This window comes from Astyanax mexicanus, chromosome 8 (assembly GCF_023375975.1).
Source record: "Astyanax mexicanus isolate ESR-SI-001 chromosome 8, AstMex3_surface, whole genome shotgun sequence".
Classification (NCBI taxonomy): Eukaryota; Metazoa; Chordata; class Actinopteri; order Characiformes; family Acestrorhamphidae; genus Astyanax; species Astyanax mexicanus.
Window position 1 is genome coordinate 32,742,843 of NC_064415.1, and position 269,218 is coordinate 33,012,060.

Sequence of the window (269,218 nt, forward strand, 5' to 3'; positions counted from 1 at the left end):
TGAAATTTTTTTTTGGGTTAAAATTTTTTTTTTGGGTCTCAAAATTTTTTTAAGTGTTTTTTTTGTCAAATTTTTTTTGGGTTCCGAAATTTTCCGAAGTTTTTGTTTTGTCAAAATTTTATTGGTTTCTAAAATTTTCAAAGTATTTTTTGGGGTAAAAATTTTTTTGGTCCCAAAATTTTTCAAAGATTTTTTGGGGTAAAAATTTTCTTGGTTCCAAAATTTTTTGAATATTTTTTGGTCTTAAAATTTTTAGAAAGTTTTTTTAGGTCAAATTTTTTTAGGGTTCCAAAATTTTTCAAGGTTTTTTTTGGGTTCCAAAATTTTCCGAAGTTTTTGTTTTGTCAAAATTTTATTGGTTTCTAAAATTTTCAAAGTATTTTTTGGGGTAAAAATTTTTTTGGTCCCAAAATTTTTCAAAGATTTTTTGGGGTAAAAAATTTTTTGGTTCCAAAATTTTTTGAATATTTTTTGGTCCCAAAATTTTTAGAAAGTTTTTTTAGGTCAAATTTTTTTAGGGTTCCAAAATTTTTCAAGGTTTTTTTTGGGTCCAAATATTTTTGGGTCCCAAATTTTTTCAAAGTATTTTTTGGGTCAATTTTTTTTTGGTCCCAAATTGTTTCGAAGTTTTTTTGGGTCAAATTTTTTTTGGGTCACAAAATGTTTCCAAGTTTTTTAGGGTCCAAATTTTTTTGGTCCCAAAATGTTTCGAATTTTTGTGGTCCCAAAATTTTTAGAAAGTTTTTTTTGCATCAAAATTTTCCGAATTTTTTTTTTGCCAAATTTTTTTTGGGTTCCAAAATTTTTCAAGTTTTTTTTTGGTCCCAAAATTTTTCGAAGTTTTTTTTGGGTTAAAAAAAAATTTTTGGGTCTCAAAATTTTTCCACCTTTTTTTTGGTCCCAAATTTTTTCAAAGTTTTTTTTGGGTAAAAATTGTTTTGGGCCCCAAAATTTTTCAATGTTTTTTTTGGGGGTAAAAATTTTTTTGGTCACAAAATTTTTCGAAGTTTTTTTTGGCAAAATTTTTTGGGGTCCCAAAATTTTTCGAAGTTTTTTTTTGGGTCCAAATTTTTTTGGTCACAAAATTTTCCGAAGTTTTTGTTTTGTCAAAAATTTTTGGGTTTCTAAAATTTTCAAAGTTTTTTTGGGGTAAAAATTGTTTTGGGTCCCAAAAGTTTTCAATTTTTTTGGGGTAAAATTTTTTTTGGTCAAAAAAAAATTTTCAAAGATTTTTTGGGGTAAAATTTTTTTTGGTCCCAAAATTTTTAGAAAGTTTTTTTTGGGTCAAAATTTTCCGAAGTTTTTTTTTTGCCAAATTTTTTTTGGGTTCCAAAATTTTTCAAGGTTTTTTTTGGTCTCAAAATTTTTCGAAGTTTTTTGGGTCAAAATTCTTTTGGTCTCAACATTTTTCAAAGTTTTTTGTTGTCAAAATTTTTTTGGGTCTCAAAATTTTTCCACTTTTTTTTTGGTCCCAAAATTTTTCGAAGTTTTTTTTGGGTTAAAACAAATTTTTTGGGTCCCAAAATTTTTCGAAGTTTTTTTTGGGTTAAAAAAAAATTTTTGGGTCCCAAAATTTTAATCACGTGTGCGACTTTCGACAACTTTTACTGTATGGATGATTTTATATGAATTTTTATTTATTGTAAATAATGCGTTGAATTCAATAACTCAAGATTGGGCCACAGTACCATAAAGTTTGAATTAAAACAATCCTACAAAGAAGAGTGAACCAAAATTCCTCCACAGAGATGCGAAAGACTTATTGCCAGTTATCAGTAAAGCTTGATTGCAGTTGTTGCCACATCTCATTTAATAAATAAAATTATGATTTAAAAACAGTGCATTTTATATTTACTTTTAATATCCTTGTCTGATAAATCTTTAACACTCACTGCTACCATTTACGAATGCATTTACTAGGTATTACGGAAGAAGTTAGAGAACCAACTGACTTGTGTGCCCCAATGTTGCCCCTGTTCATGAAGAATAGCACAGTTAGCATATGTGTTGACTTGAAGAAACTCAACAAAGCAGTGAGGGTGGTAGATTCATACTGCCTACCCTAGAGGACATTTTACATAAATTCTCAGGAAGAACTCAGTAATACAGAGTACTTCCTCCATCTTAGGCAGGATAGGAAAAGGGACACGGCGTACCTAAACATAAATAATACCTTTCGGAGAAAATTGAAACAAACCTTATGTATGTCTCCACCTGCATTCTTATGTGCAATGAATCACACTTTTTTCTGTTCAGTAAATATCCACTTTTCTTTCTCTCCTTCTTTCTGAGTCACCTGGTTCAAGTTCAGTGGGCGGTCCCCTAAGACCACCCACAGTAAGGTCAGCAGCAGAGCAGAAGAACTAGCAATTGTGGGCCCGGATCAGGAGATATCAGCAGGAATGAAGTGTGTATGCATAGCTTAAGGGAATACTACTTACAGTCTCCTCTCTATCACGTTTGCCATAACTACTCTACAATTTGTGGCTGTTAAATTGTTACAATTTTATTTGTTTTATGCCTTCTCAACCTTTTTTTTTTAAATTCTGAATAAGGATTGTTTCTGGTTGGTTCTACTGCTCGACAGTATGATAATCTATCCTAACCATTGCTGATATTTAAACAGCCATAATATTACACTAAGGGTTGCTTAGTGTGCCTTTAATGCACTCATCACATCTACCTGATCCACCTAACCAGCTAATCAGTTCCTGAGTAAGAGGTTGTGTGTAGAACTGGAAATCACTAAAATGTGCTAAACAGTAGGGGTGAGATTAAAAAGGACGATATTTCTCTTCAGGCTTAAACCTGTCTCGCGGGGCAAAAAAAACAGTTAAGTGTGGACTTTTTAAAAGGGATCTGGCAACCCAGTAGCAATAGCGATAGAGTATGGTGTAGGGGTGTCACGATTCTCTAAATCCTCGATTCGATTTCATTTTCGATTTGAGGGTCACGATTCGATTCGATTCTCGATTTTCTTGTTTTTTTTTCTTGTTATTATTTTATGCCTCATAAAATGTAAATAATATATTTATTATTATTATTATTATTATAAATATTATAAATATTATTATTATTATTTATTAAGATATATATGGTAATGCCATCTAGTGACTTTTTTTGGTAGCAACAGTGTGCACTATTAAAACAAGCAGTTTATCAGAGCTGTGTGTGGATGGCTGGTGAAACTGCTCATTACATGAAGCTGCAGTTCTTCATCCAACCACTAGTCGGAGCTGCAGCAGCACAAGCCCCGCTCTCTTCACTCAGTCACTACTTCAGTACAGCCCAGCCACGGGCTACAGAGCTCAGCCAGTCCGTTTTTACTGTTTCTGTAAACAAATAAAGGTTTTAACCCCACTAACCGGATAATACAGCTCACTACAGTTCATCTTTCAGCCCAAGCAGCTAACAGCAGCAGGTTAGAACAGCCGACACGGAGGCACTGCTCGGATTACATTATAAACAGGTCAGTTAGCGCGCTGCTAACCTCAGGATGTTTATAACTACGGAGTTTAGTGGACACACCACGGCCGCGAGGTAAGTCTTTTAAAGGCTACTGAAGACTATTAAAGGCTATTAGAGTGTAACCCCTGGCTCCCAGGGGTTACAAGAGGTTATTGAAAGCATTATTGGGGGGCAGAAATCAGTACAGGCTGGTTAGATAAGTGATGTGGGTATTGTCTTATAAATATTTACACATAACTTATATCTCTCCTGAAAAGCTTTTATTTTAGTCAGAAACACGCTTGTGTTTACTTTATCTGAGAGAAAGATGTTTTTTTAATTCAATGGAAAGCAACAGGTGTAGTCAATTATAAGTTTAAGATTTTTAATCCACCTCACTGTGATCTATAGTCAGTGTTCTCAAGTCACACTGACACACGCATTTCAGCGAGTTCACACGCTCTCACCTGCGCGCACCCACCCCTCCGTTAGATACAGATACAAAACCTGCGCGCCCAACCCCCGCCCCCCCCTCCCCCGTTGGACAGATAAAAACAGTGATCACACTCCCGCCGACTGCGCTCATGCAGTGGCTATCTCTATTTAAATGAATAGGATGCGCTGTGTTGGTGCCGCGCCATTTGCGTAGCGCGCACCAAATCAGCCCTGGCATTTTTGGTTTAGACCGACCCCTCATAATTAGCGGTGCAGAACCGACTTGCAATTCATGTATGTGGGGTTACAGAGAAGCATAATGTATCATCAACATATTAAATATAAGAAGTTTAGTTTAGTGCTGGGTAGGGTTGCAACGGTATGAGATTTTCACGGTATGATAACCGTCTCAGAAAATACCGCGGTATCACGGTTATCACGGTATCACAGTTTGTTACATATATTATTAAACTGACCCTTAAAGAAATTACAACAAAGGTTTTTTGTTCAATTAACTATTTATTGTAGAAACTACACCATCAGGTGAATGAAACCATGTTTTTCCACTACTCTTAAGGGCATTAAGAGTGTATATATATAAAAAAGTTGGTATATAACCAGATACTGCAGAAAAAGGGGATTTATTTCTGACATGATCCTCACAATAGAGATTTCTATTTTAAGGCTTTCATACCTTAAAACCTTCAACACATGAAAAACAGGCACGTCAGAATTTGAAAATAAACGCATGTAAATGAATGGCGTCTTTCACATCCAGTCCGGCCAGGACCTTTACACGGACACGTGAATCCATCGTAGCACGCACTTCACGCCTGTACCTGCGTGCCCAAATTTCGGATAACTCAGCGCTTTTGCGGGCGCTTACTGCATGGGTTGTGCACGACTACAAAGAGGTTTTTATTTATGTTCAGATTAAAATTATAAACTGAACACATACTTTGCGCTGCACAGCGGGGTGGTGTTCTCGGAGATGGGAGAACAGGTTTGATGTATTTCCTCCTTTAGCTGTGACTTTACGGCCACATTGATTACAAGCTTGTTGATTACAAGATTACAAGTCTGTTTTCAGGCTGTTTGAATGAGCGAAATATGATCAGAATTATGTAAATTAACACTAACATAGAAGCATAGAACTATTATTTAATTAAAATTATTTTTAAGAACAGCTAAACACAGTGCGGAGAAGTTCACGTGCGAGAGAGAGAGAGAGAGAGAGAGATTTGCGTGTTCTGATGTGAGCTACTCACAGGTAAAGGTTCTCTTTTAGCTCCTCGTGCTCATTTTAGTCCAATACATAATTCTGCAGTTTCTCAGTGTTTTCTGTCGTATTTTGCGGCTAGCGCGAGCGCTTACAACTAACACCGCGGGCCGCGAGGTGCTGCCGCGCTGCCGCTGTTGTGCCGAATCCGACTCCCTGCTCAATCCGACTCCCGCTTCGCGGACAGAATCGGCACAACACCTCCCGCTGTAGAACTGCGGGAGTGAAAACAGCGCTTATAAATGAGTTAGTTAAGTTTCACTTTCAGTTTTCGTTATTTGGTTCGTTTTCATTAACAATAATAATTGTTAATGAAGCTCTAGTCTGATGCACTTTCTGCCGTTCTCACCGCTGTGTGCTGAGTAGCTGAAGCGGAGCAGAGTTGCGCATGCGCGGGTGAGTTTCTCCGCTGGCTTGCGTTTTACCGGTAATAAGCAAACACACACGGTATGATAACCGTGCATTTTAATACCACGGTATACCGTGAAACCGGTTACCGCTGCAACCCTAGTGCTGGGTGGTATACTGGTTCATACGGTATACCTTTGTGCAATTTTGAACCATAGAAACATGCTGGGTGTTCAAATACTGTCACTCTAACTCGCTGTTCCCAGCTGGGTAAAAGTAGGGAAATGTGGCTGATTTTAATACTGTAATGGTTCTACTGGCTTAAATTATTTATTAATATATTTAGTTTTGTAAAGTAAACCGTGTTAAAGTTGCTGGTGTATCTTTTTTAAGGTTTGTTGTTTACATTCTTTAGCTGTTTTTCTTTTGTGGGGCAAAGTAAACCCAATACTAATCAGAGCCTTAACTTAAAGGCTTAGTGTTTGATATTATATGTACTCCAAACAGTAACGTAAGTCACAGCTTATATAAAAGCCCAGTCATGCAAAAATATATAAATAAATAATAATAAAAATACAGTGATATACTGTAAAACCACCAGAATCTTGAAAAATACGTGATATGCATTTTTGGTCATACCGCCCAGCACTAATTTAGTGTCTATTATTAACGCCACCATTTTTGTCTGCTCTGTGCAGTTCAATTGATGTTTTATCCTTTTTTATTGAAATCATCTCTAATATGTATTTTCTGAATATATCTGATATAACAGCTCAATTCTAATTCTTCAGGTTAAAGGTGCTTCCTCCTTTAAACAGCTATAACATGTGTTTGTATCAGATTACAAACAGGGCTGCTTTATGAATTCATGAATTCAACTATGGCTTGAAAACTTTTGATAATGTCTTACTCTTACTCAGGGTGGGTGTTTATTTAGTTAATATTACTTTTATACTTTTTTACACATACTTTAGTCATGCTTAAATTGCAAAGCTTTACTTATATTTATCAGTTTTAAAATCTGTTATTTCACTTGTTTAAGTGCTTTTTAAAACATGTTAAACCACAGCATAGAGGCTACAAAATCAAACTACTATGCAGCCTTTCAACACAGCTTTAACCTAAATATCTAAAATGCTATGATGTAGCCCAAAATGGACGCTTGTTGCTCATCCCACACTTCTCAGTCTTGACCGTTTCCTATTTATCAGAATAAGGGGGCACGACTACAAGATTTTGGGAAGTATGCAACTACCGATTAATATTGATACTCAAGGGCGTAGGAGCGGGTTTGATATTGGGGGGGGGGGACACATTTGCTAATATGAACCAAAGCCCGCACTTTAGTTTTTACTTTTAATCCCAAATAATCCTTTTTTTCTGTATTCTGTTTATTATTAGTTACAAGTAAAGGTAATTTTACAACCTAAACATGTTACTCCACATTACATTTACTGTTGCTAGAAAAAATTATACGTGAAAGGTCTGAATTATATACATATGACAAAATCTGATCAGTTATCCCCTAATATTTAAAATAATATAACAGATTTGATTATTATTATTAATTATATATTGTATGTTGTATAATTTACATTTTCTCCAAACTGACTAGCATTGTGTCCCACACTTTTAATTGTTTCTACTGAAAGCACTTCTTATGATGGTGTCCTTTTATGAAAAAGAATGTAACTTTACGTTTCATAGGGATTTTTGTCAGAAGTTAATATAAACGTTAGACGTCAGGACATGTGTTCTTACTGTAAACTACAAATGAACAGAAGTCAGATTAGATCAGTGTTTCTTAACCCTGTTCTTACATATTCTATTGCATACTCCCACTGTTCTGCATATTGTAGAGCTTTCTCTGATTTAAATGCACTTAATAACGTAAGTGATGGTATCATACACTTATACACTGCTGGACATACATAATGATTGATTTATGATCCATAGGGGGCTAAGAGATTTTAACAGGTAAACTCAGTAAAGGACTGTTTATTAACTGATCAGTTGGATCTGATGGAAAACACAATTTTAAGGGAAGTGATCAGGGTTAAGAAACTGCTTTAAACTACCAACTTAAAGTGTTGTACTAAATTCTAGCTATTGTCTTCATCCAGCTTCTAGCTGACTAGTTATCTAAATGAATGAAAATTAAATAGTTATTAGCTAGTCAGGTACAGGGTAAACTGAACATTATTTTGTTTTTCTTAAACTAAGCTAATTCCAAAGTTAAGCTAACTGACTGTCAGAGGCTGTATTTTATTAAGCGCAGAGTTGGTATGTTTTGATTAGTGCATTTCTAACCAGCTATCAGAAACATAGCAGTTTACATGGTTTACATGGTTAGCCTACCGTTACCTTTCTTTTAGAAAAATCGCTGTATATCCATTTCTGGTTTAAAATCTGCTGCATTCCGATCGCGCTGCTTAATCTCACAGCGGGGGAGGGGCTCCCCCCATCCACACCAAGGTTACCTGTCACAAGCCTGCTCTCACTGTCTGCTGCTTCTGAGGACGCGGAGGCTCCAGCAGCGAACATGTCAGTGATTTTTAAACATTTTGTAGCGGCGTAAATTCTCCGGTCCCGCTTTCTGCTGTTTCTGTTTCTCCTTACTGCCTCTCCTCGCGCTCAAAACTGAACGTAGTGGGAGTGGGAGCTTGGTGGACCACGCGGAGAGAGGGTGGGGCTGCTTTTGTCCTATATCCTGATTGGTTCAGTCCACTGTCTATATTGAAGATGGGCCAATGGGCCGCCCCCTCTATATTGTGGGCCGGTGTTCTGTCGAATTCTGCTACCTTGTCGAACCGTGCTGCCCCAATGTATATTTAACTGTAAAAATACAAAAGAAGCACTATTTTACGGCATGTACCCAGTGATATTCCAGTAGATGTACGTTATTAGATTTGGATTGCATAATTCATTGTACCATGGCAAAGTTATAGTAAATATAGCTCATTACAAACTGCTTTTGTATTTATTTATGATAATAAGTGTAATTTTTAGTTTCCATTTACACTTTTGTGCAATGATAGTGCGCCCAGGTTGTTTAATGCACATAAACCCCCCTAAACCAGATTAATTATACATAAAACACGAGAAAGAATTAAATTGTGTAGGTGGGCGCATGCGCAGTACCTTTGGGAAGCATGTATCGATGGGTAGCAAAATTCGACAGAACACCGGTCTCTTAGGGAAAAAAAAGGAAAAAAAATATCTAAACAGCATCGGCCCCTGAGGACTGTCGGCCCACCGGGAAAATGCCCAATACACCAGATTACCAGTCCAGACAGCGAAAAATATTTTTTAAAAATGCAGTCAGGGTTGTTGCACAATTTTAAATGTCAAATTTATTGCTTTTTAAGACCTTTTTAAGACCTCAAATGTTAAACATAATTTTAACACCCACAAATGTAGTCATAATTTCTTTGGTAGAAAATAGTCTATTGTATTGGAAATTAAAGCTTAAAATTATGCAGATTAAAATTGTGTTATTCATAATTGTCTTGGTCAAGACTTATTTTGACCTTCCTGTTAGCTAGCTCGGTGCTGATGTCAGCTATCTAACTTGCTTCTAATGTTAGCTAACTCTCTGGCTGTGACCGAAATGGCTCCCTATTTACTAGTTAGGGCACTATTATATCCAGAGGTGTTCATCCTGCATCTGCAATAGCACCCAGCCCAGTTTTTGTTAAATCTGTAAACCAGCTTAATTTCAACTTTATTTGGAAGAATCAAACTCACTAAAAGACTTCTCTGAAGGTGGGTTAAAAGCAATAGACTTTGAGTGTATGAATGGAACATTAAAACTGAATTGGCTGAAACAATTTGTTAAATCCCCTGCTAGTATCTGGCACATATTGCCTCAAAAGGTATTTCACAAGATGGGTGGTATAGAATTTTTCTTAAAATGTGATTATGATATTACCAAATTACCATATAAGCTTTCGAAATATCACCAACAGGTCTTACTGTTCTGGAAACTATTCTACAATCACAATTTCACGCCACATAATACACCATTATGGAACAACAGATATATACTTCACAAAAGGAAATCTTTGTTTTATAGGAACTGGATGGATAGGAACATTTGGTGTGTAATGGACCTGCTAGATATAAATGGAAATGTACTACCTTACAATATCTTCTGTCATAAATATAATATAAAATGCAATCACAAACAATTTAAATCTCTCACTAATGCCATACCCAAAACAATTCTTATGTTAGCAAAAAAAAATAGCCTTGTATTCAGGATCCCCACCTCATCTACCAACACTTCATATAAATTGAATTCATTTTCTTGATAAAAAATGCTCGAACAAATTCATGAGATCCATTCTAACCAACGATTTATATCCTGCTCAGTCCAATAGAAATAACATTATGACTGTGTTTGATAAGCAAGAAATATTCACTGAGAACTAAATTCCTCAAATACCCAGTTCCACCCAAAACAAAAGAAATCCACTACAAAATAATGAATAATATCTACCCTTCCAGTGAATTTATAAAACTAAGATTTGGCTTTAAAATAAATGAATGTATATTTTGCAACTGTGATGTTGAAACAACCGAACACCTCTTTGTTTCTTGCTCACATACTCAGCTGTTCTGGAAACAGTTCATGGAATGGTTAAACAACAAAACCAATACAATTACTAAGATAGATTATAATACTATATTGTTTTTGGTGTAATATTGTTGGTTAATATATTGCTTATTCTGGCCAAATCTTTTATACATAAGTCTAAATTTATAAAAAAAAAAAAAACCACCTATCTTTACATGCTACTATAATGAAATTCAACTGTACACAAAGTCCCTAAACTTTATGAAATCCAAAATAGCTAAAGATCTACACAAACTACTGACAAATAACTCCACTAATGAAGTAACATAATTTGTATTCATTTTATTATTATTATATATTTGTTGTCCTATATATTTTTATTTTTTTTAACTTTTTATATGTAATGTATTATTATTATTATTATTATTATTTATTTATTTATTTATTTATTTATTTTAAGTCAGTTTGATATTGAATGTTTTCTCTTGAAGATTGTTTCTACAGTTTTACAGATTTATAAGTCAATGTTCTATTGATGTAATAGGTGTCTTAAGGCACATTACTGTTTCATGACTTTATAATGGTAATGCCTTACAGTGTTGTACATTTGAAGTTTTCAATAAAAAAAAATGTAAAAAAAAAAAAAGTTAGGGCACTATTGAGTATGTCAGCCATTTTTCTTTGAAAACTCCCATAATGCATCATGATTTATAGTAAACTTCGCTGCTTACTAAGGGAGCTAACAGTGTCCCAAAATGCATTGCGGGTCTCCCTACTAAGCAACGGACAGCCGAATAAACTGAGCGGACTGCGAGCCACCAGGGTTGCCAGATTTATACAGCGGGATTCAGATAAAACCAATTCACTGGGGAAAACGTGTTTCAAATCTGCCAAAATACTGAGAAAACCACCCAAACAGCTGATGTTCGTCATATAAACAATATTACAGGGTTTATTCCAACATGATCTTAACTAAAATACCTTAAATATCACTAATTACAACAATGATATTTAACTGAGTTTATCTACATGTTTGTATTATGTGTTTTGTGCCTTGTATCATTGGACACACGAACCAAAAAAGTAAATACAGTACATAAAAATAACCTTGCAAGCTATGAAAGAAATAAATACATATAATAACGAACATAAACACAGCTTTAAATGTGCAGGAAGCTCTGTCTCAATTTCAGACACAACTCGACATTTGGCATGAAACCACCCAATCTGGCAACGTTGTGAGCCGGTGTACGCTGTTAATTTCAGGTTTTCTTCATTTACTTCAATAATGTGAGGATTATCTTTTAAACAGCGTAAATATAACGGGCAGAGAAATTACTTCATGATCAGTTCAGAGCTTCACTAACTTTAATTCAGAGCTCAGTTCAGTGTGTTTATGGAGTTTTAAACGCGGCTAAACCCCTCTCTCACCTGTGTGTGTTTCTGGGACCGGTGCTGGCCCATGTTAATGATGAGTTAGTGTCCGAATTCACTCCAGATTTACCACTACTTAGTGAACTAAATAGTATCTCCCTACATAGCGCAACACTAATGAGGGAGTAGGGAGCCATTTCGGTCATAGCCTCTGCTAACCTTAGCTAGCTCTCGGCTAATGTTAGCTAGCTTTCGGCTAACGTTAGCTAGCTTGCCACTAATGTTAGCTAGCTCTTCGCTAACCTTAGTTCTCTCACTGATAGCGTTAGCTAGCTCACTGGTAAAGTTAGCTCTCTTCCCGGTAGCGTTAGCTTGTTCGGCATTAAGGTTAGCTCTCTCCCCGGTAACGTTAGCTAGCTCTCTGCTAACATTAGTATATGCAGTGTTCTCAAGTCTCAAGTCTCAAGTGCTTTCCCACTGGCATTAAACGCACCGCCCGAAAATTAAAAAACTACAACAAATTTACAGTACATTTATTATTCGGATTTTGATTTAAGACATTTTTATACTTTTTAAGGAACCTGGCAGTAAATTTCAGATTACGCTAGTAAGCATAGCTACAGTAAAGTGAAAAAATGGCAGGTAACATTGCTTGCTCGCTTATAACTTTATGTAATCTAAAAAAAAAAATAAGCACATTTTACTTATATAATAAAAAAAAACTTAACTTACCATATGAGGTTCACTTGTTTGTTCCTTTCAAGGGTATAGGTGGCGCTGGTTTCCAAGTACCCCTCGCTGCAGAACCACAAGTCCAGGGGGTGGGGCTGGATCTGATCCAAGGGGTGGAGCCTGACCTCCTGACCACCCATATCTTCTTTTCATTGGTTTTAAGTCATGCATTTCAATTCGTCGTTAAACTTAACACGTGTCGCTTACGTTTCCGACCAGGACTTATTTTATCTTATCAAATAAATCCTGGAACCCAACCTTAAGACTTTTACTGTTTATAGATCAAAATGTTATTTGCTACGTAGCACATTTAAATCACACAATACAGATTTAAAAGAAGGAACATGTCTGTGATTACAAACATAATAAAATGCTGTACATTTCCTATATAAATATTAACTATTTCATTTTTTATCTTTAATAAAAAGGGCCTAAAGACAAAATAAAAAATAAATAATTAAAATAAAGGATGCCAATGAGTGTCTTATCTACCAGCTACCATGTTCATTTATTATTACAGATATTAATACACAATCAAAACGGCGAACAAACAGAAGCAATCAGATTTTCAATTAAGTAAAATCACCCAACGAAACTAATTAATAGTATTAGCAAAATGAAAATGTGTCTATTATGAACTTACTTTCACGTTCGTGATTGTTTACTTGACTCCGAAAGGCGAGTGAGTAAAACCGGATGGGGAAGAGTCCGATCTGCTTCAGACCAATGAAAACACGACGTAGGAAGAGTTGGATCAGATCCAGCCCCACCCCCTGGACTTGTGGTTCTGCAGCGAGGGGTATCTCCTGGTTTGAGCAAGATGAAGCAGGATCAGACCGTTTTTTTCTGGCCTATTTAAGGACAGTCCCTGCTGCCCATGCCCCCTCCATGCCCTGCCCCACTAGACAGCTTCGCTACTATTACTTTAATACAGAGCAAAATAGACAATTTTCGAAAACTTTATACATAGATTTTTTAAAATATTATAATTAAAAAAAAACATTTTACATACCTATATTCCAATTATGGTCTGTACCTTACAATGTGATCACATTACCTATTATAATTTATTTACTATTGCAGCAATACATAATGGCAGACTGGCATCAATGTCAGGCATTAATTAACAGGGAGGAATAATTAGTTGTAAACAGAAACTGCAGTATGTTTTTGTTCAGTATTAATATTTATAAACTTACATTAACAAATTGTCAACACTTCTAAACTACTTCATGAAGATCAGTGTCTAAATAGTTCCATGTGGTTTAACATTTTCTTTATTAGTGTTTGATGCCCACAGGAATAATTTTATTTATTTTGACAAACCAGTGGATATATTTTTCTTTGTGTGAATGGAAAATAACATGGCCTATGTCCCTAGCTTTGCCAGGCAACTTTGTATATATTATAACAGAGAGAATAGTTCTAAATGTTCAATAATAACATTGTTAGTATGAAAAGTTATAGAGACAGAAAATACTTACAAACATATTTATTTACAATTCAGTAATTAATTTTAAATCAATAATTGAAACAAACTATTCTTTTGACACGGCATCAGAATTAATACATTTTTTACTAGTTTAGGATGACATAACATATTTGCAAAAAATAACTAAATTTGCCTACAGCAATTTCTTGCAGCATATAGCATGGATCTGGTGTGTCAGCGTAACCATCATGTTGGAGGTGGCAACCTGCGCCACCAGTGCATTAATTTACACTGAGACAGGTGAATGATACACCAATAATAATCACAAGTCAATCACAATGGTATGGTTTATTACAAACAGCAGAGATGTAGTAATGATTCAGGATGCTGTCACACATTACAAATACCTGCTTTCATGCTGAAATACTATGTATTATGCTCTTTAACAAAGGCAGACATATGGTGTAGCATATTAATAAGTGTATAAATTAATTAATTTTTATATTAATATGTACATACATACACATATATACATAAATATACACAACAGACAACAAGACTCAGTAGTAGATGGTATATAATTCTTTAATTTAAACATTACAGTCGCTGTTGATGACATATTATTTTTATTTTAGCTTTTGTAGAAGTGTCAACATAAGCATTTACTCAATAAAAATGTAAAAGTACTGGTTTACCACAGGAGCCTATAGTGCACTACCCCCACCCATAACACCTTTAGTTAAAGTTCAAACTAACAATCAGAACATAGAGAAAATGTGATTCTGAGTGTGGCGTGATTGTTGGTACATTCTGGCCCCAGATATAATCTAATCGGCCCCCTGAAGTGCCCTTGTTACTCATCTGTCCTTTGCTCAAGAATGAACATCAGAATTTAACCATCATGGTTAAAGCTTATGTTGGAGAGATGTTATTAGATGTTAAACTGACAGTATTTGAATAAATGAATAAAATACAGGATTTTCTGTCTTTAAGATTATTTTACTCTATATACAGCAAAAAATAAAGTAAGATTGTTGTTTGTCTGATTTTAGAAATAATGATTTATAATTTCTAAGTCAGTAATTTAGCAGTGATGTGAGCACAACACTGCTACCAGAGGTTCTGATTACACACTAAGAAAAGTAAGTACGGATTTGTACTTAAAAGAGTACAAAGCTTGTCGCTGGGGCTGTACCTTATATTGAGGTACAAAAAAGTACCTTTCAGTGAAAGTCCTTTTTTGTACCCATGGTTTTTGTGCCAATAAAGATGATAAAGATTATAAACATTATCATCAACTAAATATGGCTCAAAAATTTGATGATCCAAATTTTTCTGGCTTTCAAATGAAAAATGTGCAATTAAAATATTTATTGTTAATTAGTACAGTGATACAGAATACTGAATGTACCTTTTGTCTGGTTAAATGGTACAAATTTGTACTTATTGGTGTTAGAAATTACTTTGTTCTTCAGCGGGAACAAATCTGACCCTGTAAAGACCAATATGGTACCATTGAGGGTACAATTATGAAGAGTGTACCTTTGAGTACAAAAAAGTACTCATATCGTACCTCTGTTGTGTAAGGTGACCTTCAACCTTTCAGGATGGTGGTAAAACAACAAAGAATCAGTGCTGGATGGAATACTGTGTATAAAGCGTTAACAGTGTTAACAGTGGAGGTGCTGCTGTTGGTTGTTTGTGCACATTTTTTAAACTTGTAATCTATATTCATTCTACTTAGAACAATGCTTTTTGTTGTTCTATCATAGCAAAATGACTACTTTGCTAGTGCAGGTGAAAGCCTCAGCCATTTCTCATGCCTCTCAAACAACACAGCACTTCAGCGTGATGTGCTGATCACATGAAATAAATGTTTTGATACTGTGGACTGTTTTTGAGTAGTTTTAAATGTGTATTTTGTTTTTATTGTGAAAATTACTACTGTGCTGTAGTTCCCACACCAACCAGCAGAGAGAGCTATGCTGACAAATGGGCTGTACATTTACTGGGGCTTCTGCTGCAGCCTCTCATTACCCTGTTAAATCTTTAACTCTATTAGTGAATATTCTGGTGTATATATTAATATTCCTGAGAAACATATATGGTATTAAACTTACTCTTTCAATTAAATAAGTCTGGGTTTGTTCATTATATATATTATTTATTATATTTTAATAAATACACAAACAGTTTAATTATTCAGAACAAATGTCATGCATACATGTCTCATATTACCAAATAACAACAGTGTCTGTTTTATATTATACATTTTTATATTATATATATGAATTCAGTGAGTACTTTATTGGATATACAGCTCTGTAAAAGAGACCAGTTTCTGAATCACTTTCTCTGATTTTGCTATTTATAGGTATATGTTTGAGTAAAATTAACATTGATGTTTTATTCTATAAACTACAGACAACATTTCTCCCAAACTCCAAATGAAAATATTGTAATTTAGAGCATTTATTTGCAGAAAATGAGAAATGACTGAAAAAACAAAACAGATGCAGAGCTTTCAGACCTCAAATAATGCAAAGAAAACAAGTTCATATTCATAAAGTTTTAAGAGTTCAGAAATCAATATTTGGTGGAATAACCCTGTTTTTTAATCACAGTTTTTATGCATCTTGGCATGTTCTCCTCCACCACTCCTTCACACTGCTTTTGGATAACTTTATGCCACTCCGAGTGCACAAATTCAAGCAGTTCAGCTCAGTTTGATGGTTGTGATCATTCATTGTCCTCTTGATTATATTCCAGAGGTTTTTAATTTGGTAAAATAAAAAAACTCATCATTTTAAGCAATCTCTTATTTTTTCCAGAGCTGTGTCTCCAAATCAGCTCATTTATCTAATTATTGCATCAGCCATTTGTGTGTCAGCAGATATAGCCTGGCAGTTTTAGTTAAAGGTAAAACTAACAATAAGAAGAGAAAATGTGATTCTGAGTGTGGCGTGATTGTTGGTACGTAATGGCCCAGATTGAAATCTAATTGGCCCCCTGAAGTGCCCTTTTTACTCATCTGTCCTAAACATCAGATTATAGGTTGATGCAATTTCATGTCCAAACGCCAATTAAGAATGTCCAGCATGATTACATCTTATTTAGGAGAGATGTTATTAGATGTTGAACTGACATTTTATAAAAAAGTAAAACATTTTTTAAAAATGAATAAAATGCAGGATTTATTGTGTTTGAGATTATTTTACTCTATATACAGCAAAAAATCATGTAACATTGGTAATTTTGTGCCAAAAGTTTAAACATATATAAAATATCAAATCAAAATTACAGATTATACATACATAAGCATAAAATAGATTCCAGAAGCAAAGTCTAAATAAAATACACAAAAACACATAAATAAAAGCAAAGACTGACAAAGTCCATATGCAAATAATAATGAAAAACAAAATTGGCACAAAATTAACTTTTAAATTACATTTTTGTTTGAACATGGTGAGACTGGTTAAATAATACCTGGCTCCTCTATTATTACTGTGGCCCTTGTGGCCCTTACTTAAAACAAATCCTACATCTGCCACTGCCTGGGAGTATCAGCATTGGTAGAAACTGATGGGAGAAAAAAAGTCAAGGAAACAGTCTTCAGTCAAAGATACATGCAAAAAAAGGTAAAACAGACTCAAGTGATGGCACTTTTAAGGCACTTTTACCCTAACCTAATCCTTTGAATACTTTTTCATGTCAACTCTGAACTTCTAACTCTCTTAACATCAGCCCCCATATTTCTTAAATGCTCTTAATGCAAATGTATTGCAAATGTATTGGAATGTCAAGTCAAGTCAATTTTCACAAAGATTTGAATGTTGTTGTTTTTTTTTGTATTTGCCAAATGAATTTTTAAAAAGATTTGGATCATTTAAAAAAAACAAAAAGTTTTTCAAGTCTGTTTTTTTAAAAGATTCAAATCATTTTTTAAAGTATTTCAAGTCTATTTTAAAACGTCCCAGCTCGCACACAACCGACCTTTAACGTTGAACTGTAGTTGAAATATGACTGAAACAATGTACTGTGTTGTTTCAACGTTGAAACAACGTTGAATAAACATTTAATGTTCAATGGTTGTGCTAACGTTGAAATTTTAACATTGAATCAACATAATGTCCTCAACCTTCTGCCTTTTGAATCAGCATTTTAAATTTCATCACCATATCATTTCTACAAACGGTTGGATGGAGAAATGAAAAAGTGTTTTACTTCTATTTGCACGAACTGCTTTTTAATTTAACATAATCATCTTGTTTTAATAGTTTTACTGTTTTAGTGTTTTTGAGATCAGATGTTAAATCAGATTGGCATGAGTAACTTTCTTTATACTCAGCTTTACTACAGTGGTGTAAGTTTATTGTTAACACTTTGTAAACCATAGGATTTTCTAGTTTTAGTGAGCTATGGTTTATTAAATGTTGAATGTATGACATTAAAACAACGTTGCTATATCAACGTTGATTCACTTTTCAAAATCAACGTTGATTCAACCATAACATCTACGTTGATTAACGTTGGTTCAACGTTTATTCAACGTTGAAATGCCAAGTCAATTTTCAAAATTATTCAAATATATATTTTTAATTGGTCATGTCAGTTTTCAAAAAGATTAAACTTCGTACATAAAAAAAACTGATCATTTTTTTTAAGTTTTTTTTTTTTTTTTTAGAATCTTTTAAACCTGAAGGTTAGGGGCTTCGTTAGTCTCAGCTAATGTAATAAGACGCTTATGATGGTCTTTATAACTCCGCCCCTTCACAGATTCACAGACTCTAAACTCCACGCGTTTCTAAACTCGGCTCTGCTGTGCGCGTGAGCGGAATGGAGAGGCGGGGGAGTCCACGCGCGGCGCTTCGGACCCTCATAAGCGGCAGCGCGCGCTCCTGTCTCTCTCCACAGCGCGTGCTCCTCTCAAAGCCGCTCGGTTATGCTGGCTGAGCTGAAGCCGGGGGGCGGGTTCAGTCTGAGAGTCTGCTTGTAAACTTTTCCACACTCTTCTCTCACCGGCGGACTGAGAGATAACTACAGAACCGGCCTTTAAACCTGCCTTCAGCCGCCCTGTCTGACCGCTCCTCTCCACACTCTGTCCAATGGTTTTAACCAGCATGCCCAAAACACCCTCAAACTCGGTGGAGAAACATCTGGACGGAGTGGAGAACCCCGCGGTGCAGGTAGGGAGGGCTCCAGAGTCTTTATCAGTTCAGAACTGACTGAGAAGAGGAAACCAGTTTAGACCGGTGATGAGTGTGGCAGTGAGGTGTGGGGCAGTAATATGTATGGTGGCAGTGAGGTGTGATTGTGAGATGTGTGGTAGTGAGGAGTGTGGTGATAATGAGGTGTGTGGTAGTGATAGGTCTGGTGGTAGTGATGAGTAATAGTAAGGTTTGGCGTAGTGAGGTGTATGGTAGTGATGATTGTGGAGGTAGTGAGATGTGTGGTAATGAGGTGTGTGGTAGTGATGATTGTGGTGGTAGTGAGGTGTGTGGTAGTGATGATTGTAGTGGTAGTGAGGTGTGTGGTAGTGAGGTTTGGGGTAGTAAGGTGTGTGGTGGTAGTGAGATGTGTGGTAATGAGGTGTGTGGTAGTGATGATTGTCGTGGTAGTGATGAGTCTGGTGGTAATGATGAGTAGTATTAAGGTATGGGGTAGTAAGGTGTGTGGTAGTGAGGTGGTGGGTAGTGGGACGTGTGGCAATGAGGTGTGTGGTAGTGATGATCGTAGTGGTAGTGAGGTGTGTGGTAGTGAGGTTTGGGGTAGTACGGTGTGTGGTGGTAGTGAGATGTGTGGTAATGTTGATTACCAGTGTGTGGTAGTGATGATTGTGGTGGTAGTGATGAGTCTGGTGGTAATGATTAGTATTGAGGTGTGTGGTAGTGAGGTGTGTGGTGGTAGTGGGATGTGTGGCAATGGGGTGTGTGGTAGTGATGATTGAAGTGGTAGTGAGGTTTGGGGTAGTAAGGTGTGTGGTGGTAGTGAGATGTGTGGTAATGAGGTGTGTGGTAGTAATGAGTGTGGGGGTAGTAAGGTGTGTGGTGGTAGTGAGATGTGTGGTAATGATGAGTAGTAGTAAGGTTTGGGGTAGTGAGGTGTGATTGTGAGATGTGTGGTAGTGAGGAGTGTGGTGATAATGAGGTGTGTGGTAGTCTGGTGGTAGTGATGAGTAATAGTAAGGTTTGGCGTAGTGAGGTGTGTGGTAGTGATGATTGTGGAGGTAGTGAGATGTGTGGTAATGAGGTGTGTGGTAGTGATGATTGTGGTGGTAGTGAGGTGTGTGGTAGTGATGATTGTGGAGGTAGTGGGATGTGTGGCAATGAGGTGTGTGGTAGTGATGATTGTAGTGGTAGTGAGGTGTGTGGTAGTGATGATTGTGGTGGTAGTGATGAGTCTGGTGGTAATGATGAGTAGTATTAAGGTATGGGGTAGTAAGGTGTGTGGTAATGAGGTGGTGGTAGTGGGACGTGTGGCAATGAGGTGTGTGGTAGTGATGATCGTAGTGGTAGTGAGGTGGGTAGTACGGTGTGTGGTGGTAGTGAGATGTGTGGTAAAATAGGGCAATAAGGGCTAAAATGTTTATCCTTTGTCTCATATTTGTGTCATCTTTTAATGTCAAACCCAAATGTTTTTTTAGTGTACAGCAGAAACATATCTATATGTTTGTCTAATCGTCTCTCGGCCTATATATCAATCTGTGCCAGTGAAAGTCAAAGAAGCTATTGTAAGAACAGAAAATAAAAATAAAACCATGAGAGAACAAACTTGGGGTTACCTATCCGTAAATTTTGGGATTACTAAAATCAAATGTCTTGAATCTTATTTGGGAGAAATAAACTGTCAATTGGCTGTCTGTTAATGTATATTTAGGAGGTAGGTGTGTATCTGCAAAAGACTTCAAAAAACAGAAAATACAGAGGGCAGTATGTCCAGATGTCTGTGAAACATGGTGGTGGGAGTGGCATGGTTTGGGCATGTATGGCTGCGTGCCACAGTAATACACTAATGGAACAGCATAATGATATCTGAGATGTATAGGATGAACAAGATGTCAAACAAGCAAAAGCTGAAAATATATGTTCTAGAGCAGGGGTGTCCAAACGGCCCGTGGGGCATTTGCGGCCCGTTTCCTTTTTTGGAGCGGCCCGCGAGGTATTTTAGAAATAGAATGAAAGTTGGCCCGCTGTTAAGCAGGTTTTTATAATGTGAGATTCAACGTTTGAACGCTAGGTGTCATAAAAAGTCTAAAAGCGGAGAGGGTGCGCATTTCTAGCGCAGAACAACGGGGCAAAAGAGTCTAAATGCAGACAGAGTGCGCATTTCTAGCGCAGAAACACGGGGCAAAAGAGTCTAAAAGCGGAGAGAGTGCGTATTTCTAGCGCAGAAAAACGTGCCAAAGAGTATATAAGCGTAGGCGGGGCAAAAGAGTCTAAAAGCGGAGAGAGTGCGCATTTGTAGCTCAGAAAAATGGGCCAAAGAGTCTAAAAGCGGAGAGGGTGCGCATTTCTAGCGCAGACAACCCGGCCAAAGAGTCTAAAAGCGGATAGAGTGCGCATTTGTAGCTCAGAAAAATGGGCCAAAGAGTCTAAAAGCGGAGAGGGTGCGCATTTCTAGCGCAGACAACCCGGCCAAAGAGTCTAAAAGCGGATAGAGTGCGCATTTCTAGCGCAGACAAATGGGCCAAAGAGTCTAAAAGCAGAGAGGGTGCGCATTTCTAGCGCAGACAAACGGGCCCAAGCGTCTAAAAGCGGAGAGAGTGCGCATTTCTAGCGCAGAAAAACGGGCCAAAGAGTCTAAAAGCGGAGAGAGTGCGCATTTCTAGCGCAGAAAAACGGGCCAAAGAGTCTAAAAGCGGAGAGGGTGCGCATTTCTAGCGCAGAAAAATAGGCCAAAGAGTCTAAAAGTTGCCGTAATTAAGGAGTTTAATATTAAGAGACATCATGAAATTAAACATCAATTTGAAAAATCTTAGTTTACACAACACTGTCAAAGATAATGATAGTAAGTCAAGTAAAATGGCGTGTAAATGAAATAGTCAGGAAAAAAAGTTTTATTTAAAGTGGAATATTTCATGATTTGTTTTATTACAGAGTGTGACTTCAAATATATTTCTCCTTCTGGCCCCCAACAAAAAGTTTGGACACCCCTATTCTAAAGGCTTTCTCTCCTTTCTCTTTTCTCTGTTTTGTCTTGTCTTTGCAACCCTGTTTACACCTGGACACTTTATGTGATTAGTAGTTGTACTGGGAGGGGTTTTGGTATAATCCTGATATTTAAGACGCAAAAAGTGAAAAGGTGTGAATGGGGTCTATCTGTCTATTAGGTGTGTGCCGTATCGTATCACTTGCAATAAAATTGGCAAACAATTTAGCGTGATAAAAACTTCATATCTTGGTATGATGATGTTCTTGAAAGCACTCTATTTAGTATTTTTAATCACACTGCATATGTTATAATCATATTAACAAGAACGTCTTTATCGCAAAAATACACGAAAATATTAAAATATTATTTTATAGTCATATTGCCCAATTCCCACCCTACTTGCTGTCTTTCTCTCTCTCTTTTCTTGTTGTTTGACCCCTTTTTTCCTCCCTTTTCTCTCATCTTTCATTCTTTTCTCCTATTCTCTGCTTCCTCTCTCTCTCTTTGTCTGAACTTTTGTTCTGGAGTGGACAGTGCTAAAATAAACATTACCCACTCTAGTTGGCTGGTCTCTTAGAAACAGACAGACTGGCAGCCTTCACGACCATGCTTTACATGGCCTCAGGGAATGCACTGTTTAAAAAAAAAATCACTTTAGTGATCAGGAATGTTTTGCTGTTGCCATTGGTGACACGTGAGCTGCTCCGACCTCCATTTGAGTTACAGTATGATCACTGAGAAATGTCCAGCACGGCCTGCTTTGCATGTGTATGAGAGAGACCGAGAATGATGGTCACACAAAATCAACTTCCACAGACCACATTCTCAAAAAACACTTGCAATTATTGCATTTATTCATTTTCCATGTGAGTGACTGTGACTAATTTCATTACTGCTTATTTTTTCACTCTGCAGTCTCATGGGAGGAAAATGAGGAGAAAGGGGAGATTTAAAGGTTCGGATGGAAGTACATCTTCAGATACCACAAATAACAGCTTTGTGCGTCAGGTAAGATGATTTAGCTTGGTGGTTTCTCACTGTTCCATCAGACTGACGAATGGAGCCTCAGTTCAGCTGTTCAGGCTCCGCCCTGAAATGCATTATTTGGTGGTGCTTATGTAACATGTTAATAGTTTTTGTAAATATCCTTTTTGGTTTGGATAGTTTTCAGACACACCTTAAAGAATCTGTGTAGATCAGGCTCAAACTAGTATACCTGACCTGTTCAAGTTTGTCTAGAACAGCCTCCCAGTCTGGACCTACAGGATGTTATCGGGACATCACTGGGGGGAAATGAATGTGAGTCATGTAAGACATAATGCGTTACGAAGTGGCGTTACCAAGTGGCGCAGTTACGAAGTTGCGCTACGAAATAACGTCATGGAATGGCGTTACAGAACGACATTAGGTAGTGGCATTGCAGAATGGCATTACGTAGTGTTGTTACGGAGTGTCGCTACAAAGAGGCGTTTTGGATAGGGGTGCAAATCTCTCACTGTCATTCATTTCAGATTTTTTTGGGGTCACGATTCAATTAAAAAATTATTTTCAGTTCAGGAACGATTCTTCGATTTAAATGGTCGATGTAAACAAATAGAATACTTATTTAAAACTATACCTTGAGGTTCCTTACTGTCAATCAACTGTTTATCAAAAGCAACATCTGTCAATTTACGCAAATAACTGAAATAAAATAAAGATAAACATTACCAACTTTACCATTAATCAAAAAAACTAATAAAGCCTTCACACCAATCATTTATATCAGTCTTCATTAGACAGTATTTTTTTTTAGGTGAAGCAGATACAGAATAAATATGGGCTTCAGGGCTGATGTGCATGAAATAAATTACACCAAATTAAACTGTCAAGGAAATACAATAAGTGCAATTACACACTCAGTTGTATTAAAATGTGTCTCATCAGTATTTTAAAACAGTAGAGTGATTAATCTCCCTCTTACTAGTTCCCAACTCATGGAAAGCATGGCCTGTGGCTTCAGTCTCGTGTCAGGCACTGAGGCACTTCGGAGCAGTATGTCACTGAGAAGTAACCATGGCAACCAAACTTTCATTGCAGAGATTGAAACTCTGAAAAAACATGCAAACGATGCAAATTGCCCAAAAAGTAGCGGGACTTGTCGAGTGGTCTATGATATTTAGAGGCAGGACTGTCTGACTAGAATAGTCCCAGCGAGTTTAACACTGGTTTAATGTGCTAGAAACATTTTGGTGGAACGTCGCCCCAACACCGTAATGAAGAACCTGCCGCTGCTTATACGCATTTTAAATAGATTTTTTTTTTTAGGAATTTTTAATCATTTCAAAATTAAAAAATTGTTTTTTTTTTTTTACAAAGCACCCCTTGATACACCGTTATAGTGTGCATAGTGAATTTTAGGTCTTGACATTAAGCAGTGGATTATGGACAGTAAAAGTCTTAGATAATTCTAAACAAACATCACCTTGTGGTTCCATATCTAATGACCAGTAGTTTTCAGTTAATTACAGTTGAAACAGTTTTGCGTTACTTAAACTACACTGATAATCACTTTCTCTCTCTCTCTCTCTCTCTCTCTCTCTCTCTCTCTCTCTCTCTCTCTCTGTCTGTTTGTTATTTGCTGTGTGAGTGTGAGCTGATACGCATAGATGATGATACAGTGTGGGCGATCAAGCATTTTTAGCTGCTTTTGAAACTCCTACCTGCAGTTACATAAGCAGAGTAGAAGCTTTGGGTGATGGTTAGATCATGCTCTTCAGGTCAGTAACGACACACACCACACAGTGGGCTGACTGGCACAGAACAACAGAACTAGCAGAAAAGGTGATGTATGTTTTCCTCTGAGAGTGTGTGTGTGTTATGGGTGTGAATGTTTGTATGCATGAGTGTGTGTGTATGCCATAGAGCAGAAATCTGCAGTAGGAACACTGTGTTTATGGTCTGGGAGGCGTCTGGTCTTTGTTGCTTTGACCTGCTGCTCCACTCCTCGAGACAAACCTCTGCAGGAATGCTTCTGCCTTTTTAGGAACGGTAACACACACATACACACACACACACACACACACTCTTAGTCTCATAAACCACAACACAGCTAAAAGATGGATGTGAGCTGGTTTCCTATCATTTCTCATCACGCTTATATACTGTAAGTGTGTGTTTGGGTAAACAGTGCTGAAGACGGGAAGTATGGTAATACGCAGTTGTTATCAGGACAAATGACATCACAGTACATCATAATTTTCCTTAGCACATCAAAGGGTATCTTCAACTTCAGCATAATTACAATTTTGACCAGTTTGACCAGTCTTAAGTCTGTGCAATAATCTGTAATATTAATGCAGTAAGCCAATCAAGGTTGTGCATCACACTTTTTGTAATATTTGGGATAGTTGTCCTCTCTGATAGGGAAATCGGGTCTCTATTGCTGCCTCAGGATCTGGAAATTGGAGAAAAACATATGTATTGGACCACCCAGCAGGAGGCTGATCTGCTTGCCTGTCAATCATGTTGTATGGCAACAGCTCAGAGTGGAAAAACTTCTGTCGTATTTGTATTATGACTGTAGACGAACAACGCAAATCTGAATAGGCCATATTATTCAAAGGAACAGTGATGAGAAGATAAGCATAGTAATAGTATGCTTATACTAAACATTGTAGTAATATTTAAGTAATAAAAAAGTAATTTTAGGTAAAATCATTTGCTTATTTAATTCAGCCAAGTGTTTATTTTGAGGAATCTAAAATATAAAACTTATTGTAGTTTGTTTAACACTTTTTTGTAACTAAATAATTCTTAACGATTTTCTTTATAGTTTTTCTTTATAGATATGTGTTTCTTTATATATGAATTTAATCTACAATCTACTGAATTTAAGGTGTATTTAAACTTTTTACTCACTATCATTTGTCTAAATAGCAGAGGATTTTTATGTATGGGTCCTGTTCCATGTGTCTTTGATTATTGTTTGATTAATTGTACTAATATGTTGGTCCTATCAATTCTGCAGCACATGTAGATTGCAGTGCTGTGATGTTTAGCCTCCTCACTGGTGGCCAGTTCCATGTTTTCTATGTAAGCAAAATTCTGGCTTTAGTTTCAATTCAGTATTACAGATGCTGTAAAATTAGTATAATAACTAGTATTAGTCGAGTTGGTGAGCACGTACATTCTGTGCTCCTCTGTACATGATTTATTTTTTTTTTTTTTACAGTTCTTAAGACTCCGTTTGTCCGTTTGTTGGTTCAGTACACATTATGTCATTATAAAGTGAGATATGGCGGTGCAGTGATAAAAAGGAATGTAACGGGGCTGTTGTAGAATACTTAATGGCATATTTGACCAACAGACCACATAACAGTGCAACAACAGTCTTCTGGAATGGGCCTCCTGAAATAGCTCTGCTTCCAGTAACTGTTCAGCTGCTATGAAAAAGGCACTGTTTTGAAATTGTCCTGTCATAACAGTCCAGTGACCTGATTATACCATTACAGTTTTTTGAAGCTCAATTTTCAATCAAAGCTTTCCCCATGAACTTGTGAAATAATTGAAATAAAGGTATTTCGAATTTAGGCCTAGAACATAGCATTTTTAATATAGTTTTATTATTATTATTATTATTTTTTTTTAGATTTTATTAGTAAATACATTTTTGTACAATCCAGTTACTATACATATTTCAGAATTGTAATATTTATTAAACATTCGCTGATATGCAAGAAATCATTGGACAGGAACGCTGCAATGACATGCAGGATATGTGGGAGGGGCCTCTCCTGCCAGTCACAGCCAATGACAATCATTACAAACCGCTGTGTTGTCCACTGTGGGCGGTAATTCCTTACATATTCCCTGTATACATATGACAGCAGCCACCCAGCAATTTGAGAAGTGTTTCCAGGAGGGGTGAGTGTGTCATATCAGAAAAAATATAATCATTTAGATTCAAATCAGACCCACAATCTATTATGCACAGGGGACAGCTGTGTTACTTTTTTAAAAACATATTTTCAGTGCATAAGAAGATAAAACATGTTTAAATATTTCTGTAAAAAAATACTTTCTGAAGCTTTGTTATCTCAGCGGAGAGAACGTAGATTATCATTGGTGGTTCCTGAGCCCCTAAAAAGTGTTGGTGATGCCCCTGGTAACGAGTAACGATGCAGCATGTGAAAAATGTTTCAGAGTAAAAGTATTACACTCAGTGAAAATATGTAGTGAAGTAAAAGTGGAAGTAGGAGGAAAAATTAATACTTAAGTAAAGTACAGATACAGCATTTTAGTTCTTAAGTATAGTAGCGAAGTAGTTCAACTTTGTTACTACACATCTCTGGCTATGAGGCTAACGTAGCTAATGCCTAATAATGAGTTGTCAGATCACTACACAATTTGTCTTGTTTTTACATTGGGAATCTTTTAGTAGATGTAGTTAACATACTCCATGACTGAAACACAGGCGGAACCATAGATTCTATATAAATATGGACAGGGTGTCACAATTCACTCTCATTACGGCATTTTGAAGCCAAAATATGACCGAAATGGAAGCTGCCATCTTGCGTGCACTTGAGCAGTAGAGACAAATTGGAGCCAGAACTGGGTCGGCAGAGGTGGGAGGCAGGGCCATTTGACTGCCCAAACCCTGTCCTCCCCCTTTGGGACGTGCACAGTCAGCGGACCTGCCATTTACCAAAACCAGAATTTTAACTAAACAAGTAACTTAACTTAGCTAACCTAGTTAACTAGTTAGCTAGCATTAAGTACCTAACGCTAGGTTAAAAACCTAACCTAGATACTAAAAGGGAGAAGAACAAAGTATGAATACTAATGAAATGATGGAGGGAAATTATCCACTTATCGAAAAAAAATGCAGAGAATTCCTTAAGGGTCTGTTACAACAGTGAACTGCTGAACAAGCCATTACTTTACTTCAGAAATCTAATTTTTTAACAGTAAAATCCAATACTCAGAAAGATCTGACTGTGAGCTTCCTCTGCAACTGAGCCGTTCACGTTCACGCTCAGGCTCCCTGTCAATCAATTTGAAACTTGAGTAACTCCTATAAAACGTATTAACTGTAAAGAAAACCACTGGGGGTTATTAGCACAGGAGGGGGGCTTGTAGAATGTACAGAACCCAACTTCCAAAAAAAATCCTGGATGTGTAATTTTAGATTAAATATTCCGCCATCTCTCATTCAGTTGAGTGGAAATGGGAGCGGTTAAAAGTTGTACTGGAGACACCAGAGGGCGTAAAAGACGTAGTGGCTTCACTTTTCAACCCCTGTCGTCAGTGCTAATATTGTGTAGTGTGAATCTGACATATTAAGCAATAGAACAAATGCCATATATTAGCATTTAGCTGTACGTCTTAATTAAACCTTTTTTTCATTATCTGTTTTATCTGATTATCTATTTGCTCAAATCTAATAGGTTTTCTACATTAGTTTTTTTCTACATTATTTATTACATGAATCTATTTCTTATTGCATGTCCTAACTATCTGGTAATGTGAAATAATTGTTATAGCAAGGAAGTGCCCTCCTTTGCTTATTCTGGTCATACCTATGCCAATCTTGATATAGAAATCTTTGTTTAAAATCAGTACGAAATCTCAGTAAAAATATTTATTTAAAAAAACAACTCACTGAAAGTATAGAAAAGTGATTGTGAAAGTACAGATACATGCATATTCTATAAAATCAATATTATGAGCTACATACACAGTTTTTTTCTGTAAGTCCATTGTTTTCTGCCTGTTATTTAAATGACTCATCTAGGGCATCAGTTTTCACAAGTGCATGAGAACGACCAGTTGAAGATGTTTAACTTTGCTGGAGGTGATTCAGAGTCAGATGCTTTTCAGCTATTAGCAAATAAGTCAGACTCGTATCATGCCTGTGGGCTTGTGTTTAACCAATCAAAGAACTAGAAGGGTTGTGGGGTGGTAAGTAGGGGTTGGTGATCTACATTCTACTCCTACCACTCTCCACTCATCTCAGCTCCCAGCAGTGTGCGCAGAGAGAGAGGGAGAGAGAGGGGGGGGGGGGGGGTATGAGAAGATGAAGTTTAGTTGTATTATATATATATATATATATATATATATATATATATATTTCATTTTTCAATTTAAACTAAATTCTTTAAAGTGGCAGTCCATATTATTTCACTTCTAAGCTGAAAGCAGAAGCATTTCTGAGTGGAGAAGAGATAAAATATTGTGTTTAATGGTACCAGTGTGCTGAAACGACCTTCCCTGCTAAGTGCAATATATTCATTCTAAAAACTGGGATTTTGGGTTGCTTTTTGCGGGAGTTCTTCTGGCCACGTCACGCATCTTTACGTACTTACATCACACGTATAGCCTCTAAAAGAGGATCCGGCTTAGTTTTTACTAAACATGGGCGGATGGTAGAGCATTGGAGACTCAGTAGCTTATTTACTCATAGTAAAACCAAAGAAACGAAGGCGTGAAGTTTCTGACTGAGCTCTCTCTCTCTATCTCTCTCTCTCTCTGTCTCTCAGACTGAACATAACCTGAAATCAGATTAATCCGTTCTAAAAGGAGACCGCATCACACCTGCCAGTTCTTCCACATGCTTGGTGCGACTACCCATTCTGACCAAAGAGGACCCTAAATCCCCCAAATCCCAAAACTTACGGACATTAGCTTTAACAAAAGTGATGAAAAAGAGATTGAATGTCTTGCTTTTACCATTTTAACAGCCCGTTGTGTTTTTCTTTAATAGGATAAATGTGACAGTAATTCATTTAAAAGGCATTTAAATTAAACCCAAACATTAAATGAAGAAATATAAATAAAGCACATTTCAGGTTTTTTCTTTTAAAAAAAGAAAGAACTGATTTCTATCAAGACACAGAATTGGTCGATTTATGGTTATTTTTTGAAGAACCCATTTAATAAACCATGTTTAGATATACTTATCAAAAATAGTAAGTGACCCACCTACACAGAGCGTAAGGGTGACACTAATTTTTGTAAAACACTAATAAATCTATTACTAAGGCTGTCAATATTTTTTCGGATGATATAATGCCCCCAAAACAATTGCAGTAAACAATATTATGATAATAGCAAACTAATATAATAATATATTTGCATCCTTAAAAAAGTTTTAACTTTATTTCAGCAAGTTCTACTTTCTGTCAGAGGTTTACAGCATTTTTACACCAATCTAGTAGAATGGACAGTTTTCTGCTTTATATTGTCATATTAACATTAACACTGTTAATTTAAGCATCAATATTAGCCAGTTGTTAGGAAGACGCCTCTCCAAACGCACCACCATTACCACAACTTTTAAACATACCAGCATTAAACATACCAGAGTCCACATACCAGCTTAATGGGCTCTTCTCGCTCATTCAGCTAAAAGCCAAAATGTAAACAAACAAGGAAGTTTAACACAATGGTCAATACTGAGGTCAGCAAAAAGAAATAAGGTCATTCCTATATACTTAGTGATAAGCTGCATTGTAAACAGGCCACTAGCTGGGGGACTTTTCGTTTTTTGGAGAAGCTAAATGGAGCTTTTTCTCAGCCACCTCCGAACTGTTTCTGTGTGTCTGGGTGTTGCAATTTTTCCATCTAATTCGAGACCTGTAAAGCTGAGCTAAGTCATACATTTCTCTCCTGAAAAGTGAGAAAAGTGCTTTCGATTATTTACAGTAGCATTAGATTTGCTAGTCTAGCCGCACTTAGCGGCTAATACTGCCTGACAGAGCTACACTGAGGAACCCTGAGTGTTCCAGTGAGCCAGGGCGATATTAGCTTGTAGTTTGTCCCACATAGCTTTTTATAACACAATAAACGTGCAGGCTTTACTCCTATATACTCACCTCTGAACTGCGAAAGAGCTAATGCTTAGCGTGGTAAGCAGGTAATGCTAATGCTGCTTCATCAGTGCTAGCCAAGGTTAGCAGCAGGCTATAATACTCATCTCTGAACGGCAGAAGAGCTAGCGCTTAGCACAGTTAGCAGCTAATGCTAATACTGCTCCAGTCTTGGTGCTAGAGAACTAAACAGAAACTCCTGTATAACGCTGCCCATTCAGCGGAGTGACTTTACTTCTCCTTACAACCTGGTAAATTTCATACATACATTTTTTTTTGCACCTTCTAGTGCACAAAATACGGTAGCCACGTAACACAAAGTTGACATAAGAAAACAGATTTTATGGTCGCTGTTCCCAGTTAGAGTAAGCAGAGTTGAGTATTAATGCTAGATCAAGATAACTGATCATATAACCAGGTTCCCTGCTAGATTGAATTGTATGTTTTACCTTTAGATTGACATTTTTAAAAGCCATTTACTCATTTTATTTTAAATAAATAGATAAAAAATATGAACTAGTAATACTTGTTGCCAAAGATGTACATTGATTTAATAGGTAGATAAATAACTGTGAACATCATAATTTACTCAGAAGAATATACAATATGTATGAGGCTATAATTGAATTGATAGACAATTTTCTGCTCATTTACAGTTTTCAGGGCATATTAAGAAGCTGGTGCAGTCCTGTTTTTTCTAACTAGAAATATTGCAAAGATCAGCCAGATGTTGTCATTTCAGGATAAAGAAGAGACTTATTCATGTTTTTGTGTCATCTCGCTTGGACTACTGCAATGCCTTATTTACTGGCCTTTGTCAAAGGACTCTAGCAAGGCTCCAAGTGGTCCAACATGCAGACTGTTAACAAGAACTAGAAAAAGAGAGCACATTTGCCCAGTAACAGCCTCTCTTCACTGGTTGCCAGTGAAATTTAGGATTTTAAGGTGTTAGTTCTTACTTTCTAAGTCTCTACATGGCGATGCACCAGAATACATCAATGAACTGCAAGTTCCCCTTATAACCAACAGGTCTCTGAGATCCTGTAACAAGGGACTTTTGGTGGTTCCTAGAACTAAACTGAAACAAAAGGGAGATTGTGCCTTTACTGTATGTGCTCCTAAATTATGAACAGTCTACCTTTAGATATCAGACTCGCAGAATCTAAAGCATCTTTTAAAAAACGTTTAAAAAACCCACTTTTACTTTTTGGCTGTCGAGAGTGATCATAGGTAATGTGCCAAACTTTGGTATTTTATCATTATTTATGTTTTAATGTTCTAATTATTTTATTGAAAAACACTTTGTGGCTCTGTCTTAGAAAAGTGCTATATAAATAAATATTACTTACTTACTATTTCTCTTTTTTATTTAGCATAGTAAACCTTATTATATTCTAGGTCTGTTGTATTACAGTAACTGTTCTCTAATACACATTAGTTCATACCTAAAATAGCTCTAACTGGTCAAGTAAATCAGCTTGTTGATTTATAAATCTGCTTCCTGTAGGGGTGATTGGGTCATCTGAACACATCAGAAACACAATTCTACATGCATTTTCTAGTAAAAGTATTTTATAGTGACTGTTAAAGGGTTAAAATATTACCAGTGTAAAATCATACCATTGTTTTAAGTTAAAGTTAAAGGTACAAACTGTCAGTTTAGCCTATGTTGACCTATGTTCACCTGACCCATAAGTACCCCCGCAAACTGCCTACGAGGATGAGTCAATGCTTCCCACTCAGAACTGCTTCTCTGGAAAATCCATCTCTTGTTCTGCATGTGGACGCACACTCATGTTACGTATGCTTTGTGTCCGAAATTGTGTAGACATCTTCTCATCCAGAATTTCTATTCAGATCAGTTAATTGGGAGTTTGTCCTGTCTTTGCAGTGATTACAACCTCAGGAAAGTAGATTTTGGAACACTTCTATATGAGGATTTGATTGCATTCGGCCACACAAGCTTTATTATGGTGAGGGAACAATGTTGATGATCACTCAATCACTCACAGTTAAGTACTGTGTTATATTGGAAAGGCATTGTGAATCTACATATACTTTTACACAAATTTGAATTTGAATTTGAAGGAACACACAATTAATCATGTCGTAATTAAAAATACTCTATGAAGAATTTAGGTGCTCTTATCTGGGGGTGCTGTTAACTTAAAGCTTCTAAAGCTGGTAACTCTGATGATCGTATCCTGTGCAACAGAGGAAACTCTTGGTCTTCCTTTCTTGGGGCGGTCCTGATGAGGGCCAGTTTCATCATAACATTTCTGATGTTTTTACGACTGCACTTGAGGATACTTTCAAAGTAAAAAAAAAATCCAGATTTACCGAACTTCATTTCTTAAAGTATTTTTTTTCTTTACGTAGTTGAATAGTTCTTGCCATAATATGAATTAGAACATTACTCAAATAGAGCTATTCATTGATACCAACTCTACCTCTTCACAACTCAACTAATTTCTTGAAACATTAAGAAATACAAGTCATTAATTCCTGACAAGTTCAGCACAGCTGTTAACTGAAAGCTATTACAAGTAACTGTACCTCAGAATGCTGAGTATGAAAATCCAGCCAGGTCATGTAAGCATGCGGTGCTACTTTGAAGAATATAAAATATAAAACCTATACTGGTTTATTTAACACATTTTTGTTTACTTAATAATTTCTTGTTTTTTTTCTTTGTAGTTTGGATGACTTTAGTATTAACCTAAAATGCAGAAAGAATTAAAATAAAGAAAAACAACTTTTGATTGATATTGTATATAGTTGTATATTTAAAAAACAAAATTAAGAATTCTCACCAGAAATCACTATAAGTCATAATTCATAATTCATCATGTCATCATTTTAGTAATTCCCTCTCTGTGTCGAACATTGGCATGAAAAAAAAAAGATTTTAGGAAAGTTATAATCTATAATCTGTTAAATATGTCATGAAAAGTAATAAGAAAAATGTTTATTTGATATAAAGCAAGCATGGTGTATGCCTTAATTTGCCTTGCATGGAATACGTGACACTTGTTAAAATGTGAATATTGCTCATGCTCATAGTTTCATTGGTGATGCTGAAACAACCGGCCTATTGTCACAGTTTAGCCCATGTCTGTCTTGTGTTTCTCCCTCATTTGGTCTCATGTGCTCCTGCCCCTCTGTTTTCCTGTCATGTGTTCCCAGCCATGGGCTTATGTTGTGTTTTTGTACCTGTCTCCACCCTAGCTCCGCCCCAGCCCTGCCCTAGCAATTAGTGTTCTCACCCATGGATTTATACAGTTTGTGGCAAAAAGCTAGAACAAACAAAGTAAAGCATAAGCAGCACTTCTATATACAGCTTTGCTAAAACTAATACATTCAATCCCTGTTTCTGGTATTTCTGCATTTGTTGAAGGTAACAGCTAACTATTGTTTAATAGGCCTATATATTTCACATAGAACTGCATACTAAGAATAGCTGTATAGCTGAATAAACAGCACCCTCATGTGTTCATTTTACCATTTTTTTCTGACTACATGTGATAAGAGTTTGATCTAACAACACCATCAGGCGGGTAGTTACATTATCTTCAGCCACTTTATCTTCAGCCCTATATCTGATCAGTCCCATCTCTACTCAACTCTACTTTTTTTCAAGTTTTCCGATTGCACAAGTGCTGCTTTAACTGTTTGTTAAATTAATACTGAGTTATCTGAAAGTGGTATTTTTGACTGTGTTTTAATCTCTGTGTCAGTGTCTCTCACATGCTTAGGGGTCTGTTTGTTTGAATGCATTTTGTTTTTTTAAACGTGTCTCTCGCACATCTTTCACGCTGTTTGACTTTTTGGGTCGTACTGATCCCTGCGCTATCCTCTCTGCCATCTGTATTATTCCTTCTTTCAGTCTTTTGTTGAAATTGAACACAGAACCATCATTAAATTGTATTATTAACAGTATCAGCAGTGTCAGTTAGTTATTGAAGCCCTATTAAATCCATCCATATTCATATGTATATGTGAGAGTATGGAGATCATATCAGTATTCAGGTAATTTAATTTCTAGTGATGTAATAAAATGTAAGAATGCTGTTTTCTGTCTGCAGTGCACACAAATAATATTCTCTAATATTCTACTATAAAATCTATATAGCAAATAAATCTAATTAACTAAAATATTTAATAGTTTATTTTTATTTCCATGGCACTGGAAGCCTGTGTGTAGTATTTTAGTTTTCATATTTTTATTTCATAAAAGATCCCCAAACAGTGAAAAATTATTATAAAGCATTCTAAATCACATTAACTGTTACTTTGCCTCAAAGGCTCTAGTACTACTGTTTTTTTACAGTGCAATGGGTGTGGTGAAGCTACTGTTTCACCACACCCATTTTACTGTTTGGTTTTATGGTCTATTCTGATAGACAACAGCTCTCAAATAGTGTTATATGCAACAATATATAATATTACTGATTTCTGTAATAATATTACAGAAAGAAATAATCAGTGGAAAGTTCTTAGGATGAAAGGCAGAACTGGAGCAGGCTGTCTTCTTTAAAGATCAGCTGGATCTCTTGATTTGTTAAATAATGAGGAGCTTCATCGGACCTGGTAACAGAGCATCTACCACTCTGGCTTTAGTGATACTGTGGGTTTGAATGGATGATTCTTAACATTTTTATAACTGTAGCGAGTAACATGCAGCACATAAAAGAAAAGCAGATCAAAGTAAAGTACTAAACTCGTAGAAAATATGTAGTGAAATAAAAATGGAAGTAAGAGAAAATAATACTCCAGTAGATACAAATACAGTTTAATATGTTTTAACACTTAAGTACAGTAGTAAAGGAGTTTTAGTTTTCTAGTGTTTTTTTTAAGATTAATTTTGACTGCGATCATATGTATCACAATAAGTGTTGTGTATTGTGAAAATTAGAAATGCATGAGTTCCGTTATTGCTATCGATAATTACTCAAACTTATAATCACAAATGAGCCCTCATACCAACATCCGAGACTGTGTGCCGGCAACTTCATTGCTCAAGTCTGAATTATACAGCTCTGGAAAAATTTAAGAGACAGTTCAGCTTGGTTTGGTGGCTTGTGATCATCCATCTTCCTCTTGATTATATTTCAGAGGTTTTCAATTTGGTAAAATCAAAGAAACTAATCATTTTTTAAGTGGTCTCCCATTCATGAAGCATCATCTCAGCTTTTTAAACTATACTCAGTTTTGCTTACTCATGTCCAAATATACATTTTTTTATATATATTTTGTTTTAGAACTGCCAAACACAACTTTAATTAAACTTTAATTATTCTGACACTGTATTTTTAGCTAATTGTCATTGACATTGAGTTATTTAGTATTCACCTTTTAATTCACCTTTTAATTCCCCAAAACATTATTGAAGTAAATGGTATTAATTACTGTGGTAAGGAGTAAAACATGTTTAAATGGTATAAATAGAGATGAAATAAGCACAGGGTACGAAGAGATGGCATAAAGAGCAAAACAGTAAAGATACAGGGAAAATATTTTAAATCATTTTTTGAGCATGAAAGTTAAACCCTAACCTTGCTTCAGATGTGCTTAATAAGTGTAACAAACTTGTAAAATTATTAATGTTATTTTTTTATTACACTCAACGTTTCAGTCAATTGGACAGTAAAGGCTTTGAAGGATACATATTTAGATCAAAACAGAATAAATAAATACACTAATTCATGAATTTGATTATTTATATGAATTGCCATAGGTTAACTACAATTTGCATTATCAACAACAACTTTGTTTTAATCAGTTAATCGGTTGTAATATAGTAATTATGGCAGCCGCAGTGTGGATGACCTGATTTAACATTTCTCATTCTCACACTCGGGCTGCTCACCAAAAGAGCTGTTCTGTTTATTTCACCGTCACAAATATGAACACATAAGAAGCTCTCTAGAGGAAAGAAGACGCGCACACACAAACTTCAGAGCGGGGCAGGGACTGAAGTGTTGGAGTGTTATTTTAAACAGTAGTCCAAAGTGTCTTTCACCTGAGCCTTTTCCCTGCTGTATATGAAGAAGTTTACATATTTAGCATAACTCATATCTCTGCGGCCGCACGTCACCTTCAGCTGTTTATAAATGTGAATTACTCATCTTTCTGCCCTCGCGCTGCTCCAGCTCTACTCTCGCTTTCCAATATACAAGTGTTTATATAAATATAATGCAGGGCCAGATTTATCAGTCTCTTGGGTATGTGTTAATGAATTCACATTTAACATGAAACAAGTTACAGAGCTTTCAGGGACTGCCTATGAGGTGCAGTACATGATGTGAAGAATATAGCAAGTTCGCTGTTTGGATCTGCCTTTATCTGTGTGTGTCTTTTAGCAAGTTCTTACATTTATAAACACTACCAGTCAAAAAATGTTAGAAAAATCGAATTGCAATGCTATTCAAAAAGAAGATAAAGGTTACCAGGACTAGGGTTCTCACGATAACAAAAACATGACTTTTGATACGATACCTGCCTAAATATCTCAATACTGATACTGAAATTATATCACAGCAAAAACATTACAACCTCATTTCAAATGGTGTTTCTTTGTCATTCCATCTTTTTTAAATTTATTTTAAGATGTCTACCTGTGGTGTCTAGTATAAATCAATGCCATGTGAACTGTTTTTTGTGAAAAACGTGCTCCGGTGATCCGGTATAACGCTGCTTTAGTCTGGTGGAGGAGTGGTCGAGGAAGATTGACAGGATTTTGGCTCTTGCTCATGAATATTCACACATTCGAACATATCGCCTCTGATTGCCTATCAGCACTGCAACACTTCTGCATTGTCCTGCAGTAAGTCTGGCTGCCTCCACTGTATAGTCAACTTTGCCGCTTCAAGAGTGTTCCCACTCCCCTCACACTGTGTTTAAACAGTCCGTGCCCGAGCACGCTTACTTCATCACTCACTGTTCAGTGGGCAAGTCGGTGTTGTGCCAAATTCAACATCCCCGCCATGAAAAGCACCCTCTCTCAGGAGAGCATCTTCTTGATAAAAGCGGATATAATCTGCTTACTAAGAAATATGCGCAAAAAGTCTTGGTTATCTCATTCCCGATTACATACATAGTGACATGTTTGTTTACAGGAATGTTGAATTCCTAATGTCATCTTTTTACTGCCAGAGCACGGTTCACTTTGACTCGGGCACAGTATGCATGCAGTGTGAGCGCGATCTATGCTTGAGTCCAAGTGATCCATGCTCTGGCCCACCTCTTCAAGCAGGGAAGGGCATGGGTCAGTGTACGGTTCGGAACGATTGTACTAGTCAATTGAGCTGTGTTTTTGGGGGTAACACGGGCAGGGCACAAATTGCCTATTGTATGTACACTTTTTTTTGTTTAAATATATGTTTTTATTGGGCATTATATTAAGTTACAGTACAAACAATAACAAAACCAAGGTTAACATCCATTTTCCCCTAAACAACATTTTCTGCAACATTACTGAGATAGTAATCAGGGTCAGAAAAACAAAACAAGGTTTTATCGAGAGACTTAACACAGGCAGTGGAAAAACACTTTGTAGATGCAAAAACCAAACAATACTCGGCAATGAGTGACTGAGGTGTATATATGGTGCGTGGACCAGGTGAAATATTCTGGGGATTTACTAACTGATGGTGCCATGTGCAGTGTCATGTGATCACATGAGGGAGTGATGTCAGGTAAAGCTGAGAGTGGGAGAGACAGGAGCATTTTCAATAGGCAGGTGAAAAAATTGAAGCAATTTGTCAAGATCAAAACTTTTTCCTGGTATGCAGTGAAAAGCTTTCTACATATCAAAACAGGTCCAAGACAGGACAACCAGTGACCAGCTACAGGGTCATGTGACCTAAGAATCGTTGTTGCAGTCTATGGAGCTTCTAGGTTCCTCAGGAGATCTTCAGCGGTCTTGCGGGGCCCATGCTTCAAATAGTAAGGGGACCTTCCAAATATTAGGCAGGTGGAGCTAATGTTATGGCAGATCAGTGTATTTTCCTTTAAAACTGTCAAATTGGGAAGACCAGTTCTACATCCTGCAAAAATCTAAAGATAACAGCAATATACCAATAGTTTATTAGAGTCTGGAGTCGTTTCCCTCCAATCACAGACTAATTATGGGACACATTTATTAAGTATTGTTTAAAGAGGTAGGACTGTTTTGTTGATTGTTCTGGCATGGACTAAATGTCCTTAGCTGTTTGCGGTAGCTATTTATACAGGCCTCATAGACAACTTGTCTTGTCTAAATTAAAAGAGCTTTGAACTCTTTTATTAAGAGCTCTTTGTTATCTTCTAATGTAAATAGACATGCAATTGGCAATAAATTGGAAGCTTGGAATATGTCCTTGGAATAAAGCCTTTGATACCGTAGGGGGGAATATATGAGGGAAAGCACTTTCACTGTCCATATCTGCCCTGCCTGTATTTTTCATTGGGGGGGGAAAGCTTATATAAGCCACCCCGTGGCTTCTCTTTGCTGTGCCCATATCTGATCTGGCCCACTGGAGACTCTTACATAAACTGCTGCCAACCAGACACAAGCACACTTCCTCTTTTTTGGGCCTAGAATGAAGAGAGAACTCCCAAGAAGATCGTCTTCCATCATTGCCTTTGATCTGGATGGAATGATAGTGTAGAAGGTGTAGACAAGGTTTTGGTTTTGTCATATAGGTATTTGCTTGTGTTGTAGTGCTGCAGTATCGAGACAGGTCTTAAGACCATAAATGAGCAGTCTCGTCTTGCCTTGTCTTAATCTTCGCCTCGTTCTTGATCACAATCTCGATCTCCTCTTATCCTTGATCTTGATCATGTTTCCTATTTTTATTTGTATGCAATGAGAAAATCTTAATCTGGTCTTGGTCTTGTCTTGGTCTGGTGCAATCCAGTCTCTGCCTTGATTTGGACTCTACTAAAATTATCGGTCTTGACTCTGACTCCCATAGGCCCTATCATACACTCTGCACAAGGAGAGTTGCGATACTCGATGCTATCTTCCACCCTGTCAACAGTCTATTTTCACACCTTGCAGCAGCACCGTTAAAATAACTTAGGAGTTTAGGAATAAATCCACACTGATGGTTGTGGTGGTCTGGAAGTCAGGTGTGTTCAGGTAAACATTTGGCATGTTTCTATCATGGAGGCGGGGAATACAGGTGCGCCACTGACTGATTAAAACCCTGACAACAGTAAACAGTCAGCCGCCCAATTCTATCTCAGCCATGCAGGAGCACTGTGTGCACTGCTCACCCTCAGCACGCGTACACCCCCGCGGACATACGAACATAAACAAACGTGCAACAGCACACAAATCCAGTTTTTACATCAATAATAATCAAAATACAGACTGAAATAACATTGCTGTTTCCTTAAATGAGCTGCTGGCGTACCTACACAGTGTGAATGCACAGGTCAGCATCCTCTGCTGAGACGTGTAAAAACACTGCGCTGTTAAAATATCAGCATGTCAAAGTCAGAGCATATCTGCCTCTTAAAGGGAATGACTACTGGCACACTGATTGGTTTATTTCATGTAACACCCAATACACCCATGATTAATTAAGAGAATCAGTACATTGGTGTATTTTTTGTGACATCACCATACCAAAGACGCACTGACACATGCTAAATCAAGCTGCACAATGCCCTATTGGCATGTGTGCTACAGTGCGCAATCACTAAAATATATAGATCGATTTTACAGGACATTTTGATAGTTTGATGTACTTACATTAACCTGAAAATGATCAAGTAGACAATAGGAGATCATATCGCTGTGGTGTTGGACTCCTTACCTCTGTAACCCGATATTTTAATGCTGTCGATTATGATGACTAATCAGTACAGCTCTAATGAGCCGTGTGAGTTATTTGGCAATACCCACATTGCAGAAGTCTTTAAATAAAATGGAAACTCGCCTTGTCAGAACTTTAAATGTTTTTTTCTGGACCTTTAGACATTTCAGTTTGGTTCAAACCAAAAAAACAAGTGTGAAAGTAGGGCAGTGAACTGAAACGGTCAAGTTTCGGACAGTACTGTATAGTAAAACAAACCAAAGTTTCATTTTTTATTTGAAAATTATGTAATTTTAGATGTTTTTAAAATCTTCAAATTTGACCTGTTTATTCACAAAAGGGAGAGAAACCTCACTGTGCCTATAGCAATTAAGCACAAATACAACAGTGGCAATAAAAAAAATCCCTTAGACTTAGTGAAAGAAAGCTTGGGAGGAGCCAAATAAACAAATAAATATAATCACAATATATATAATATATATATTAGAATTCAGGCTCATTCCTTACCCTGCAGAGTTCAGATTGAACACACCTGAGTCTAGAATGTCCAGGACCAGGAATGAAGACAATCCGGCCAAACCTCAGAGCAACACTACACTCTGGTGGCTCAGATGTGTATCTGCAAATAGCTGAACCCCTCCCAACTGTCCCACATGCCCTCCACGCTGATCCAATGCGCTTTTATCAGCAGCACCTGATAAATATATGACTCATTCTGGAATTTGGAAGAATGGTGTCTGCTAAAAAATAAAGTCATGTAAATCACATGTAAATTACATTCCTCCCTATTAAGATGTTAGTTTTCTAAAACATGTTAATCTTAAACTTCAATAATTTATGAGAATTTGTACTGTGTTTTCTCTGGTATTTTTTTCTGCGTCATTGTTTAGAATAATTTATTTTTCTCTTTCTCACTCTCTGAGGGATCCAGAATGCCCAGGAAAAGCAGAATGAGTTAAAAGAAAAACACAGCAAAGAGATAATGAAGAGTCAGCACTCATAAATAAAAGAGCTTAGGGAAAAAAAGGATTCGGGACAGTCGAGGAAGACTGAGGGGGAATAGATAAAGAAGAGTGAGGCAGAAGACCTTCACCACTCCTCCACTGCTGCATTCATCCGTCTGCTGACTTGTCCTTTAGACGGCGTCTGCAGGGATGTGTGTGTGTGTGACATTGTCCTGCGAGGAGTACCGGAGTGTACTGAAATGAGTCAATGCGGAGTAGCTGGGATTTGGGCAGCCCGAGTGTGTGAGCCTGCCGCAGTAGCAGTCCTGAGACTGAAAGAGAGAGAGAGAGAAAATAGGAGAGAATATGAGAGAGAGAGAAAGAATGGAGAGATGGAAGGAATGAGTGAGGGAAGTAGGGCATTCTTTCTTCTGGCTAGACCTGAAGAATCGGAGTCCACAGACATGCTCTCAGATTTCAGCTGCTGTCATTTTCCAATGGATTTTTGGCATGGAAAAGCCCTTCTCTTACTCACCGGCTAATACACACACACACATACACACACCTCCTGCTGGTGACATAAAACCAAGCTTTCCTCAAGGATTTCCACACTTTCCTTTGCGGATTTCCAGGCTTTCCTCAAGGTTGTCTCTGCTTTCCTCACGGATTTCCAGTCTTTCCCCGCGGATTTCCTCAAGCTTTCATCCACATATGGACACTGGTCACTCTTTAATGACCTTTAGACATCCAGCTAAGACGTTAATGTTAAAGAAATGTCTCAAGATTTGTGTGTTATTTGGATGCAGGCAAAACCTGTAACATGAAAATTATAAAATTGTAAATTATAAAAGCTACTGTGGAGGCGCACAAGTGGCAGGCTGGCGTGGCGACCTGTACAAGGCCCAGATTTGACTTTTTGGAACATGATGAAAGCTGATTGGGTGCTGTGAAGAGACAGAGAAAGAGGTAGCCGGCTGTCCAATCGCAGCGCCCCTTCATGCTGTGCTGTGGGCGGGGCCATCAGCGCGCACATCGCCTCCCTTATGTAAGTCGCATTTTGAAATGTATTATGTGAAATGTGTTATATACTGTAATGTAATGTTGCGCTGCCTTAATGTTGACATGGCTGTGGAAACTGGTCAGCTTGGTGGGAGGTGCCCTAGCCACTTTTTTGTGTCTGTTTAAACTGGTAACCATTTTGTACCGTAGCAGTCGCTAACGGTAGCGTCAGTTGCTGCCAGTGAACATATCAGTGAAACATCATTCAGAGGGAGGAGATTAGATAAATTGATTAAGCAAAGTAGTTAAATTTTGTCATTTATTAAAAAATAAACGAAATGCTCTGTTTCTATTGGCTGGTTTACAATGCTATGGCCAGTTCACAGAATTCACATATTTATAACGTAGTTTACCACTTTTTTACATTGTAAATTTAATATTGAAGACATGAAAGAATTAAAGAAGACATTGAAGAACTGAATTATTTTGTAAACAGTAAAAAAGTATTAAACAAATCAGAATATTTTATAGATTCCAATACACTTTAAATGTAGCCACATTTTGCTTTAAGGACAGACCTGCACACTCCAAGTGCAACAAAAATCCATTTGTCTGTTTTCTGTTAATCAGCTGAAAAAGTTTGTTTTCAGCAATCAAATACTTCACAGAGCCGTTTGGATGACTCTCTTATTGGGACGTCACAATAAGGAAACCTGCATAGAACCACCCTGGCACGACCCACCTGTCACCTCACCAGAACCTTCCTCCTTTAGATCAGTTGACAAAAAAACATTTCAGTCATTTTGGTTGAGAACCTCAGACAGTACACAGCAGTATTAGTCAGCAAACTTCATCTGAGGTAGGGATCTATACCTACTGTGCGTGGTAGGTCAGCAGATGAGGAAGATGTACGTACTGTCAAATTATTTTTAAATAAAGAGTTTGGTGCTTCTATCGGCATTAAGCATAAACTAACTTGTTCGTGTTTTGCCATTTAAGCATAAGCTAACACTAACGTGTTTAATTCCTGTTGTATGTACTGTTATTTTACCAATGACTCCACTAATACCCTATTGTTCTGAATCAAATCTCAGACGCACCACATTATTTGACTCGATTCACTTTTTGTAGCTGGTAACTGGTTCGTTATCTTCTATCACAGCTTCCCTCTGAAATGTTGGTGGCAAACACTGCCACTGCAGTAACAGTGAAGACTGAAGAAAGGACTGTTTCATCTGTTAAATCGCTCAGCGCTTTACAAGATTTACACATCAGGTTTTAGTTCTGACTTGGCTCGATTGGAACCACAAGTGAGCAGTTACTAAAAGTATGTGTTTCTAGGTATTAAGTACCTACATTTTCTAATTCTATAGCAAAAAATCACAGTAGAGTCAAGTCAGCGTGTGCTGTATTAATTAAATATACAATATATTGTGATTTACAAAGTCCATATAGTAGTAATAGCAGTGTTTAAAGCAAACTGTCTTTAAAGCAACAAGTTATTTACTGTAAAGCTTTTAGGGGATTTTTGGTATAACTGTTCTAGGTTAGTTCACCACAGCGTACATACACATACGAAAGCCTGAAGGATAAGAAAAAACAGAATTTAGGAGCTCCGATTTAGAATTAAATTCACTGAAGAAAATCGTTGTAGTATTACGGACACAACAGTGGATGAATTTGACAGAAATTTAAGAGAAATAGGAGGAAATAAGGAACAAGAAGCATTACAGGAAAAGATGTACTAGATCTAGTCTCAAAGGCTACAGGGAACTCGAACTTTTCTGTTTTTGCAATAATGATTATAAATCAGCTTCATCAGAATACATGTTCTTGTTGGTTCTGTTAAAATCATCAGTGTTGTGACTGTCCCTAGGATTGGTTATTCAGACTTGTCAAACGTCACGCTAATGATTATACTTATACTTATTATTATACGATTATAATGATTAAAATAAAATAAAGTTTTCCCAAATCGCTTCCATACTGGTTGCACTAAGAATTGTGCATTTAGTATTTTGGTAGATTATTTTTTGCAATGTTACTTTATTTATTTTGTTAAATTATAGTATGTTATACTGTTTACAATGCTAACATTTATTTTGTTGCAATAGTATCTTCTTGAAATTAATAATATATATTTCAGTGTTTTCTCTTATCGCAAAGAAATATAGTGATATTATTTTAGGGCCATATTACCCACCTTTTAAGTTTAGTGAAGTAGTGTAGATATCATTCAGTGAAAAAGTGCCAGATTTAAAACAGTGCTGATTTACTTTCAGTTAAACAATACTTATTCTGTTCTTTGTCATCAATATATCAATGCAGTGCTTAAAACATTATATCAATAACACAGCAATAGTACAGTTATGCAAAATAATAGTAAAATATTTTAATGTGATAAATATTTGGGGAATTTTATTACATCATTTCAGAGAAACTGACCAACACTGACCACTGTAATTAATGTTAGTATCCACTAAGAATCAGGTGAAGTTAAAGAGCCCTCTTGTACTAAAATAATAAAACAGGAGATTCATCATCCCACTAGTTTCACTCTAAAACTCAGAGGTAAGATATGAGTACTTTTTTGTACTCAAAGTTACATTCTTTATAATTGTACCCTCAATGGTACAATATTGCTCTTTACAGGGACAGATGTGTTCCCTTTGAAGTACAAAGTCATTCCTAACAGCAATAAGTACAAATCTGTACCATTTAACTTTCCAAAAGGTACATTTCAGTATTCAGTATTACTGTACTAATTAACAATATATATTTTAATTGTAATTTTTTTATTTGAAAGCCAGACAATTATGGATCATCAAGTTTTTGAGCCATATTCAGTTGATGATAATGTTTATAATCTTTACTGGCACAAAAAACATGGGTACAAAAAATGACTTTTACTGAAAGGTACTTTTTTGTACCTTAATATAAGGTACAGCCCCAGTGACAAGCTTTGTACCCTTTTAAGTACAAATGTGTACTTATTTTTCTTAGTGTGTAATATTATCCCATTTTACCCACTAGAGGTCATCCTCATCCTCACCATTCTACCTCACTATACATATACTCACACACTAACACACACTGCACAGTACTCCTCCGGATTAATATCTAATATAAGAACAGGACATTATAATATAAGGGATGAGCGGATTATGAACAAAGATCTAAAAAGAAAAAAAGGAAAAGGAACGTGTGGAGTGGGGAATGAAACATACAAAAATAATTTCTTATATTATAGTAGATTCAAAAATAGCTTTTCCCTTTAAGCCTCTTCTCCTGCAGTATTGATGAAGTTCAGACTGTATTCCCGACCAAGGGCCTCACAGGAACACCCGACCATGTGTGTGTTTGTGTGTGTGTGTGTCTGCCTGTGAACTCCTAAGAGGCTTCCGTAATTCTGTGTTGTGGCTGAGTCAAACAGGGAAAAGCCGTTCTCCTCTGCAGTGGAATGTCTAGCCCTGAACTTGGCCGGATGGAAGTGCATTAAACGCTCCAGCTAGAAGGAGCCCAGCCGCCTGCCACATTCCACACTCCACACACGCAAATGTAGGCTAATTAAATGCAGAGCACTTCTCTCCTTTCACTCTCTCTCTCTCTCTCTCTCTCTCTCTCAATCTTTCTCTCTTTCTCTAGACATGTTTATGTATATCTTTGCAACTTTACCATAGTTACATTTTGGAGATCTCTATTGATACAATTATTACGAAAAACATTAAAAAAGGACAAAATTAAAAGGTTTATTCCTTATCCCCCCCAAATAGCTCTGACTAAAGAATATGTTTTTTTTTCTCCTTTTTTATGACTCTTTCATGCCTAATGTGTGTGTGCCCAAGCAACTTAATAGCGGTAATCTTAATCTTAATATTAATCTTAAAATTAATTATATATATATATATATATATATATATATATATATATATATATATATATATATATATATATATATATATATATATATACATACACACTATAAGGCACACTTAAAATCCTTTCATTTTCCCAAAGATCATCAGTGAGCCTCATGTATGAGTTTTACCGGGCAGGTTGTAAGGAGCAGTAAAGCCAAAGAGTTTCAGTTTAGTTCTCCGGTACTGAGGCTGGAGCAGTATTAGCATTAGCTGCTAACCACACTAAGTGCTAGCTCTTTTGTTGTTCAGAAGTGGGAATAATACACTGTAGTCTGCGTGTTCACTGTGTTAAAACAAGCTACATGAGATGAACCTCTAGCTAATATTGCCCTGACTTACCAGAACAATCAGGGTTCCTCAGTGTAGGGCTGTCGGGCGGCATTGGCTAGCGAGGTTAGCCGCTAATGCTAATGCACCCAGTCTTAGTGGAAATCTGGGAATCTAAGCTTACTGTAATTAAACAGAAGCACTTTACTCACCAAAATAAACAGTTTTTAGGAGAGAAATGTGTGTAGAATATAGCGCTCGTTTGACTTTTTTCAAGTTGTTTTTTTGTTTACTTAGCTTAGCTTTATTTTAGCCACACCACCACTCAGCGGCGAGACCTGCTGAATTAGAAGGAAACATGGAGACACCCTTGTTCCATACTTGTGTATGAAAATATATCAGAAAATAGATGTTTATTGATGTGTGCCTTATAATCCAGTGAGCCTTCTACTATTTAGGTTCAATAGTGTTTTGCTGTTTCGTAAACATTAACTTTCCAAGACCCAAAAGATGGTATCATAAAAATGCAAAAAAATACGCTATGCACGGATCAAAATGCACAAAAGACATACTAACTCTCTTAATTAATCATGGGTGTGTTTTTGTCATAAAGTGAAATAAACCAATCAGTGTTTCACTTGTCATTCCCTTAAAGAAACGGGTGAACTCTGACTTTGGCGGATTGGTATTTTAATGGCGCAGCGATTCTGATCTTCTCAGCAGAAGAAACTGAACTGCTCATTCAAGCTGTGTAGGTGTGTAAGCAGGTCATTTACAGGAACAGCAAAGTTATTTTATTCTGTATTCTGTTCATTGTTGATGTAAAATTTGGGTATGTGCAATGTAGCGTCTGTAAAGAGTAGGGGTGTACGTACGTGGGGAGTGCACATGGAGCTCCAATATTGCCAAGAAAGCAATGAATGTCTGATGATTGACTGTTGTCAGTGTTCAAATCAGCCAGGGTTCCACAGGTGGTTTCAATTTCCAAGATAGCAAAATGTTAGATATTACCTGAACACACCTCAGTTGCAGACCACCACGCCATGTTAGGGTTAGGTTTGGATCTATTAATAAACTTTGTCACTTTTTAAACGGTGCAAGCATAAGGCATGAAAATATAATGTTGGTGAGGTGTAAGATAGCAATGAACATCAAGATTTCCCTTGTTCTGGCCCAGAACTCATTTGTATGTGTGTGTGATTTTTATTTTTTTTTACATTTTACTGTGAATTGCGTCATATTTTTTCTTCTTTTAATAAAATTTCATAGATTTTTCCAGAACGCTGGTTAGGTCACACACCTAATCACTTACACTGGTCAGAGAGAGAAAAAGGAAGAGAGAGAGAGGGAGCGCGAGCGAGAGAGTCTCTTTGGCAGTGCGTCTGCATTCCTGCCGATTCCCAGAGGGACATGAAAGTGCATGGAGACTTCCGGATAATTGCCTCACAGGCCGGCGGGTCTTTTGTTGTTTCTGGTTGTTGTGACGTAGCGAGGGGCAGTTAATGGGGTTAACGGGAGATATGAGCTATTGTAACATCGCTGCTGAGGAAAGAGTGAGACAAGTGTCTAGGTCCACATAGAGACCCTTAAACCACCAGTCTGGAAAGAATGACGCAGAACTAACTGTGTTATGTCACTGTGTGCGTGTGTGTGCATGCGTGTGTGTGTGTATATTCCCTGGCCGGAAGATGTAATGATAATCTAAAGGAAATCTGCGTTTTTATTTTCCCCTTCTTTCAAGCCAGAATATATATGAGAGTGCTCAGTCTGCTGGTTGGATGAAAGTGTACTGAGCACAGTGCCTGCCTCTACCTTTATAACAGCACTCTGATTCTAATGATTTCTCCTTAGCTAAATATACGCATGATTAAAAAAATATATAATAAATATATATATATATATATATATATATATATATATATATATATATATATATTTATATTTATATATTATAACTGACAGATACATTTTTTGTGAGATATATAGAACTGGCCACTATAATTTATGGTGAATGTTGGTGTTAGGGTTAGGTTTAAGTTTTAGGTGAATGTTAGGTTTAAGCTTTAGGTGAATGTCAGGTTTAAGTTTTAGGTGAATGTTAGGTTTAAGCTTTTAGGTGAATGTTAGGTTTAAGCTTTAGGTGAATGTTAGGCTTAGAGTTAGGTTTAAGTTTTAGGTGAATGTTAGGTTTAAGTTTTAGGTGAATGTCAGGTTTAAGCTTTAGATGAATGTTAGGTTTAAGCTTTAGATGAATGTTAGGTTTAAGTTTTAGGTGAATGTTAGGTTTAAGCTTTAGATGAATGTTAGGTTTAAGTTTTAGGTGAATGTTAGGTTAAGCTTTAGATGAATGTTAGGTTTAAGCTTTAGGTGAATGTTAGGTTTAAGTTTTAGGTGAATGTCAGGTTTAAGTTTTAGATGAATGTTAGGTTTAAGCTTTAGTTGAATGTTAGGTTTAAGTTTTAGGTGAATGTTAGGTTTAAGTTTTAGGTGAATGTCAGGTTTAAGTTTTAGATGAATGTTAGGTTTAAGCTTTAGTTGAATGTTAGGTTTAAGTTTTAGGTGAATGTTAGGTTTAAGTTTTAGGTGAATGTCAGGTTTAAGTTTTAGATGAATGTTAGGTTTAAGCTTTAGTTGAATGTCAGGTTTAAGCTTTAGTTGAATGTTAGGTTTAAGTTTTAGGTGAATGTTATGTTTAAGTTTTAGGTGAATGTTAGGGTTAGAGTTAGGTTTAAGTTTTAGGTTTATGTTTGGTTAAGGGTTGGATTTATGTTTTAGGTTAAAGCTGTGGTAATTAGCGTTATCTGGTTAATATATCAGATTTAACTGCACCTTATCAGCAGCAAATAAAAGAAGTATATTTTATAACTGGGTTGGATCGAGACCAGATCACGTTCTCACCATAAGCAAACTCCAGAGTTCGTTTGGGACCTGTTCTTTTGATCTGCACCTGATTGCGATTACTATTTTCACACCTGTTCAATCGAACCACACTAAGGGTACAAAGGTCCAAATAGTGCTGGTGTGAAAACGCCCTAAGAAAATCACTTTTTTTTTACCCACACACACATTAAGGAATATATGCTTTTCTTACTTGTGAATGTTAAAAAAAGGAGAAAATACAGTTCCTTTCCTCCCCCTCCAAATCCTGCCGGTCCAAGGGATCAAACTGGTGACCTTCCAGTTCCCAGCATATTTAGCTAACCTTTAGGCCAAAGCTGACCCATTAAGGCATATTAATGGTTTACCAACGTCCCACAGTCCAGCACTGTTTATACTATGAATTAACAAAATATTTCACCAAAAATGCTCTTTCTGTGTTCATTTGAATAAAAAAACATAATACCAAAAAATATTATGCTTTTAAGGTTTGTTAGCTGGGAGTTTGAAATGTAGTAAAAGTGTTCAGTAAACATTTGTTTTTTACATTTCTATTAAAAAACAAAACAAGGCCATTTAAATCATGCAACTGTGTAAAAAAGTGGCAAAATTAATGAAACCCTCTGGCAAGAAAAGTTCAGTGCATCCTGTATTCTGTAAGAACCTGCTTTAATTGTCCTCACTTTTTTTTTGTGTTTCTGTGTGTGTATTTAACATCTTCTCAGCCGTACAGTAAAGCAAAGATATGACAGGTTTCACAAGAAATAGGGGGCCAGATGGTTGAAGGTCTAATTAACAACCCTGTTTGTGTGTGTATGTGTATGTGTGTGAGTGTATGTGTCCTTAAATATATTCTGTGCCCATGAATTACATAAAACACTAAATTAGGAATAATTACAGAGCTTCCTCATACTTCCTACATGAACTTCCAGATTGTTCATAGCTCCATTAATGTGTCATTGTGTGTGTGTGGTGTGTGTGTGTGTGTGTGTGTGTGTTTGCACATAGACACTTTCATGCACAGAAACGCTAACAGCTTGGAAGGAGGCGACGGGAAACGGCAGTGATGAGAGGATGCTGGAAGTGAGAGGAAGAAACAGAGTGAGAAAGAGGTGCAGAGAGCGAGATATTTAGGGAGTGAGTGAGAAAGCAGTGAAGCTGAGAAAGAGAGAGAGAGAGAGAGAGAGAGAGAGAGAGAGAGAGAGAAGGGCACAGTGATAAAATCACAGTGAGATGGTACTTGCCGTTTCACCTCTCTGTGTTTATTACAGTAAACATGACTTATCAGCTGTCCAATAACCTGACCCTCACTATGACAACTGTGACCAAGCAGAACACAAAACACTCCCAGAGAGAGAGAGAGGAGGTATGGAGAGAGAGGAGAGGCGTAGCCTTAGAAAGAGATGAGGGACAATGATTGAAAGAGAGGCTAGGTATGGTAAGAAAGTGAGAAAGAAGTAAGTAGACAAAGAAAAAGAGAGATGAGAGTCACTGACAGAGAGAAACAGTGAGAAAGTGAGTGAGCTAGGAAGTGGACAGAAAAAGAGAGAGATAAGAGACACAGACCAAGACAAGATACATTAAGAAAGAGATGAAGGACTGAAATAAAAGAGAGATGAGGGACACTGATACAGTGAGACAAGTGATAGTGAGAAAGTGAGAAGTAGAAACAAAGAAAGAAAGAAATGAAGGACACTGACACAATGAGACAAGTGATAGTAAGGAATGAGAAGTGGACAGAGAAAGAGAGAAATGAGGGGCACTGACACAGTGAGACAAGTGATAGTAAGAAAGTAAGAAGAAGAGAAAGAGAGAGATGAGGGACACTGACATAATGTGACAAGTAATAGTAAGAAATGAGAAGTGGACAGAGAAAAAGAGAGAGAAAGAGATGAGGGACACTGACACAATGAGACAAGTGATAGTAAGAAAGTGAGAAGTGGACAGAGAGAAAGAGAAAGATGAGGGACACTGACAGTGAGAAAAGTGATAGTATGAAAGTGAGAAGTGGACAGAGAGAAAGAGAACGATGAGGGACACTGACACGATGAGACAAGTGATAGTAAGAAAGTAAGAAGTGGATAGAGAAAAAGTATGAGAGACAAGGGACACTGACACAGTGAGACAAGTGATAGGAAGAAAGTGAGAAGTGGACACAGAGAAAGATAGAGATGAGGGACACTGAAAGAGAGAGACCAGTGGTAGTAAGAATGTGAGAGAAAGAGGAAGTGGACATACAGAAAGTGAGAAAGAAAAATATGACAATGACACGGAGAGACAAGTGATAGTGAGAACTAGTGAGGAAGTGGACAGAGCCTCGTCTGTCTTTGTCTCACACTCTTGTCTCTTGTTCTTCCCTTCTCTCTCTCTCTCATCTCTCTTACTCTTTTACGGTCCCTTGTATTTTTCCTTAGTTAGTGCCCCACACCTGTCTCTCTCTGTGTCCACATTCTCTTTCTCTTGCTTTCTTACTTTTACTTGACTATCTGTGTCAGTGTCCCTCATTTCTCTCTTGGTTCATTTTTTCTTTCTCTCGTTAGTTTTCTTTCTATCCCTTGTCTGTTTGTCAGTGTCCCAAAAAAGAAAGAGGGAGAGAGAAGGGCAGGAGGGATGAACAGAGTGAGAGAAAGACAAAGAGAGATGAGAGATGAAGAGAGTAAGAAATAGGAGGGACAGACGGGAGAGAAAAACAGGGAAATAGAGAGAAGCAGTGAGAATACTAAAAACAAAAGGAGGGAGAAAACAGGAAGAGGAAGAAAGGGACAAGGAGAGAGAGGTGGAACAGAGAGCGATAGGGCAGAGAGAGAGAGAGAGAGAAAGAGAGGTGTCGTAGACAGAGAATGAGATGAGGACCAGTAATAGTGAAAAGCAAGAAAGGAAGTCAACAAAAAGAAAGAGAGATATGAGGTATAATGAGAAAAAGGAAAGAGAGAGAAAGAGGAAGTGGACTGATATGATGAAGAGAGAGAAAGCAGAGAGGGAAGGTGAAAGGGAAAAAGACAGGGGGGGTTAGACAGAGCAAGAGAAAGAAGAGAGGCAAAATAGATGAGGGAGAGTAAGGGAGAAAGAAGAAACAGAAGTAAAGAAAGTGAGAAAGAGAAGGCGGGAAAGAGAAAAACACTAAAAGAGAGGGAAACAGAAAAACAAGAAAGGAGGGAAAAAATGCAGAAAAAGAGGGAGAACAAAAGAAAAAAGAAAGAGTAAAACAGGGAGGGCAGAGAGACAGAATTATGAAGGATAAATAAATAACTAAACTAACAGTCAAATAAATAAATATTAAATGGTCCAAATTGAGATCATAATCTATTTCATTTGCTTTCTAAAGGGTCAAAAATAAATCGTTGTGAGGTTTGTGTATATGTAAACCAGTACTCAAGAAATGGTGGTGATGGAGCAGATGTGCTTGTGTGTGTGTGTGTGTGTGTGTGTGTGTGTGAGACAGAGAAAGGGTGAGGGAAGTGGTCCAAGGGTAGAGCTGAGGTCAGATATGTTGAGCATGTGTAAATCCCTGCCCCCTGAGTGTAGCGTCTCTATAGAGAAACGGATAATCCGTAGTTGTACTCCTCCTGTCATTGGCCGCCACATCTGCTCCATCTCCCCACCCTTTCTGTGTATTTCTGTAGTAATACCACGGTAAGCTCACTCTCCGCAGCATCCGCCAAATCCCTGCTCTCTGATTGGTGGCTTTACTCCGGCCTGGTGAAGGGGGGGGTGGTCTTTGCATATTCATATCGTCAAGTCATCACTCCTCCTTCAGTTCTGAGAGTTACCACCGGCAACGAGAACAACGGAAGGAATGGAAGTTCTCTCACCTTGTTTTGCGGGATGTATTGCCACTTTGGGAGGAGCGTGAGATGATCTCACATCATGTTCTCAGCCTGTCTGCGGTTCTGTCATGCCTGCTTTCACCAGTATCACCAAAGTTGCCATTTCTCTGCTTCACATTAGCATCTATTCCTCACTTTTCGCATCTATGTTGAGGTAAAAGTTGTAGTGGAGCTTTTGATGAGTAACTGTGATGGCTGATCTTCATGGAGCTCCAGCCCAAGGACCCCTGGACCCTGCATGTGTTCCCCGAGAATAGGGCAGCGAGTGTGGGGCTGAGGCCTTTCCTCCTACCCCCTCTGAACTGGAGCCTCACTTTGCCATGCCCAAACCACCCAAGAGCAAGAACGTCTCCTGGGTGAGTGTGGGTTGTCTGGATACGGCCCTTTTGGGATTGGGAAGTGTGTGTGTGTGTGTGTGTGTGTATGTGTGTGTATGTGTGTGTTTGTGTGTGTGTGTGTGTGTGTGTGTGTGTGTGTGTGTGTGTGTGTGTTTGCGTGGTGGGGGGTGTACCTTGTGACACCTTGTGCTCATGTTTCTTCTTGCTTCTTACAGCAGTAGTTACTATAACTGTAAAGATTGTTGAACTGAGAAGGAAGCAGCAGATTACAATACTATTTTGAAGGAATTAAATTTGAACCAGGAACAATAAATGATATAAAAAATGTACTGATAGGGATAAGTCTTGGTCATATTTATTGAGCTACACATACAGAAGTAATGTGTAATGTGTAATGCATGTGTAATGCAACATGCCAGACATCTTGCTGTTTAATTATCACATGCATCTTGAATATTCTCATGCAGTTCCGACAGATTTTATGGTAAGGGTGTTGATATTTGTTAAGAGCCCATCCAATAGCATCCCACACATCGGGGATAGTATGCAATTGCATAGCATCTGTGTCTTCAAGGAAAGCTCTTAAGGTGGCAGCACTTTGTAAATGAGCATTGTCCTGTTGGAATACCAAAATAGAGTATACGTTCTACTCCCAGACAAGGAAGGGTCAGTGGTTGCAGGACCTCATTTTCAGATCTTTTTATGGGGAAGTTTGTAAAGAGTAAACTTTGTTGCAGATCTCATACAGTTTCAAGATAAGGGTGTTGATAGGTGTTGATAGCACATCCAGTAGCATCACACACATCTTCAATCAGCTAGCCAGTTAGCATAACAAGCTAACATACTGGAGTGAGAGAACTGGAATTGTGCAATCGAGCCACAACTCATACAAAGGTTTCTTTCGTGCCCCAAACAAGCTTAGAATCGGTCCTAAATCATTTATGTAGCATAAGATAAAACTCCCTAAAACTCTGGATACGAGGAAGTAACTACAGCCCTTTTAAATATATTAGTGTAGCTTAAAGAATCATTTTAATGCACACTGAATTGCATTTATTTATTAACTGGAAAAAGAAAGAAATTGTGGCTGATTTTAATACAAATAACAAAAATCTCTTGAATACTTAAACATTAAAATTTTTGGTCCATTTATAGTGTTTATGGAAATAAAATATTAGGTAGTTTTGAAAAGGAAGCAGTGTTAAAGTTGTTGGTGTATCTCTTTTTAAGGTGTATTGTTTTATTTTTTCAGCCATTTTTCTGCTAATGAAGACTGATTTCTTCAAATATAGTGTCATTTTTGTGGGACAAATTAAACCCAATACAAAAAAAAAAAAACTTAATTTAAAGCCTTAGTGTTTATATTATACTTACTTCTAACAGTAAAGTAAGTCACAAACCTAAATAAAAGCCTATTCATGCAAAAAAACAAAACAACAACAAAAAAACTTGATATACCGTAAAAGGTAAAACCTTTACTTAAAAAAAATGGAGTAACATTAACATGATTGTTACTTCTTAATTTACTTCATATTTATTAGTTACATATTATATTTAATATTTTAATATGAGTAGCTAACCACTTATTCAACTACTTATTCAGAGAAGGTTAAATTTACTTTCAAAAATTGTCAGGGAGAGAGACCACAGCTACAAAGCCTCTGCAAACTTCACTTACTTGGAAGTTCAAGTTATTTAACTTAGCTAACGATATATCAGCAACATCTACCCTGTTATATTCACTGAAAATACGCCAGTAGCCTTCTTTTACCCACAGTGTTTTATAATCGACAACACAAAAAAATCAGTCAAGAGCCTGATATCATGTTCAACAGTGAAAGCGCTAGCTAGTTAGCTAGTTAGCATTAGCTATATGCCCATGTCAAATACAAAATGTAGTGAGCTAACTAGCTTGTTTGAAGTAACCAAAGTTTGTACAGTGAACCTGCGTACTTGCTAGCTAGCACTACATGTTGTTTTTAAGACTGAGTAGCGCTAACTAGCTAGTTAGCGAACCTAGCTAGGGTTAGCTAACTTAGCTAGCACAGAGGGGTTAGCAATTGATACATATGTTAATAATTAGCCTGCTGCAAAAGTCTGCCTGTGCCAGTTATACACGAGCACACTGACTACAAAACTTGATATAGAACTTATACTACATACATAAACTTTTGTTCATTTAAGTATTTTTAAACCAATGTGCATGTGTTATATACAGCTCTGGAAAAGAATGAAGATACCAGTTTCTGAATCAGTTTCTCTGATTTTTTATAGGAATATTTTTGAGTAAATAAACATTTTTTTTTTTATAAACTACTGACAACATTTCTCTTAAATTCCAAATACAAATATTGTCATTAAGAGCATTTATTTGCAATGCTCAAGAACAAGTTTAAGTTCATAAGGTTCATAGAGTTCAGAAATCCATATTGGGTGGAATAACCCTGTTTTTTAATCACATTTTTCATCTTGACATGTTCTCCTCCACCAGTTTTACACACTGCTTTTGGATAACGTTATCCCAGTCCTGGTGCAAAAGTGGATGAGCATTATCCTGTTGGATAATCCTGTTTTACAATACTGTCATTTCCACCAAGACAAAAGCAGGACTCAACAGAAGATGACGCAGCCATTATTAGAAATTTTACTTTATGGGCGTTTGACAATTAATGTATATTGTAAGAGATTTTCAGATCTTTTTATGGAAGGTTTATAAGTAAACTTTGTCGTGAATCTTGTACAGTGCTATATGCTATATGTTCTCACCTCCTGGCCCTGGAGAAGCTTAGTCCTGTCTAATTTGGTGTTTCATGGCTGACGCACACTTGACATATTCCACTTTACTCTTGGGGACTTTGTATCTCTCTAGCTGATGCAGGGAATTGGGCATTGTGACCTGAGGCTGTCCCAGAACATCCCATTCTGTTGCCAGTTATAACTGCTGTGTGTGCAGCTGATCATTTGTGCCAGCAGTGAGTGGACCTTGAAGAAGCTAGATGTACTGTTCAAAAAATAAGTCTGAATGTTTTAGTATACGTAGGTGTATTGTCCTAATATCTGATATTTGATCATTAATCAGAAAAAAAATATTGTAATTTAAAACTTTATCAAACTATAGATTATCTTAACTTTTATGCTGCCATATTTGGTGTTAAAATATTTTGATGATGCAATCAAACCACAATTAACTAGATAAAAAATGTTTAGTGTTTAATCAGTATTTTTACATTGTAGTTTTGTAATGATCTTTATTTATGAAAAGCATTGATGCATCTACCTGTGTAATAAAAAGCAAAGACTATATAAGGGTTAAACACTCCACTACAACACATTAAGGTAGACATGGATAACAACAGCACATCTCATTGTGGGAGTTTGGGTGTGTTTATGTTCCAGACTAAATTTGTTACAGGATGGCATTTTCTGCTGTTGTTGGACCTTTATTGATATTGGGGGAATCACCGGATGTCTCATGGTAAAATATTATCGCAATGTAATGTAATGAAATGTCAAATTGGAGGTGAGTTTACAGTGCCTGTGTTTCAATTAAATATCTAGATTTGATGCTATGTATTGCCCCTAATTGATACCTGTCTATACTGAAACAGTGTTTAAAATTTCTTACATTTTAAATTAGCTAATAAACTCTTTTTAATCAGCAGAGCTTAACAGAAGTCGGAAACAGGGTGGCATTGATTGCAGTCATTCCTCTCTTTATTCATTAGCATAGCTGATTACAGGCAGTCGGTCACATGCTTCATTTTTTGGGTTGTTTATTTTCCAGTTTATGTAAGGATTAAAAAGCAAAGCAGACACAGGCAACAAACAACAAGATCGATATTGATAGGCAATGCAATACAGACTTTCATTACACTAGGTTTGTGTGTTTTGAATTGGTTACCCAAATTACTAATCTCTTCTTGGCTGTTCATCTCTTGTCTTGGCTGGGGTGTGTGTTTGTGTGGTGTGTGTGTTTGTGTGTGCAGCTGGCAGACAGATTATTGAAAGTGGTTCTGTTATAATCAGCTCATGATGGAGGGTTCTTCTCCGTTACCCGCGTTTTCTTTTGTCAGAGGATTCTGATCTTCTGACCTCAGGTTTAATTTCAGTTCCACTACCATCTTCTAAGAGTAACCCATAGTAGTATGTTTTTGCTTTAATGTAAAACAAATAAAATTTTATTCTGGGCTGTTTGGTCATGTCAAATATAGTCTTTTCAAATCCAATTTGAGTTACTTTTTTACATGTGCTCAGATTTGTATCTGTTTTGTGGGAATGTGGCGTGAATGTGAGCAAATAGATGGATCGTATCAAATATAAAAACACATTACATTACATTTGGCAGACGCTTTTGTCCAAAGCGACTTACAATAGTCAAGTACAAAAGTAATAGAAGTTAAAGATACTAAAACATTTTTAAGATAGGGCTTTAAAGGATGTTGAAGGGAAATAATGTGATAGAGAAGTGAAGGAGGGGAAAAAGGAAATGAGGTTAGAAGTAGTTAGTGTGTTAGAGGTGTTAAGAGAGTAGGTGCTCTTTGAAGAGCTCTGTCTTCAGGAGTTTCTTGAAGATGAAAGTATGAAAGTGACAGAAATGTGATTTGAAAGGATCAGATTTTTAACCACATTCAATGCAGGACCCCCCTTATGCATATCCCACAGTTCAGTGCAGCATTCTGTAGCTTACATAGGACATGGCTAATGTCACAGGACAGGAACTAGTATCATGTCATAAGATTCTGCAAGACAGTGAGTGTGTTTACATTCACTCAAAACCTCATTCATAACCGGGTTACTGCAGTTACATTACTAGTAATGTAAACAGCATACTCAGATTCTTTAGACTGGAGTAAGGTCTAAACATCAGATTAATTTAGTTTTTCCTAAATGTCCCCCTGAGAAACTAATCCCATCCGGATAGGGCTTTTGTCGTGATTTTCACCTCACATTTTATTCTGTGAGTTTATTGGCTGGTTGTTAGCAAAAATCTGATTATTCACCTGCACATGTGATCTCAGACTTTTCCCATTATCTGATAGCCAGTTGAATTATGAAGGACATGTAATCGCATTGAGTAAAAATATGTTTTGCTTTGTCATTTGGTACAAAAATGATCTTAAAGTAGTTCTAATCCAGGGATGATCAGACGACGGGCTACGCTTTGAACAGCCCTGATATAGCCATTAGCAATCTTAGTTTTAGACCACTGACAGATTGGGATAAACATGATTCAGTAAACTGCTATGTGAGAGAATTGACTGGTAGGTATTCTGCTGTCGATTAAAATGTCAGTTACAGATTACTGCGCATCCCTTTCAGCTCTGTTCTTTCCACATTCATACATGGTGCATTATATATTTACAGACATATGAAGATGCAGGCAGAGTAGATGATAATGCAGTGTTGTGCGGGAAAAACACAAGATTATTAGATTAATCCAATCCAGTTCATGCTGAATTCAGTCTAATACAAGAACTCACTGTGGTATAACTGTTACTAAAATAGAACATAGATCTGCAATCGTCATGAGTAATATCTGGTTTCCAGTTAGTCTGAAGTAAGACTGTTGAAACTGATTTTATCAAGCAGAAATGAATAAAAGACAAAATACTTTCACAGAGAGTCAGCAGTCTTGCTGCGGGAAATAGAGGGAGATTTGTTATGATTCATTATTTTTTAAGATTCTATAAACATTCTCTCTTAGCATTCCCCAAACTCTAAAGAGTTTACAGGAGATTTCTTTTTACTTTTAAAAACGAAGGGACCCATTGTACACCCAGTCTATTATTATTATACAGTCTATTTTCACGCCCTGCGCCGTTAAAATAGCGTCGGAGGTTAAGAATAAATCTACACCGATAGGTGTGATGGTCTGGAAGTGAGGTGTGTTCAGGTAAATTGTTGGCGTATTGCTATTTTGGCAGCAGAAAACACAGGTGCACAACTGACTGAAACCTAGACAACAGTCAATCGTCAGAGTCCATTCCTATAGAGCTCAAACCTGACTTTTAACTCAACAATAAATAGAATAAAGAGTAAAATAACATTGCTCTTCCCTTAAATGAGCTGCTGTAGTACCTTCACAGTGTGCATGCACAGGTTATTTTCCTCTGCTGAGATGCACAAAGTGCTAAGCTGTTAAGATACGAACGCGCCAATGTCAGAGCTCACCTGTCTCTAAAAGGGAATGGCGACTGGCACACTGATTGGTTTATTTCACTTTAGGCTATGTCCAAAACACACCCATGATTAATTAGTTGAGAATGAGAATTAGTTCGTGCCTTTTGCATGTTTTGAGCTGCACAAGGCTTATTTTTTGCTTCCTTACGACACCAAAGACACACTAAACACCCTGTAAATCAAGCTGCACGATCAGCAATTAATTTGTTTTTTAACAGTTCATGGCCAATAACTAATGAATAATATAAATAAATAATTAAAATATTAAGTATTGTATAATAAGGTTTAATAATGTTGACACACCACTGCCCTCAACGGACTCGCTTAGATGATCCACCACTTGCACTCCATTTATGTCATAGTTATGTCCACACAGCTGATTTTAAGGAAGAAGATGAGCCTTTTATCTTTTGTGTGTCATTTTCACTCGCCATAGTCAGATCAGCTTAAACTAATTGGTTTGTAATTTGTGTTACTCTTTCTGATTAATATGCCCTTAGACTACGGGACTTTACTAATTAGTTTAGGAATACCTCGGTGTGCTCTAATATGTAGACCGAATCCCATTTCACCACTTGGCCCTACCACTTAGCACCATTCCTCTGTTTTGTGTGTGCATACCAGGGGGTCGACAAAGAGCTATGAGAATCACTGGCACAAGCAACCAAAGTGGAGTAAAGTATCTCAGTAGCTAGCTAGGTAGCTAACTTTCCTGTTACACCTTAAATGGTACAACAGATGGCAAATGCTGCAGTTTATAATGTAAAATGAAAAAAAATAATAATAAAAGCTATTTTCAGCTAGGTTGCTAAATTTTAGTGCTTCACTGCTATAGCTATATCTGTATTGAGTGCTTAAAGGGTTGTGCCAATTCAAATTTTCCCTTATAGCTTACTCTGTTCCAAGGACAAGGGTTACGCTCAAAAACAAAGTGTAATTAGACCCTTCAATAATTAGCACTCATGACATATAAACCCCTTATAATTATTTAGATATATTTAGATTATTATTTAGATATGAAACATTACACATTTATTTTTTTTAGAAGATACAGCTCTTCTAATTAATCAGTTTCTCTGATTTTGCTCTTTATAGGTATATGTTTGAGTAAAATGAATTTTTTTTTAAATTCTATAAACTACGAACAACATTTCTCCCAAATTCCAAATAAAAATATTCTCATTTAAAGCATTTATTTGCAGAAAATGAGAAATGGCTGAAATAACAAAACAGATGCAGAGCTTTCAGAGCTCAAATAATGCAGAGGAAACAAGTTCACAAGTTTTAAGAGTTCAGAAATTCAATATTTGGTGGAATAACCCTGAGTTTTTATTAAAAGTTTTCATCCATCTTGTAACGTTCTCCTCCACCAGTCTTACACAGTGCTTTTGGATAACTCTATGCCACTTCTGGTGCAAAAATACAAGAGGTTCAGCTTGGTTTGATGGCTTGTAATCATCCATCTTCCTCTTGATTATATTCCAGAGGTTTTCAATTTGGTAAAATCAAAGAAACTCATAATTTTTAAGTGGTTTCTTTTTCCAGAGCTGTAAATACTGTAAATCACCAATAAAAACACGTTTAAAATGTAAAATATTGGGTGTACAGTAGTTACGCCACAAAAGAGCATGTAGACAAGTGTCTGTCTGACTTCTTGCACATTAAAAAGACAAGATCTACTAATAAAAAAATAGATAAAGGATTCTAAAGCAAAGTATTACATTTGGTGAGTTAATTTGTATACAGTTCTCTTCTACTGGATGAATTCCTTTCTCACATTTCTTCTGTTTTTATTCAGCTCTATTATCCATCAGTTCCTCAAGCTGTTACCAAAGCTCTTCTTTAATCTCAGTAAAGATGTACGTCTCATTTTTTTCATTTCTGCATGTTTCTTTGTTAAACCAGTGCACAGTTGTCTGCAGTTGTGGCTGTAATCAGTTTCACGTGAGCTTTAAGCTGCAGCAGATTTGCTGTACATTGCCTCTGCGGTTGTGCTGGATGTAAAGGGCTGTATGCCCACATCAGTCCGTTTATCTCCGCACCAAAGGATTATGTTTCCAGATGGTGTCTGCAGCCGATCATGTGACTAACCACAGCAACTATTCACTCGGTTAGGATCAGACGCCATCAGCCCGCTGTGATCTGATGTCAGCTCTTGTGACTCTTTTGTTCTGTGGTCAGTCTTCAGATATAAGCATGATTTATTAAATTGAGATCATAAAAGTAAAAAAAAAAAATGGTGTTAAAAAAATGGTATAAAGCTGAATCGAAAGTCGAAAGATCAAATAATTTATACTGAACGATGGCTAACTTAAACTTTATTTAAAATAATTTTGCAATATTTCCTCTAGGAGGCCCACATGCATCCTTCTGTGTACAGTGCCAGCAGGGAGTGTGGGAGAAAGCGGATAAATGACAGATTTAGGCTCATTTTTTCATAAATTAAACTAATTAAATTAAAATAAATAAATAGTTGGTGTGTCATAACATATCATATACAAAAATTCGGACATAATAAAAAAGGATATTCTTTAAAGCAGACAATTTTTATATATACTTTGCTATTTACTGTGTTTGCTTTGAATTGTTTGTTTGCAGTTTACATACATTCACTAAATATGCTGCACTTTAGTTTGTGGTAATATTACACTGTTATTATGTCATACTAAAACAAATCTGGAGTTACTGTTTATAAAACTTTAACATATTTTATGTTGCAGTAGTATATTCATGAAATTAATTTAAAAAATGCCATTGTTTTCTAATATTGCCAAGAATATTGTACTTTGCTATCACAAAAATATCGTAAATGCCCTAGAATATAGTGATATTGTTTTCGGGCCATTGTGCCCAGCCCTAGTTTAGAATGACTTATCTCACTTAGTATCAGTTTACTCTGTTTACTACCTCAATACTTCGTAAATAGCAAAGTGGCTGTTTATAAGGTGAAATATACAGGCTGTACAGGGCTAGGAAAGTAACATTGGCTAAGATAACTTTAGCTTTAGCATATATTTGTGTGCTCAAAGATTATCTGGCCTTCTCTTTGTAACTTTAAAGTCATATTTGATCTACTGTGGCTTTCTGTGTTCTTAATACAACTGTCACAGCTTGTGCGTGGCATGTTGTGATAGTGCTTTTACCATTTTCCTCTCTTGTTTCAATGTGTTAAGTACATAGCAGAAACACTGTATTGTGGTTTTATCTCCTGAGTTGTTAAATTGTTCAGCAAGTTTAGTAAATATCTAAGAAATATTTAAGAAGTTTTCAATCTTCTGTTCAGTTTTGTGCCTGAGTTTTTTTTATTGCAGTGCGTCCCCATGATCATGTGCAACAAATTTATGGCACTATTTAAACACTATAACAATGCAAATATCTTCTAAAACTGGTTTAATTAACATTATGATGAGTAGAATATTCTCCAGAGTCTGTGACCTTTGGATTGTGGTAGAACAGTTTATTTGTAGCATAAAAGTGCATGAACCAGAAGCTGGAATCTATGCCATGAGAATTTTACACCGTTTTGACAGCATAGAGGCTCTGCCCAGCATAGTCTATAGTGTAGTGTTTCTAATAAAGTGCTAGGTGCGAGAATATTACCTCAGCTCAGTTACTGCTTAAACTGCGTAAATTGGAAGACTTAAGTAAGTAAATGCATCACTCAGATCCCAACCCTCAGCATGATGAGGCTGCACAGAGGCCTGTGCTGTGCTGTGCTCTGTCGGTGTCAGTAGACAGTTTTCTGTAACACTATCTAGTCACTGTAATAGGATGCTAATTCTCACTGTTGTGAATGCTGACCAGATTATGCATTATTGATGCAGATCAGACTAGGAGAAGTGCAGTCAGCCCAAATGACCAAAGCGGTGCTCTTGGAAAACAAGCATGTCTAAGAAAGTTAAGGTAAAAGCAATGTTTTTTATGTGTGATGTGTGGCTTCTTGTCTTTTAATTTATGTCTGCTTGCAAATATTTCTTTCACTGTGCTTTTATTTGAAAGTAATAATAGAAATTAAGAGAAAGTACACATTACTGTTATGGTTTCACCTGCCAGACTCATTTTACATTACATTTCATTAAGGTGCTTAGAGGTAAGCACTTTGACTTCAATGTTCAATAACATATTGTACAGAATATTCTCGTTTAAATCTTAAAATGTTGTTATCACAAAAGTACCCTAAAATATTGTGATATAATTTTAGGGCCATATGGGCATCAGTGTACAACCTTTTTGCTGTTTGTTTATTTGTTGTTCTCATTTCCCATTAAATATCTACTAGATATGATCCAGTATCATTTATTTTACTTTAATCCTGGATAAATATAGTGCATTATTATTACTACTGTGACATGTTCAATCATTGAAATTATTATTGTTAATTTTTATTCAGTGTTTTGTCATATCGCCAAGACAATCGTTGTCTTGAGAATACCCTAAAAATATTTTGATATTATTTTAGAATTGTAAAGCTAAATTTCTTTGCCAAGTTTAATATGTGTACATATTTACCTGAATTGCTTGAATGCAAGCTACATTAAAAGGCCAGTACAACTGAAACAGTCATGATTACTGTTTCCATCAGTGTGTGTCCATAAAACTCTATAATAACAGTAAATATCACAGTTTGTACCTGTTTCTTGTAGCTATCTGTGACAATTTTATTTCTTGTTTGTGGGGTTTTTACCTATTCTTCCTCACAGTTGTGGGCTTGTAGTGTGACATTATACTGTGAGGGTTGTGGAAACCCTCAGCTTGTGTCTCTTGAGGTAATTTATTGCAGATTTTGAGGGATGTAAGGAAATGCTGTGAAACCTGCTGTGAAATCTGCTTCCAGAATTTACTATGATTGCCATTCAGTCTGTGTATAGAACCTCTCCTAAAGTTTAATCTGTGATAGAACTCTTTTAAAAAGCAGCACAACACACAGCACACTCCCTCTCCCCTATGCAGTGCACCTTCACCCAAACAGTATATGATATGTCTGATCTAAAGTCATTTAAATTCAGAAGTTTGTTGTTAAAGGTGTTATAAGTTTCCAGATAATCACAAGTGTAAACACATTCCTGTTGACAACACTAATTATTATACACCCTGACCCTTTTTTAGTGGGAGCTTAGTTGCAAAATGGATCTTCAAATGTTAAATTATAAAACGTCTTTTCCTTAGTTTACAGATAGTAGACTAAAACAACAATACATGCATGGAAAACAAAAACCGTTAATTCCATTTGACTGAAAGAATGACACCCATGAGCACTAGGTCCAGATCAATATATCGAACAACACTGGGCTAGCAATACAGTGTGTGAGAGAGAGAGAGAGAGAGAGAGAGCTAACCATATCCATATTCAAATGTGTGTCTGTCACTGCAAGTGGAAAAAAGTGAGCATTCTTCCACTCAGTGAACTAATGAATGATGACTGCCTATTGGCACCTAGCTCTTAAAGCCTAGTGTGTGTATATTTGTGTGTGTGTGTGTGAAAGAGAGAGAGAGGGAAAGAGAGTTAAATATACTATATGGGCAAAAGGATCTGAACACTTGTTATTCATAGTTTGTTCTGATATTAAGAGAAATAAAAAGAGTCTATCCTGAATTTATTGGATTAATAAAGGTCCCTACTCTATTTGTAGAACATTGCTGGGATTATTTGATTGCATTCAATGAAAAAAAATGAAAAAAGGGAGGTTGGTGAGATTTATATCCATCTAACCCAAGCCTGGCCCTAGGCATTTGGTATATTGTTAAATGATTCATGTTTATCTGCTCCAGAGAGTCAAATTCTATTGGCAACAGTTCTCTACAAGGACTAGACAAGTTGTGTGTGTGTGTGCATTTGCACATCTGTGTCATTAATGTGTGCAACAAGTAGTGGAAAGCATTTATTAGAAGAGGCGTCTCCACAAATATTTAGACACATAGTGTAGGTGAAGTATATTGAATATACTGATACATTATATACCGTGTTAACACTATAAGGAGCACTTAAAAAAATTAAATTTTCCCAGAAATCATCAGTGCGCCTTATAATCCAGTACATCTTATGTGTGAATTTTACCAGTCAGGTTGTAAGGAACAGAAAAGCCAGTTATACAGAAAAGTACAGCGTTATACAAGAGTTTCAGTAAAGTTCTCCAGCAGTATTAGCGCTACCAGCTAACCGTGCTAAGTGCTAGCTTTTTTGACCATTCAGAGGTGAGTATTGTCAGCCTGTAGCCTGCTGCTAACCCCAACTAGCACTGCTGAAGCAGTATTAGCATTACCCGCTAACCCTGCTAAGTGCTAGCTCTTTTGCCATTCAGAGGTGAGTATTATCAGACTGTAGTCTGCATGTTTACCGTGGTAAAACAAGCTACGTGGGAGGAAGTGCTGGCTGATAGCACACTGGCTTACTGGAACACTCAGGGTACCTAGGTGTAGCACTGTTGGGCAGCATTAGCCGCTAACCGTGGCTAGCCTTTGTAGAAATCTGGAAATCTAAACTTACTGTAAATAAACAGAAGCACAAACAATTTCTTTTAAAGAGTTACAGTTTTGTTTAGCTTAGTTTAGCTTTACAGGTCTCGCCACCCAGCAGCGAGACCTGCTGTATTAGAAGGAAAACATGTATGAAAATACAGTGATTTGATGTTGCTTAATTAGTTAAAAGCTAGTAAAAGCTAAATGCTGCTGCAACATGCCTCTGTATGTGTGTGTTTGTGTGTTTGTGTGTGTGTTTCTGTGCCTCAGCTGGGCTGTGTAGTGAGTTGTTGCAGTCACTCGTGTTGCAGTGTGTGTGTGTGATCAGTTAGCTCATGCATGCTGTTCCGGGACAGTATCCAGATTGTGTTAATATTGATGTAGTTCTGTATTGTTAGATAAGTGTAGAGTGTATGAGTGAGGCTGTAGCTCTGCACTGATACAGAACTTGTTTATGTAAGTGTAATAGGACAGCAAAAATATAGTAAAGCCAGGATTTCACTTAGGACTGGTTAAGTTTTCTGGGGATGTTGGACAAGCCTGCAATGTCTCCACGACCTAAAGCTGTGTTGACTAGGGTAAGACTCTGTTACGTATTTTAAAAGATCTTACTTTTTGGTAAATATACTTGTTAAACTGCAGATTGAACTGGTTACTATGGGTGCACCATATTGTGTCATACATGATAATTTTTTAACATTTGAACATATTTTTTTTAAATCCATATCTTGATAATAGCAGGATTTTTTCTTAAAAGCAGCATGTTTGTATTTGTTTTGCTTTTTACTGTAAAGCTTTAAGGATCATTTTTGTTAGGATTGTTTATGTTTGCAGTTTATATATTCTGTTATTTGTATTTATTTTCTTATATAATTATTATTATTAGTCTTGTTTGCAATAGGTTTTGGTTTTTACTACATGGTAAAACTTATAGAATTTCTATAAAATAAAATGTTAATTTTTATTTTGTTACAGTAGTATATTCTTTTTATGAATTAATATAATAATTATATAAATTTGAGTTCTTTGTCATATGGCCAAGTATTAATGCCTAAAAACTAATAGAGAGAAATTTTGCAATTAAATTATTCCATATTTACTGTATGACAATATGAAATGTGTGTAGAGTGGCATGAAATATCTGGAGCACCCCTAGTAAACCTTTTATAATAATGACATTATAACATTATAATGAGTTATCATACAGTATATTGACATGATTTCAATCGTTTCTGCTGACCTAGGTATTGCCTATTGTGTTTACTTGGGGAGGTGAGCCCATTAACGTGCATGATCCGGTATGTTGACTGTTTATAAATGTGTTTTATTTTATATTTTATTAAGGATATTAAAATATAAATGTATATGTTCCAATATCTATTGTTTATTACAATGATTTCACAATGATTTGGTCCAAAACAAATAGCGTGACAGGCTACCCCCATTCAAAATATCTATAACTGTGATTATGTAATGCATGCGCTGCTCTTATGAGGTCTGACCATTCGGAATGCCCAATCAGGTTATCTACCCCCTCCAGTCCAATCCGAGCCTCTGAATGCTCAGTATCAGCTGCTACCGATCTTTATGTTTGTAGGAATAATACAGCCATATAGATTAGATAAGATATGCTACTGATTAACACTCAAGTAAATTCATTTTATTTTTAGTGAAAGTTTATATAAGTATAAATAAAAAAACTTGTGAACAAAGTTTGCTTTATGTCATATTATTTTGTATCTTTGTCTAATATAATTAAATTTATTTTAATTTTAGGGTGAATTAACATTTCTCACCTAATTAATCCATGCCATACCTGGGCAAGGTTACCTCCCAAAACACGACTTGACTACCTAGTGTGATCGCTCCAAACCCTGCCTATGTGCTTGAAGAGGTGGGCCAAGGCACGGTTAACTTGAACTTGGACTCAAGCATGGTACGCATGCAGTGTAAGTGCGAACAAGATGATTGCGGTGTTGTGCTATGTCGCCATGTATGTAACCGTATTTAAGGAAATTACACCAAATTATTTCCTTTTTTATCAAGAAGACAACATGTATGCGCTCCTGAGAAAGGGTGCTTTTCATGGTGGGGGTGTTCAATTCGCACAACACTGGCAAGCCCACTGAGCAGTGAGCAATGACGTAAGCGTGCTTGGGCAGGGATTGTTTTAACGCAGTGTGAGTGCAGGCCTGTGGGGAAGTGGGGAGGGGGCAAACTGTGCTTAGTGTGAGTACACCCTTAGACTCCCCTCTTGAAAAACAAAGAAAGGTGTGCAGTTTTTTTGACAGGAAATCCGACTTTAACTGATCTCTTTTATTTACCTTCTGAAAATTCTGCTGGCTGGTTGGTAATATGCAGTAATGGCACCTTGAGGACCTTAAGGTGCTCTGAATATTTGTTCTGTATTTTTTAATAATTAGTATCATTAAAACATATTTTAGTTATTTTCTGTAATTTTACGTATCTATATAAGTATGTTACAACAGATGTGTACCGCTCTCAATCTACCAGGTTTTAACATGCGTCAAATAAACTAGTTTTTAACACATTTAAAAATGTTCTAGTGCTAGGACTGTGTTACTGTGTATTTACTTAAGTTTAATAATGTTTGAGTTTCAGCTAGCCTAGCAGGTGAAGGGGAGGAGTTAACAAAAAGACCAGAGCTGTCCGAAATTGGACAAAGCTTATGTTGTGATGTAGCCTATATTTTTTCAGAAATTTATTTTGCAGTATTAAAAAATACAGGGTTTGCCAACAGATTTTTATGAGTTAACGATTAAACATGTCATTATATTAAACTTGACAGATTATATTATTTTAAACAGGTTAGAATATGTCTGTGGTATATACAAAACATGCTCATGAAGGTATTTTCACATAAAGTGATCTTGCCAGCTCTGCTCTTGACTGTTTTAGTCTTAATCAGAATGAGCTGTTTGAGGGCTCTGTCACTTTTATGCGAATAATCTGTTGTTGGCCACACCATGTTTATGCTGAGTTATTACCATATGTTAGTGTTAGCTTGTTTTAAATGGCAAAACACAAACAAGCTAGTTGATGCTTAACTGCCGAAGAAACACACAAAAAAATCATTATTTGAAAGTATTTATATCTCCCTCATCTGCTGACTTGCCATGGACAGTAGGTACAGAGCCCTCTCTCAGACAAAGCCCGCTGTCTAATCCTACTATGTACTGTCCGAGGTTCTCAACCAAAATAACAGAAACGGCTTTTCTTTATCTGATGTATTGGGTGGGGTGCTGGTGGCGGTTGTTTATAGGCGCAGTAGAGACCCAAGTGGAAATGCAAAAGCATACAAAAAGTGAGTTTTGCACAAAATGTCCCCTTTAATGATTTACTGTGTGTATCCAATATTAGAGTAAAAAAAAAATATTGGGATTATGTCATTTAACATTGTCCAAAACATTGCCAGCCTTGAAATACGACTATTGCACATGCAGACATTTCAATAACGATGCTAAAACGATATATTGTGCAGGCCTAAAACTGACTATGCGTTTCTGAGCAACCATATATCAGATATACGAGAAAAAAAACCCCACACATAGTGTAATTTTCTGTGTTATATTGCTGTTTGAGTTGTTGTTACTTTGTTTTAGAGCTGTTTTTCTGTTAGCTGGCTGTTTGTTGGCAGATGCTGGAAGAAGAAGTTTGACTTATTTTAGGTCTAACAGATCTGAGGGCATCTTAGAACAGATGTGTCCTCTCGTTCTATCTCTGCTTCTGCTTCACACACATGCACGCATGTGTACACACACACACACACACATTTGCTCTCTGTAATTACAGTGTGTCCTGGAGCATTATTAGTTGGGTGACCATGACAACTGCTCAGATGGTGTGTGTGTTTGTGTGGATTTGTGTGTGTGTGTGTGTATCCACTGTGTGTGTGTAAAATTAAGTAGTCAGAGCAGTCGAGGTGTGAACTTGCTGTCTTTCTCACTCACCTTCACACATTTCCAAGTCTCGCGGTGACTCAGATGCTAAACACAACTGAACATCTGAGACCAAGAGGAACTAACTGGACCTAAATCCACTTTTCAGACTCCACTTAAATATATTCAGCTTTTGGGCATAGGTTCAAATAACATTGTCTTAACTCAGAGGAGCAAAAGTACTTCATGTTCTTTAAAAGATTCCATAGAAGAACCATTTATTGTGTTCATAAATATCTATTTACCAGTATCTTAATAAGAATTGACTTAAATTTGTTGTTGAAAAAGTTCTGACAATAGTCTAGGTCATATCAGAGACGGTATTATTGAGGAGACCAACTTCTGGCTGAAATTTGACTGGGGGTTCTTTAACACTTAATCGCACTATCCCTAAAAGGATAAAGTCCTGGCCATCATCAAATGCCAATCAGCTGCTGTAAAAATACATTTAATTCATGCATTAAGAAGCCAAATGCTACAAAATATTTATAAGGTTTTTGAGGCTTCATCAGGTTTCATTTCTCTCTCTCTCTCGCTCTCTCTCTCTCTCTGTTAAGTTTGAATAGTAATTTTTTTAAATAAATTTGCAGCAACTCAGTTCCGATACATTAGCTCACAGATGCCTTGTACTGACCAAGGCAGGAGTGATGAGGGAAAAGAGCGAGCATTGTGCCCTCTCAGGGTTCTGGCATCTATTTTTCTGGTCTATTTTCATACATAAGGCGCACTGGATTATAAGGTGCATTATGTGACACTAGTAAGGAACAGGGGTGTCGCCAACCTTTCCTACTAATTTAGCAGGTAAAGCTAAGCTAAGTTAAGCAAACAAAACTGTAATTCTTAAAAAAATATTGTCTTTTAAAGTCAAACGAGCGCTGGATGTTAATCTACACAGATTTCTCTCCTAAAAAAATGTTTATTTGGGTGAGTAAAGCATTTACTTTTATTTATTGTAAGCTTAGATTTCCAGATTTCCACTGTAGCTGGGTGCAGCAATATTATCATTAGCAGCTAACTGCTAGCGCTAGTAAATGTGAAAACAACGCTACACTAAGGAACAATAAGTGTTCTGGTAAAAAACAAATTCTGTGGGGATATAAAAATTTGACAATATAAGCAGAGGTTACACTAGCTGTTGCATTTAAATAATGGAGGTAGAATTACAGTATATTGGGAACAAACGTGATTGAAAGTTGTCTGTTTTGCCATTGAAACCTATGGGGATGGGTGGGGTTATACAGCTTTCTGACACCGAACAGCAGGGGGCGCCCGACCTGTGGTAGCTTCACTTTTAAAAGACGATGCTCTGTCCAGCTATACAGAGTCTATGAACTAAACTGAAACTCCTGTCTAACACTCTATTTTAGCAGAGTGGCTTCACTGCTTCTTACAACCTGACTGGTAAAATTCATACATAAGGCGCACCGGATGAAAAGGCGCACTGATGGTTTCTAAGAAAATTAAAGGATTTTAAGTGCGAATTTTAGGTGTAATATCATATTTATGAGGCACTTCATTCATAAATACATTTGAACTTTATAGACGCAGTTTAATTGGTGGCTGGCGTGAGAAGTGCAGTCAACAGTGCATCATTGCTGTAATGTGCCGGCTGTGTGAGGAAGTACAGGTTTACTGTATGCAGTGTATACAGTGCAAAAGCATTTTTCTACTTTTGTTGTTGAACATGTATGTTTACACAGCTGTATGTGTATGTGAATGAATGAAAGTTGGAAGGAAAAGATACAGCACTTACAGCGGTTGGACAATAAAACTGAAACACCTGGTTTTAGACCAAGACGAGACGGACAGTTCTGATGGAAACAGTAGAGTTGAGGTGCACACTGAATTCTGCCGTGATTTGGGCAGCCGTAGTTTTAAGTTTTTTGGATACAATCCGGGTTAGCACCCGAACATCCCTTTCAGACAGCCTCCTCTTGCATCCACAGTTAATCCTGTTGGATGTAGTTCGTCCTTCTTGGTGGTATGCTGACATTACCCTGGATACCGTGACTCTTGATACATCACAAAGACTTGCTGTCTTGGTCACAGATGCGCCAGCAAAACGTGCACCAACAATTTGTGCTTATTTGAACTCTGGTATGTCACCCATTATGTTGTGTGCATTGCAATGTTTTGAGCAAAACTGTGCTCTTACCCTGCTAATTGAACCTTCACACTCTGCTCTTACTGGTGCAATGTGCAATTAATGAAGATTGGCCACCAGGCTGGTCCAATTTAGCTATGAAACCTCCCACACTAAAATGACAGGTGTTTCAGTTTCATTGTACAACCCCTGTACTTATACATAAAGAATTTGTACTAGGGATGGGCATTCAGACTACAATGACATAAATCATAGGACAGCCATATGAATTATCGGACAGCCGTATATGCAGATCGATTTAGGCTGTATCAGTGTGTCTATGCCGTTTTTACGACAGGACAAGTCTTGCATTCCTTAAAACACTCGGATTCTTTTACACTAATTCTCCTAATTAATCATGGGTGTGTTTTGACACTTCCTCCACTGTGTTTCACAGATGACCTGGTATGTTTGTCATTAGAACATCCTTGCTTTCTAAAAAACGTCTTTCCATTACATTGGTAAAGATCAATCTTTGTCTCATCAGTCCATAATGAGTCTGATGGCTTGTCTCTGTATTTCTTGGTAAATTCTAGCCTGGTCTTCTTTTTCTCCTTGTTAATAGTGGTTTTCATCTTCTGTTGAAGCCTTTGTTCATAAAGTCTTCTGTGAACAGTAGATTGTGATACCTTCACTTCTGCCCTCTGGAGGATGCTACCTCATGTCACTAACAGTTGTTTTGCTGCTGTGGTTTTACTTGGTCTACATGTTCATCACCTATTTTTTTAGTACACCAGTGATGACTTTCTTCTTCAGGACATTCCAAACTGTTGTTTTGGCTATGAACAATATTTGTGCAATGGTTCCCATTGATTTTCCCTCTTCTCTCTTCACTGCATTGCTTATTCTTCACCCATAGGCAGCTCTCTGGTGTTCTTGTTGGTCACTCCTCTTAACTATAAATGCACAGTTTGCAGAGATAAAACCCAAATCTCAAACTGAACACTGTTATTTGTTTGTATAATTAATGTATCAGGACATACCCGGGCACAATAACACCTGAGAGTCACATGTTCTAATACTTTTGCTCACAAGAAAAATGGGTGGGTTCAGACAGGAGGTGCTAACTTTTGAACTGTGTAACAGATCCGGATGTAAATACCTGGAAATTAAATTCCGAAATGTTGATCTTTTGTCTCATAATTATCTCTTAAGGTCAAACTTAAATGTTTTCAGTGTACAACAGAAATAATGTAATAGTAATTCACAAGCTCTGTTGCTCTGTGATTTTTTGCACTAGCCACTAGCAGGAAAACTAAAGTGAAACTCCTGTTTAACACTGCACTTTAGCAGAGTGGCTTTACTTCTCCTTACAACCTGACTGGTAAAATACATACATAAGGTGCACCGGATTAGATAGATAGATAGATAGATAGATACTTTATTGATCCCCGGGGGGAAATTCTTGGCATCCAGCAGCAGGTTACACAATACACAAAGTTAAAAAAGACAAAATATAAAATATAAAGATACATATAAATACAATCAAATAAGAAATAGAATATACAGTGTAAATGTACAGTCTTCGTGTGTGTGTGTGTAATGGAGATGGAGAATGGAGGTAGTGCAGTTGAACACAATAGACAGTGAACACCAGTTGATGTGCATAATGTGAGGATAACTGATGTCAGCCAAACAGAAAGTGCAAATACAGTTATATAATAATTTAAATTAAATTAAGCAGTGCAAAAGATACGTAAACAGTGCAAAAGATACGTAAACAGTAGATGAATTAACTAGTGAATGAACTACTAGTGCAAAATATGGTAGAACTATAAAAAGTGTTCTAGGCATCAGCAAGTCTGAGAGTGTGTCCATAGCTGGGGGTGTGTCCATGGTGTGGCCAGAGTGGCCGGAATGAAAATGTTTCACAGAGTCTTTAGTTTGCTGTGCTGAGAGGAGTTGAACAGTCTTATGGCCTGAGGAACAAAAGACTTTCGGAGTCTGTCTGTGGAGCAGGACTGGGACAGCAGTCTGCCGCTGAATGAGCTCCTCTGCCTGGTGATGGTGCTGTGCAGAGGGTGGTGAACATTGTCCATGATGTTCAGCAGCTTACTGAGGGCTCTCCTCTCTGCCAGTGGTGTTAAGGACTCCAGCTCTAATCCCAGCACAGAACCAGCTTTCCTCACCAGCCTGTCCAGTCGTCCCCAACACACAACAGTGTAAAAGAGGACGCTGGCTACCACAGACTGGTAGAACATCAGGAGGAGTTTCTGGCAGATGTTGAAAGCCCTGAGCCTTCTGAGGAAGTACAGTCTGCTCTGAGCCTTCCTGTAGAGGGAGTCAGTGTTCACTGACCAGTCCAGCCTGTCGTCCAGGTGCACACCAAGGTATTTGTAGGATTTGACCACCTCCACGTCGACCCCCTCGATGGAGATTGGCTGCTGAGCAGAGGGCCTGGACCTCCTGAAGTCTATGCACATCTCCTTGGTTTTGGAGATGTTCAGCTGCAGATGGTTCATCTTGCACCACACCACAAAATCCTCAACCAGGGTTCTGTACTCCCTCTCATCACCATTACGCACACACCCCACGATTGCAGTGTCGTCAGAGAACTTCTGCATGTGGCATGACTCCGAGTGGTATTTGAAGTCTGATGTGTACAGTGTGAACAGGACTGGAGAGAGAACAGTCCCCTGTGGTGCTCCTGTGCTGCTGATCACTGTGTCAGAGGAGCAGTCCCTGATCCTGACATGTTGTGGTCTCCCAGTAAGGTAGTCAGTGATCCAGGTGACCAGGTGCATATCCACCTCCATCTCCATCAGCTTGTCTCTCAGTAGTAGGGGCTGGATGGTGTTGAAGGCACTGGAGAAGTCGAAGAACATGACCCTCACAGCACCTCCCCCCTTGTCCAGATGAGAGTGAGCTCTGTGCAGGAGATAGAGGATGGCATCTTCCACTCCCACCTTTTCCCGGTACGCAAACTGCAGTGGGTCCTCAGCATGGTGGACCTGAGGTCTGAGTTGGTCCAGCAGCAGTCGCTCCATGGTCTTCATCACATGAGATGTCAAAGCAACAGGCCTGTAGTCATTCAGCTCCTTCGGGTGTGCCTTCTTGGGAACAGGAATGAGACAGGTTGTCTTCCACGTGGCAGGAACTCTCCCTAGACGCAGACTGAGGTTAAAAACATGTTGGAGGGGCTCACCCAGTTGAACAGCACATGCCTTGAGCATTCTGGGGCACACTCTGTCCGGGCCAGCTGCCTTCCTGGGGTGAAGTCTCCTCAGCTGTCTCCTGACCTGGTCAGCAGTAAAGGTTGGTGGACTGGAGGAGATGATTTGTCTGCCAGTTGATAGTGTTGATGGTGGTGATGATGAAGATGGTGGAGGTGAGGGTGATGATGGTGCTGATGAAGATGGTAGAGGTGAGGGTGATTGTGCTGATGGTGATGAAGATGATGATGGAGGTGAGGGTGGTGGTGGTGGTGGTGATGATGACGGTGATGATGTTGATGAAGATGGAGGTGAGGGTAATGGTGGTGGTGATGAAGATGGTGGAGTTGGAGTTGAAGGTGATGGAGATGGTGGTGATGATGGTAGAGATGGAGAAGATGTTGGTGATGCTGCAGGAGGGTAGGAGGAGGGGGCAGCAGGAGCAGGACAGTCAAACCTGTTGTAAAAGTTGTTGAACTGGTTTGCTCTGTCCACACCGCCATCTACTGGGTTGCCGTTGTTGTTCTTGCACCCAGTGATGGTTTTCATTAAATGGCGCACTAACGATTTATAGGAAAATTAAAGGATTTTAAGTGCGCCTTCAGTCAGGTTGTAAGGAGAAGTAAAGCCACTCTGCTAAAGTGCAGTGTTTAACAGGAGTTTCACTTTAGTTTTCCTGCACTAAGATTGGAGTAGCATTAGTATTAGCCGCTGACTGCTATTTCCCTGTTCAAAGGTGAGGATTATCGGCCTGTAGCTTGCTGCTAACCCTGGCTAGCACTGCTGGAGCATTACCCACTATGCTCGCTAGCTTTTTAGCCTTTGAGGTGATTATACCGGACTGTTGTCTGCACGTTTACCATGTTAAAACAAGTTACGTAGGACAAACCACTAGCTAATATCACCCTGGCTTACCGGAGCACTTCTCAGTGTTCCACTAATGCTAATGCTCCAGCCTTAGTGCTGGAGAAATTTGTGAATCTAAGCTTACTGTAAATACACTGAAGCGCTTTACTCACCCAAATAAACAGTTTTCAGGAGATAAATCTGTGTAGATTAACATCCAACACTTGTTTCACTTTAAAAGAAAGTCTTTTTTATTACAGTTTTTTTACTTAGTTTAGCTTTACTTAACTTAGTTAGCTATCACTGCTAAAAATAGAAAAAAGGCATGAAAACAGACTATTGGCGGGGTGTACGATAGCAATTGCAAAATTGCAAAAATAGGGCCTTTTGAATGTTATAGTGTAATTTCGCTATTATCTGTGAAATTGTAGTTTTAGAAGTAAAATTTGGGTAAAATGCAGCAGATTTTGTTAGGGCATTAGTATTGCTGTGTGCTGTAAACTCCCTGACCCCCCCCACCCCCCCCCCCCCCCCCAGAGCATCAAAAGCCCACAGTGTCACTAATGTGGCCACCTCGCCTTCTGCAACTGCTGTTTCCTCATTCTATAAAAGTTTTTTTTTTTTTTTTTAAGTTTCATTTGAAACAGATCTTCCACACAACACACACTGAGGCTGACTGAGGGACACATGTTGTCCATGTGCTCCAAATGTGTGTGTGTGTGTAGAGTGTGTGTGTGTGCGTGGGTGGTGGTGTGCAAATTTGGTATTGGATTTAGAGTCATATTAGGATTAGTAGACATGATTTATGTTAACAGTGACATGTTTATGTTTTTGTTTCTGAAGCAACATACACACACACACACACACACACATATATATATACACACGCATGCTGCAGCTGCTTTTAGTATTTTCTGGAATTTTCTGTGCCGGCATCTTACTTTTAACTTCGCGTATGTGTGTGTGAATGTGTGTATGTGTGTGTGTGTATGTGTGCGTGTGTGTTGGGGGGGTTGTCATGTTACTGTTTCTTTTTTTTCTTAGCGTGGGAAACAGGCTGTGTAGCGTCATCAGAGAGAGAGAGGGACAGAGAGAAAGAGAGAAAAGAGAAGGAGGAAAGGAAGGCGAAACATTCCATAACAATAAAAGTAAGAGCAAAGTGAGAAAAAAAAAAGAACGTAAAAGTTTTCGTAAAGTTACTCAAATATTACAGTAATATACGGTACTGAATGACTGATTTACTGAATCAGCGAGGGTCCTGTACTGTTCTAGAGGAAAAGCAGCAGTAGTGAAAGCACAGTGAGGCTCGTCCCCCTTTCTCTCCTCCTCTTTCTGGGCCTGTCTAAAAAGTGGCTGGGTGGAGTAGCTCTCTCACACACACACACACACACACATTCACACACTCACACACTTACACACACACTCACACACACATACCCGCAGACATGTACCTCTCTACCAGCGAGGAGTCCGACGTGGTGAGTCCCCGTTTAACGACGGCTTTACACATACACACACACACACACACACTCTCACACTCACACTCTCTCACTCACTCACTCACACACACACACATGTATACACAAATACTGCACACACTCACACACCTTTCCACGCAATCTTTGTGGGACAGAACGACAGAGTTCGCTCGTTTTCTTTCTCTCCGAACAAAGAAGAAGAAATTCTGTCTCTTTTCTGGAGCTTTCAGAAAGTGCAGGAGTCCAGTGTTTCCTGAACTTTCTACACTTTCTTTTTTCTTTTTTCCCCCAACTGTTTAGTTAACGGTCTGTGTGGTGTGTCTGTGTGTGTGCATGTGTGTGTGTTTGGCTGCGAGGACATCACTGTGATTAAGCCTGTGATTGTCACAACTGGAGAGCCAAGGCCTGTTAACATCTGGTCGGAACTAAATAGAATGAAATACTGACACTCGTAATGTGCTCTAACACACACACACTCACTCAAATACACACACACACACACACACACAGAGTAACACACGCTAACGCACACTGCAGGCTCCAGTTTCAAAGTGTGTCTGCAGATGCCGGGCAGACCGAATGCTGTATTTTGAAAGGAAAGGAACTCCCTTCACAGTTTATCTCTGGACTGTATACGGAAATTCCATTCCTGTTTTTTTCCTCTTTGTTTGATATTTAACGTGATTACGAACAAAAAAAAAACACGCTTAAGAGTCAAACTGTATCAAAATTCATACTGCTCACATTCATACAGCTTGATTAAGCTGTTTGTTTGTTATTTGGTGTATGTAGATGATCAGCTGTTTATCAGCAGTGTAGGATTTGAGTAGCCCGATAGGATGTAGAGGTGTAAAAAATATCAGTATTGTATTGTATTGTGATATTTTGCCTTAAAATACGGTTTAAATTTTTAAACACACCATATAGATTTTTAATCATTAGATTAGTGGTTCATTTGATGTTGTATTTAAATCCCGCTTAGCAGATAGCTGTGTTTTATTCTGTTGTTGGATCTCACTGTTCTGATTGGATAAAAAATATATAAATAAAAATATGTTAGTGTTTGTTTTCATATTATTTCATACAGTTTTTTCTATCATTTGATTTATTTAAAGGGTTGCAAAACATCGCCTAGCTTAGAGTATCATAATACATATATATATATATATTAATTCTTAACCCTGTATCGTGATACGTATCATAAAGCTTGCCATAAAGCTTGCCACTTTCTTGCTAGTTAAACTTTTACACCATTAAACTTTTATGTTTACTATTATAACATATATCATTTCAGGATGCACCAAATATATTTAGCAATTAAAACTTTTCAGAAAGGAACCAAAAAGCCTATTTGGTGTTTGACCAAATAAGTAAAAAGATGAAATAATTAATAGCAAATAATGACTTGCCTTTGCAGATGCAGCAAAGATGTCACCTATACCAATTGCAATATAAGGACATGACCTCTATCATTCTTGCTGACCTCAGTATTGCCCACTCAGTTTTTATTAGCGAGGAAATCCCATTAACGTAAATAATAAAAACAATTGTTAACTTTAATTAAATTTGGATATTTTGTTAACATTACACAATAAGGGTCCAAATGAACATATAACAGTAATAAATATTGTGAATTGGCAAAGTAAATTCTCAACTAATTACTCATTGACATCAGTTAAGACATCAATAATCACTACCAAATTTTAATGCTTAAGAAAGTTAATAATAATAATAATAATAATAATAATAATAATGTCTTAACTGGTGTTAGTTTGTAATGAGTTTAGAATTATTGTCAGTTAACTATTGTCAGTGAATTATTTTCAAGATTATGGTACTGTTAAAGTACTGTTAAATAATGTACTTAATTAATCCTTTTTGTAAAGTGTTAGTGGTGTTTCTATTCCAAATTATTGCTCTTTAAAAATATGTAATTACAGTATTTTGTGATTATATTGTAATTATACCTGAGGCATAACAGGGTCTCAAAATGAGAGTAATTTCATTTATCGCAAGTAGTTATAGGACAATACATCCACCAAACACTAGGTGTTATTATGACAGGACTGATGTTGGCTGTGTGGAAAAATTTTAAAAGGGTCATGCATGCTCCAAGAATGACTGTTTGTAGACAATGTTCTGCTAAATTGTCAAGAGGGGATGTTTACTTACTTAAAATCAGAAAGCAAGGAACAAATGTAGTTACCATGTTTAATTTATACAACAATGAAAATAGCAAAATTACCTGCAGAATTCTGTATTTGTCCTTTAACACAGGTTTCAATTTATTTCAGTTTTAGTTTTGGTCATACATTTATTTTGGTGCATCCCTAATTTAACACATATATTTATATATATATATATATATATATATATATATATATATATATATATATATATATATATATATATATATATATATATATATATATAATGTTTATTTTAATAACTAACTACTTCTAACCTCATTTGCTTCTTCCCCTTCTTTACTTTTCTATCCAATTATTTCCCTTCGACCTCCTTTAAGCCCTATGTAAAAAATGTTTTATCTCTAACTTCTGTTACTTTTGTACTTGACTATTGTAAGTTGCTTTGGACAAAAGCGTCTGCCAAATGTAATGTAATGTAATGTAATGTAATGTAATAATATTACTGTGGTGCAATTTAAGTACTCACTGATGCCTTTTGGAAACAGTGGAATTGTTGATTTATAGTTGTTCTGAGATCTCTTTAAATCCCTTTCCACAATCATAAAGGTTATTAATAAAGGTTATTGGTTTGTATTTGTCTGTAATGTGAAAAAATCTTACCCAAAATTTCATGCATATGCGACATTGATCCACTGAGATGTTATCAATAAGGGGACTGAGCAATGGTTGAAATATTTGAATGGAAGTTTACATTGGTTTACAGATAAAGTCCCAACTTTCAATTAAAAGGTTGATTGAGGTTGTTGGTTACATCACAAACGGTGGAGACACTGTCAGCACTCTAGTGTGGAAAGACCCCTTCGAGGTGGAGATCTGTGCAAGCGCAGTAGCCAGAACAAAAAGAAGAAAAATCTATCTAATCTAATCTAAGATAGGTATCATGATATATCATGGTGTTGTAAAAAAAGTATAGTTGTCTCATAGCATGCATTCCAAGTCACATTTCCATACTTTTTTCAAACATCAAACATTTGTGTGCAATCTGTTTTTCCTTTTATATTAGTTTTGTTTAGTTTCTAATTGTATTTTTGTGTGGAGTTGCATCCTTTTACACAGGCTCATTTGTAGCATGACTACTTTTACTCATGTCACTGAAGTAGCAATGTTTTGGCATTAATGTAGCTTATGGCTGCTCTACCCACCTCTGAACTGGTTCACTGCAGTATTTATTAATAGTGGAATTAACTTATGTGCCACTGCTGCTGGTGCTGGTGTGTGTGTCTGTGTGATTAATCCCAGTACTCGGGTCGTGTTAAAAGCAGGGGACTTAGATCTGTGCTCGGCATGTGAGCATGTTTATACATACTGAACAGAGTAAACTTAACAAATGGTTAAAAGACTTCAAACGCAATGAAAAACAGCTGCAGCTGTTGTGTTGCAGAAATGAGCTTCATGATGGCTGTCCAAAGCAGTTATTAATTGGTTTATGCCAGGGTTTCCTGCCAGCTCCTGGAGATCTCCCCCCTGCACAGTTTAGTCCAGCCTTAATCTAAAACACCTGATCCACGTAATCAGGGTGTTTAGAGAGATCTGAGGGTTTGAGGGCTGTTTGATTTGAAAATCTGCCTCAGGCTTCAATGCCTGATCTTTCAGAGACTTTCAGTGTCCCTGGTGTAATCACACAGACTGAATTATGATGAGGTCAGTAGACCTAATATGTAGTCATACAGACTGATTTATGATGAGGTCAGTAGATCTGGTTAATATCACTTACTGACTGAATTCTGACAAGGTTGGTAGATCTGGTATAAACACACAGACTGAATTATTATGATGAGGTCAGTAGATCTGATGTGTAATCACACAGACTGAATTATTATGATGAGGTCAGTAGATCTGGTGTAATCATACAGACTGAATTATTATGAGGTCATTAGATCTGATGTGTAATCACACAGTCTGAATTATGATGAGGTCAGTACATCTGGTGTAATCTCACTTACTGGCAGAATTATGATGAGGTCAGTAGATCTAGTGTAATCACACAAACTGAATTATTATGATGAGGTCAGTAGATGTGGTGTAATCACACAGACTGAATAATTATTATGATGAGGTCAGTAGATCTGGTGTAATCACACAGACTGAATTATTATGATGAGGTCATTAGATCTGGTGTAATCACACATACTGAATTATTATGATGAGGTCAGTAGATCTGATGTGTAATCAAACAGACTGAATTAATATGATGAGGTCAGTAGATCTGGTGTAATCACACAGACTTTATTATAATGAGGTCGGTAGATCTGCAGTAAGCACTCTTACTGTCAGTAGACAGTAAGTGTCAGTACTGTCAGTAGATATGTTGTATCCACACTTGTTTTATATTTCATGCGACTGTCCAGCAGCAACTTAAAAAAGACGGATGAATGATTCACGCCATGAATGCTAACCTTGAAACATTTCCCATAATGCAGTAGAAAAAATTCACTAAATCACTTTAGTGCTCGTATGTGTGCTGAAGGGGACAGTGACATTGCCCAGGACATGTGTTTGTATTCCTGTGTGTGTGTGTGTGTAAGAAAGAGAGAGAGAGAGAGAGAGAGAGAGAGAGAGAGAGTTTGAATGACACACTGTGTGTGATTGGGTCAATATCTCTGGTTATCTGTGCTGGGTGTGGGTCTATACATCAAACCACAATAAAATGACTGGCTGGAACCAACACATCAGGAAGGATCAATGTTTGTGTGTGTGTGTGTGTGTGTGTGCGGCTGCCCTGGGCACCAGCTTTTTGTGAGCACTCGGTTAAACCTCTGTGTCAGGCTGCCCATGGGCACAGCTGTTCTATGCCGTGTGTGTGTGTGTGTGTGTGTGTGTGTGTGTAATAAGGGGGTGTGTAATAAACCTAACACACAACGGGTCCTAATGTACTTTGTATTTGTCCCTACCATAGATAAATTATTAGGCAGACTAAAATCTCAACACTCAACCCTGATTGGATCATTGCTTTTATAACATTACATATAATTTACATATAATTTAAAGATACCATGCCCAGTATTATGTTTTGTAGTAAATAACAGCAACAACAGTTGGCTATGATTATTAAGCAACTGAGCATGGTACATGCAAACTTGGTTAACTTGAAGGTTACAATATGTAATGATTATAGAGAAAATACTTAAATATATTATGTATTCTTATATGTTATATATGAGTGTAAGCTTGTGCTTAAGTGTAAGGACATACCGTATATTTCGCACTATGAGGTGCAACGGACTATAAGGCCTACTACCAATAAAGGTCTATTTTCTGGTCTATTTTCATACATAAAGTGCACCAGATTATAAGGAGCATTAAGAGACACTAGTAAGGAACAGGGGTGTTGCCATGTTTCTCTTCTAATTCAGCAGGTTTTGCTGCTGGGTGGTGATGGGGGTTAGGTAAAGTTAAATTAAGGAAAAGCTGAGCTTAGTAAACAAAAAATTACTAATTCTTTAAAAATATATTTTTTAAAAACAAATGAGTGCTGGATGTTAATCTACACAGATTTCTCTCCTGAAAACTGTTTATTTGGGTGAGTAAAGCACTACTGTTTATTTACAGTAAGCTTAGATTTACAGATTTTCATTAAGCTGCTAAACGCTAGTGCTAGCCGTGGTTAGCACTAGCAAATGCCACCCAACAGCGCTACACGGAGATACCCTGAGCGTTCTGGTGCTATTAGCTAGTGTTCGACCCACGTAGCTTGTTTTAACATGGTAAACATTTTACAGTAAGCAGTTTACAGTCTGCTAATGCTAATACTGCTCCAGAAGTGCCAGCAGGCTACAAGCCGATAATGCTCCCATCTGACGGGCAAAAGAACTAGCACTTAGCAGATAAGCGGCTAATGCTAATACTGCTCCAGCCTCGGTGCCTTATAGTGCGAAAAATACAGTAATTTGTTTTCTGCTTTTCTGAACTTCAATGGCCTTAATTTAAGCATTTTGCAGCTATCCCACGTCTCTTGGCAGTTGCAAGATGATCCAACACATTGGTTGCACCTCCATTATATCCTCAAATTCTATGCATTATCCCAGATTAATAAGAAAAGAAACAAATTGATATTATTTAAGAGCGAGAGCATATGAGAGAAAAGCAACACAGCAAAACTTATGGATAACAGCAAAACTGTGAATGAGACCTTCCTGATTGGTCAGTTTTCTCTGTGTGTGGGATTTACAGCTGACCTCTCTCTCTCTACCAGTGTCCTTCAGTTCAGTTCACTGCAATTCTGCAGAGTTTTCAAAAACAAGAGGATATAAACACACTTTACCCCAGACTATACTGAAGTGACCCCTGGCTGATAGGGGTCAGAATGAGGACAGTGTTACTGCATTGTGCCGTACAGTGCAGGCCTTCAGACTGCAAATATAACAGTCACAGTTATGACCACACCTGTTGTTTTGGAAATGGAATTGTAATTTATTTGCAATTAATAATATTCAATATCAATTAACTCTTGGATTTTTACTTTATAGGTAACAATGGACTTTTCTTCATGTATTACGTTTTTGTTGTGTTTTGCCTTTTTTATCTGAAAGATTAAGAAATTTGACTAAAAAGCGCAAAATAAAGCAGCTTGGCTAAGCTCTACTCTAGCTCACAAAATTGTATATGTGTGTATAATAATGATATATGTAAGTGATTGATTACACTATTAGAGTGAAATGATAAGTTTATTCAGGAAAACTGTGCAACTGAAAGGAGTCTTTATTTAGTATCATGTTGGATACAGTATGAGATACAGTTGCACATTGAGGCATATAGCATACTGCAGCTGGGCCTGTAGATCCTGCATACTTGTAGGTTGCCATAGCTGGTGTCCCTGCTGGTCTTATAAATGCTTGAATGGCAATAAATCTGGTTACTGGCCAGGCCATGCTAAATATCTGACTCAATCAGCGACTCTGAGTCTGGAATAGCGGCTACCTAAAATCTATGGGATCAAAGGAAGAGAGAACCACGGGTCCAAAACACTTTTTTTTATAGAGTGTCCGACCACTTTCTGTTTGCCTGTTATAGTAGTACATCACTGTTAAACTCTGGAGGGAGCTTGTGAGTGAGTCATCTTCGACTCACTTTACAAAACAGAATAATAAAAGCCAAGAAAGCATGCCCGTAAACTTCTATTTTTCTACAGCATACAGGATTTAGTCAGTAAAGCTGGTAGCATTACTGCTATAAGCTGATTGGTAGGTGAGCTAGAGTTAGAGCACTGAGTTTGAAAGGCTTAGAACCCTGAAACCTTAAGTAATTATGTTAGTGGTGCTGAAACATTTGATGCAGTTCTGTTTTAGGAACACAAGTACATATTTCAGTATTAAAAATGATCAGACATTAATGAACCCATTCCATACCTGTCACGTTTTAGATTTAAAAATAAGGGATATTTTCCTCCGTCTGCTTAAAGCCGTCCCACCAGCCCAACAAAGATTTAGTATCCCTTACATTTTAGGACAGGTTTACAAGAAATCTAAAATAACCACATGTGAACCACTTACACACTACAATTAGATTATCAGAATCTGATATGCCTACCTTTGTTGACACTGAAATGTTGTGGACATTCCTACATATGTCATTCTTTTAATACAGCCAAATTAAAAACACTTTTTTAGAAAAAAAAAAAGATAGGATTTCATGTTTTTTTGGAATAAATGCACTCTTTTATATCATATATTTTTTATTTATTTAATGGATTTAAAATTGAACAAAGGGTGCACAAATTCTGCAAAATGACTGTTGGTGACCTAAAAATATTATCATGAGCTTTTACTAAAAGGACATGGACCAGATATATTCCATCAGTAAAAATTAGTCCTAAGGGGCCTACACAATTAATACTTTTTAATTAATACTTCGTGATCTTTCACTCCACCCCTTATCAGTTCAGTTAATTTCGGTCCTCTCCACATTTCTAGTTAAGCTGAGTCACAAGCTGTAATTTTTTTATTTTAAAAGGTTTAATCTGTGTGTTTTTATTCGGAGACGAGTATTTTTAAGCAGCTATCAGAAAAATCTCATCACAGTTGACATGATTAGCCTACCGTTTCCTTTCTTTTAGAAAAATCTCTGTATATCCAGATATGTTTTAACATCAGCTGCTCCGACTAGCTGGCTGAACTCTGCGCTCCGCGAAACCAGCAAGCTGATTGGCTGTTTCTCCTGAAAGGCGGGACTTTCTCCTTGAACCGGCACCACGATTGGTTAAGAGACACAGATCGGTCAGTGCCCTGTCTCCTCAATAATAAAGTTTTTAAAATTTTTATATAATACAGGAAATATACGGGAAAATACTAATAAGGGAGGACGGCGGGAAAGAGGAGTAAAATACGGTAGTTTCCCGGCCGAAACGGGAGACTTGACAGGTATGACCCATTCATTTTGGACTCTAGAGATTCTCTGGAATGGCATCACTAGTTCTCGTGTGTGTTTAGTTTTGGCGTGTTCTCATGACGAACCGTGTTTCCGGAGAGCAGCCAGGTGAGTTCGTGATTTACCACAGTGAAAGAAATTGTGTAATTCGTCACCCAGTGACGCTGATCAGTCGTGTAGTGTGAAAGTCTCAACAACTCACAATTTTAGCACAACCAGGACCCTGTGTCTAATGATACCACACCTATATACTGTATACACAAACGCACAGTCTAATCCAAGGACACCCTTCACTAATATATTAAAATGTATGTTTTTTGATTTTCTGCATGTAAATATGTTCTTTTTACAGGGACGCATTGTAGCATGTTCTACCAAAAAAAAACCCAATGATTGTTTATTTACTGAATTAAGATCAAAATCATGTCCAAAAGTTATGATACACTAAATACGTTCATATTATTTATCTCTTTCTTTGTGTATTATAAAGAGTATAGTTTTAGTAGTGTTGAAATTTTCAGAGCACTGATATGTTTGACAGACGTTAAAAGGGCTTCAGTATAAACAGACATCCTGCAGCGTAATTCACACGCCTGAGTAAGAAACCGTGCCTTCCAGCCTCAGAGCGTTTGACATTGAGTTGACCTTTGTTCCAGAAAAGGCAGCTCGTAATGTGATTAATGCATGAAATGTGCCCAATTAATGAATACCAGGGCAAAATGAATGTAATTATGAGCTCCTGACTGGGGAACCTGTTAATGTGTAAAAAACATAGCACTCCAAATCAGGTGGATTAGCATGATTAGCCAAATGTTACCAAAGCGGCTGCACTCCACTCAATGTCATGGTCTTAAGGGGTGGGAAAGGGCTAAGCTGTTGAGCTATTGTTGTCAATACTGGAACTACCCTAGATTGATTACTGTGCTTTTTACTATTTACATGTAAATATCCTGTACCATAAGTTATGTAGATAATGGTAAGATATACATTAGAAAACAGCTCTGGAAACAGTAAGAGGCCATTTCAGTTTCTGAATCAGTTTCTCTGATTTTGCTATTTATAGGTGTATGTTTGAGTAAAATGAACATTGTTGTTTTATTTTGTAAACTACAGACAACATTTCTCCCAAATTCCAAAAAAAATGGTCATTTAGAGCATTTATTTGCAGAAAATGAGAAATGGCTGAAAGATTTATATTGGTTTAAGAGTTCAGAAATCAATATTTGGTGGAATAACCCTGTTTTTTATTCACAGTTTGTATGCATTTTGGCAGGTTCTCCTCCACCAGTCTTACACACTGCTTTTGGAGCAACATATACAATGCATTCTAGAGCTTGTGTCTTTGAGACTGTGCTTTGGTGGTATGTGTTCTTTCTTTTTACAGATTTATAGTCTGTTGTCATTGATTTATTGTGATCTATTTTTATCTGTCTCCTGCTCTCTCTTTCTCTAACACAAACACACACACACACACACACACACACACACACACACACACACACACACACACATGTTTTAACCTTGGTTCTGGAGTGAGCTCTGTCCTGTACAGTTCTCCGCACTGTAGCTTTTCCCATCCCTGTATGTTTCAATGTCAAAAGAGACCACACTCATATCTCATTTTTCTCATCAAACCTTTCCATCTTTCCTTCTGCAGTGTTTAATTTCATCTGTTATTTGTGCTGTGCTGATTATGGCACATTTTCCCAGAAAGCATTTTTTAGGTTTATGCTTCTCCTTTGTTGCACTGTTCATTACCATCATTCTGAACAGATTTCACTCATTTAAACAACTTAGAATTGTAGTTAAAAGTTAATTTTTAACGCTCTACTTACTAAAACATTGTGGGGTTCAAATCTCAGGCTCAAAATGCCATAAGGTTTATGGGGCAGACTGGGTCGGGCTCGGACAACTTATTTGCATAAAAGTGACAGAGCCCTTAACATTCTGTAAGGGACTGAAAATGGCAAGAAAGGTAGAATATGTCTCCTTTAAAACGAATAAAAACTAATTTAAATTGATGAATTTTAAAGTAGAGTGGCCAGTGTTGGCCAAATGTTGCAGCATCCAGCATCGCTTATTCCTTTTCTGGCATACAATAAATATGTCAGCATGTATTGATTTGAAATATTGGTTAAAGCAGCCATTGCCAATGTTTCTTAAAAAAAAAAAAAAACAGACATAAAAAAGATTGTAATTCTGATACCTTTGTGCATCCCTAGTAAAAATAAAATCAGACAGACGGATAGATCGATAACTTGATTGTTGCAAGATAGTTGCCAATAGCTTTTGTTTACTAGATGGGTGCTAATGTGTTGCTATGTGGTTGCTATGGTATTATATGAGATTGTTTAGGGGTTGCGTTGCTATGTTTGCTTTGTAAGAGATTGGCAAGAGATCGTCTGAAACAGATTGTGTGCAGTAGCTGAGATGTAGTGGAACCTTTAGTTAATGCTGAAATGCACTGTTTACACTTACTGCACAAACCTATTCAGAGGAAAAATCCGCTTTGCGTTTGCAGTCAGGATCTTTTTACGGGTTTGAGGTATGCTTGGTCTAGGAGAAGGAGCGACTCTATGTAAATGAGTGGGTGTGTCTGTTTCCTCCAACATGGCTTTACTTCCTTTACACTGATACGCCAAAAGTCATGGGATATCAGTTTTTAGCTAACTATGTTAAGTAAAGCTAAACTAAGTATACAAGCCTGTAATTAAAAAAAAAAGACTTCAAACGAGCGCTGGATGTAAATTTACACAGATTTCTCCCCTGAAAACTGTTTATTGGTGAATAAAGCGCCTCCGTTTATTTACAGTAAGTATCGTAATATCGATATCGATATTGGAATTGTATTGGATCGACCGGAATTAAGAAATATATTGTGATATAGATTTTTGCAATATCGTTCAGCCCTATTTCAGATGAATTATTTGGTTGACAAATATTTGGTGCATCCCTAGATTTTGCACATGAGTAATTTGAATGTTCACTCACAATATTACACAGGTGAAATTACAACGTCTTTAACGCAAATTGAATCAGACAGACTAATGAATGGATGAATGGATGAATGGATGGATACAGCTTATAGATTGTTGATAGATTATGGTTGATGCTTAAGTGATCATCAACCCCTCCTTGCTTCATCAGCAACTGGTGACACTCAAAAACAAGGAACTGTACAGTGGTACAAATGAGAAATGGGATTGGTCCTTAGTATATGAATATTAATGAATGAATGAATTAATAATATCTGCTCTATAGAAAAAGAATGAATGACAAGTGTTTTTTTATCTGTGTTAAATAAGCTTTTATTACAATAACACCAATACGTAACACCACTGTCTCTCTTTCACTAACTCATCTTTCTCTATCTATCTATCTCTCTCTCATCTTTCCTCTCTCAGTCTCATACTCACTCAGCTGGTGCATGATGCGCTGTGTGTGTGTGTGTGCTCTCAGATTGAGCATGCTCACAAAGTCCCGCGAGAGAGCTGTACTGTACACACTGCTGAACTTTAGACTGATGAGGACAAAGCTGTGGGACGGGACGTGCGCTCAGTTATGCTTTTATGTAATATTTGCTGTTTTAGAGAATACGCTACTTGTGTAGCTGCGAAGTGCCAGAGAGACAACCTTTGGACTGATAAACACAGATGCATACACACACACAATAACACACACATAGACACTTACGTGATCACTAAGATTCACACAATTATGTTCACACACACACACACACACAGATACACACAAAGCTAAGCAAACATGCAGAGACATTAATCACAGCAGAGAAAGAGCAGATGGAGGTGCTGTGAAGAGCAAGCGTGAGAGAGAGAGAGAGAGAGAGAACGAGAGAGATGATGGGAGAGCGAGAGGGAGAAGAAGAAGGAGGAGGAGGAGGAGGGGTGGGGGGTGAGTTAGAGCTGAAGGTGCGGAGAGAAAGCAAAAGAGAGGGATGAGTGATCTACACCGTGAGAGAGAGAGAGAGAGAGAGAGAGAGAGAACGAGAGAGAGAGGAGGAGCAGGAGCAGAGCAGAGCACACGGAAAAGGCAGGCGAGCAAAACATCAGAAGCCAAGCTGAACCTCTGAGGGACGAGAGAACTGAGGGAAGAGAGGATAAATAAATGGACAGAATGGACAGAACGGAGAGAGCAGGAGCAGAAGAGGCAGCAGGGGACGAGTGAAAGCAGCTCACTGCAGCACCTGTGAGCCACGGGCAGAAAACAGCAACAGCAACAGACAGCATCAGAATCAGAATCAAGAAGCAGCATCAGAATCAAGAAGCAGCATCAGCAGCAGAAGCTCCGTCATCCTCATCATCCTTATCATCACTATCCTCCTCGTCCTCGTCCTCAGCACAGCTCCAGCCTCATTGACTCCTGCTTTTCTACAAAAAAAGGAAGAAAGCCAGAAGCAATGGCAGCCTCAGCCAATCAGGCTGGAGGTCCCAGCCGCTAATTGATGGATACAATGATACCATGACCACCAGAGGCTCTGCACCGGCCCCCAAAGCCATCCTCCCTTCAGCATGCGCTGGGATAGCTCGCTCACTCTCACTCGCTCACGTGGAAACATCGGAACTCTCCGTCCCCGTCGCCACGGCCACAGTGCAGCTAGCCCTGATAGCAGCGTTAGCTCCAGCAGGGACATCAGGTAGCACAGTCAGGGGCTTAGAGGGCAGGTACAGTGCTGACATTGCCACCAGGTGTCGGGACAAGTGGGTGTCATCATCATTATAGTCATAGTATAGTCATAGTGATAGTAGTATTAATAGAAGTAAGTAGTCGTAAGTAGTAGTAGAAACTGTAGTAACGGTAGTAGCTCAACAGATATAGATATAAATATATATATATATATATATATACATACAGCTGGGGAAGCATGACTGTAACTGTTACATATTGTTATCTTTATAGATAATAGGTTTGTAGTCATTTAAAAAAAAAACAAGAAACTTAAAGGACTGTTATGTATGTTCCTTTTTGTTTGTTTTCTCTTTAGTTGTTTTTTATATGTATATATACATATAAATATATATATTTCTGACACCAGAAGTAGCAGCATCGCTGTCAGCAGCATAGCATCAAGTAATAGATTTTAATATGCTCTCAGGTTTACTTTGAATGTGTTTTTCAGCGCTACCTTCAGTAGTCCGGTAGCTCACGTTCGGTAGCCCCCTGCTGTATGATTGTAGTTAGTGGTCCGCTGCATTCGTGGTTGGTATGGTGAAGAGAGCGGACGCTCTTCGCACCCTACTGGCTGATGAAGGCCTCCTGGATACGGCTGCTGAAAAGAGCAAAGGGGGGTCGAGTCAAGAACGATATCGGAGTAAGACCCTTCATATCTTACTTTAGTAAATAGAATGTGGTGGAAAGTGTGTGTTTGTGTGTGTGTGTGTGTAAACTGTAGGCTTGTTATTAAGATTTTAAATTGATGGTTTAAAGTCATTTTTGCTTTTACAGCACTTTTACAAATGTTTTATATTCTAGATTATTCAAAGTAGCACCTCTTGTTTAGATGACAGCTTTGCACATCTTGGCATTTTCTCAGTCAATCAAAGAAAGTCAAACTTTATGATGAAACTGGCTCTCATCAGTGTTCATCAGAGTTACCAGCCTGGTTTGTTTAACACTTTAAAAGTTACTACACCATTCCTTTTGTGTTTCTTCATAGTCTGGATGACTTCTGCATTCATTTACAATGTAGAAAAAAATAAAACATTGAATGAGAAGGCGTGTCCAAACATGTGACTGGTACTGTACTGGTACTGGATCAGGAATGCACCAAAATGAGAATTTGTGGAGGAAACCAAAACCAAACCAAATGAAACTTTTGCCCAAAAGCTGGATATCGAATATTAGATTTTTTTTTACAGCATTCAGAAATGTTGTCAGTTTTTTATCACAATTGCATAAAATTAATAGCTTAATAGCTTAAATGTATTTTTTAAACAAACATCTACGTTTGCAGTTCTTTGAATTAAGCTTTTAAAACTTAATTAACTTAAAACTACTTAGACGCTTTGATCACAGGTTATTATTCATTTTGCCTCTGTTTCTAACAAACTGAATAAATTAAATAGACAATTTTTTTTTTTTTACTTTCACATTACTAAGTAACGTACTTAATTAATGCAATGTGAACATTTTTGGACAAAACCAAACCAATCCGAACAAAATGAAACATTTGGCCAAAGATAGCAAAACAGGATACCAAAAGTTATTTTTTCACATATTTTGATTCTTTATTTGGTGTGCAAATCTTTTCACAAGTGCATATATTAAATAACCTACATTTTTGTATTTTTTACCAAATACAATATGGCTATTTGAAAATATGCATGGAGTACTGAACATTTTTAACATCATAGCTGATTGCTTTAAAAACATAATTGTTCATTATGAATTATTCTGTCTTAACATTTTGTTTTCAGGCATTTCAGAACAATATTTTTTTTAATCGTGATAACAGTACTTTAATCTTATCGTATCAGCAATAATATAGAGGCATATCGAGGATATCAACAGTGCTCAAAGAACCCTGACCCAACTGCACAATTCATTAAATAGTGTATAAAAAAAACATGGTTAATTGTGAGTATTTAAGTAATGTGCAGCAAAAAACCAAGAAGAATCACTGTACTTTGCATAAAAGAGCATTTTATTAGGAGAATAGCAGAATCTGACATTGCTGATGCTTTTTGTCTGCGTGTCAAAATTTGAATAATAATGTGTGAAATGTAGTGTAAAATGTTTTTAAATATTGTGATGTAATATTTTTACCATATCACCCAGCTCTATCAGAGCATGATCATGTACATCAAGGGTAATGACTTTCATATAATTAATTCATATAGTAAATATTGTATTGTATCAACTGAAATTAAGAAATATTTTGAGACCTAGATGTTTGCCATATCGTCCAGCCCTATTTTAGATTCACTATTTGTTTGCCAGGTTGCCAAATAATTTGGTGCATCCCTAGCTTTTGTATATATGAGTAGTTTAAAAGTTTATTTGCATTATGACACAGGTCATTACAATAGTAAGCTTTTGAAATGAAAAGAAATATTTTGAACTGGTTTAGACTAAAATGGAGACTCGTATCTGTGTGTCTCCATATAGCCTAAGGTTTTCGGACTGCATGGGTGTTTGTGGGTCAATATGAACAAAATTCTGAGCAAATGATCTGAGCTTTGTCTTTAATATAGGCTGGAACTGCTTGTCTAGTGTCCTTAGCTGAACCTACCATGTGTGGAAAGGCTATTAATGTCAAAACGTGTAAACATTCAAATGTTAAACATTAAATCTGCTGATTTAACAGGGTACACCGATCAGTCAGCACCTCTGAGCGTATATAGGAGCATGTTGTAGATCTATAATTAAAGACTGTAGTCCTGTATCTGTTTCTTTGCATACTTTATTATTATTATCCTTTTTTTTTACCTTGTTCTTCAATGGTCAGGACCCTACAGGACATACTGACAGCATGGGAGCACTGCTATCTATGTAGCTGCTTCACCTAGTAGATAAAATAGAAAGTCAGAGATAGAAGGAAGGTATGAATCTGTTGCTGCACAGTTTGTGTTGGTCATACTTTAGTTGTTCTTCAGTAGGCATGGGAAAGCTTTTGGCAGAATATTTCAGGTTTGTGGACTATTCTCAGTCCAGCAGAGGTGTTTAAAAAGTCCAGCAGCACTGCTGTGTCTGACCCAATTGTACCAGTACAGCCCAAACTACTTACATACCACCTCCATGGCAGTGTCTGCTCTGTGGTGGTCTCTCCTGTGGGGTCCTGACCATTAAAGAACAAGGTGAAAGGGAGATATAAAAAAAAAGTATGCAGAGAACCAGATGGACTACAGTCTGTCATTGCAAAACTACAAAGTATGTGGTAAGTAAAGCTGATACAGTAGACAATCTGGGAATCTTACGATTTAGTTTGATTCAATTGTGATTGTGCAATGTGATTATAAAACGATTATCAATGCATCTTGATGCATCTTTTTCTTCTATACAGGATTTTTTCCCTCATTGCACGACTACTTGATGCTTTTATAGTAAATTAGACTCTCTGGCGCTATTTCTATTTACTTAAAAACAGCATAGTTATTTCAATTAATCAACAGATTAATGGAAAATTTAGAATTTATGTTGTTATGGTAATATTAAAACCAGCTACAAGGAAAGCAGAAACAAGAATGTGATTACAATGTTATAGCTGATATACAGCTCTGAAAAGAAAACAAATTGAGAGATCACTTTTCACAGTTTCTGAATCAGTTTCTCTGCTTTTGCTATTTATTCATATATGTTTGAGTAAAATGAACATTTTCGTTTTATTCTATAAACTACAGATAACATTTCTCCCAATTTCCAAATAAAAATATTGTCATTTAGAGCATTAATTTGCAGAAAACGAGAAATGGCTGAAATAAAAAAAAAGATGCAGAACTTGGTGGAATAGCCCTGTCTTTTAATCACAGTTTTTTATGCATCTTGGCAGGTTCTCCTCCACCAGTCTTACACACTGCTTTTGGATAACTTTATGTCACTCAGGGTGCATCTTCCTCTTGAATATATTCAGAGGTTTTAAATTTGGTAAAAATCTAATAAAATAAGTGGTCTCTTATTTTTCTATTTTCTATATACAGATCTGGGTTTAATGTTGTGGCTGATCTGTGTTTGATCTGCACATGAATAAATTATTATGCAAAGTATATATTAGAGTTTTTTTTTTACTGCATTATAATATCTCAGAGTAGTTTTGATGCTTTTTAAATGAGAATATGTAAAGTGCTGATTTACTGAGTTTAACAGAAATTTAATGGAGAAAATAAAAAAGTGTAGCTATGGAAAAGAGCCATCAGCTGTGTGTGTGTGTGTGTGTGTGTGTGTGTTTGAGAAACAGAGAGAGAGGGGCTGAGAGTCTTCAGCACAGTGACACTGTTTCGACAGTTTGGAGGAAAATGAAGCGTGGGTGAAAGTACTGGATGGCTCTATAGGTAGCTTGCTGGATCATTATGTGTGCTAACTGGACAAAAAATCAGCGTGACAGCACAAACAGCCACAAACAAACTCTCACAGACAAATTTGGGAGAACATGAGAGAAATGTGAGATCGAACGATATGCGTAGTTTAGAATATGAAATCGTACAAGCATACAAGGAGGTCAAAATGCTTACCAGTTACGCAAAATCGATCATTTGTGAATCAATTCAGAATCGTCCACGTCAAATCAAGATTCATCTAAGAATTCTAGAATGAAAATTTTCCCCACCCCTAGTAGAGTAAATATTGTAGAATTAAGGAGCTGGTGGTAATGTTTTGGCTGAGTGGTGTGTGACAGAAAGACAAAAAGAGAAAGCCCTTCACATGAAACATAAAGCATGTGCAAGCTATTAACAGTGACATAGTATGAAATACTTGAGCCAAAACTGTTTTCATAGATTTGTTGCTGGATATATTAATAATGTGATTTGTGAATTGGTATTGTATAGAATTCCATATAGGATCCAGTATCACAACATTCGGTTGGCAGCACATACACAGATCAATAGTGTGTGTGTGTGTGTGTGTGTGTTTGTGCGTGTGTGTGTGTGAGATGATCTTTGCTTTGATCTCTGTTTAGATTGTCAGTGTTTATTTAATTTCTCTTTAAGCAGCTCAATATGTGTATGCAGTTGTGAGTGAGAGGGAGAGAGTGTATGAGTGTATAGTAGGGGTGTCACGATTCTCTAAATCCTCGATTCGATTTCATTTTCGATTTGAGGGTCACGATTCGATTCGATTCTCGATTTTCTTGTTTTTTTTTCTTGTTATTATTTTATGCCTCATAAAATTTAAATAATATATTTATTATTATTATTATTATTATTATTATTATTATTATTATTATTATTATTATTATAAATATTATTATTATTATTTATTAAGATATATATGGTAATGCCATCTAGTGACTTTTTTTGGTAGCAACAGTGTGCACTATTAAAACAAGCAGTTTATCAGAGCTGTGTGTGGATGGCTGGTGAAACTGCTCACTTACATGAAGCTGCAGTTCTTCATCCAACCACTAGCAGCAGCAGCACAAGCCCCGCTCTCTTCACTCAGTCACTACTTCAGTACAGCCCAGCCACGGGCTACAGAGCTCAGCCAGTCCGTTTTTACTGTTTCTGTAAACAAATAAAGGTTTTAACCCCACTAACCGGATAATACAGCTCACTACAGTTCATCTTTCAGCCCAAGCAGCTAACAGCAGCAGGTTAGAACAGCCGACACGGAGTCACTGCTCGGATTACATTATAAACAGGTCAGTTAGCGCGCTGCTAACCTCAGGATGTTTATAACTACGGAGTTTAGTGGACACACCACGGCCGCCAGGTAAGTCTTTTAAAGGCTACTGAAGACTATTAAAGGCTATTAGAGTGTAACCCCTGGCTCCCAGGGGTTACAAGAGGTTATTGAAAGCATTATTGGGGGGCAGAAATCAGTACAGGCTGGTTAGATAAGTGATGTGGGTATTGTCTTATAAATATTTACACTAACTTATATCTCTCCTGAAAAGCTTTTATTTTAGTCAGAAACACGCTTGTGTTTACTTTATCTGAGAGAAAGATGTTTTTTTTAATTCAATGGAAAGCAACAGGTGTAGTCAATTATAAGTTTAAGATTTTTAATCCACCTCACTGTGATCTATAGTCAGTGTTCTCAAGTCACACTGACACACGCATTTCAGCGAGTTCACACGCTCTCACCTGCGCGCACCCACCCCTCCGTTAGATACAGATACAAAATCAGAAAAAAGCACCGTGTCTACATCAACCTGTAAATTAGTATTCATTGCCTCACCCACTTTGGCTTGCGACCGCCCACAGTGGCATGACAGTTCATTCTTGTGTTATTTGTGTAAATATCACATCAGTGTTACATGATTTGCCCAGTAAATCATAACTAAGGAACAAATGGTTAGTATTTGTCTATAGAACACCACCAGCGAAGTAAAATTGAAATAGAAAGGTGTATGTTTTTACTTTCTAGACCTGGACTACCCATCTCTGTGTGTAACTATGGGTTTTGCATAGGATGTCCGGTGGATTCTGCGTTTTACAGAAACACTAAGACTAGGTCAGTGGCTGAACTGCATTTAGCAGGGCATTAAACATGTTGTAAAGTAACACGTGACATTGCAAAGACTGTTATTAGTGTAAAAATGTGTTTACCTGTATGATTATTCATGAGCAGGAGCCGAAATCCTATCGTTTCTAACTAAAGCAGTGTTTCACAGGAGCACTTTTTTCACAAAAAACAGCTCACATGACATTCATTTATACTTGAGACCACAACTAAGCATTTTAAAATGCAGGAAAAACGATGGAATGCAAGCTTTTAAGTAGAAATGTTGGTTATCTATACTTTACTGGAGTAATTATTTCACAGACAACTTTTAACTTCTCCTCTTTATATGGCTTTCTCTTTTTGTCTTTCTGTCACAGACTGATCAGCCAGAACATTAACACCACCTCTGTAATTCTACAATAGATACTCTACTAGGGGTGGGAGAACTTTTCTTCTTAGAATTCTTAGATGAGTCTCGAAAAAAGGTTGATTGATTGATAAATTGATATCAGTAAAAAAAAAAGATCTACATCATTTATAGTATGTAGTGACTTTTGTATCATAGCATGATTCAGTTGCACCAAAACGAATCCTTCGCCTGTGAACCCTGTTGTCAATCCTGTGTGTGTGTGTGTGTGTGTGTGTGTGTGTGAGCTTGCTCATTTATGAATATATTTGCATTTAATCATATAGTGTATTTGAAATACCCTTCAGCTAATGGAAATTGTGGAAAGGCTTTAAGTTAGTGATGTAATGCAGGAGACTGGGATTGGAGCTAATATAAAGAAAACCAGTGTGATGGAGGAGCAAAGGCTAACGTTTCTCATGCAGAGACTGAAAATGGAACAGTTAGTGTGATTCTGTTCTGCACAGGCATCTGTTAGCTGATGTATCAGAGCTGGGTCACTGCGCTTTCCTCTGACTGCACTGGCTACTGGCTGATGCTGCATCAATGGTAGCTAGAAAAGAGGTGGTGGCTGACTTCATATGCATAGTCTTCACCCTCCTAATGAGTGGGTGCGGTGATTGGCCATCCAAATCGGGGAGAGAAAAGGGACAAAATTTGAATTATTAACCAGCTTAAGTACTATGTTAGTTATAAATGGTTTCAGAAAGTTCCTTGTAATTTGAGGAATGTTCTTAAAGGGGACATGAAACATTTCAGTTTGTACACGTTTTCTAAGAGATTAAATATAATGGAATTTATTTGGGGGGGAATTTTTTATATCAAATGTTTACTCACTAAGTTATAATATATTTATGTTTGTTACGTTTGAGCTAGGGCGCCGCCATGTTGCCCGTGCAGCGCTGGTGACGTCACGAGGTTGGTTGGTTGCAGAGCCCAGGTACATAACTAGTGGAAAAGGGCTTATTGTTTGTGGAGATTATGGATGAAGGCGAAGCTGAACTAGGCTAAAGTGGAGCATTTACTCAGAGATATTTCCTGTATAAACCTGAGCAGAAGTTTTCAAATGTTTTTCTGAGAGAGAGAGAGACGTTTTGGGGGTGTTTATTATCTCTACGTGAGGTCCGTGCAGAACCCTGCAGCAGCCAGTCAACAGCAGGTACTGCCATCGCGTTAACTAACTTGTTTATATACATTTAGCATGTAAAGTCCAGAGTTCATTAAGACATGAAATGTACATGATTTAAGTGGATATTGAAACACCCAGGCGGTGTTTGGTTGATAAACCGTTCAGTTTAGAAGTTAGAAGGCTTACTGGGTAGCTAGCTTCATCTAGTTAGCGTTAGCTAGTTAGCGAGCGTTGTCTAACTATGGTAAGATAGCTAGATAAGTAGCTAACGGTAGCTATGTTATCTTTAAACTGTCAGTTTATCTGAGCTGTCGGTAAGTTAACGTTAATACCTCTCGCTGCTCTGCTGGATGAGCGCGTTGTTTGGCTCGTTCTCTGCGGCTCGTACAGCTGCTGCTCTCATAGTGATGTTACTCAGTCGGACAGTCTGTACATCCCAGCTGATCAGAGGAAAAAAGTCTCGGATTTCAGCTTATTTATCCGGCACTAAAGCTCCTGACTCAAAACCCTCTCCTTCATATAGTCCTGGTCTAGAAAGTGCTCGCTCCTAACCCCTAGCATTGCAGCTAACCGGAGGATTCTCACGCTTCAGAGCTGCGAGCCCCCGCTGAAGAACAGCTGTCTGCTTTAGAGGCGAGATATGAAAGTGAAAGTGAATTTTTCTCATTCCTCACACTATTAAATTTCACTACTCCCAGTATTACTACACCCAGGGGCAATACAAACGTGTTGCATCGCTTTGCAACGATTTTTGGTTTGGCTTTTATTATTAATTGAGGAACTAAAGTTACTGTAGGCTCATAGGTTATACACTGTGTTCCAAATTATTATGCAAAAAGTGTTTAGGAGTGATAAGGTAAGATTTTTTTTGTTTGTCAGTTAAACTCATCGATGGTGATGTGTGTCAGGGCTCTTTATATCACTGAAAGCAATTGCAGACACCTGTGCTAATTAGTTTGGCAGGTGTGTCCAATTAAAGGCAAGACTACTTAAGAAGGCTGTCCCACATTATTAAGCAGCCTACATTTTCAGCCAAAATGGGAAAGAAAAAGGATGTGTCGGCTGCTGAGAAGCAACAAATTGTGGAGTGTTTAGGTCAAGGCATGACTAAAATCAACATTGCCAAGACACTTCATTGTGATCATCGCACAATCAAGAAGTATGTAGCTGATTTAGAGCACACACGTGTGCGTGCTGATAAAGGAAAATTGAGGACTCTTTCCAACAGGCAATTCTGTCAAGTTAAAAGAGCAGCTGCAAAAATGCCTTGTCATTGCAGCAGACAAGTTTTTGAAGCTGCTGGTGCCTCCAACATCCCCCGAATAACAAGATGCAGGGTCCTTCCATCCTGTCGACCTCCTCTACCCAATGCACACAATCAGAAATGGCTCCAGTGGGCCAAACAATACATGAAGACTGACTTCAAAACTGTTTTTTTCACCGATGAGTGCCGTGCAACACTTGATGGTCCAGATGGATGGAGTGGTGGATGGCTGGTTGATGGACACCCCATGCAAAAAAGGCTATGGCTCCAAAAAGGAGGAGGTGGAGTAATGTTTTGGGCTGGAATCATGGGGAGAGAGATTGTCGGGCCCTTTAGGATCCCTGAAGGGGTAAAGATGACCTCCATAATGTATGTGAAGTTTCTCAAACAGCACTTCCTGCCATGGTTCAAGAAGAAGAATCGTGCATTCCGCAGCAAGATCATTTTCATGCATGATAATGCACCGTCTCATGCTGCAAAGAACACATCTGCATCTCTGGCTGCTGTGGGCATAAAAGGGGACAAACTTATGGTGTGGCCGCCATGCTCCCCTGACCTCAACCCTATTGAGAACCTCTGGAGCATCATCAAAAGGAGTGTCTATGATGCGGGAAGCAGTTCACATCTAAGCAACAGCTCTGGGAGGGTATTCTGTCCGCATGCAAAACAATTTAAGCAGATACCACCCAAAATCTGACAAATTCAATGGACAAGAGAGTTCAGAAGATCCTTTCGAACAAGGGGTCCTATGTGCAATTGTAACATCTCCTAGAATAAAGTTTTGACTGGAAAACTGTTTGATTTCAGTTTGTAATAACCTGCTAATGCTTATAATTTCATAAATGACCAATTTTTTGTTCTTTATAAAAATAAAAAGGTTGAAAACTCTGCTGTGCATAATAATTTGGAACATGCATTTTGAGTGCATTTTGAGTGTTTTATTTTTTTTTAAATATACTGTTATCATTGGCAGTTTGTTCAAAAACCTTTCAATTGTACTCTAATAGTCGATGACTAGAAAATTACAATGACTGCAATTCATATAGGTAATTTTGGAAAATCTGAGAAAATATTATTTGCATAATAATTTGGAACACAGTGTAGTAGTGAGGCGTCCGAGAACCAACCTCGTGACGTCACTTTCAGCGCTGAGACAAGATGGCGCTGCCCGTACTTGAGATTACTTACTTAAATGAGATTTAGATTGGTTATTATTTTAATTCTGTTTCACTGACAGCTGTTAAACTTATCAGATTTGTTAGAGTGAAAATACATCTTGTGAATTATACTAAATACTTGAAGTGTTTCATGTCCCCTTTAAGTACTCTGTACTGTTTTGTTATGATATTTGTTTGTTATTTGATTGTACTGAGCTGGTCAACCCGAGTAGGATGGGTTCCTCTGACTGAGTCTTGGTTTCTTCTAAGGTTTTTTCCTCTTAAAGGGAGTTTTTCCTTGCCACTGTGTCACCATAAAAATTGGCATCTCTGTGGTGCTGCTCATAAGAGGCGTGGACCTGTTTATCATAGAAACCTGTTTGCTCAAGATGCCCACTGCGCCCAGTAGAACATGAGGCTTCTTAAAGGCAGCAAAGGCCAATTCAGAGCAGCCCAGGGTTAAATGTCTTGATCAGGGATCAGAGCTTGTCATTCTTTCCATCATAACAGACTCACAAGGACAAGGAGTATATGGAACGTTGCTGCACACCTGGTGCCTTGCTGCAGGGCACAGTGACAGTTGGTAGAACATGGATAAACTCAATCACACTTCATTCACATGTGCCACAATTCATTCAGACACGACGTTCACGCTCGCTGCCAGTCCTCATGCTTGTCTCGAGTCCAGGCTAATATCTGAGCTTCTGTCCCTTCAGGGTAAAAGTGTAGAGTCTGAGTCTGTAACCACTGTGATGTTCTGCAAAGTCTGAGATCTACTGCAGATTATATACAGGGTGGTGTGTAGGGCTGTACAGTACTGTACAGAGGCATGCGCAATTCAGAAAACAAGTGCAGCCCTAATCAAATTGTTGGTTAGTGTGAATTACGAATATAGTGGGTCTTTTTTGGTCTGTCCACAGATTTAAGACAATGTTTTTTTTTTAGGTTGGGGGACAATAAGAACCATGGCAAAACATTTAGCTTCTGTCTCTTGAGGTAGTTAGTTGATTGTGGATTTTGAGGTACAGTATTTTTACGGACTACAGGGCGCACAGTATTATAAGGCGCATTTTAAGCAACACTAGTAAGGAATAACAGTGTCGCCATGTTTCCCTTCTAATTCAGCAGGACTCGCTGCTGGGGGCGCCAATATAAACGAACCTGTAATAATAAAAATAATAATTCTTTCAAAGTCCAACAAGCCCTGAATGTCTACACAATTTTTCTCTTGAAACCATTTAATTGGGTGAGTAAAGAGCTTATGTTTATTTACAGTAAGCCCAGGCTACATTCACATTACCAGGCTGAAGTGACTCAAATCAGATTTTTTGCTCAACATGGCTTTTTATGGCTGTGTACACGTGCCAAATCTGATTTTTTTTTTTAAACGCATCCATTTCAGCTTTATAAATATTCGCCTCTCAAATATGACATTTTTGGTTGATGGTGAAGAAGCCGACGTTTATACATGTATTAATGTGCGCGTGTGAGGCGTTTCAGGGACAGATTTACAGTCCACATTACACACAGATACAGGTCACTTACATTTGTGAATGTGAACCATTAAGATCAAAGTCAAATCAGATCTTAGCACAATCTCAGCAGTGCTTAGCACTAGTAATTTCTGCCCAACAGCGCTACACTGAGGAACCCTGAGTGTTCCGGTAAGACAGGGTGCTATCAGCTAGTGGTTCGTCCCACGTAGCTTCTTTTAACACGGTAAACACACAGATTACAGTCTGATATGCTCACCTCCGAATGGAGAAAGAGCTAGCGTTGCAGTTAGTGACTAATGCTAATACTGCTCCAGCCTCAGCACTGGAGAAACTTTACTGTAACTCCTGTATAACTCCTGTACTCCTTACAACCTGACTGGTAAAATTCATACATAAGGCACCCCAGATGGTACGATGTACTGATGTTTTTTGGGAAAATTAAAGGATTTTAAGTGCGCCTGTAAAAATACATATGTTTAAGATAGATTTAGATTTAGATTAGATTTCTTTTCAACTTAAGCTTTATCACCTTTATCACACAGACAGTGTGTCTGTGTGAAATGTTCCTAGTGCCATTGGCCACCAAAAACTTGATGCAACCTGTGCCTTACAGTTGGAAAGGGGTTCTTTCCATTAAATTCTGCAATTTCTGTTGTACTTTTTTTAGGTTGAACAAAAAAAAAGATTGTTATGATATGAAAAGAATATTTCATCTTTAACTTTCTGCCTTCTTCTTCATACTTCTACTCACTTGTCACAGTGAGACATTTTGACCAGGGGTGTCTGAACATAGTGGCATAGTGGTTTATTTTTTTTCTGTCATGTGATATAACATTTTACCTCTGCAATACAAATAATCAGATAGCTGCATGAGCAAATAAACCCAGTCATTTTACATTATACTGTGTTCTGTGAGCATTCTGACTTCTCTCAGATGTTCCATATGAGTTTCTGTGGTTGTTTGGATGAATCAACCTAATAAAAAGCCCAACAAGCCATGTCTCATCAGTGGTTTACCAGTGTGTTGTAATGAATTGCACATTGCACTGTACTGAGTTGGACTGTACTGTTTACAGTCTGCTGAATGAACGCAGTGTTTTAATGAAGTGTGTCCCTCTGCTCTCTCCATAGGGTTCGGCAGACTCATACACCAGTCGACCGTCTGACTCGGATGTGTCTCTGGAGGAGGATAAAGAGGCTCTGCGCAGAGAGGCTGAGAGACAGGCCCAGGCTCAGCTAGAGAAAGCCAAGGTCTGCCTTCATTCACCTGTCTGACTGAACACCTGTCTGTCTATACTGTATCTGGGTTTGCACAGGGATGCTCTGTCTTCTTCTGTCTTCCTCTGTCTTTATATCTAGACACATGTCTGTGTGTCTCTCACTATCTTTCTGCATCTGTTTGTCTGTCTGATTTGTTCCGCCATATCTACACACATTTAAACTAATGCATTCAGCTTCTGTAAGTACCATGCATTGGTGACGCAGATGTGCAATTGTACAGCTTGTCTAGTCCTTCTAGAGATGTATTGCCAATAGAATAGGACTCTGTGGAGCAGATAAATGTGAACCTGTTGGCATCATTCCACGTCCACTGCCAGACATGGGCTAAATTAGTATAAGGCTGTGCTGTGTAGAGCTCTGGAGCAATGGAAATGCTGTGTTCAAAACCCAGTTTCAGCAAGCTGCCATTGTCGGACCTTTACACAAGGCCATTAACCGTTAATCTATCCCTTAATGGAGGCCTAATTGCATTTCTGTCCAACAATGGTCCAAGTATGGTAAATACGTTTTTTTTTTTTTTTTTTTCACACCTACTTTGGTCTAGACTTTCTGACTTTTCAGTTTGGTGCAAACCAAAAAAGAATATGTGAAAAGGGTTAAGAACCATGGTCTGGACCAAGAAACCAGAGTTTGGTCCAATCAGTGGTCATATCTACTGAACCAAGATCTGGTTCGACTACAATGTGAAAGCACTTTTCTAGATGGTTAAGACTTTAAGACCAGTTACATTAAGTTGAATCACTCTTTAAGCGTATTAAAAGTTAAACGAGTGTTGTGCCAAAATCTGACTGCCCTTGGTGTGCAGACGCATCACGCAACACTATGGATACAAATGCCTAGACTGGGAATTCATGTATTTACTTTACCAGTAGATTAATCTTTATTTATAACCTGAAATAAAAGGAATCTGACGGTAATCTTTTACACTCATTCCGCTGCAGTGTGAAAGCGGAGACATGAAGAAAAGTCTGATTCTGACAAAGAGCTAGAATTCATCAAAACACCTGGCAAAGGAGTTTACTGAACTTCTAATCAACATTTTACAAACCATTTAATATGAAGTATGAGACTCTGTCCATTTAGCTGACGATGATATGATGTAATAAAGTTATTCAATCTGTTTACTGAACTACAAGAGTGAAACCAAAACTAACCAAATCAAATGTACACAATGTAACAAAAACATGAACCTTGGTGCAGACTGTGATTCAGACTTTTGAATATGAAAATGCCCAAAGACTGTCTTTATCTGACTCGTTTTGCACCTTTAAGATGAGTTTTGGAGTAAGGGTTGACTATCGTGGTCATCTAACAATGCAATCTTGACCTCACTAGCACTTCCATCTCTTAATGCAATCAAATCCTCACAGCAATGCTCCAAAATCTAGTAGAAACTTTTTCCAAGACAGTAGAGACAGTCTTCATAGAACCACCCTGTCACCATCCCTCACCCGTCAACCCTCACAAGAGCGTCACCCAGTGCAAGTTAAGAACCTCAGACAGTGCAAAACAGGATTAGCCAGCAGACTTTCTCTGATGGAGGGATCTGTACCTACTGTCTGTGGCTAGTTAGCAGATTAGGAAGATTTAAGTAATGAGTATTGTGCTTCTCCCACAGTAAAGCATGAACTAGCCTGTTCATGTTTTACCTTTTAGAACGAGCTAACATTACTATGTTGTAAACAGTCAGCATATGCATGATGTGGCCAACAACAGCTTAAAGTATTTGCATAAAAGTGGCAGAGCCCTTAAATGGCACATTCTAAAATAGAATGAAACTGGCAAGAGTAGAGCTGGTGAGATCTCTTTATTTCTTAATGTGAGTTTTTTTTTGTGCCAAAAACTTCATGAATATGTTTTGTATCGCCCATAGAACTCTTTTAACTTGTGTTATAAGAGGTATAATATGGCCCATTTAATACCCTTCATTTTAGAAAAAAAATAAATAAAAATGCTTAATTTTGTCCGTATAGTATATTTGTATTTTTTAGGTAAGAAGCTTAAAAAATATAAAAGTGTGCATGCAAGGACAGAACAAGGAGGAGATGATCTGAATTTGGAGTCCCAAAAACGCTCTGGCTAGAAAATCTCGCTTTCTTTATCTATCCCAAATGTGTCAGTCAGAATTTCCTATCTAGTCTCAGAGAGCGGAGCAGAGTGGAGACTGTGACCTGAGAGGCAGAGTGAGGCGCAGTGACTTTTTAAGGCAAGTTTGTTGGTTTTTCTGGAACAGTGTTCACCGCTGCACTTCGGATTGTAGGTCATCAGCTTATTAACCCTTTCATTCTGGGGCCAAGACATTTTAGTCTAAAATTTAAATGTGCTACATGTCTTAGTTAATCATGTGATGTATCTTGAATCTTGCATTTGTATTTTTAACGTGTGAAGAATGTCATCTAACAATGACTAAAGTGACTAGTGAAGATTTTTATAAAGATTGAGTCACATGCCTACAGTTGTGGTCAGAAGTTTATAAAAATAATGGGAGAGAGGGCGCCGAGTGGTCCAGCGGTCTAAAGCGCTGCCACTATGAGCTGGAGGTCGCAGGTTCGAATCCCCACTCATGCAGCTTTGCCATCAGCTGCCGGTGCTTAGAGGGAGCAAAATTGGCTCTGCTCCCTCTGGGGTGGGTAGATGGTGCGCTCTCCCCATCACACCTAAGGTGGCGCTGGGCGGCACGAGGCGTCTGTGAGTGGATGAATCGGAACCTGGCCGCTGTGCTTTCCTCCGAGCGCGCTACCTGCTCAGGCGATGATTCATCAGCAGCAGCTCAAAAAAAGGGGTGATTGACTTCACACGTGTCGGAGGAGGCGTGTGCTCTTCTGCATCCTGCTTCTCCTTAGAGTGCTTAGCTTAGCTTAGCTTAGATGACAGTTTTGCACATCTAGGCTGGATTCTCTCAGTTAGATTTATGAGGTAGAGTCACCTGGAATGGCTTTCAGTTAACAGCTGTGCTGAACTTGACAAGAGTTAATTACTTGAATTTCTTGTTCTCTTAATTTGTTTGAGAGCATCAGTTGTAAAGTTGTGAAGAGGTAGAGTTGGTGTACAGTGAACAGCTCTACTTGAGTAATGTTCTAATCTACTCAAAAATATTTTAAGAGATGAAGGTCAGTCAGTCTGAAACATTTCAAGAACTTTGAAAGTATCCTCAAGAGCAGCCGCAAAGATCATCAAAAAACATTACGATAGAACTTAATGAACATTTTTTTTTTACATTCTGATCCAAAAAACAGATCTGTGAGTCAAAATCCATAGCATGACATGTGAGACTTGAGACTTGTAGCTTTATACCCCTCTAACCCACACCTGTGTCAGCAATGCGTGCAACCAAAAGTACATGAAGAAATTCAATAGAAGGGATGTCCACAAACATTTGAACATACAGTATAGTGTATATTCACTTATTTGTGTATATATTGTATCCAAGATTTACAGTTTTACACTTTTTGAATTTACTGAAATTAGCACACAATCACATTTTTACAAACATGTTTAGAAATATAAACAGAGAGCTCATCTGATATTTATCAGCATACATCTCTTTAGTTTAAATTGTTGGTTTCCTGGCATGTGGTAGAGTGGTACAGTGTTGTTGGGGTTGAAAATATACTTCCCATACCTGTGTACCAAATTATTTAATTTCTGGTTTAGTTTTAATGATGTGTTTGTATCTCTGTTAGTGTTCTGCGTTTTAAAAGGAAGCAGTCCAGAACTAAACACTGAGACTGCTATAAAGTTACACAAAGTTACCATCTCTCTCTCTCTCTCTCTCTCTCTCTCTTTTTCTCTCTTTCTCTCTCTCTCTCTCTCTCTCTCTCTCTAATTAAAACAGATAAGTTGGGTTCAGATAAGCTGTAATGGATTAGCCCAGTCTGTGGTTATGATAGAGGCGCAGTAAAAATAGCCTGTGAATGATCTCTGTGCGTGTGTGTGTGTGTGTGTGTGTGTGAGTGTGTGTGAGTGTGTGTGAGTGTGTGTGAGTGTGTGTGAGTGTGTGTGAGTGTGTGTGTGTGTGTGTGTGTGTGTGTGTGTGCTAATTTGTAAAGACCTATAACTACAGTGGCAGTGTGTTCTACATGAGTAGCGATGCACTGTCGCTTCATCTTTGGATCACTCGCTTTACTTTCTCATAAACAGACAGCCACACAAATCACATCACCCATGCATCTAATCTCTCTCTCTCTCTCTCTCACTCACTATCTATATCTATCCCTCTCTCTCTCTCTCTCTCTCTCATACACACACATTTTCCTCATCGGTCTTTCTCCTCTTGCCTTTTTGTCAACTCTTATTTTCTCTTTCCGTCTCTCCCTCTTCTCTCTTTCTTTCTCACTTTTTATTTGTTTATTTCTCTCTTTTTGTTTTTCTGCTCTTTTCACCGTTTTTCTGTCTCTTTTGTCTCTTAATCTTTTTCTTTCTCAGACTTTCTGTCTCTGTCTTTCTGTCTCTTCTTTTCCTCAGTCACAAAAACCATCATTTGTAAAAGACCAGCGCTTCACTTGAAAGTTCGGTTTCATCCATGGCAGATTCACAGGGCAATTGAGGAGTTTCAGAGGCAGATATAGCTTTGAACCTTGCTATGAAAGAAAGGACACAAATAATATAACTTTTTTCTATCTTTTACTTCTTTTCTGTGTCTCTTCTTGTGTCTTTCTCTCTCTCTCTCCTTTATTTTGTCACTGTTTTTGTATTGCTTTTTCAGTCTGTATCTCTCTGTACATGGCTACGTACACACACCACCTGATGGTGGGCCAAATCCATTTTTTGTTTGTTTTCTTTAAGCTGTTCACACAATTATTTTAATGTGACCCATATCTCACATTAGTTTGGACAGTTTGCACTATTTAATTGACCCACATGCGTAAAAGACCAACGCTCCACACTTCACGGTTTCATTCATGTCAGAATCACAGGGGCAATTGAGGAGTTCCAGAGGCTGACATAGCTTTGAACCTTCCTATGAAAGGAAGCGCACAAATATTTGCCTACTTTTTAATATGACCACTTTTTTGGTTTATGTCTTTGATATCTTTGAACTTTACTTTTAACCTTTTTGACTGCATTTAGCAATTTCTTTAGAAAAGTCTTGACTGTCTAAAATGTCTGAACCGCTTGAATTTTTGCACCAATAGTGGCATAAAGTTATCCAAAAGCAGTGTGTATGTCACGATTGACCCAGGCAGGGAGACGAGGAGGCGGACACAAGTGCAGGTAGGGTGAAATCAATAAATAATAATTTAATAAATAAATAACAAGTAACAAAGAAACAAGTAAACACTAAAACACGGAACAGGGAGATATATACAATGAACTAGGGAAAAAAACTAAATGTCTGAAAATAACCAGAAAACAAACGAGAGGAACCAGAGAACTAAAACAAACTAGAGAATATAATAAAAATAAACAAACCAAACAGGGCAGGGAAATAAATACAAGGGAATAAACTAATAAACACAAAGCAGGGTTAAATACAAGGAGTTAACGGAAATAAACAAGGGACTGGAAACATAAACTGGAGATAAACAGAGAAATAAGGAGCACAGGAAACAAACTAGGAATAAACACGGAGCTAGGGTTATAGAAACGCGGAGAAACACAGAGAGACAAAACAACAGAGGTTAGTGCAAAGACCGACAGAGGACAAGGTGGCAGAGGAGGGCTATTCATAGTAACATAAAACACACTATAATTAGAAACACCTGGGGAAGGGGCGGAGCTACAAATGAGACACAGGTGGAAAAGTACTGAGACAGGAGACACAGGGGAGCACAGGTCACGTGAGGAAAACACACAGAGACATGAGACAGGGCTAAGACATGACAGAAGCCTCCCCCTAAACGCGCAGCTCCCGAGGCGCGTAAAAACGAACCCTGGGGGCTGGCGGCAGGGAGAGGCCGGGGAAAACAGGAGTCAGGACCGGGGACTGAAACGGAGACAGGACAGAGGACAAAGACTGGACGGGAGACTGAACAGGAGACGGAGACTGGACGGGGAACTGGACAGGAGACGGAGACTGGACGGGAAACTGGACAGGAGACGGAGACTGGACGGGAAACTGGACAGGAGACGGAGACTGGACGGGGAACTGGACAGGGGACGGAGACTGGACAGGGCACGGAGACTGGACGGGGAACTGGACAGGAGACGGAGACTGGACGGGACTAGACATGGGAACAGGGACGAGGACATTAACAGGGACAGAAACAAACACAGTGACTGGGACAGGGACCAGGGACAGGAACCGGAACAAACACAGACACGGGGACCAAGACAGGGAGAGACACAGGGACCAAAAACATGGGTGCCCAGGACTGGCAAAAGTCTGTGGGGAAGTCCAAGGAGCCAGCCTGGGCACAGTTCTGGAGTGAAAGTCCGGGGGCCTCTGTGCCTGCCTGGGTCCTGGGGCCCTGGAGCCAAACAAAGTTCTGGGAGCAGGAACCGGTGGGGTGGCGACTCGGGCAGTGGGAGCTGGTGCTGTCGGCGCGGCGACTCTGGCAGCGGGAGCTGGTGCTGGCGGCGCGGCGACTCGGGCAGCGGGAGCTGGTGCTGGCGGCGCGGCGACTCGGGCAGCGGGAGCTGGTGCTGGCGGCGCGGCGACTCGGGCAGCGGGAGCTGGTGCTGGCGGCGCGGCGACTCGGGCAGCGGGAGCTGACACGGAGGCTTGAACAGCTGGAGCAGACACGGAGGCTTGAACAGCTGGAGCAGACACGGAGGCTTGAACAGCTGGAGCAGACACGGAGGCTTGAACAGCTGGAGCAGAGACGGAGGCTTGAGCAGCTTCTGCAGACACGGAGGCTTGAGCAGCTTCTGCAGACACGGCAGGAGTCCGGGGGCGTGGCTCAGCAGCTGAGAGAATTTCAGAGCTGGGCGCGTAGAGAGCAGCAGCGGGGCTTGAGGCCGCGGGAAGATCAAAAACCCGGACTGGATCTGCAGTGGCAGATCTGTAGAGGCAGACAGCGCGGGGCCGCCGGTAAAGTCCGGCGCGGAGAGAGTTCCAGAGCGCGGCTGAGTGGCCGCGGAGATAGTCCCAAAGCATGGCTGGGTTGCCGCGGCGGAATCCAGCTTTGCAGCCGCCATGAAAGCCAGCTCCTCAGTCTGAGGGGCTGGCGCTGCAGCTGTGGGGCTCAAGGCTGCGGTTGCCGCAAAGACCCGGACTGGATTTTTACTCTCTCCGGCTGAGTTAAGCGCGGGGAAAGTCTCTGCTCGCGGCTGGCTCGCCGAGTGGGAGGTCCTGTAGCGCAGTTCGGCAGCAACCGCAGGGAACACGGAGCGCGGTTCGACTGCCATCGCGGATGTCTCGGAGCGCGGTTCGGCTGCCACCGCGATAGTCACGGAGCGCGGTTTCACAGCCGCCGCGGAAGTCACAGAGTGTGCCTTTGCCGCTGGAGAGGAGAGTGTCTTGGCCGCGGGAGGAGCTAGCTTTGGAGGCGCTGGGGAAGCTAACGCCTTAGCCACTGGGGAAGCTATCACTGGAACCGCCGGTGAGAAGAGAGCCTTGGCCGCAGGGGAACGGACGGGAGTCGGGACGGCCTCTGGAGCTGTGCGGCCGAGAGCCGGGTAGAGCACCGCCCCTGAGGGGAACGGTAATGGAGCACGGGCCGGTGCGGGGTAGAGCTCCTCCTCTTCTTCGGAGCTGCTGGGAGCGCACCCGAGAAAGTCCCATGGGTCGCGCTTGACCCGCCTCTGGTCCTCGTAGGCTCCGCGCAGTCCAGGGTGAGGACCGAGGCTCACCGCGCCAACCCTTATCGCCCCCCCAAGAAAATCCTCCCCAAAAAAGGGGTCTTTTTCCAGCTGGCGGGACCCCTTAGAACGCTTACCCCGAGGCCTGCGGCGTCCATGAGGCCTCGAGGTTTCCTGCGCCGGGATCCCGCCTGGAGTGCGGCGAATCGCCATCCTGGTGCCAGTCCAGGCAGAACCTGCTGTGTCCATGTTAAGGTCGGTCTTTCTGTCACGATTGACCCAGGCAGGGAGACGAGGAGGCGGACACAAGTGCAGGTAGGGTGAAATCAATAAATAATAATTTAATAAATAAATAACAAGTAACAAAGAAACAAGTAAACACTAAAACACGGAACAGGGAGATATATACAATGAACTAGGGAAAAAAACTAAATGTCTGAAAATAACCAGAAAACAAACGAGAGGAACCAGAGAACTAAAACAAACTAGAGAATATAATAAAAATAAACAAACCAAACAGGGCAGGGAAATAAATACAAGGGAATAAACTAATAAACACAAAGCAGGGTTAAATACAAGGAGTTAACGGAAATAAACAAGGGACTGGAAACATAAACTGGAGATAAACAGAGAAATAAGGAGCACAGGAAACAAACTAGGAATAAACACGGAGCTAGGGTTATAGAAACGCGGAGAAACACAGAGAGACAAAACAACAGAGGTTAGTGCAAAGACCGACGGAGGACAAGGTGGCAGAGGAGGGCTATTCATAGTAACATAAAACACACTATAATTAGAAACACCTGGGGAAGGGGCGGAGCTACAAATGAGACACAGGTGGAAAAGTACTGAGACAGGAGACACAGGGGAGCACAGGTCACGTGAGGAAAACACACAGAGACATGAGACAGGGCTAAGACATGACAGTGTAAGACTGGTGGAGAGAACATGACAAGATGCATGAAAACTGTGTTTAGAAACCAGGGTTATTTCATCGATGTTTGATTTCTGAACTCTTAAAACTTTATGAATATGAACTTGTTTTCTTTGCATTATTTGAGGTCTGAAAGCTCTGCATCTTTTTTGTTATTTCAGCCATTTCAAATTTTCTGCAAATTAATCCTCTAAATAACATTTTTTTATTTGGAATTTGGGAGAAATATTGTCTGTAGTTTATAGAATAAAACTATATTCATTTAACTATCATATGGCTATTAATAGCAAAATCAGAGAAACTGATTCAGAAACTGAATGTCTCTTAATTTGTTTTTCAGAGCTGTATATTGGATTTCAATATCACATATGAAAGTAACTTGAGTTATTTGCCATTCACTCTAACACACACAGACAATATATCTGTGTAACATCAGAAGAAAGATTGGACTTGGGCCACATTTTCCTACAGTTTGAATGTAGCCTCTGTGTCTCCCTCTGTCTCTTCTTCTCTGTTTCTCTGTTTCTGTCTTTCTCTCTCTGTCTCTCTCTTTTTAAGACACACACATACACACTGTTGCCAGGAGGTGTCTGGCTGCTGCTGAATTTTAGATACAGCTCCAGGGTTACCTCAGGTCGTGTGCAGCTTCTTTCATTTTTAGAAAGCTCTGCTCTCCGAGAGGCAAAATGAGGCAGGTGTTCAGAGCGAGGCGATTTTTCATACACATACACACACCAACACACACACACACACACATCCCAACTCTGACACACACAAACTTTTCCTCACTCATGCTTTATTATTTCTCTGGCCATCAATCTCTCTTTCCTTTTTTTCTTCTCTCTCTCTGCAGCGATGTTTTCCTCCGCCTGGGTTAAATTTAGCACGGCCATCAATGTCTTCTGATAAATGTGTCGGACACATGAATATTCATAGCAAGGCCAGATGTCCACCAGCGTATAGACACACAGACAGGAATAAAACACTCCTCATTAACCTTCTGCGGGCAAACTGCCGGATCTGTACACAACACACACACACATAGACACAGAATGCACTTTCATTTGCATACAGATACATATACACACCACACAACCCATCAATCGAGCTTTTTAAAAAGTCAGAGCACCTTGTGGAGTGTGGGGTGCTAAAGGTCTGGATTATTACTATCATTTCCTCATAATTATATACCTAAAGACCTTGTTAATTCAGAACTGATTAACACTCTATACAGGCTTCAGTCTGCACTGCTGCTTGTTCCTGTTGTATTTGTTTGTCTTTTTATCTCTGCATTTCAGTTTATCTTAAATTCATAAGTTTCATAATTGTAACTAAATAATTCACAGTATTTACTGAATATTTTACATTAGTACCGGAATAGTTATCAGCAGCACCTGAGTACTTTACAATAGTTGCTGAATTATTAACAGTAGCGACTGAATAATTTGCAGTACATGAAAGATTAATTTATAAGGGTTAGTTAATAATTTACAGTAATTACACATTTTTTGCTACTAAATATTTAACTGTAGTACTAGACTTGTTTCAGTACTTATGAATTATTTACAGTTTTTGTAAATTATTTACAGTTGTTACTAAATGATTTACATTTGTACCTAAATCATTTACTGAGTTTACTGAAAGAATAGCTATCACTATCACTAACCGCTGCCACTATGATCAGGAGATTGCTGGTTCGAATCCTGGTCATGCAGCCTACCATCAGCTGCCAGAGCCCATAATTGACCTTGCTCTCTCTGGGTGGGTAGATGGCGCTCTTTCCCATTATCACTGCTAGGGTGATGTCGATCGGCACAAGGAATCTGTGAGCTGATGTATCAGAACCGAGTTGCTGCACTTTCCTCCGAGTGCGCTGTGATGCTACTCAGCAATGCTGCATCAGCAGCAGCTCGAAAAGAGGCTGTGTCTGACTTCACATGTATCAAAGGAGTCGTGTGTTCACTGGTGATGGGGAATATATAGCTGAGTTGCAGCTTAATGGGATGGACAATTAACCTAGATAAATTGAAAGAAAATGGGAAACAAATAGATATTAAAATAAATAAATAAATCAATGCTTTAAACTTATACTTTACCCTGTTCTCCTGCTGCCAAGCACACACACACACACACACACTCACTGACTTGGTTCCTGCATGGTCAATACTGCATACATTTTGGAAGCCTCTGTTGCATAACAGTAAGGAACAGGTGCACAGAGTGCAAATGACTGAGAGGGAGAGTGAGAAGTGAGCAAAACAACAGACATAAAAAGCCATGTGCATTAGGCTTTTACTGATTACTCTTTACATTATTTAACCCTCAGTAAGTGTTACTCCATTAGCTGCAGAGATGCTGTCTGTGTGAGTGTGTGTGTGAGTGTGTGTGTGTGTGTGTTGTGAGGGTGAGACTGGCATTAATGTTGAATGAGCTCCACGTAAAGAGAGCAGAGAAGAGAGAAGAGAAAGAGAGGAAAAAAGAAGAGCTGACATCAGCATTCTTAACAAATCATCCCCAGCAGAAAGGAGGTGATATGTGGGTCCGTGTACGCACACTTTGTGTGTGTGTGTGTGTGTGTGTGTGCTTGTGAGAGAGTGCTTGTGTGTGAGTGATGTATGAACAGTCTACCATCACCCATAACATTAGAGGACACAGTGTCCTCTGTTTGGCATACCCACAATTCATTCCGGTAAGTGTGTGTTGGTGTATCTGGGTGTATCTGGGTGTGTGTGTGTGTGTGTGTGTGGGGCCGTCATGTGGATGCTAATGACACTGAGCCCAGCCCATGCTGTTTCCTCCCTGCTGCAGGTTCACTCTCATTTACACATATATGCACACACTGACAGACATTGTTATAGTTCTATATTTAGACTATATATAAATAAAAAAACAAACCTAATGTCATAGAAATAAAATATATGAACACGTTATAGTACACAACAGCAACTAAGACTAGGAGGTATGCCAAAAAAACTAATTATGCTAAGATACTAAAATGCCAAGATAAATGGCAATACATATTATAATGAAAATCATATAAAGATGGCAATTAGGGTAACTTCTGAGCAAATGAAGGCCTCTCTCACATTGGCTAGTGTTAATGTTCATTATCAGGTTTCCACCATCAGGAGAAGACCAAACAATAATGATGTGTAAGGCAGGGCTGGAAGGAGAAATACACTGTTCTCCAAAAAGAACATTGTTGCTCATCTGCAGTTTGCTAAAGATCACGTAGATAAATAGAACTTTTTGGTTTAAACGAAAAGTGTTATGTTTGGTGAAAGAAAAAAAATTCAACATTTCAAAATTTGAAACATGGTGGAGGGAGTATCATGACTGCTTTGGTGTTCCTGGGCCAGAGAAGGTGGGTCATGCAGCAAGACTAAGCACTCCCTACATTTTCTAAACATTAAATATTTTCTGGAGATTAAGAGTTAAAGGATTTAAACATTTAGCCAGCAGACTGGGAGTGATGTAAAAACCCACTTGTTTGGCAACCAAGCAAGTACAATGTTTAAGCCTTTCTTAGTATTTCTTTAACACCAAAACACAGCATGCTGTTTTTTTTACTAGTAAATAACTAGTATATCTGTATATATATATATATATATATATACATATATATATATATATATATATATATATATATATATATATATATATATATATGTATATATATATATATATATATATATATATATATATATACGTGTATATATATACATATATATATATATATATATGTATATATATATATACATATATATATACATATATATATATATATATATATATATATATATATACAGATATACTAGTTATTTACTAGTAAAAAAAAACAATATACTGTATAGTAAATATAGAATATCGTTAAAATAATATATCACTTAGTATATATATATATATATATATATATATACTAAGTGATATATTATTTTAACGATATTCTATATTTACTATACAGTATATTGTCGAGGCCTCTAAATAACTATTTAAGTAAGTAGAATTGTGACAGAATGCAATAACGATTAATCACAGTAAATTGTGATTTATCATTTAACAGCCCTAGTTAATATACATTTTGGAAATGAGTTTAGCATTTGAGTTATATCAATTTGATGGACTGCTTTTTTTCATCTCAAAATGAATGCAATAAGGGTTTAGGCTGAACTTTGTAGAAATGGAAAGCAGACTGGAAGGGATTTTATACAGACTTGCACAGTTCAGAATGTTAGGGACAATAAAATGGATTCAGTGCATCACAATAGGGACTAATCCAGCTAATGCATATTTTAATGTAAAGGATATCAACTACACTATATGGACAAAAGTAATGTATTTTAGATTCTGGGCAAGGCATGTCATGTGCTAATAGCTGTCTTACATCCCACGTTGTCTCGGCATTGGAAAACACAGGTGCGCCACTGACCGATTAAAACCCTGAGAAGAGTCACCCATCAGACGTTCATTGCTATCTTAGCTACGCAGGGTCAACACAGGAGTATACTTGATTCATGCGGGGTTCACAGCATGAACGTGCAGGTCATGTCACTCTGCTGAGAAGTGCAGAAGCCCTGCCACATTAAGATACCAATCCGCCAAAGTCTGAGTGCACCTGGCTCTTAAAGGGAATAGCAAATAACACGCTGATTGGTTTATTTCAGTATTGCCCAAAACACACCCATGATTTATTATGAGAATTAGTTTATGCCTTTTGGGCAAGACATACAAGACTTGGCAACACACACTGACGCGTCCTAAATCAAGCAGCATTGTGCATACGGTTGCTGGCTCACCTATAGATTGCTAAAATAGGGCCGCTATGTCATAGAAAGTTGTTCCAAAGTTATGCAGCTTATAATCAAGGACAGTTTTAAGAAATGAACTTACATATCTACGGCTATCTGCAATTTTCTGTGCATGTTTAGTCCTGTGCAAAAGTTTTAGGCACCAAAGCAAATTACACTAATCCATTTATCTCAGCAGTATAAGTGTTTTTACCTTAAAAAAGCACCACATATGATTTAAACAGAGGCAAATAAACATACATACAGTAAAACATTACAAAGATTTCTCATTTTTAACTAAGTATGTTATATCCTGTGAGCCAAGCTGAAGAACAAAGTGTAGTTCCAGATTTCTCCTGGATGCTCCTGAGCCAGCATGTGTATATTATGTTCAGTTCCGTCAGCACCTCACCTTATATACCACATTTACCAATTTACCAAACCAGGTGTTGATATGATAAAAACTAGAAATAACTCTATTAAACTCAGATGAGGAGAGATTAGGAGCTGTTTTAAGGAAAACGGTGCTGTAAAAGCTCTGCTTTTTGTAAAATTGCTGTTTGTATTTATTGTATTTTTAGTGTTTTACTGAGTTATTAAACACTTGCTTCACAGATAAGAAGCTTTTTCTTTACTGAAATTCCCACAGGTGCCTAAAACTTTTGCTCAATACTGTTAACTCTGTGGTGTTCATATTTTTGTTACTCGTTGACTTTGTTACTTGTATTTAATTCAGCAAAATTAAGCAATTTTACACATGCTTTACACATGCTTGCTTCACCTAAATTGCAAGAAATATAAACAGCTTACATGGTTAATATTTGCACTTTACCTTTCTTATGTTACATTTCTTTCAAAAAGTGCTACTCTTTTTTTAACCCGAACACCACACAAGGGTTAATTTATTAAGAAAATAACCTGCACCACAAACAACATAGTTGAAAATGGCAGAAAACTGAGCTTTTTATCATTTTAAAATACCATATTTGTTTTATTTATTTCTGTAAAGAAATAAAAAAGCAGTAAGCAGTCCTATTGAAGATCTACACTAGCTACACAAGCATGTGCAATTTTCAGGATGCAGCTAATGTATCCTTCAAGGCCCTCACTTATCCAAAATTAATTGAGTTCATACAATGAGAGTGAAGGAGAGGAAAAAAAAGCATGTAAAAACAAGGTGCAAAAATGTCAGAAAACAAAGAAAATTAGTGTTAAATTGTTATAATTCTAATCTAATCTGTAAAGAAATTAAAAAAGGACACAAGCTTTGTGCTACACTGTTTTTCCACATGACGTTTTCTGCATGATGTAACCATGAAGTCTTATTAGACTGTTCCATATGTGCAACAAATAGCTTACTGAAAAGGAGTCTTCCTAGGACAGTCCTAACAAGGACCTGCCCACTAATGTCCTCCACAGGCCTACAGCAGGGACAGGGAACTAAGGGCCAGATTCCAGCACAACCTGCTGCTCCTGAAAACACAGGATCATGACATTTTTAACCTTAAACCAAAAGAATCATCTGTACAATGATCCACCTTCAGTTCCTCACTCTCATTACTCCGTACCTCTTTTATTAGCTTCATAGAGGAATAATGAATCTTTTATAGAAGATACTGAATAATTTACAATGAGGCTACTGAATTATAAGGCTTAATAACTCGACTGTAGGCCCAAGATCCATGAAATTAATTCAGTAGAGCTTCATCTCTGTCCTGGACGCACCACCACTCTCCCTCTATCTCTCCCCTGTTTTTTTTCTAAGAGCTAAGATCATTCAGCCTAATTTTTTAAAAATCAGAATCTGAAAATCGCTGCACTTGTTCTATACAATGGCTTTTTTTTTTTTTTTTACCACTTTGAACTTTTTTTTTTACATTGTGTCACCTTACAACCATAAACTATAAAAAAAAATACAAAACAATTGGGTATTTTATTGAGATTTTAAGTGATAGACCAACACAAATTAGCACATAATTGTGAAATAGAATGAAAATGATACATGATTTTCAAAATGTTAATTAAATAAAAATCTGAAAAGTGTGATGTGTAAAAGTATTAAGCCCCTCTTTATCTGTTCTTAGTTGAGACACTTTTTGCTGTAATCACAGCTGCAAGTATTTTGAGTCTGTGGATCTGCAGACTGAAATTTTTGCCCATTCTTCTTAATAAAACAGTTGAAGCTCAGCCAGGTTGGATGAAAAGCACATCTCTGAACAGCAGTTTTCATGTCTTGCCACAAAAGCTCAACGGGATTTTGGTCAGGACTTTGACTGGGGGTCATTCTAACACATGAATATTGTTTGATCTAAACCATTCCACTGTAGCTCTGGCTGTATGTTTAGGGTCATTGTCTTGCTGGAAGGTGAATCTCCTTCCCAGTCTCAAGCTTTTTTAGCCTCCAACAGGTTTTTGTCCAAAATTGCCCTGTATATAACTTAATTTGCTGTGTCCCTTACATGGCTTGTGGCAAAATGCAAACAGCACTTCTTATATCGTTCTTTCCACAATGCTTTTATAAAAGCCAGATTTGTGAAATTGAAGGACTTATAGTTGTCCTGTGGACAGATTCCCCCACCTGAGCTGTGGATTTCTGCAGCTCCTCCAGAGTGACCATGGGTCGTGTATTGGTAGGGTTGCAGTTGGTTTGCATTGATGTTCAAAGCTTTAAACATCACAACTTCATCTCTGGACTGTCTGGTGAGTTCTATGGTCTCTAACAAACCACTGAGACCCTTCAAATTATCAAAGTATAGGTGTATTTATACTGAGGCTAAATTACACACAGCTGGACTAATTACCTAACTAACTAATTAACTGATTTCTGAAAGGCAGTTGATTGCACTGGAGTTTATTTAGGGGTTTCAGAGTAAAGGGGGCTGAATACTATTGCAGGTCCCACTTTTCAGATTTTTATTTGATTAAAGCATTTCAAACATTCAATCATTTTATTTCACTTCAAATTTATATGCTACTTTTTGTTGATCTATCACTTAAAATCTCAATAAAATGTAGTTAAATTTGTGGTTGTAAGGTGAAGAAATGTGAAGACGTTCAATGAATAAATATGAATAAATATGAATAAATTTGCTAAGAACTTTCACTGTTATTCTGAACTTGTGTTCGAAATGAATTAAATCTGTCCAGCATTCTTTGACATTAAGCCTTTACTACCTAGCTTTACTCCACATGTTCAAATTAAAACGGCCAATACCATCATCCCTGTCCAATGCATGGTCCTACAGATTACTGTAGTTTTATGTCACTTTGTCTAATTCCTTGTCAGCTTGTCGAGCTATTTTTAAATCGTTTGTAGTTCTGAAATCCCCTCTTTCTCAGAAATGCGTAATACATTGGAACAATGATGAGATTTCTGCCCTTGTGCCTCTTAAGTCATCCAAAAACATTGGAGCGCTGGGATTTCAGCTCCTCTATTGATTGATTCAGTGAGCTGTGTAAGTCAGAACCCTTAGAGGAGCTCTGGGGGGGGTGGTGTTGAGAGAAATAGAAAGATGGATAAATCTTTACCTGTTTATTTCTGGGCCTGTGCTTTCTCTCTCACCATTACGCACACACATTCTGCTTCTATGATCCAAATTACTCTCAGATTACAGCCTGTGCATGGTCTTTAAGATCATCCAAGCATAGTTCTTCACTGAGCCTCACACCTACAGATACTTTACTCCAAACATTTAAAAACATCAACATTCTGCAAACATAGTTTTGTGATAAATAAGTTTAGTAGATTTGCATAACTTTCAAAAGTTATGTTATGGCATTGATCATGAAGGCCCTATTTTAGTAATCCATCGCGCAGTGGTCAATTGCGGATTGTGCAGCTGGATTCAGGGCCTGTCGTACTATTTCTACTAATTAATCATGAGTGTGTTTTGTGCGTAATGTGAAATAAACCAATCAGTGTGCTAGTGCTGTGCGATATGACGATAAATATCATGTGAACGATAAATATCGTTTCTGCATTAATTTCATCAATTATTCATGCGAATATATAAAGTAGGCTACGATGAAATGTATTGGCGTGGTCACTTTGCATAAACTCGGTTTGTATAAGTAATAATAACGTAATCTTGCAAAAAGCACGGGACACGCCAGTTTGCGACATGCTTTACATTAATAAACTCACGAGAGCTGAACAATGGAGATGCATTGTTCTTTTGAAAAAACTAGCTACTGGATCTACCTCATCTGTTTTCATTTGATTACATATATATTGCTGCACTAAAAGGTAGTAATTCTCATTTGTGAAAGTTGGGTTTAATGTTACTTTGGAATAAAGTTGGAAAAAAGTAAGTAATGATATTATTTTGTCATATTTTTCGAAGAATAACTGAAAACATATTTACACGGCCAATTACCCAACCCACATTAGGACTCCCCCTATCACTAGTAATGCCCCAACACCAGGAGGATGAAGATCAACACATGCTTCTTTCGATACATGTGAAGTCAGCCACCGCTTCTTTTTCGAGCTGCTGCTGATGCAGCATTGCCGAGCAGCCAGCGCGCTCGGAGGAAAACGCAGCGACTCGGTTCTGATACATCAGGATGAGGATATATGCAGCACTCCTTGGAATGCTTAAAGCTTGGGATGTGTTTTTATAACCTAACCCTGCTTTAAACTTCTCCACAACTTTGTCTCTGACCTGTCTGGTGATGCTGTTTGTTCACTAATCTAGTGTTGTCTAACAAATCACTGAGGCCTTTACAGAACAGCTGTAACTTAACTGGGACTAAATTACACACAGCTGGGCTCTATTAACTAATTAAGTGACTTCTGAAGGCACTGGATTTTATTTAGAGGGTTTATTTAGAGTAAAGGGGGCTGAATACTTTTGCGCTTTTTAAAGATTTTTGTATAATTTTTTTATTTCACTTTACAATCATGCGCAAGCTTTTGTTGGTTTAGCACTATAACACATTTGAGTTTGTGGTTGTGAAGTGAGAAAAAAAGTGAAAAAGTTCAAGATTCAAGTGCACACTTAAGCACACTTAAGATGATGACAAAAAAACTTTTGTAAAAAGTACATTAGATTATTTCTGTTTATATTACAGCTTAATGTGTTCAAATAAAGGTGTGGCATGATTTGGGTTTTGGGTCTTGATTGATTTTTGTGCCTTTTCTTGTTCTTTTTCCGTGAGATTTTTGGCTGATTATTGTCTGACTTATGCAAACTCACATTTTCAGATTACCGAAATTCATCAGATTACTGACCAACTCTGATGTTCTGCAGTAATCTGAAGTGCAAGCGTAAATGCACTCATTGACTGTTAACGGAACTTATTGAACTTCTGAAGTATCCGAGACCACCGACTGCTCTGTGTCTCATTAGTCCTGTCCAGCTCTTCTAATGAGTGTAGGATTTACTACAGTGAGTCAGCACTTTAGTAGCTTTCTGCTTTATTCAATAGCCAGCATCTATATAAACTGTAGCCATTAACAGCCCATAGTGTCCATTTCACAGTCACTTTCATCACCATGCTGTATGAGTTAGCGTTACGCACATCGTTAGCGTATGTGTTTGCGTGTTCACTCATGACTCACGCGTGAGTCACACTCCACCGGTCTCACGGCCTGAGGACTATTTTTAGACCAGACGCAAATGGGGGGCTATAAGCGGTGCCACTGGTTTACTCAGAGAAAGCTCTTACCTAAACAGAGTGAGGGTGAAGAAAGTACAAAGAAACTGTGCTATGAAAAGCCTGGGTCCAAATCTGACTTGTTTAGTGGCTATAAATAAATGCCAAAAGTCTGTAAAAGTTAAAGTGTAAGCATACTTAAACAAACAAACGTAAACAGCTAGGGATCCTGCAATCAGGATCCTATGCCTTGATCTTAAGCCCTATCTGGATGGGATTAGTTTCTCAGGGGGTCCTAGGGTCATGTATGTGTTTTTCTCAGACGTCCTCTAAGAAAATTACAGGCTGAATTAGCTAATGTTTTTCGCTGAACTCTGTAGTTCAGTTTTGTCTCCTCGTATTTAATAAAAAAGCTATTTGTTCACTGCCACGCACTGTAATTACACTTTGGGCATGTGGTTGTTTCCACGGAGATCCACATAAACACAACAGCGAGTGGAAATGGAGGAGCTACTGAACGCGATGTCATGTAACCCAGAAAGCCAAAAAACTCACTGGTCCTCCTGTTTTTTTTATTGCAGTCCAGATGCAAGAATTTTATCACTGAGTAGAAGTGTGAAATATTTTTCACAGACGTCCCCCTGAGAAACTAATCCTGTCAGGATAGGGCTTTAGTTGCATTTTTTTGCAGTGCAGTTGGCGGGGTTGGCTTGCAAACCTTTTCATTGCTTTGTTGGCGGTCTGTTCGCAGGGTTTTTTTCTCTGTTAAGGTGATTCATCGTGTCTTATTTATTGACGGATAATCAGCGTCTTCCCAATGAAAAAAATAATGTTTGGGAAGCAACAGGTGATAAATGATGCAATAACATATTTTCCTGAAAATGCGACTATTATTCCCTTTTACTGTCTATGCACGAGTAGGAATCAGGAACCAGGAATTCAGATCTGTTGAGTGTGGAATATGGACCTACTCTAGCGTTATTTTTTTTCTATTAAAACTCTCAGTTAAACTCAGTAAGTCAGCGCATTACAAAATTCTAGTTTAAAAAGCATCAAATCTACCCTGAGCTATAATAATACAATAAGAAAGGATTTAGTTTGCCGTGTGTAGCTATCACACTACAGCATTATTACTGTCTCCTTCCTACGCACGTGTAGATACGGCAGATAGTTTTTAAGGTTGGGCTTAATCAAGGCTGGCGGCTATTTGTCGTCAAGCAGTGTAGGAAACTCTGATTCGGATGGAAATCATGTCTCAACTAGTGCTATGTGCAACAAAACAACAACAAAATAATGTAGATAATGTCCATTGTAACAGATGCCAGTTGCACTCTAACCAAACTTTCCTTTACCTTCTGAGAACTCTCCTCAGTGCAGTCTCCTTGATGAAACACATTGGTGTTCTGTGAACTGGATTTGGATGAATTTAAAAATATCCAATACCCGATTCATTAAATTAGGCCTGGATTAGTCCTGATCCATTAGAAATACTGTTCTATTACAAGTATACTGTGTAATGCTCTGTACATTTATGACAACACTCATCTTTAAACTTATTAGTGTTTTGTAGTTGGCCTAAAGATCTAACCATATTCTTTCTGTCTTTTCTTTTCTTATTTTTCATATCTCCACCCTCCCTGAGCAGACAAAACCCGTAGCTTTTGCTGTTCGGACAAACGTCAGCTACAGCGCTTCCCTCGAGGATGACGTCCCTGTGCCGGGAATGGCCATCTCTTTCGACGCTAAAGATTTTCTACATGTAAAAGAGGTGAGCAATCAATACACACACTCACAGAAGCTCACACACAATGTAATTAAACAGAGTGGTAGCATTTAGAGCTGTGCCATATCTTGTTGTAGACAGTAAAGACAAGTAAATATTGTTTTAGGTTAAAATACCCTGAAAAAATTTTAGGGCCAAATTCACACGGTTCTCATTTCCCATTAAAAATCTACTAAATATGATTCAGTATAATTTATTATACTTTAATCCTGCATATAATATTATGACATGTTGTATCACTGACTTCTGTTATAATCACAATTGAAAATCACAATTAGTAATGTGCCAGATGATATCATATTTAGGGCTGTCGACATATTAACACGTTAACGCATGTTAACGCACTACACCATTATTACTGTGCCCTTCCCAAAAATACAGTTACGTACCAGCCTTTTAAAAAATGTTATCATGATTTTTTCCATGTTTTAGTCACAGAATATTGTTGTGATTTATACAATTATTTTTTAAGGGATTTGGCACCAATAATACAAAAAGTGTTTTAACACTGACTCTTTTATTCAAATTTTATTTAAATGTATTTATTTAAATTAGAGGTTAGATTGGGCCCAAAAAATCCGACCCGACCCAGCCCGAGCCCGTACACATTCAGCCCAAGCCCGACCCGACCTGCCCCGCCCCATAAACTGGCTGTTTTCGGGCTGATTGAATAAGCGAAATATGATCAGAATTATGTTAATTAACACTGAAACATAGAAGCACAAAACTATTATTTAATTAAAATGATTTTTAAGAACAGCTACACAAAGTGCTGCAAGTCACACGCTGAGACGTTAATGTGCTCCCAGAGCTACGTGATTACATTTTTTATTTTTATTATAGTTTAATTTAATTTTGTCTCTCCTAATTTAACTTTTTTCTCCTACAGTACGAAAATGAGGGTATTCTATCAGTAATTTCAGTTCCTTTTAGTTAGTTTTATAAACACACAACACAGTTCCAGTTAGTTCTGTTTTTTCCTTTTAATTACCGTTTTTATTAGATTCAGTTAACACAAATGTTTTTTCACTTTCAGTTTTTGTTATTTGGTTCGCTTTCGGGAACAATAATAATTGGTTACTTAGCAACATTGTGATTATCACACCAGAGCTTTATATAAAATAAAAATATAATTAAAAAACAGATTCCTACATCTCTACATCTCTCTCAGACTATTTTCTGGAGCCCGACCCGGCCCGGCCCGAGGAATGAGGTGTGAAGTCTCGTCAGGTCGGGTTCGGGCAGAGAATCTAAGCTCTAATTTAAATACCCCTTATTAAAAGAAAAAAGAAAACACTACTATTGACACCACTAGTCGTATACAATAATAACACCAACTATACCACAGTTAGTTCCGACCCTGTGATTGGCTGAGAGGCATTTTATAAGTGACATTATGAGCCGGTAATGCACTGTAACCGAAGCTCTCCATGTATTACTCCTCCACATGTAGGTAAACTAGCAACGATGCAGCGCTTACCAGCCAAACTGCACAGCTACATACAGAGCAGCAATGGAACTATTTTATCTCGCAAAGTGTTTTACAACCTAACAGATCGCATTTTCTGGTCCTCTTTAACTCAAAATATATCAATAAACAGTGATAATGGAAATGTGGTATAATTGTAATAATACACTTGAAGTTTGTACTGTAATGTGTAATATTGGCACTGCTAATATACTGCTGATATAGCATGAACCTCGAATGTATTATTGCTTAAATATATTTGAATATTTATTTTATTGCAGTAGCATATTTTTAAAATTATTAAATTTTTAAATTCAATATTTTGTCATCGCAAGATTAATCTGAAATATTGTAATATTATTTTAGGGCCATATTGCCCACCCCTAGAAGGGCAATATGCAGTGTGTGAAGTGACGGTGGTGATGTTTGTGTGTGTGTGTTTCAGAAGTTTAATAATGACTGGTGGATCGGCCGCTTGGTGAAGGAGGGCTGTGAGATCGGCTTCATTCCCAGTCCAGTAAAGTTAGAAAACACTCGCATCCACCAGGAGCAACGAGCCAAACAGGGCAAATTCCACTCCAGGTATACACACACACACACACACTCACACATATCCCCCTGCCTGTACATGAGGAGCTGACAGGACGCTGTCAGTGTGTAGATGTGATGTGAGGGTGTTTATGTAGACGTCTGCTGTCGCTACTAAAGAGTTTCTAGAATATCCCGCACTGTGAGTCTAGCATGTCACCTCTCGTTCACTCTCCCCGCTCACTCATTCTCTCTCTCCATTTTTGTCTTTCTATTTTTCTCGCTCTTTTTTCTTTCTTTTTTACTATCTGTTATTTCTCTCTCTTTCTCTCTTCTGGAATTATTTGTCTTGCTGTGTGTTTTTCTCCCTCTTTTTTCTCTCTCTTACACTCTCCATTCACATCTTTTCACAGTCTTGTCTTTTTGTCTTAATCTCTCTCTCTCTCTCTCTCTCCTCTATCCTTCTCTAATTTCGTGTCTATCTATCTATCTATCTATCTATCTATCTATCTATCTATCTATCTATCTATCTATCTATCTATCTATCTATCTATTTTTTGAATATTCCTGTATGTCTCTCTTTCCGCTTTCTGCCTTTTTTGCTTTCTTTCTTTTCTTTTCTATCTGTTATTTCTTTCTCCTCTCTCTCTTCTGGAATTATTTGTCTTGTGTGTTTTCTCCCTCTTTTCTACTTTCTTACACTCTCCATTCACATCTTCACAATCTTGTCTTATTGTCTCTTTCTCTCTCTGTCCTCTATCCTTCTCTAATTTCTTTTCTCTATCTATCTATCTATCTATCTATCTATCTATCTATCTATCTATCTATCTTTGTGATCCTATCTTTCTTATGTCTTTGTGTCTCTCCCCTTTTTTCTTTTTTGTATGTCCCTCTCTCATCTGTCGGTATGTCTCTCTTTCTGCTTTCTCGCTTTCATTCTTTATTACTATCTGTTATTTCTTATCTTCTGATTTTCTTTTCAACTCTTTATCACTTTAATGTTCTGTTATCTTATTTTTCCCTCCTTTCCTCATCTCCCCCCCTTACTTCCATTATTTTTTGCCTGTCTCTCTTTCTTTCTCTTCCTCCACTCTAATATTCTGATATTCTACTTTTTTACTGTCTGTTTCCGCTCTCTTTCTTTCTCTGATATTTCTTTTATCTCTTATCTCTTTCTCTCTTGTATGTTTTCTTCTTTTTCATTTGTTTCTCACTCTCATTTTCTGTTATCCTGTTTTTTCTCATTTGTATGAATTTGAATTTTCCTTTCTTATTCTCTTTCTCTCTCACTCTCTCTTTTTCTCTCTGCAGTAAATCAGGGGCGAACTCCTCGTCGAGTTTAGGTGAAGTGGCTCCGAACTCTCGGAAGTCTACTCCTCCGTCCTCAGGTTGGTTTACCACTCTGGTTTATTTTTAGAATTCCGATGAACCCACACAGCCTCAGTGTATAAAAACTGTATAAACTTTATAATGTTGCATCAAACACAACAGCATACAAGCATATAATAACAGAGTCATACTATATTACTGTAGCTGTAGTATAGATCTGAATTAAATCTCACTTCAGAAGAACCTGCAGACTAGCCAAGCTCACCACATCACAGAAAGTGATTAGTCCTAGTCCTGAACTACACAGCATTTTAAATATAGCAGAAAATATAGTCTACAACTAGGCCTGATCCCTAATCACTGTGTGGGAAACAGACCACAGTAGTTTATACTCGGATTGCTGTAGCCAATCCGTGCTCATGCTAAAATGGGAAGAACATTAGAGACAAACTGTGGGTTTACAAAAGAGAGAGAAAGAAGTTTATCCTTTCACCCAGGTACTCTGTAAGTAGGAGCACTAGTGTAAACAGTAAGCACTGCTGCTGTATTATTGCGAAGTATTGCCAACATTTATATATATATATGTTTACTTTTTAGGTCTTTAAGTTTACTGCTATGTATTTTCACTGTCATATAAAATCTTTACACCTAATTTACCTTGAAATACCAGTTACATTTTACAGTACAAACTTTCATGATTTCATGATTATATGTTTTAAAAAATGTAACACCTTCACTCTTTTTAAACACATAAAAACTTCTCCTTTATGTCATTCTAAAAAATCTGCTTCATTCTACAGTCTGTTTATTCATGATGAACATGCAACAAATTTCACATTTCGAGGCAACTATCATTTCAGAACTTTACAAGAGATAAAGATTTTGTTACAACAGTGACTGATGTTTGTTAACATGACTTGAAGGGTTCTTAAAGTGGTGCCACTTCTGATTCCATATAGAACAATGTTTGTGAAAGTGATGTAAGTGGGAAGAATCTTTTAAACGGGAAAATCCAAAATCAAAACTGAACAAAAAAAATAAAATAATTGACTGAAGGCTGAAAACCAAGGTTTTCAAACTTTTTCTTTTTAATTACAAAACTAAAATTTCTAAACATTTATTGAGCACGGAACTAACATCCCAGCATGATAAATTGTTCAAGCTTTTTACTTTTTTTGCACAAAAAGTGCTTTATTTGCAATTTTTGGTTAGATTATTATAGATATTATGTCATAGATAATGTGTTGCCAAATATTCAGTGCATCCCTGGTATAAAAACATAAAGTGAAGATTTTAGACTTGATGTTTAATGTTAAAATATAAAAGTGTTTTAATGTAAAAGTGATGAGTGTAAGTAAGCCTGGACAACAATTCAATTTGAATGTAATTTGTAGATATTTTTGTCATTTTAAGACTATTAATTGCCACTGACATAATGATAACAGGTGTTAAATATGTGAACAAACATACAAATAAACACAATAGACAATATCATGATTATCAAATATTATTGAGGTCATGTTCATTTATTGTACCATAAGTTGGTATTGCAATTATTGTGACAGGCCTACGAGTTATGCAATTTTTACACATTTATGATATTTTAATGTACAGTATTTACAGCATTTGTCACTGATTATACTGCACATTACTTGGATAGACAAATTATTTTTATTAGAAATTTATGGTACAGCTGTTCGTTTTGTGCATAGCTGTTCGTTTTGAGGCCAGACTTTGCAGATAAAAATTAAAAAAAAAAAGTTTATTACAAAAGGGACTAGACTTGCAAGGATTGTGAAGGACAGGCAAGGTCAGTAACAAAATAGCAGGAAACGTACACAAGATACCGAAGATTAGTCGGGCAAAGCAGGGTCATAAACAGTATATCCAGCAAAACAAGGGAGAAGGCAAAAGAGAGATCCAAAAAAACAAAAACAGCAATAGGTCATTAATAGAACGGGCAAGACAAAATACAAAAAAGTGTTAGTAACAAGTAAGCAAAAACAATAAAATGTGTTGTATAAGAGCTATGAAAACTAGATTCAGTACTCAGCAAAGAACTGAGCAAACTGAGTGGTATATATACTAGGGAGGCCAGGTGAAGCCAATTAGTAACTTGGAGAGCGGGAACGTCGTAGCTTTATGTGATCAGTGAAGTTTGGTGTGGGTGTATGCTGTCAGGTGGAGTCTTTATAGAACAGTTTAGAGTCTTGAGCAGGCCGACTGACAGTTTTTGTGGCTTTTATACTGTTCATATTAATATCTGAATTAAATTGTGTTGACCAAAATTAAGAAATATAATATTTAATATATATAATGTATAATATATCGCCATATCATGCAGCATTATGTGTAAATTACATAAATTAAAGATCTCCTTTACAAACATGTTTCTTTGTGGAACCAAATGTGGTTCTTGTTTGGCATTACCCAAAGAATTCTACTATGTATGCACTTTATTTTTAGTAGTATGTGATTAATTAATGATGTAATTTATGGTAAATATGTATCCTGTTTGCTTCTCCAAGCCCCATATGTAACTGTGTGTATATGTGTATGTGTGTGTGTGTGTATATATATGTGTGTGTGTAGCCGTGGATATAGACTCTGCGGGTTTAGAGCTGGAGGAGCCTGAACCTCCTCCTCCTCCTCCTCCTCCTCCTCAGCAGCGTTCTCCTAAAGCCAGCCCAAACACAGTCATATCCCCTTTAGCCCGCGAGAAACGAATGCCCTTCTTTAAGAAGGTAACAGCAGCCACGGGCACGCCCCTCCTCCACGCTCGTCCGCACGGCCGTCTTATTGCACCTGCCGCTGTGCAGCATCACGCAGTGTCTGTCCGTGTTGCGTCTCTGTCTGTGTGTCCACGCAAGAGCCACGAAGCATGCTTGCTTGGTCTTAACCACCTTTTATTTTTCCCCTTCTTCTTTTTCTTCTTCCTCTGCTCTTTCCTTTTTTCTCCCTCTATCTACACTGTGCTGTCCTCTCTCTCTCCTCTCTTTCTCTTACTAAATCTTTTCACTCTTTCTCTCACTCCCTCTCTCTCATCTCCTTTCCTCAGCTAAACAGAAGCAGAAGTCGGTAAGTCAGGCCTGCTCTGAGGCGCTGCAGGCGTCTCCTAAGGCCTTTCGGCTCGGCTGGAGTTTCCGCATTGCTGTGTTTCCTCCCCTCTCACTAACACTTCTGTAACTCAGCTTGGCTTTAACCTGTATGGTGTGTGTTTGTGTCTCTTTGTGCGTTGTGTGTGTGTGTGTGTGAGAGAGAGAGAGAGAGAGAGAGAGAGAGAGAAATACAGGGAATGGGAACTCATGGCCGCTTCATTTGCTCAATTGAGCTCAGTTTTTAGAATGGAATGTTAAAGCCATATCAGCCTACACCCAGTTGACCTACTGAGAATCATATCATATCATATTAAATCAAATCAGTGTAGGCGAGTGTAGGTTTTACCCTTAAACAAAGCATTAATAGTAATGAAATTTTGTAGTAGATTTGTTATTTCTTAGTTGTAACAATGGTTCTTAGCGATAAATCTTATCCCGTTTGAAATACTGTTAATTTCCCTTTTAAATAGTGCCACGTTTGTAAGGAACATGGATTTATGGGATCAGTTTTTTTTCTGCCATTGACTCGTTTGGTGTTTGATGATCTTGTTGGGATGACGTCTTCTTGGAATGCTCACTTCATGGCCTATCTCTGACATCCCCCAGTGTGTGGAACTTGGCCTTCAGTTTGGAGATACTGGTACTTATGGTCACTCCAAATAATGCCCTCTCCAGATCGGTCAAACGTGGCATGATGATTCTTGGAGCACCTACACCTACTGACCACTGTAGCAGAGACCATGCTCACACAATTAGAAACGTGATTGGAAGCATCTGGGTTCACCAGAAGCTCAAAATAAGTGTCAATAACAACATCAGAATAAGCTGTTTATCAAAAGTTTTCATTGGTGCACATACCCACATACTCTGCTGCTCATCCCACAAGTGCATGTTCCTTACAAATGTGGCTCCATTTAAAGGGGACATGAAACACTTCACGTATTTAGTATAATGCACAAGATGTATTTTCACTCTAACAAATTTTATAAGTTTAACAGTTGTCAGTGAAACTGAATTAAAATAATAAGCAATCTAAATGTTATTTTCTTAAGTAAGCGCAGCGCCATATTGTCCCAGCGCTGAAAGTGACGTCACGAGGTTGGTTCCCGAACGCCTCACTAACATAAACTATTAGTCTACAGTAATTTAGTTCCTCAATAGATAATAAAATCCAAACCAAAAATCAATGCAAAGTGGAGGACACTTTTGTATTGCCCCATGGGTGTAGTAATACTGGGTATAGTATACTTTTACAGGGTGAAAAATGAGAAAAATGTTCACTTTAACTTTCATATCTCGCCTCAGACAGCTGTTCTTCAGAGGTGGCTAGTGGCGCTGAAGCACGAGAAGCCTCTGGTTAGCTGCAATGCCAGGGGTTAGTAGCAAGCACTTTCTAGACCAGGACTATGTGGAGGAGAGGGTTTTGAGTCGGGAGCATTAGTGCCGGACAAATAAGCTGAAGTCCGAGGCTTTTTTCCTCCGTTTTAATTTTTCCTCTGGGATGTACCGACCATCAGACTGGAGGTACTGTAACCGCAGCAGCTGTGAGCCGCACGGAACGAGCCAAACAACGCGCTCACCCAGCAGAGCAGCGAGAGGTAACTTACCGAAAGTCTAGATAAGCTGACAGTTAAAAGATAACATAGCTAGCTACTCATCTAGCTATCTTACCATAGCTAGCCAACGCTAGCTAACTAACTAACACTAACTAGATGAAGCTAAGTACCCAGTAAGCCTTCTAACTTCCAAACTGAACGGTTTATCAACCAAACAGCACCTGGGTGTTTCAATATCCACTTAAATCATGTTCGTTTCATTCAGTCTTAATGGACTCTGGACTTTACATGTTAAATAGCTACATTTATATAAACAAGCTAGTTAACGGGATGGCAGTACCTGCTATGGACTCGCTGCAGGGTTTCTGCACGGCTCCACGTTGAGAGAGAATAGACACCTCCAAAACGTCTCTCTCTCAGAAAAGCATCTGAAAAGTTCTGCTCAGGTTTCTTCAGGAAAGATCTCTGAGCAAATAGTCCAAGTTAGCCTAGTTCAGCTTCGTCTTCATCCATAATCTACACAAACAACAAGCTCTTTTACGCTAGCTTTGTACCTGGGCTCTTCACCAACCAACCTCGTGACGTCACCAGTGCTGCAAGGGCAACATGGCAGCGCCCTAGCGCAAACGTAACAAACATAAATATATTATAATTAAAATGTAAACATTTTATATAAAAAAATCCCCCCCCCCCCCCGAAATAAATTCCATTATATTTAATCCCTTAGAAAACTTGTACAAACTGAAATGTTTCATGTCCTCTTCAAAAGGGAAATTCACAGGCTTTCCAACAGTATAAAATGTATTCAGTCAATCTCAGTTAGTTTTTAAAATGTTTTAATTCATGAAATGAGTAGGTCCCAAAAAGATAAAATGATGTACAAATTGTAAAATAAAAATGTTTTTAATGATTTTGAGTTATAATGCTACACTACTGCAATGTGCTAAATCAAACCGAGCAAGGTTTGAAACAGCATTGACATAAATCTGCTACCAATGCTAATGCTAACATTAGCTTGATAACGGAATTAGCAGTACCCTAGACATGTGACTTGCCACAAACATAAACATAGCACGAAAAAAAGAAAAAAATGTGTTTGGTAGATTATTTATTTTTTGTAGCAATGGGTTGAACACAAGTTAAGTTTGATATTGTTGCCATACTCAACTAGACCCATTTTACCTGGTAATTTACTGAGTAGACTATGTATAGATGAGAGGGTTAAATATCTGATGATGGTCCTTTAACTGGCAAAAGTCACAGGAAACGCCTTGATGATTATTGTTATAGCTTACTTTGCTTAACACCGTCCCTAATTGACTGTGTAATACCTGTAATTAAGAGTGTCTGTTTTAAAATATAATTTTGGCCACTGGAGTTCCCATTCAGATCTCATCTGTGTTTTTTTTTTCTTGATGCTGTAGCTCTTAGTTATTTTTTGGACTAACATGTTGTGTACATTAAAACAATATAACCATTTTATATAATTGTTTTTTTTATTGACCACTAACCTAAAGTACTGTGCAGAAGTTTGGAATCAATTTGTAATTGATTTGTTCTTATTAAGATAATCTATGTTATTCACGTTAGCTGTTCTAGGTATAGTAAGTATACTTAGTAAATGACACTCAATATGTCTTGTATTTCTGGTAGTCTAAACAAGAAAATAATAATAAACACATTTAGTCATTGGATATAATTTAATTTTCTGCTCCTCAGTTCCTCATTCTTTAAAAAAACTGAAGTGCATTCTGCAATCTAATGTGATTGGTTTATTTATGTATTGATTCCAAACGCTGATTCAGACATGAGAGGTTGTGTGAGCTTTCGTCTGTTTTGTTCAGGAATTTAATTCTGGGGTCGACAAATGCGCTGTCGTGACAAATTTAATGCTTCTAATTTGGTGGCAAAACCTAGAAATGCAGTTCAAATATTTCCTGAATCTGTAGATTCTGCCCTGTAACACATCACAACAACAAGTCATTATATAATTAATATTTCAGCATTGTGTTTTATAAATGGGGTCAGAACTGGTAATAGAGAGTAAAATTTCAAATTTTATTAGCATGTTGCTATCGTTCAATGTGTTCCAACATACACCAACTGAGCACACCAACATTTTGTAAATGAGGTCCCATGACCACAGATTCACAAACAGTCCTGTGAAGCCTCTAGGATGTTCAGTATATGTCACTCAAGGACTTCACAGTGTCATTGCCCTTGTAAAAGAAAAGTGCATGTAAGTGTATTTTTTTAAACTATACTTTTCACATTAAAATGTACACATTATTAATGACATACTTAATTAACTACTTTGGAACAACTTAAGTATATATATATATATATATATATATATATATATATATATATATATATATATATATATATTTTGAATGCTTTTTATACAACTTCTGCAAACTTAAGTAGATTTAAGTATGTCTTTTTAAACACATAATTAACCACTCTTAACCCAAATGCTAATGACGTAAATTATGACACATTCGCAGCAGAAGAGAGTTCAGTAACTTGCTCTCAACGCTGAGATCAGGCAAATGCAATACAATATAGAATTCAACTGTACACATAGGAGAAGGTAGACTGGAAGAAATTACAGCAGAGTGGTAGTGAGTGAAGGAAAGACATGCCCAGAATGCATATATAAATGGTGTCAAAAACCAATGGGAAAAAGCTACACTGTCCAAACATGTTATTATATTACGCGGAAACAACTCAGATTACATGACAAGAAAGTACTTTTTTGTTTATTTGAAAATAATAAAATAATTAATTTATTGAACAATTGTTGGCATGTGAAGTATAATTCAGTATGTACCTGAAATGCATTTACACTAGTGTAGCTCCAAAGCTGTATTATACTTTAAAAAAGCAAATGTCTTTTGAGAAGTACTTTTCTACATACTACACAATTTTAAATTAAATTTTTAAAAGTAAAAAAATAATAATAATAATGCACTTTTGGTAACATAACAATGTATTAAATCATTGGTTAAATTTTCTTTAGTATGTGAAGAATTTAGCTATATCCTACATCACTAGTGATGCCACAACATGTGTTACTGATATGAAAGACCACTTTAAAAAGAATGTTACAGAGGCAGGTTTACATTGAAGACTGCAAACCCAATTAATTTATTTAAATTAAATTAAAGTAATTAATATAAATAAATCAATTTAAAGCACAATTATACAATGAAGAAAGTCCTTCAAGTGATTTCCTGAATGTCCATTGGTCAGTGTCACACGAAACAATAGAAAATAGACGTGGGATTCCACCAATTACAGATGTTATGATTACAAACATCAAGAAACATGAATTTGATACACTGGGATGTTTGTCAACCCCAGAGAGTTAAATCATCAACATTTACTGAAAAATGGATGAGTTGATTTTATCCTAAGATCAATCAGCACATTCATAAACATCATGTAACTGAATCATGTAACTGACTATTAGACATAATCCATTGTTAAACGGATGTATTGAGTATTGTTTCATAATAATTATATCACATCTAATCCTACAAGTCTGAGGTCTCTTATGAGAGCTCATGGTTGTTTGCAGATAACAGTGCTGGTCTCAGTCTGTTAATTATTCTGATCCAGTTAGAGACTGAGACAGCAAAATGAGTTTGCGATTGTTTTATTGAAGAGAAATTCAGTTGTGTGAAGTGTCTGTCTGATTCTACAGGCTTTATTTTTTGATATAGATAAGGAATGGGACTGAAGTGGGGAATAGTATTTAAGATTTAAGGAGCACATAGTGTCCCTCAGGGCACATAAATAAAATCATAGGTTATGTTTGTGTCTTCTGCAGAAATACTTGTGGTAGACTTGTGGGTTTGTTTGTTTGTTTTTTAAAAGCTAAAAAAAAATCCAATATCTGGTGTTTTTTAATTCAGATACTATTAAGCTTGACAAGTTTAAACTAATCACCAGCTGTCTAGAATGTTCCAGATTCTAGAGAGCTCCTTAACATTTGTGTATGGCAGTGGATCTCTATCTCAGTCCTGGCATCTTTCATTAAGTGTTTTTTTTTTTTTTTTTTTTTTTTTTTTTTGATCCAACTTTTCACTATTGATGCACTAAAATTAATTTTAGTTTTACAGATTTTTGGCAGGTTTTCATTTTATTTTGCAACTTTGCACAAACTGGACATATATACTGTATTTTTCACACTATAAGGCACACTATTATAAGGTGCACTATTAATGAACATCTTATAAGGCGCATTTTAAGAGAAACTATAAGGAACTTCTAATTCAGCAGGTCTCACCACTGGGTGGTGGTGCGGGGTAAGTTAAGTAAAGCTAAGCTAAGTAAACAAAGCTATAATTAAAAAAGACTTTATTTTAAAGTCAAACGAGCACTGGATGTAAATCTACACAGATTTCTCACAGATGAAAACCCTTTATTTGGGTGAGTAAAGCACTTTCTTTAATTTACAGTGACCTCAGATTACTGAATTTCTGCAGCGCTATGGCTGGAGCTTTAGCATTAGCGGCTAACTGCTCCAGCAGTGCTAGCAGGGGTTAGCATCAGGCTACAGTCAGATATACTCACCCCTGAATGGGAAAATAGCAGGCGTCGTTAGCAACTCATGCTAATGCTACTCTAGCAGGCAGTGCTAGGCGGCGTTAGGAGCAGACTACAGGCCAATAATAGCTCTAAATGGAGAAATAGCGCTTAGAAGGTAATGCTAATGCTACTCCAGAACTAAACTGAAACTGCTGTATAATGCTGTACCTCAGCAGAGTGGGTTTACTGCTCCTTACAACCTGACTGGTAAAATTCATACATAATGTGCACCACAATTTTTCATAGGTATTTATTCATAGGTATTTATTAAATACTGAACATTTTTTACATCCCACAAAGACCAAAACACTTTCTAAGTTACTATATATTTTTTTTTATTTCAAAAGAACTTAAGAAGTTAATTTGTAGTTTAAATATATATCTCAAAGTAGTTTCAAAAACATTTAAATATTTTCCTTTATCCTTTTCCAGTCTTTTTCATCATTCACACTGGATTTTAAAACAAAAAAATAAGAGAAGAAAGAGGAAAAAAATATTCATAGCTGTATAAATCATGAACAGAGTGCAGTTCTGAACTGAAAGCTTAGCATCAAAGCCTTTAGGACAATTAGCTTAGCGTAGCTTAATTACCAAGCTAACAAATTTGTGCCCATTCCTCCAGTAGCAAGCTTATTGATTTCAACATCCAGCTTTTAGTAGCATTTACTGTCATTTCTCTACTGTTGGAATGGGTGCTAACGTGTCAGCTAAATAGCTAAATAACTGTGGGTCAGTAAATACACAGAGACATCAACTATTACTTATTGATTAGTAGAAATTATTTTTATTAGACTACACAAAGCTAAACTAGGCTAAGCTGGCTAAAATGTGCCATTTGGCCATTTTCGGCCAAATATATTTGTTTACTAAATATTCAGTGCATCCTAAATCTTTCATATCTCATTATATCTCATTTCTATAAGCTTCAGCCCTGGATCATTTGCGTTAAAAGCAGGAAGTACACAAAAATGGGAGAATACAGTGGACTGAGATAGGGAACTGCTGTTATATGATCTCTCAGTGTGTGTGTGTGTGTGTGTGTGTGTGTGTGTGTGTTTGTTTATTAACTGTGAACGTGATAGTTTATGTAAGTGTCTCATGTGGCGCAGTGGGTTTGGCGGAGTCGGTGGGGGGGGGAGTGTGGGAGAGAGAGAAAATGACGTGTGTTTTCCCGCACTCTGCAGACGGAGCACATCCCCCCATATGACGTTGTGCCCTCCATGAGGCCGGTGGTCCTGGTGGGACCCTCACTCAAGGGCTATGAGGTCAGTCTCTCCAACAATGACTATAAATCTTCTGCCATAAATCTGCGCTGAACATCAGGTCTTCTGCAGTGGGATTTCCACTCACTCTGTGGAATGTTTTGGTTCTTTCTCACCACATCCTGATTTCCTGGCTTGGCACTCATTTTTGATTAACTGCCTGACTGCATGAAGATCAGATCTGTTTATACACATGGTATATATACACTGATCAGCCATAACATTAGCACCACTTAGGTTAAAAACATATATACAGCTTTGAAAAAAAAAATAGAGAGACCAATTCATATTCTGAATCAGTTTCTCTGATTTTGCTAGTTATAGGTATATGATTGACTAAAAATATTGTCATTTAGAGCATGTATTTGCAGAAAATGAGAAATGACTGAAATAACAAAAAAAGATACAGAGCTTTCAAACCTCGAATAATGCAATGAAAACAAGTTCATATTCATAATTTTTTTAGAGTTTACAGATCAGTATTTGGTGGAATAACCCTGTTTTTAAATCCCAGTTGTCATGCATCTTGGCATGTTCTCCTCCAACAGTCTTACACACTGCTTTTAGATAACTTTAAGCCACTCCTGGTGCATAAATTCAAGCAGTTCAGCTTGGTATGATGGATTATGATCATCTATTTTCCTCTGGATTATATTCCAGAGGTTTTCAACTTGGTAAAATAAAAAAACCTCACAATTTTTAAGTGATCTTTTTTTCCAGAGCTGTATACATTTATTGTTTTTTTATTATTTATATTGATTTGCTTCATTTATAGTGGCATATGTCAAGGGATGGGATATATTAGGCAACAAATGAACAGTCAGTTCCAGACAATGAAGAACCATGTTGTAACTTAAAGGTGTTAAACAAACCAAAATAATCTGTGTAGCATTTAGGTGGCTCTAAACCTGCAGTTTCTGAAACTGGTAACTCTAATGAACTTATCCTGTGCAACAGAGGTACCTCTCGGTCCTCTTTCCTCTGTTTCCTCGCACATTTTTGATGCTCTTTGCAATGACACTTTTTGTGTTGACTAATTTTAAATTCTTAAAGTTTTTTTACTTAGTTGAATAAATAATAAATAATTCCAGGTAAAATATAAAGTAAAAACAATATTTTTATGAATTAGGTGAATTAGTGACAAAAGACCATCAAACATTATGATTAAACTGGCACTTATCAGGACTTCCCCAGGAAAGGAAGTCCAGAAAGGAAATCTCGAGTTAACAGCAGCCCAGATAAGAGCCACCTAAATTGAGTAGTTTTGGTTTGTTTAACACTTTTAAGTTACTACATGATTCTATATGTGTTCCTTTATAGTATGGTTGACTTCAGTATGCATTTAAAATGCAATCAAAACATTTTTTGGATTAATACTGTAGAAATTAAACTCAGAAGAAAGTTTGCAATGCTATTGGGAAGGTAGATAAAGTAAAAAGAAATATTTACAAACAAGTACACTAGATCTTACAGAATATTTATTTTTTCTTTCTACAGGTAACAGACATGATGCAGAAAGCGCTATTTGACTTTCTCAAGCACAGATTCGAGGGGAGGTAAGAGCTTCTGAAAGTCCCTGTCTGTCTATCTGTCTGTCTGTGTGTCTCTCTGGCAGCCTTGCCGGTCCTCCTTTGGGGTAGTTTATGTATTAGCGTGTGTGCGAAGCTACTTTAAATAGTCTCGTCTCATTGCCTTAATTGGCCATGCTGGACCATAAGCACAAAGCTGGTCTGCATGCCTGCACTTTCTCCGAGCTGGAGCATTCCCAGAGCAGGACCGATCCCTCTTCCCACTGCGCTACCCAGAGAAAACACGCACCACTGCTCCTGTGCTGCACTGCTTCAAATAATACGTCTGATGTTGTAATAATTTTACCTAGTAAAAGCACTTCCTGTAAACTCTGGAATTGTATTTTAGTGGACCGACTTCAGACCCAACTTCATTCATCACAGTAGACAACATACTAATATTGGTTCTAAATATAGAATAATATTGCTCTATTAATAAAGCTTCATTCTCAAACTTCGGTGGCTTGTAAAAGTATTCATACCCCTTGACATTTTCCACATTGTGTCACCTTGCAACCACAACCCTAAATGTATTTTATTGAGATTTTAATGATAGACCAACCAAAAACAGCACATCATTTTGAAGTGGATTGTGAATGATAGATAAAAAAGATAGATTTTAATCAAATGGTAATATGAAAAAGTGTAAAGTGCAAAAGTATTCAGCCACCTCAATATCTGTATCTGTATCAATATCATATCAATATCTACTAGAGCCACCTTACACTGCAATTACAGCTGCAAGTCTTTTGTAGTTTTTTTTTGTCTCTACCAGCTTTGCACATCTAGAGACACATGTAAAGAAACAGCTCAAGCTCAGCCAGGTTCGATAGAAAGTGTCTGTAAACAGCTATTTTTATTTCTTGCCACAGAAGCTCAATAGTATTTAGGTCAGAACTTTGACTGGGCCATTCTAACACATGAATATTGATTGATCTATTTCATTCCACTGTAGCTCTGGCTGTATGTTTAGGGTCATTGTCTTGCTGGAAGGTGAATCTCCTTCCCAGTCTCAAGTCTTTTTCTGTCTCCAACAAGTTACCTTCTAGTATTACCCTGTATTTAGCTCCATCCATCTTCCCATCAACTCTGACCATCTTCTTTGTCCCTGCTAAAGAAAAGCGATCCCACAGCATGATGCTGCCACCACTACGTTTCACAGTGGGGATGGTGTGTTGAGGGTGATGAGCAGTATTACTTTTATGCTACACATAGTGCTTTGCACTTAGGCCACAAAGTTTAACTTTGGTCTCATCTGACCACAGAGCCTTCTTCCACATGTTTGCTGTGTCCTCTACATGGCTTGTGGCAAACTGCAAACTACACTTATTATGTCTTTCTTTCAACAATTGTTTTTGTCTAGTCATTCTTCAATAAAGGCCAGATTTGTGAAGTGTAGGACTTATAGTTGTCCTGTGGACAGATTTTTCCATCTGAGCTGTGGATTTCTTCAGCTCCTCCAGAGTGACATTGGTCTCTTGGCTGCTTCTCTGACATGCTCTCTTCTTGCTCGATGTGTCATTTTGGGTTGATAACCATGTTGGTTTGCATTTGTTATATGTTTTATAACCTTGCCCTGCTTTAAACATCTTTTCAACTTTATATCTGACCTGTCTGATGAGTTCCTTGGTCTTCATGATGCTGTTTCTTCACTAGTATTTTCTAACAAATCACTGAAGTCTTCAAAGAACAGGTGTATGTATTTATACTGAGACTAAATTACAAGCAGCTGAACTCTATTAACTAATTAACTGACTTCTGAAGGCAGTTACAGATTTATATTTGATTGATAAAAAATTTGAAAACCATCTATCATTTTCAACCCACAATTATGTGCTATTTTGTGTTTGTCTATCACTTAAAATCTTAATAAAATACATTTAAGTTTGTAGTTGTAAGGTGACAAAATATGAAAAAGTTCAAGGGGTGTGAATACTTTTGCGAGCCACTGTATAGATCATCTGGACATTTTGCAGAAGCAGAAAGAGAGCGATGAATGTCTGCGTACTGTTGCACGTGGCTGGTTTAGTAATATATGTTGCCACTTTTTTATTTTTATTTTTTAATCCTGTTGAATTATTTGTGGGAAGTCATTTTTTTTTAAATGTCCTCACTTGTCCCATGCATTCCCTCTCTCTCTCTCTCTTTCCCTCTCAATCTCTATCCCTCTCTCGCGCTCTTCCTCTCTTTAGGATATCCATCACTCGGGTGACGGCTGACATTTCTCTGGCCAAGCGCTCCGTTCTGAACAACCCCAGTAAACACGCCATCATTGAACGATCCAACACACGATCCAACCTGGGTGAGTGGGTTTGTGCTGATTTCTGAATGAGTGTACTGATTCTCATTGCTTTTGAAAAATCTTATTATGTAAAACTACAGTACCAATCAAAAGTTTAATCCTTTAATTATTCTTTATTTAATGTATTTTCTACCTTGTAGACTAATCTTAAAGACATGAAAACAGTTAAGCGACACATATAGAATTATTTTATAAACAAAAAAAGAAAAAAAAATGTCCGCCAATGTCCGAACTGCAACCGAAGCTCTCTATGTTTTACTCCGCCACATATAGGTAACCTAGCAACGATGCAGCACTTACAAACCAAACAGCGCAGCTACAAACAGAGCAGCAGCAATTATTAAAATTAATTACAGCGAAGTCATTAAATCTACTGCCTTCGAAAGCATTGGTTTCTATCTGAAACTGGAGGATGAAGCTATAAATGACCAGCTTAATACCTCCAATGAGCCAATGAGGTTTGCCACGCTTACAAACAATGATTTGGATGAGCTGGAAATGCAGAGAAATTAATTATTTAACTTGCGGAGAGTTTATAACAGATCGTATTTCTCGTCCTCTTTAACTCAGAATCTTTCAATAAACAGCGATAATGGAACTGTGGTATAATCGCAATAATACACTTAAGTGTAATATAAAGTGTATATTGGCACTGCTAAGGCCAGGGTTCATAGGGAGTGTGTGTGTGTGAGAGAGAGAGAGAGAGAGAGAGAGAGAGAGAGATAGACAGAGCAGGAAGCTCGCTATGATTGTTAGTTTGGCTTGATTAACGAGTCATGATTAAGATCAAAGACATTCTTACAGCATGACCTCCTGATTGCACTGCTGCTAATCTCTTGTACAATCACCATTTAGTGCACACACACACACACATAGTGCACACACGCATGCTTAGTCACCAACCTGCAACCTGCAGATTTCCAATTCCTTTTAGATCAGCTTTATTTATATAATTAGTTTATATTTATACAGAAGTTGTCACAAATCAGCTTTAATGAGAAGCAGACTTTTATTGAGCTTCCTTTGTGTTAGATTTAGCCAAACCTGTCTAGAAAACCCCTTTTAATACGTTTGATCACACACCAATTTTTTCTAGCTTTACAGTGCAGGTCTACTGAGTTGAGGCAGCAAAACTGTCCTAAACCCCTAAATGCCCCCTCCACCGGGCTAGTGCTCTACTGTATATATTAAAATGTAGATCCCCCTTTAGTTACAAAAAAGTTTTACACCAATATCCATGGAGTGTGTTACATTTAAAGTCTACTATTGGTTATGCAACAATTACAGCTGAGCGATATGGCCTAAAAAAAAAAAAAAAAAAAGATTTTCGATTTTAATAGATTTTTCCTCCTACTAAATATCTAATTGGTTAAAACTGGTTGAAAACTATGCTTACTTTTATCTTGGTTTTACTTAAATCTCTCCTTTAGGGTTTAAGTGCAACCAGAAAGAAGCTTGTAGATGAAATGATAGAAAAAATCTGGAAAAATTCAGAAAATAAGGCAATTTAAAACCCTGCATATTTGTGTATATGTGACAAATGTGCGAGAGGAGGCTTACTCTGCACTACGGGAGCCCAGAAGGGAGTGTAAGTAACGAAAGTTTAAACTGAGAGAAAAAAGATTTTCATCAAAAAACACATCGTCCTTAACTGGCAATTTGAAATAATAATCAATAAAATCGATTTCGGCCAGATCTAGCTACAACCTTGAGAAATCTGTCTATCATAAAAATCATCATAAAACAAATTTTTTTCCCTAACTCCAAACTAACTACTAATAACCTCATTCCTTGTTTTTGCCTTGTAGTTCTATGTCATCTACTGCTAATGTACATGATTATTTGTAAGTCACTTTGGATAAAAGCGTCCGCTAAATGCAATGTAATGTAATGTAAATTGCCTGTTCTTTACAAGCAGATTTCCTGCTGTGCTTTGAAATATTATCTTCTAGCATCACCCAAAATCTCTTTAGCTTTTTAGCTTCGATTAGGTCATGGACTAATTTGAAATCATCGTTTCCTTGCTGATCACAAGGTGTGCAGGTTTTGAGGCAGCAAAACTGTCCTAAACCATGATGCCCCCTCCACCGTGTTTCACAGTTGAGATGAGGTTTTGGTGTTTTTTTGCAGGTTTTTTTTTTTTTTACAGCAAACAGCACTGTGCATGTGTGCATATGATGTCCACTTGTTTCTTATTTGTAGAATTGTAGAATCTCCAGGTGGTCCTGGGCAAACCTGGGCTGCATTATGTTTTGTAGAGCAGTAGCCACATAAAGTTCTCAAAAAGTGAACAAAAGAGTCACTGAGGTGGATGTAAAATACAATCAGTATAATCAAGGTCCAACACTTATAATATCCTGTGTTTGTGTCTTGTCATGTTTGTGTGTTAGCTGAAGTACAGAGTGAGATCGAGAGGATTTTTGAGCTGGCACGAACACTGCAGTTGGTGGTTTTGGACGCTGACACGATAAACCATCCAGCTCAACTGGGCAAAACCTCACTGGCGCCAATCATCGTCTATGTCAAGATCACCTCTCCAAAGGTAAACGCTCACGACACTTCTGTCACTCTCCATTCCAGTCCTCTCTCTCACTCTCTTTTTACAGTAGGCTGCTTTGTGTAAGCGTGTTTTATGATGTGTGCGGTATAGTGTGATGCTTTGACTCAGGATGAGCTGAAGCACACAGCAGAAAAGAGCTAAAATGCAGGACTACAGTGTTATGTTTTTATCACACCATGATGCACAGTAAAATAATAAGAAGAAGAGGACTATCTTATAAATACAACAGTTGTGCTTGGCACAGAGGGACTTAGCGTAGCTTTTAACCCAACTGTACAGCAAACACGCATATATACACCAGTAAGAACATGTTCCTGGAGCGTTTGGTGGCTTGCCAAACCTGGGTCTCAAACCCACAACCCTGTCATCAATAACCCGTTGCTTTATCCACTGAGCCAACACTGCCCCAATATAATATACCCACTTATTTTTAGTTCTTTTTCAATTAAAGCAGCATTTTGCAAGAATAGGTATTTCTAGCTACTGGGCTCCCCTACAGACGGCAAGTGTGATCTGGGCCTTGAGCTTTCTCTAAAGGACAGGCTTTATACATGCATTTCTGGACAAGCTGAGAAGTACAGAACTGGAATCTAAAAGTGAAACAAGCATGTGAAATGACTGACGCAAATATATTGGGTAATGCAGAATTACCCAGTTCTTAAAGGTGGTGTTGTGCACTTCACTGAAGTTACATAGTGCAGTCAGCAGTGTGTTGAGATGACTCATCGATAGCTCAATGATAGAGGTACTAGGCTATATGAAAATGTTGTTTTAATGCACAAATGCTCCATAATGTTGCTTTAATATATAATATTTTTAATAATTTGCAGTAACTGTACAAATGTAAAAACAAGCATGCGACAGTAGGTGTAAACAATGATAAAATAGTTCTACATATGGGTCCTATTGGTTCATCATAATAAATAATATCTAGAGCCTTCAAAGCTCAGTGTTTAAAAAAATGTACTGGTCAGTAGCGTTCTGCATGTTTCTGTATTCCGCACAGTGGGGGGGGGGGGGCTGGGGGTGATTCATACAGATATACACATATTTTCTATGATTCTTTAAAACATGTTGTAGTACATGCAATAAGTGCAAGTGCTAAAAAACAAACTCAGTTTTTACTTTTACTTTGTACATTTTTTTTGTCCTTTTTTTACTCCTCACTTCTATGATTCTGTCTATATATGGGTCTTGTATTATGACAACACGGATACTGTGTGTAAATCTGTGTGTAAATGTTTGTGTGTGTTTTTTTTCAGGTGTTGCAAAGATTGATAAAGTCTAGAGGGAAGTCTCAAGCCAAACATCTCAATGTGCAGATGGTGGCGGCAGACAAACTGGCTCAGTGCCCTCCAGTGAGTGTGGACAGACATTTACACACACACACACACTGAATTGTACACAATTTATAATTAGAACTTGAGCACATGGAACTTATCAGTGTCAAAAAGCAGTCAATGTTAGATTTAACGCTTTGTTAGAAAATTGTTCACAAACAACCCACCACCATGTTTAACAGCAGAGAAAAAAAAACTATTATTTACCCTTGACGTTTTTCTAGTGTGACCTAAACAATTAAAAAAGATAATCATCTTTGTTCAAAAATAATTGTTGCACCCAGAAGAAATGACACTTTGTGGGTAGTCGTGCGAGACTGTCATGGAGTGAATCAGAATGGCACTGGATCATTTTCAGTGACGAGTCACGCCTTTATCGCGGTGGAGAAGATATCCAGGCCTGGTGGTTTAATGGTTTCGATTCCAATTCACATTTGGTGAATTTCATTGTTCAAACAGAACAATGTTTGTCCACATACTGCTGACATCTCAAAAGTTTCCCTTTAAGACAATATAGACAGATATAATGCCTTGGCCAGCTGCATCACCAGACATATTGGAAATGTGTGGGATGTTACCACAAATTTGAATTATCGCAGGACACCATTAGGAACCTCTATAACTCCATGCTGAGACATCTATAATGTTGCATTACACACTTTACACACTACTTCTGTATGTGTAGCTCTACAATTATGACCAATATCAGATTTTTATCATTTGTTGTTTCTGATAACTTTCATCTTTCCCTTGAATAGCATTGCAATCAGACACTTTCTTCTTGATGAGCAATAATTTCTTTGATGAAGAGTGTACTTCTATAAAAAAAAAGACTGTGCACTACAAAGGTTCACAGGTTGTCTTCAGGTCATTTTTAACCCTAAGGATTAAGGATGTCCCTGATCCGATCACCTAATTGGAAATTGGGGTCGATCATATAAATTTCAAAGGATCGGAATCAAGTAAAAGTATCTGATTCAACACTGATTCATCAAAAATGTATCCTTACATTGTTATTCCACAAGTTTACTATAGACTAAAGAATGCACATGTTGTGTTCACACTGGCAGCGAAAAATACCTCATTTATGAGTTGTGAGTGTGCATGAAGAGTATTAGCATGATGAAATGAGTCAGGTTCACAGTCTCATCCACCACTTTCACTCTCTCTCTTCCTGTTATGTCTCCTCTCTGCCCTTTGTTTCCGTTTTTTCTTCTTATCTTTTTAACATGCTTTTATAACCTTTACTTGACCCAGGAGCTCTTTGATATCATCCTGGATGAGAATCAGTTAGAGGATGCCTGTGAGCACATGGCCGACTATCTGGAGGCGTACTGGAAGTCCACCCATCCGGCCAGCAGCAGTCCATCCAACCCAGCCTTAGACAAGCTCACCTCCGCCTCCGATGCCCAGTCGACCAATCCAGAGCCAGCGTCCAACCCACAGCTCCAGGTGCTCACCAGCTTTCATTCTTCCAGTAGATCAGCATAGTGATAGAGAAACAGGAGGGGAAGGAAGGAGAGAATGGTGTAAAGGGTTAATAACCACAAAAAGATCATTTTCATGTGCATGTCTACTGATACCAATACAATGAGGGCTATGAATGCAGTAAGATATTAAAATAAAATAAAATAAAATAAAACTAAAGGATAATTAAATGATAGATCAGTAGATCAGCATTGCCTTAAAGGAGAAACAGTGTTAAATGAACTTTTGGTGCTCCTAACTGAGTTACTGTGATAGTGATAGGGGCATAGCGCTGCCCACGCAAAGACAAATAGGCAGTTGATATACATAAGTTGACTGACAAGCAGCAATGAATAGTTAGGAGAGGGGAACAGATTGTAAAATAACATATTTTTAGCACTAAAAGGCGCACTTAAAATCCTTTAACTTTGAGGTGGTAAGAAGCAGTAAAGCCTCTCAGCTAAAGTACAGTGTTATAAAGGAGTTTCAGCACTGAGGCTGGAGCAGTGCTAGCCCTTTTGCCATTCAGAGCTGAGTGTATCAGCGTGTTGAAAATAAGCTACGTGGGACCAACCGCTAGCTAATAGCACCCTGGCTTACCGGAACACTCGGTGTTCCTTAGTGTAGTGCTGTCAGGCAGCATTTAATAGCGCTAAGTGCTGCTAACCAAGGCTAGGGCTGCTGCTAACGGCATCTAGCGGCTAGCGTCTGCTGCTAACCACGGTGTTGAAAATATTGGAAATCTTATTGGATTTTTAAAAAGGTGATACAATTGTCTTAAAGGGAGAGTGCCAGAAACATGTTAAGTTCTAAAGCAAAAAGCAAAAGTTGAAGAATTGTTAAATAAGCTGATTTGTAGTTGAATGCAGTTGATACATAAAACCATATACATTAAACATTATAAGTGGACTTCAGAGGGAGGAATAGAAATAACAAGATAAATCTTCAGTATGGGGCCTTTAAGAGACTTTACAGTAGAGTGGGATGTGAAAGACAAGGCCAGACATGTTGTGGTGGGACACTGGAGAATACTGGAGGGAGGAGAAAAGAACATTTTGAACACCTTGAAAAAGCCAGAACTGAGCTATCTGAGTATCTGAAAGTACAGTATTACTCTCATAGAATCAGTGAGATTTTCCTAAGGGCGTTTTCACACCAGCACTTTTTTGTCTAGTTCAAACGGACTCTGGTTCGTTTGTACCCTTAGTACGATTTGATTGAGCAGGTGTGTGGATCAAAACGAACTCTAGAGACATTCGCTTGTGGTGAGAATGTGATCCGGTCTCGATCCGAACCAGCTATCAAATAAACTCCTTTTATTTGAGCTAAACTGCTAATAAGCCGCAGTTTAATCTGATATATTCGCCAGATAACGCTAATTACCACAGTTATTAACAAACACTGTCTCTGCTGCTTCTTTGCTGTTTACACTCGTGACGTGTGCAGCATTCACTGAAACAATGTAAGACAACGTGCTCGCATGGTTCATTGGTGCGTATTTTAGTGTGTTTGTGCCTGTGTGAAACCAAACCAAACAAAAGGAGAAAACACTCATCAACGGATTCAGACCATAGAAACGAGCTGCCGGTGTGAAAACGCCCTAAAGTCCTTATGATTCATCCACAGTCTAAACTTACCACTTTTGACAAATGATTTATTAACGCTACATTATCTTCAGATGCTGATGCTTCATTTTATAGGACTGTTTGAAAACCACTGCCTTTACAATATATGTGCTTATATATATATATAAATGTGTGTGCGTATGTGTGTGGGGTGGTGTATATATTCTAAACATAATGATCTTTTATTTGACTGCTGTGGCTCATGTTCAGACTGAGGAGGCTACTCCAATTGCAGATGGGTAGCCTCAGCCATGGTGAGTGTTGGTGTGCTCATGGTGCAAGCGAGCGAATGAGCAGAAAAAAGAGAGAGAGAGAGAGAGAGAAAGGGTCAGTCACCCTCACACTCAGACTCAATTAGAGTTACATTAAAGTCAGTTTAGAGGAGTGAAACTGCAATGAGCAGCCAAAATGTAATGAATCTCATCCATTTTAATTACCGTTAAAGTGATATGAGGTCTGTCTAATTATGCAGTATGATCATACCGGATAGATTTGAGATTCATACTGAGTGTGGAAGATCTAAACCTTTTCTCTTGACCTTTTTTGTGATATATCTGCTTTGCGGTGGTTTGCAGTGGTCTTCTGTTTTGTATGCACATCACCTATGTAGTGTGTATTTGTGTGTGTGTGTCTGTCAGAATTTTTAAGGTTTCTATTCGCTGATTTAGTGTTTTTGTTTAAAGGTATGATGCAGGTATGTCGCATCTGTAACATCTGTAACAGGTCGTGACCGTGTACGATAATTGTGAAACCTCTATCAGGCCTTACTCAGAGCCTTGCTATGAGCACGCTGGCCAGTGTTCAACCTCACTCATAAGAGGGCACCACACAACTTATACAGGGGTGGGCAGGCCCATGCCGTCAACCTTAAATAACACTTCAAGCCCTATCGTACACCCCGCGCAACTTGTGTTGCATGCTCATTGCTATCTTAGCCATGCAGTAGCACTGTGCTTATTACCCACACAAGAAAACGTACTGCACCTCACAAATACAGCTTTTACATCAACAATAACCCGAAAAAAAGAATAAAATATTCCCTTAAATATGCTGCTCATGTCAGTATCCTCTGCTGAGATGTGCGAAAGCCCTGCACTGTTTAGATATCAACGTGCCAAAGTCAGAGCTCAACTGGCTCTTAAAGGGAATGGCGACTGTTGGACAATGAAACTGAAACACCTGGTTTTAGACCACAATAATTATTTTCCCGACGGAAAGATCAGCTGTGGTTTTATGTTTTTTGGATACAATCTGGGTTAGCACCCGAACCCTCTCTTTTAGACAGCTTCCTCTTGCATCGACAGTTAATCCTGTTGGATGTGGTTGGTCCCTCTTGGTGGTATGCTGACATTACCCTGGATACCGTGGCTCTTGATACACCACAAAGACTTGCTGTCTTGGTCACAGATGCGCCAGCAAGACGTGCACCAACAATTTGTTCTCTTTTGAACTCTGGTATGTTACCCATAATGTTGTGAGCATTGCAATATTTTGAGCAGAACTGCGCTCTTACCTGCTAATTAAACCTTCACATTCTGCTCTTACTGGTGCAATGTGCAATTAATGAAGATTGGCCACCAGGCTGCTCCAATTTAGCCATGAAACCTCCCACACTAAAATGACAGGTGTTTCAGTTTCATTGTTCAAATCCTGCATATTGTTTTGTAATAATGTATTGATTCTCAAAAACACAGTAGAACACAGCAGTATTTTTAATTCATATTTGTATAGTTAAATAAAAGAATGAACTAAAACAAGCATAAAGTGGCATTTTAACATTTTAATAAATCATTATAGTCATTATGGCTTTTAAAAAAATGTTTGAGAGAGTAATGAATGTCTTAATTAATGTAAAAGATTTACAGGTGTGCAATATTATAATGCTTCATATATGCTAATAAACAATGGATTTATTAATTTACTTAATGCTAAGATAGTTAGAACTGTAAAGTTAGCAACCAGAGACAACCAGCTGTCAGGTACAGATGCGACACAAAACAAATGAGGTTGGAAACACTGGATTGAGCCAGCTGGACAGAGAGATGCATGTTCTGCAGTGCAGTAACCTTTAACTGTTGCATCTCACCCACTAATGAATGTGTGTGTGTGTGTGTGTGTGCGCGCATGTGTGTGTGCTAACCCAGGGCACGGGGGGCAACCCGAAAGTGGAGAAGTCGCTAGGTGACAGGAAGGGCTCTCAAGAGGACCATCATCACCACCACCACCGTCACCACCATCGGCTGCAGAAGCAGACCAGTCTGGACAACGCCGAGGATGACGACCTGGAAGAGGAAGAGCCCGAGGCCGCGGAGGAGCAGAGACCGTTACGGAGTGGACGGAGAGCACCCCACATACACCACCGCTCCTCATCCACAAGGACCGAGCACCACAACCATCACCACCACCACCATCACCACCACCACCACAACCGCACGGCTCGGACGCTTTCCAGACAGGAAACTCTGGAGAGCAGAGATTCAGCTTACACTGACCAGCCAGCCACACGAGCCAGCCACACACACACACACTCGCATCCGCACCCTCATCCGCACCCGCATACTCACACACAACGCCCCGGCGAGGAAGACGAGGAGGACGAGGAAGAGGAAGAGGAGGAAGAGTTAGAGCAGGAGGAGGAGCCACCTCTTCAGCATAACCATCATCACCATCACCACCATCACCGCCAGGGAGACAGGGAGAGAGCGCACGAGCACAGCGACCGAAACAACCGACAGCGCCCCCTGCAGAGACCCCAGCGAGAACGCTACCACAACTACGAGAGACAGCGCTCCACTGAGGGGGAGAAGAAAAGAGGAGAGACAGAGTGGGCCAGAGATCACTACATAGAGTAGTGACACACACTCACACACACACTAACGCACATTTACACACAAATAAACACAATACACACACAACGCCATTAAACCACTATCACACACACAGTCTATCTCTCCATCTACTGTCAGGTCCAGAATCATTAATAACAATCACTTGATGGACTTTATGGTCTAAACGAATGCTATATTATTTATTACAATTATAATCATATATATATATATATATATATATATATATATATATATATATTTTTTTTTTTTTTTTTTTTTTTTTTTTTTGGCCATATTTGGCTTTTATCCCGAGAAGCCCACAGTTCAGAAGTCATGGTTCAGAAGTAGGAGAATGTAGGATTAGGAGTCTTGCCAAAGGTTTCTTATTAAAAAAGGAAAAAAAAAAAAAGTTAAAGTCTGCATCGGGTACAGTGGCACAACCACAAATTGTAATGTATTTTATTGAGATTTAAACTAATAGACCAACCAAAAAGTAGCACATAATTGTGAAGTGGAACAAAAATGAAAGTGAATCTTCCTCCCAGTCTAAAGTCTTTTGCAGCCTCCAACAGGTTTTCTTCCAGGATTGCCCTGTATTCGGCTCCATCCATCTTTCCATCAACTCTGATCAGCTTCCCTGTCCCTGCTGAAGAAAAGCATCCCAGTGGAGAGTGAAGATGGTGTGTTCAGAGTAATGAGTAGTGTTACTTTTCCACCACACGTAGCATTGCTTTGCATTTAGGCCGCAAATTTCCCATCTGACCATAGCACCTTCTTCCACACTTTTGCTATGTTTCCTACATGGCGTGTGGCAAACTTCAAACAGCACTTCTTATGTCTTTTATTCAATAGTAAATTTATTTTATTAAATTTATTCAAAAAGCCCAATGAGCTGTGGATTTCTGCAGCTCCTCCAGAGTGACCATGTTTTTATAACCTAAACCTGCTTTAAACTTCTCCTTAACTTTATCTCTTAACTGTCTGGTGCGCTCCTTTGTCTTCATGATGCTGTTTGTTCACTAGTGTTCTCTAACAAACCACTGAGGTCTTCACAGAACAGGTGTATAGATTTATACTGAGACTAAATTACACACAGCTGAACTCTATTAACTAATTAAGTGACTTCTGAAAGCAGTTGATTGCACCAGATTTTATTTAGGAGTTTTATAGTAAAAGCGGGATAAATACTTTTTTACGTCACACTTTTCAGATTTTTATTTGATTAAAATTTTGAAAACTATCTATCTTTTTTTTTATTATTCCACCTCACAATTATGTGCTATGTTGTGTTGGTCTATCACTTAAAATCTTAAAAAAAATCATTTAAATTTGTGGTTGTAAGTTGACAAAATGTGAAAAGGTTCAAGCCTTCATGGAAAAATCATTCCACAGTTATACAGTGTGGAAAAGTTAATACTTTGTGGTTTCCTGAGTGTCCATTGGTCAGTCTTGCACAAAACAAAAAAAGGATGGGTGCTCAAACCTACCAGTTACAAATAGTACACAGATGATCGACACGCAGATCCATCAGAGGGAGGTCCAGTTTCTTAACTGTGCTGCGATATCGCAAAGATATTAATAGAAACATGAAGAAAAAAACAGAAATATTGAACTTGACATGGCTGTATGTTTGTTGACCCCAGAGGGTTAAAAACGAGGATCAGTGGTGCTCTGCAGCTGTTTGCAATAGAAACACTTAGATTTGTCAAATGTCACTTAATTACTGTCCTGCTGCTTGTATTAGTTCCAATATTAACTAATTGTTTTTGTTAGACTCATTATCTGTAGCTTGTTTTACTTGACCACTCTAGTTTTTTAACCTCTGGTCACATTGGCACTCAAAGAAAGCCTCAGCTAATCACAGGGGGAGGTTGGAACTAACTAACTGTGTATAATGACGTGTATATTTTCATGCCTATTATAAGATTCAATTCTTAGGTCAAGGTTTAATTTGATTTTCCAGATTTGGTGGATTAAACTGTTAAATAATTTTACAGAGCTCTTAGTTCTGTATTGCTCACAGCAATAGGCAAATAGACTGCACCAAAATGTACATTTACAGCCTTTGTTTTGCATTCTTATCCAGAGCGGTCAAAAGAATGCACCATATTATTATTATTACTGGAACAATAATGAATCTGGTTACTCTTTGGGAGAGTAACCATATTAACTAGGGATGCACAATGATATCAGAAATTCTCAGTATCTGCCAATTATTCAAACTGAATAAACTGAAATGCTTTCTGGCATTTATTGTGTGCCAGAACAGGACCAACATGGGTTAAACAACAACTGTAGGACACTGACTGTGCTACTTTAAAATGAACTGATTTAAGCTAGATTTTTATTTATTTTATTTTAGTTACTTTTAATATTATAAAGATATAACTATGCTATCTAGTCTCCAAATCTCTAGTCTGTAAAATAAAAATGTGTATATTGACATTGACAGATATATACACGTGTAATATCGGATATTGGCACATATGCATATCAGTGCATTCCTAATATTACCAGATATGTTAATGATGGCTGATGGAAAAGACAAATTTAATATCAGAATAAAGAAAATGCTGAGGTTTGAGAGTATGCACTACCTACATGTGTCGAAAGTTTTAAAACACACCCAATTTTTCCCTTTAAATATTCCCCCATAAATGGTAAAAAGAACAAATCCAATGCACATAACTTTGAAGTAAACTAAAATATTAAAGTAAAATATTAGTAAATTGTGAAAGTAAATGGTAACTTGTGCCACCTGATTTTAGCTGACTCCACCATCAGCTCAAATGTGAAAAATGCTTAAAAAAAAAAAAAAAAAAAAAAATGAGAGGGGGAGTATAGGAGGGGCACTGGGTGATGTATGGGTTTAGAGGCAGGGCAGGAGGGAGAGCTGATTGGCTGAGCTGCGGCAGTGTTCCTCTGATAGTGGGGAGACACAGATGGACACAGAGCAGGACTGGTATGTTTCATTACCTTTAATGAAGAAAAAAAAGTTTTAGGGTTTAGTGCCTCTTTAAAGTGGTACTGATAAAGTTAACCAAAGAAAGTCAAAAATGCATGTCCTAAAAAAATCAGTTCCAGCCACATTAGATTAAAGTGAAAAATCACATTTTGAAATAGTCAGACTGTGTGATCAGAACTAACTGTTCTGATATATATTTTGTTAATGCATAAAAAATGTTCATGTTCTTATCATGGTATCACTGCAACAGCTTTCAAAACTGCCCAAGTTATCGCACTGATTGCCCTGCCGGACGCTTGTATGGCTTCAACAGGGTTTCAGGACATATTTCAAGGTTTTCCTCCAGGACTCTTGATGTCCTAATGTTTGTACTTGTATGTTTACAATTCTTAACTGCCCAAATGATTTGATGGTATGTCTGGGGTCATTTTTTTAGGTCCCCCTTTGGCCAAGTCTCAGCCTGCTGGCAGAGACCACCAAGTTTTTTTGGCTACTTGGTGGAATTCATTAAACTGCTCAAACGTTAAAACGAGACCCTGGATCTCTGGCAGCGGATCAGCCCCCAAAACGTCAATAAATCATTTAATTGATGGTGTGTCCGGTTCCTGTTTAGACTCCACAAACACCAGCGGTCAGTGGAACACAAGAACAAGTTCCGTCTCTTCTGACCACCATAACGTCCACTTCCATTCACTCACACACACTTTAACACAGCGGTTTAACACAGGGTATTTCTGGATCTGGCAGTATATTACAGTCACATTCACACACATATACAGACACATACACACATACATATACACACATACACACCATGTGCTGCTATCCATCCTCTCTCCTGGATTCTTGGCTGTCAGTTCCTATGCCTCCTTTGTAAAGACTGGTGTTTTTAATGATAACTAGATTATGTATGTAAATAACACACACACAAACAAAATACACACAATACACACACACACACACACACACACAGGTATCCATACATACTTGTTCTATCTATGTGTGGACACATGAATATTAAACAATAAAACTGAATCATTCCTCATTTGCTTTTGGATGACACGAATGATCCAAGTTCGTCTTCTGTCCATCAGGAATTCTGTTGTTTTTAATTCTTTCTTCAGTTTTCGGTAGTTTCTATTAGTTAGGTATATTCCCATTGCATTTTGACTACTGTTCGGGGTTCGGTTAGAGAGATATGCTAATTTAAGTGTAACGTTGTGATGTGTGTGATCTTTTTTCCTGCATTTTAACAGTGACTGAATGAAATGATTCTACGTAATGTTTGATACAATTGCACAACTGTGGTTTTTGCCTTATGCACCAGAAAAAAAAAATCCAGATTGTTTTAAACACCATTTTTTGACTGCTTGCAATATTTCTTTTCATCTTCTTTGCGCTGTTGTTCTGTCAAATAGAAGAACGAGATGGAAATGTTCAGACTTACTGGAAAGTTCTGTGATGCTTTGTGTGATTGACACTGTGCAGCATCTTCTTCATGTCCTACAGGCGGCTGTTCTGTGCCATGTGTGAGCTGTCTCTCTGCTTCTTTCAGAAAATGAAGGCTTGAGAGGAAACCAGACGTAGTTCTGCAGTGTTCACATGCACTCTGTTCTTTCTGAAAAAAGTATATATATGGTAATGGGGAGTGTAAGGGTCTGTCATAGGGGGGCCTAAACCATTATCTGGGTAATAAATCAGATTAAACTGCACCTGAACAGCCAATTAGCTCAAACATAAGGCCAGATTGCGATCGTGTGGACCATGCCAAGACCCCCTCCTCTCGCATCCGAGTGCGATTACTGATTGCACACCTGGCCAAACATACTGCTACTGCTATTGTAGAATGTGTAAAACTAACGTGTCTTGTTGACAAAACTTTTTGTAAACACCACTGATTGGATACCCCCTAAGAGAGTCCATCACTCAAATAAGTGGAGTGAGTATCAGAGTATCACAGCAGAGCTTGCAAACACTTTTAAATCTGTGCTCCACAGTGCAGTTCTGTCTGGAAATTCAGTTGTTTCCACAATGTAAAGAACATTTCAACTTGTAAGACAATGCACAGAACATTACAGAAGCCCTGCATGATGATGCATCGTCATGTTTGTCTAAAAAAGACTAATGTGCCTCCAGCCCCGCCCTTGTTCAGGGAATAGAGAATGGAAAGGGTCTGACAGAGTGGTGTAAACCGTATCTGCAGAGGAATTAACCTGGACTTATTCATTGCACATACTGCATTCAGTGTGAAAACACCTTAGCTTGGGGCAGCAGAAGAGACAGTATTTGGTCATAGCTGTAATAATTATCTGGGAAGTAAATCAGTATAAACTGCACCTGAACAGCTGTGTAACTTAAACATTTGGAGTACATAATAGTACTGATAATTGGTTTGGATTGAGGTTGGATCATGATCTTGTCACAAACAAACAGCGTGTTGATGTATGGAACCCCATTCCATGAAGCTCTCTACACACTGAAAGCCACATGAATTTTGGAGGTCTGTAGCAATTGACTGCATAAAGTTGGCGACCTCTGAGCACTATGAGCCTCAGCATCTGATGACCCGCTTTTATTTCTACCACTAGGCGGCTGAGTTGCTGTCGTTCGGGCCTGGTTGAAATGATTTAGATAGGTGATTGAATACTTTTGCCAATATAGTATATCAAATAAAAAATGTGATCTTTACCTCAGTATGAATCTTAAGCACAGTGCAGAAACAAATAGTGTTCGAAAACTGTTCATGTTAAATGGCACCATTTAGTGTGAGCTCATTTGTTTTGTTAAACTGCTCAAACTAGTATCTGTTCATTTTTCGCAACTAGGGGTGGATATCACCACTGATTTTGCAGTTCGATTTGATTTTCAAATTGATTCGATTCAATATTGGTTAATTTAGGAAATTTTCAGTTACAATAAAAGTTGTACAGAGGGTTGGACAATGAACCTGAAACACCTGTCATTTAGTGTGGGAGGTTTTATGGCTAAATTGAATCAAACTGGTGGTCATTACACATGCACATTACACCAGTAGAGAAGAGTGTGAAGGTTCAATTAGCAGGGTAAGTTTTTCAATGCACACAACATTATGGGTGACATACCAGAGTTCAAAAGAGGACAAATTGTGCAAGTCTTGCTGGCGCATCTGTGACCAAGACAGCGAGTCTTTGTGATGTATCAAGAGCCACAGTATCCAGGGTAATGTCAGCATACCACCAAGAAGGACGAACCACATCCAACAGGATTAACTGTGGATGCAAGAGAAAGCTGTCTGAAAGGGATGTTCGGGTGCTAACCCGGATTGTATCCAAAAAACATAAAACCATGGCTGGCTAAATCACGGCAGGATTCAATGTGCACCTCAACTCTCCTGTTTCCATCAGAACTGTCCGTTGGGACAATAAATGATTGTGCTCTAAAACCAGGTGTTTCAGCTTCTTTGTCCAACCCCTGTAGTTTGAATATAAACTGTTGTAATTATACAAGGGACACTCAAACTTCCATCATAAAATATTTGTTAAATATTAAAATATCTCTTGACATAAGTAAAGTTGCGACACTATGCTTCACATCTCTATACAGGTTTGGAATGGCCACTTTTCATCAAATGTTTTTATGTTGGTAAAACAAAATGTGGTTCTAGAACATGAATGAGGTTTCAGAATCCATCGTTTTCAGCAAGGCTGTATGGACGTATATCCTTACATATAAATGTTACCAGAGCTTCAATTATTTTTTTTGGCACAAGGTGAACTACATAGTTTAATTGTAAATGCAGTCTCTGAAGTTTTTTTTTTTTTATTCAGCTTTTCCCTACCGCCATGGTTTCTGAATATCGTGACACACAAAAACTCTTAAGCCCAGGTTAAGGTTTATTACTTTTAATTCTCCATTCGTTCTCTGACAAAATACTGGCAGCTCAATATGGCAGTGCTGACTCTCACTCTAGTCTAACAAGCACAACTCAGCACAACTAAGAATTTTGGGAATTCCTAGTGGACACTGAAGGTACTACGGGATGGTCTTGTGAGATGAAACGCGAGACATTAAAACTGTACACATACACGGGGAAAAAGCGCTAATTCTAAAGATCGATCTCGGGTTTATATAAATCGATATTGCATCATTCAAATGAAGATCCTTAAGGAAATGTGAATAAAGTGACGTCCCAAACCGTAAAACGATCTTTACTCCCAGATTGAACGTGACTAATATTATACATTATACCACAGTTAGTTTTGACCCTGCAATGTGATTGGCTAATTTATGAGTGACATTATTAGCAATAACGCACCGAAGCTCTCCATGTATTACTCCGCCACATACAGGTAACCTAGCAACGATGCAGCGCTTACAAACCAAAACCAAATGTGATATCTTTAAACACCACTGGGAGGCGCTAGATCCTATAGGCACAGTGCTGAAACGCCATGTCTCCAATAGGCGGCGCAGACAAAGACACACATTATTAAAAATTACACACATTATCAGCCACCAATATCTGGTTAAGAGTTGTTATTATTAAAATAAAAGCGTGTGTAAAAGTGTATACATTTTCTAGTTAATATAGGCTATTTTAAGCTGAATGTAAGGTGGACGCTTGTAATTAAAAAAAACATTTTCTTTTAGTCAAACAAGCACTGAAAAAAACCTTTATTTGGGTGAGTAAATCGTTTCTGTTTATTTACAGTATGCTTAAATTTACACAATTTTGACTGAAACGGCTGATAATGCAGAGCTTACAGTGCAGCTTAAGCAGAGCAGCTATGGAACTATTTTAACTCGCGGAGTGTTTATAACCAAACCAATCGCATTTTCTCGTCCTGTTTAACTCAAAATATTTTAATAAACAGTGATAATGGAACTGTGGTATAATTGCAATAATACACAAGAGGTTCGTGCTATAATGTGTAAATTGCAGATAAATAGCAGATAGGATGATGATATATCAAATGGAACAAATGTAAATGAAAGAGAACACAGTTCAGTAGCTCCTCCATTTCCACTTGCTGTTGTGTTTACCTGGATCTCTGTGGAAACGTGTATGCAAAGTGTAATTACTGTGCGTGGCAGTGGACAAATAGCTATTTTATTAAACGTGAGGTGAAGAAACTTTGAGATGTGTGTCCGGCAGTGTTGGGCACGTTACTTTGAAAAAGTAATTAGTTATAGTTACTCGTTACTTCTCCAAAAAAGTAACTGAGTTACTAACGGAGTTACTCCACTATAAAAGTAATTAGTTACCAGTAAAAGTAACTATCGCGTTACTTTTTATTATTCGCCCATCAAAAAAAAGGAAATCAATTATGCATTTACTATTATTATTAGACAAATAACAAAAAATAACAAACGAAAATAAACCCAAAATGTTGACAAAAATATAATCTAACGAATTTCAAAAAAATAAAACGAAATTCTCCACACAACCAAAGAAAATTTGTAATAACTTGTAATACTGAAAAAAGCGGAAAAACGCGTCTGGGGATGAAATTTAACAAACCAAGCCACACTCAAAAGAAATATGTATATATAAAACAAAATAATGGACAAAAACAACAATTTAATGCCCGTTAAAATGGTATTAATATAACAGCTTCACCAAAAGAGAATAGAGCTTAGATCCTGCCCAAACAATCCGACCCAGCCGGAGCCCGTGCACATTCTGCCCAAGCCCGAACCATAAACTGTCATTATGAGCCCGACCCGATCCGCCCCATAAACTGTCTGTTTTCGGGCTGTTTCAATGAGCGAAATATAATCAGAATTATGTTAATTAACACTGTAACATAGAAGCATAGAACTATTATTTAATTTAAATGATTTTTAAGAACAGCTACACACAATGCTGCAAGTCAAACGCGGAGGCGTTCACGTGCGCCCAGAGCTACGTGATTACAGTTTTCATTTTTATTATAGTTTAATTTTATTTTGTTTTTATTTTTTCTGTTCATTTCAGGGTGGGCTTGCTAGCGCGAGCGCTTTACACTAACGGACCACGAGGTGCCGCGCGCTCGGCACAACAACTCCCGCTGTACAACTCCGCTGTACAACAGCGCTTATAAATAAATTAAACACAAAAATGAGGGTATTCTATCAGTAATTTCAGTTCGTTTTAGTTAGTTTTATAAACACAAAATACAGTTCGAGATAGTTATGTTTTTCCTTTTAATTACCGTTTTTATTAGATTCAGTTAACACAAATGTTTTTTCACTTTCAGTTTTCGCTATTTCGTTCGCTTTAGTGAACAATAATAATTGGTTACTTAGCAACATTGTGATTATCACACCAGAGCTTTATATAAAATAAAAATAGGAGCCTGATTTCGGGTCGGTCCTCAGGTCAGGTGGGATTCGGGCAGAGAATCTAAGCTCTAAAATAGAAAGCAGCAGCACCACAAAAACCGGAGCAGCTAAAAAGAGCTTAACGTCCTTAATTCGGAACTTGGGTTGTCCACGGCAATCACTGAATTGATTAGAGCACGCAAATCGTCACAATTGTGCCTCACTTCACCACGCCAACCCACAGGCACAGCGGCCAGAAGCTCAAGTTCACCGGACAGAGGAGGGGTTAACCAGGGCAAAGCGAAGTAAAAAAAAAAGTTCATAGAGCGGCTAAAGTAACGTGCAGTAACGGGGTGTCGGAAATGGTAACGGCGTTATAGTTACAGCCATAGTAATTAGTTAGATTACTCGTTACTGAAAAAAAGTAACGGCGTTACTAACGCCGTTACTTTTTTTCAGTAACGAGTAATCTAACTAATTTAATAACTAAGTTTTAACGCCGTTACTCCCAACACTGGTGTCCGGACAGGACTAAATTACCAGAGGACCACGAAGTTCAGAGAAAAACAGTAGGTAATTTAGCCTGTAATTTACATGGTCGTTCAGGACAGGAATAAAATCACAGAGGACCCCCCCATAGAAGAGAAAATTAACCCAGAACCCCCTGAGAAACGAATCCTGTCCGTATAGGGCTTAATTTAACTTTTACACCACTGCCGTAAATACAAATAAATAACACATTAAACTCCTGTTTATAAACAGCTTTACACGTGCCTTTGTTGACAAGCTGGACGGCACAGAAGCAACATCTAAACTGAAAAATGCATGTGAACTGACCCAGTGCTGTACTATTACAGGATTTTACACAGCAAACAGGACTAATCGCACGCTATGTCGTGAGTGCAGCATTTATTAGTAGTTCAGTGAAAGTTCATCTTGGAATGGGAGCCACTTTCTCCTGTTAGCATGTTTTCCTAGGACCACATCTGTAAGCTAATCTGGTGTGAGTAAAACTTGTGTGCTTGCCAGTCTTCTTTGTGAATGTGAGTGTATGTGTGAGTGTATGTGTGTGTGTGCTTTGATTATATCACACATCCACTTTATGCAAGGGTTCGCTCCAGTGGAGCACTTTCGGACTTCCTGTGCTGCAGCCTAAGCCCTAGAACTGCTCTTTTGACCTGTTCTCATTCTCAGCTGCGCTCCCAAAATAAGCAACTCTCAGTGTGTGTGTGTGTGTGTGTGTGTGTGAATGTGTATGTGTGTATGTTATTCAATTTGTAACAAGTGTAAATATATTTCTGTATAGTGTTAATGCACAAAAAGATGACAAAAATGGCTTCAGTAATAAAGTCATCCAAATAAAATAAAGATTAAATTATACTGAACAGATGTTTAAAACTGTATACAGTACTGTGCAAAAGTTTTAGGCGCCTGTGGGAATTTCAGTGAGGAAAAAGCTTTTTATCTGTAAAGTAAGTGTTTATTAGCTCAGTAAAACACTAGCGTTACAATAAAACAAACAGCAATTTTACAAAAAGCAGAGATTTTACACCACTGTTTTCCTTAAACAGCTCCTAATTTCTCTTTATCTGAGTTTAATAGAGTTATTTCTAGTTCTTATCATATCGACACCTGGTTTGGTAGATTAAAAATTTGGTAAATCAAGTGAGCTGCTGACAGAACTGAACATATTCACATGCTGGCTGAGGAGCATCCAGGAGAAATCTGGAACTACACTTTGTTCTTCAGCTTGGCTCAGGATACAACATACTTAACTTAAAATGAGAAATTCTTGTTACTTTTTAATGTATTTATGTTTATTTGCGTCTGTTTAAATCATATGTGATCCTTTTTTAGGCAAAAAACACTCATATTGCTAAGATAAATTCATTAGTGGAATGTTTGGATCAGATATCACACAAATATATATGGACACCCCTTTTAATAAATGTATTTAGTTACTTTAAGCTACTGCACCAGATGTGCACATACACACACAGCTTGCTTTTGTCAGTATATGCAATCAAATCCTTATAGCAATGCTCTGAAATCTAGTAGAACGCCTTACTTGGACAGTAGAGACAGTCACTCCAACAATAGCAGTTCAAACTCTCTTTTAACACTCTTCAATTCGGGAAGAAAATAAATGATTAAGCAGGTATCCTATTACTTTTACAAGTGTTATATAGTGTAGCTGAAAGAATTCTGAATGGAAGAGTAGGAAACATTCTCAGTCAGTAAGTGCAATTACATCGGAAGCTTGTCAGTCATCCGAACAAAAATACATCCATGAACTTGGATAATCAGATAATGGGAAACTCTTGAGTTTTTACCCTCTTACAAGAAAGTGGTAAAAAAAAAAATGGGTTGGGCATCAGACATACAATCTAAACTCACAAAAGAACCCACATCAACATTTAAAGAACTGCAGGTCTCACCTGCCTCAGTTAAGGTGAATGTTAAGGGGCACATTTTTTTTCACAGCACTTTATTTTATCTAGTTTCAGTGATGATCTGAAGGTGTTTTATCGTCATTTTGAGGTTGCTGTGTTTAATGCTGCTTGCTTATTTCTGGTACCAGGGTCTGTTTTCACTCATGCACACACTGAAAAATCTGAGATTTTACATTTAAGGTCATACCTAGCCTAAAAAATCTGATTACTGAGCTAAAATGCAGCTCTCTTTCATCCATTTTCTTAACCAGATTTTTTACCTTTCTCTGATTAAAGAAAACAGAAATCAGAGCATTCTGTTTACATTATCACTTAGTTAATCAAATTGCAAACTGCAGTAATTAGATTATTAATGTGTACATTGGTGTAGGAACTGGGGGTATGCAATATCAGAAAAAGGTGGATTTTTCCCCCTCAAAAATGATACCACAGAAAAAGCAGAAATTGTTTTTAAAAAAAACTTTTATTTTGAAATCTCGGAACCGTGTTTCTAATTAAAGTTAACGAAAGCAATTATCTCTGCTACTATCAAGAAGACGGTGCACACGCTCTGCAGAGTGGGGGTGCTTTTCATGGCAGGGTTGCAGATTTAGGCACTACTATGGTGCTGAATTTGGCACCCCCGGCAGGAAAAGCACCCCCTCCTTTAGGAGACACTGCAGGTGACAATACTTTTCATTTCCTTATTTCTTACGAGTCAGAATAGCTTAGAACGGTATCTTGGGTATTTTTTTCTATTTTCTAAGTAAAGTTAAAGCCAAGAAGACATGGATGTGTGCTCCAGAGAGGGGGTGCTTTTCCTGGCGGGGGTGCTGAATTCGACACAACCGCAGCTTTACACACGAGTTCGGTGATGATTGTAGTCAATAAGTCGCTACAATGACAATATACTGCAATAAAAAAAAACGACTTTTGGATAAACTCTTGTTCTGCTAACAGACTGGAGGGTTTGGGTTATCTAACGTTAATAGTGTTTCATTAACTGCTGTCAAAAATCTCTATGAAACGTAAAAGCAAAGTTACATTTACTTAAAAAAAAGGACACCATTGTAGGAAGCGCTCTATCTTTGCTTTATCTCTGCTGAAGGGTCGCACATGTCGTAGTATAAGATGTGTAAGAGCATGTGAGTGCGTGAGTGTGAGAGTATGTATGAGAGCGAGAGGGAAGCAGACAGCAATAAACAGAGCAACTGGAAGCATGAGAAATGGAGCGGCTGCTGGAGTATAAATAGACTCCTCAAAAACATCTCAGAAGGTCCCAGGTGGAGAGACCCGCCCCCACGTTAGTCGTCATATCGACGCGGATGACAACAGCGGAGCTCTGAGGAGACTAAATTTGGCAGCAAGATGCTTTCCTCCACCCCCGTGTCTATACAAACACACACACACACACACACAGAGCCTGTTTTCTCAAATCAGTCTTCCCCACTGCTGTCGAACTCCCTGCAATGACCTTCATCCAAACTCATCAAAACCTGACACTCTTAACTACTGTACATATAAACACAGTAAAACACAATTCCTCACAACCTGTCAATCAGCTGAATGGACTTGTTCAACCTTCATGAAGCACTCAATATATTGACAGATCTGTTTATCACTGGTTTGTGAGACAAGGGTGAAGTGGCTCAGATCAGATTTTTTTCATGGCTGTGTGAACATGCCAAATCAGATTTTTTTTCAAATCAGTTCTGAGCCACTTTCATATGTGGTCCTAAATCGCATACATGTCCGATCCATGAACATGCGTCATGAATGTGAACGGTCAAATCAATATTCATGCGTCTTTTTGCTTTTACACATGCGCTACGTGCTTCTCTCTCATTCCCACACATCTCTTGGTGCAGCTGTGCAGCTATAGCTGCGAAAACAGCAAAAGCAAACAGCCTGGCCTTTTTTCACCTCCTCGACCTGAGCATGAACTGTTTACTCTCCACTCCAGCAAAAGATGCTCCACATATGAGCTGCCAACACATCCATTTCCCTTTATAAAGCTACGAGTCGTCTCTCAAACATGACGTTTTTCGTTGTTGGTGAAGAAGGCGACAGGTTCCGATACATCAGCTCACAGACGCCTTGTGCTGAACAACATCACCCTTTGGAGTGATGTGGGGAGAGAGAGCGCAGTCTACCCACCTAGAGAGAGGAAGTCCAATTGTGCTCTCTCAGGGTTCCAGCTTTTTTTTATTTATTTATTTATTTTTGGTAATAAAAATGCATCTTTTTGGCAAATTCACTTGATATCACAATAAATAAACTTACTATTGTGTAAATAGCACCGTCATAACAAGAGTAAACAATCCAGAATTATAACAGAAATTGAAGTATGAAGTGTAGAAAGATAAAAAAAAAACTCTGATTGACTGTGTGACTCAATACGTATATCTATTACATAGACTTGTAAATGAAATATATCCGTTTGTAATTCATTGAGAGAGAGTGTGTGTGTTTGGGTGTGTGTTGATAACGTCTTGTCCTCTTTGCCTGCACGCCGCTTCCTGCTCACAGTCCAATGGGCACGCAAACTCCACCGTCACCATAGCAGCTGTGATGTCACTGTTGTCATGGCAACAGAAGCAGACGTGCACATGGCGCCTCCTTCACTTTCCCCTGCTGCCTTTTCCTCCCATTCATGCCATCCATCCGTCCATCCATTCACGCTCGCTCTTCATCTCTTCATCCTTGACCCCTCCCTCTTCTTCCTCTCCTCACATCTCTCTTCAGGTGCTCCACTTAATTTCCAGGCTTGTGGCCACAAGCCAGTGTAGCGTGTATTTAAAGGGGCGGGACCAAGCAAGTGTTTTTACTGTTCGTTACCTCTTGCTGAACTTCGCTATGAAGAAGCCGATAGTATCCGTGCTGGCCTTCAGCAAGAGCTTCTCTGGGGAGGGTTCATCACTGGCTCCGCCCCATGCCAATTCTGGGCGGAACCTTTGCAGCAGCTGCCGTTGGTCATGTGACAGAGCAGCTCCAAGCATGCCTGGGGAACCTAGATGAGGCTCCTGGAGGAGAGAAAAGACAAATCCTGAATGTGTGGAACACAGTGTTCTACTTTCTTATTCCCATCATTAGAGCTGATAGCTATATACCATCATGTGCTAAATGTTTAAGCGATAAATCAGGTGACTTTCACTTTCAATTATTTTAATATTTATACTGTAGCTGTTCTCCGGTTTATTATTTATAGTTAGATGTATATTATTTATAGCTAATTGTCCCATTTTCCACAGCAGTGGGCTTAAAGCAGCAGTCCTTAAGATTTTTTTCTTATTAAATTGAAAGCACTATGATTCCTTAGTTGTGAGGGGACAAAAGATTTTAATTAATAGTATCAATGTCCTGGCACAAACATCCCTGCAATGTCTAATAGAGCTCTGGAAAAAATAAGAGACCACTTAAAAATGATGAGGTTCTTTGATTTTACCAAATTAAAACCTCTAGAATATAATCAAGAGGAAGATGGATGATCACAAGCCATCAAACCAAACTGATTTGTTTTTGTGGCATAAAGTTATACAAAAGCAGTGTGTTAGACTGGTGGAGGAAAACATGCTTTTTACTGTGATTAAACACCAAGGTTATTCCACCAAACATTAATTTCTGGACCCTTAAAACTTTATAATATGAATTTTATTTTGATTATTTGATATCTGGAAGTTCTGCATCTTTTTTGTTATTTCAGTCATTTCTCATTTTCTGCAAATAAATGCTCTAAAATTACCTTATTGTATTTGGAATTTGGGAGAAATGTTGTCTGTAGTTTATAGAATAAAACAACAATGTTCATTTTACTCAAACATAAACCTATAAATAGCAAAATCAGAGAAACTGATGCAGAGACTGAAGTGGTCAGCATAAACACCATCCTATTTACACTGTATCTCTGTATCACTAAGTCACAGTTAAGCCAGTTGAAGCCCAACTCAAAACATACCGGCACCAATAAACAACATTAAACCGAACAGTGGGTAGATGTGTCATTCTGGTGTTTAATCATTTAGCAGGTTGCCAAAGATGTGGTCAGTGGGCCATAGCCAGTCTATTAAGACATTTGACTTGGCCCACCAGAAACTTACCCAAACCCTTTCCCTATTGTTTAATGCATTGAATTTTTGTATTAATGCTGTAGCAATAAAATAAAAGAAAAACAGCGTGCATTTTAAGCTGTATTTTAACTGTTGTCACTTTGTTTGAGTGCCCTGGGTTACTGGGACAATCAAGGTTCCTCAGTCTAGCGCTATCGGTCGGCTTTTACATCCCGCTAGTTCTGCGATTAGCGGCTAATGCTAATGCTGCTGCACCCAGCCTTTAGGGCGCTATCAGCTAGCAATTTGTCACATGTAGCTTATTTTAACACGGTAAACACACAGACTACAGTCTGATATACTCGCCTGTGAATGGTGAAAGACCTAATGCTGCAGTTAGCGGCTTATGCTAACAATGCTCCTTAATACCTGACTGGTCAGATTCTTACATAAGGTGCACTGGATTATAAGGCGCACTGTTAAATTGTGGGACAGTTAAAGGATTTAAAGTGTGCCTCATAGTGCGAAAAATATGGTACATGTTTTCCCTAGGAATTTTTAAGTTGCTGTGGCATTTTTAAACTTTGGACACCAACAAACGGTTATAATGTGAATGGAAAGCCCCCCCAAAAAAAACAAGCGGAAAAAAAGCATTGCATTTCAAAATGCTGCATTGGTGAGGACATGTCCTGAAACCATCCAAGCATCACTTTAGCTTCTGTTGTTTTGCTGTATTCTGCAGTTTTCTTATGCAGATGTACTGTGAAGCAGTGTATGTAGCTTGTAATGAAGAAGTCAATGTTCACAATACACTGTACCTCACTGACTTCAAATTGCCTCTTTAATGTCATAGAAACCTACATAGCGCCTAGTTATAAAGCATTGGAAATGGTTTCGTGAGATTACCTGCACAAGACAGCTAAGAAATCAGTGTTACTTTATGTGTTACTTTCATAAATTATAATTTAATTTTTGCTCTTCTAAATGTTTTGTGCAAAAATAAATCTGCATTTTTAACTCTTTTCTAAATAACTTTTGATGCATCCCCAATAAGAAAATCTTGGTTTTGGGTCAGTGGGCTGTGTGTATGTGTGTGTGTGTGTTCATCCTGTTACCTGTGGTTCCAGGGTTAAACATGGAAATGTTTTCAGAGCCCAGGCCACCTGTTCTTCATTCTCAGCCAGCGTCACAGTACAGGTACTGTACACTAACACACCTCCCTTCTTTAAGAGATGCACAGCCTATAGCATACACAAACACACAAACACACATACACTAATAAAATGACAGAACAGAAATATTAAGAGTGACACATAATGACGCATGTCCTGGTTTCAAAAATGTATATTACAAAACTACCCTACTATCTCATTATTTTACTACATCCAGCTCTGGAAAAAATGAAGAGACCACTTCAATTTCTGCATCAGTTTCTTTGAGTTTGCTATTTATAGGTATATGTTTGAGTAAAATGAACATTGTTGTTCTATTCTATAAACTACAGACAACATTTCTCCCAAATTCCAAATAAAAATATTGTAATTTACAGCATTTATTTGCAGAAAATGAGAAATGGCTGAAATAACAAAGAAGATGCAGAACTTCCAGATATCAAATAATCAAAATAAAATTCATATTATAAAGTTTTAAGGGTCCAGAAATTAATGTTTGGTGGAATAACCTTGGTGTTTAATCACAGTAAAAAGCATGTTTTCCTCCACCAGTCTTACACACTGCTTTTGTATAACTTTATGCCACAAAAACAAATCAGTTTGGTTTGATGGCTTGTGATCATCCATCTTCCTCTTGATTATATTCTAGAGGTTTTAATTTGGTAAAATCAAAGAACCTCATCATTTTTAAGTGGTCTCTTATTAATAACAAATAAATAACAAAAAAAGATGCAGAGCTTTCAGACCTCAAATAATGCAAAGAAAACAAGTTCATATATTAATAAAGTTCAGAAATCAATAGTTGGTGGAATAATCCTGATTTTTAAACACAGTTTTCATCCATCTTGGCATGTTCTCCTCCACCAGTCTTACACACTGCTTTTGGATAACTTTATGCCACTCCTGGTGCAAAAATTCAAGCAGTTTAGTTTGGTTTGATGGCTTGTGATCATTCATCTTCCTCTTGATTATATTCCAGAGGTTTTCAATTTGATAAAATCAAAGAAACTCATCATTTTTAAGTGATCCCTTATTTTTTTGCCAGAGCTAGTATAATACACACACTATTACAGGTCTATGAGCCTCTCTGAGGGTCCAGCCTTTCCACAACACAAGCTAGGAAATGGCTCCATCTACTGGCAATGGATGTATCTCACATAAAAAGCAACTATGTTAGTAAATGTGTGTGTGTATTTGTGTGTGTGTCCTACCGTAGTGAAGAGTTTTCTCTGTAGAGGTGAATATGAACACACTTCTTTGAGACTCCAGTTGATGGCCATATTGGGTCTCTGCCCCAAACCACTGCAGGGAGCGTCTAACAATATCCTGTCAAAACTCTCTTCTTGGAACGGAGGAACGTCTGCAAACAAAACCAAAGTTATAGCGTCACATCAATGTCAAAAGTCAGGGGCGCAAAAATTAACCAGGTTGTTTTAACATTTAGCGTGTGTAAATTAATTTCTCGTGAGCGCAGAATATAGTTCTCGAGCTTCATTTTTCTCCTCTCAGGTGTTTATTTTCCTCTTGAATTCACAGTTCTTCTAGTGCACCGTGCAAATTACCTGCTGCTTTTGTTTTGCTCGAGCGAGGCTTTTGCGCTCGAGTTTTGAAAGGGGTGGTTTTGACAGTTTGGAGGCGGGGTCAGGGTCGCCTCCCTCAGCGAATGATATTGGCTGACTTGTCAGCCCCTCTAGCGACTTTTTTTGTAAAAAAGTGACTAGCGACAAATCTAGCGAGTTTTTGTGGTGTTATTGGAGACTTTTGGCATCTCTGAGATGAACACGCGCTCTTCAGTTACTGTCCTCCGCGCTGCAGCGGGCGCTGCCGTGAGCCCCGCCCAACAACACTCACAGTGCAGTCTGACTGTCAGAACACACACACACCGCTGCACCAACACAATGCAAATGAATCACGAGTGCCGCCGCTGACTGACCCCGCCCCGTATTTACAGAGCAGAAATATTAATAAAAAAGTGTCTTCAGTGTGACACGAACAGAAATCCCTTAATTTAACTCACACAGTATCAGTCATTCACTCACCTCATTCACCACATAGCCTGTCACTCACCTCCTCCACAGTGTCTGCCTCTGTGTAAAAAAGCTAAATATCTATTGAACCATTGAACAATTTGTCTATGATATGTTTACAAATAAAGAAAACTTTAAAAAAATAATAATAATAAATAAAACAAACAAACTAAAAAAAAGTAGAATAACAGTTCTGGCTAACTGCTGCTCTTATAATAACATTTAAAACATGGCAAAAAACTAATTTATGTAATTCACATAAAAATGAAGTTACTGTAAAAACGTGACCTCCTATTTAAAAAGCAACAGAAGTTGTTTATTTGTAACATTTCTAACACATTTAAGGTGTTTTTTACTCACTTTTTTCTCTTCCACAACCTTAATCCTTTACAGCTTCAAAAACATGTATTATGCAAATTAGGCGATGACGTCATTTAGCGACTTCTAGTGACTTTTAGGACAGCCAATAGCTACTTTCCTTACTGAGGAGTTGGCAACACTGCCTCCAAGAGCTGGAGGAGGGCGAAGAAAGAAGGACAGCAGGAGATTTAGCTAACTGGCTATGCTAACATCCAAACAACCTGCTCTCCGGGGCTGTTAGCCCGGGTATAGTGCCCGGCTATCTCGAGAGAGCCGGTCGCTCTGGGCACTAAACCCGGGCAGATCGCATCGGAGGGTCGGTCGCTCCAGGCATTGAATGAGAGAGCCGGTCATTCCGGGCGCTATACCCGGGCTAACAGCGCCGGAGAGCGGGTTGTTTGGATGTTAGCATAGCCAGTTAGCTAACTCTCCTGCTGTATTTTTTCTCCGCCCTTCTTCAGCTCTTGGAGGTAGGCGGTCCATCACAAACCCTGGAGATATCAGCCAATATCATTCGCTGAGGGAGGGGACCCTGACTCTGCCCCCAAACTATCAAAACCACCCCTTTCAAAACTCCAAAAGCCTCGCTCGAGCAAAAACAAAAGCCGCAGGTAATTTGTACGGCGCACTAGTAGAACTGTGAATTCGAGAGGAAAATAAACACCCGAGAGGAGAAAAATAAAGCTCGAAAACGATATTCTGTTCAGTGCGCACACCACACGATTCCCTTTTTCGCTCGCGAGCTTCATATTTGCGCTCAAAAGAAGTTAATTTACACACGCAAAATGTTAAAACTCCCTGATAAATTTTTTCACCTGGTATTTTTGCGCCCCCGACTTTTGACATTGATGTGATGCCATACAAAATCATCAGACAATACAGAATCCTGATGCTGATTAAAACGTTTACTATTTAGGAAACCAAACAAGCTTTAGATTTTTATAGCAGACAGTTATTAGTCATGATAGAATATTTAAAGCCATTTTTTTTATATTCTGGAATATATTAATCTGACAGCCCCTACCTGTATCACACTGCTGGGTTGGATCTGAGCTCACAGCCTGTATGCTGTTGTAACAGTAAGCTTTAATGCAGTCTAGCTGCAGAAGCTGAGCATTCTGAATGATCTTCCCAACTTTGGATTTGATCTTCTCTAAAGCCACCACTCGTCCCTGTCAGAAACACAAAGTTAATAGAGTCTGGTAAGTAAAAGGGAAAGCACTACAGTTTTAGAATGTTCTCCACATATCAGACTGTGCTAAACCCCATTTACACCTAGTCGCTTCATGTGTCTAGTATCTGGACTGTATTCTGATGAGATTTAAACCACATGCATTTATTATATGCAGGGTAATCAAATGCATTTTCAGTTAGACAGGTTGAAACATGAATGCTGTGTCGGGTGGAATATGCAGATTTGCCTGTTGCATGACAATTATTATTGGGGTTTTCCATTTCAGTTGCATTCCAGTTGCATTTGCATTCAGTTGCACGCATTTACACAGTAACATGACTCAAACGCCTCTTTGATCACCTCCTGAAATGGTTTGAGTGATCAGATTTGCAGCTGTCTCCTCTAATCCCAGTGTTTTATAGCGTTCTTTAAAACAGCCTTTTCTTTACATGTTCTCATTCAAACTCACTGTTCTAAAATGTTCTTCCACAATCACATTATTTAAATTTCTCCTCTAAAATTCTAGACTGCTCTAGAATTTTCTTCCATCTTCCAATCAGACTGTCCTAGAATGTTATTTCAATCAAAAATAATCCCGCAATGTTCATCTTCAATTACACTGTTGTAGAATTGTCTCCTTCAGAGCATTAGAGCATTCACCTCTACTCAGACTGTCCAACAACATTCTCATCCAATCACACTGTTTGGTTTCCTTCTCCAATCACAATGTCTAAAGCATTTTCAGCAAATTACAAGTTCCTCTCTGTATATAAAACTGTCTGGCTCACTCTATCACCGCTGAGTATGGTTTGGTTTTATCCTGAATTAAAACGCGCTTTCCTTGTTCTGATTTTTTTTTTTTTCATGACCATTTTTCTGAGTACCTTGATTCTGCCTTTTTGCCTGCCCTACGTTGCAGTTTGCCCATGTTTTGTCCTTAGACTGTCTCCCGTTTATGGTATGTCACTCCCTAGCGGCCCCTGTTCACGGGTATTGACCCTGCTTGCTTTGACTACTCTTTGTATTGCCTCTTATTCTAATAAAGCTGTTTTTACATGATATCTGATTTGTCGAGTTCTGCCTGATCATGACAGCTGCAGAATATTCTCCTCCAACCACACTGTCCTACTCTTACAATTAGCAACTAGTACGGTAAAAAAAGTAACTTCAACTTAAAATTAGTAAACAACTAATTTCCTGGCTTTTTTTAAAGTTAGTACAACTTTATGGCTCATTCGTTCTCTGCACTTACAAAGTTAAGTTGACAAAATTTAGGTCTTAAATGTTTGCTAAACTTAAATTATCGAATCCCTTCAACATCGAATTCATCATAGTTTTTGTATCATTATCTATTATTCTAAGTTGGCTGAGCTTAATATATTTAGTCGAGGTAATTGAAAAATGTATGCCAGACTTGCCAACTACAAAATGTGTTGAAATTAGTTGCTAAAACATTTTTAGCTAGATTAACAAACTCAGAAGTCAACAGAAAAACACTACTAAACTGAACAATTTTTATAAACATAAAAATAAATATTCATTGGCTCAATTTAACTCATTTTGCTTTGATTCAGAGTTTTGTTTACACAACAATAGTTTCATTAGCTCAACAGTTTTTTGAAGTATTGTTGGCTTTAATCATTTAGTTTATTTAATATATAAAAGTATTTTCAGCATATTTAGCATATTTTTATAGAACTGCCAACACTGACAGCATAATACTGGGGCAGCACAAGAGTGAACTCTATAAAGAGTGAACTCTGTAGCTCCAAGCCAACATACTTTGACAATTAGAAACACAGAATAAAGGTGACTTGCTCTTACAGCCTACAACACTGAGGCCTGGCAATCAAGACCTACATTACACTAATGCACAACTAGGAAAAGGTAGCTTTGGGCAACAGACATCCTCCAATGCGTGTCCAAAAATGTTCTTTATCAATCAAGTCGCAACATTATGCCATTGCACTCCAGCATATTTCTCTTATATACCAGTTTACGCTCACAATTTTGAATGCATGTTTTTAGGTTCGTAATCCACTTTTATCTGTAGGAAAGATAACTAACATTTTGAGAAAGGGACACCTAGTATAGCCATTAGGAATTTAATGCATCTTAAATAGGAATTTTAATGTGAAAATACTTTCACGGCTATTTTAGTGCTTCTTAACCTAATGAAAAATTCTTTTGGGGATTTTATGTTATGGTAAATTATGGTTAGCTCTACAACCCAAGACACTGGAACATGTTCAGCACTAAAGCTCCATAATATAAACAAAATACTATCAGTGTAATTAAATCAATGTATCAATGTACACTGTGAAGGAGAAAGACTCCTTGACGTATATTAGACCAATAAATCAATAGTGGATCAATGATGTGTAACAATGATTGACTTTCACTGGATTACTTACAAAGCTGAGTCATCAAATCACCCACATCAGCACCTGATCTGAACTGTTTTTAGTGAAGATGATTCCAACACAAGTGTTCACTTCCTGATTAAATAAGTGGTGAGTACAGACACACTCACTTTATTCCTCATCAGAGCTGCTATGTGTGTGGTCTTTCCTCCTGGAGCTGCACACATGTCCAGAATCCGCTCACCAGGACGAGGGCCCAGTACATGCCCCACCACTACGGACGGCAGGTTCTGCACGCACACACATGGACGCATACACACCTCATATCAGCTTAAAGGTTTTTCATTGAAGGTTAATATAATCTCTTGACATGTCTAAAGATAAATAATACCTGCAGAAACAATTCATTTGGAAGTACACCATCAAAGGAAGGACTTTGGTAGAGGGCATCCACCATTCTAACAGCCACGCCCCTGAAAAACAAGAAAGAGTTATTAATGTAGATGGAAAAAGGCAGTGTCCTGGTTAATTCGATCATGCATAATATACAATATACAGTCATGGCCCAACGTGAAACCCCTGAAATTTCTCCCGAAAATTAAGTATTTCTCTTAGAAAATGACTGCAATTAGACAGGTTTTGTTATATACACATTTATTTTGTTTGTGTGTATTGGAATGACACAAACATCTATGGAGGAAATATATATATATATATATATATATACACTCTGTACATTGCTAATGTGGTAAATGACTATTCTAGCTGCAAATGTCTGGTTTTGGTGCAATATATACATAGGTGTATAGAGGCCCATTTCCAGCAACTATCACTCCAGTGTTCTAATGGTACAGTGTGTTTGCTCATTGGCTCAGAAGGCTAATTGATGATTAGAAAACCCTTGTGCAATCATGTTCACACACCTGAAAACAGTCTAGCTTATTACAGAAGCTACAAAACTGACCTTCCTTTGAGCAGATTGAGTTTCTGGAGCATCACATTTGTGGGGTCAATTAAACGCTCAAAATGGCCAGAAAAAGAGAACTTTCATCTGAAACTCGACAGTCTATTCTTGTTCTTAGAAATGAAGGCTATTCCATGCGAGAAATTGCTAAGAAATTCCTACAACGGTGTGTACTACTCCCTTCAGAGGACAGCACAAACAGGCTCTAACCAGAGTAGAAAAAGAAGTGGGAGGCCGCGTTGCACAACTAAGCAAGAAGATAAGTACATTAGAGTCTCTAGTTTGAGAAACAGACGCCTCACAGGTCTCCAACTGGCATCTTCATTAAATAGTACCCGCAAAACACCAGTGTCAACATCTACAGTGAAGAGGTGGCTGCGGGATTTTGGGCTTCAGGGCAGAGTGGCAAAGAAAAAGCCATATCTGAGACTGGCTAATAAAAGAAAAAGATTAAGATGGGCAAAAGAACACAGACATTGGACAGAGGAAGACTGGAAAAAAGTGTTGTGGACGGATGAATCCAAGTTTGAGGTGTTTGGATCACAAAGAAGAACGTTTGTGAGACGCAGAACAAATGAAAAGATGCTGGAAGAATGCCTGACGCCATCTGTTAAGCATGGTGGAGGTAATGTGATGGTCTGGGGTTGCTTTGGTGCTGGTAAGGTGGGAGATTTGTACAGGGTAAAAGAGATTCTGAATAAGGAAGGCTATCACTCCATTTTGCAACGCCATGCCATACCCAGTGGACAGCGCCTGATCGGAGCCAATTTCGTCCTACAACAGGACAATGACCCTAAACACACCTCCAAATTGTGCAAGAACTATTTACAGCAGAAGCAGGCAGCTGGTATTCTATTGGTAATGGAGTGGCCAGCGCAGTCACCAGATCTGAACCCCATTGAGCTGTTGTGGGAGCAGCTTGACCGTATGGTACGCCAGAAGTGCCCATCCAACCAATCCAACTTGTGGGAGCTGCTTCTAGAAGCGTGGGGTGCAATTTCTCCAGCTTACCTCAACAAATTAACAGCTAGAATGCCAAAGGTGGGCAATGCTGTAATTGCTGCAAATGGAGGATTCTTTGATGAAAGCAAAGTTTGATGTAAAAACAATGTTATTTCAAATACAAATCATTATTTCTAACCTTGTCAATGTCTTGACTCTATTTTCTATTCATTTCACAACGTATGGTGGTGAATAAGTGTGACTTTTCATGGAAAACACAAAATTGTTTGAGTGACCCCAAACTTTTGAACGATAGTGTATATATATATATATATTTAATACAAAACTCCAAAAATTATTGGCACCCTCAAATAAATATAAATTGCACATTCTTAAAAAAAAAAAAGAACTGAAAATAACTGCTATAATCATCAACAAGCTTCTTACACTTCTCAGCTGGACCACTCAATTTTGGACCACTCTTCATTTGCTAACTGCTCCAGGTCTCTCATATCCGAATGGAGCGTCTCCCAAAAGCAATTTTAAAATCTCTCCACAGGTGTTTAATTGGATTTAGATCCGGACTAATTGCTGTCCACTTCAGAATCCTCCAGCTCTTTGTTTCAATCTATAGGTGCTTTTTAAATTATGTTTGCGGTTATCGTCTTGCTGGAAGACCCATAACCTAGCATGCCCCAGCTATCTTTTTTCTTCTTCTTTTTTTTTTTTTTATTATTTTATTTAAAAATTTTCCCATTTTCTCCCTAATTTACATGGCTAATTACCCAAACCACTCACTCACTTCTTTCCGAGCTGCTGATGCAGCATTGCCGGGTAGCCAGCATGCTTGGAGAAAGGTGCAGCGGCTCGGTTCTGATACATCAGCTCACAGACGCCATGTGCTGCAGACATCACCCTAGGAGTGATGTGGGGAGAGAGCGCCATCTACACACCCCTGGAGGGAGCAGGGCCAATTTTGCTCCCTCTGAGCGCCGGCAGCTTGATGGCAAAGCTGCATGAGCAGAGATTCGAACCCTGATACTGGGCCCTACATTGCAACCCTGACTGGCCTTTCTGCAGTCCAGACCTGTCGCCTATTCAAAATGTGTAGTACCTCATGAAGTACAAAATACGACAATGGAGACCCTAGACTGTTAAGCAACTGAAGTTATCCATCAAGCAAGAGTGGGAAAGAAATCCACCTACAAAGCTTCATCAATTAGTATTTCCTAATGCTTATTGAGTGTAAAACATGTCCCTGTCAAATTCAAAATGAGTCAACATTTGCAAAAAACAATAAAGTTCATTAGTTTGAACATTAAATATATTGTCTTTGTACTGTATTCAATTAAATATAGATTGAACAGAATTTGCAAATCATCAAATTCTGTTTTATTTACGTTCCCAACTTCCCAACTTCGGAATTGAAGTTGTACATCATTTATGATGGATGTGAAATATCCTTGGCCCAATCTAAGATAAGGCAGCCAGTTTTGCCTGTGCACCAACAACAAGAACTGCATTTATGCATTAGCTTGTGATTATTATACAGCTCTGGAAAAAAGTCCATTTAAAAATGATGAGTTTTTGATTTTACCAAATTAAAAACCTTTGGAATATAATCAAGAAGAAGATGGATGATCACAAGCCATCAAACCAAACTGAACTGCTTAAATTTGGTACCAGGAGTGGCATAAAGTTATCCAAAAGCAGTGTGCAAGACTGGTGGAGGAGAACATGCCAAGTTGCATAAAACTGTGATTAAAAAACAGGGTTATTCCACCAAATATTGGAATTTGGGAGAAATGTTGTCTGTAGTTATAGAATAAAACAACAATGTTCATTTTACTCAAACATTAACCTATAAATAGCAAAATCAGATAAACTGATTCAGAAACTGAAGTGGTCTCTTAATTTTTTCCAGAGCTGTAGATCTCAAACGGTAAATCCTATGGGAATCCAGAGGGGTTAATCCACCACCCCACCCTGTGTTTTTATTGGATTCTACTTAGTCCAACAGGATATTAAAGTGACAAGAGGGTGAAGGGCATCTTGAAGGACCTTTTTTATTGCATCTTTAGAAGGAGGAGCCAACACTCCAGGAATAATATAGTAATACTTAGCAGGGAATCTGATTTCTTTTAAAATGGCTTTAATTCTTTACTGCATTGATTTCATGAGCCCATGTTGTTGTGATTGTGTTACACAATTACTGTTGATTTTCCAGGAGCACAGTCATGCTGCGAATCTCCCGTATCCTAATAGTGTTCTATTGGATTCAGATCTGCTGACTGAATGGGAATTCTATCTATCACTGTAATTTTTACAAAACCAGTTTTAAGGTAATATCGGACTTAGGCCTGTCATGATAAGATTTTTTTTGTGGACGATATATTGTCCCAGAAATTATTGCGATACACAATATTTTATTTATTTTTAAGACTATTAAATGGCACTAAAAAAAGATTAAAGAATAGCTTAAAAAAGCAATTATACACTTTTTAAAGACTAATTTGAATTAATTATTTATCATAATAATTTTTTGGGTAATTATATACTTACTTACTTATACACCTACTTTAGTCCACACTGTGTGTATGTTATGGAGTCACAGTTATTGAAGCATGACTGGCTAAAATACTGTTCACTGTTATATATGTAAACGAACATACGAATAAACACAACAGACGATATCACGATTATGAAAAATTCTTGTGGTCATGCTCATTTATTGTGCGATAAATCGATATTGCAATTATCGTGACAGGCCTAATCGGACTGTAGTTTGTGCATTTACCGTGTTAAAACAAGCTACGTGGGACAAGCTGCTAGTTATTATTGCCCTGGCTTACTCAGGGTCCTTTAGTGTAGATCTGTCGGACGGCCTTTACTAGCTCTAATTGTGGCTAGCAATAGCCACTAATTCTAATGCTGCTGCACCCAGACTAAGTGGAAATCTGGAAATCTAAGCTTACTGTAAATAAGAGGAAGTGCTTTACTTACCCGAATAAACTGTGTTCAGGAAATAAATCTATGCAGATTTGTGCCTTATAATACAGTGCACCTTATTTATGAAAATAGACCAGAAAATTGACGTTTATTGATAGTGCTGTATAATTCCATGTTTTTTTCATAGTTTGGATGACTTTAGTATTAATCTACAATGCAGAACATTTTAAATCATGAAAAACCACAGAATTTAAGATGTGTACATACTTTTAACTGGTAGTGTAATATGAATAGAAAATGACTGTGGGTTCCTATGTATACTGTATATACAGATAACACAATTATTACATGAAAACAAATGCTACAATCCTTTTCTCACTCGTTTTTAAATTATTAAGGCAGTTTACCTTATTGGTCCCTCTGCACAAAATATATCAGAGCGGTCCATTGTGCAGACTCCATTACCCAGAAACACTTTCTTCCCCTGGAATTCTTTAGCTCCTCGTGTGCACTTCCCCTCCACATCAGAGAAAACCGATACTGCATCACCTGCCCTCATAACTTCATGACACACACACACACGCACACACGCAAACACGCACAGAACATTGTTAAATATATACTTTTAGGTACAGTATCTCACATGGTGTGAAATTGGTGCATAATTAGCATGTAAGTGTGTTTGTGTATCCTCTTACATTTAGGTGCACTGAGAACACCAGGAGCAAAAACATGAGCACCTCTTAACACAGCGCTGCCACACTGAGCACCAACAATCACTTCAGACTTCAACACACCCACATCCCTGCAGAGAAACATACAGAGGTTATACAGTGGAATCTATATGCCTAGGTCCGCTAAAAAAAGCTACAGCTACTCTAATGCATGGGTCAGAAATGTATATACAGCACACCTAACATCTAGTAAATATCTAATCACACCTCACATGCATTTGTTAGATAGCCACAAGTTTCTGATTAGATATTTGCCCACTTTGTTTTTCAGTTCAATTAAATAAGGTGGTTTCCTTGTACAGAACTGATGTTCAATTAAAGCTGGGCAATATATAGCTCTGGAAACAATTGAGTGAGCTTTTCTGATTTTTTACTATTTATAGGTATATGTCTGAGTAAAATGAACATAGTTTTATTCTATAAACTTCAGACAACATTTCTCGCAAATTCCAAATAAAAATCTTGTCACTTAAAGCATTTATTTGCAGAAAAGGTGCAGAGCTTTCAGACCTTAAACAATGCAATGAAAACAAGTTCATATTCATAAAGTTTTCATGCATATTGGCATGTTCTCCTCCACCAGTCTTACACACTGCTTTTGGATAACTTTATGCCTCTTCATTATATTTCAGAGGTTTTCAATTTGGTAAAATCAAAGAAACTCATCATTTTAACGTGGTCTAATTTTTTTCCAGAGCTGTATATCAATAATTTATTGTATCTAAATAAATGTTCTTAATATTTAACAAAAATCACTTTTTTTTAATAGAAGAATTTTCCACTGCTGATGCATTTTGTCTGTGAGTCAAAACAAAATAAATACTGTGTATCATGAATATGTATTTAAATATTGTGATATAATATTTACATCATATCACCCAGCTCTATCAGCACCTGATTATGTATACCACAGGCGTACAGTATACTACACTGTTATAGCAATATGAAAACGAATCAAATAGAGAACTACAGTATATTAAGATATACATTTTGGCACTATCTACATACTGTATTTTTCAAAGTCTAAGACTTTGGCCATTTCAAGAGCTTAAATTTAGCCTTCTTTATCCATTTTACAACAACTTTTGATGTTCATTTGGCACCATTCTTCTACTATAACACCCAACTGTGTCCAAATGTCAACCATCTAGCTGACAGTTAATGATGATGAGTTAATCCTCCTTCTTCATTACTCTATCCACTTTGTGTAATGTATCAGCTCAAATGCAAGCAAAACAACCCTATCCTACCACCACCATGCTTAACAGTTGGTACATTACATATTTTAGGATCGTCAAGACATTAAAAAACAGAAATGAGCTTATGCAATAATAAATGTACAATTTTAACCACCACTTTCTAAAACATGGCAGTTTGGATGTTTAAAATTGCATATAAACAATTAAGAAATTAATAGGATAGAATACAAATAACTCAAATATTTGATTTAAATTTCACACAGGATGAGTAGGAGGTTGCTCCAAGTAAATTGTGCAGTGTCTTGACTGTGGGTTGAGCTGCCTTAGTTCTCTGCTATTCTCATGGTCTTAAATAACCATGTGGGAAGCCAACTGCAGACTGCGGACAAAACCAGTGGAATGTTTTTGCTGTGTGTGTGTGTGTGTGCACTTGTGGTGCATGTGTGTTTGTAATTGTAAGGGAGTTTGCAAAACAGAAAAAGATAAAGAAATTCAAAGAGAGAATGAGTAACACAGATGGACACTATCAGAAAATAAGTAGAATCTATAGAGAAGCCTAGTTAAAATTTTTCAAGTCATTAATTAGACAGAATTCCGATCATACCTAGGGCCGCTGACCGGAAGCAGCAGCACATCTGGAAGCAGTGGGTGATGAAGGATGTGAGTAGGAATGCTGTCACCATGACAACCACTCACTTGCTGCTGGGAGACAGGCAGATACCATCAAAGGGTCAAAGAGTTCATTTTACTGTTTACATGTACTATATAGTCCTCTCTCAGAGCAAATAGAAAGGCAGGGTGGTCTTAAATAAAGTTAAGGTCAAATGTGAAACAAGACCAAGACTTTTCAAGTCAAGATTGAGTCAAGACCAAGATTTTTAATAGTCGCTTCAGAGTCAAAACCAAAACCAAGACTTTTAATAGTCGAGTCAGAGTCAAAACCAAGACTTTTAATAGTCGAGTCAGAGTCAAAACCACGACTTTTAATAGTTGAGTTCGAGTCAAGACCAAGACTTTTAGTAGTCAAGTCCAAGACTTTTAACAGTCAAGATTGAGTCAAGACCAAGATTTTTAATAGTCGCTTCAGAGTCAAAAACAAGACTTTTAATAGTCGTATCAGAGTCAAAACCAAGACTTTTAATAGTCGAGTCAGAGTCAAAACCAAGACTTTTAATAGTCGAGTCAGAGTCAAAACCAAGACTTTTAATAGTCGAGTCAGAGTCAAAACCACGACTTTTAATAGTTGAGTTCGAGTCAAGACCAAGACTTTTAGTAGTCAAGTCCAAGACTTTTAACAGTCAAGATTGAGTCAAGACCAAGATTTTTAATAGTCGCTTCAGAGTCAAAAACAAGACTTTTAATAGTCGCATCAGAGTCAAAACCAAGATTTTTAATAGTCAAGTCCAAGACTTTTATTAATGGTCGAGCCAGAGTAAAAACCAAGACTTTTAGTAGTCGAGTCTGAGTCAGGACCAAGACCAGGACATGTCGACCAAGTCAAGATCAAGACTTCTAGTAGTAGTTGAATCTCAGTCAAGACCGAGATTTTAGTAGTTGAGTCCAAGTCAAGACCAAGATTTTAGCAGTTGAGTAAAGACCAAGACTTCTAGTAGTCGAGTCAAGGCCAAGAGTCAGAGTCATGGTCATGGTCAAGACCAAGACTTCTAGTAGTTGAGTCAGAGTTAAGACCAAGACTTCTACTAGTTGAGTCAGAGTCAAGACCAAGACTTCTAGTAGTCGAGTCAAGACCAAAAGTCAGAGTCAAGACCAAGATTTCTACTAGTTGAGTCAGAGTCAAGACCAAGACTTCTAGTAGTCGAGTCAAGACCAAAGGTCAGAGTCAAGACCAAGACTTCTCGTAGTTGAGTCAGAGTCAAGTACAAGACTTCTAGTAGGCGAGTCAAAGTGAAGTGCAAGACTATTAGAAGTTGAGTTTCAGTCAAGACCAAGACTTTTACTAGGCGAGTCAAAGTCAAAACCAAGACTTTTAAGAGTCAAGTTCAAGACTTTTAGTAGTCCAGTCAGTCAGAGACCAAGATCAAGTTAAAAAAAAAAGTTGGTTTAATACTAGTTTGACTAACTCAGCACAGTTTGATTATTACAGTGTTAGTAGTTAGTTAATCTCAGCTTAACACAGCTAAAGCATGCAGTCCAAGCCAACATTTCACAGTATTTTAGAGAGACTTGAACATGTAGATGGAGCTTTTGCAACTTTTTTAGTAGTAACAAATGTATAAAGACAGGTTTTTAACCTTTTCACCTCCCTCATGAGCTGCAGCTTCAGTTCTACACACCCATTATAAAGTCTATCATCTCTGCCTCCATCAAATTCCTGTGCACTTTTGCACCTCCAGAAACAGGAAGCATACAGAGAAAATTGCTGCTGACCCATCTCACCCTGGTCATCACCTGTTTTAGCTCTTCCCTTCAGGCAGACACTCAGCTAAATTAGGATTAAAACACCCAGACAGCAGAAAAAGTTTCTTCCCTCACACCAACACATGCATTAACAACTGTTATATATAGCATTCCTATATCTTACCATTCATACTCTACTTTCATAACACACCTATGTTTGCCTTGTTCTGTTTCTAAAGTCCTTTTCTCCAAATATACCTTTGTGCAATTTAGCCAAAATATTCTATGTTAACTTCATCAGTATACTGGACTATATCAGGCTTGCTTAATAAAGGCATGGATGGCTTTAAAGGTTTTAAATCCGAGGCCAAGACAGAAATTCTCCTATTTGGCCAGGAGAGACCTTCATGTAGTCCTTAATGGAATCTAGGCCAGGGGCAGACTTTAACTCAGACCTCAGTTAAAAAATTGGGTGTTATATTCAATGAGGGTTTTAATTTTGACAAGCAGATTATTACATTGATGATGGTCATTCGTTTGTTGCTAACCTACAATTGATGGAAAATGCTGCAGTGAGGCTTTTAACTCGTACATCCTGGAAAGAACATATTAATCCGGTACTGGCTTCACTATATTGGCTCACAGTTGTTTTTCGAATACAGTTTAAACTGTATTAGTGTTTAAGTCTCTGCATGGGTTAGCTCACAGATATTTAGCTGAATTGGTTGTGCCTTTTGTTCCAAGTTCCCAAGTCACGGCTAAATCGGAGGGGAGTGTGGATGCTCCAAAACTGTGAAATAAATTGCCGCTGCAAATTTGATTGGTACCCACTCTGTCACGTTTTAAATCTAGCCTTAAACAGGGTTTATGCACAATTTTAAAAGCCAAAAATGTAGTCATAATTTCTTTGGTAGAACATAATGTATTGTATTGGAAATCCAAACTTAACGTTTCCCATTTGTTATCCTTTTTTTTTTATCTGCAAACCTTAATTCTCTCCCCAGTAACATAGCAAATTGCCGTTAATGTTATGTTAGCATGTTAGCTAGCTCACCACTAATGTTACTATGTTAGCTCTCCACTAACCTTAGTTCTCTCCCCGGTAACATAGCTAACTTGTTGCTAACATTAGTATGTTAGCTAGCTCGATGTTAATGTTAGCTAATGTTAGCTAGCTATCTGCTAACCTTAGTTCTCTCCCCTGTAACGTAGCTAACATAGCTAACTCGCCACTAATGCTTTTCCACTGGCATTAAACACAACGGCTGAAAATGTAATACCTACAGCAAATTCTCAGTAATTTTAAGACAATTTAAGACCTTAATTACCCATTTTTTTAAGTTATTATAAGACTTTTTAAGGACCCACGGTAACCCTGTTAAAGCCATGGCTTTCATGTAATTTGTTTTGTTTCTTTTCAATTGTTTTTACTAGTTCTATAGTTTAATGTTTGTGTTTGTGCATCACTATGGTCAACTAATATGTAAAATGTGCTAAATAAATAAATTAACACTGACATTGCTTAGATGTTCCTCAATACACTGAATTTTATGGTATAGATGTAGGCTTTGCTTCTTTGCTTCTTCCATTAAGGACATAATATTTCAGGTGTTGCTGCACAGAAAAACAGTGCACCACCCCTCAAGCATGCCTATATTTTTCCATTCTACCATGTCTAAAGTGCCCTCTAGAGTGAAAATGAGTAAAAGTGCCCTACTGGCTGACCTTTTTGTAGGGAAATATGGGATTGAGTACTGCTAGAATTCCCTTCTTGCAATAAAATATGAAGTGCCATCTAGATCATGATAATCATTTGATAATGTGTTTTAACGTTTGCCTGTTCTGCTCTTCAGTTAGAAAATAACCTTTTAATTACATTTATTTTATTTTATTATTATTTTTTATTTATTTATTTATTATTATTTTTTTTTTTGGATTGTCAGAAAGTATATTGATACGCCTGGGTGGGGCTGTCAGGAAGGGGGGAGGGAAAGGTGGGTGGTTATTTAAAAAAAAAAGAAAGAAAAACAATAAAACAATTGTTCACAAAAAAAAGAAAATGGCCTTTTATGCCACCCCTTCTAGACGGTGTCTAGTGGAATAAAGCTAATGTGGTGCCTTATATATACCCTCACAATGGGATAGACTGTATTTGATGGTACAAGACAAAGTAAATTGTTGTCAGTGATGGCACAAAGTTAAAATAAATAACTAAATAAAATAAAAAACACACCACTCACTGCCATTTTACATTTTTAGTATCATTTAAGCTTTTCTGGTCCTAGATGGATACGCAGGCACACAAACGCCCACCTGGGTGAGGTGCTGCTCCAGTCTTTGCTGAATGTCCTGTAGGCTGTGGATGTGTGTGCTGGCTCTCAGGCAGGTGTGTGAAGGTGGGTGAGACAAACAGGAGAGCAAAGACTGGAACACCCGTTCAGCTTCATCCTTCCCCAGATCAGCCAGCAGCTACACATGTAACATAACATATATATATATAACAATATAACAATACAAGGAACACATATTTAAAAATTTAACAAAGAAAAAGAAAGACAGAAAAATAGCAGAAGAGAGACAGGGAGACAGAGAAAGAAAACAAAGAAAAACATAAAGAGAAAAGTCTATGATATCTATTTTGAATTAGAGTGCTTGAAGAGTGTAGCATTACTTATCAAACAGCAATTGAAAACTTGCAAATATTTGGCTAATATTACAGGTACATATAAAAGACCAGCAAAACAGGTTTTGTTTAATGACAGAACTTCTTACCTCTTCATTAGTGTACACATTGTGAAGATACTCCTCCACTTCAGGCCTTAAAGCAATCTGAGGGAATATGTTTCTGTTCTTCAGAGACATCTCAGACACTGTAAAGTGATGGAAATGACAAACTTTTCCTTCAGTTGATGAAGTCACCTGAAATGGCAGAAATAAAAAAAAATGATTACATACACTTTAGAAATGAACAAAGCATTCTTACAAAAGTTATTTAATGGGGGTTAAGTCTATCAGTTGTCCTTTATATTGAGCCAGAATTTAATGATGTCTGATTTAATAGAAATTACCCCAAAAGAACCTTGTTGTTTATATAAGTTAGTGCTTATAGTAAATTAGTACCGAATGAACCCAATACTAATCAAAGCCTTAATTTAAAGCCTTAATGTTTTATATTTTATTTTTAACAGTACAGTAACTCAACCTGTATTAAAGCCCAGTCACGCAAAAAAAAATAAAAAAATACTGTGATATACCGTGAAACCGTCAGAATCTTGGAAAAAATACTTTGTTATGCATTTTTGGCCATACCGCCCAGCACTAAATGAATAAATGAAGTTTGTATACAGTCATGGGGAGATACAGTAAATGGTAATGCACCTGGTTAGTGTTCTTTCTCTATAGGGTGGAAAACATCTTATTTGTGGTTCTTTAAAAATAATTCTATAAAGCACCAAACATGGGTTTGATTGTTGAAGAGCTAAGACTGCACCACACATAGAGTGTCCACCTCGCAAAGTAGCTTTGGTTGGTAACAAACACCTTTTCATACCACTGTATGTAAAAGTATCTAATAAAGTGGACAGTGAACAGTCAGTGTAGACCTGTCATGATAAGATTTTTTGTGGATAATATATTGTCCCAGAAATTATTGCGACAAAAAATATTATTGCCATTTTAAGAACATTAAATTGCACTGACATAATGACAATATAATAGCATTAAAAAAAAATAATTCTTCACCTACTGCAGTCCACACTGTGTGTAGGAAGTCACAGTTATTGAAGCATTGGTCTGGTATTGCATGACTGGCTAAAATACTGTTCTTTTTGAACTACAATGTGCAACCCTTACTGTCAGTGAAGCTGATAAATGGACTCCGAGCGTAGAAAAAAGGAGACTGTTTGAAATATGAAAAGAAAAATATTTCTCACTAATAAATGTGACTTTTAAGGCTGTCCTTTTTTCTCAACTTGAAGGCAGCTTTAGCCTTTGCTAGTGCTGGGCAGTATACCGGAGGAGACGCTAGCCAGTTAGTTTAACAAGCTAACACACTGGAAGCTCAGCTCTAGAGAGTCAAACGCTCATCTCGCTCTGCCGTGCCTGGCGAAACATGAGAACAGCACTTTATCTGAGGAGCTCCTGCTGCTGTTCCTCACTGTATGAGTGTTTTTATGTGAGTAAAATAGAAAAGAAAACAACAGCAAACTTCAATTATTCACTTAGAAAAGAGACCCTTTTAAATATAGTAATACTGTAGCTGGAAGGATAATACAAACTGAATTGAATTTATTTGAAAACTGGAGAAGGATGGTAAATGTGGCTGTAAGGGAAGGGAATTAATACTGTAATACACTAATAGCTTCAGGAATAACATATTACTGTAATTTGATATTAAATTTGTGTTAAATGAACTGTGATTCTTTCATCTATAGTGTATTTTTATGGGGCAAAGTAAACCCAATAGAAATAAAAGCCTTTATTTAAAGCCTTATTGATTTATATTATAAATACTTCAAACAGTACAGCAAGTCTCAAACCTATATAAAAAATCCAGTCATGCAAAATAAAAAGAATAAAAATACCGTGAAACCGTCAGAATCTTGAAAAATACCGTGATGTACATTTTTTGCCCAGGAAAACACAATGGTAAGCACAGCGTTCACTAACGTCTCATACTTTCCACTAAAATGTATAAATTAACTCGGTGCTGCACAACAACAGCTCAAAACTACGCTATTAATCCCAGTATTTTAAAAACTTACTGATTTTACAGCATGAACTGCACTGTGTCACTATGTCGCGCCGGCACGCTGCTGCTGCTTCTACTACTACACAGCCGCATCCTCAAACGTCATACGCTGGGCGTACATTTGGAGGCAAGGGCTGATGGGAAATGTAGTTTTGTTTAGAAAAATAACTGAAGCTCCCACACAGTAGGTGACGGTACTGAACTGGATTGTGTGGTGGAGGAGAGCCCGGAGAGGAAGTGGACGGTCTGGGATGCGGTTGTGGTTGGGGGATGGTGTTGGTATTTAGCGCTTGGCGGGTTTCAGAGCGACAGGGCGAGTGAGAGCTTGTCACCCGTGCGCCGCCACTTCGCTGCCCGCAGCCCCCGGTAAGTTAACTGTTTAACTACAGCTCTGCGCAAAGTTTCCTCATTTTACGGAGCACTGGATTAGAGAATACGCGCTGCTCTGGAGGCTGCAGGCTGAAAGCGAGCTTTATGGGATAAGCGTTGTTTTAGGCTTTTCCAGTCCACGTTGGATCCTCACTGGAGCTGTTGAGCAGCGGTAATACACCAGCCCGGGGTTAACAAGCCGCTGGACTCTGGATTCCACCGCTCAGAGCAGCCGAGGGAGATGGAGAGGAGGCGCAGCTGCTCTCAGACAAAGAGCTGAAGAGAGAAAGAGAGAGAGACCGGCGGAGAACTAACGCTAACTAACAACTGTACCCTAACTGAACCTACGAGCTTCATTATACACCCATCAGCCTCTCAGTCCAGCGGGAATGTCGGCGTAAAACCCTCACCACGAAACCCAACAGCTAAGCAATCGATCTCGGACTGCTGGGAATGGGAATTGTAGTGTAGTTAACGCTACCTATCCTGATATAACTCTCTAGTCTAACGTTAGCTGGACCGTCGTCAGCTCTCCGCATGATTATAACAGGTTTTATAGCGAGCGAGAGCTGCTGCTGTAGCACTGCTGCAGGCCTCTGGGGCAACTCGCCTTAGTGGAAAAAACAAGCCTGTTTTAGTCCTGAACATCACCGAAATGGGTTTAATCGTGGCCAAACTGTGGAGCTTCTTCTGTAATCAAGGTAAGGACTGAGTCATCTAACGTTAACTATCGAATAGGTTTTTTTTTTGTATATTTGTGTTTGTGTACACACTATTTAGTCCAAATTAAGCATATAAAAAACGACGTTAACGTTAAAAGCTGGCTGTGTGTAATTAGCAACACACAACCGATTTGGTAGCTAGCTATTATGAAGGTTGTTTAGCTAGGTTAGCTGGGGTGTTCAAATATGTTTTATGATGTTGCAGAGCACAATTCGTCGTATATGGTCTTAAAATGTATAAAACTGTAGCCAGTGCATGCCGATAAATAAATTTTTGAACAAGCTAACCTAGGCTAACCAACAAACTGCCTCCGTTAGCTAGCTAACTAACTATCGCTAGCTTGCTGAGTAACGGTTGAAACCGCTGGTTGGTTCACAGCTGTTCAGGTGATGTTAGCTAGCTAATGTTAGCTTCAGCCTGCTTATCTAGTTAGTCTAGTTAACCTAACCTAAGCTAAGCTAGTTAGGTTAGTTAGGTTAGCTTAGCTAACTTAACATAGCTAGATTAACTAGCTTAGCTAACTTTTTTTTGCCTACTGTTTTATCATAAAAGTCCAGATCCACTTCTAATATTGACAGCATGGTTGGAACAGATTTGTAGAAGCTAAAATACACTTTCAAAAGGGGCTACTTTTATCTCCAGCACTAACCCAGCATTCCGAACTAGTTACATTCTTTAAAAAAGGCCAGACGAATAAATACAGGTTCACACACTGTCCTGTGATGATCTCAGGATGTTCAGTTTATGTCACTTAGTGTCTTCATGAGTTACAGTGACGGACAGAATGCTGTAGGGAACTTTCTACATCTTTTGGGTTAAGACATTCCAACAAGAAGCCTATTTCCCACTAGCTAGGTTTACCTCAGTTTTAAAACTTGGCTAGCTTACCACCTTATTTATAAAGACTGTTTTATAACTTATAGCTAGCAGAGTGAACTACAAGTTTGTTTTTTTTTTTTATCACAGCTACTCCACAAATATGCATTAGCTACACGGGCAGTTTCAGAGGGGGTCACCACCCATGACAGTCACTATTTTGTATGCAAGACACATGAATAATAAATACTTAAGTCAAGGGCAAATTTTAAAGTCAAATTTAATACTACGTATCATAAACGGTACAGAAAAAACTGTGTAGAAAGAGGAGGAGAGCTATGTAACAAGCTGATGAACAAGTGGTTAATGTGAATGATTTAATAACAGATTTTGTTATCTTTGACAATAAATAGGTTTTAAAATGCAAGTTTATGTTCTAAAATTATTTTTCTTCTAAACCTGTTTCCCCTTCAAAACATCTGGGGGGTCAAGGCTAAGATCTTTGTCTTGAGTTTCTATTACTATCTATCACTATAATTAGCTTTAGCTAATTGATAGATTTTCGATTAAACAACGTAACTGATGGGAAAAAAAGATGACAAAATACTGTTTCTGTTGGGTAATTTAGGTTGCGTTTGAAGAAATATTAAAAATACATAAACAGTATATTCATACAATTAAAAAAATACTCTGTTTTCTATGATTACCATCTAGCACAGGGGTGTTCAGTCTTATATGCAAAGGATTGTTTGACTGAATTGAATTTTAATTCTGCTTGATTGAGCAGTTGGTCAGTCTTCAAACAACCTATGATGTGCTTCTGCTTAGTTGGATAAAAAAAAACAACAGCCACTGGACCTCCCTGATCTAGCACTTTGTAACACTACTCTATAAGGTCATTAACTACATTATTCTTAAGTAAATACAGTTGTGTGTATATTGTAAGATTGAGCTTCAGCCCTACCCATCACTACTCCAAACTAAAGCAAGACCCATTTTAACTGAAAGCAGGAGATAAAATGAATAGGTTGGCTAACCTATAGCTGACTTCTGGTATACCATAACCTCAATCAATACAGTAAAGTGGGAGAAGGTTGTAGTTGAAAGTAAGTGGCTGTAAGATCAGATCCTGTGGAGATTGAAGGCAAAAAGCTGTCGTTGCCCAACCCCCAGTGCTTTTGTGCTGTTGAACAGACGCAGAGGTTCTCTGACTCAAAGGATGTGACAGAAGGCTTGGTGCCGTGGGTGACCCGGCAAACAGAACGCATGGAAGGCGTATTCCTCATGTATTGTCCTCCTTTTGTGTTATTCACATTGCGTTATTGTCTTCTTGTCATGTTATTGTCAGCCAGAGCAGCAGGAACTTAACTCAGGGCAGGCAGCTGTAAACGCTGCCCAGGAGCCGCAGTCGGTTTGTCCAGCACATTGCAATTTTATACAAAGAGAGTTCCAAGCTGTTTTTTTAAAAGCAAAGTTGATCCATTCTGGATTGAGTTTTAATGCTTTTGATGGTGTTTGGCACTTGATTCTTAATAAAATCCTTATTCACATACCTTTTAGACATATCTGGAAGGACTCTTTCAACAGCTGTTCTTCACTGTTGTTGTAAAATCCACTAAGCATTTTATGATATTTATTTTCTTTAGGATCTTGATATCCAAATCTACTGTCTCTAACCTGAATGTTTCAGGACAGTTGTTAAAAGAAATTGGACTAAATGTGAAATGCTGAAGTACTTAGATTGGGACAATGTATTCTTTTTAAAGAGGAAGATGAAATGAGCAAGTTTAAAACAAACATTCCAATGCAGAATCCCAATCCCTGGAATGTCAGACAGATGTTCCAGAAAGAACATGGTGCCTGATCTGTGAGATGATTCTCTTCTCTTGAACCTTTCCTTTTTTTAAATTTAATATAAGTTATAGGTCCAGTCTCATTTTTTCTGCCCTACCCTTTTTTGAGTGTAACCCTTTCTCTTGAAACAAGGGGAAAGGGGTGAAATCCTTCCCCTAAAAAAATGGGACAACCTTTCAAGAACTTGCAGGCAACCCTGCAGGGCTGATGTAATAGCAGTGGAGTGCTTAAATCTAGCAACCTAGCTGCTGGTTAACTAGTTCATTTTAGGCCATTTAATGTCTTCAGAAAGGGGGGAGGCTGTGCATCAATTATTTCTTATTGTCCATTCTTTAATTCCTCTGTAATGGGGTGCTGAAATTTATATTTTTATTAACTTACTTTATTTTTCTGTTTCAGCTTCAATGCTGCAGCCTCTGCCATCTGTTGCACCGTTTAAGGTGGAACAGGGAAAGTTAGCTAGCTAATGAGACAAACTACTACCATTTTTTTATGCTTAATATGAAGAAAATGGTGTTTGTTGTTTGTGGGTTTCTTTGGTTGCTTGTGCTTGTGTTTTTACAGCTCTCAGTTTTGAGTGTGTCTTTGAAAAATCTCAGTTTAAAGGGCTGTGTAGACATAACACTTGATCCTGCCCCTCCAGCCTAACAAGAATTGGTACATACACACTGTTTACACCTGTTTACACTTCATGGGTCTAAGCCACATAAAATGTAACTATAAATGCACTCATGTTGCATTTTAACAAATATCAATCTGATCACTCAACCAGTTAAGGAGGTGACCTAAGATGCATTTGAGCCACGTTATAGCAGAGTAAACACATCCATTCCTTTAAGACTCATTCAACAAATAAACCTCCTCCCAATGCAACCAAAACACCACTAATAATAGCTGCAAAATGAGCACATATGCTGTCCCAAACAGAAAGAGAATTTGATCAGTCTGATTTGTCCAAACACACATTTGACTGTCAGATGCAAATACATGTGATTACCATTTTAAGTTGCAATCCAGTTATTAATTATATAACGTTGCCAGGTTTACATGGGGTAGTAGTTGCTAGGTGTGGGTGGTATGGCCCTAAAATAAAATCATTGTATTTCAGGGTGTTTTTGCAATAACAGTGTTTTTGAACAATATATTAATATAACAGTTTTATACAATCAGTAGAAACAAGTAATGCAAAAAACATTTGTCTATTTCATAAACTGTCATTTTCCAAGACTAAAGTTTTGTATAAAACAATAATAGTGTAACAATGTTCTCAGCTGACTAAACTCTCGGTCAGTCCGGATCTCTGATGCTAGACATCGTGCTGGTGGGGGTGGGGGTAGTGATGTTGCGGGTCTGGCATTGTTTAATATTGCGATATATATCGTCAAAGAAAAAAAACATTGCAATGTCAAAAATTTCCAATATCGTGCAGCCCTACATTTTAACCCCAGAGCTAGGTTGAAAGTTTGAATTGCTGGAGTTCCTATTGAAGGGTAAATAAACGTGCTTTATGGACTGTCAGGCCTGCCTATATCCAGTAACCCACTGTGAGTCCCACAGTTTAAAATATGACTAGAAGAATTAAAATAAGGGCTATATCTCTTCTCTTTCTTTGATGAATGTATCCTCTGTTCTTGCTCTGGTCAAGCAGAGCTCCAAATGAGGCTGTGGGATAGTGTTGGCCTAATTCCCCTAAGCTGACTGCACTCGAAGGACTCTGGAGAATGGGATTAGTAATCCCATTCTCTCTCTCTTAATTCCCTGCATTACTGTCTCAGGCAGCACTCATTACCCCTTGTTACACAGCACGACACTCTCTTAAACATCTCAGTCATTCACAAGGAGTAAACAGGAGACTTGGATCAGTGTAAAAGCCACATGGTTGACTGTCTGGGCCACTTTAAAAATGCTTTTCACTGTGCTTTGTCATAATAAACATAGTTGTGTTGTTTTGTAGTGACTGATATTAGATGAAGATTTGCATCTCTATTAAAAAATGGATATGGATAATACTTGTTTCTAATTGTTGTTACTTGATTTAAGTAATATTTCTAGCAAAGTTTGCTTTGGTCTTTTTGAGTACTCACACAATGCATGGCCAACAATTATGCTAATAAATCTTTGTGTGAAAACCAGCACTGTCTGTGGTCACCACATCATACACCACCACGTCTCACAGCACCAAACAAAGAGTATTTTAAATTAAATTATATTTTTTCAATTCAGTCAGATTCTATATCCCCATTAGTTTATACAGGTGTAAATAGGGGTGAGCGATATGACCCTATTTTTTGCTAAAACGATACTCTTGGGTATATGACAAAACACTAAATAAAAAAAATAAAAAAATCAAGAATACACTACAGCAAAATTAAAATTGAATGTCATTATAGCATATGTTATGATATGGCACACCCCTAACTGAGATATTAAAAAATACAAGAATTCTATCAGATTTGTAACAGAAGTCAATGATTCAGAATGCTATGATACTAATAATGCACTACAAATATCTCCAGGGTACAATAACGTTTACGACATTAAAAATTGTTGCCAATATTATTGCATTTGATACGATATTGCACACCCCTAGGGGTTAATACATTTATCCAACTCTGATATGAAAACTCTTTAGAAGAGGTGGTCTATGATCTGACCTCAATCTGACACAAATATTAGCTATACTCTAATTTAATATATTGCCCACATAATTACTACAGCTATGGACAAATTCCTTCTCTGCTTTTGCTTCTTCCTGTATTTACTTTCTTGCTTCCATCGCCAGACATGTCTGACCAATAAGCTGAGTGAACATTTATTGTGTGATTTTGTGTGATTTTTGATCTCATACCAATCCAAATCAATGGGGAAAGTGTATTGCTTAACTGATTTGAACCACAGCAATTTACCTATAGTTGTAGAAAATGTCCTCACATTCTTGGTTGATTGTCTAATTTGTTGTTGAGTTAAACATATTAAATCTAGCTAGTTAAAAATAGGCTATATTTTTAAGTGCATCATTGAACTCTCTACCAATGTATCACTAGGCTGTCCATCTCCAAGGGCGACTCTACAACAAATAAACCTCACATTTGAAAAACACCAGCATGTTTACAGAGTGATTTGCATCTTACTAAAAAAAGATTTGCATAGAGTACTAGGTGTTAAATGATACATCTGGTAATCATGAGTGTAAAACCAGGTTATACTGAGAGGCACTCATTGTATGTATTAAGGTCATGGAGGATGTCATAGAATGTACTGGAATATACCAGACAAATTGACTTTGAGTATATTTCTGGCCATATACTTCCACTCTCACTTTACCACTTTACCTAAACTTCCTCTTTAGTATGGTTTCTCTGAACTTTTTACCCCTACAGACAGTTGTTCAGTGTTTGGTGCAGGCATGTCATGATCATTACATTATTGATTTTATATATAATATATATTTATCGAAACAAAAACTAAAATAATAATTTTTAGACCTCTGTATTAACCATTTGTGTTTTCCTTTGCAAAGAGAGCCCTTTAACATGAATGAGTCAGTATGTCAACTTTGTTTAAACACTGGCTGTAATTAATTTAAGATATTTAATCTATTTAAATGCTTAATTAAATGTTTATTGCTCTTTTAAAGAACATACATACGTTTTTATTCTATTATAATATCATTATCAGTGGCATAAAATAGTCTTAAAACTGACAATAGAATATTGTTTATCACAGTGAAACTAAGCACAAGTACTAGGACAAATGCAGTCAAAGCAATTAAAATGCTTTTCAGTGATTGGTTGTAAAAGGTACAACGTAAAAATGCTTCTATTGCACAACCTATAAGTATTATTAGTCTGTTGATTTATTTCAGTATATTTTTGCAATAACTGTATTATTGGGGATGTGACCAAAACGCTTAAATATTTAAATAATTTTAAGAATATTCTACTGCAGAATGATGACCTTACAGTAGGGGTGTGCTATATCGTATCTTGCACAATAATATCCGCAACATTTTTGAATATTATGAACGATATTATACCCTAAAATTTCGTGCTGTATCACCCACCTCTAATCATTACATCAGGGTACTCCTTTTATACAGTTTTTAGCAAAAGAAAAATTCACACTGTTCCTCATTTCTCATTATAAATCTACTAGAGACACCAGTATGATTTATTTTACATTAATCCTGGATATATTGAGATATTTGGAGTGCAATATTAGTATTATCAGTATCATGACATTCTGGATCACTGACTTCTGTTACAAATCTGATACAATGTTTGTATTTTTTAATATCTCAGTTAGGGGGAGTGTCATATTATATCGTGTGCAATAATGAAATGTAGTTTTTAATTTGTTGCAGTAGTATATTCTTGAAATGTTTTTTTTTCTTTTTCTTTTTCAGTGTTTTGTCGAAAATACTGTGAAATATTGTGATATTATTTTAGGGTCATATCGCTCACCCCTACCTTACAGACCCTGGTTTCAAACCCTAATTGCTCATACAGATATAAAATCAGCAGAGTAATAATAGTTTTTTTTTCTGTTGAACCTCTCAAATAAAGCTGTGATATGTTTGGAAACCAGCTGTAGACTGAAGTTCTGAACTTCCCCCTGCTGAACAGGGGGAGATTTTTTTATACCAGCCAAGAACACTGAGCCAGTTCCAGAAGCAGCCATGCGTGCCCAAGTAATAACACTGACTCATCTGCTCAGGTTCATATGAAGTTCTCCTTTACACTCTTTCCATCCAGCTTTATCTTTGTCTTATCTTTACATAAATCAAAGTTTAAGAACTTTCATCTTTCTGATATGTTTCTAAATCCAGCTTTTTAGTCCTGGCTTTTCTGTTCCTAATGCTAAGCTGTAATACACAGTCTTTTACAGTGTATTTCAGTTTGCCTACTCCCGGGTCATGAGTGGCATATTTTCACAGTTGCTTACATCTGCATTCTGCAGATTGTCTGTGATTATTGGTTTTGGCTTTTAGTTTGAGGGTTTTTGCTACAACACTACTCCAGTCTTCAGTTCAGCTGTGGTTTTCCTTTAATTGCTCCATTACGTAGATGTTTCAGCTTTGAAACAGCTAGCTTTTCCATCATAGTCACTTTTTTTTTTGTTCTTAGAGGTTGCATATTGGTGTCACTGGGTATCTGTATTGAGCTGATATCTGTAGGAAGTAGTGGACAGGATATTGGAAGCAACAGAGTGAATTTTATCCAATTATTTAACAAATCTACACTCTTAAAGAAAGTGGCTCAGTTTAGGGATGTCCCAGTATAATTCAGTGGATCATACTTTGGTCTAATTCTGGTATTTTTATTGTTTTAGTGTTGAGAGTTTAGGTATCAGCTTTTAAAGCATGGTCTAGTTCTTATCCCTAGTTTTGTTGTAGCAGAACATCATTTGGAGTCCTCTAGGCCAGTGAAGAACTTTTTTTTTGTTCTTCTTTTCTTCATTTGGTCCCATTCAAAAGTGACTTTTTTGCACCAATAGAGCAAATAGTTTGTTAGCTCTATTGGTGCAGTTACTTTCATTAGTTGGGAAATGGTAATTTCACTCTGGTACAGGTCAAAAAGAGAGGAGGTGGTTTCGTCACACATCCTAGTGAAGTTTTTCACTACACAAATATACATGCCAGTCTGGAACACAGGACCTTCTTGTTGTATTTACTTTCTAGCTTTGCCCCAGACAATTCAGAACAATAAATGGAGATTATATGCTCACGTGGTTTGTTGTGTTGCATTTTGTTGCACTTGTGCTTTTTTTTCTTGAACCAAATCAACCCAAACTGATTTGGACCAGAAAAAAAAAAACTAAATAAAGATGTGAAAAACACCCTTACAAGGGGTGGGACTGCAATGTGGAAATATTGTGCAGTGAAACATGAAAGCCTAGCATAATATCTGTGATTCTTGAGCTTTGACTAAGTATAACACTGTTCTATCATTTTGTAGCATTTTTTCAGACAGTATAGTGCTATCCCCTGTTCAATGAGACTATTTAAAATGTGTTACCTGAAATAGTGCAGGAGTATCTGTGGGATTTTTCAGTTAATGAACACACTTTTAGCACTATAATAAACCTTTTTTTTTATTATACGTTGTGTTTTTCCCCTGTAGGGTAGTCAAATATGTGAGTAGTTTGAGCATGAAAGCCTACTTTTAGATGTTTACCATCATTTGAATGGTTCAGTTTAAATGGAGCTTTTAAAGAAGACTGCTTGGTTGGTGTATTTGGCTATTAGATCAGTTATAAGGTCTTAGAATCAGAACTGAAAAAAAAGCTAAACATTCTATACTTAGATTTCTATACTTTAGCTTTCATGTTTTTCCTAGATCATTATCATGATCATACTCATAATGGATGTATAGTGGTATTGACTGGTATTGTGTAAATGTACAGATGTACTGCTTGATATCTCTAACAGATGTTTGGTAATCAATGTATTGATTTATATGAACTCCAAAACAGCAGAACAAGTTAGTTGATGGTGGGCTAGTCTGTGGTTTATTCATTTTTCCCACATGTAAAGCTCTGTAGCAGTACATGTTACAATGTTATAGACAATACTCAGTCAGAATTGAGTGGAAAAGGTCTGGATCACTGATGTATCAAAAAATGTAACATCATGTTGGTACTCTAATAGTTCACTTTAGACTCTTAGAATGCCCATGCTGCATTCACTCTATTGCCACAGTTTCCTTTCTTTCCAAAGTGGAATTTGAAGAAAAAAAGCGATAAATTCAGCTACACTAGTGTTTATTCCCTCCATTAAAGCTCAGAAACTCATTACATGTATTACAAATTTAAAAGCTGTAAAACTAGCCTGAGATATTAGAATACAGTAAACTAAAGTAAAGTACCTAAACCACACTACACTATTAATACTGTCCCTCCCAAAAATACAGAACTATCAGCATTAAAACAAGTAATGATCATAATTATGATTAATCAGAGAATTGATGTTGTGACAATTCATTTGTTGCATATGCATATTTAAGTGTAAAACATTTATATGGCCATGTAATACTTAATGAAGAATTAATTGGATCGGGGCTCAAAATCAAATGATTTGACTCTGGGGCAAAAAAAAAAGAGCAGAACATGCCTAGTTTTTTCACTTTTTAAGTTTAATTAATATAATATTTATGCATTAGCCAAGTATTGAAGTATTGATATCAGCAAATATGCACATTAAATTGATTCATATTGGTGTATCCCCAAATCTCTCAATAATAGGTCTATTACATGCCTTTAAAATGACTCCAGGTCATTACTGTGGAATAGAGACAACTATGCTGTTTCCTTCATTTCTATTGGGGTCACTAGTTGTTTTTACAAATTGGAGCCAAAATCAGTTTGGCTTGGTCACCCATGAGGAAGTAATAGTAGTGTACCATCCTGTGTCGCTTAGTGAAACGGTCAGGACACACACAGCGTCTCTGACCTGGCTTCCTTCCCCTGGCCTAAATCTAAATCCGGAGGTGAAAAGCCAGACTGCTTCTACTCTGTCTCCTACGCTGTCTCAGAGGAGTGTTCTTACACTAGTCTGCCAGCTTTGATCCCGGTCATGACCCGCCATACTTTTCCTCAAGTGTTACTATCTGAGTGTAGCCGTGTATGTTTGGTCCCATTCAGCCGTTTGAGTTATAGGAGGAATTGAAAAAAACGCACAGCCAGTAATAGCCCCAGAGTGACCATGAAGCTTTAAGGCATAAATGAGCTTTGAGACATAGGAAGGAAGTAAGCTTGGCCTGAATTGGAGGAAAGGGCTCTCAGCTACCTAAAGAGCCCCTGGGTAGCCTCAAGAGCAGCTAAGAAGCTCACAGTAACGGGGAAACAGCTTTTTGTTTAAGCCCTTTTGCCACACATTAGGGGGTTTTCAGCTTTCTCGCTTAGGTGCTGTGGACTATGCACAAACAGAGCACAAGATTACAGGACCTAAATCTTAGTAAATCTACAAAAATCAATATTCTATAGTCTGGCAGCATGAAACTGTGATGAATATTGATTGGTGGTATCAGTGGCTTTTGTGACCTGGTGTTTCCCAACACAAAATCTATCTAGATAGGGCTGGACAATATAATATCATAGTGTTCTGTGGTACAAAATGATTCAATGGCTGTCATTAGATTTTTTTAAACACATTTCCAATACTTCAGTTCAGGATTCATTATTTACAGACCAAAGTTTATTTACAGAGCACATTTCATAAATAAGCAATTAAAATTTCCAGAATTTTGTTGGTACAGACATCATTTGTGATTCTTGGTACATTTTATGTTTTATATACATCAATTTCGGAATAATAATGTATTGACCAAAGTTAGGTATTTTAATTCTTGTTTCAGAGATCGTATGGTCTTGGAAAAATCTGGAAAAGACATTAAATTACATAAAATTAACATTTTCCAGGCCTGGATAAATTTTGGAAAAATATAAATGCCCAGTAAGTTTTGGAAAAGAAATGGAAATTTCTTCTACAAATGTTTTGTGTTTCCGTTCATCAACTGAGAGAGGCAAATTTTATTTTTTTATTTATTGAATTTTTTTTAATACCACTGCTGTGGTAACCTAAACTTCCAAATTGGATCGGCTAAATCAGAGAAACATTGGCTGATCACATATTTTGCTTATAAATCTCCATCTCTATATAGAAATCAAAATTTATTTAGGTGCTTTTCTTCTCATTTAAATGTTCTGGTCATTTTAGTATAAGAAGGCTTGGGCTGCTTTAAGTTTATTCTGTGTACTAAGCAGTGTAAAGCGTAAACTATGCGTAGGCTGGGTTGTCCAGTAGTCCAATTGTGTTTTTGTGTTTTAAAAAAATTGTAATAGTAAAATCTACCTAATTGCAACATTTAATATTGCTTAATGAATTGAGTTGTCAGGTGCAAAACTGACATATTAATGTATTTGTGTATATATTTATTTAAACCTATTTCTTTGTGTTCTTGCCTACAGAACACAAGGTGATCATCGTGGGTCTTGACAATGCAGGGAAGACCACCATTCTTTACCAGTTGTAAGTTACATCTGCTTCTGTAAATGTATGTTTTACACTGTTCTAATTCTGAGCAATTAATTTAGTGCTTCTGTTTGGTGTGTGTGTGTGTGTGTGTGTGTGTGTGTGTGTGTATGTATACAGCTTAATGAAAGAGGTTGTTCACACGTCGCCAACGATCGGCAGCAACGTGGAGGAGATTGTGGTGAAAAACACACACTTCTTAATGTGGGACATCGGTGGTCAGGAGAGTCTTCGCGCCTCTTGGAACACCTACTATTCAAACACTGAGGTAAGATTTAAGCATTGTTTCATAAAGGTCGTAATTGTTTTTAGCTTAAGTGGACTGTTATTTTGCAATCTTTGCATTGTGCATTATGTGGATGTGACTATAATCTATAGAGTTACTTGCCTAGACCCTGTGAAGAAATATTGTCAACAAATTAGAACTCATTAGCAGATTACAATAAACGTATTGGCACCATGCCTAATGCCAGTTGTGGAGTAGAGGATTATAAAGCCTGCAGCATTGAACTGTGGAGCAGTGGAGTTGTATTGTCTGGTATGATGGGGTTTCATCCAATACTTACGCGATAAGTTGCTATGACGGTTGATAGTTGCTATAAGTTCTGACCTCACTAGCATAGTTGCTGAATGCTATCAAATTCTTACAGCCATTCAAAATTCCAAAATCCATAAGTCCTTCCATGGACAGTAAAGATGAGTAAAGGTTTTATATTTGTATTGAGGTCAATAAAGCTTCATTAGTAAGTAAAGGGGACAAAATGTGCAAAACATACATTTTGCAGGGTTTTTTTTTTTTTTTTTTTTTATTATTTCCATTTGGGTCTTAAGTGCCTGTATACCTATACACATCAAGAATCTTGTATGCTTCTATGAGCCATTTGGATGGCAATGGAAATGGGCATAGAACCACCCTGGCACCACCCCCACTCGTCAACCCGCACCAGAGCTCCATCTGTGATTTTGTTTGAGAACTTCGGACAGTGCACTGCAGATTTAGCCAGTAGACTTCTTCTGAAGGAAGGATCTGTACCTATGGTCTGTTGCAAGTCAGAAGATAAGGGAGATGTAAATACTTACAAATAATGAGTTTTGAGCTTTTATCAGAGTTAAGCACAAGCTTATTTTAGCACTAATGTGGTAAATGCTCATACAGGGGGGCAGCAACAGCTTATTTGCATAAGAGTGATAGAACCCTTATATAGCTTATTGTGAATGGGAATGAAACTGGCAAGAATAGAGTTGGTGAGATCTCTTTATGTGTGAGTGTGATTTTGTTAAAAAAAAAAAAAAAAACTTAATGAACATGTTTTGTATAGTAAATAGACCTACTCTAAAAAATCTATTCTAATATGTCCCCTTTAAAAGTGTATATATATATATATTTAATCTAATATAATCTAATATTTAACTTCTTAAAACTCTACATATCACAACACATCATGTATCATGAGAATAAGGACCTGTTGCCCTTTCCTGTCAATATACAAGCTATAGTATTACAAATAAGGTGTGAACAAAAGTTACTTTAAATAAATTATGAGTTTTAAAGCAGTTTCAGTGCATCAGGTTTCATTTATATCCATCCTGGGTGACAGTGGTGTGGGGTTTCTCTGCTGTGTGTGTAGGCGTGTGCGCTAGCGGTAGGTCTGTTGTTGCATTGATGAATGTCTCAACAGCAGCCTGTCGTCCAAAGCCCAGCTGGTGTGTGTGTGCGCTGGGCGTAGAGGTCAGAGTTCAGGGGCTAACAAAGAGGACTGAAAAGGGCGGCCGCAGCCATTCAATCCAAAAAATGGTGCGCTGAGGGAGGAGGTGGGGGCCACATACAGAGGGCTGTTCCAAACCGCTGCAATCTGTTCAACACGCATTCATTCCCACATGCACACGTGCGTGCATGCAAGGACACGCAGGCTCGCTCTCAGAAAGCACACTTTCCAAACATAGACTCTGCCTGTCTGTGATTGTGCTATTGTCTGAGGCCTTTTTCAGAGTGGTATCTGTAACATGACCTGTTTAACATTTTGTGTGTGTGTGTTTGTGTGTGTGTCCTTTCTGTAGTTCATCATCCTGGTGGTGGACAGTACAGACAGAGAAAGGCTCGCAATCTCTAAAGAGGAGTTGTACCGAATGCTGGCTCACGAGGTAAAGTACTACACATGCCCACCCCTAATTCTAAACTCTTGAGACTTCACTCCCAACTAAGGGTGTTTTCACACCTGTAGATTGTTTCCCTGGTGTAGTTGATGAGTTTGGTTACTTTTTTGGTTTATTTTCCCTCAGGCACAAGCCTACACACACCAAAATGTGGCGCAATACACCACACAAACACTTTATTTTTGTGAATAATTCCTTAGTTTCAGGAACCTACCTAATTTGATTTAAATGCAGCTAAGTTTGATGCCAGAGACAAATGAAAGAAAGAAAAACCTAAAAAAAAACATTTGTGTTGTTTAAGCCAGCACCTTATCCTTAGCCTTATTAACGTATGATCCGATTAGTTGACTAATCATAAAAAATAATCAGTGATTAGTCAACGGTTGTGGCAGCCCTAGTCGCAAGCCAACAACAGTGAACACTGCACATGCTGCGTTTTGTATGAAACAATTTTGAGCATGGAGCAGCAGCAAAAATGGTATTAGTTTATAACTCTAGTGATTATCTGAGTAATAAATCAAGTTAAACTGCATCTGAACAGCTGTTTAGCTCAAATAAAAGGATTATACCTCGAGTCAGTTTGAGGTCGGATCACGTTCTCTCCACAAACAAACCAAGAGTACAAATGAAACCGAGTCCAATTTAACCAGACCAAATAGTGCTAAATTCTAGGTGGTCCTACTATAGCCTTGCAACTAAAGGCTGAAACTAAATGCTCAAGTAAGCAGTTGGGCTGTCGCTGTCAGTGCTATTAATAAATGACTAACCTATTGATTTACTTTCAGATAATCAATAGGTGCATAGAGTATGTGATGATTAAATCATCAGCAGATAATCGCAGATAAGTCAAATTACCAGCAACAGAAGAGATGATAAGGTCTGACTGATCTGACCAAACCAGTATTTTTTTTATGTATTTGTAGAATACAAAATGATTGGGTGATGTGGGTTCTACTCTAAAACATGTGCATTTGTAACTTTATGTAAGTAACTGTTAAACCTAATTCTGGGTTTGATAATCTTCCCAAATTAATGTGATTTCTACACTTTTTTTTGTAGTTTTATTATTTTTACATGGGCAAAAACAGTTGTTGTCAGACATTTGCATGCACTCATTATGAATGTGTACTTGAAAAATAGAAAGTCTGTATACGTACAGGGTCTAAAATATATACAGTCCCACTAAGGTTTAGACACATCTTCCCACAAAATACAGAGAGTTTGCACATCTATCTTCAAACTAAATGTGGCTACTTTCTAGAATCTAAAGTATTTAACACATTCTGGTTTGTACGTTTTGTACACTTTTTTTTTGTATAAATGCTTCTGTATGTGTTCCTGTATAGTTTTAATATCTTCAATATTAAATAACTTAATGTTTGCTTAAGAATTCTAAGGTGCACATCCTTTCTCCTGTGTGCAATGTACCAGCTCCAAAGGGATGTTGTAATCTATGCTTGACTGTAGACAGTGACACACTCTTCCAGTTCGTGGCAGTCCTGTGGCTTGGTGGTGTTTGAGTTATTGCTAACCATCCAACCAATTTCCTGTCAGCTGAAGGTGACATTTTGAGTGCTCTTTCAGACAGTAGCAAACCGGCCACACCTTCCAATAGCATGTAGTTGTTGGCAGTTGATCAGATATGGCTTCAAGAGACGATGCTGACTTGATCATCCTAATCCAATCTACACCAGGCTCAGTAGAATTTCCTATTACACTGTGTGTTCAGCTGAAGAAGTGCAGCGCTACCAACTATTGTCAAACATATAATTAAGAGGTTTATTCAGTTCCACCAGCAACTCCTCTGTTGATTGATTTAGATATATTTTCATGTAAAGAAGAATTCTCCAAATGGGGTACATTGATCATGTGTTTGGGTTGTGCTCCAGTCGGTGGCACAGGAAACATTTCTAGCTAGATGGAAGATTTGATTCAATTAAATACTGGCTAATTCTAAAAGAAAACATTAAAACATCTGTACAGATTGTAAAGAATGTAGTTAAGAAGGCATAGGATTTTTTTTTCTACATTTTTAAATCTTTAGTACAACTGTATTACTTGCCAGTGTGATGTTTAATTCTGACCCTATTGTTAATTTCAAAAATGAAAAATAAAACAAATCTCCTAATTCTCATAATAAACACACAGAAATGTCTCATCAAATGCGGATTGTAGTATTGACCTTCATTTCTGTAATAAGTATATTTAAGCTTTTTAACTGCTTGTTAACAGTTAACTGGAAGGCTACAGTCTGATACACTCACTTTTGAATGACGAAAGAGCTAACTAGCGCTTAGTGCAGTTAGTGGGCAATGCTAATGCTGCTCCAGCGCTGCAGAGCGCTGTGTAGAACAGCACTGTCAAAAAAAATGAATACTTACATTTTCAGTATTTTATGCCCATTTATAGCGTTTATTAGGGGTGTCTCGATTCTTTAAATCCTCGATTCGATTTTATTTCACAATTTTTTTTACAGCAGAGAGGCCTATGCCAGTTTTGGATTAGTCTATGGTCAGTCATTGGTTTGATTAATCAAATTTACAGTATCTTATTTCAAAAGGTGGGCTTGATATAAGTGATGCAAAGTGATACAAGTGATCTGTAATACACCACATTAGGTGCTAATGGTCAAATTTAAATAATTTAATTAAGATATACAGGTGCTGGTCAACGAATTAGAATAATTTGAAATAGTGCTATCATGAAATTCTTTGAATGCATTTTTTCTGCAGAAAGCAAATCAGGTGTTCACCGCACCTGTCCTACTCGTTAGACTAATCACAGAACTCGTTACCTGGAAAAAAATTTGCTCAGCTGAGCTTTCCAAAAGGCCCATTTAGGCCATTTAACTGTGACAGTGTTGTTTTATTGAATTAGAATAATGGAGAAACCGTTTCATTGAATTAGAATAAATTCTCAAATTTTTGTTTTCTGTGAAGAGTGTTCACTGTGCAGTATAAAGTCAGGGTTGAGTAGAATTTCTAAGTTGTAAAATCAATCATGGGTAAGCAGCGCGACCTCTCAACCGGAATAGTGGCTCAAATTCAAGCCCTTCGCCAACAAGGCTTGACCCAAACTAAAATTGCTGAGCAGCTCGGCATCAGCCAGTCTTCCGTCTGCAAAGCTCTCAAGAAAAACTGCAGCAAGCGCACCAACTGTTCCGGCGTCCGAAAAACTTCTGCTCGCGACAACAAGCAGCTGAGAAAGATCGCAGTCAGCAACCGGTTCAAGTCCACTTTCGAGCTCACCGACTTGTGGAACAAGCAGACCGGCGCTGACGTCTCCAGATCAACCACTTACCGTCGTCTGCGCGAACTCGGCTTCAAATCTCGCGTTCCAGCAGTAAAACCGATGCTGAACAAGAAACAAATGGAGAAACGGCTGAAGTGGGCCAAAGAACACGGTGAGTGGACTGCTGAAGACTGGCAGAAAGTGGTCTTCAGTGACGAATCACGCTTCTGCATCTCCTTCGGTGACCAAGGTCCTCGTGTCTGGCGTCGTGGTGGCGAAACCTACAACCACGAGTGCGTGAAAAGATCCGTCAAGTTTCCCCAGAGCGTTATGGTCTGGGGATGCATGTCCGCTCGAGGTGTAGGGAAACTCTGCTTCCTCAAGAAGACTGTCAATGCTGCCGTATATCAAGATGTTCTGGAAACGTTCCTGATTCCGACTGTTGAGGAACAGTTCGGCGAAGAAGACTTCATATTTCAACAGGATCTTGCACCGGCTCATGCGGCAAAGTCGACCAAAGATTGGTTCACTAAAAAACAGCTTGAAGTTTTGGCATGGCCGGCCAACTCGCCTGACCTCAATGTCATTGAAAACCTTTGGGCCATCGTCAAGCGGAAAATCCGCGACAGAAAGCCTACTACGCTGGTCCAACTGAAGCAGAACATCGCCACTGCCTGGGAAGCTGTGAGTGCGGAAACTTGCGACAAGCTGGTCAAATCGATGCCGCGGAGACTTCAGGCAGTCATACAAGCCAAGGGGGCAGCCACAAAATACTGAGAAAGTGATGATTGTAATTATAATAAAAATTATTCTAATTCAATGAAACGGTTTCTCCATTATTCTAATTCAATAAAACAACAGTGTCACAGTTAAATGGCCTAAATGGGCCTTTTGGAAAGCTCAGCTGAGCAAATTTTTTTCCAGGTAACGAGTTCTGTGATTAGTCTAACAAGTAGGACAGGTGCGGTGAACACCTGATTTGCTTTCTGCACAAAAAATGCATTCAAAGAATTTCATGATTGCACTATTTCAAATTATTCTAATTCGTTGACCAGCACCTGTATATGTAATGCCATCTAGTGGCTTTTTTGGTAGCAGCAGTGTGCACTATTAAAACAGCAATGTGCAACATAACAAAATAATAGGGCTGGCCCGAATAGCGTTTTTTGAGCTCCGGATATTCGGCACTGATTCGAAGCGAATATTCGAATATTCGTTTTAAAAAAAAAAAAAAAAAAAAAAAAGGAAATCACGGCCCCTTTAATCCACTGAAAAATGTTCAATTTGCTCTGACCAACGAGACATATTCACCCCGGATTTTTGGTGTTTTTATCCTGGATTTTTGTGTTTTCACCCCATATTTTTTCTGTGTTTTTAGCCCAGATTTCTTTGTGTTTTCATCCCGGAATTTCTGCTGCCCCACACGCGGCTTATCCGCTGCGTAAGCAGGCTAGGAGGCTGCTGCACGGTTTCTCCGCTGCGCAAGCCAGCCCAGTAAATTGCTGTTTGTGTTTTCACACTTAGGCTATTTGCTTAAAAAAAACAAACAAAAAAAACGTTTGTTCAGGAAGTATTTTATATTCTTAAACATTGTTAATTATATTAGAGGACAGTCATTGTAAACTGTACTTGGTCTATTTCGGTTAAAGGATTGTGCAGGGCATATTACTGATTTTGTATTTTTGCACTTGGGCTATAAGCTCAATATTAAATATTTCGTTTGTTTAGAAATTATTTTATATTTTTAAACCATGTTAAATTATATTAGAGTAGAGGAAAGTCATTGTTAATGACGTTATTGTACTTGGTCTATTTCGGTTTAAGGATTGTGCAGGGCATAGCTGTATTACTGATTTTGTATTTTTGCACTTGGGCTATAAGCTCAATATTAAATATTTTGTTTGCTTAGAAATTATTTTATATTTTTAAACCATTTTAAATTATATTAGATAAGAGGAAATTCGTTCAGACATCATTTTTGTAGGCCAGGCTTTTGTAACCGATTTAGCCCCTACTGTTGCCACATTACCCCTTACGTTTTATTATATAAATCAGTTTCGTTTTTTTTATCATGTATAATAGAGGTCTGCGCGAGACTGATTTTTAAACCCACTCTTCCACGCTCCCGCGTTTCTGTCTCGTTACCGCTCCGCAAAAAAATTGCTTCTTTTAATCCCGCGCCCGCCCGCCACATACACATTTCTGCCGCTCCCGCCCCACGTTCCTAATATAAATTAAATAAACTACATTTAATGCTTCAAATTTACTTATATATTTATTAAAACAGCAGCGCTGAATAGTGTGGTCCCGTTCCTTACCCCAGTCCAAACACCATCGGTGTGTGCGTGTGTGTGTCGGTCCATCCTGCGCGTTGAGAGTTTTCTTTAGGTTTTTTTTTTTTTACAATTATTACAGTTTTCTTAACTATTTATTAATTTGCTCCCGCATCGTCTGGATTAAACTCCCGCTCCAGCCAATAACAGTTCAGTTCTGTCCCGCGCGCAAGATATTCTGACGGGACCCGCGAGAACAGAAGTGGTTAGACTGAGGTGGAACTCTGGAAAGGAGAAAAAAAACGAATATCCGAATACCAAAATTAAAAACCGAATACCTACTCAACGAACGAATATCCGAATACCAAAATTAAAAACCGAATACCTACTCAACGAACGAATATCCGAATACCAAAATTAAAAACCGAATACCTACTCAACGAACGAATATCCGAATACCAAAATTAAAAACCGAATACCTACTCAACGAACGAATATCCGAATACCCGAATATTCGGGTCCAGCCCTACAAAATAAATAATAAAAAATACAGGAACAGTCATGTACAAAATAATAGAACAATTAGAGCCTTAACAAACTGAACTCTATCCTACTATAACAGTTAAACATGAAAAATAAGACTCGGTCCCTGAGAATGACAAGTTTTTTTCTTTAATAAAGATATATTATTAACTTTATCTGAGAGAAAGATGCTCCTTAAGGTACCAAAACTATTAACATATTTGAGGCTAGACAAAACAACTGTTATTTTTATATTTTCAAGTTTTTCTTTAAGAAGATGAGAATGTCCACATTCTGGAGAAAGGGCTGCTCTTTAAGCAGTCACAGTGTCTGCGGTGCCGGCAACAGTTGGCTGCGCCATTTGCGTAGCGTGCGCGTGCTTGCGTAGCAGAGAGGGAGGGATCATCGATCCTATTTTTGACTTCGAGGCTCAAAACAACCATGACATGATTTCATTCAATTTCGATAAAATATCGAAACCGTGACACGCTTAGCTCTTATGGAATTTTTTAAATATTTAGTATAGTAAAGTAGGCCGCTTTAAATTGTTGGTGTATCTCTTTTTAAGGTATATTGTCTTTATATATGATGTAATTTTCCAGGACAAATTAAACCCAAAAATAATCAGCCTTAATTTAAAGCCTTAATATTATATGTGCTCACAAACCTGAATCTTGCAAAATACCATGATATGCGTATTTGGTCATACCGCCCAAGTGCGACAGGGGCTCTATTGACTGCAAGTTACTAAAAAGCTGTGAGACTATTGTGTGTGTATATCCTGTATTCAAACTAAGCACACACTTATATACACTCTTACAGCTTCTTCTGGCTGTGTGCTTTGCTGCAAACCTCTAGCATATTCTGAAAGCGGAACAGTCTGAGGTGATGTTGCAGTGTGAAGACTGCTGATTGTAAAAAAAGAAACAGCTGCAAGCCCCACTTTCAAGAACTTTAAAGGGCAAAATGTAGAAGTGAGAGTGTTTTTTTTGCTGCTGTGCCAAAAAGTTAGTCTGAATCAGAATTTGTTCTTTGTGTAGTTTTATTTATTTATTTTTTGCTAGAAAACAGATGATCATTCAGCTTTCTTCATCTAAAGCAGAGCTGAGCGGCACTAAAATAGCAGCGCAGAGGTGCTTCAGGACCCAGATTGGGAAATGCTGGACTGAATGTTCTGAAGGTTAACATCTGTCTTTTGTGTATAGTGCTGTGCTAATGTTACAGGCAGCCAAGAAAAATGTTCACATCTGTCAGCAGTGTGTTTTGTGCCTGTGAAAACTTTAAAATGAAATACATATATTGTAGTTAATACAAATAAACATAAATACAGAAATCAAAATATTATTTATACACTATTTGCACTTATCCGTTGACTGATTAGAAAAAAATAGGGTTTGGAAGGTATCTTTTAAGTACTAGAAATAATCAGTTTCTATTTCTATGAATAGCGATTAGAGGATGAATTGACCTTCAAAAGGCATAAACCTGAATTTCTTTTGGAAATATTTTAGTCTTTTACAATTGAAGAGTGAAAAAGAAAAAAAAATATCAAGCTCTCATAACATTTTTATGTACAGGGGTTGGACAATGAAACTGAAACACCTGCCATTTTAGTGTGGGAGGTTTCATGGCTAAATTGGACCAGCCTGGTGGCCAATCTTAATTAATTTCTTATTGTACCAGTAAGAGCAGAGTGTAAAGGTTCAATTAGCAGGGTAAGAGCACAGTTTTATCAATATATTGCAATGCACGCAACACTATGGGTGACATACCAGAGTTCAAAAGAGGACAAATTGTTGGTGCACGTCTTGCTGGTGCATCTGTGACCAAGACAGCAAGTCTTTGTGATGTATCAAGAGCCACGGTATCCAGGGTAATGTCAACATACCACCAAGAAGGACCAACCACATCCAACAGGATTAACTGTGGACGCAAGAGGAAGCTGTCTGAAAGGGATGTTCGGGTGCTAACCCGGATTGTATCCAAAAAACATAAAACCACGGCTGCTCAAATCACAGCAGAATTCAATGTGCACCTCAACTCTCCTGTTTCAACCAGAACTGTCCGTCAGGACAATAAATTATTGTGGTCTAAAACCAGGTGTTTCAGTTTTATTGTCCAACCCCTGTACATAAGACCGCTCCATCTGAGGTAGATTGATCAATTAAATACCAGCAAATTCTGAAAGAAAGATTAAGTGCTGTGTTAAGATGAAAAGAAGATGACTCCAACAGCAGCATGATAACGAACATAAACACCTCAAAATCCACAATTAACTGCATCATAAAGCACATGCTGAAAGGCTGAATGTTTAGCCATGTCCCTCACAGCCCCCCTAACCTAAACATCATCAGAAATCTGTGGATAGATTTTGAAAGAGCATTGCAGCAAAACGACCAAAGAATCTCATAGAAACACTTTAGAAAAGCATTTTGGAAACATTTCTTCTTTGCTGAACAGCTTTACATCTCATTTCCTCAGACACCCCAGGAGACTTTTGCACATCATTGTGTCACTGCACAGACTTTCTGAGCTTATTTTAATTCACTCATTTGTTCTTTTTTTCTTGTATTCTTTCTTTCTCTTTTAGGACCTGCGTAAAGCAGCAGTGTTGATTTTTGCTAATAAACAGGATATGAAGGGCTGTATGTCTGCAGCAGAAATCTCAAAGTACCTGACCCTCAGCTCCATCAAAGACCATCCCTGGCACATTCAGTCCTGCTGTGCACTTACAGGAGAAGGGTGAGACCTGAAACACCACACACTGCGATATGGCTGTGAATAATAATAAATATCACAAAATGTTTGAGTATTTTTGCAATTAAGATATTCCTGGTGATATAACAAAACTGGATTGAATTAAAAAAACATAATTTCAAGAAAACACCACTGCAACCAAATGAATATTATATTTTATTAGCCAACATTATTGCAAACATTATATATATATATGGCACACCCCTAATGTTACTAAACTTATGATGCACTCTATATATCCAGAGGGATTGAAGCAAAATAAACGAAACTGGATAGATATATTCTGTCTCTAGCAGATATTTAACATGGAAAATGAGAACAGTGTGAATTTTCCTTTTGCTACAAACAGCAAATCATTTCGTAAAATAATTTCATGATATTTCAGGGTATTTTTTTTTGCCATAACTATATTTAATGATAACTATATTTAATGCTGATATTGTTGCATATGATATGATTAGATCAGCTGCATAGTAAAACTAATAGATTACACTTGCTGTTAGACAAACATGTGGCAAAATATATTTATGGCCAAAAGTACTGTTTTAAAGTTGCACTAGAATAAGAGTTTAAAGTTACATTTAACAGCTGCTTCAGGAGAATATGGAAGTTTGGTGAAGCCTGCCAGACCTCATAGTCAACAGAGTTAAGAATGTTTCATTTTTTATGTTACTAACTACTGATCTAAAATGCATAAAATGAACTAATGTTGTAATTGTATAAGAACACACAACCTACCTTTATTAAAAATATTGTGTTTACATGAAGAATTCACCCGGGATATTCATTCTATTATTTTTTTATTATTTAGTAACAAACAGTGTATGTAATGTAAATATATATACACTTGGCTGTGAATCTCAAACACATCAATGCAACAACATAGTCAGAAATGACCTTTAAAAAGGTCTGAGTGTAACTACCATCACATTTAAGGTGGACTGGAAGACTTGTTAAACATGAGTAAGATACAAATCAAGACATCTTGTTTAACTACTCTGCCAGGCTTTTAACATTAACAGTCATTAACATTGAATGATAAAAATAAAAGAACTTGTTTTGTTAACTTGACTAAAACATTCAAGGTGGAATTTAAGTTGGATGGGAAAACGCAGAGGGGAAATGCTAAGGCTTACTTGTTAGAGTAATAAATAGGCTTGTTACACCAATCTAATCATCTACTTAATATGTATACATCAATCAACAACATGGGTTTGATTTCTGTTTCAGGCTTTGCCAGGGCTTGGAGTGGATGACCTCAAGGGTGGGACTCAGATAGCCTCCATCGTCCTTTCAGGACTGACGTACTGACAGCCTTTACCACCAGCTCTGGTGGCACCTCAGCCTCACCCTACTTTATTTTTTTTTGTTTTTGTTTTCGTTTTGTTTTTTGGGATGTTTTTAGCTCATGATCAATGTTCATGTCTGCGGTTGACCTCTCTGGACACCTACCTCAGCTTGGAACGAGCAGCTGATCAGCTGATTGGTTTGACGGACTACTTGGTTACATTGTTGTTTCAGGATCAGCTGAACTTTGCCTGTGAAATAAGGGAGTCTACAGCATTTGAAGTATTACTGCTCACGGAGAGGTGCGAGTGTTTTCGTCTGTCTGCGTGTGCGTCTGCGTGTGCGCGCCCTTCAGCCACATGGGTTTGAAAAAGAAGTTCTCAACTCTGCTTTATTAGGAACAATAGAACAATTGGGGGGGTTCTGGTGTATTTTACTGGGCAGAACAGAAGCCCAGTTGTGTTTCTTTTCTTTTTTTCTTTTCTTTTTTTTAAACACATACATAGGTCAGCTCATGGGTCATAAAAGGCTTTTCTTCTTTCTTTTGTTTCGGGAAAAAACTTGTGGAGAAACACCACTACATATCATGAACATTTCAAAGCATATCAGAACATGCGTTACATATCATGTAGCATTTACCTCAGTCCTCCAGAACTGCAGGAGCCTGTGCCACACAGTCACAATACCCTGTCATTTTAACACTGCCTGTATCAGCTAGAGAACGACCATTGAGATGTGGGAACTTTGTTGGTTACTAAGTGGGAACTCCTGTGTAAAATGGAATTGGGTTGTTGCAAAACATGATAACCAGAATGAACTTTTTATAGAAAAAACAACCTCCGTTTACCCCAGCAATCCAAAATACTTAGGTTTTTAGCCGAAGCTTCCAACAGACTTAAAATGCTAGTGAGATATGGGACAAAGAAATCCCTATTTTTACACCATTAATAAGTTCGAAGTAGCTCCACACTTTATTGGTAGAATTTTGAGAGCACTGACATTTAAAAAGAGGCCATTACAGCTTTGAAAGTGCACAGGTCGTTTATTAAACACACAATTTATGCACACACTACTTTGGTCTAACAGCACACCTCCGTTCACCCCCAGCATTCTGTTAATAAAGCACCTTTAGACTATGCTCCCATCAGGCTTACAAAAATCGCTCTAATATTCATGAATTTTCACTGAAATAATTTAGCAATCTGTTCTTCTATCTCACCTATTTGTTTGCACTTATTAGCCAATGTATTGTAACTACATTTCAATAAATCAAAGCTATGCCCCTATCTCTATCATTGTAAGTCTTTCGGGAGCATCAGCTAACAGTGCTGTGATTCAGAATGCTGGGGGTGAAAAGAGATGGGCTCTTTGACAAAAGTTCAAACTCGTTATCATGTTTCCCTACACCCCAATTTCCCCATTTCACAACAGAGTTCTCCTTTAATAAGGACTTTTTTTAGTTTATTTAATCATTAAGTAATTTAAGACCATAGAAAATAGAATGAGAGATATAGCAGCATTTTTTTGGGTTTTGTTGTTCAAGTTACATAATATGAGCCAGTTGACCAGGCAGGGAGTAAGCTCTTAATAGTCGTACCTAATCCATGGTGCTAAGGGATTTGCAATGGAGAACTTCAAATGTGATCTACCTGCATCCTTTGTCTTGAAAAATCCCCTCACGTCTGATTTGTCAGATGGCGTGTTTTTTTTTTTTTTTTTTTTTTTTTTTTAACAGATCTGAAAATTGAGAACTGGTTCTTATTATGTATTAAGCAAGGAGCATGCATTTATCCATGTCATCTATTAACTTGAAACTCCTTGTTTTCCGCCATGTTAGCTACGTTGTTCTGTTTTAACAATTCAGGTACTAGTTGAGGATCCCTAATCATTGCCGACATCACAGGAAAAGCCCAGCTCTGAAGAGAACAGGCAGCCTGATTATTTGCAGCATGTGCTCTGTAATTTAAAACGTAGGTGCAGTTGGTGAGGACCTGACACCCTGTGTTTGTTTTTGTGTGTGAGAGAGTGAGTGATGGAGAAAGAGAGAGAGAGAGAGAGAGTGAGTGTGTGAGAGAGAGAGTGAGATCACAAATGTTTGTGCTGCCATTGCTGCTTCTATTAGCCGCTCACTGTTCTGCTTGGAGGCAGATGGCCTTTGTTTGCTGCAGATGAAAATGTGCTTTTGCAGTATTAAGGTCAGGTTAGTTACTATGGCAATGCCATGTTTAAGAATGATTGATTGTGAAGCTCAGTTTTATACACACTGTGTTTCCGCAGGGCTTTTTGTTTGTTTTTCGTTTGCTCTCTGCATGTATTATTTTATCTTATTGATCTGTGTATATCGTGTCTCGTCAGGTCAACAGTCTGCAACAGAAAGCTTTTGCTCAGAGAGGTGTGTGTTTGTGTGTCTCAGTTCATTTTCAGTATTTTTTTTTTTTTTTTTTTTGGTTAAGCTTTCAAGCGGTTTCGAACTGGACTGAAAATTGTCCCACTTTTGGGACTGGTTTAGACCCCTGAACGTACAAACTGTTCTTCAGCAGGGTCCTCAACGATGGCGAGACACTTGCTGCACAGGGTATGAAAAAGGTAATGAACATACGAACTGCTCTTTTTAAGGAGTACTTTTGGGTGAATCATGTTTTTACGGAGGCATATTCCCATCAGGTATATGTAGACCCGTTTACACTTGCGTCTTGAACATCAGGATTGTATCTGGATTAGACAAAATAAAAATGGAAGTCTAAATGCATAGAAGGCATATTTTAAATTTATACAAATTTAATTATTTAAACCACTTTAGGAGGTTGTCTGAGAAGTTTTTGAAGTTATATCATTGGAAACACATCTCTCCCTCCAAGACATCCAAGATTAGTGCAAATGTGGGTAGAGTACATTCTAGAATAATACAGATGTGAATAAATGAGGGAGAATGTTCTAGAACTGTGCAAATAAAGGGGATCATTCAAGATTAGTGCAAATGTGGGTCGTGTACATCCTAGAAAACTGCACGTGTGGGTCGAGTACATTCTAGAAAAGTGCAGACGCGGGTAAAGTACAGTCTAGAATAGTACAAATAAATAAAGGGGAGAATTTGAGATTAGTGCAAATGTGGGTTGAGTACATTGTATAATAGTACAGATGTAGGTGAAAGAGGGAGAACTTTTCCTTGGTTCAAAACAATCTCCCATCTCAGTATGAATTGCTCTCCAGTGATTTTTTTTTTGTCTTATTTTTGGTTTACCAAACCCAAACCTATCTACATTTTCTGAAAAATGGACCAATATACAATTTCCAGAAGGTCCTAGAATAAATTCTCTTTACTTTACATTGACTTACATTAAAAGTTAACAAGGTTTTATCTCTGTCCTGTAAAGGTGCTGATTTGGAGATACACTTTTTTTATTGGACAGCGACAAAATCATAAAATATTTATTTCTATTTTTTTACACCAATACTGCCAAAATTCGTGGGAAACAGGAGAGATAAAATAGTAATTTTCCTTCAGTCTTCTCTTCTATACCTGGTGGGAATAGACTTCAGTTCATGTCTGTATTAGAGGCTGTGTCTCTGGTGTCTGAATTTTTTATATGATAGAATTGAATGGGATATTATTATTTTTGTCTTTGTCTTTTAAGCATCACAATACATTGCAACACCTACTCTTCCTAAAATTAAATCATTAAGACTGGCAACCTCAAAAATGTACCCCAAACAAAATGATGGCATTTTACGAAATATACTATAGTATTACTGTGAAGAACCATAGGTGTCAGAAACCTTTATGTTCTTTTCACTTTGTTGTAAATCAAAAATAGCTGTTCTATATGACCCAGATCTTCAAAATATGGATTTGGATGAAGTTTCTAGTCCATAATTTACAAAGTTTAAATTCACAAGTGTTGTAGTATGGATGTTGCAATGTTTATATTTTGACTTGCTTATGACCTCATAGTTTTTGGGTTCATTGAGTTTTTTTGTGAGTCAACTAGTTAAACATGTTTGTTCGTTTGTTTGTTTGTTTGTTTGCATGTCCCATTCATTTCTTTCATACAAAAATCCAGGTTAGACCCGGAGTTCCGAATATGAGCATGACTCCCAACTTCAGAGATCTGTAAGGGCAGCATCCGGCTACTGTGTTTGTCCTTGTGCTTCAGTTGAGTTAAATGCATTTAAGACACAGTGCTAAAAAAAAAAAGACACCAGACACCTTTTGTGCTGAAGTGAAGCTGAAAGACACTTTCGGGATTTGATCCCACCCAGGACTTTATAAACCAGCCCATTCTTTGTATGTGTTTTACAGGTTTATGTGAACGGTTAATAACATTGAGTCAGTGAGCAGCCGTGCTCAGTGCTCCCTGTGCTCATTCTTCTCTTACTTTTAAAAGACTTCACACCCGGAATCAGTGCAGGATTCAGGATTCTCCTCACTGTGGTGCGTTTTACTGACAAGAATCAAGACAAATGGGATCATCATTGTGTGCGTATGTTAATTTTTCCCTTTATGGATTGCAAGGGAAGCCTGGTATCTTTCTGCAAAGGGTCAAAGTTCACTAGGTGGACTGTTATGGAGTTATGGCACAGGTGAATTTATCTGTGGTTCCACTGATCCCTCATTTCAAAGGTCAGCCCATTCAATAAGCTGTCTAATGTGCCATTTCAACATGAGCAGAAGTATGTACCGACTTTCGTAATTCTGTAATTTTATAATAAATGCTTTTATTTTGAAAAGGTTCTTGTTTTGTATTACTTTTACTGACAAGTTGTTGGTCTTAAGCACTCACAGAGTGAGTCAGCTCTGCCTCCAAGCAGTCAGCTTGCCTGATTTAAGTTTAAAGTTTAATAGGTGGGGTGGAAGGCAGTATACACCATGGAATTTGATAATTTGTTTTAGAAGATGTGAAGCATGTAAATGTATGGATTTGGAAAATATACTGCTCACAGGACAGCGCCAATCAGACACAATACACGTGTCTATGAGCCCATTAACCAGCAAATATATGCCTGTTAATATACAGCTCAAAATAATCAGTTTCTCTGTTTGAAAATAAACATTGTGGGTTTTATTCTATGAACTACTGACATTTTCCCCAAATTCCCCAAATATTGTAATTTAGAGCATTTATTTGCAGAAAATGAGAAATGGCTGAAATAACAAAGATGCAGAAAAACAAGTTTATATTCATTAAGAAACAACAATACTAAAGTTTTAGTTTAGAATTCTTAATTGGTAGAATAACCCAGATATTTAATCACAGCTTTCATGTGTCTCGGCATGCTCTCCACCAATCTTTTACACTGATGTAATCTTATGATGTAATCTAATCTTATGTAATCTTGGGTGATCTTATGCCACTCCTGGTGCAAAAATTTAAACAGTTGTATTTGTTTAATGGCCTGATCATCCATCTTCCTCTTGATTACATTCCATAGGCTTCCAAAGGGGTTCAAGGGCTGGAGATTGTGCTGGCCATGACACTGTCTCGATCTGGTGGTCTTTCATTCACACTTTAATTGATCTAGCTGTGTGGAATTGAGCATCGTCCTGCTGGAAAAAACTAGTCTTCAGAGTTGGGGAGACATTGCCAGAGCAGAAGGATTTCAAGGATTTCAATTTCAGCCTTTCTGAAGCATCACCAGATTATTTGAGGTCTGAAAGCTCTGCACCTTTTTCATTATTTTGACCTTTTTTATTTTCTGCAAATAAATGCTCTAAATGACAATATATATATTTTTATTTGTAATTTGGGAGAAATATTGTCTGTAGTTTATAGAATAAAACAACAATGTTAATTTTACTCAAACATATATCTATAAATAGCAAAATCAGAGAAACAAATTTTTTTCAGAGCTGTACAGTTACATACTGATTTTTCAAATAATTCTCAGGCAGTTAATTGATAGCAAATCTATAAGTAATTCTGTAATAATAATTAGTACAATCCCTTTTTACCCAAAAGAACTCAAGCGTCACAGAGCCTTTCAAAGAGCACAGCACTCTGTTGTTTTTATTTTAACTCATGACTTGCCTAAGTGACGTATACTAAACATCCTGAGAGCATCACAGGACAGTGTGTGAATGTGTGATCATATTATTACAAAATGTAAAAGTGCCTGAGGTGAAACCAGCTCCTTTTAAAAGTGCATTTTCTCCATTATGGAGTACCGTAAATATTTTCTTTTATATTTTAAAATAACAAGTAAAATATATAAATGTATACCATTTTCTTATCTGGAGAAAACCTTGTGTTGCCTTTAAATACGAATATGTACTTTGTTTTTTTATGTAAATAAATGAATTAAAAATAAATAGATCTACATTATGTGCACTATGCATATAAGCCGTTTTGTCATGTAATTCATGACTGTTGTCATGCTGAGCACATGGTTAGAGAGTAGAGAATAAGAAAACATGCTTCCTGTTTTCCCCATCAATGTTAGAGTCTGTTCTGCAACACTAGGCCTCAGACAGCACATGACCCAGCAGGGTTTCACACTTTAATACCAGCCATAGACAGCAGCTCTGTTGTGCTTTGATAAATCTGCTAAATGGTCTGTCATTAAAACTATTTGGTTTGAAACAACAGCGCACTTTTTATTTGGCAGTCCTGTTGTACACTCCTATGCAGAAGAGAATACTGAACTCCTTGTACTTTAAAGTTAATTTACTGACCTTTTACAGGGTACCTACTAAAACACTACAGCCATGAGGATACAGGTCAACCATATGTAAAACACGGCCTTCTCCAAAATTCATCTTGTTCATTTATTGACAATGTTGTGCTCCCGACACCATGTTTTACAGCTGTTTCTCAGGGTGAAGAGTCTGTTCATTACATTACATTACATTTGGCAGACGCTTTTGTCCAAAGCGACTTACAATAGTCAAGTACAAAAGTAATAGGAATTAAGATAAACCATTTATAGATAGGGCTTAAAGGAGGTCAAAGGGAAATAAAGGGATAGAGAAGTGAAGGAGGGGAAGAAGGAAATGAGGTTAGAAGTAGTTAGTTTGTTAGAGGTGTTAGGAGAGTAAGTGCTCTTTGAAGAGCTCTGTCTTCAGGAGTTTATTAAAGATAGCGAGAGATTCTCCTGATCTGGTAGTGGAAGGTAGTTTGTTCCACCATTGGGGAACTCTGTATGAGAACAGTCTGGATTGCTTTGTGTGAATGTTTGGCAAAGCGAGGCGACGTTCATTGGAGGAGCGCAGCGGCCGGGAGGTAGCGTAAGCCTTCAGGAGTGAGTGCAGGTAGGAAGGAGCTGTTCTGTCATCACCTTGTAGGCAATTGTAAGAGTTTTGAATTTGATGCGAGCATCAACTGGTAGCCAATGGAGCTCAATGAGCAGCGGGGTGACATGTGCCCGTTTTGGCTGGTTGAAGACCAGACGTGGTCTCTACGTGCTGTAAACTGGGTCAGCTTAATTCAACTTGATCAATCTTTCCAGAGGCCTCCATCTATTTATGAGGCTCTTTAAGGTTAATCCTCTGATTTTTATAGGCAGTAATAAGCTTTACTGCGCTGTGCAGGAGGCAGAGCTACTAAGCGACCAGAATACTAGGTTGCTAGGCTGCTGTGGAACTCAGACATCGATGTGAAATGCAGGGGAACACAAATATAGGATATGTTTCTAAGATCAGCCCAACCAGAGACCTCAAATAGAAGTAGGAAAACTGCTTTCAAATCTACTTAAATATAAAGAAAAAGTAATGTGAGGGGAAACATAAAATGCCATTAAGGACAAAACATGAATGTATTGTTATATTAAAATGTAATGTTGAAAAATGGATGGGATGCACTAGGCTACCTGTTTCAGCTGCATATATTCCCAATGAAAATTAATTAAATTAACATTTAGTTCAATGTAAAAATATTAAAGAAGTTTAGTTGGGACATTTCTCTTAAGTTCTCTTGAGTCTCTGCACAGATCATCTTCATACTACTAGACTACATACGTCTGCTCTGTTCTTGCTGGAGTGTGGCGGCATGACGTGTCCAGGTGTGATGGATCAGACCAATAGGGTGTCAGAATGATATGTTTAGACCTCTCATCCAATCACAATTAGCTTCACTCGGTCTGGATGGAAAGCTTTGTCTGGATTGTTTTTTTAATTATTTTTTTTAAGTGATGAGAAGCCGGAATTAAAACTATGTAATAGGAGTAACAAGGCTATTTAAATATATATATATATATATATATATATATATATATATATATATATATATATATATATATATATATATATATATATATATATATATATATATTAGGGGTGTCACGATTCTCTAAATCCTCGATTCGATTTCATTTTCGATTTGAGGGTCACGATTCGATTCGATTCTCGATTTTCTTGTTTTTTTTTCTTGTTATTATTTTATGCCTCATAAAATTTAAATAATATATTTATTATTATTATTATTATTATTATTATAAATATTATAAATATTATTATTATTATTTATTAAGATATATATGGTAATGCCATCTAGTGACTTTTTTTGGTAGCAACAGTGTGCACTATTAAAACAAGCAGTTTATCAGAGCTGTGTGTGGATGGCTGGTGAAACTGCTCGTTACATGAAGCTGCAGTTCTTCATCCAACCACTAGCAGCAGCAGCACAAGCCCCGCTCTCTTCACTCAGTCACTACTTCAGTACAGCCCAGCCACGGGCTACAGAGCTCAGCCAGTCCGTTTTTACTGTTTCTGTAAACAAATAAAGGTTTTAACCCCTCTAACCGGATAATACAGCTCACTACAGTTCATCTTTCAGCCCAAGCAGCTAACAGCAGCAGGTTAGAACAGCCGACACGGAGGCACTGCTCGGATTACATTATAAACAGGTCAGTTAGCGCGCTGCTAACCTCAGGATGTTTATAACTACGGAGTTTAGTGGACACACCACGGCCGCCAGGTAAGTCTTTTAAAGGCTACTGAAGACTATTAAAGGCTATTAGAGTGTAACCCCTGGCTCCCAGGGGTTACAAGAGGTTATTGAAAGCATTATGGGGGGGCAGAAATCAGTACAGGCTGGTTAGATAAGTGATGTGGGTATTGTCTTATAAATATTTACACATAACTTATATCTCTCCTGAAAAGCTTTTATTTTAGTCAGAAACACGCTTGTGTTTACTTTATCTGAGAGAAAGATGTTTTTTTAATTCAATGGAAAGCAACAGGTGTAGTCAATTATAAGTTTAAGATTTTTAATCCACCTCACTGTGATCTATAGTCAGTGTTCTCAAGTCACACTGACACACGCATTTCAGCGAGTTCACACGCTCTCACCTGCGCGCACCCACCCCTCCGTTAGATACAGATACAAAACCTGCGCGCCCAACCCCCGCCCCCCCTCCCCCGTTGGACAGATAAAAACAGTGATCACACTCCCGCTGACTGCGCTCATGCAGTGGCTATCTCTATTTAAATGAATAGGATGCGCTGTGTTGGTGCCGCGCCATTTGCGTAGCGCGCTGCGCTATTTGCGTAGCGCGCGCGGGAGGGATCGTCGATCCTCTTTTTGACTTCGATACTCGAGATCGTGACCTCATTTCGATTCGATTTCGATAAAATATCGAGATCGTGACACCCCTAATAAATATATATATATATATATATATATATATATATATATATATATAATGTGAAGAAAGTTCAGAGAATTGGGTGATAATTTAAGGAGTAGAAGTAAAAAACGTAAGGTAACAAAGTACCTTACATCTGAGTACAGGTACACAGTGTAGTGACATTACGTTCCTCCGGAACCATGGTGCAACATGGAACAACAAGCAATAGACAACATAAAGTGCAGGAGTGACGACAGTGCAACATAAAACTATAACACTAAATAACAATAAATATAATAAATACAACAGACGAGACAATTAAAGAGACAGGACAGTGCAGTACAGATACGGTATAATAAAGTGTATAGTGAGGATAAGGTGCAGAGATGTGTAACATACTTTAACATATAGAACATATATAATCACAGCAGTTACTGAGGTAGTGAGTTTATAGTTTTTGAGAGTTGCAGCAAATATTGCTGATAGGAATAAAGACATTTCAGTGTCTGTGTGTGTGGGTCTTTGTACAGTCTTTGTGTGTCTAAAGGGTGGTCTGTCTCTGTGTGTTGAGGAGTCTGACTGCCTGGTGGAAGAAGCTGTTGCAGAGTCTAGTAGTGGAGGCTCGGATGCTCCTGTATCTTCTGCCGGAGAGCATCAAAGCGAAGAGTCCGTGTGAGGGATGGGTGGGGTCGTCCACAATGCTGGTTGCTTTGCGGATGCAGCCTGTGGTGTAGATCTCGGTGATGAAGGGAAGAGGGACTCCGATGATCTTCTCAGCTGTCCTCACTATCTGCTGTAGGGTCTTGTGGTCTGAGGTGTTGCAGTTACCAAACCAGACGGTAATGCAGGTACTTAGGATGCTTTCTACAGTCCCTCTGTAGAACATGGTGAGGATGGGAGGTGGGAGATGTGCTTTCCTCAGTCTCCGCAGGAAGTAGATGGGCTGCTGGGCTTTCTTGGTTATGGAGCTGGTGTTGAGGGACCAGGTGAGGTTCTCTGCAATGTGAACACCGATTATTACAAAGCAAATACGAATTAATATGAAGCAAATGCAACCAAACCCTATTTGGCCTGTATGTCAAAACTGCATTGTAATATAACTGTAGATACTGTAGATATGAAAAAGAAGCAGTCCGGCCCACACACAGATCTGAAGAGTTTAACAGGTCAAAATGCAGAGACTCTGGGATTGCACTGTTTTATTTATTAAGGGTGAGAGAGAGAGACAGGACGCTGCACTGCAGTTATCTTGGAGTCTGAACAAACAAGGATGAATAAGGACATCCTGATGTGAGTATTATAACACGCTGTGCTGGGGTTTCCCCTCTCAGAGCAGAACTTGTTTGCTGTTCTTTCAGCATGAGAACTGAACTTCAGGATATACTGTATACTGCAGTGTGACAAACAGGAACATACACAGAGCCCCCACACACACTTACAAACACACACAACCTCAAAAAATAGAATTGAAAAGTTACTTTAATTTTTAGTAATTCAGTTCAAAATGTGAAACTCATATATTATATAGATGTGTTAAACACAGAGTGATCTATTTTAAGCGTTTATTTATTTTATTGTTGATGATTATGTCATAAAGCCAATGAAAACCCACAAAAATCAGTCTCTTAGAAAATTACAATATTATATAAAACCAATTGGTACTTTTGGCAGTGCGCCAAGTCCTGCTGAAAAATGAAATCCGCATCACCATAAAAGTTGTCAGCAGAGGGAATCATGAAGCACTGTGCTGACTTTGGACTTAAAGCTGATGTCCTAAAGTTTTGGGATTTAGGGCCCCCTCTGGTGAGAATGGGTAATTGCACCGAACGTGTGGAAGAATCATTTTATGCCGGGAACGTGTGATCCTGTCTTTTTTAAAGCGGACGAATCCGATTCCAGGTTATGTTCAGTCAGAGAGAGAGAAAGAGAGCATGCTCAGTCATAAACTTCACTTCTTCGTTTCTTTTGTTTTACTATGAGCAAATGAGCTACTGAGCTCTGAGTTTCCTCTTCTGAAGTCTCCATTGCTCCACCAGCCGCTCACGTTCAGTTAAACTGAGCCGGATTTTAGAGGCTGTACATGTGATGTAAGTATGTAAAGACGCGGGACGTAACTTCTGCGAAAAGCGAACAAACACTCCAGTTTTTAGAATGAATATATTAGGTTTAGCAGGGAGGGTCATTTCAGCACACTGGCACCATTAAACACAATATTTTATTCCTTCTCCACTCAGAAATGCTTCAGCTTTCTGTTTAGAAACTAAATAATGCAGACTCCCACTTTAATAAAACACAATGGATCAACGCCAGCAGATGACATGTCTCTCCAAACCATCACTGATTGTGGAAACTTCACTCCAGACCTCAAGCAGTTTGGACTGTGAGTCTCTCCACTCTTCCTCCAGAATCGGATCCCTTTATTTCCAAATGAAGTGCAAATTTACTGATGATCAGTGATGGTTTGGAGAGACATGTCATCTGCTTTACAGCACTTTATGCTTTCCTCTGCTGACAACTTTAATGAAGTTTTGGATTTCATTTTCCAGCAGGACTTGGCACACTGCCCACACTGTTAAAAGTACCTATTGGTCTTATAGAATTTTTTCAGACACTGATTTTTAGGGTTTCATTAGCTGTAAGCTATAATCATCAACCATAACAGAAAAAAAAAAAACACTTAAAATAGGGGGGCTCTGATTGGTCCGGCGCTGCCACTTTGATTAGGAGTTCGCTGGTTCAAATTCTGTCCATGTAGCTTGCCATTGGCTACTGTAGTCCTAGGAGAGAGCATAATTGGCCTTGTTCTCTCCCCACATCACTCCAAAGGGTGATGTCCACAACACAAGGTGTCTGTGAGCTGATTTATCAGAACCGAGTCTCTGTGTTTTCCTCCGAGCACACTGTAATGCTACTCAGCAATGCTGCATCAGCAGCAGCTCGAAAAGAAGCGGTGGCTGACTTCACATTTATCAAAGGGGGCATGTGCTGGTCTACACCCTCCTGGTGTGTTGGTGCATCACTAGTGATAGGGAGAGTTCTAATGAGAGGGTTGGGTAATTGGCTGTGTAAATTGGGGAGAAAATGAAAAAAAAAAAATATAACGCTTAAATAATAAACGCTTAAAATATATCACTTTGTTTGTAATTCATCAATATAATATATGAGTTTCACATTTTAAACTGAATTACTGAAATAAAGTAACTTTTTTTGAGATGCACCTATAGACACATACACACACATTGGGCTGGAAGTGACAGTATGAAAACAATTTGTGAGAATTTGTGTCACGGCTGTCATTTAATCTGTGTGTTTACACACACAGACAGACAGAAATAGTGCCTGACGGCTCAAGGCCTATTAATTTCTGAATTCATTGGTGAGTGTGCACTCGCAGCGCTCTCTCTCTCTCTCTCTCTCTCTCTCTCTCTTTCTGTGCAATAACACACTGCTGAAATATGAGGTGTCTTTGCCCATTCTTTCTATCTGCTGATGGAGGTTAATGTTTAGGTTAAAGGGAGATCGGTGTAGGCATGGATGAGTAATCACCTTTTTTGCTTTCTCAGACTCCCGCTGTCGGTAACACAAACCGTATTTGTTATGTGGGAGTGTTTGCACTGGCTTTACTTCTCCCGCACTCCTGGAGCCTGCTGTCCAAAATCATCAGAGCAACAGATCATGAAAAGACTGCAAACCCTGCATCACCTCAAACAGCCGATCCATCACGTACAATAATCATGACACACTGTAGCATTTTTTTTTATCAATTTAGCAAGAGTCTGGCCTTCAAAATTACAGAACTACAGAAGATTAACTCTTGTTTTCAGCATTAAAATTTGAATCAAACACCTTAACACTGTATTTTTTTTTCATGCTTACATGTTTTTAGATTATCAGCCAAACTTTAAAATCAGACCTATATAACCTGAGTAAATACAAAAAGCTGTTTTAAATGATGTTTTCATTTGTTAAGGTAAAAAAAAAAGCTGAGCTAAGATTTACTAGCCAAAACCAGGCCTGATTACAGACAGACCTGTAAAATAACGTAACTATAACCTGTCTGACAACATGAAGCAAATAAAAGATCTTAAAAAGCAAGATATTATGTAGCGATCTAAAGAAATTTAAAAACAGATGTAAAATACAAAGCCATTGATCATCTATTAGTCTAGAAAATGTTACAAAGTCATTTCTTAAGTTTTTGGGACTCCAGTGAACCACAGTGAGAGCTATTATTCACAAATGGAAGAGAAAACATGGAACACTGGTGAACCTTCCCAGGCATGAACAACTCATGCAAGAGGTCACAAAAGAACCCATAACAATATCTAAAAAAACACATGTCTCACTATTGCCTTGTTAAGGTAAGTGTTTCTAATGCAATAATAAGTAAGAGACTGGTCAAAATGGTATCCATGGCAGAGGTCATACAAAAACAAAAACACACTGCTGACCAAAAAGAACACAAAGGTCTGTCTCGCATTTGCCAACAAACATCTTGAGAACTTTGGGAAAATGTTCTGTGGACTGACGAGTCAAAAGAGGAACATTTTGGAAGAGGTGTGGCATAAACTAAAATATAATTTTAGAAAAAGAATATCATGCTGAAAGTCTGCTGTCACCAAGAAAATCCTGTAGAAGGATGTACGGCCATTAGTTTGGGAACTCAGGGGTCCTTGGGTTCTGAAGATCCGTAGCACACCAGCAATAAAATGGGACAAAAGTTTTTTTTTTTTTTCATATTTACATTTTACAGATTATCAAACAAACTTTAATATCAATAAAAAACACTGCTAACTAAAAAGAACACAACAGTTCATCTCACATCTTAATGATGCCCAGGACTTTGGGTAAATATTCTTTAGACTGTCGTGACAAAAGTGGAACTTTTTGGAAGGTGTGTGTCCCGTTACATCTAGCATAAAACTAACACTTAATTTCAGAAAAAGAACGTAAAACATGGTGGTGGTAGTGTAATGATCTGGGGCTGCTTTACTGCTTTAGAACCTTGACAAATTTCTGTAAATGATGGAACCTGAAATTCTGCTGTCTACAAAAAAGTCCTGAAGGCCATCTGTTTGTGGTTTGGACATTTTTATTTCAAGTTTTTTTTTTCAGATTTTTATTTGATGAATATTTTGAAAACCTATAATCTATAATTTCTGTTCAACTTCTTTATTATGTGCTACTTTGTGTTTAAGTTTGTGGTTGTAAGGTAACAAAATTTAAAAAAGTTTAGGGAGTATAGATATCAAGCTCCTCTACACTACCTCAGTACCTAAAGAAGGTAAGATCAGAAAGTGGGCCGTTCCACCGAATGGGTGCCATTTGCTTGCTGTAACTCTTTTAAATTAAACTTTTTTTTTTTACTTTTTAAATTTACTCTGAATTTAATAACACATATATTTAACTATTTAAAACATGTACTGGTAAAACTTTACTTAGCTTTACTTAAAATTTTAGAAGGTTTCTAAGCCAAAGAGAAAACTCATGTGACATTTAAAAGGCATGTTTACAAGCAAGTCCACAAGCTTACAAGCAAAGAAGTCTTTATTAAAAAGTCTTAATTTAAATAAATGGTTGACTGCATGTTCAAAAAAATGTTTTAATGACAAAAAAAACCACTCCTGTTACTGGCACTCATTCATGTTACTGAAACTCATTCCTGTTACTTTTTATGTTTTGAGTAACAGGAATAAAGGTACCAGGAATACATTTTTAGCATAGAATTAGCAAAAAATGAAAAATAGCTAAATGGCTACTATGCTAGTAGCATGAGGACACTGAGCACATTCTAGGGATTTTCTCAAAATTTGTATTTCAAAAATAAACAAATAAGATCTAAGAATTAATTTAGGTAACAGGAATAAGATTGATACAGAAAAACTGATGAGAGAATTTAACGTTGGTCTTTCAATGATCTTCAGAAGAACCAGCCGATGTTACTTCCTGTTGTAGATGTGATTTATAAAATGTTCCAGATGTTTCAGATGGGGTAATGTGTTGCGGTAACAGGAATCAGTAGAAAACCTGTGACACAACTAAAATGTGTATTTTAACTTAAATATTATGGATTTATTATGAAATAATATATATATATATTTTTTTTTTTAAAGCATAGATAGGATTTGGAGTCACACAAGAATGCAAAAAAATAAAAAAAAATACATCTCTGAAGGATTTAAATAATTATTTTTTATGGTAAAGTGTATAGTTAGAGAGTGGGGACAGGTAACCAATGCTATTTCTTTCAGTGTTTTAAGTAGTTTTTATTTATATGTTTAATTACATATCTTAATTTTGCAATTAGGTTAATGTACAAGATACTATGTTTAATAATAAAATATATTATAAAGTTATTTTGGGTGCACATTGATACATGTAATTTCCTGTAGACAGAAATGGCACCGACTTAGTGGAATACGGAATATTAGAGAACACTTTGTTGATGTGCTACTCTAGTCTGACAGCAGGGGGCGATGTTGCTCTGTATTAATGTTATGGTATCATGTGGCCTGTGTTAAACCTGCACTGGGTTTTAACACACAGTATCAGGTAGTGGGGCTTGATGTCTGTCAGCTGTGTTAGAAAAACATATATCACACATACCAGTGTGTTGTTCAGCCTGCTGTGTAAATGTGCTGAATAAGCTGTCTTTCTACACACATGCATTAAATTTCACTGCCACATCCAAGCTACAGCGCCCTCTGCAAAAGTATTGAAACTGTGAGGTCCGTCCCGTTATTGACTGAAAACATTAAACATTAAAATATTAATATAGCTGTGGTTCAGTCTAAAGGCAGCTGCCTGTAGTCATTGCCTACCTAGCTCTCTCTTCGGCAGCATTTTAACCCCTAAGGAACCTTATGAAGCAGCGTGTTTGGGAAACGCTCTTAAATAAGCAAACGTCATCACGTCTAGTGCAAGTTAACCACTTATCTCAGGATAAATGTCGAATTAGCAGCAGCTAATTCTCTTTTCTTTGTATTTCTGCAGCAAAGTACTCATCCAAATATCACAGATACACTTAATATATTCATTATTTACTTACATTTATACACTTTCCATCACTTCATACTCAGAGTAAGGTCAGTTTTATTAAATTATTTTATTTCTTTCTGATTAGATGCTTTGTAGAAATGCATGAGTAATGTAACCTTAATATAATATATACAGCACTGTAAAAAAAAAAAAAGACCACTTAAAAAATGAAGAGTTTCTTGGATTTTACCAAATGAAAAGGCTCTGGAATATAATAACCAAGAGGAAGATGGATGATCACAGGACATCAGACCAAGCTGAACTGCATGAAGTTATCCAAAAGCAGTGTGTAAGGCTAGTGGAGGATTAGAGGGTCGATGTTTTGTAGTATTTGCATTATTTGAGGTCTGAAAGCTCTGCATCTTCTTTGTTATTTCAGACATATCTCATTTTCTGCAAATAAATGCTGTAAATTACAATATTTTTATTTGGAATTTGAGAGAAATGTTGTCTGTAGTTTGTAGAATAAAACAACAATGTTCATTTTTCTCAAACATAAAGCTATAAATAGCAAAACTGAAGTGATCTCTTATTTTTTTCAAGTGCTGTAATTTTTTCAAAGCCATCAAAGCTAAATCATCAAACTAAGCTACGTTTCACACAATAGTACTTTCATAGACAGTCAGCTAATCTATTCTGACATTTTTGTTGCATAAAACAAAAACATAACATGCTTCATAAATGTCTTATTTATTTATTTTTATTATTGAAATGTACCCACAGCCACTAGTTCAGATGTGATACTGCAAAAAAGCAAAGTGACAATAAAAAGACAACAAGCTAAATGAATAATGTTAAGAGAGAAACCTTTATTAAATTTATTAAAAGTTAAAACTTTTCATAAAAGGAGCTAACGCTGCCTCCAGCCGGTCTGAGCGGAGCTCTTCTCCCTGTTATAAGAGCCTCTTCCACTATTTACACATTAAGTCACTCAGTTACAAGTTAACCTACAGTTAAACCTTTTAAACTGTTAGACTGCCAGATGCCTGATAAGCTTAGCACGGTGGCGGGGGTTAGCTTAGCATGTTAGCGGTTTCTCCACATTTGGTCCTCGGAAATCCGGCTAACGCATTTAGCTTAAAATAGACATTTTGTATGAGAAGATTCACTGCTCAGACTGTCCAATCAACTGAGAGAAAATGAAAGCTGCATTATACCATCCAATCACTACATAGACAAGACTGTCCCTCAAACTCAACATTAGAACTGGATGGACACTGCTGACCAGATTACTGTCAGCTAGTCCGCAATTATGATAAACATGTCCTGGTTAACTAGCATGAGTGGTCCAGCAGTCAAAAGCGCTGCCACTCTGTTTGGGAGATCGCTGGTTCGAACCCCAGTCATGTAGCTTACCGTCAGCTGCTATGTATCGGAGGAAGCATGTGCTAGTCTTCACCCTCTTGGTGTTAAGGCATCACTAGTGATGGGAGATATACAGCTGATTAGCAGCTGAAGGGGTGGGACAATCAGCCTAGCTAAATTAGGGGAAAAAATAAGAGAAATTAAAATATCTTTAAAAAAATAATAAACTAGCAGTACCAGCTTAGACTGCCTGAAACCAGCTACCAACCAAATCTGTTCTTAAGTTAAAAGAAAGATTCAGGCAGGACAACAATCACTTTGAATGAGCTGATGAGAGTTCAGTGGTTGAGATTTAAGAGGTAAAGGTGCTCCAGTGAATGTTATCACAAGCTCTCCATACACTGCATGTGAGGAAGGGTGGCAAGAAAGATGCTGCCACTATTAAATACCTGCGTACAAACAGTCCAATTGTGATACTGGTTTGTGTGTTTGGTCTATGTGAGTTAAGGTCTGGTCCCTTTCACCTCTATCTAAGGTGATGTCAACCTGATATGCTGTACAATTAGAGTTGCCAATTAAAAAGACAGCCCAGAGTTTGTATGCGTGTGACAGATGAGAACAGGTTTCGGAGGTCCTTAATGAGAGCCCATATCTCAGTGCCCACCTGCTTTATTCAGTGAGGAATTAAACTCAGAGTGTATTACTCAGAGAGAGAACAAAAGCCAGCTGTCCTTTCACAAATGAAAGGAGAGAAAAAAACACCGGCAGAACAGAAGAAAGGATTTGTGGACCAAGAGACAAGATAAGCTCGCTAAATTGAGGGAATGCTTTGTACATTTTTCTAAGATCTCATTTATTTGCAAGATCATTCATTTATTTATTCAGTCATGTCATACAGAAAATAAATAATCTTATACAGTGGCATAAAATGAGGACAAACTTTAATATCAGACAATGGTCTCCATGGGAGAGTTCTAAGGCATAAAAACAGTGATGACCAAAAAGAACACAACGGCCCGTCTCAAATTTGCCTAAAAACATCTTGATGATCTGCAGGACTTTGAGTAAACATTCTTTGCACTGACGTGACAAAAGTGGAACTCTTTGGAAGGTGTGTGTCCCGTCACATCTGGGGTAAAACTAACACATAATTTCATAACAAGAAGATCATATTAAACGTAAAACATGGTGGTGGTAGTGTGAAGATCTGGGGCTGCTCTGCTGTTTCATGGTCTGGACAACTTGCTGTAATAGATGGAGCCAGGAATTCTGCTGTTTACCAGAAAATCCTGGAGGAGAATATCCGGCCATCTGTTTGTGATTCAAGCTCAGGCGTACTTGGGTTCTGCAGCAGGACAATGATCCAAAGCTCATAATCAAGTCCACGTCTTAATGGCTTAAAAAAACAAAACTAAATGAATGTTTTAGAGTGGCCTGTTTAAAATCTGACTCAGATGTAGTGGCATGATCCTAAACAGGCTGTTTATACTGGAAAATCCTTAAATGAAGTGGAATTAAAACAATTCTGCAAAGAAAAGTGGGCCAAAATTTCTCCTTTATTGTGTTACTTGATCATTTGTATTTACATTGTATTCTCACCATTCTGCTATACTGTATCCATGTTGTGCTTTATAGTAGTAACTGACTTAAACATACAAAAATAGCTTAGGCTATTCAAATCTAATGTTTTTTGTATTTATGCGACAGATCTTTTTTTTTTTTTTCGATTTTTGTGACATGTCAAATTCAATATTTTTAAATCAGATCACTATGTTCAGACTACATTACATTACACTGAGCGTTTACCACACATTAGTCTTAACTTGTTAGTATATTCCTAAATGCGGCAGGCACAGATCCTTCCCTCAGACAAAGTCTGCTGGCTAATCCTACTGTATACTGTCTGAGATTTTCAACCAAAATACAAAACCATGCTAAAGGTACATTTTACGTAATATGTCCCTTTTAAAATCCAATTTAAGTGTCTAGAGCATCCTGAAAGAAGATGCATCTGTACAAATTGGAATGTAATTGCATTTCTAACCATTTACAAACCACCTGTTTTGGACCTGATTTGCACAAAAAAAGCAGATTTCATGTGGTAAACCTGGATTCAATCTAGAAATGAGGAATGGGGAGAGACCAAAAAACTGAGTCCCTGATAACATTTGATCACATCTGATAAATTAATAGCTTGTTGCATTTGGTTAAAAATGCTTAAAAACAATTTTCCTGCTTGTTATGGCTTCTGCACTTGTGCAGATCTCCACATAGAGATGGCTTTTCTTATTGCCATGTTGACCCAACATAGTGTGGCTATGCGTTTGAGTGTTTGAGGGCTATAAGGACTCTCAGTCATTGAAATTTAAAAAAACTACTGGTTTTCTCATTTATAACATATCTACATATCTCACGTATCCAATTCATAAGCATGCAACATGATCCGATCTTCCGAATCCGAGATGTGCAACAAAAAATTGTAAATGGTCAGCATGGTGTACCAGAAGTACCAGTTATTTGCTGCTCTCCAGTCACTGCACTGCAGTTTACTGGGGCTTTAAGCCCTTCAAGTATGCTTATTGATTTAACACATGTCCAACAATACCAAAGCAGGATTATCCCTAAGTGATCAGATTCAGATTGATCAGAATGAAATGCTGGGCTCTGAATGAGACTCTGTAGAGAGATGTTCAATCTCAGTCGAGGTGTAGCCTACTGATCACCCAGAGAGCAGGACGGGGGAGCTGATGCAGATCGGGCAGATGAGGCAGGGCTGTTATGCTGAGCTGGGTGCAGTGCTACATTCTGCAGACAGTGATTTATAATCTAGTGTTAATGCTCACTCACATTTTACTCACTCTGACCATGTGATTTATAGAGCAGCAGTATTATAGTACTCTCTCTCTCTTTCTCTCTCTCTCTCTACCTCTATCTACTGTCTCTTTCCTGTCTCCATCTTCCTTCCTTATCTATTCCCTCTCTTTCTGTCTTTCATTTCTCTCCCCCTCTCACAGTCTATCCTGCTTTCATTCTGTCTATCTCTCTCTCCTTCCTCCCTCTTTCTTTCTCATGCCTCTGCATCTTTCTTTCCATTTCCCATTTTTCTCTTTTCTCTCCCCCCTACTCTCTTTCACTCTCATTTCTCTCATTCCATTTTTTCATCTTTTCCCTCTCAACCCACCCAATTTCTTGATCTCACACACATTTTTCATCTTACTTTCTCTTTTGATCTGTCCCCTTTTAATCCCTCTCTCACTCTTTCTTTGTGAGAGATTCTGCCTCTTGTTCTTTCATTCTTTTAATCCTCTTTCTTCTATCTATTCTACTCTCTCTTTTTTCAATCACCTTATTGTTTTATTCTCTTTCCACCTCTAATCTTTTCTAATGTCTCTTAATGTTTATTTCTCATTTCTTTCTATTTTATTTCTCCTGTTTCTCTCCTCCAGTTTCAATTTTCAATCATGTTTTCTCTCTCACTACCTCTTTGCTCTCTCTTTCACCCTTTCTTTTTTTAATGTCTTCTTTCTCACTACCTATCCACACTGCTCTCTCTCTTTCTTTGTTTTTTCTCTCTTTGTCTCTTTTTCTATTCCCTCATTCTTGTATCCTTCCTTTAATTTCTGTCGTTCCTTCTTTCTGTCTTACTTTTTTCTTTTATTTCATTCTACATTTCTGTTTTTCTCCTCCATTTCTCGCTTTCTATTTCTTATTTTTGTCTCTGATTCATTCTTTCTTTCTTTCTTTTTTAATTTTTGTTTGTCTCCATATTTTCTCACATCCTGTTTTATCCTTTCTTTCTCTCATTTCTGTTTCTTTTCCTTTTCTCACTCCCTATTTGTTTGTTTGTTTGTTTCTTTCTTTTCTTTTTCTGTAGTGTTCTTTTCTCTCTCTCTTTATTTCTCTCATAACTTCATTTGTCTCCTCTTTCTTTCTTCCTTTCTTTATTTAATTTCTAAGTTCACCCTATACTTTCTTTCTTTCTTTTTTCTTTTTTTATTTCTGCTTTTCTCCTCCTTTTCTCGCATTCTGTTTCATTCATTCTTTCTCTAATTTCTCTAATGTCTTCATCTTTACCAATTTATGCTTAAATAATCTCAGTTTTTCTTTATATCTTTCCTTTGTTTTTAATGTGTTTTCCTTCATTTCCTTTTTCTTTCTTTTTGTCTCATTTCCCTTTTTTCCTCTTTTCTCTCTCACATATTTTCTCTTATTTTCTGTTTCCTATTTCTGTTTTCAGGCTCTCCTTTTCTCCCCCCTCTCTCTCTCTCTCTCTCTCTTTCTCTCTCAGCCCGTGTTTTAAACTCTGACTCTGATACAGTCATCATTAACTTTTAATGCATTTAATAGGTGATGTGAATTTGAAGCATATGGAGAGACTGAGCTCTTACTAGAGGAATGACCTCCAGGATTCACCCAGTCTTCCTGCAGTGTTAAATTCTTCTGTACAGGACGGTTTCAGCAGGGGCAGGGCGCGTGAGGACGGTGTCGGGGTTAATACAGTGTACTCACGTTCGTAAACGATGAGGATGAAACACGCCGCTGTTCTCCTCAACACAGCTCTTGGCCTTTGTTACGTATTCAATTATCACACACACTCGACGGGTGACGAACGGCTGTGTCGGTTCCGTTCTCTCGGGTTCTAGTTTCAATTCATGACACATACGTTTAGCACGAGCTGTGAGATGCTCTCTGGCTTCTTAATGTCGCTGTGCAATAGTTCCGTTTTTATTAATCGGCCTGGCCGCTGCTGAATACATCACATTAAAGCAGATAGTTCTCCGGGAGAGAACGGACGACCCAGCTGGGAGCCGTTATGTCTAATTAAAACCCTGTGATTATGCAGGCTTAGTAATGGTGGGTGTGAATGGATAAATGGTTCTAGTGGTGGGAGTGGTTCCTGCCTACATTATGGAGGAAACTAATGTGGGCCGACATAGTTGACCTCTTTTTCACTTCAGGACCAGGGAGGCGTCAGACTGTTCCATGCTGCTGTGGAGCTGTTCGACTAGGTATTGTTTTTCATAAGTAATTACATGATTAATTAAGGATGAAGTTAACTACATTTCCCATAATCACAATGATTCTTCTGCTCGTCATCTCCTGAATACTGATCATTGTCAACCACTGTTCATTTACAGCAGGGGTGTCCAAACTTTTTTTGTTGAGGCCCAGAAGGAGAAATATATTTGAAGTCACGGGCCACAGACTCTGTAATAAAACAAATAATGAAATATACCACTTTAAATAATACATTTTTCCTGATTATTTCATTTACACACCATTTTACTTGACTTACTGTCTTTGATGTTTGATGTTTAATTTCATGATGTCTCTTAATATTAAACTCCTTTATTACGGCAACTTTTAGACTCGTTTAGGCACGTTTTTCTGCGCTAGAAATGCGCACCCTCTCCGCTTTTAGACTCTTTTGCCCCGTTTTTCTGCGCTAGAAATGCGCACTGTCTCCGCTTTTAGACTCTTTTGCCCCGTTTTTCTGCGCTAGAAATGCGCACTGTCTCCGCTTTTAGACTCTTTGACCCGTTTCTGACACCTAGCGTTCAAACTTTGAATCTCACATTATAAAAACCTGCTTAACAGCGGGCCAACTTTCATTCTGTTTCTAAAATACCTTGTTTGGACTCCCCTGATTTACAGGGTTCTTGCTCCATTTTAAAAGTCAAATTTGATGTTTTTAACACAACAAATATAATTTTAGATCCAAAAATGTAGGCATAGTTTCGTTTGTAGAAAATAATTTATTGTTTTGATAGTTTTTAGCTAGCTCACCACTAATGTTAGCTAGCTCTTCGCTAACCCTAGTTCTCTCCCCGGTAACCTAGCTAACTCGCCGCTAATGTTAGTATGTTAGGTATCTCTAATGTTAACTCCACTTACCTTGGTTTTCTTCACTGGTAATATTAGCCAGCTCTATGCTAACATTATTTATCTCCCCAGTAATATTAATTAGCTCACGGCTAATATTAGTTAGTTAACATTGTTAGTTAGTTAACATTGATGAGTGATGAGTCTCCCCAGTAACTCATCACTAATGTTATCATGTGTTTTCCCACCGGCATTAAATGCACCGTCTACATTTTTTAAACCTACAGCAAATTTACAGCAAATTTAAGACCTTAATTTTCCAGATTTTAATTTAAGACAAAATAAAAATAAGAACCTTGATTTAACTTTGTTTATATGACCTGTTTGTCACTTTCATACTTTGCAAAGTATTGCCAACAACTTCTGTGGCAGTGGTTGGTGTATAAATTCCAGTGGTTTGGAAGCTGAACCCCGGTAATGTTCTGGGCTGTGCAGCTCTCTGCAGAGCTTTCTGCTTGAAAGCACTATAGGATGGGGTTCCCACACGATATGGTGGTGCTGCTCATTAGGATGCTCTCCACAGTGCAGGTGTAGAAAGTCCTACCCAAGTCCTATAGCCATACATTCCGGCTATCTGAGGAAGTAGAGCCATTGTTGGGTTTTCTTCACCACCAGTGTGGCATTTTCTGACCATGTGAGTTCCTTACTGATGTCCACAATCAGCTTATTAGTCTTGCTGATGTTTACAGAGAGAGATTGTACTCCCGGCACCAGTTTGTCAGGCTGCTATCCTTCTTTAGGCTGATTTGTCATTGTTGGAGATCAGGCCCATAAGCATTGTGTCATCAGCGAATTTGAGGATGACATTGGAGCTGTGTCATACAGATACAAACAGGTGTGGGAAATAAGCAATCAGAAGGTGGGCGAGGCTAAACGCTGCAAAGTCACTTGTTCAGCCGAGTCATTGTAGTCCATGGGCTGAGAATGCTGGAAAATGGAATCTTTGGGAGAACAATTGTCCTGAACAGGCAGACTGACAGTGTTAGGGCTGACAGTGTGAGAATAAATTACAGCATTCTAAAACTGTAAGTGCACCAACAAACCTCTTTTGAACTCTGGTATGTCTCCCATAACATAATAATGTTGTGTGCATTGCAATATTTTGAGCAAAACTGAGCTCTTACCCTGATAATTGAACCTTCACCCTCTGCTCTTACTGGTGCGATGTGCAATTACTGAAGATTGGCCACCAGGCTGCTCCAATTTAGCCTTGAAACCTCCCACACTAAAATGACAGGTTTCAGTTTCATTGTCCAACCCCGGTAGAACCACTGTACTTTTTTAAATTCACATTTTCCATACTTTTCCAACTTTTTCTGATCTGTGGTTAAAGTTGGTAGAACATTAGCAGTCATGCATGCTGTGTGACTTGGCTGTAGTTTGTCGTTAATCTCTTCACTGTTCTCAAGAAGAGGAGGCCAGTGTGGAGCCAGGAGGCAGTAACGAGCAACAGAGGTGAAGGATGGACTGTCGAGGAGATGAAAGGCCCAGATGAATCACTTTTTCACATGAATGTTCAGAATGAAGGTTAAACGCTGGGTAGGAACAGTGAGACCCCTCTAATCAGGACCATGACAACTTGGCAGAGGAAACGCCAATTACTGCCCCCTTTTAACAAACCAGAGTGGTCCTGCCTGTCCTAGTAATTAACGGCAAATAGGTCCACGGGGACGAAGGCGAAGTGCAGACTCGGTGGGATCCTTCACAGCCAGATTGAATTCCCGTCCTGTTCTTTACTGCTATTTACTGCAGTAGTTTGTCTTTGAAAGAAGGCTGTACATTTTCTGCAGAAGAACAGAAGAAAGGAGGGATTTGGGTACGTCTGAAGTAATCAAGGCGTACTACTGGAGAATGCTTGGTGATAAACTTTATTTACTGAGACTGAGACTATTCAGGCACTTTATAGCCAGGTTAAAGCAGGATAGCACAAGTAGTGCTTGGAGGCGGGGATAGGTGATACTAAATAAAAATAACCTATCTACAAACTTCAGACAAAGTCTTAGTTAGAGATTTAACCACTTTAACCACTGGTTTTCTGTCACAAGCCAGACTGTTAAGAACACTACATATGTTTTCAGCAGGACTGAGGAGAAGGTTATTCCAAATTCTTGACGTTAATCTGCTTTATCCATTCCACAATCACCTTTAAAAGCACACTAGGTAGGATTTCCTTGATTTTTTATCTTTTTAAAGAAGTAAAATTACAGCTTCAAACTCACTGCAGCGCTCCATTGAGGTGTAATAGGAGGAATTCGGGTCTGTGTCGGAGCTCCTCTGAGCTGAAACAGACTCTGTAAGTTTTCCTAGGCGGTTGTGACCAACGCTTGCGTTTGCCGTGGAACTCTTTCATGAAGATCATGTTTGACCAGTCTTTGTCTTATTATTGAATCATTACACTGACCTTAACTGAGGCAAGTGAACCCCTACAGTTTTTTAAATGGTGTTCTTGGTTCTTTTGTGACCTCCTGGATGAGTTGCCCATGCCCTTTTGGAGTAATTTAGTTTTGGAAAGGTCCACTAGTGTTCCATGTTTTCTCCGTTAGTGAATAATATCTCTCACTGTGGTCTGCGGGAGTCCCAAAGCCTTAGATATGACTTTGTAACCTTTTCCAGACTGATCAATGACTTTGTCTTCTCATCTGTTTTTTTTTAATTCTTCAGATCACTGCATAATGTGTTGCTTTTTGAGATCTTTTAGCTGCTTCATGATGTCAGTCAGGTACTATTCAAGTAATATTTTAAATTCTACAGGTCTGGCAGTAATCAGACCTGGTTGTGGCAAGCGAAATTGAACATTTTTTAAATATTTACTCAGGTTATATTTGTCAGATATTAAAGCTTGTTTGATAATCTAAAAAATGTAAGTATGAAAAAAAGCAAAAGGAATCTGTAAGGGTTCTTCTACCACTTTAGATATATAAATCTATTTATATATGGCAAGAATCTAGTAAAACCATCATTCCTGCAATGTTTTGGAAAGCTGAGAGAGCATGGATTGGATGATGTTTTCTCACAGGTACTTGATATTCCTACAGGCTGTAAGAAAAAAGAGCTATGGGACTGTAAAGCACAGAAAGCTAGCAGTTGGCAGTGCAATCTAGCCATCCATCTATCAGACTTGTCCACTATGTACTTTTGTTTTCGCTGGTTTATTCCCTGGTTTATTCTTTCCTGTCCTGCTTATCTCTGTTCTGTCTTTCTTCATTTAGTCTTATCAGTCTTTTTTAAATCCCATCTGAGTGCTACCAGCTCTGTGTCCTTCGTCTAATTTAATCCTGCTCTCAATACCCTTTAAATCCATTTGAGAACAATTTGACAATTCTGCGTGATCGCTGTGTAATTGTATTTAATCTCTTTATGTGACACGGCTTAGCGTGAGTCATTAATATTAATACTGAGTCCTCTCAGTTCATTGCCTGGAGAAGATCTGTGTCACAATTTAATTTCCTCTGGAAAAAAGAAAAAAGTTCATTCTGAAGACGGCACAGCATGTTCCCATCCCACCCAGTGTAAGATTTAAATGTGCCTCTATGTAATCTCTATGGATTTAGTGTAGTTAATATTTATTCATTGTATAAATACTAAAAAAGAGAATGTGGAGAAACTTTGTGGAGTCCCTATGGGGAGTCCCTTTTTATTTTTGTTTTATTAATAATATCTTCTATTATTTAATGATAATAGATATTAAATCTCTCACTCCAAAGAGCTTGACAGAGCTCAGAGAAGATGAAGACATTTCTTATTCTGTAAATGGCAGAGGCAGCCCTCCCAATATATCAGTAGTAGTTGGCAGATTGAGGACACATATGTAACAGAAATGAACAGGGCATAGCACAATGTTCTCAAACCACAAATCACACTGCTTATAAACCAGATTCATGTTAGTCCAGCCCCTAATGGGCTGATCATGGACACCAGGGTGGGTAAGGGGAGGAAATGCTGTATTTTGCTTCTTAAAATATATATTTGTTTATGTTTTCTAAGGTTTTAAAATTTTAAGCTTTACATTTTTAGCAAAAACACAACTTTATACTTTCACTTTTAGGGGTGCTGGGACTCCTTTTAGGGGTGCTGGGACTTGTTTTAGGAGAGCTGGGATTTGATTTAGGGGTGCTGTAACTCCTTTTAGGGGTGCTGGGACTTCCTTTAGGGAACCTGGGACTCTTTTTAAGGGGAATTGGGACTCCTTTTAGGGGGTGCTGGGACTTCATTTATGTGTTCTGGGACTATTTTTAAGGGTGTTGGGACTATTTTTAGGGGTGCTGGGAGTTCTTTTAGGGGTGCAGGGACTCTTTTAGGGGTACTAGAATTTCTTTTAGGGGAGCTGGCACTTTTTTAAGTGGCGTTGGGACTCCTTTTAGGGAAGTTGGGACTTCTTTTAGGGGTGTTGAGACTCCTTTTAGGGAAGTTGGGACTCCTTTTAGGGGTGTTGGTACTCCTTTTAGGGTCTTTGAGAGTCCTTTTAGGGGTGCTGGAACTCCTTTTAGGGGAGCTGGGACTCCTATTGAGGATGCTGAAACTCCTTTTAGGGGAGATGGGACTCCTTTTTGGGGTGCTAGGACTCCATTCAGGAGAGCTTGGACTCATTTTAGGGGTGCTGGTAGTTCTTTTAGGAAAGCTGGGACTCCTTTTAGGGGACCTGAAAAATAATTCCAGTGATCTACAGTGTGAGTTATTTAGTCTACAGCCTCTAACTTTGCTGAATTCAGGTCTAGTGACATGCCCTATGTAATGCTAAATGTCAAAAATCTGTTCTTCATAAAATATTCATGTTTGATTGTGTATTTTATGAAAATGTACATTAATGCTTATTAAATACTATTGATTGTTGAAAATCAATAAAGGCTTGATCGGAAAATATACTTGTATCCAAGAGGAAAATCGGCAGGATGAAGTGAACCTGTTAGCAGTGTAATTTTATGTGTGAGCAATTTCTGTATATGGGAAATCAATAAGCTTTCACAGTTTTTTGATTAATTGAGTGATTTGCAGTGTAGAGGTTATTCAGTTGTTTTTGGCATCTACTTCTCACTTATAATAACACAGATTCCTGCCAGAAGGAAAATAAATGATGGCTCGGTACTTCTGCTTAGTTTGCATGTTTTAATCTTGAGCTTCCAGGTTGGAGGCAATCTAAATGCAACTAGGTCTCTCAGTCTCATTGTGCTAATTAGAGTTGCGCAATTACAGCACCTGCTTCTGTTTACGCTGCCAATGAGAAGTGTCAGACTGCATTAGAGACTGCTGGAGAAAGCAACATCTCCAGAAGGAATCTGAAAGTAAGGTTACTCTCCTCAGCACTTTATAAATTGAGCATCATTAAAAAAAATATCTTTCTCCTTTTGATTATAAGTGATGCTTGTGTTGAACTTCATGTTTTTCAATCAGATTGCAACTGATGGATTTAGGAACTTAGCAACAGCAGTAATAAGAAGTTTCCCCAGAAAGCATCATGTTTTGTTCTGACAAACAAATCAAACCTTAACAATAAGAATGCATCATTTAATGGATCAGGTTTTGTCTATTCCAAATTGCATCCTTTGTTGCTAAAATGCTGGTGGGACAGCCAAGAAGAGTCAATCATGACTTTCTCATATCTACATTCTCAGAGGTGGGTATTTTGGACAATGCACTGTCATGGTTAAAATCATACCTGACTGGGAGCTTATTCAGGGTGTCATGGTTAGGACAGCTGTATCCAGCCCACTCACTATCCACTGGGGTTCCCCAAGGCTCTGTACCAGGTCCCCTTCTCTTTTCCATCTACAACATCACTCTCGGTCCTGCTACCTTGCACTTCACATCACAACAGATTTGACCGTTCTTGTAACGTCTGGTACAAGCATTGGTCATCTGACACCTTGACTACTGCAGTGCAATGCTAACAGGCCTCCTGGCCTGTGTAGTCAGGCCACTACAGACGGTCCAGAATGCAGCAGTGCGCCTGGTCTTCAACCAGCCAAAATGGGCACATTTCTCCCCACTACTCATTGAGCTCCACTGGCTACAGGTCGCATTAAATTCAAAGTGCTTACAATTGATGATAGAGCTCCTACTTGGCTTATTTTCCCTCTTGGCCGCTGCTCTCCTCCAGTGAATGTCGCCTAGTTTTGCCAAACACAATCCACACAAAGCAATCCAGACTGTTCTCATACAGAGTTCCCCAATGGTGGATCGAACTACCTTCTACTACCAGATCAGGAGAATCTCTCGCTATCTTTAAGAGACTCCTGAAGACAGAGCTCTTCAACGAGCACTTACTCTCCTAACACCTCTAACAAACTAACTACTTCTAACCTCATTTCCTTCTTCCACTCCTTTCCTCCTCTATCCAACTATTTCCCTTTGGAAAAAAATTTCATCTATTGGTAAATGTACATCACTAGTTGTAAGTCGCTATATGGATAAAAGTGTCCACTTAATGCTGTGTTAAGTAATGTAATCTAATGTAATGTAATGTCGCATCGCTTTGTGAACGAATGTTGTTTGGGTGTCACTGACTCTAAATGAAAATGAATGACTTCTGGCCACTGTGTTGCTTTAAAGTTCCTAAAGTTACGCCATTCTTAGGGGCGTTGTCTGGTCCAGAGGACTGAGGTGCTGCTATGATCTGGAGATCACCAGTTTGTATTACATGTTATGCTGTGTGCATCAGCAGCCAGAGTCCGAGAGAGCAAAATTTGAGTTGCTCTCTCTGGATGGGTCGATGGCGCTCTCTCTCCACATCACTCTCAGTGTGATGTTGGTTAAAACAGGCATCTCTTATTAATTAGTAATTGGCCTTCCAGATTGGGAAAGAAATTTAATTAAATTAGATGGAAATGGTTAAAAAAATTAAATGATTAAAATTAAATTAAAGTTGTTTCTTTTCCTATATAGTTTTCCCCAGACACTCTGTTTTCCTCCCACAGTCTCAAAACATGAAGAACAGATAACCTGGCCACTCTTAATGGCTCTGTTGTATATATGTGTGTAAAATATGTGTCTTTATGCCCAGATACACTATGGATTGGCACTTTGTGCTGGGGCATTGCCTTAATGCATGATTCAGTCCTTAAGATCGATCGTTATTGGGAAACGCACCGATGCAGTCTGGCCTGCAAGATTACCTTCAACAAAACACCAACTGAAGAAAGTTCTTTGAGACAGTGGTGTTCCATCTCTGCAGCACAGTTCCAGACACTTGTAGAATAGACGACAGTGAGTTCTGAAGCCTGTTCTCTTCTCTGGATGCAACACTTTCCTAAGACACTTTATATATTGGTGTTTCTTTCATTTGTCACCCGTCGGTTCCTCCATTATCTTCACCTGATCCAAGAACTGTCTGAGGAAAGACATGCTAGAGCACATAGTGGAATAACTGTCTACTGCTGTCTGACTACTTTATGCGTCATCAGATACTGCTTCAAACTCTGTTTGAGAAGTATGTGAGAAGAAGAGTGGAGAACAGTACCTACTTTTGACAATATCAGCCACACTAATGTAAGTATTTTCCACAAAAAAAACTAAATACTAGGGCATCTCAAAAATTAGAATATAATTATTTCAGTAATTCAAAGATATAGATGTATTACACACAGAGTGATCTATTTTAAGCATTTATTATTTCTTTTACTGTTGATGATTACAGCTTACAGCCAATGAAAACCCAAAAATCAGTGTCTTAGAAAATATTAAGAATAAGAATATTATTTAAGACCAGTTGGTACTTTGTAATCTGCAGTGTGCCAAGTGCTGCTGGAAAATGAAATCCGTATCTCAATAAAAGCTGTCAGCAGAGGAAAGCATGAAGTGCTGTAAGATGTTTGGACTTGATGTAACACAGTGGTTCAACAACAGCAGTGAAAAATGGCTCTCCAAACCATCACTGATCATCAGTATATTTTGCATTTCATTTAAAATCTAGGGATCAGAGTCTGGAGGAAGAGTGGAGAGACACACAGTCCAAACTGCTTGAGGTCTAGTGTGAAGTTTCCACCAATCAGTGATGGTTTGGAGAGTCATGTCATCTGCTGGTGTTGATCCACTGTGTTATAAAGTTTGTCAAGTCTAAAGTCAGTGCAGTTTTGTTTTCCCACAAAATCTTACAGCACTTCATGCTTCCCTCTGCTCACAACTTTTGTAGAGATGCAGATTTCATTTTCCAGCAGGACTTGGTACACTGCCCACACTGCCAAAAGTACCAATTGGTCTTGTATAAAATTAAAATTTTCTGAGACACTGATTTTTGTTTTTTTTTATTGGCTGTAAGTCATAATCATAAACAATGTGTGTAATACATCTATATAATATATAATATATCAGTGGCGTGCAGTGAATAAAGTGGGTTACCCTTCTGCAACACCCCACCCACGCCAACCTACACATGTATGAATATTACAGTAACTACATATTCTATGTCTTGATTTAGTTACATGAACTTTATACACATTAACAGCCCACAAATACAGCTACAAACGACAAAAGTGTCAATCAATATTTAATTTTCTTACAAGTACAAAGAACACTCATTTGTATGTCTACAGAACGACAGGATAGCCAAAACATTAAGCACACACAAAAACTCACCAGTTAGACAGCCTATAATTGTGAATTAGTGAATTAATTAGCCTTTAAGGCTAATTTAAGGCCTTTAGGCTTTTTAAGTAGATACGACACAATATCGGTCTCATTTACCGTCGCAAATCTATTATAGTTAGATAACCATTTTAAAAAGCAGTTTTGATTGGTTAGTACCGCTGTCAGTCAGATAAGAGTCCTGTAGCAACTGAAAAACACAGTCTAATGCTTTGAATTAGTTGTTGATTTTTATTTTAGTTAATTTATAAAATATATGCTTATAGTTTACAATAACGATAATATATATTTCCTTATTAAATATTATGTAATGATTTACATGCACACATTGTTACCCCTTTACTGAAATAAAGTAATATTCAATGATATTTTAATTTCTTGAGATGCACTAGTAAATGTAACCTACAATTTTTTTTTTCTCCTTTTTTACCAGTAACTTGATTTGATTTCATAGCATGAAGAGCCTCAAGGTCAAGCAGCCAGTGTGACTTAGTAGTGGTGAGTAACTATTGATCTTGCAATGAGCTACAGGCTGTATTTTCAATGAAAGTGTTCCAGGAGAATTGGGCCTTGTTGCAAGCTCCATCCCCCGCTGCCCTTCACCTCTAATACAAGTGCAATTCTTCAGGAACGCTTGGAAAGACCCAAGCTTAGTTCATTCATTTCCGACCTCAGATCAGGCGAAGCAATCAATAGTGCAGAGAACACTGAGCTTTAATGCTTTCCTCTGACTTTCTGTATTGCATACATCCAAACATCTCCTTATAAAAGTACATTTACAGGACATTTCAATGCAAATGAAATTTTTATGTAAATTAATTCAATATATTTTTTGAATTTCCATTATTCATGAAATATTCACACATCGTAGATTATTACCAATTATTATCAAATTATTCTGGCCCACATCCTTTCTTTTCATCTGGCCCGCTTGCTACACTTGGGTGAACCCAGAGACTGTAAAAATATGGATGCGGTGTCGCCGTTCCCATTCATTCAATGAAAACGAAGCCAAAATCTTCCACCATGTTGGCGATCCTGATACCCGAGTCTGTGCAGTAGAGACCAGAGGAGGGAGAAAGACTGTGGAGAGACAGCCTACTCATTTAAATAACCCCGCCCCTGAGTGCTGCCTCGCAGTCACAGGTTGCAGTGCGGAGCGGAGCTGACTGTCTGTTATTGGTCCCGCCCATAACCAGCTCTTTTACAATAACCACACCTTTTTTTAATAGAGCTGAATAACATTTTAAAAACGAATTCTGTGGGGATATAAAAATTTGACAATATAAGCAGAGGTTACACTAGCTGCTGCATTTAAATAATGGAGGTAGAATTACAGTATATTAGAAAAAAACGTGATTGAAAGTTATCTGTTTTGCCATTGAAACCTATGGGGATGGGTGGGGTTACACAGCTTCTGAAACCGAACAGCAGGGGGCGCCCGACCTGTGGTGGCTTCACTTTTGAGAGACGATGCGCTGTCCAGCTATACACAATCTATGGGTGAACCCAACTGGTTGCATAGTTAACCACTGGCCTAACTGGCTCTAAACCGGACCACATGCTAACCAAAAAATGTGGGACATATCTGATACAAACCTGGGCCACTTTTGGTTCACAAGCATTTTTCCAAAGGTAGCACTCCAATGCTGTGCCAGACGTGGATCACATATGTTTTAGTATATGTGGACCAAATGTGTGTTTACAACATATAGGCCACATTTGGCTCACATGCTGATTTCCGAAGGCGGCGCTACAATATCTGTACCACAAGTAGACCAAGTATGTGTTGGAACATGTTTGCTAAATTTGCCTTTGCAGTATGTGGGATCACTTTTGGCTCCCATACACTTTTTTTAGGTGGCCCTATAATATCTGTGCCTAAAGTGGGTCAGATATGGTCTGGTACATATAAGCCAATTGTTGCGTTTTCAATATGCGGGCCAGTTTTGCTGTTAACATGCATGCTAACAGCTCTGATAGCAGGTCAGCAGTACCATATAGTATATTTGCCAGAGGTGTCCCAAGTCCACATGCTATCTAGGATTTTAAAAGGTAGCTGCTTAAATAATGTAGAAAAATTAGATTATAGGACAAAACACCACACAAAAACGCTATGGCTGAAAGACACAAATGTATTCTTATTTATTTCATGCATTTAAAAACTGACAAACATAATAGGTCCTATTTTAGCAATCTACAGGCAAGCCGTCAACCGCACACTGAGCGAGTCTTTGCTATCGTAACAACAGCAAAAGGCATGTACTAAATATCTTTATTATCATTGGTGTGTTTTGGGCGTAACAAACCAACTAGTGTAACTTTTCTTTTTTAGCCACTCTAACTTTTGCGGTTTGACATTTTAGGGGCGCACCTACCTGGATGTGTCCAACACTTCTCAGCAGAGGAAACCCCACCTGTTTATTCAGGCACATTCATTCTGTTTTAGTAAAGATAGCAATGAACGTCTGAAGCTAGTTGTCTGTTTAGGATGATTTCAATCAGTGCCGCTTTTGTGTTTTCAGTTGCCAAGACAGCAATACGCCAGAAATTAACCTGAACACACCTCATATTGAGACCACTCCACTCATCACCACAGATATATTCAAGTGCTGTTGCTATGTCAACAATGCCCAATGCCTTTTGCAGGGTCTAAGATAGGTCCCAATGAATGCTAAAAAGCAATAACAAAATACAGGCTTCAAACAGCATTTCTAATCAGATCGGTTGACCGGGTTGCTTTTAAAACCACAACTTCTCTAGAAAATGCTTTATAAAATTGACTAGAACGAGAAATAGGAAGGTAAAGAAACACAAACCATGCAAATACTGGTTTTGGCTTCTCACAACGATTTTGTCAGAGCATTCCTTATTCCTCAATCTGGGATAAGCTGCAGGTTTTGTCAGCAAATTCATTGTTTTTCTGAACTGAAAAAGCTGTGACTTAGCATTGTGGTTCAGGAATAGGAAATGATACCATTTTTCTGGTTTTAATCATAAACATGAGTGCAGTCTTTTCAGTTCTCCTAACCTCATGTTTATCTGCAGAGCATTGGGTTCCCCCTGCCACTTGTTGGAAATATTGCTCCTCTCCTCTCCTTATGAAGGAAAATGCAAGTTTTTTTTCTTTTTTCCTTTTTAATTTATCGTCATTCTTTACTGATTTATTACTATCTGGTAATATTTTACTGATAATCCTTTTCTCATTTTTACTTCAGTTTTCTTTTTTCTTTTTTTTTTTTATTTCAAATTTTTCCCATTTTTCTCCCCAATTTACACGGCCAATTACCCAACCCACTCATTAGGACTCCCCCTATCACTAGTAATGCCACAACACACCAGGAGGGTGAAGACTAACACATGCTTCCTCCGATACATGTGAAGTCAGCCACCGCTTCTTTTCGAGCTGCTGCTGATGCAGCATTGCCGAGCAGCCAGCGCGCTTGGAGGAAAGCACAGTGGCTCGGCTCCGGTACATCAGCTCACAGACGCCCTGTGCTGCAGACATCACCCTAGGAGTGATGTGGGGAGAGAGCGCCATCTACCCACCCGGAGGGAGCAGGGCCAATTTTTTGCTCCCTCTGACGCCAGCAGCTTGATGGCAAAGCTGCATGAGCGGGGGTTCGAACCTGCGACCTCCTGCTCATAGTGGCAGCTCCTTAGACCGCTGGACCACTCGGCCCCCTACTTCAGTTTTCTGACAGTTCCTCCTCATCCTGAAAAAATATATTTTTTAACTTATGCAAAAAGCAAAATCTAGGAGCATGAAAAGCCAATACTTTGTTTTAAAAGCTAACCCCACTGTGTGAAGGCTGTAGTTTAGTTTGACTAGAAACTACTGTACCTTGTTTATGAGTAAATAAATATAACACTATTCAGCAGCCATCAAAAGGAATATTAAATGATAAAATGATAAATCTGTGAGTATACACATTACTCAGTCATAAGAAAACAGTAGAAAAATGTTGAAAAATTGTACTTTTATCGTATAAATGCAACAAAAAACAAACCAACAATCCTTTCAGAATCTGCAGAAATGTCACTCTGATTACTGTAAAACACAAGGGAACAGCACAGAAAAGCACAGCTAGGCCTGGTGTGTTTTCAGTCTGTCTCAGACTGAAACATCATAACATGGGTAATAGAATCTCTCCTTATGAAGAAATTGCTCCGTGTAAGAGCTTCTTTGTGTACAAATCACTTAGTGTCTCATATCAGGTGTATACATCAAGTCTGGCGAGAAAGGTGCACCCTTCATAAAAGCATGGGAATTGAGCTTCATCTCTTTTTATTGGAGACAGAGAGAATATAAGAGCAAACATGAATAAAAGCACAGAAAAAAAGATAATCAGGCCCCGTGGAAGCGTTTGATGAGACAGCCGAGGAGAAATAGCTTTTTCTCTCATCGCTTCAAAGGGATGTGTTGTGAATTTTATGATCTAGTCTTGACCCATCTCTCTGGGGAGCACAGGAGGAGTGTGTGCCAACTTTAATTTAGTCTTCTCTCCTTCATCTCACCTTTCATTCCCTATATATCATGTGACAGTGAACCAAGGTCGCTGATATATTTTCAATATCTAATTCTAGATTTATCGTAAAGATTCCTCTGGAAGAGATTGTCTCCTCTCTGAGATCAGCTTCTCGTAGAGAACCATGTGAAGCAGCTTTTAAGTTGTCAGAGTAAATTTACCTCATAGGCCAAGCTCCTCTCCTATCTCTTACCTTAGACTGAAGCCCTTTGTCCTTTTTTCTGTCTTTCTTTATTTTATTACTGCAATTAATTTCACATTTATGCACTGGTGAGGGACCTGGCATGGGAAGGGTAGTATATCTAGTCTCACCCAATACTGAAAACAGTTGCATTTGTACTCTTATATATATATTCAAATTAAAGGCTGTTAACGGTAAAACATTAATTAATTAATTAATTTGGAATCATTTTTTTGACACAAATTAATTACGCCACCAAGTTTGACCCCAAATTGCTCTGTAATCTGCCCTGGCTCCGCCCAATGAATGACTGAAATGCTTCAACATTGTCAATACAATGACAGAGGAGACATCCCCCGCTGTGTGTGGTGTCCAGTTGTAATGCTCCAGTCTCGGTTCTGGACTCTCACTAATTCTCACATTAAAGACTTCAACTCCCAGGATGCACTCACACCGGACCTTCAGGACTCTGCTGATCATGTGATAGTACAGCGTTCAAGCTCTCCTTGCTCCTAATTGCTCACACCTGGTCTGAGTTACAGTAGTACTAATCCCCCTCGGTTTCCTTAGCTCCTTGCCGAGTTTCTTTTATTTTGTTTCCCTTTGTAACAGACCCATTTTGTGTTTTTTTACTACCCTCTTGCATTGCCCTCTGTATCGTTTGTATATCCATTGCTGATATATTTTTGTGTATCTAGCCCTTTCATGCATGGTGTACACTACAGTGGACGCATATTTAAACAGCATTTAAAAAACAAAAGAGTGTAATAAATAAATGTCTACCAATATTCTCAAAACTAAGATATTGCATCAGAAATCCAAGATGGCGACCAACAGTGGATTTTACAATATGACCTCTGGAATATTGGTCAAATTTTTATATTCTGCAAGATTCTACATTCTTAATAAGATACAAGAATAAGAATGTAATAAGGAACATGTTTATGAAAGTTTAATCAAAATTGGTGAAACAGAGTTTTTTGGCTCTGTGTCCAAATGTAACTGTCCACTATAAAGGACGTCATGCACCAATGGTAACATTTATTAAATTTGCTAAATTACCTATAATTATTGTTATATATACTACTCTTTTTGCCTTGACCTTTTCCCTTTTGGATTGTCTGTGAATGATCCCTGTTTGGCTGTATGTTTGTCTTTCTGATACTGACCCTGCCTGTCCCTAACTACTCCTGTAAGCCTAATACCTTTGATAAACATTTTATTTAATTGGTATCTTAGTGTCTGTGTTTGTCTTTCGTTGGTTTGGCCCTCCTGACATTCATCCCCACCCTCAGGTTTCTTATTTCCATTTGAGGATGTTGGGAATCCTAGATATAATAGCACATTATTAATTATTAATGACAATGGATACCTAATTCTTGCTTATAAAATGGCTTGAGTATAATGTGTTATGGAAAAATGATTTATTGGCTTTATCCTAAACTGTGTACTTCTGCATTAAATAGCATGTAAGAGAAATAGAACATCATTATTAAGAGCACTTGGTAATTTAGTTGTTAATGTAAAGTTTTGAAGTGTGTGTTTTTGGGCCAAAACTTTGTAATAAGTAATCAAAAAAAAAAAAAAGAACAACTACATCTTTTCATTTTACCTCCTGCCAGTAGCTGAGTTGGGTGCTACAGTTTTACATTAGTTTTAATAGGATTTTTGACAGTGTTTTATAAAGCCTGTCTAACTAAGCAGCACTTGCAAGGAGAGATTGCATTTACAGCGGTTTGCAAAAATATTCATAAACTTTTTAAACTTGTTTTGCATTTCATCATCTTACAACCACAAACTTAAGTGGAATGAAAATGATACATGATTTACAAAAATTAAATAAATAATAATCTAAAAAAAGTGTGACGTGCAAGTTTTCATCCCCCTTTACTCTGAAACCCCTAAATAAAATTCAGTGCAATCAATTGCCTTTAAAAGTCATTTAATAAGTTAATAGAGTCCAGCTGTGTGTAATTTAGTCTCAGTATAAATACACCTGTTCTGTGAAGACCTCAGTGGTTTGTTAGGAAACACTAGTGAACAAACAGCATCATGAAGACCAGGGAACTGACCAGACCAGACAGGTCAGAAATAAAGTTGTGGAGAAGTTTAAAGCAGGATTAGATTATAAAAACATATCCCAAGCTTTGAGCACTGTTAAAGAGTAAAGAGCACTGTTTAATCCATCATCCAAAAAAGGCAAATAAAAAAAAATCCTACCAAGACACAACCATCCACCCACACTGACAGATCGAGCAAGGAGAGCACTGGTTAGAGAAGCTGCCAACAAAGAGGTCCATGGTCTCTTTGGAGGAGCTGCAGAAATCCACAGCTCAGGTTGAAGTATCTATCCACAGGTCAACTATAAGTTGTGCCCTCCACAAATCCGACCGCAGAGTGGCAAGAAAAAAAAAAACATTGTTAAAAGAAAGACATAAGACATGCTGATTGCAGTTTACCACAAGCCATGTAGTGGACACAGAAAACATGTGGAAGTTTTGGCCTAAATGCAAAGCACTTTGAACATACCATCCTCACTGTGAAACATGGTGGTGGCAGCATCATGCTGTAGATATGCATTTTTTCAGCAGTGGCAGGGAAGCTCCTCAGAGTTGATGGGAAGATGAATGAAGCAATCCAAGGCAATCCTGGAAGAAAACCTGTTGGATTCTGCAAAAGACTTAATACTGGGAAGGAGATTCCAGCAAGACAATGACCCTAAACATAAAGCCAGAGCTACAGTGGAATGATTTAGATAAAAGAATATCCATGTGATAAAATGCCCCAGTCAAAGTCCTGATCTAAATCCCATTGAGCTTCTGTGGCAAGACATGAAAATTGCTGTTCACAGATGCTCTCCAGCTAACCTGGCTGAGCTTGAGCTATTTTTACAAAGAAGAATTTGCAAAAAAATTGCACAAAGCTGGTAGAGACAACCCCCAAAAGACTTGCAGCTGTAATTGCAGCAAAATTGGCTCTATTAAGTATGGAAACTTTTAAACATCACAATTTTTAGATTTTTATTTGATTAATATTTAGAAAACGTATAATTTTCATTGCACTTTATAATTCTGTGCTACTTTCTGTAGGTCTATTTATTAAAGTCTCAATAAAATACATTTTGTGGTTGTAAGGTGACAAAATGTGGAAAAGTTGATGACATAACTAATTATTTCAGGTCAGCACCTGTGAGATTGCTATTGCTCGGTGTGATGAACCACGCAGCTAATTATTGTAAACGACCGCCACGCCTAATTATCATGTTTGGTTCTCCTATGATTTATACTCTATTCTACATTCTGAAGCATATAATTACAGAGTGAAACCTGCTGAAATTTATGACAGTCCTTTTTTCAGCTGCTATAACAGGTATATGTGTAGTGGAAATGTTTCTCTCTGAATATAATCAAGGCTAAACATCCTGCTGGTCTCACAGTGTTGAGTGAGTGTTAGCACTGTGTGCAAAAGGAGTGGCAGTTAATTAGTGTGTATTGAAGCAGAACACTCGTGTCAGACCGAGCTAATGACATCGGTTCCTCTCTCCGCTGTGATGATGACAGGACTAATAAGAGACATGGGATTATGAGACGGAGAATCATTTTTATCTCCATGATTGAAACACGCAGAAAAAAACACTGTTTTAACGGAAGTTAGACATTCATTACAATCATGCTTAAGGGACGACTAAGCCATTTTCAACTGAAAATGTAATGAACTTCATTTAATTCACACTGCAAAAAATCCATTGGCTAAAACTAGACAAAATATATGGAGTTTAATTTGTTTAGCTTATATTAGGCAAAAAACAAATCTGCTAATTTTCTTAAGATTTAAATTTTAGGTCTCAAAATCTAAAAATTAGTGAAGTTAGACTTAAATCAAGCAACAACAAAAAAAAAAACTGCCAATGGTGTAAGCTAATTTTCTTTAAATTTTAAATTTTAGATCTCAAAATCTAAAAATGAGTGAAGTTAGACTTAAATCAAGCAAAAAAAAAAAAGAAATCTTTTTTTTTTACTTAGAATTGGACACAAGAATCAGACTTATTTGAATGGTGACTTTTTGTGCTTAGTTTGTGCTTAATTAGTTAAAATATAGTGAACTTTTAAGTGAGACTGAGTAAAATCATTTTTTCTAAATTAAACGAAACTTTACAGACCATAAGGCACACTGTATTAAAAAAATGCACTTTTAATAAACTTCTAGTTTCCGGTCTAATTAAACAAAACTGTAATTCTCAAATGAGTGCTGGATGTTAATCTACACACATATTTCTTTTTCTGAAAACTGTTTATTTGGGTGAGTAAATAACCTGAGTGTTCTGGTAAGCCAGGGCGCTATCGGCTAACGGTTCAGCCCACTTAGCCCACTTGTTTTACCACTGTAAACATGCAGACTACAGTACAATTTCCTTCATTTAGTTTATTTTTTTTAAGCAATTCAGAGGTGGACTTTTGTGTTTGTCTGCTTTGGATCATTGTCCTGCTGCAGAACCCAAGTACACCTGAGCTTGAGGTCAAAACCAGATGAACAGACATTTTCCTTCAGGATTGTCTGCTAAACAGCAGAATTCCTGCTTCCATCTATTACAGCACGTTGTCCAGACCCCGCCCACCCGTCATACTACCACCACCATGTTTTACGTTCAGTATGATGTTCTTTTTCTGAAATTATGGGTTGGTTTTACACCAGATGTATCAGGACACACAACTTCCAAAAAGTTCCACTTTTGTCACGTCAGTCCAAAGAATATTAACCCAAAGTCCTGGGGATCATCAAGATTTTTTGGCAAATGTGAGACCAGCCTTTTTGTTGTTTTTTTGATCAGCAGTGTTTTTTTGCCTTGAAACTCTCCCATGAAGACCATTTTTGGCCAGTCTCTATCGTATTATTGAATCATAATAAGTTCTTTAAATGTTGTTCTGGGTTCTTTCGTGACCTTCAGGATGATTTGTCCATGCCCTTTTGGATTAATTTCCATGTTATTTTTTTTTTATTATTTGTGAATAATAGCTCTCACTGTGTTTCACTAGAGTATCAAAGTCTTACAAATGACTGAGGAGATTCATTCAATGGCAAGTTCAGACTACACAACATTTTTGTCCCTCAGGATGTTCACTATGTCAGATAAAGCAGTTATTTTCCTTTTGTGTCGTACTCAGTGGACTGGTAACACAATATATGTTAGTCACCGACCAATCATCGTCCACGTCCTCACGTGAGTTCGTAGGTCATCGTGGGGAGAAGCATAGAATCTGACAATCACGGCTACAGAAGCCCTCTTGTGTGATGGAAGCGCTTGTGTGTTGAAAAAACTAAAAAAATAAAAGAGGACAAAGCGACTGTGGGTTTGTTCCTCGGTGACCTAAATGGACTTTACATGCTTTTTGTACTCCAGAGAGAACTTAAGGTATGGTAAAGATGTAGCTAATTAGGTTTCATTGCCTGTAAACAGAATATTTTATGGATGAAGTAGATTTTTAGATGATTATTAGATTATTTTTCTGTTTCTCTGGTCCAGAGAACTGCAGGAGCATTGTGCCGTTTTTTTTTTTTTCTCATGTTTACATCTGTGCGCCACAGGAAGCTTTGTCTTCCTATTGGTCAGAGTCAGGGAGCAGGTTGCAGAGCAACATGTCAAACTAGGCGATAAAATACAAAAAATTCTAACATGCTAGTCTTTTCGTTTACGCTCCGACTGCGTCGCTCACATCAAATTACTGATCTTTGACTGTGTCACACTACACGGACCTTTATCGCTCGCAATGTGTCGGTGCCGACAAAATTGGGTAAAACTCGGGCTAAAATCGTGTAGCATTAAACACCAGGTGTGAGCTTCTGTGCATTTTGACAGTCATTTGTCAGAGGATCACCCAGGATGCATGTTAAAATCATGATACTCTGCAAATTGGTCCTGGTATAGCAGTGGCATTTAGTCAGAGCAGACATCAAACTGCCAAATCTGTCTGAGGGATGTGATGATGTTAGCATTTCACACTGGTTTCAGAATAGGGGGAAACTTTGAGGTTGGAAAATGAGTTAAAATAACCATGGAAAAGAGGGGTAACTCTATACATCAGTGGGGTAATCTGACTTCAAATAGATTTCTCCACTCAGTTTTTTCCAACCATGACGTTATGGTCTATGTAAGTGAGATTCTGGCAGCTGGGCTGTAAAAGCTGATCTTTTTGATTCTTTGTAGTGATTTTCTAACGATAACCTCTAGCTAAGTATAAAGGTCTCAGGGACACATACTCTGATCTTTGAAATCCTCCCCTCTTCAGTGGTAACGACACCTGTGTGTGTGAGTGTGCATGTCTGTCTCCTCCATCTGCATGTTCTCTCTTTTTTGATCTGTCTCTTCCTTTGATTCCTCTCTCATGAGACAGAGTCCTTTAATGTATTCCTTCATTTGTTCTCCAGGGCTGAGTGATATTAAACTCAGCACATTCCCCAAATATCAGGAACGTTCATCCTCTTTCCATCTTCTACCGCTTGACCTTTTCAACCGAGACCAAGCTACCATGTGTCTCAATCAGAGCTGATTGCTAATTCACAGATGCTGCAGAGAGCGGGAGTGTTGTGTTGCTCTTATGAAAGTGTGGATCAGTCATTTTGGGACAGTGTGATCCTACATGAGCTCTTTCATCTTGAGAAGCCTTGGGATATTGGCACAGATTGCCCTTTCAGGATCTGGGGAAAATTTACTGCTGCCTTTTTTTTAGTTCCACGCGGCTTTAGGGTAAGATTTGGGTCTTGAACATTTGACCAGAACACTTGAACCTTTGGCAAAAACATAATTTAGTTCTGTAATGGCGTTGCGAGGGCAATGTAGCTCACAAGTCAAAGATGTTGGTCTCCTTAAATGCATGGGTAAAGCCTTGAATATATTGCATGCAAAGACACAAATGCATGAAAATTAATGTGCATCCTTATGTTGCTGTAGTGGATAAAACACTCAGGGCCCTATCGTACTGTGCAAGGCGTGTAGGGATGCTCTTTGCTAACTTACTCGCCGCCAACAGTCTATATTCACGCCTCACACAACAAAAAATACAGGTGCTCCTCTGACTGAAAGAAACCTTGACAACAGTCAATTGTCGAAGACGCTGCAGTCTGAGTGCAGACCCAACTTTTAACTTGACAATAAACAGAATAAAATCTAAAATAATATTGCTGGTCCTTTAAATGAGCTACTGGTGAGCTAAATGAGCTATCTTCACAGCATGAACAAGGAGGTCAGTATCCTCTGCTGAGGTGCACAAAGTGAGCGCTGTTAGGATATAAATGTGCCAAAGTCATAGTGCACCTGGCTCTTAAAGGGAATGACTACTGGCACACTTATTGGTTTATTTCACGTTACGCACGAAACACACCCATGAATAATTAAGAGAATTAGTACATGACTTTTTGTGTGCCCTCATGATACCAAAGACACATGACACGCCCTAAATCCTGCTGCGCGATACAAAATTGATCAATGTGCTATAGATCGCTAAAATACGGCCCTCAGTATGTGGAAGTAGGAAGCTGGGAAAAAAGATGTACTGTGTGGCCACACCTAGAGGGCAGTTAGAATTACAATGGAAAAGAGAGAACACCAGGCAATCGATAACAAGGATGTGGTTTTGATACGCCAGTTAGGTAAGCTACCACATTTGGGCCCTGAAAACCACACAGCTCCAGGCACGTTTGCTCACTCTCCACTGTTTAAAGCAAAATTCCATCCCTAGTCACTCTGCTTGTCGCTTTTTGTGTTATATGACAGCTTATTTCATAATATACATTCAACTACATGTGTAACAGAATTAAAATGTACAAAAAAATAGTTATTTGCGATGGAAGAGCCATTTTTGGTTCCATAAAGAACTTAATTCATTAATTTATCATCAACTGCTTAATTCATTTTCATTATGGGTTGCAGGGAAGCTGGAGCTGATCCCAGCAGTCATCAGTTGGAAGGCAGGATACACCCAGGACAAACTGACAATCCATCAGAGCAGACAGACAGACAGACACACCAAGGAGCAGTTTTGAACACCACCAATTCACCTATCAGCACCTTTTTAGATCGAGAGGAAATCCACACGGACACGAGGAGAACGACCCCTGCTGCCCCAGACGGGATTAAAAAAACAGGCCTTCTGGCTGTGAGGCAAAAGTGCTACCCAATATGCCATTGGGTGCTTGAGACCACTTAAAGGGCTGGCGATGCCCCTAGTAATGACTAAAGATGCAACACTTAAAAAATATATCAGAAAAAAAGGTTTCCAGTATATAAAAAAGGTGTAACAATAAAACGCACCCTAAACAAATAAACAGTGTTTCATGGCTAGGCAAAACTCAGACACGCACAGAAACAAAACAGATGGTTTATTGCCAAAATTGGCAATACAGGGTATAGTCAAAACATTTATGGTTAAAACCAGTATATAGCAGCAACGTAGAATAAACATACCAGAAACAGTAAACAGTCCAAATGTGATACACAAGCAGGCAATATAAAAGGGTATGCAAATGAAAACAGGATCATACACAAGAAGGTAAACACAGGCAATTGTAGAGGATAATCCATCAATACTCAGCACAGGTGAAGTGGAGTGAGGGGTTTATATAGGTCAGTGATCAGGTGTTGGTAATTTGGTGACTGGCTTCCTGTGTCATGTGATTGTGAGAGTCAGTGTGTGTTGCATCCTGGGTATTGTATTCCGAAGACTGGAGATCTGTAAGGGGTCGGCCAGTGCTGCCAGCTGCCTGCAGGGAGCAAACACAAAAATCCCAGAGTTCCAAGAGGTAATCAGTGCAAACAAGGCATACCTGCTGGCACTGGTATATAAGGCCAAGGAAAGCAGCACACTCTTGCCACACCTTTGTAGAGGGGTGACCGGTAACATTGGGTACTGAAGAAACAAGAGAAAAAAAGGGAAATAAAATATAAATCTCAAAAGAAAGCAAAGGTTCGCAAAAGAAACAGAGATCTTAAAGAAAGCAAAAAAAAAGAAAGAAAAGATCTCACAAAAAAGAGAGAGAAAAAGAAGTGATCTCAAAAGAAAGCAACGACTAACAGAAGAAACAAAGAGATCCATAAAAAAAGAAAAAAAGAAAAAGACTTAAAGAAAAAACATAAAGAAAAGATTTCAAAAGAAAAATACTTTTTTAGCAAGTCTGTCCTATGTTTCCTTTTTAGTTTGTTTGCTTTTCCTTTGTTTGAGAAATGCCATGTGGCATCTCCTTTGTTTGGTTTTCCCGCCTTTTTCCTCTTTAGTTAAGAGGGTGTAATTCCAACAGCTGCCTGTCTTTGCCTGTGGTGCAGGGGTAGAATGTTGGCCCAGCACTGACAATCCCTCTCACACTCCGTTATATCAACATATAATAAAAATGAATCCTTATATAGCAGTAAAATATTACTTACCTCTTTGCACTTGGGTCTAGTCCTTCATAGTCCCATGAGTCCCAAGATTGTGGGTAGAGCTGAGTGTTAGAGAGACAGGAGCACTTTCAGCACCAGTCGTGACACAGTTTTAAGTCGTATTCATTGTTCATAATCGTATTATTTAGTCATAATTGGGATAGAAGTCACAATAATTAGGTGTTGAATCATAATTATTTCGTGAGAAGTCATAATGAGGAAGTTGTATTTATTTATGGTTATCAAACCCAAAACCCCATCATCCATAACCTGATGCTGTAAAAGCTGAGCCTCCACAAATAGCCTAATTAATATCAATACCAGTAGTTATAAAATACTGATTAACAAGTTTTGTTAATCAGCCATAATTATAAGTTAGTGAGAGATCATTTTGAGATGATAAGTCATAATAAGTCAATAACGTTAATCAGTCATAATTATGATATACTAAGTTCTAAGTATTAGTTGTTAAGTCTTAAAAATGAAATAATAAACCACAATTATGAGTTTGTCAGTCAGAATTATGGGATTTTTTTTTATCATTATTTCTTGTTCCTTATTATTATGACTTGCTGTGTCTCATAACTTTAGCCTACTGTCTGTTTTCCCCAACTGCTGGAAACAGACTCTTATAAATAACAGTATGTCACACTGTGCCATAAATCATTTGAGACATGAGTGTATGGCAAGGATTTCTGAAATGCATTTTCATTTTCAGTGTCAGTTTAGTATTCTGCAGGAGTCAGTAGGTTTATCCACACTGACATTTCATTTCAGTTTAGTACAAAAGGCTGTTCTTGTGCTCATTTGCTGCAATATCTTCTTCTGCCTGACATTAATCTCAACCTCTGTTGATCTGCATTGTAGATTTATCAGAACATGTAAGAGTGGGAGCTGACGGGTGACACTGTGTGGGGGTTTGCTTATATCAGAGTGAGGTGAGTGTGTGGGGATGGTGAGTTACTCATCACTCATCACTGCTCTGACCTCTAGACCCTCCGCACAGTGCACACACTCAGCGTGAGGAACTATGTGCTGTCTTGTCCTTGTTTAAGTTTCTTTGTTAGAAATGCAACAAACAAGATTACATTTGTATTATACTGTACTGTAAAACTGAATGAAGACAGAAGCTGATTGGAAGTAAAATTTGAATTGATTAATTAATAGATAACTTCGCTTGCTCAACCTTTATACTTACATTTATGGCATTTAACAGATGCTTTTATCTAGGGCTACTTTTAAAAATGCTCAGTCATTCATTCAGAATGTACTAAAACACAGTAGCATAGATTGCTGTACTTTTATATTTTTGCTGTTTAATTCCGTCTCCCCCACACTCAGTTCTACCTGTGATCACCAGTCTCCGGACTACAATACCCAGAATGCACCTCATACTGACATCACTCCCTCAAACAGTCACATGACACTGCACATGGCACTACCAGGAAGCCAATCACCAGAATATTGAATTCAGCTGTTCACCTCAGTATAAATTCACCTTCACTCCACACACACCTCGCAGAGTATTGTCTGGTTTACCTACTTTACAAAGCATTTCCATTTCCTGTATTTACTCTCTCTTTCGTGTACCATTTTGGTGCTTCTTCTACGACCCTGATTTTTGCCTGCCCTGTGATATCACCTTACGTGACTAAATTTACATCCAAAATTTGAAATCAATCTGTAATTTATTTTATAGAAGGTAATAAATTATAAACTCAGTACTAAACATCGTAATTTTCATTGTCACGTGTTACTCAGTAGTAAAAAAAAAAATAAAATAAAATAAAGAAAGAAATAAAGAAAATGTTGCAACTAGCAGTAAAATGCTTTGATAAATGCCTGATCACATGAAACAATTAGATAATAAGAATAGAATGTGTAAAATATGTAAAATAAAATAAGATAATTATGAAAATATACATATTTTGATTATATTAAGATATACTAAAAAATGTGGTCAATTTGTTGTTTGTTTTTTTGTTTGATTTTTACTTAAAAGCCATTATATAAAATGATTACATTATTCCTAAGAATAATTAGAAAAGGTTTGACTTATATGATAAATGTAGTATTTATTATTAAAAAAAATTTTATGCTGGATGGTTTATTCATGGTATTTTACAGTATATATAGAAGTGGGCCTTTATGGTATCTAGAATGGTATCGTAGGGGTTTTCTGGAGGAATATCTTATTGCAGTTTGAAAGAGAGATAAAGATTACCAGCAACAATAAACAAGTAAACATTCAATCTGATATAAGTAACTCTTGGTTATATCTTTTGAGCTACACAAACCGAAATATTGTGTAAAGTCTCAGCCTGTTGTTGTAGAGGTTCCTAATGGTGTCCTGCCAAAATCTATCCCATGTATTTTCTGCAAACTTTGCAGGGATGGAGCATTAATATTACATCCAATAGCATCCCACACATTTTTAGTTGGGGAAGGTCTGGCAGTAAGTATGGCCAAGCTCTTGAGAAGGCAGTAGCAGTATGACCATTGTCTTGTTGGAATATATTCACCAGAATGTGCATTTCAAAACGTTAGGGTCACTGGTAGCTGGATCTCACTACCATAATGTTGGGCTGTCAAAGTGCTTGACTTTGTCTCTCACTACAGTGCCTCCACACATAGACGTGCAGACATAGACATAGCACCACCAACTCTGCCCTTTATCAACCAAAGTGCCCTTTTGAAACTTTTTTTTAATCTATATTTTTATTATTAAGATTTTACTGAGGCCGGTTTGAAATGATCTTTTGAAAACCTGAGCGATTAAAAACGAGTGAAAACAGAATGCCCTGAAATCAGCTCACACACACCCGACCTCTCTCTTCCTCTGTCACGTGACCCCGCGCGGTCGCGCAAGGCACCCTAGATCGCTGCAGCAGCAGTTCAGTTCAGCGAGTCTTCAGCACAGCATGAACGGCAACAGATAGGCTTCTTCTCCCCCGTGTCCCACCAGCCAGGTAACATACACATCAAGTAAAATCCTACCGTTTGCCCTCTAAACCCAACGTTAAATCATTTTGTTGTGCAGTAAAATGTCTCATACAGCCCCAAACTACTAAGCATCTGGTCACCAGATAAACTAGCCACTCTGTCCAAATCAATGATAGATAACGTGAGGACGACCACATACAGCCCCGGTTCTGGACTGACTTGCTTGGGGGGGCAGTAAAATTAAAAGTGCGCTAAAAAGTGCCCTTTTTCCCCCCTGAGCACTTGCCCCCCAAAATTTCTGTTCACGCCACTGCCTCCACACATGGACTCGTTACTGAAGATTTTAAAGATTTCATTTCTGACGGCTGATTTCTTCCAAACATTTTAAAGTGTTTTGTGGCATTTGCTTATAAGCATGTTTGTTCAGACCATGACCATGGGAAACTCTGGAGAGCAGCTAGCGGGGGATTTCATGACTAACAGCATGAACTGCTGCTGAATGAATCATTTGCACCTCTGGTTCTCTGCCTGCCTTCACAAAAATGTATAATTTTATTCTTAATCCATTCTAATGTCATAGTATTTATATGGTGGCTGACAGCCAAGCAGATCAAATTAATTAAATATTTTTAAATACATTAATTATTTTCTACAGCTGTTTAATTAGTGCAGACTTGGATTCTATCCATGGACCATAGCTTCAGTCTCCAACTGAGGAGAAAAGTGTAAAACGAAAGTGAATTAAGGATAGAGTAGCTGCAATAAAAAGGGTTTCCATGGTTACAAGTGTAATGGTGCACAGGTGATGACATGACTGAGACTGGGTCAGGGAATCTGGGGTGTCATCCCTGCACACCATCTCCAGTAGTCAGCTAAATTGAATTAGAAATAATACACTTGGGACTTAACCAAATTTCACTGGACTACAGTCCTCAAGGAAAAAGAAAAAGTTAAAGACTAGGGGAGTGTTTAAAAATATATATTTTTCAATTTAAATATATCTTTATTTACAATTACAATTTTTATTGTAACAGAAATTTACCAAAATTAATTGATTTTGAATCAAATCGAACTGGGAAATCAGTGACAACAACCACCACTATTGAAGAACCTTCATTAAATAAAGTCCGGTCCGGATCTTTCCCCTTGTTTATTACAAAAAAGGCTTGCTGCAACAGGACTGCAAACTTAGTAATTTGCCTGGGTGTGAATTGAATGGAAGTACAACAACACTATTATCAGAAGCCCCCTCCCACTAGTTGCTGACAGTAGCATATAACCAGACTGGAACATGTTCAGCAGCATCCATTGGTGAATATGATATGTGGTGAAGTCCATTTTGCTTGGAGCCCACAAATTCCTAGAAACGGTCCTGTTGATGTCAGTGTATGATGCATTCTGGGAAATGGAGTCTGGAGCTATAAAATAAAAAGTACACAGCATCACAATAGGTGTCCTCCAGTCTTGTGTTGCAAGGTAACCTTTTCCTGACAAGATAAGTCCATTCTTTACGTTCTTGGTATCGAGAAGTACCTAAAGCTTCTTCCTCTTGTTCAGAGGGAATCATTTTCTTGCCACTGATGCCGCTGGCTTGCTGAAAGAGGCTTGGCCCTGGATTTCTGTAAAGCTGCTTTGTGACACTGCCAGTTCTCGAAAGCACATCCTAATCCATTCGAAGTGAATTAAATTGAACACTTGACCAGATGAAGCTTAGAGGTGATGCTGTTTGTAAAAGAGGTAAAAGAGATGCTGTTTCGGCTCTTGCTCATAAATATTCATACATGCAAACATATCGCCTCTGATTGGCTAATGGCAATAAAATACTACACTCTTAGCTCAGACTTGGTGATTCAGTGCTTGGGCAGTTTCACCACATCGAAGCCCCAGAGTTTGCTCTGTATCATAAAATCTGAAGTGAGCGGTGCCCATGTTCTGGTGTTCTGTCGAGTTGTGCTGCCTTGTCAAACCGTGCTCCCATAGTGTATATCGTCGCTGTCCAATGAAAAACACTTATCTTAATTTTTGTACATTTTTAGTTTACTGCATAATTTGAACAGACAAACTGTCCCTTACACTGTGTCAAAATTTCTTGATGAACGGACCAATAGAAACCCTTCAAAATGACCTGAAATAAACCCTTTTTTACATTGATTTCCATTGAAAGTTTACAAGGTTTTTTCTCTCTCCTGTAAAGTTGCTGTGTTGGAGATAAATCTTTTTCATTGGACAGGGACGATATTTAAGGTCTCAGTATATATTTCTCTTTCTCATCTCTCATTCATTTTCTACACTCTTCTTTCTTTTCTCATTTCTCTTTCTCATTTCCTCCACTATTTTCTCTATGTTCTCATCACTCTTTTTTATCTTTTCTCATTTACTCTATTATTCCTTTGTCGTTCTTTCTTTTTTCTCTCTTTACCCTTTTTTTCTTTCTCTTTCCCTTCACTTTTTCTCTTTGCCTTTCTCTATTTATGTGCCATTTCTCTTGTTCTATGTCCCTCTTTTTCTAACTTTTCACTTGTTCACTTCAGCTATGACTTTCACTTCTGTTCTTCAACCCTGTTTCCTCTCTTCCTCTCTTTTTCTTCTTCCCTCCACTTTCTCCATCCTTTTTTAATTCTATTTCCATCACTTTATGTTTCTCGAACCCCCTCAATCCTTTGCACTGTTTTTTCTCATTATCTAAATCAAACTGTCTCTCTTTGGTTCTGTATTTGTAGGGCCTTTTAAATGTATGTTCCTCTTTTTTCTTTCTCCTTCTATTGACACACTCCTCTCTTATTTCATTCATTCAGTATTCACTTTTCTCCCAGTCTTTCTCTTATTCACACTCACACTTAGTTTATCCTTTCTTACATTCTTTTTTTCTCCTTCTAGGTCTCATTATGTCTTTCATTTTTGTCCCTCTCTTTCTCTGAATTTTCTCTTCTGCTCCTTGTCCCTCTCTCTTTCTCTTCGTACTCTTTTCACATTTTTATTCCCTCCTCCTCCTCTTTTTCTCTCTGTTTTTAGCTGTATGGCTGTGATGGAAGTGTTGTGCTGTGTAGGTTAGTTGTATTAGATGGTAATGAGCATGTCAGCCTCAGGAATCAGTTCATTACCTTTGTGTATGAAATGTATGGAGCTGTGTTGCGTTAGCCTGCTGTTAGAAGTAAAGCTGCTTCACATTTCTCTTCAGTCTGTGAAAATGGCCTTTAGAATGAAGTGGAAAGTTCAGCTAATTAAAGTCTGGGAAATAGGACTTTCTAGTGTAAAGCCCTGAACAGTTATTCAGCTGTTGAAGGGATAGAATATTCTGGAATATAAATGAACAGGGTAAGAAGAAGGGTCCTCTTTATATTTTATGTTTTCTGTATCCACTGGTAGGACGTTATTCACCTTCCTGATGTTGTGTTAGAAGGTGGATACCATCTCTGACGATGGGCCGCCATTTTTAAAGAAAGAATCAATGTTCATCTGTCCTGTTCTAATTACAGTTTGCCCTATAGACCACTGAAGTCGTGCGTCATTCTGTAGTCCTTATACGGCTTCTGTGTCTAAGCATTTTTCCCAATGAGAAAAATGAATAGGATTTTCAAAAACCCGCCTCTATCACATTCTGTAGTAAATACATTTGTTCAGACCCCTGTATGTTTTATTCTGTGTACATTTTACTCCTTAACATCACTGGATCCTCTGAATTAGAGCTTAGATTCTCTGCCCGAACCCGACCTGACCCGAGGCCCGACCCGAAATAGGGTCGGTTCGGGCGGAGATTTACCACCACATTCCTTGGGCCGGGTCAGGTCGGGCTCCAGAAAATAGTCTGAGATGTAGGCATCTGTTTTTTTATTATATTTTTATTTTTAAATAAAGCTCTGGTGTGATAATCACAATGTTGCTAAGTAACCAATTATTATTGTTAACGAAAACAAACCAAATAACGAAAACTGAAAGTGAAACTAAACTAATTTATTTATAAGCGCTGTTTTCACTCCCGCAGTTCTACAGCGGGGGGTGTTGTGCTGATTCTGTCCGCAAAGCGGGAGTCGGATTCAGCAGGGAGTCGGATTCGGCACAACAGCGGCCCCGCGGCACCACCTCGCTGTCCGCAGTGTTAGTTGTAAGCGCTCGCGCTAGTCGCAAAATACGACAGAATACACTGAGGGAGCTGCAGAATTATGTATGGGACTAGAATATGAGCACGAGGAGATAAAAAAACAGAAGATACAGTATGTACAAATCTCTCTCTCTCTCTGTGTCTCTCTGTCTCTCTCTCGCGCACGTGAACTCCTCCACGTTTTACTTGCAGCACTGTGTTTAGCTGTTCTTAAAAATCATTTAAATTAAATAATAGTTCTATGCTTCTATGTTACAGTGTTAAAGAACATAATTCTGATCATATTTCGCTCATTCAAACAGCCCGAAAACAGCCAGTTTATAGGGCAGGTTGGCTCGGCTCGGGCTCATAATGATAGTTTATGTTTCGGGTCGGATCGGGCTCGGGCAGAACGTGCACGGGCTGGGTCGGGTCGGATTTTTTGGGCCCGATCTAACCTCTACTCTGAATTACGAGATCGTTTAAGAGTCGTAATGAGAAATATGCTAACTTTAAGCTAATGCTACAGCGGAGTGAACTGACCTTCCAGCCTAGCTGTAGTGATCAGCTGGGGACTCTTTTCGGCGCAACACCAGCGAACTCCGGCAGTAGGTTAACAGCATATTACATACAGCTGATCCAACTAATAAATTAACTGCCCTCTCTGAGGAGAACTGAAAGTGTTAAAGCAGGAAAACACTAACCCAACAGCACAGTGTTACCCCAGAACCAGCTTTAAACGCTGTAGCACGTTTCACCTTTTACTGTCTTTATTATGCAGTGAAATAAATTAGAGATGTTTGGTGCTTCTGGTTTGTTGTTTTAGTACATTAAGCCATGTTAAGATGTTTGTTGTAATAGGTTTCAGTGGGAAAAAAATAAAAAACCCACATTAGACTCTGGTTCTTAAGTTAGCAGGGTTAGCTCTGTGGTTCTGAAGTAACTCTGTCTTTTTAGATTTCCTGCTGTATCACACAAGCTTGCCTCAGTGAGGGCAGATAGTTAGTTGTTTATTTGAATCAGTGTGCTGTAATTGGTATAAACTAATGACCGTAATTAAATACTAAACCCGCAGGGAAGCGCTATTCCTGAACTGAGCCACTGAGCAGCTAAAGCTCACTTTCTTATATTATCTGCATTTAAAGCTCTAACACAGTCTACACTGCTTAACATCACCATATTGATAAGGTTTTCACCTGTTTAAATGCTTTAATGATCCTCTGTGAAGAAGTATAATAATCTAAAACATGATCCGGATGGAGTTCACTGGTGTAGCGCAGAATCATGTCCGGAGTATTTTTTTTCAGCCGCTGTGCTGTGACGTCAGTGTATGCGTTAGTTTAAATCCAGTGATATTTAGGAGGTAAATGTACACATAATAAAACGTACAGGGTTCTGAACTTTTTGAAAAGCTCATTCA

At 37.9% G+C, this 269,218-nt stretch overlaps 3 protein-coding genes and 1 long non-coding RNA gene across 10 annotated transcripts; 2 read left to right on the forward strand and 2 right to left on the reverse strand.

The window, feature by feature from the left end:
* Positions 1–18,510: 18,510 nt before the first annotated feature.
* Positions 18,511–156,971, forward strand: cacnb2a (calcium channel, voltage-dependent, beta 2a). Of its 7 annotated transcripts, XM_049483198.1 has the most exons (15): positions 18,511–18,815; positions 22,696–22,788; positions 104,099–104,218; positions 124,896–125,018; positions 126,947–127,083; positions 128,341–128,417; positions 130,951–131,102; positions 138,793–138,873; positions 140,368–140,426; positions 142,631–142,740; positions 145,131–145,282; positions 146,563–146,658; positions 147,898–148,092; positions 149,943–149,986; positions 151,877–151,967. In XM_049483198.1, the coding sequence occupies exons 1-14, from the start codon at positions 18,735–18,737 to the stop codon at positions 149,973–149,975; spliced, it is 1,509 nt and encodes a 502-aa protein (XP_049339155.1). In that variant the 5' UTR covers positions 18,511–18,734; the 3' UTR covers positions 149,976–149,986; positions 151,877–151,967. The 7 variants fall into 7 exon arrangements, with proteins under 7 accessions (XP_049339155.1, XP_049339153.1, XP_049339154.1 ...); XM_049483196.1 differs by lacking the exon at positions 149,943–149,986 and having other exon boundaries at positions 151,877–156,971; XM_049483197.1 differs by lacking the exons at positions 130,951–131,102; positions 149,943–149,986 and adding an exon at positions 131,417–131,436 and having other exon boundaries at positions 18,516–18,815; positions 151,877–156,971.
* A 7,733-nt stretch (positions 156,972–164,704) lies between these two features.
* nsun6 (NOP2/Sun RNA methyltransferase 6) lies at positions 164,705–189,503 on the reverse strand. The gene is made up of 12 exons (XM_007238717.4): positions 189,291–189,503; positions 187,300–187,446; positions 186,841–186,996; positions 182,774–182,868; positions 180,935–181,041; positions 180,644–180,797; positions 175,773–175,854; positions 175,552–175,671; positions 172,869–173,016; positions 170,669–170,817; positions 169,401–169,526; positions 164,705–167,262 (listed from the first exon to the last, which is right to left on the reverse strand). The coding sequence occupies exons 2-12, from the start codon at positions 187,387–187,389 to the stop codon at positions 167,074–167,076; spliced, it is 1,416 nt and encodes a 471-aa protein (XP_007238779.3). The 5' UTR covers positions 187,390–187,446; positions 189,291–189,503; the 3' UTR covers positions 164,705–167,073.
* Positions 189,504–189,562: 59 nt separating this feature from the next.
* Positions 189,563–219,022, forward strand: arl8 (ADP-ribosylation factor-like 8). The gene is made up of 6 exons (XM_007238716.4): positions 189,563–190,347; positions 202,007–202,067; positions 202,191–202,338; positions 204,129–204,212; positions 212,841–212,992; positions 214,238–219,022. The coding sequence occupies exons 1-6, from the start codon at positions 190,302–190,304 to the stop codon at positions 214,284–214,286; spliced, it is 540 nt and encodes a 179-aa protein (XP_007238778.1). The 5' UTR covers positions 189,563–190,301; the 3' UTR covers positions 214,287–219,022.
* Positions 209,588–210,261, reverse strand: LOC125804046 (uncharacterized). Its single transcript, XR_007440546.1, has 2 exons — positions 210,208–210,261; positions 209,588–210,066 (listed from the first exon to the last, which is right to left on the reverse strand). It is a non-coding gene; the product is annotated as an uncharacterized LOC125804046 (long non-coding RNA).
* Positions 219,023–269,218: the final 50,196 nt, after the last annotated feature.

Coding starts and splice junctions, on each gene's coding strand:
- cacnb2a (XM_049483196.1), top strand. CDS start 18,735: ATGGTTTTAACCAGCATGCCCAAAACACCCTCAAACTCGGTGGAGAAA. Junction 127,084..128,340: donor CAGGGCAAATTCCACTCCAG/GTATACACACAC, acceptor TTCTCTCTGCAG/TAAATCAGGGGCGAACTCCT. Junction 131,103..138,792: donor GAATGCCCTTCTTTAAGAAG/GTAACAGCAGCC, acceptor CGCACTCTGCAG/ACGGAGCACATCCCCCCATA.
- nsun6 (XM_007238717.4), bottom strand. CDS start 187,389: ATGTCTCTGAAGAACAGAAACATATTCCCTCAGATTGCTTTAAGGCCT. Junction 181,042..182,773: donor CTTCCGGTCAGCGGCCCTAG/GTATGATCGGAA, acceptor GTTTCTCTGCAG/GGATGTGGGTGTGTTGAAGT. Junction 180,798..180,934: donor TGTTCTCAGTGCACCTAAAT/GTAAGAGGATAC, acceptor TGTGTCATGAAG/TTATGAGGGCAGGTGATGCA.
- arl8 (XM_007238716.4), top strand. CDS start 190,302: ATGGGTTTAATCGTGGCCAAACTGTGGAGCTTCTTCTGTAATCAAG. Junction 190,348..202,006: donor GAGCTTCTTCTGTAATCAAG/GTAAGGACTGAG, acceptor TCTTGCCTACAG/AACACAAGGTGATCATCGTG. Junction 202,068..202,190: donor ACCACCATTCTTTACCAGTT/GTAAGTTACATC, acceptor GTATGTATACAG/CTTAATGAAAGAGGTTGTTC.